General features: G+C 37.3%; 11 protein-coding genes, 1 long non-coding RNA gene, 1 other non-coding gene and 1 pseudogene across 16 annotated transcripts; 6 read left to right on the forward strand and 8 right to left on the reverse strand.

Annotated features, from left to right (window-relative positions):
- The first annotated feature begins 8,411 nt into the window (after positions 1–8,411).
- On the forward strand, positions 8,412–15,924 carry LOC140785354 (DNA-directed RNA polymerase II subunit 4). Of its 2 annotated transcripts, XM_073133222.1 has the most exons (7): positions 8,412–8,700; positions 12,499–12,574; positions 13,467–13,575; positions 13,677–13,754; positions 14,797–14,830; positions 14,910–14,978; positions 15,656–15,924. In XM_073133222.1, exons 2-7 carry the CDS (start codon positions 12,526–12,528, stop codon positions 15,731–15,733), a joined length of 417 nt encoding a protein of 138 aa, XP_072989323.1. In that variant the 5' UTR covers positions 8,412–8,700; positions 12,499–12,525; the 3' UTR covers positions 15,734–15,924. The 2 variants fall into 2 exon arrangements, with proteins under 2 accessions (XP_072989323.1, XP_072989324.1); XM_073133223.1 differs by lacking the exon at positions 12,499–12,574 and having other exon boundaries at positions 8,450–8,700.
- Positions 15,925–31,714: 15,790 nt separating this feature from the next.
- Positions 31,715–40,408, reverse strand: LOC140784855 (DNA-directed RNA polymerase II subunit 4-like). The gene is given in 5 exon segments (XM_073132445.1): positions 31,715–31,920; positions 32,595–32,666; positions 35,915–35,948; positions 40,129–40,206; positions 40,308–40,408. Coding segments are annotated over 5 exon segments (348 nt in total). The 5' UTR covers positions 40,394–40,408; the 3' UTR covers positions 31,715–31,842.
- A 476-nt stretch (positions 40,409–40,884) lies between these two features.
- LOC140785010 (uncharacterized) lies at positions 40,885–62,682 on the forward strand. The gene is made up of 10 exons (XM_073132689.1): positions 40,885–41,013; positions 48,960–49,061; positions 49,182–49,320; positions 50,168–50,290; positions 50,400–50,453; positions 51,740–51,786; positions 52,154–52,249; positions 53,075–53,126; positions 53,505–53,552; positions 62,486–62,682. Exons 2-9 carry the CDS (start codon positions 48,966–48,968, stop codon positions 53,522–53,524), a joined length of 627 nt encoding a protein of 208 aa, XP_072988790.1. The 5' UTR covers positions 40,885–41,013; positions 48,960–48,965; the 3' UTR covers positions 53,525–53,552; positions 62,486–62,682.
- Positions 62,683–65,040: 2,358 nt separating this feature from the next.
- On the forward strand, positions 65,041–69,442 carry LOC140784114 (CO(2)-response secreted protease). The gene is made up of 9 exons (XM_073131322.1): positions 65,041–65,271; positions 66,552–66,817; positions 66,904–67,015; positions 67,099–67,630; positions 67,712–67,815; positions 67,928–68,170; positions 68,274–68,388; positions 68,490–68,694; positions 68,809–69,442. The coding sequence occupies exons 1-9, from the start codon at positions 65,084–65,086 to the stop codon at positions 69,366–69,368; spliced, it is 2,325 nt and encodes a 774-aa protein (XP_072987423.1). The 5' UTR covers positions 65,041–65,083; the 3' UTR covers positions 69,369–69,442.
- Positions 69,443–81,312: 11,870 nt separating this feature from the next.
- Positions 81,313–84,441, reverse strand: LOC140783874 (glycerate dehydrogenase-like). Its single transcript, XM_073130965.1, has 13 exons — positions 84,196–84,441; positions 84,029–84,112; positions 83,802–83,942; positions 83,578–83,699; positions 83,400–83,481; positions 82,867–82,939; positions 82,672–82,763; positions 82,360–82,434; positions 82,155–82,262; positions 81,986–82,063; positions 81,832–81,876; positions 81,618–81,732; positions 81,313–81,537 (listed from the first exon to the last, which is right to left on the reverse strand). The coding sequence occupies exons 1-13, from the start codon at positions 84,316–84,318 to the stop codon at positions 81,515–81,517; spliced, it is 1,161 nt and encodes a 386-aa protein (XP_072987066.1). The 5' UTR covers positions 84,319–84,441; the 3' UTR covers positions 81,313–81,514.
- Positions 84,442–85,565: 1,124 nt separating this feature from the next.
- Positions 85,566–95,147, reverse strand: LOC140783873 (cell number regulator 13-like). Of its 3 annotated transcripts, XR_012108195.1 has the most exons (9): positions 94,725–95,016; positions 93,900–94,628; positions 92,631–93,049; positions 91,246–91,355; positions 90,430–90,501; positions 87,999–88,105; positions 87,324–87,404; positions 86,029–86,122; positions 85,566–85,857 (listed from the first exon to the last, which is right to left on the reverse strand). XR_012108195.1 is itself a non-coding variant. In XM_073130964.1 (8 exons), the coding sequence occupies exons 2-8, from the start codon at positions 94,305–94,307 to the stop codon at positions 85,805–85,807; spliced, it is 1,263 nt and encodes a 420-aa protein (XP_072987065.1). In that variant the 5' UTR covers positions 94,308–94,628; positions 94,725–95,147; the 3' UTR covers positions 85,566–85,804. The 3 variants fall into 3 exon arrangements, 1 of the variants encoding a protein (XP_072987065.1); XR_012108196.1 differs by lacking the exon at positions 87,324–87,404 and having other exon boundaries at positions 87,999–88,553; XM_073130964.1 differs by lacking the exon at positions 87,324–87,404 and having other exon boundaries at positions 94,725–95,147.
- Positions 95,148–112,371: 17,224 nt separating this feature from the next.
- On the reverse strand, positions 112,372–115,525 carry LOC140783441 (GDSL esterase/lipase EXL3-like). Its single transcript, XM_073130331.1, has 5 exons — positions 115,181–115,525; positions 114,057–114,187; positions 113,723–113,956; positions 112,864–113,128; positions 112,372–112,766 (listed from the first exon to the last, which is right to left on the reverse strand). Exons 1-5 carry the CDS (start codon positions 115,461–115,463, stop codon positions 112,573–112,575), a joined length of 1,107 nt encoding a protein of 368 aa, XP_072986432.1. The 5' UTR covers positions 115,464–115,525; the 3' UTR covers positions 112,372–112,572.
- A 15,571-nt stretch (positions 115,526–131,096) lies between these two features.
- LOC140784721 (GDSL esterase/lipase EXL3-like) lies at positions 131,097–134,276 on the reverse strand. The gene is made up of 5 exons (XM_073132254.1): positions 133,924–134,276; positions 133,392–133,522; positions 133,061–133,294; positions 131,681–131,942; positions 131,097–131,433 (listed from the first exon to the last, which is right to left on the reverse strand). Exons 1-5 carry the CDS (start codon positions 134,213–134,215, stop codon positions 131,240–131,242), a joined length of 1,113 nt encoding a protein of 370 aa, XP_072988355.1. The 5' UTR covers positions 134,216–134,276; the 3' UTR covers positions 131,097–131,239.
- A 4,611-nt stretch (positions 134,277–138,887) lies between these two features.
- LOC140784995 (uncharacterized) lies at positions 138,888–159,727 on the forward strand. Its single transcript, XR_012108359.1, has 2 exons — positions 138,888–138,991; positions 159,496–159,727. It is a non-coding gene; the product is annotated as an uncharacterized lncRNA (long non-coding RNA).
- A 133-nt stretch (positions 159,728–159,860) lies between these two features.
- Positions 159,861–164,559, reverse strand: LOC140784994 (GDSL esterase/lipase EXL3-like). The gene is made up of 5 exons (XM_073132671.1): positions 164,239–164,559; positions 163,872–164,002; positions 163,521–163,754; positions 160,503–160,758; positions 159,861–160,303 (listed from the first exon to the last, which is right to left on the reverse strand). Exons 1-5 carry the CDS (start codon positions 164,495–164,497, stop codon positions 160,086–160,088), a joined length of 1,098 nt encoding a protein of 365 aa, XP_072988772.1. The 5' UTR covers positions 164,498–164,559; the 3' UTR covers positions 159,861–160,085.
- Positions 164,560–207,368: 42,809 nt separating this feature from the next.
- Positions 207,369–211,155, reverse strand: LOC140783633 (uncharacterized; annotated as a pseudogene).
- A 631-nt stretch (positions 211,156–211,786) lies between these two features.
- On the forward strand, positions 211,787–211,893 carry LOC140785379 (small nucleolar RNA R71). Its single transcript, XR_012108436.1, has one exon. It is a non-coding gene; the product is annotated as a small nucleolar RNA R71 (small nucleolar RNA).
- A 6,671-nt stretch (positions 211,894–218,564) lies between these two features.
- Positions 218,565–219,658, forward strand: LOC140785055 (heavy metal-associated isoprenylated plant protein 27-like). The gene is made up of 3 exons (XM_073132758.1): positions 218,565–218,705; positions 218,799–218,874; positions 218,970–219,658. Exons 1-3 carry the CDS (start codon positions 218,625–218,627, stop codon positions 219,278–219,280), a joined length of 468 nt encoding a protein of 155 aa, XP_072988859.1. The 5' UTR covers positions 218,565–218,624; the 3' UTR covers positions 219,281–219,658.
- A 1,388-nt stretch (positions 219,659–221,046) lies between these two features.
- On the reverse strand, positions 221,047–230,227 carry LOC140785361 (uncharacterized). Its single transcript, XM_073133233.1, has 6 exons — positions 229,782–230,227; positions 224,227–224,361; positions 223,986–224,061; positions 223,451–223,545; positions 221,550–221,717; positions 221,047–221,456 (listed from the first exon to the last, which is right to left on the reverse strand). Exons 1-6 carry the CDS (start codon positions 230,107–230,109, stop codon positions 221,296–221,298), a joined length of 963 nt encoding a protein of 320 aa, XP_072989334.1. The 5' UTR covers positions 230,110–230,227; the 3' UTR covers positions 221,047–221,295.
- Positions 230,228–288,358: the final 58,131 nt, after the last annotated feature.

Here is a 288,358-nt window from a genome sequence, read left to right on the forward strand (position 1 = left end):
TGATAGTGTGAGGTAGATCTGTGATTTAAAAAGGAAGAAGGGGAGAAGATGATCGGCACTAAAGAAGAAGATGGATCGACACATGAGCAGGGAGGAGCTAGTTGATGACGGCTAGGGTTTGAGGGACGGGGGAGAGATGGCCAACCCTATTGGACTAGGGAGATCGACAATCGAGAAGGAAAGGAATGGCATCGGCTTGATGGCATGGCCTTGGATCGAAGGGGAAGATTGGGAGAGATGAGAAGGAGGCCAAAGGTAGAAGGTAGAAAATATTAATATTTTTTAATAATCCCAAAATAGTTGTCTTCCATATATTTAAAAGCTAGCCAAAAATTCAAAAACATTCAAATTAACTCTAACACAAAATGATATTAGCGTCGGGCGTTCGAACGCTATTGGTCGGGTGGCCGTTGGATGGGCTACACTCTCGGGTTCAGACGTTTGAATGTCGTTGGCTGGGCTGGGCATTCAAATGCCTTGACAAAGGCTGCTCTTATGTTGCATCGTTTGAACGACGTTGGCCGGGTATTTGACCATACAAGCCTGGATGCCGAAGTTCTCTAAAAACAATAAACAACTAATACTACGATAAGCATGGTCGACCCAACGAATCCAATCTCCCTCAGTGAGGTGACCTAATTAGGTCTGAATCACATCAATTCACCACACTTTCGTTTATTTTATCCTCAAAGTGAGTAAGTCAAAAAACAATCCTCCATGGCCTCGGGTGGAGCTACCAGTGGTCGTTGCAACTCCAGCGTGTCCCTCACTATCCAGGGTGGCTTAGGCATCCTACCATCAACTGCAAGATGGCGCATTTGATGCCAAATCCCACATTTCGCTGGTCCTTCATCATCTTCTTCATCCACCTCTTCTAGCAACATAATTGTTATTGAAATCTTTGCGCATTTATGCCCCTGCATGTACTGCTCGGCATAATAGATGCATAATCCCTTGGAATGCCCTCATCTACTTGGGCAGAGGTAAGTCTCCTATTATTGTTGCTTGTTGAGGGCATTAAGGGCCGAAATCCCCTTAGTTCAATAGGGTCAGCAACTGGTTTCTACTAAAATTAATACTCAATAGCGCCCGACATATCAAAATTGTTGTCGATGGCTGCGGGTGGTTGAGGTTGGGACCTCATGTCTGCTGCGGTCTTGTAACAACCTAGTCGTTAAAAAATAGTATTTTGGGCATGACGCGATCGACCACATTATGGCTGGCCTCGTGCCCAAGCCAAGCCTAGCAGGTGAGAAAATTTTCTCACTTGTTGTGGTAGGCCTTGGACGCACGCACCAAGCCGCTAGGCTGACCAACTCGGCTGGGCTAGCTGGGCACGGTGGGTCCCGCAGCCACTGTCACCGTCACTGTCACCGCCACAGAATCCCCTCCCCACCGCATCTCTTTAAATTCCTCTCTCTTTCGCCCTCTCTATCTCATTCTTTCTCTCTCTTACTCTCTCCCTTCCTCTCTCTCTCGCGGATATGTCGTTGCCGTCCTTGAAACCCACCGCCGCCACCTCCACCAAGCGCTGGTGAGTTTTTTCCTCCTCCTCCTCTCTCTCTCTTTCTTTCTCTCTCTCTCTCTCTCTCACTCTCACTTGGCTCGAGCTCGTTGGAGCCCCGCTAGCTGGCCAGCAATAGCCGGTACCCTCCTCACCGGCCCAGGTCTGCACCCCCTCCCTTTCCTTCCCTTCTCCTTATTCTCTCTTTTTCTCTTTCTTTTAGTCTTTCTTTCTTTCCTTCTTTCTTTCTTTCTTTCTTCTTCTTCCTTTCTTCTTCTTCTTCTTCTTCTTCCTCGGGTCCTCCTCCTCTTTTTGCAACAGTGCTGGGCCGAGTCTGGCACTATAGCAAAGGGGTTGCTCCCTTTTTTTAATTATATTAATTATGGAATTTATTTTCTAAAGTTAAGGTAAATTAGTTTTTTTAAGATAGTTAATTGTTTGATAATTTACACTCACTAGTATAATTATTAGCTAAGTATAATTAGTATAATAATTGATTAAATATAATTATAAATAATTATATATAAATGTATCTATAGTTTAGGCATTATTATTAGATTAATGCATATAGTCATATTGGTAAAAAATTTATATTCATGTTTATATAATTATTTTTAGCATCTTATTATTGTCTACTATTTTTTTTATAAAATATTAAACTTACATATTATTTTTATATAATTGGATAACTACTATTTTACATATAGTTAATGATGAATTAAGCAAGAGTAAGAATCACAAATAATTTTTAATAAGACTATGTTTATAATTATATTTTTCTAAATCATATATATATATATATATGGCCGTTGTTTGTTGTATACAAAAAGAGATAAATTATTATATACTTACCCTATAATACCCTATAAGTAGGAAAGTAAGATTCTTATCAAATAAATATAAATTATAATAATAACATATTAATATTATCATAATTAAATTTATCATACGAGCCTAATTAATTTTAAACTTAATAAATTGTCATATTTTACTCGAACGGATTATAATCGGATAAAAGACTAACTTTGTATTACCTAAATATCATACCCCGAACCCTTTAGTTGAGACCCCGTGGACTTTGCTAGCAATGAGTGGACGCTTGGTTGATGGACGTGAGAGATACTTGTGTCGAGTCTTCTAATCAGATGGTGTCTTATCTCCCAGAAAGCTTTCCTATATTAGGATATATCATACTTATATGTATACGCATTCTGCTTTGGCTTCTAGCATGATTATACGATCCTATATAGAGATGATTTCAGTAGAGCATATTTTATCATTCATTCGAATTATATTGAATTTAGATATGAATATACTATTGATATATAGAGATGATTGGAGATGACTATATTGTTATGATTTTATGTCGAGATAATCTCTAGCATAAATATACATGTCATAGACTAGCATGAATATGCATGTGATAGATGTATGATTAGAGATTGTATCACATCATATATTTCTTTTGACTTCCTTACCACCTAAATTCGTGAGGATACCCGATTGGGCGCAAGGGTTAGGACATGCTTGGTGGATGATTAATTGTTCGATATATTTGTGATCCTGTGGCTTTACATTCAAAGTCGTTAATCTGTGTATGTACCAGACATTCGGATACATACCGTTCGCTAGGGCATATGTGGCGAATTATTATCACGTGATTTCTATCAGCTAGAAGGGTGCCCGGTCTGGATGAATATTGATACCCTTGGCAGATGGTAGAGTATGATTATGATTGAAATACTCTTTGCACATAGCATAGTATGCTTTGAGCCTTCAGCCATGATGATGAGATTATGTACCGAGTGTTGACCGTGCAAGGTGGTCTAGTATAATGATATTATTTAGAGTCGATATTAATGACTAAGATATTGAGAAATGCATATGATTTTATTATTATCTGATATACTTGATTATCAAGAGGTTATTATGTATCATATATTGTTGCATTTGGTATCATAGCATGGACATGGTCGGCATGCATCATAGGTGTCATATTTGAGAGAGTTATGTTGATGGTATGATTAAAAATTTATTTATACATTGTCGAGAGTTATATAGTTGATTAGTTATGGCATGATATCTATCATACATTTATATATTATTGAGGATATATCTATATACTCATTCATAACATGATATTACTTTTCGATTCGTATTATCTAGTATGTACATGATTTACTCTTTATTTGGCATCACTAATTCGGGTTAAGGTCTATTCACTAAGCCTTTAATTCATGACTCTCTTTATTTCTTTTCTAAGTCTCTCTCTCCCCAAATATGTGATATGTGATAGCGATTTGAGATATTCTAATAAGATATTTTAGAGCAAAGATGAGGTGAACTATAGATGCAAGATGGTATAGAAGATAGTTTATATAGATATTGAGTTGTACGATATTGCATATTTTTGTGTCCCACTATATTATATTGTGTTTTGTATAATAGAAAATGTTATACAGGTTGGACGGTAATAGTTTATTGTGGCCTATGTGGGTCCTACCAGATTATGTAGTGATCTAGTGTATATTATTATGGACTTAGATATTCATATGTTAACTGGTTTATTTGATTGATAATATGATTTATCTCTGAGATGGATTATATCGAGTATATGTGTATCTGTGCATGACGGGCCTCGCCCATCTTGTCATGTGCATCGTGTGTGTCGAGTTGGTGCATGGACATGCATGTGTCCGTGCCGGGATGGGGGCATTATAGGTCCAGTGGATCTTCGATGTCATCCTCAACTCTCAGAGCTTCTCCTCCATCATTTGGGTGGTAGAGAAAGCCTCAGAAAGTGTCGCCGTCCTGGCTACCTTCACTTTGGCTTGTACATCCCGTGGAAGATTGCTAATGTAGGTGCTCTTTAATACCGAATCTAACTAGCCTTGGACTCAATTGCGAATGCGCTCGAATTCTTCTTGATAGGCCCTCACTGTAGGCCTCTGGGTCAGCTTGGTAAGCATAGCTTGGAAGTCCTCGTAATATGAAGGATTGAATCACATGTAGAGGGCTCTTGCAAAATCATCTCACGTCTAAAATGGTCGGGCTCGAGCTAATAGGACCTTTGATCCTCTGGGGTACGCTAGTATTGGAAGAATTGCTTGGCGAGGTAGATCCAGTCGAGTGGATCACCTTCGCTGAATTTCAAAAAATTTAGGCATACCGTTACAAGGTGTATTCTGTTTTGCTGCTCTTCATATTGAGATTCTTTGCCCCGTGAAATCTTCTCTAGCAGCCCTAAGGGGAGGCCGTCTAGGAGTTGGTTCCTCCACACCTGCCCAAAGATTCATTTCTTCAAAAAATTTCATCATTGATGTTCCCAAACGGATGGCACGGGTGGTGCGTCGAATCCTTTCAGTGTTGGCGTTGGTAGGAGATGACTCCACAATCAAGGGTCCAAGCCACTTTCTCCATTAGCATTCGGATCGATAGAATATATTGGTGGCGGCGGAGACGGAGGGGTCATTGGACGAAGTTGTTCTCCACTCCCATTAGTTGTCGTCGACCTCTGAAAATGGCTTGAGCCGATGTCCTTATCGATGCTTGCATGGATTTCTAGAACTCCAAGAATGAAACTTGCATTGAGCCCATCATTTAAACCAACTCAGCAAACCCTGCTTTGTAGGTGGTTGCCGCCAGTGGGTTCTAGATTGGTTCATTACTTTTCATAGCTACTACTTCGGCCTCTGTTGAAGTGCCTTCATGTGAGTGGTTAGACATGGATTTGGTTGTCGGCACGGCGATCTGATAAATGGTGGCTCTGATACCAATTGATATGGACTAGACTAAGGGAGTTTATTTGTGATGATTGGTGGTGGGTGGTTTGATAGTGGAAGCGATGGAAATGATAAGATCTTAATGATAGAAGCAGAAGGGATAATGGATATGATGATGGTGTGGGGTAGATCTGTGATTTAGTAAGAAAAAAGGGAGAGAAGATAGTCGGCCTTGAAGAAGAAAGGGGATCAATGGATAAAGCGGGAGGAACTAGTCGGTGGCTAGGGTTTGAGGGAAGGGGGAGAAGATAGCCAATCCTACTGGACTAGAGGGATCTACAATCGAGAAAGAAAAGAATGGCACCAGCCTTGGATCGAAGAAGAAGATTGGGAGAGATGAGAAGGAGGTAGAAGAAGGTCGAAAATATCAGTATTCTTTAATAATCCCAAAATAACTGTCTTCCACATATTTAGATGCTAGCTAGAAATTAAAAGACATTCAAATTAACCCTAACACAAGTTCGAACGCCATCAGTGTTAGAACGTCGTTGGGCAAGTTGCACTCTCGGGTTTGGGTGTTCGAACGCCACTAGACGATTTTTGAACGTTGTTTGTCGAAGGCTGCTCTTGGATTGGGGTGTTTGAATGCCACTAGATAATTTTCGAACGCCGTTTGTCGAAGGCTGCTCTTGGATTGGGGTGTTTGAACACCGTTGGACGAGTGTTCGAGTGTTTCAGCGAAGACTGCTATCGAATTGAGGCGTTCGAACACCTTGATGTTATGGCGTTCGAACATTGTTGGATGGGCATTCAAACGCCTTGACGAAGGCTGTTCTTGTGTTCCGTTGTCCAAAAGCCGTTGGCCGGGTCTTCGATGATACAAGCCTAATGCTAAAAGTTCTCTAAAAATAGTAAACAACTAATATCATGATAAATAGGTTTGACCTAGCAAATTCAATCTCTTTTGTGAGCATCGATTAGGCCCAGACCATATCACGAGCAAGCAAAAGTTGTAATAGTTTTAGAATAAGTTTGAACAATATTGTAGTTTTGCACAATTTTTTTTTCATGTAGCAATGTTTTTGGTAAAAAAAACTCAAAAGAAAAAAAACCATGTATCTTCGTACTGAGTTGCTACGTATTATTTCTTGCTTGATATGGCATTTTATTTCTATATCTTGTAATCACTTTATTCTTTTGTTTAGAGAGTTAAAAAGAATCCCTTCTTTGATGTGCACGACATAAGGTGCAGGAGGTAAGCTAATTTAATCAGGATTGAAAAGCTGGGAACATTAAGGAAAAGACTAGATTTTGATTTGAGTTAAATACATTTTATCCCCCCTCTCTGTACTTCAAAAGTCTCAAATTAATCTCTACACTTACGACTAAAGTGAAACCGTCAGTTTTTCTGTCAAAGTTAATGGAACGCGCTCAAATGACCAAAATGCCCCTTCGTATTTATTAGACAAAATAGATGGGTTTTTGATATGATTTTTTTTATCCATATTTGTCTTGTTTCTAGATGTGATATAACTATTAAACTTTATAAAAACTAAGGTTTAATAAAATTTATTATATATTTGGCACAATCTAGAAAGTAAGAGAAGAAACTATGTAGGTATTTTTTGAAGGGAATGAAATACTTATATATAAGGAGAAGGGCATTTTTGTCCACAAAAATTAAAAATGGAGGAATTCAGCCCTCCATTTAATTTTTGAAATTTTTTAGGCGCACTCCATTAATTTAGATGGAAAAGCTAATGATCTTACTTTAATCATAAGTATAGGAACTGATTTGAGACTTTTTAAAGTACATGGAGGGTAAAGTCATTTTGGGCATAAGTACACGGGGTAAAATATATTTAACCATTTTAATTTAGTCAGCATTGCAAAGCTGGGAACATTAGGGGTGTCAAGCTTGACGAGCAGCTCGGGCTCGGCTTGACTAGAGCTCGAGTCCGGCTCTGCTCGGTTAGAGCTGAGCCGAGCCCGAGCCGCTGAAAGAGGCTCGAAATCAATATCGAGCTGAGTCTGAGCTGAAGCCGGCTCGCTCAGGCTTGGCTCGATAGGCTCGGTATAAAACTAAGTTATAAAACTCTAATCCCCAAATCTAATATCCCAGTCCCACATCCCCTCCTCACCTCCTACTCCTTCGGTAGTGCCGACCCGTTATTGTTCCCTCGAGCTGCCGTGGCCTCTTCCTCCTCCTTCGACAATCGATAGTTCGAAACTTCGGCACCCGTGCTAGTCGTCTCCTCGAGCTACCGCTGTGCCACCTCGTCAAGCTGCCACGGACCCACGGTGCTGCTTTGTCTTCTAAGCTCCGCCTCACCTTCCTTCTCCAAGCCGCCGCCGCCGCCGCGTCGTCCTCCTCTATCGACTTGCAAGAGGTATCCTCTATCGTCCTTTTCTCTTTTTCCTAGAGGGAAAAGTCCATTTGCAAGCCTATACACACACAAATTAATAGATATAGGACTACAACTCTTGAACAAACATCAAATTAGCAAAAAAAAATTTATTTAAAACACACTATCTTTTGTTATTATTATATTTTTTTATTGATCATGAGTTCATAGGTTATAGGCAAGACAAAAGGGTTAGCTCTCCCCGATATATAGATTAGACAATTGAGTCAATCCTCATAAGAAACAGACTACAAACCATGCTAATATAGTGCTTTGATATAAAATCTACTAAATATCAACTTCAATGTGTATATAGCTGGAAAAGAATTCATAACTTTCAGCATGCGTTAGACCCAACTACTAAGTTATAATATATATATATATATATATATATATATATATATATCTATATATATATATATGCTTTTAATGCCTAAAAATACCCTAATTAATTTTATCGTAAAAACAGTTAATAAAATAGAGAATATTCCATTACTTTTGAAAATAAAAAATTAAAACACCTAAAATATCCCACTTTGATTTTAAAATTTAGTTCTCCATTTATTTTTACCTTAGTTTAGGCCTCCGTACCAGTATCGAATATGTATCGGATACCGATATGGCCCCGATACGTATCCGATAAGACTAAAGAAGTATCCGAATTAAAATAATTAATTTTGAATATCTGATTCGGCGGAGATACGTTTTTGAATTATTTAGGTTAAACGGGTCGGGTCTGCAAATAAAACTAATTTAGAACCCGTTAATAACCGACCCGTTAATTATAACTAACCCGATATCGCTCCCCCGTTCCTCTCTCTCTCGCGCGCGACTTAAAAAACCCCTCTCTCACGCGTCGGCGGCGGCGACGAAAACACACCTTCCTCCCTCACGCGCCGGCGACGAAGGCCTCCCTCCTTCCTCCCTCCTCCCTCACGCACCGGCGACGAAAGCTTCCTCCCCTCCCCTCCTCCGCGCGGCGACTCCCTCGACAGCGGCTCCCTCTCGCAACGACGACTCCTTCGGCAGCGACTCCCCCTCGCGACGGCAACCCCCTCCGGTGACTGAGGTACCCTACTTCATCTCCTTCCCTCACGCACCTTCCTCCCTTCCTCCTGCACCTTTGTCTGTGATATTAGAATTTAGGGTTTCGATAGATTTTTTAAGGGTTTCGATCACAGTGAGGCAGTGAGCTGATTGATGCTATTAGAGTAATTTCGGATGCTATTAAGGTCCTTAACCTAAAAAAAATATAGTTATTTTGCATCTATGGTTATCTTTACTCATCTATATAGTAACTGATAGTTAATAAAACTAACAACATTGTGATTTTAAGGCATTTTAAGTAAAATCAACGTGACGAATAATAAATATCCATATAGTAGAGGAGGGTGTAAATGATAATAAAAGCAAAAAGTGAGGTATTTTTGCGCTAACATATACGCAAAAGGGCTCAAAGTCTAGCATCTCCATCATGAGCTCAACAGATACCAGATTATAAGGGAGTAAATGGAGGAGAATCACTACCCAGTTAATTGACCTGCTAAACTGAATGACACAATGGCCTAAGAATGTGATAGTAAAAAGCAAACACTCACAAATCTCTCAAACCACCAAATGCCTCACCCTCCCACTAAAGTCTGCCTCCCCGTGGTCGGAACAAACAGGAGGAAAGAGACTAATAGTTGGAGCTCCCAACGGAGAGGGGGAGCCCTACACCTCGCTTTGGATCTAGAGTAGAGGAGGAGGAGAAAAGATCAATGTAGTGTTGGGGCTTCATGGTCTTTTTCTTGCCATTACTAATAGTAATCCAACTTATTCATAGAATAATTGAACTAATATGAAAATTGGAATTATCTCGGGTAGTTCTAGTGTCGATATTGGACCATCTTCTTTTACTATCAAAGTTAAACATCATTGCAACCAGTATAAACAAACAATGATGGAAAAATTCAGAAAATTCAGTTGTTAATTAACTTAAACATCATTGCTCTCAATTCAAAACATTTTTAATATATCCTTGCCTCTTCTATCATCTATGCAAATGAAAATGCTATACAAATGGAAAAGACATACAATGTATGATACCTAAATATCAAACTACATTTGGAATATTTACAAACACATTTTCCATCACCGATACCTAAAGAAAATAAGATTATAAAAAAGAAGTTAGAAATAGTTTATAAAAGCATAAAATGGGAAAAATTTATTATGAGAAGTATAGTACACATACCTTAGATGAGCTGATTTGTTTTTTTGATGATTCTCTAATCCAATTCTCTCCACATATCAAAGCTTCTACTGTCTTTGAAGACAAAGAGCTTCAAAAATCATTTAGAATCCTACTGCCAGCGCTAAAAACTAATTCAGATGCAACAGTGGTAATAAGAACTGAAAGGATATCTTGAGCCATCTTGGAAAGAATAGGAAATTTCAACATGTTTAGTCTCCACCATTCTAGAGCATCAAACTTGTCAATCAAACTTGTAGTCTGCTCCTCTAAGTATATTTCTGATTCAGATTTCAGAGGTTCAACTACATTTGTTGATTCCAAAAAAATTTTAAACTTTGCTTGACCTTCTGATCCTTTAGCACCAATCAAGTCATCACTCTTATCAAGTTGAGATTTATCATTCATTCCATTATTTTCACCTGATGTATTCTCAAGTTCATATGATTCAAAAATAGTATACAACACTCTGTGGACCCTTTACATGTTTATTTGAGCTTCTGTAAAGCAATATATTTTTGGAAAATAAAAGTTAATAAGCTTCATTTTGTATTGGGGATCTAATACTGCTGCTACTGCCAACAATATATCACATTCTTCTCAATATTTATCAAATTTCTTTCTCATTTCTATAGCCATATCCTTTAAAAAGTAGAATTCACTTTCAGGTTCTTTATTTAAAAGCTTCTTTCACTTTCTATAAATCAATCAAAAATAGATTTGCAGTAGGATATGAACTTTCCAATATAATTTGAGTAACATCATAAATTTTTTTCAGAAATTCATAGACTTTTGCAGCTTTAAACCAATCATCTTCTGAAGGTAGCCATTTGTAATTTGCATCTCTCGTTGCATATTGTTAAAAACTTTTTTGTACACAAAAGCATGCTCTAGTATAACATATGTAGAATTCTAACGAGTTGCAACATCCAAAGCTAAACCCTTAGAACAAAATGAGTAGTCAAAGACATATACCCAATATTTTGATTTGAGGTCCACAAATCTGAAGTCAAACTAATTCTATTAGTTCCTTTCAAAAGCAATTTCACTTCTTCTTTTGCAGATTCATATACTTTCATGACATCACTTCTCATTGTGTTTCTAAAAATCTGTTCATAATGTGGATTAAGAACGTTCAGAAGAATGTTGACCATGTTTGCTAAACCATATTAAAAGGATACTCATGTATCATCATTATTTTTGCCATTATTTCTCTCACCACATTTCGGTTGTATCTTGATGAAATAGTTTTGAGATAATTTTCTTCTATAGTTGAAGCCCCAGTAACACTAGATGCAGAAGCAAAAGGAATTTTTTTTGTTTCTAAGGCAATGGAGAAGAGGTAGAAAAGTATCTGTGTAATAATTGCTCGTCATTATTTAATGTTCCTAAGGCACCACTTCACACATAAAAAGACGTGAAATTTTGCACTGGTTTGGTTGGCCTAGCACGGGTGTTGAAGTTCTGAACTGCCGACTGCCGAAGGAGGAGGAAGACGTCGCGGCAGCTCGAGGGGACGAGCACGGGTCGGCACTACCGAAGGAGTAGGAAGCGGGGAGGGGATATGGGATTGGGATATTAGATTTTGGGATTAGGGTTTTATAACTTAGTTTTATACCAAGCCTATCGAGCCGAGCTTGAGCGAGCCGACTTTAGCTCAGGTTCGGCTCGATATTGATTTTGAGCCTCTTTCAGCGGCTCCGGTTGAGCCGGACTCGAGCTCCAGTCGAGCCGAGCCCGAGCCGCTCGTCAAGCTTGACACCTCTACCAGGTAGGAGCGTTAAACCATGGGCCAACCCACATATGGTAGGGGTGAAAATGGGTCATATTAACTCTGACCTGACTTGCGATCTGACCGGGTTAAATCAGATATGGATCGGATTCGAATCCAAATCCAAATAGAAGTTAAAAAAAAAGGATCGAATTTAGATTCAGATACAGTTTTATGTCAGTTGAATCGGATCCGGATCCGGATATCGAATATCCATTAACCTGGTTATGTAGACAACTAAATCTATTAGTACCTATTCCCATCTAATTGTTTGACAAATCAAACATCAGTCGCCTCTCATTTTCCTATTCACCGTCTCCCTCCTCTCGCCGCTAGCCTCTACAACACCTCCTCCCCTCCTCCACGTCTAATCTTCCTGCATCCTCTCCTTCACCTTCCCTAACCCACTCCCACTCCCCGATCCACTACCCACTACCCTATCTTCACCTCAAGTCCTCAATTGTTACTTATTCATCATCGAAACCAAAAACCCTATCTACTTGAAAAACTTATAGACACGCGGATATATCTATAAAAACACTACCCACTACCCAATCCAAACCCAACACGATCTGGGGTTTGCATTGGTCTATTTGTAACCACCCTGAGCTTGGGTACTATTTGCTTTGATTAATCCGTAAGCTATTCTCCAATCGAAGCCCTAATTTCAACTTCCAGTCCACTTTGCTACAAGTTTTTTCAGGTATGTTTATGATTAACTGCTTTCTCGAAATCATGGAACTTTTTTTTGTACCCAATTTGCTCAAGAAGGAGTTTCCAAGGATTAAATTTTGCAACTTCATGCTGTAAATTTTCTTGGGTTGAGACATTATTGAACCAATCACTTTGCAACTCTCTTGCAGAGTTTACTTTGTTTGCTATCTTGAAGAATGTCTGGAGAGGAGGAGGAGAATGCAGCAGAGCTCAAGATCGGGGAAGGTAGTTGTTCTGAGTACTAGGTTGAAGGAAATATCATGATTTTTTTTTTTTCGATTTGATATGAAGATTGATACTTGAAAGTTAGATGGGATGTATTCATTAATGTTTTTCTGTTCATCAGGATAACAAAGAAGTGGGAATAAGTGCTATGGATCTTTATTGGTGGCTTTTAACTATGGTTTGATGTTTCGGTTGCTTTTGGTTTTAAACCCTAGAAAAAGTGAATATTTTAGGCTGAAATATAATGATTTTAGCCTATTGTAGTCCAAAATGAATGTCAAAACTAGAAATCTTGATAGTTTTCATTAAGTTTTACTGTTATGTCTTTGGTGAAACAATTTAGCCAAATTTAGGAGTGCGATGTTGGAGTTTCTTTTGAGAGTGCCACCTTAGAGTAATAATGGTGTCGAATTATTAGACCAAATCAACTTGGAAAACAAAATGCAGAACCAATTATCTTATAGAAATTAGAGAATTGTAGAGAGCCTCTGGAGCCTCCGAGTGTCTAGATGGTCATGCCACAAACTAAGCAGTTGTAATTCAAGGAGGTTGAATAGGCTTCCAAAGAAGTCTTTCAGATTTGGATCGTACTTTTGGTTTTTCGTTTTATGAGAACAGCTTAAAAATATGTTGAAAATGTTCATCATATTTTTACACTGACATTGTATGATTTTCCATTCATTATAATGCTTGTAACAAACAATAGCTATGCAGATTTAATTGTTGCTAGTAATAGTATAGCAAACTACACCAGTCACTCTTTTCTTTTTTGTTCTTGTCAAGTTTTAGCTTCCATAATTTGACGTGTGATGCCCTTTTTTGTGTGTGTGTGTCTTATTGTAACTATTGGTGTTGTCTATTATCAATTGATGATGTTCATTATCTTTTATAGAGTTTCTGAAGGCTAAGTGTCTTATGAATTCTGAAGTTGCAATTATCCTTGATCATAAGTATGAGCAGCTTCAGCAGATGTCCGATGATCCTGCAAACCAAATATCTCAGTAAGTGCTGATGTCATTTTATGCATGCCATCTTTTCTCATTGACATTGCAATGTCAGAACCTTCCAACAATGGGACCTCAATGGATCTTCTCTTCTTCAGGGTATTTGAGAAGTCGCTGCAGTATGTCAAGCGCTTTAGTCGCTACAAGAACCCTGATGCTGTGAGGCAAGTTAGAGAGTATCCTTATACTGCAACGTTTAAGAGAAATTTTCAGAATATGTATTGTGGGTAATGTTAGGAAAATGACTATGTTGTTTTGAAGTTTCAGCAGAAAATGAACAATAAACTGATTCAAAATCAAGGTACAAACTCATTGTTCATGGTCAAATTTAGCAATTTTGCAGGTTCTCACCTTGGTTTAAACCAGTTTTAACTGAAACTGATGAATATACTTTCTAACCAATTCAGTCATAAAATTTAAACTAATGATGGCTGTGCCGACCAACAGGGCATATCAGCTGGCAGATATTGTGTCGGCACTTGGCCAGCACGATGTGTGTGTGTGGGTGGGGGTGCCAACAACACCCCTCCCTTTTGCCTTCGACCGTTGATTTGGGTGGATTAGGGTAGGACAACGGCGGAGGTGCGACTGATGGTATTTCTTCTCTATCTCTTTCTCTCCGTAGAGGCTATTCAGAAGTGACGAAGGGACAAAGGACGCTATTTGTTGTGGCCGAGGGGCGGAGATGGAATTGTGGGTGGTGGAGGAAATGATTGGTGCCATCAGAGGGTTTGGGGAGCTCAATCTAGTGAGGAATATGATATTTGAAGTGGATCGTTTTCTTATTTTTTGTCTTAAGTTCGCCTCACTGATATAGATCCAGTAAGAGGATCTAACTTAAGTGAACCCAAGATAGAACGAGATTTTTCCAAAAAAAAAAAAGGTATGGATTGGAAGCAGCCTTGTGGGAGGATTAGGGCACAACAAGGATTAGGGCTGGACAACGACGGAGGTGCGACCGACGGTATTTCTTCTCTATCTCTTTCTCACCCTCTCCTAATATCTCTTTCTCGTCCTCTAGTTTTTGGCATTTTCTTTCGTCGACATGGCACATGCTGCAATACGTGTCGTGTCGATTGGTAGCCGGCATGCACCGTTACGGCCATCATTAATTTGAACCTCTTTTAGAATGGATATAGAATTGTTGCTTGACTTTTTCTCCCTATTGTTAATTGAGTACCTTAGACTTTGAAATTAAGCCCTTAATTCAATTATCAGAATCCTAAGCAGATATCAGTTGGCTGAATTTGAGGTATGGATGTGGTATATTTGTTGATTAAATTTCATGTAGTTGAAATAGCACTAACTGCAGATATTTATACGGAATGCAGCTCTGCGTTCTTGGCAATCTTTGTCCTGAAACTGTTGAGGAAGCTATTGCTATGGTCCCATCGATCAAGGTAATAAAGATATGAGGCAGTCATTGCTAGCTCTGACTTTAGTGCTTTTTTTCCTCTTTTTGGTTGCTTCACATAATAGGCTTTCCAATATTGATGCTATCTCAAATTTGATGAATTTAAAACTTTGCGAATGATCAAGAATGTGGAGAAAACTAAGGGGTTTATGTAGTATGATGTGTTACATGCTTTTTCTTTAGATTTTGAAAAATTATTAAAGCACTATAGAACCAAAAAGAATTATTTTGATAACCATATGTGTTTTGGTTTCAATCCCATCTCATTATTTGAGATCTTATATTTTAGTCTAGGTTTTTGTTTATCTTGAGAGCTTATATATGTTAAATCCACGACCAGTCTAGGTTCTTGTTTATCTTGAGAGCTTATATATGTTTTATCTAATCTTGAGAGCTTATATACGTTAGCTCTGCAACACCATCTCTTTAATATCCTTCATCGTACTACAGAGTTTCATATAGTCAATATTGTAGAGCAAAAGCAGTTCAATATCTGTTAAAAGTGTTAAACTATCCTCTAGATTTCAATCTTTAATGTCAATTCTTTTTCAATTAATTTTCTTCTGGTTTTACTTGTAGAACAACTAGAGTTCACTAGTATTGATATATTAGCTGTGAAGTACCTGTTCTTTTAGATGATTTTTTTAATGCTTTCTATGGCAGACGAAAGGACGAATTCATGAAGATGACCAAATCGAGAAGCTGCTGCATGACCTTTCTCTAATTAAGAAGTTTGAGTAGCTCATTATGTAGTCGAAAGATTATGAGTCATCTGGTTGTAAATGTTCAAGGCTACTTTTAGCTCTTGCATGTTATTGACTAACTGTACCGTAGAAGGCATTTTCAGACAGTGATACACAGTAAGTTTTATTTGTGTTTAGCAATCTCTGCTAAACAAGTATCAATATATATTATGAATATCAGTACATAAATCTAATAATTATAATGTACAACACTATCTATTAATCTAATAGAAATATAAATATATAATTAAATAAAAATAAGTATTACCTATATTGAGGCATAATAGTTTATAACCTAGTTAATCATTAATTATACTAATTATAATTAATAATCATCATGTTGAAGAATATACATTACTATTAAAATAATTAATGTCTAAATAATTTATCTGCATTAATTAATAAAATAATACCTAATTAAATAAATAAACAAACATAAAATAAAGTAGATAATAAAAATAATGTCACCAGTGTTGAGCCGGGCTCAACACTGCTTGCTACAGTGCTGGGCCGAGCCCAACACTATTGCAGAAGCAGAACGAGTTAAGAGAAGGAGAATGGAAGAAGAAGAAAGAAAGAAAAAGAAGAGAAAGAAGAAAGAAGGAAGAAGAAGAAGAGGAGAGGAAGAAAGGAAGGGAGGAAGAAGAGAGGAAGGGCACCAGCCCACTGGTGGCCAGTCCGCGGCTGGCCTCTCGCCGGCGGCTCGGCTTTGGCGAACCCGAGCCCAAGAGTGCAAGCGAGTGAGTGTGAGAGAGAGAGAGAGAGAGAGTGAGGGAGGGAGGGAGGGAGGGAGGGAGGAGGCTCATCGCGTCAGTGGAGGCGGCGGCGACTCCAGGCTGACGTCGGTAGGGGGAAGAGAGAGAGAGAGAGAAAGAGAGATTTAGAGTGAGAGAGAGAGGCGGTGGGGGCTTGGCGGCGGCGCTGGGATGCGCCATGGCAGGGGCACCCCCAAGTAGCTCACCTTTTGCATGGGCATGAGATCGGCTAACAAATTTTCTTTTTTAAGTTCTAGGTTGTTACAGGCGCGATAGTGCATCCGTCGCTCTATTTTCCGTTCCCTTCTTGTATTGGATTTCATAATCATACCCCAGCAATTTTGTGCCCCATCTCTGGCTATGTCGAATGTGTATACGCTGTCTTATAAAGTATAGAAGGCTTCTTTGATTAGTTCGGATAATGAATCACCTACCGATTAAATAAGGCCCCTAGTTTATCACCGCTTGCAGAATTGTCAATATCTCTCTCATAGGTCGATAATTACTAAAATTTTTGTGATAGAGCCGTTACGGGCGCAATAGTGCATCCGTCGCTCTATTTTTCGTTCCCTTTTTATATTGGATTTCATAATCATACCCAGCAATTTTGTGCCCCATCTCTGGCTATGTCGAGTGTGTATACGCAGTCCCATAAAGTATGGAAGGCTTCTTTGATTAGTTCGGATAATGAATCGCCTACCGATCAAATAAGGCCTCCAGTTTCTCATCGCATACAGAATTATCAATATCTCTCTCTCATAGGTCGATAATTACTGAGATTTTTGTGATAGAGCCTTACTAAGAAAGGCTATGGGATGTCCTCCTTGCATTAATGCAGCTCCTATGCCAACTCCTGATTCTAAAATGCAGTTTTGTGCACATCCACCGAGTGCTCTAATTTGATGGTACCCAGCCCTCAAGTCAAGCTTGCAAAATATGGTCGCCCCTGCAAGCTCGTCCAACAGCTCCTCTATGATCGAAATGGGATACCAATCCTTGACGATAATAGCGTTTAAATTTCATCCACATGCTCTAAAAATTAAATGTGACAGGTCCCAAACTCTATAACCACCGAGTGCCAAGGACAATGTCCGCTCCTCACAGCGCCAACAGATACAATTCCACAATGATGTCATGTCCTTGCACTCGTATACCGACCCAGCGACACAAGCTCTCCGCCTTAAGCTTCTTGCCGTCTCCAATAGTTTGTCAAACCCCGTGGTCGGTTAAGCATCCAAGCCCAATCTCCTCACTGACCTTTCATCTAGAAAGTTGTGTGTACTCTCCGAATCGATGAAGATATGCACACAATGTTTTCTAACGAGTCCATCTACCTACAATGTCCTCAACGCGGAAGTACTCGAATATGCATGCATTGATATTTCAGCTTGGATATCTTCCTCCGCAGCCTCCTCATGGACCTCATCTGAACACTCTCCATCACCCATAACCTCATCATCCTCCTCGAGACCGTCGATGAGAATAACACTCCTGATCCGTTTGGAACACCGATGACCAGGGGTGAAACGTTCATCGCATCAAAAGCAAAGACCTTTCGCTCTTCGCTCCTCCACTTGGGTAAGTGTGAGAGTTCGAATGGGGAGTCTTGTGCCTCCTCTAATACTAGCAGCCGCTATCTTTGAACCCGCAGAATTTCCAGTTGGCGTTCTAGGTGCAAACCACCCATCTCGGTTGCCCTTTTCACTGCCATCTTGAGAGCCTTATACTTTTGCTCCATCCTTATGGCCTTCTCAAAGGCCTCCTCAAGAGTGGTTGGACATATAGCACGAACATCCGCTTGTATCTCTTCTCGCAGCCTTGAAATAAATGTGCTCATCAATATCGGTTCGGGCCAAGGTAGCTCACAACGTTTACTAACTCTTTCAAATTCTGCTTGGTACTCTAATACGGTCATCCTCTGAATCATCTTGCTTAATGTGGCACAAAAATCTTTATATGCCGCTGTCCCAAATCTGCATGTAATCCTTCTACAAAAGTCAGCCCAACCGGTAAATCCTCCACCATGAATAATCAATCGATACCAATGCAATGCCATTCCTTGTAGGTGAAAGCTTGCCATCTGGACCTTTTCGTCCTCCGTTGTCCTTTGACAATCAAAGTATTGTTCAACTTGAAACACCCAATCCGTGAGATCACCGCCTTGGAATTTTGGAAAGTTCAAGCGTGTGGTTCTCCCCCGAATAGCATTGTCGGGTTTGCGAAAGATCCTTGGTTCAGGTCTGAACCTTTGTGCTTGTTGATCTCCTTCTCTAAATCCTCGAGCACGACCATCACCATCTCCAAAGGGATCATCCTTATCCTCAAATAGTCAATCCTCTTCATCGATAAAGCACACCGGTGTCGCATGCCTCTCGAGTTCCACCACCACTAGTCTTGGGTTTTGTATCAGAGGTGAGGGATGATATGTAGGCATAGGTAAAAGAGGATCATTGACACTCACATATCGCACCTGGACCTGTGGGGTATCAGTTTGATGTGGTCCCACCACTGGTCCTTCTTGAGGCACCGATCTTCGTCGAGGAGATGACGAAGCTGATCGGTTCATGACATATTCCTTTAAACATTATGATCATTCTACATTACGCCAACTCTATGCAGCAATGTTTGGAACATGCCCTTAAGTTCATCCGCTAAACCCATGTTCACACCCATGGATGTTAGTTGACTCGGTCCTGTCGTGGTCGCTCGAAGGGAATCGACCTCACGGTTAGGGTTATCGTGGATTGAGCCTTTCCTTGTCGGTGTGCTCTCTATTAGTCTCCTTGTTGATGTCATCTTCATTGTTTCACCATTAATTGAGGTCTGAGGTTCGCCTGGCTCTGATACTAATGAAAGGCTACGGAATGATTCCCTTAAGATCTGAATTTATTATAGGAAGCAGTCCGCGTAACCAAGAAAAAATATTCACTAAATATTCTTCCGTAGTTAGAAAATTACAAGACTAAGTAGAATCGATCCATATCTCCCTAATCTACATTTGTAGTATGTATGCCCTTGACAGATTCAAAGTGTAACTGGGATGAAAATACAATATAATGCGGATGAAGGTGGTAGTGACAGGTGGAATGGAAGTTAGGGTTATGGATGATAATAGAGATAAGGGTGGATGGGTGATGTTGTTTAAGGGATAAAGACGAAAGGGAAGAAATGGTCGAGATCCAAAACAAGAGGGAGGACTCGACAGACGAGGGAGATTAGAAGTTATGAGACCTTGCCAATGGTACAGGTGGTAGGTTGGTGAAAAGGGAGGAGGGAGATTAGGGTAGAGAGAATAGAGAGAAGATAGTAGGTAAGAAATCTATAATTCAACAGCATAATGAATTTGGCTGACATCCAAACCTTTATAGAGGCTAGCCAATAAGCTCTAATAATAATAACTAACTATAATCCTAGTAGAATCCCACCGATCGTGTTCAAACGCGCCCGATCGCATTCGAATGCACAAAAGGCATTCTCAGTATGTGCAAACACGATGTAAGTGTTCGAACGCGCCCGACCGCATTTGAATGCACATTTTGCGTTCTCTATTTTTGCAAACCTAATGCAAGCGTTCACAAAGGCGTTCGAATACGACCCCTTTCGTGTTCGAATGCAACCTATGAGAATTTTATTTTAATGAAAATAAATAGCTAATGCAATAAGAAAAGACTCTAACAAGGTGTATCACATTCATAACATAACCCAACTAGGGTGCATTCCATAGTACTTAGATGCTACCCTTTTGACCCAAACAATAAAAATAAATTCGTAAAAACTAAGGGTTCTCATCACGGTGCGTTCGAACTCGCCCGATCCCATTCGAAAGCGCAAATTCCATTCTCTATCTTTGTGAACGCATGCAGGCATTCAAACAGGCGCATTCGAACAAGCCCGAGGCTAATCGTAGGCTTGATCCCATTCGAACGCGCAAATTCTATTCTCTGTCTTCCGATACAACTTGATTCATCTCTAGTTGTATCAAAATTGTAGGCTTGAACCCAACATTCCCCACTCCTTACTCTAGCTTGGCCTAGTTAGACCGTAATAGGCCACCATGCTTCCTTCACCTTGTCATCAAGGTGTTACTAAAGGAAAACTATTGGTCTCTGTCTCATCTTCCTCGACGTTAGTCGAATTGAGCACCGGCTAGTGATTGTTTATCCTAGTTTGAACTACCAACTTTTCCACAGGCATGGTTGATAATTCCAATTGTGAGAGACACTCGGTCGCTTGAGCATGGATCTTCTTGATCTCTTCCTTGTTGTTCATTGTCCTCGATGCTGGTGACTTAGGGTTCTTCCCAGCTTGAGCTACCAACCTTTTAATAGGTGTGATTGGTAACTCAAGTTGGGAAAAGCCTTCATTCCCTAGTGCTTGTCCCTCTCTAATCCTCCCCAGTAATGGAATGCCCTTGGGGACTATCAGCCATGGCGCTTTCCCAATGAAAACCGAGGATCCTTAGCCTGACTTAACTCACCCACTATCAAGGTACGAGTTGGTAAGATGAGTTGGGAAAATGGAATAGCTCTAGCATCGATCTCTCTATTCTTCTACTGATGTATGAGTGAGAGGATTCCTTTTTATAAGAGGATTTCTTCTCCTACAAGCCAAAGTACCTTGCCCTCTTCCCAAAGCACCACAGCCTCTCCACCTACCTCAATTAGGTTGGGTTGTGTTGAAGTCAAGCCTGAGCCCTTGCTCTCATGTTCCTATCCTAGCCGTGCCTATGCGCTTTGCGCTTGGGTTTGACATGTGCCCATTCGGTGCTACTTGAGTTCTAGAAGTAGCTCCCTTGGCTTGGGGTGGTGCGGTAGCTTCGTTCCCATTTGGTTTGACCTTGGGGTGGTTAGGGTGCATCCACTTATCTAGCGCTAAGCAGTTCAACTCCTCCCTCCCGTATTCAGATCAGTCCTTCTCCACTAGATGTAGTCTGATGTGTCTAGTCCAAACCTGACCATGCTCTTCTATGTGCACACCAACATGCGACTGAGTCCTTGAATAACTGGTTCGTGGAAGCCTTCTTAGAGCTTGGCATTTGGCTTGGGCTTTCTGGTTCATGCCTTCAAGCCGAACCACCTTGCCCCTAGACTCAAATTATATCTATATTGCTTAAAACTCAAAAGTGATTCAGCGGAGTCTTTGCATCTATGGACTCCTAGTACTAGGTCTACCTCCCTAAGTGTGAGAGGGGCCTTGGATTTGAATCTTGATCACTTCACACTTGCCTTCGCTTGTAAGACCGTTCCATCACTTATAGCCACATCAAACCCAACAATCAGGCTCACCACTAGTCCAAGACAATGTGCCAAATTTGACTCCACGAAGTTGTGTGAGCTGCCTAAGTTGATTACGATCTTGATCTGAACCCATTTAACCTGACCTTCCATCCGTAAGGTGTGGAATGCACTCGAACAAATAGGTAGGCTCAACTCAGCCAGAACCTCTTCCTTGAACCTAGTCCACATCTCCTTCTCCTCCATTCCAACTTTCTACCTCCTAGCCCTCCCTATTCTCCTTGAGGAGCATGATGGCCATGAGCTGCTTCTTACATTTGTGGCCGGGCATAAACCGCTCATCATAATAGAAGCAAAGGGCCTTGGCCCTCCGGTCGCCTACCTCCATCGGGGTGAGTCTCCTGCGGATCACTCCTCATGAACCCTCCCCCTTGGTCAGTGGTGCTCTAGGTGGCATCTAAGGAATAGGTTGCAGTTTGAGGGGAAGCCCCACCCTTGGGCTTGCCCGAAGGACCACTGCTCTAGCTAGGGGCTCCCATGCTGGTGGCTCCTTCTTACTAAGCTGAGCCTAAGCTTTTGTATGATCCTCGAAGATGTTTGAGCTTCTCCTGGCAACACACGAGAAGGCCTCGAGAAGGGTCAACAACTTCATAGCCTTCACCTTCGCTCAAAAACGTCAAACTTGATGTAACATCCTGTGCAAAAAAAAATGTGTGCGCTACAGTACTATCTTTCCCCACTCTCCACGTTTTTCCTATTTTTGTGGGTGATAAACATCTGAAATCCCCAATTAGATTTCAGATTTATCATCTTTAAAACCTTAGATTTATTCTTCTCCCATTCTTTTAAGGGGGGCTCTCTTTGTTTCCCATCTCTTCTTCTCCAACTAATTCCTTTCCCAACCAAGATTTGCAACAATAATTACTTGCTGACGGAGCATCATTACACCCTTTTGAGACCACCGTCCAACTCATTGGTATGTGATCTAACATCTCTACAAGATAATTTTATTTTTGTTAAGTATTTTGTGTTTAGCTTCTCTTTTATATCTTATCTTCACTAGCAAAATTTGTTGGCTCATCACCCCCATTCAACCTCATGTGTACCCGAATATTTTTGCCTCATCGTCATCATCGTATTGGTACTCATTGCTGGCTCCCTTGATTCCTTGGTAAAATTTCACCATGAGAGCTCATTATTGATCTTATGAGCTCTTTTTCGGCTTTTATTAGTGTTGATCCCGTGCCACCTCGGATAGAGTATTTTTTTCTTCTTTTATCTAGGTGTAGGGCTCGTCGTCGCGGAGTCACTGGCGATAATAATGCCGGTAGAATTTTCATTTCCTTTCTCCCATGTTTTCACTCTTCATTATTATGTTTTGCTCCTTCTCTGCTTGGGCAAGCAGAAATTTCTTCTATGTTTGAGCGTGAGCCCATTTACCCACTTCTCTTTATTTGCCTAGGTATTTGGTTGCAGGCCTAGTGCCCACGTAGGCTCTTTTTCTAAAAAAATTTCTATTGTCCTGGCTACTTTCATAACAAAAATTATCTTACAATTTTATTAATTAAAGAAATTATCATTAGATGTTATGTTGTTTTTTTTATTGTTATACCATCACTATTATAATCATAACATTAGGTGTATGAGCTGCCTTTAAGTTTATATAATTATTATATTTGTTATTAATGTAAAATATGTATTAAATAATTATTTAGCTTATCATCATTAACATCATTAACCGAGGGTAGCTGATTAGTTTGTACCTCATTTTAATCACTACTTTAGTTCATTAAATAATATATTATGCCTTAACTCAAGGTTAATTATATTAATATATACAAGTGTGTTATTTAATTAAATATAAAATATTAGTTTGGCAATTCAAATCATAATATTAATAAATTTGTCATACTAAATATTAGATTGTTACATTCATCACTTTTAAGTCATGAGTTAATGATATTCCATTAGGAATTGTGGACTATAATTTGGGACTAGAAGATCTTATGCTTGTAACCCGACAAAGAAATCCTATTGACAACCTATAGTTATTATTTAAATTAATTGTATAAATTAGGATTATAGTTACTCATCGACAATTATATTCATCATATTGGTAGTTTCGTTACCATATGAAGAGGATCTCATGGCGCAGTTGGAGTTAGTTAACTTGGAAGCGATGTCACGCAAGTGAATTCTCTGTAGTCTAGGAATAGTGTAATATTGAAGTGATGTTTTGCTTTATGAGTTTATCGCATTCATATCATACATAGGTAGATATTTATTCACTATTCAGCATAATTATTTTTAATTTACTACTTCATAGTTATTCATGGATTATGATATTTTCGATATGCATGTCTTATGATTAATGATGTTAATCACTGCACAACTTGCACGTATCACCCTGTAGTTAAGTTTCGTCTCGGCAGTGCCTCTGTCTCGCTGTATGCAATGATTCTACTTTGTGCAATGATTCAGCTACAAGTAATGATTATGCTGTGCGATGATTTATTAGAGCGGTGATGATATTAATGATGATAGGCCTATAACTGGGGTCCTTAGTCTGGTAGCCACAGACAACTAGTCATATGCAGCGTTGCTAGGCATGTACGGGCAGCATTATCGCTAGTTGTCTATCTCTCCTCGATGTTTGAGATGATGTGTGAGGAGCCTCTGTTTATTATGTGGTGGATAGTTTTTTTAGCATGTTACGATAATTATGGCTATGGCTCAGTGTGAGCTTGATATAAATGATTTGTGGATTCGATATAAATGATTTGATAGTTTAAATGATACATATCATGTGTTCTTTATTTAATACATGTGAGCTATTGTATGGACGCATTTGTTAAGCTCTGATACCAATTAATTAAGCTCTGATACCAATTGATAAGCTCTAATACCAATTGATTAAGCTGTAATACCAAGATGGATATGAAGGTGGTCAAGATGGATATGAAGGTGAATGTGGATAGTGGATGTGATTAAGGAAAGTAGACGAAGGGAACGAAGTGGTCAAGATCCCAAAGAAGAGGGGTCAAGATCCAATAGCATAATGAAGTTGGCTGCCATCCACATATTTATAGAGGCTAGCCAACAAGTCCTAAAACAATATCAAACCCTAATTTAGAGGATTCTCATCGATCGCGTTTGAACGTGTCTATTCGCGTTCGAACGCACCACATTTTCTGTATGTGCAAACACGATGCAGGCGTTCGAACGCGGGCGTTCGAACTCGCCCGACCACGTTCGAATGCACAATATGCATTCTCTGTATTTGCGAACTTGATGCAGGCATTCGCAAGAGCGTTCGAACGTGTCCTACAGAAACTTTATTTTAATAAAAATAAACACCTAATATAATAAAAAAAGATCCTAACTAAGTGTATCAGCTCACAATGCTTCCCCCACCTTGCCCTTAAGGTGAAAAATTAGGGAAACACTCCAAGATATCAGTCTCCAACTCCCATGTCACTAGAATCTCCATCTCTAATCTCATACCATGTCGTCATCGGCGTCTAGCAAGTACTCGAACTGGCTCTGCGATCTCTATCTCCTCCAATGGCTCTAGTAGAAATGATTCAATGATCTCATCATCTCCAATGCGCTCTCTCAATAATGAAACATGAAAAATAAGATGCACTCTCGACCCCTACGACAGCTCCAAACGATATGCAATCGGACCAATACGCTCCAACACCCGAAATGGACCAAAGTAGCGATATGCTAACTTTTAGTTTCGCATCGGATGTAAGGTCACCTGTCGATACGATTGCACCCTCACAAACACCCAACTGCCGATGTCAAACTCCTGCTCCCTATGGCTACGATCATAAATTTGCTTCATGCAGTTTTAAGCAAGTTTAAGATGAGCACGCAATCTGCAGATGTCACTAGATCATAAACACGTAATGTTAGTGCCGTGCGTCCATACACCACCTCAATAGAGTCATGCCAATGCTATTTTGGTAGGCGGTGTTGTAGGACCACTCCGCCCACGGTAAGAACTCCAATCATCGTCTCAGTATCTCTCCAACAAAGCACCTCAAGTACTGCTCAATTCCTCGATTGACCACCTCGGTTTGGCCGTCCATCTATGGATGGTAGGCCGAACTGAAGTTCAATCGAGTCCATTGCAATCTGAAAAACTCCATCCAAAAGTTGCTCATAAATACACTATCACGATCCGAGACAATCGTGCGTGGCATGCAATGTAACCGAGCAACATCTCTAACAAAAATTTCAGCTACCGACTTAACTGAAAATGGATGTGATAATACTGAAAGGTGCGCATACTTGCTCAATCTGTCAACCACCACAAAGATAACGGAATAACCACGTACCAGCGGAAGACCCTCTATGAAATCCATAGAAATATCTTCCCAAACACGGTTTGGTATAGGTAAAGGCTGTAATAATCCAGCCGATTTCAATGTGGTTGCCTTAGCCCTTTGACAGACTTTGGAAGTTGGACGAAACACCCTCATGACCAGCCTTGGAGTATAGTGGAAGTGCTCTAATAATTTCTACTGCAATCCATCATTTACGGGCACTCAAATGCATCCGCGGTCCAGCAGCAAACTGCCTCAATTTTCTAACTCTAGATGGCGCTCTAGATCATCCATCACCTCCTACAATAATCTCAAAATATCTAGGTCAGATGTACATGCATACCTCAGCTCATCAAGGAAGGGAAAGGTAGGAGATGTATAGGTTGCAAGCTCGGCGGTATCGGGTTGGCGCAATAGTGCATGCGCCACTGTATTTTCTGTTCCCTTCTTGTATTAGATTTCATAATCATATCCCAGCAATAGTGCATGCCGACATGTGTATGCGCTGTCCCATAAAGTATGGAAAGCTCCTTTGATTGGTTCAGATAATGAATCGTCTACCGATCAAATAAGGCCTCCACTTGTTAGGCGCTGCAAAGGTGCTGGGCCGAGCCCAGCACCCCTTGCAGGGTGCAGCCAGGGAGAGAAGGGAAGAAGGAGGAGGAGAGGAAGAAGAAAGAGAAGAAGAAGAAAAAGAAGAACAAGAAGAAGAACAAGAAGAAGGAGAAGAAGAAGAAAGAAGAAGAAGAAGGTTGGGCCATGGGGGAGGGGTGCGGCCACTAGTAGCCACTCAGTGGCCGGCCTCTCGCCGACGGCTCAATCCTCTGGCGGTCCGAGAGAAAGCCGACAAAGAGAGAAAGAGAGATAGAGAGAGAGGTAGAGAGAGAGAGAGATAAAGAGAGAAAGAGAGAAAGAGAATGAGGGAAGCTCACCAGCGTTAGTGGAGGTGGGCGGCAGCAGCAGTAGAGAGGAGAGAAGGGGTGTTTGAGAGAGAGAGAGAAAGAGAGGAAGATGAGAATGAATCCGAGAGAGAGAGAGAGAGAGGGTGAGAGAAAGAGAGAGAGAGAGAAGCGGTGGGGAGGGGGCTGCGGCAGGGGCCCATCGCGCCAGCTGGCTTGGCTAGGTTGGCCGGGCCGGCGCTTGGGGCGCGTGGCGCCCAACTCCACTGCCACTGCATGGCACGTCAGCTCGTGCCATGAAGTGCAGGATTTTTTTTATTTTTTATTTTTTTTAACCTTGGGTTATTACATGTTGAACCTACTAGTGCATTAGAGTCTCGTGCTAGCTAAAGAACTGCTCCACTTGATATAGCCAATCCAACTGATCTCTTCCCAAGTACTTAGGAAACTCGACTCGTACGGTCCGGGTTTGACATTTGGCTGCTCCTTTGTCTCGGTTCCCCAATGCCCAGTTTCGATGTTGTTCACATGGCACATGCCTTTAATGACCCCATGATCCCATTGGTCGGTCAAGTCCCCACTGATTAGGCCTAGGGGTTGCGGCTTTGCTCACCTAAACCCAAACCGAGGTTTTGTTGGATTAATCCAAGGTTGTGGTTTGGGTTCACCAATATATTTACCTTCCATCTCAAACCTCCAAGCCTAGTGGAGGCATGATTAGCTCACTTGTGGCCCAAAGCACCATCGGTTGGACCCATGGCTTAGTTGGTTCAGTGCGAACTTGAGCCGTAGTTGGCATTAGGGGTTTCAAGAGCCACCCGTGGTCCATTGAATGAGCTGGGATTGAGTGGCGTGGATCCTTGAGCCTCATGCCCTGGTCGGACCATATGACCCAAAAGGCCATGGTTGTCCCTCAACAAGCCAAGGTAGAGCCAAGATGGGGGTAACAACAAGAAGACCAGATTCAAGGTCGAACGGTGCGACTTGAATTTTCTAGGTTCAATAGTAGAGATCCACTCAATTGGATCTACCGTATCGAACAATTCTTTCACACCATGGGACACTAGAAGATCAAAAGGTCCTCTTGGCAACCTTCCACCTAGAAAAAAAGTTGCCATTCAATATACCAAGTCGCGCAAACGGTAAGACTATTCGGCTCACGAAACGGCCAACACATGCAACTAAACGTGGTTTAACGCAAAACTGCTGCCACCATCTAATGACGGGGTTACCTAAAGTCAGTAGTCATGATGTCTTATTACAGATGATAGGGTCAACCAAGCCCCTCTTGGACAGAGAGAGATACACTAGAATTGCCTCGATGACCGACAGCTCTTCTTAAGGCCACGTCGGCTGCAACATTGCAACGGCTTGTGTTATACTTGTGTTGACCCAATTTCGCCTCTATTTTGGGGCCTTCCTCCCATTTTAGAGTTGAGGAAGCGTGCTGCGAGGATCCAGATATGGTTACACTCAAGTCCGGGTTGGAGAAGGTCCTAGCTAACCACTCATAACTAAAGTTGCAAAACGGGTCAGTCCCAGCTAAACTCAAGCTAGAACTATCCAATCCCACCCGAGCCATCATTTTGAGGACAAAGTGGGTGAAAGCATGGTAGAATGATGTGAATCGGGTCTGGTTAGCCAACATCATGAGTCATTAGATTCACTAGATTGAGTTGGTTATCTTAACTTAGTCAATTTCTACTTTAGTTGAGTCACTTTCGATTTTAGATTGTTATGACTTACATTGTTTATTAGTTGTTGGGTATCATTTAATTAGCTGATTGGGTCATGCCGATTAGCCTCATTTGAAAATATGGAGTGCAACCAGATTAGAGTATGCATGAATCAAAGAATTGAATCAATTTTTTTATCTCTCTCCCTCTTGCTCTCCTCCCTAACCCTAGCCAGCCACCCTCAAGCCCTGGCTACCACCAACTTGGTCACCAACTATCCTTCCTCCCCTCCTTATCTGAGGATCCCTCTAGTCCCTTAGAGGTGCCAACGCTCTCCCCCCTCTTCTTTCTCTATTCTGACTAGCTACCTCCACCACACGCCCTACCAACACCTCCACGCGGTAGCTATCTCACCGCCAGCCGTCACTAACACCTTCCATCATCACCACTATGGCCTCTAACTTATTGTCCACAATAGTCCCGGTTAGATGATCTGAACAGACTGAATTTGAATCGGAGAAGGGTCCAAATTCAAAAGCTATAGATTTGGAAATTATGAAGCAAATCCACCTAGTTCGGTAATTTTCCAGCATCGAAAGAATATTTGGTGAATATTCTTCTCAGACTATGTGGATTCTATTTTTGGAACCACACATGATCTACCCACTAAGATTAGATTTATAACAATTAGTATTAGAGCCACCATTTCGTGAACCCATGCCTACTACTAGGTCCATGACTATTTATCAAAACAAAGGCACCTCCATGGTGGCAGAAGCGATAGCCATTGAACGGAATGAATTGAGCCCCAATTCACCAACGGTAGCTACTCTATCCATAATGACAAGGTATGTCGATTTGATCCAAATGATGTAATCTATGCAAGCCTCTATTCTGGAGTCACACTGAGGCATGCAAGAGTGACATAGAAGCCATGCAAGCTAAGATGCAAGCCACATTCCTTGCATCATGGCAGGCAATGAAAACCTCCCTCGAGGTGTTCACACAACTTCTATCAGTGTGCAATGAAACCCTGTGGTGACCCTTCGCAACCGAACCCCTCCACCTCTAGCATCACATGATGGAGGATTATTTAGGCATACACCATCACCAAGAGATGGATCCCTATCTATCCACATCAATAAATAGGCATCTTGAAGCAGTTGCTGACCGCCACCCGAGCTGTCGATCAACAATATCAGAGATTTAAGAGATTTCGAGGATATGATGCCTTAGTGGCCTGATCCTATGCTTGTGGCTGCCTCCGATAGTCTTCCTCGATCTGGTCAGTCACCTACTTACTCTAGACACACCCTTGCAACCTTAGAGACACCACTGGTCCAGCTAGTTCAAATTAGCCTACGCACGCTCACAAGCCTAGGATGTCCTTTGTGTTCAGGTCTTGCCTAAGCCCCAACTTGTCCCAGGCCTTGTTCCATCATTCACCAAGGTCATTGCCATTCTAGTTCTTCCATTCTAAGGTTTTGATGCGCCTCCTTTGCCCCTCGATGTGCCAAAGTCTCTGTTAATGTTGGTGTCCTAGACCCAAATCATATGAATGATATGTTTAGTTTATTAATGAATAATTTCATCATTTTGTATCTTGAGTATTCATATTAGCGGATCATTTGAGTTGATGACTTAAATTGTAGAACTTCACAATAGATAAATTTGTTTACTCTTAAATATCTCTTATCTTAGCAATCAGCAATGTACACTAATTGACCATATAAGATAGTAGGGATTAGATGATGGCCATGTTCTACATGTTATATGATAAGGAGTTATCAATCTAATCACACATGTGCATACATGGAGATGTATGGCACTAGACAGACCCAAGAATGAAATGTCCTATGGATTGTGTTCTGTGTCATTGTTATTTAATTGTGTCTAGAATTCTTTGGTTGAGATATTTATATTTTGAGATTTTCACAAATCACACCCTATATTTTGCCTATTTTGTGATTCGCACCCCGTCTTTAAGGATTTTATAACGCGACCCCTCATTTTTTCTATAATATTCATTTAACACCCCAACGTTACTTTAGCTAACTGACATTAACTATGTTATATAGTTTATGTGACTCTAGTTCAAAGATTATTAAAATACCCTTAAAAAGTTCTGACCTAACCTAAATCCCTACAAAATCCTTTTTTCCCAAGCTAAACCCTAACCCCATAAAATCTAATCCTCTTATCTATAAATAAACCCTACCTCATAAAATTATAATATCAAAACCCACAACCAACAAGAATCCCCCAAAATCTCTACCATGTACAAGCCTTAGAAGTTTCCCTTAGAAGTTTCCCTCAAATTTACCTATTTTTCTTTATCTCTCTAACTCAAACCCTTTTTTTCTCCATTTTTTCCCAAATTTTCTTCATTTCCCTCCCCATCTTTGAGGTTGCAAGCAACAAAATCAGTTTGGTGTTTGGGGAGCTCTAAGATCTCCATGACTTGGAGTTTGGAAGCTCTAAGATTGGCTTGGCGTCTAGGTGATGTTCTCTATGATTTGAGAAAAAGCAACAAGTATGGATGAAAAAGGATTGGAGCACGAATTGCTAGGTTAGGACTAGGGTTTATGAATTTTTGTTCTAGTCGAGTATAGCCGGTTCTAAATTCAAATCAAGCTTAAAATTAAGACTCGGCTCAAGTTGAGCCAAGTCTAAGTAGCTCTGTTTATTTTGACACTCGTAGAAGAGCTTGAGCCAAGTCTAAGTTGCTCTGTTCATTTTGACACTCGTGGAAGCGAGGACCTCAAAGGTATGAGATTATTATTTGTTAACGGCAGTGGTCTATTTCCATCGAATGTAAAACTTCTATAATGAAAATGATTAGTCCATCAAATACTGTTAGGCCTTGTTTAATTTAAAATTAAGCTCCGAACTTAATTAGTTGGTCTTATTTATTACTCTTGATTTTGTAGAGAGTGAACTTAGTTATAAATCCCTGAACTAGTTCAAGGGGTCCCAGAACTTAAAGAAGCAAACCCCTATAGAATATTGGACAAAGGAGAGGTAAATCAGAGACAGATGAAAATATTGATACTTGTTTAGCAGAGATTGCTAAACACAAATAAAACTTACTATGTATCACTGTCTGAAAATGCCTTCTACGATACAGTTAGTCAATAACATGCAAGAGCTAAAAGTAGCCTTGAAAATTTACAACCAGATGACTCATAATCTTTCGACTACATAATGAGCTACTCAAACTTCTTAATTAGAGAAAGATCATGCAGCAGCTTCTCGATTTGGTCATCTTCATGAATTCGTCCTTTCGTCTGCCAAAGAAAGCATTAAAAAAAATCATCTAAAAGAACAGGTACTTCATAGCTAATATATCAATACTAGTGATCTCTAGTTGTTCTACAAGTAAAACCAGAAGAAAATTAATTGAAAGACAATTGACATTAAAGATTGAAATCTAGAGGATAGTTTAACACTTTAACAGATATTGAACTGCTTTTGCTCTACAATATTGACTATATGAAACTCTACAGTACGATGAAGGATATTAAAGAGATGGTTGCAGAGTTAACGTATATAAGCTCTCAAGATTAAATAACATATATAAGCTCTCAAAGATAAACAAGAACCTAGACTGGTTGTGGATTTAACATATATAAGCTCTCAAGATAAACAAAAACCTAGACTAAAATATAAGATCTCAAATAATGAGATGGGATTGAAACCAAAACACATATGGTTAATAAAAAAATTCTTCTTGGTTCTATAGTGCTTTAATAATTTTTCAAACTCTAAAGAAAAAGCATGTAACACATCATACTACACAAACCCCTTAGTTTTCTCCACATTCTTGATCACTCGCAAAGTTATAAATTCATCAAATTTGAGATAGCATCAATATTTGAAAGCCTATTATGTGAAGCAACCAAAAGGAGGAAAAAAAGCACGAAAGTCAGAGCTAGCAATGACTGCCTCATATCTTTATTACCTTGATCGATGGGACCATAGCAATAGCTTCTTCCTCAACAGTTTCGGGACAAAGATTGCCAAGCACGCAGAGCTGCATTCCGTATAAATATCTCCAATTAGTGCCATTTCAACTACATAAAATTTAATCAACAAATATACCATATCCTCTTACGCCCTCGTCCGGCACGGGCATATGCACGCCCACACGGCACGTGAGGCTCACGCAACAGGACCGACAAGACCCGTCACACACATACATTCATGTGGACAGATAATCATAACATCATCAAATAATACCTGCTAACATATTCATTCTCATATAATTTAACACCAAATAAATTATACTATCAACCAAATAAATCTGTTATCATATAAATATCCAAGTCCACAATAATATATACTAGACTACTATATAATCTTGTAAGACCCAAATAGGTCATAACAAACCATCAAGATATAACTAAACAACTAATACGCGACTACACTATAATCTGACATGTATTGTACAAATTATCGTCTGATACAATAAAGTACAAATATAACAAATAATGATACAACTCAATTTCTATACAAATTATCATCTATACCGTCTTGCACCTATAGCTCACCTCATCAATCTAAAATATCTTCTCGGGATATCTCAAGTCGCTATCACGTACTACATATCTGAATGGGTTAGAAAAAAAATAAAAAGAGTCATGAGCAAAAGGCTCAATGGATAGACCTTACTTCGAATCACTGAAACCAAATAGAGAGTAAATCAAATACTGAATAATATGAATCAGAAAAAGCATCGTGTCATTAATGAGTTTATGAATGTGTCCTCAATAATAATATATAAATAAAAAGTAGATAACATATCATAACTAATAAAATTATATAATCCTTGATAATAAATAAATAAATCACCATGTCATACTATCATCATAACTCTCTCTCAAATATGACACATGATGCATACCGACTATAACCATGCTATTATACCAAATGCAACCATATATGATGTATATTGACCATTCGATAATCAGGTAATTAGATAATAATGAAATCATATGTATTTCTCAACATCTTAATCATCAATGTCAACTCTATATGTCATCATCATACTAAACCACTATGTACAATCAATACCCGGTACCCGATCTCAACATCATTCCTGAAAGCTCAAAGCATACTCTGCCACCCGCAAGGAGTATCTCAAATATAACCGCACCCTACCACCTACTAGGGTATCAACACCTATCCAGACCGAGCACCCTTCTAGCTGATAGAAATCTTGTGAGGATAACTCGCCACATATGCCCTAGCGAACGGCATGTGTTCAAATGTCTACTACGCACATAGACTAATGACCTCGGACATAAGACCAACAGGATCGCGACTCGGGTATCCTCACACTTTCTATCAACTATCCTATCAATCACATTTCATGTTTTCTTTCTAAATGACAAATCATATGCATATATCTAGTACGATAACAAGTCAATACATAACAGGAATTTAGGTGGAATAGGAATAAAAAAAAAATAATGCAATATAGTCTCCAACCATGTAGTCAACACATGCATACCCATGCTAATCTATTACATGCATACTCATGTTATAGATCAGTTGGACATAAAATTATAATAGTATAATCATCTCTATTATCATCATCATATTCATATCCAAGATCAGCCTAATTATATGCATGATAAAAATATGCTCGACTGTAATCATCTCTAGATAAATTCATATAATCATGTTGGATACCAAAACATGCATGTATATAATATATAATATAACCTAATTTGAGAAAGGCATTTAGGGGATAAGACTACTCACTCTTGATTAGAAGACGCAAGCCACGTATCCCTCACATCCGACAACCGAGTGACAACTCATCGCTAATAGAGTCCACGGGGTCTCACATAAGGAGTTCGGGATCTAAAAATATTTAAGTAGTATGATGTTAGCCGTTTATCCAATTAGAATTAATTTATATAAAATATGATAATTTATTAGGTTTAAAATTCCTCTTTTTATAATTTATTAAATATCTAGATTTAATCATAGATATAATTCTGGTAATATAAATATGTTATTAATATAAAATGCTATCTATGAAATAAGAATAAAAGGTTTGTTCTTTTTATATAAAAGTAGTCTAAGTATATAATTATAAATAATAATAAGAGGCTTATATATATAATTATAAAAATATAAGTATAGATAAAACCTAATTATAGTTAACCTTTGCGGTTCTTACGTTTTACTTTAGTAATCGCTAAATACAGGTAAAATAATTATTATCCGGTCATAAAAATAATTATCAAAGTTTAGTATTTTATTTTTATACAAAATAGTATATATCAATAAGGTGCTAGAAATACATATATATATATATAATGAAGTGTATATTTATAAATCTCATGACTATAATTAATGAAGCTAAGTATTAATCTATTATATGCAAGTAATATTATATGTAAATAATACAATTAGGTGTCTATAATATAATAAACTATTAATTCTACTAATTATAATTAGCTAATAATTATATTACTGAATATATATATATATATCAATATAATTAATTTTCTATTTAAACTAATTGTATTAACTACATAAAATACTTAGTTAAAAGGGAAAAGAAATAAAACCCTTGACACTGAGCTCGGCCTAGCATTGTCTACTATAGTTCTGGGCCTAATCCAGCATTGTTGCAGTCAGGAGACAGCAATCGAGGTGGGAGGAGAAGAAGAAAGGAACAAGGAGAAAGGAAAAAGAAGAAAGGAACAAGGAGAAAGGAAAAAGAAGAAAGAAAGAGGAAGAAGAAAGAAGGAGGAAGAAGAAGAAGAAAAGAAGAAAGGAAGGAAGGGGAGAAGGAGGCGGGCCAGCGGGGGGGGCTCGACCACTGCTGGCCAACCAGCGGTCGGCCTCTCACCGGCGGCTCGGTTCTGGCGAACTCGAGAGAGAAAGAGAAAGAAAGGGAGAGAAAGAGGAAAAGGAGAAGGAGGAAAAAGGCTCACCAGCGTTAGTGGAGGCGGCGGCAGCGCGTAGTAGAGAGAGAGAGAGAGAAAGAGTGTTTGAGAGAGAGAGAAGAGAGTGAGAGAGACCGAAAGAGAGAGAGAGTGAGGAGAGAAATAAAAGAGAGAGAGGCAATGGGGAGGGAGGCTGCGACGGTGGGACCCACCGCGCCAGTTGGGCCGGCTAGGCCGGGCCGGCGGCTGGGGCACGTAGCGCCCTTCCTTCCTGCCATTGCATGGCACAAGGCCGGCCACGCTATGGCTGGCCACGTCGTGTCATGCGATAATTTAATTTTAATTTTTTTAAAGATAGGTTGTTACACATCTATACCTGAAATTCAACCAACTGATATCTGCTTAGGATTCTAATAATTGAATTAAGGGCTTAATTTTGAAGTCTAAGGTACTCAATTAACAATAGGGAGAAAAAGTCAAGCAATAATTCTATATCCATTCTAAAAGAGGTTCAAATCAATGATGGCTGTAACGGTGCGTGCCGCCTACCAATCAACACGGCACGTATTGCAGCATGTGCCATGCCGACGAAAGAAAATGCCAAAAACTAGAAGACGAGAGAGAGATATTAGGAGAGCGAGAGAAAGAGATAGAGAAGAAATACCGTCAGTCACATTTCCGTCGTTGTCCAGCCCTAATCCTTGTTGTGCCCTAATCCTCCCACAAGGCTGCTTCCGATCCATACCTTTTTTTTTTTGGAAAAAATCTCGTTCCATCTTGGGTTCACTTAAGTTAGATCCTCTTACTAGATCTATATTAAGCTTAGTGAGGCGAACTTAAGACAAAAAAAAGGAACACAATCCACTTCAAGGATCATATTCCTCACTAGATTGAGCTCCCCAAACCCTCTGATGGCAGCAATCATTTCCTCCACCACCCACGATTCCATCTCCACCCCTCGGCCGCAACAAGTAGCTTCCTTTGTCCCTTCGTCGCTTCTGAATAGCCTCTAGGGAGAAAGAGATACAGAAGAAATACCATTAGTCACACCTCAGTCTTTGTCCTACCCTAATCCTCCCAAATCAATAGTAGAAGGTGGAAGGGAGGGGTGTTGTTGGCACCTCGACCCACACACACACATCGTGCTAGCAAAGTGCCGACGCAATATTTGCTGGCCGATATGCCCCATTGATCGGCATAGCCATCATTAGTTTAAATTTTATGACTGAATTGGTTAGAAAATATATTCATTAGTTTTAGTTAAAACTAGTTTAAACCAAGGTGAGAACCTGCAACATTGCTAAATTTGACCATGAACAATGAGTTTGCACCTTGATTTTGAATCAGTTTTGTAACGACCCGCCCGGGCACGGCACGTGCACGTCCAAGCGCCCACACGGCACACGCGGCACGGGCATGTGCACGTCCAAGCGCCCACACGGCACGCGCGGCACACGCAAACAGGACGGGCGGGGCCCGTCACGCACAGATACTCTCCTGTGCACATACAATCATGACATCATCAACTACTACCTACTAACATATCCATGCTCACATAATCCAACACCAAATAAAACATACTATCAACCAAATAAACTTGTTAACATGTGAATATCCAAGTCCACAATAATATACACTAGACCACTAATTAATCTAGCATGACTCACACAGGCCACAACAAACTATCAAGGTACAACTAAATAACTGATCCAAGAGTACACTATAGTCTGGCCTGCATTATACCAATTATCGTCTATACAATGAAGTACAAATATAAAATAATGGTACAACTCAATATCTAATTAAACTATCTTCTATACCATCTCGCATCTATAGCTCACCTCATCTTTCTAAAATATCTCCTCGAAATATCTCGAGTCGGTATCACGTACCATCTTATCTGTGGGGGTTAGAAAAGAAATAAGAAGAGTCATGAGTAAAAGGCTCAGTAAATAGACCTTACCCTAAATTAGTGATGCCAAACAAAGAGTAAATCATGTACTGGATAATATGAATCAGAAAGTAGCGTGATGCCATGTATGAACATGTATATATGAATCATCAATGACATATATATGAATGAAATCAATTCTCATGAATGAGCATATTATATCCTCAACTAAAAATATATCACATGATGAAATTACCATATAACATCACCGAATATAACGACATATTATGTATAACAATTATGATCCAATGATACTAGTCACATCAATGATGATGCATGATGCATGCCAACCACTAGATAATCGTATATGTCAGATCTAGATATAATCCACATATCTTTCACTATCACAATCATACGTTTCAACTCTGAATATCATCCACCATGTTAGACTACGGTACCCGGCCCCAAACTCGATACATATCATGTCACAAGCTCAGAGCATACCTTGTCATACGCTAAGAGTATCTCTGTAAATAAATCATACCCTGTCATACGCTAATGGTATCTCTATAGATAAATCATACCCTACCATACGCTAAGGGTATCTCATAATAAAGTAATCATACCCTATCATATACTAAGGGTATATCAATGATAGTTGTACCCTATCATACGCTAAGAGTACAACCATCAGCCATCACCATACTCTGCCATACGCTAAGAGTATGTCCAGTACCAGTTCGGACTAGATACCATTCCAGCCATCACATCATATCACATCGCATCACATACACATGTACTTTTATGATTTTCTATATATGATAAATCATATGCATATATCCAGTACTGCAATAGATCATGCAACTTAGAAATTTAGGTGGTAAAGAAGCCAAGAGGAAAATGATGCAATACCGACTCTAACCATGTATCTAACACATGTATACTTTTGCTAGTCTATCACCTGCATACTCATGATAGAGATCATCCAGACATAAAAACCATAATAGTATAATCATCTCTATATATCACTAATGTACTCATATCTCAGATCAGCCTAATCAAATGCATGATAAAATATGCTCGACTATAATAATTAATAGATAAAGTCATATAATTATACTAAAGGCCAAAACATGCATGTACATAATATATAATATAACCTATTTTGAGAAAGGCGTCTAGGGGATAAGACTACTCACAGTCTGATCAGAAGACATAAACCACGCATCTCTCACGTCCGTTAATTAACCGAGTGACACTCATCTCTAGCAAGGTCCATAGGGTCTCAAATAAGGGGTTTGAGATCTGAAATATTTAAGTAGTATAATGTTAGCCGTTTATCTAATTAGAATTAATTCAATTAAAATATAAATATTTATTATGTTTAGAATCACTTTTCTTTATTTTTGATTACATAACTAGGTCTATAATATAGATACGATTCAAATACTATAATTCTATTATTATTATAAAATGTTAGTTATAACATAAGGAGAAGAAGCCTGTTTCCTTTTATATGAGAGTATTTCTAAATATATAATTATAAAATAAAATAAAATAAAATAAAAGGCTAAATAAGTATAGATAAGGTCTAATTATAATTAATTAGGGACAATGCAGTCTTTACTTGATAAAATAATAAATAAATAACTATATAAGCTTAGTATTTTATTTGTTGTAGAATAATCATAAAATTAATAGAAATACTTAAAATATATATGATGAGGGTATTAGAATATAAATCTAATAATTATAATTTACAAATCTATTTATTAATCTAATAGATATATAAATAAATAAATAAATATAAGTATTACCTATATTTATAACTAATTAATCATTAATTATAAAAATTATCATTAATAAAATTATATTGAAGAATATATAATATTATTAAAATAGTTAATGTCTAAATAATCTATTTGCATTAATTAAGAAGAAAAATACCTAAATAAATAACATAAATAAAATAATTAATTAATAAATAAATTAAATCTTCCATAAGTGTCGAGCCCAACATTGTGCAGAAAGAAAATGAAGGAGCTGAGGAAGAAGGAGAAAAAGGAAAGAAAGAAAGAAAGAAAGAAAGAAAGAAGAAGAAGAAGAAGAGGAGAAGAGGAAGAGAAGAAAGAGAGGAGGTGAGGGAGGAGGTTGCGAACTCGGGCCGGCGGGGAGGGCACCGACCTCTCGCCGGCGGCTCGGCTCCGACGAGCCCGAGCTCGGGCAAAGAGAGAGAGAGAGAGAGAGAGAGAGAGAGAGAGAGAGAGGAAGAGCTTCTCATCGGCGGCGACGGCTTTGGGAAGGTGGCGGCAGGTCGACGTCGGCAACGAGGAGAGGAAGGAGTGCAAGAGAGAGTAGAGAAAGAGTAGAGTGAGAGTGACCGAGAGAGAGATAGAGAGAGAGATTTAAAGAGAGAGAAGGAAGGCAGTGGGGGGGTCTTGGCGGTGGCTGCAGTGACGTGAGGAGGTGCATGGCACCCCCTATGCTGCCCCACTACAAGGGCACGAGGCCGGCCACGTCGTGCCCATGCAATGAATTTTTTAAATTTTTTTATTTATTTTTTATTGTTTAAGGTTGGGTTGTTACAAGTTTTCTGTTCATTTTTCTGCTGAAACTTCAAACCAACATAGTCATTTTCGGAACATTACCCACAGCACATATTCTGAAAATTTCTCTTAAACATTGTAGTATAAGGATACTCTATAACTTGCCTCACAGCATCATGGTTCTTGTAGCGACTAAAGCGCTTGACATACTGCAGTGACTTCTCAAATACCCTGAAGAAGAGAAGATCCATTGAGGTCTCATTGTTGGAAGGTTCTAACATTGCAATGCCAGTGAGAAAAGATGGCATGCATAAAATGACATCGACACTCACTGAGATATTTGGTTTGCAGGATCATCGGATATCTACTGAAGCTACTCATACTTATGATCAAGGATAATTGCAACTTCAGAATTCATAAGACACTTGGCCTTCATAAACTCTATAAAAGATAATGAACATCATCAATTAATAATAGACAATACCAATAGTTACAATAAGACGCGCACACACACAAAAGAAGGGCATCACACATCAAATTATGTAAGCTAAAACTTGACAAGGAGAAAAAAGAAAAGAGTGACCAGTGTAGTTTGCTATACTATTACTAGCAACAATTAAATCTGCATGGCTATTGTTTGTTACAAGCATTACAATGAATGGAAAATCATACAATGTCTCAGTGTAAGAAACCTTTTCAACAAATTTTTAAGCTGTTCTCATAAAACCAAAAACCAAAAACCAAAAGTATGATCCAAATCTGAAACAGACTTCTTTGGAAGCCTATTCAACCTCCTCGAATTACAACTGCTTAGTTTGTGGCATGACCATTTAGACATCCAGTTCCAGTTATTAAAAAAGAATAAAAAATTGAGCGCACGTGCCTGGCACGTGCGCTGCCTTACCCTTTCCCCCTCCCTCTCTTCTTTTCCTTCTTTTCTCTCTTCTTTTCTTCCCCGCAGTCGCCACTCTCTCCATTTTCTCTTCTCGCGCGCCGGAGCGTCGCCGGAGCTTGCCATCGCTGTGGATCAACTCGTCGGTAAGTCTCCTTCCGGCTCAAGAGGTTAATTTGGGTTAATAATTTTGTTAGTGCCTTCTCTTTTCCTTCTTCCTCATCGTCGGCCTCGTCGAGTGATTGGCCGGCCGGGGGCTTCGTGCCTTCCCGCGCCGGCCCCGATAGCTTCAGCTCCGAAAGGGGGAGTCGTTGGCACCTTGCTTCGGGGCTCTCGTAGCCTGGGCGACGGTGTGCACACTCCCTTCGACCCCCTCATCCTTCTAGCATGGGTCTTTCATTGATCTTTCCGGTGACTCGCCGATCTGCTCCCTCGTCGCCATTGAGCAATCCATTCTTGACTAAGATGCAAATTTAAGGAAGGAATGCTGATGTATTCAAGAGAAGTATTACAATCACACATATTTAATTCCTTTTGGACAATATAATCTCATTGAATATGTGAACTGTAATATAATTATTGTCTGCATAAATAGATTGTACAATGTAAATATTCATGGAGTGTAGTCACAATTATGCCTTCTTCTTTTAAATTTTTACCTAATAACCTCTTAAATTTATCCTTAAATTGTGATGATCTCTGGTCATAGTGAGCATTAGTAAGCATATTTGGCATAAGAGTAGACATTCTAATATTGTTCTTTACACTGTCAATGCATCTCATGTTATTCTTGCATGCCACAATAGATCGATGATACAGATGGAAAGAAATGTTAGAATTTTTCAAAAGGCTTTGACTTTGATAGTAAAAGAAGATGGTCCAATATGGGCACTAGAAATACCCGAGATAATTCCAGTTTTCATATTAATTTAAATATTCTATAAATAAGTTGGATTACTACTAGTAATGGCAAGAAAAAGACCATGAAGCCCCGCACATCATTGCTAAGTTTTTGACCTTTTCTCCTCCTCCTCCTCCTCTACTCTAGATCCAAAGCGAGGTGTGGTGCTCCCCCTTTTCGTTGGGAGCTCCAGCTATTAGTCTCTTTTCTCTTATTGGTTCCGACCATGGGGAGGTAGACTTTAGTGGGAGGGTGAGGCATTTGGTGGTTTGAGAGATTTGTGAGTGTTTGCTTTTTACTCTTAGGCCATTGTGTCATTCAGTTTAGTAGGTCAATTAACAAGGGAGTGATTCTTCTCCATTTACTCCCTTATAATCTGGTATCTGTTGAGCTCATGACGGAGATGCTAGACTTTGAGCCCTTTTGCGTGTGGTAGCACAAAAACACCTCACTTTTTGCTTTTATTATCATTTACACCCTCCCCTACTATATGGATATTTATTATTTGTCACATGCATTTTACCGAAAATGTCTCAATATCACCATGTTGTTAGTTTTATTAACTATCAATTACTATATAGATGAGTAAAAATAACTATAATTTTTTTAGGTTAAGGTAAAAATAAATAGAGAACTAAATTTTAAAGTCAAAGAGGGATATTTTAGGTGTTTTAATTTTTAAGTTTCAAAAGTAATGAAATATTCTCTATTTTAATAACCGCTTTTAGAATAAAATTAATTAGGGTATTTTTTAAGCATTAAAAGAATATATATATATATATAACACTATTATAACTTAGTACACTATATACGCATAGTTTATTTCTTAGGAGGGTTGACTCAATTGTCTAATCTATATATCGGGGAGGGCTAGCTCATTTGTCTTGCCTATAACTTACGGACTCATGATCAATAAAAAGAATAATAATAACAAAAGGCAGTGTGTTTTTAATATATATTTTTTGTGCTAATTTGATGTTTGTTCAAGAGTTGTAGTCCTATCTCAACCAAATTTTGTGTGTATAGGCTTGCAAATGGACTTTTCCCTCAAGGAAAAAAGAAAAAGAAAAATTAGGGAAATGTTCCTAGCTTTGCAATGCTAACTAAATCAAAAGGGTTAAATACATTTTATCCCTTCGTACTTATGTCGAAGATCACTTTACCCTCCCTATACTTTAAAAAGTTTTAAATCAGTCTTTATACTTATAACTAAAGTGAGACTGTTAGTCTTTCCATCTAAATTAACGAAGCGTGCCTAAAAAATTTCAAAAATTAAATGGAGGGCTGAATTCCCTCCATGTTTTAAATTTTATGGACAAAAATACCCTTCTTCTCATATATAATTATTTCATTCTCTTCAAAAAAAATTTTACATAATTTCTTTTCTTACTTTTTAGATTGTGCCAGATATATAATAAATTTTTTTAAACCTGAGTTTTTATGAAATTTAATAGTTATATTATATCTAGAAACAAAACAAATATGGATAAAACAATCAAATTAAAAATCCATCTATTTTTTACCTAATAAACATGAGGAGACATTTTAGTTATTTGAGCGTGCTTCATTAATTTTGACAGGAAAATTGACGGTTTCACTTTAGTCGTAAGTATAGAGATTGATTTAAGAGTTTTGTATTTAAGTAAGGGGTTAAAATGTATTTAACCCAAATTAAATTCTAGTATTTTAGATAATATAGTCTCCTTCCGGCACCTTATGTCATGCACATCAAAGAAGGGATTTTTTCAAGTCTCTGAACAAAAGAATAAATTAAGTACAAGATATAGGTATAAAATGCCACATCAAACAAGAAATAGTATGTAGCAACTCAGTACAAAGATGCATGGTTTTTTTCTTTTGACTTTTTCTCTTTTGAGTTTTTTACCAAAAATACTGCTACAGGAAAAAAAATTGTGCAAAACTATAATATTATTCAAACTTATTCTAAAACTATTACAACTTTTGCCAGCTCGTGATGTGATCCAAGCCAAATTGGGCCAGCTCACAAGAGAGATTCAATTTGCTAGGTCAAATATATTGATCATAGTATTAGTTGTTTACTATTTTTAGGGAACTTCTAGCATCATGCTTGTGTCGTCGAAGGCTTGGCCAATGGCTTTTAGACGACGAAACATAAGAATAGTCTTCGTCAAGGCGTTTGAATGCCCAGCCAATAGCGTTTGAATGCCATAATCAGAGAGCAACACAACGTCAAGGTGTTCAAATGCCTCAATTTGAGAGTAGTCTTCGTCGAATCATTCGAACATTCATCCAACGGTGTCCGAACACCCTAATCTAAGAGCAGCCTTCGACAAATGATGTTCGAAAACCATCTAGTGGTGTTCAAATACCCAAACCCGAGGGTGCAACTTGTCCAATGACGTTTGAATGCTCGACGACTTTCGAACTTGTGTTAGGGTTAATTTGAATGTATTTTAATTTCTAGCTAGCCTCAAAATATGTGGAAGATAGTCATTTTTAGATTATTAAAGAATATTGATATTTTTAACCTTCTTCTACCTCTAGCTAGCCTCTTTTTTATCTCTCCCAATCTTTTTCTTTGATCCAAGGCTAGTGCCATTCCTTTCCTTCTCCGACTACCCTGCGACACACTTGCCAATTCCTATAATCCAATATGACTATCGAGGTTGATCCTTCCGTCTCAGTGACCTTCAAGACATAATTCTTCCAAATTTGATGTAGATGCGTTGAGATGAGAATGATTCAGCACATTTTGTTTAAAACTGAGAATTGACCTCTAATGGCCTCCAAAAGATGATCTCAATATAATTGTAGACCGCTTATATAAAAAATGATATCTAGCTTAATACTTGACAGCCTTTTCTCCTAGGGTTAGATTAAACCCCTCTATATTCTTAGAGATAAGATAAGCATCTCTTATAGATAAAGTAAATATCTCTTAAAAATAACATAAATATATCTTAAGATAAATAGAGATAAACCAAAATCTAAGTCAAATCAGCCAAGACTGTTCGAACACCGCCTATTATTTACTTTTGTCTTAGAAAAATGAGTTTGAATGCCTATCATTAGGAATGAAGCATAGCAACATAGATGTTACCCTAACCACTACTAATCAATAAAGAGATAGAAGACTCGATGTTAGATAAAAGCAAGAAATAACAAAACCTTCACCCTATGATGCCAAGATACACATGCAATTAGAGCATAAAAAACATAGACCTAATTGGCTAATTGTACAATCGGTCAAGAGTCTCAAGACACTAATGGATGTCTCTGTTAGTAAACATGGTCTCTCTTATTGCAATAACGCTACTAAGGCAAACAATGTCTTGAAAGGTGCTCGCCATATGCAGGTGATCACCCACGGCATAGTGCGTAGGTAGTATGTAGGCTCATATACAGTCTAACATTTTTATATGAAGGTCTATTTCTCAAACTGAAATCTAGTAAACTCGAATTTATGTCCTTATGTGAAATTCAATTCATCTAAAAGCAGAACTGATACACATATCGACAGATTTCATATAGTACAGATGGAATCACGATAGTAATATGTGATATTTGTAAGATTCGAAGTTGTTAGTTTGTCAATCATTAGCAGCATTGATTCTGATATAACATCTGGTGTTGATATACAATTCCGAAAAAAATATCCTAGTATAACCTAAAATTGATGCATTCGTTCAACCACTTGGAGGAGATCAGGCGAAAGTCACTATCTAGGGAAGGATCTGAGAGTAGAAAATGATTTTTTTTCTCCACACTTATAGCAGTAAGAAAGCTTCTAGTGGTGATGCAATGGCCATGGCAATAACGATGATAACAAGAGTGATAGTGAGAGTGAGAGAGTAGATGGAAGCGGGAGAGGGAGATGGTGAACGCCGGGGAGAGAGAGAGAAAGAGAGAGAGAGGTCTACATGTCGTGGGAGCCGGTCACCACAGCCGTCGTGGGCTGCTCACTAGGTTGGACTGTTGGAGGGGAGAGCTTCAAAAATAAATATGGAAGTAGGTTTTCTTTTTTTAGAGAAAATTATAGAAAACACCCTACATTTTGACTATATTATAATACCTCTTTTCTTATTATTAATTATTTATAAATAAAACCTCTTATTTACTAATATGATGAATCGGATAATAAACAAATATGAATACAAAACGGATATAGATTGGATCTTACCCAAATAGGATTACAAAACTGATATGGATTGGATCTTACCTGAATATGAACCAGATCTTTCAATAGCATCTATATCATAAAAGAGGAAAACTCACAAAATGGAAGATAGGCGGATAGGTACAACAACATCTAAATTGTATGGAGATCTTTTAATCAAATAAAATGACTGATAGTGAAGTTTTAGAACTCAATTATGGAAATTGGTAACCTAACTAGAAGGGCAACAAATGTAATTCTTTGATCTGTTCACTTCAGTCAAAATGAAACTAATTCTTTGAGCTCTTAAGTTCAAGCAATGTGAGAATCTCAAAAAGATAAGCAATGTCATGCACTAATATACTTATACTTACATTGTTAACCTCCTAGTTCCTAGCATAAGTAATGTCATGCACTAATATGATTACATTGTTAACCTCCTAGTTCCTAGCATGCAATTGTCAATAGATGGACAACTATATTACCTAGATTTATTTTAGCATAATACTGGTTCTCCAGAATCCCTAAATCTTATTCAACAATCTTGTCATATTGCCCTACCTCTTTTTTTACCATCTTTTACATTCCCTTAAGCAATGCCCATATCATACTCTTTTACTATGATTTATTAATATCCCATTAAGATTTAAATTTAATAATAATGCTAATATCACATCCATATCTTCAATCATCCTGACATAACATGTCGCTAAGCAATCTAGTTTCCAAGAATATTCTTTAAAAGTAATGTATATATACAACACAAACTAGAGAAATTTCCCTTGAAAATCATATTGCCTTGGTTATACAATGGTTATCCATTCATATAGAAAAGATAAAAGAGGACTCTCAAAAGAGAACCAACATAGAGTTTTTGTAAATCTACAACTCGGATAGAAAAGATTTCTTCATCAAACAAACAGGAATAACCATCACCCTACGCCCAAATGCTCAACAGGAATTTTTCATTCCCACAGTTTCCAATTGGAAACTCATGTGTCCAAACAGGACAATGATACCCAAAAGCCTCCTTCTTTCTCCACCCAAAGAAAAACCCACTTCAGAGATCATTAAATATCAAAGAAAAATTGACCAAGAAAGTTTTAAAAAATTAGAACAAAACAATCAAGGACAGAAACAATGTGAAATGGAAAATAAGATATGTATTGGGAAGAAGAAGAAGACCTTTTAGAATGAAGCAAGTTAGATCGTAACGAGCCGAGTCGGGTAGATGTCTTGCTTCGTTCTAAAAGGTCTTCTTCTTCTTCCGCTTCCATCTACTCTCTCACTCTCACTATCACTCTTGTTATCATCGTTATTGCCATGACCATTGCATCATCACTAGAAGCTTTCTTGCTGCTATAAGTGTGGAGAAAAAAAAATCATTTTCTACTCTCAGATCCTTCCCTAGATAGTGACTTTCGCCTGTTCTCCTCCTAGTGGTTGAATGAATGCATCAAGTTAGGTTATACTAGGATATCTTTTTCAGAACTGTATATCAACACCAGATGTTATATCAGAATCAATGCTGCTAATGATTGGCAAACTAACAACTTCGAATCTTACAAATATCACCTACTACTCTCATGATTCCATCTGTACTATATGAAATTTGTCTATATGTGTATCAGTTCTTCTTTTAGATGAATTGAACTTCACATAAGGACATAAATTCGAGTTTACTAGATTTCAGTTTGAGAAATAGACCTTCATATAAAAATGTTAGACTGTATATGCGCCTACATACTGCCTACGTGCTATGCCGTGGGTAATCATCTGCATATGGCGAGCACCTTTCAAGACATTGTTTGCCTTAGTAGTGTTATTGCAATAAAAGAGACCATGTTTACTAACAGAGACATCCATTAATATCTTGAGACTCTTGACCGATTGTACAATTAGCCAATTAGGTCTATGTTTTTTGTGCTCTAATTGCATGTGTATCTTGGCATCATAAGGTGAAGGATTTGTTATTTCTCGCTTTTATCTAACATCGAGTCTTCTATCTCTTTATTGATTCGTAGTGGTTAGAGTAACATCTATGTTGCTGTGCTTGATTCCTAATGTTAGGCATTCAAACTCATTTTTCTGAGACAAAAGTAAATAATAGGCGGTGTTCAAACGGCCTTGGCTGATTTGACTTAGATTTGGGTTTATCTCTATTTATCTTAACTCTAAATTCGCGGAGAATTTTTGAAGATATATTTATCGTATCTTTAAGAGATATTTACTTTATCCATAAGAGATACTTATCTGATCTCTAAGAATATAGAGGGGTTTAATCTGACCCTAGGAGAAAAGGCTGTCAAGTATTAAGTTGGATATTATCTTTTATAAGAGTTGTCTACAATTATATTGAGATCATCTTTTAGAGGCCATTAGAGGTCAATTCTTAGCTTTAGACAGAATGTGCTGAATCGTTCTTATTCAGTGCATCTATGTCAGATTTGAAAGAATTATGTCTCGAGGGTCACTGAGACGGAAGAATCAACCTCGATAGTCATATTGGGTTATAGAAATTGGCAAGTGTGTCGCGGAGTCTAACAAGTAAGGTTGATATATATTGAGTTATAGGAGTTGGCAAGTGATTTGTAAGCTTTTTGTTAACTGCTACGTGTTTTAGTGATTGGTTTCGATCCGAGTCTAACAAGTAAGCTTTTTCACATAAAAAGTTGTATTTGTGATTGTTTCTTCACGCTTTATTTGCCACATTTTATTATTGATAGCATGTGATATATCCTCTCTCCTAAGGCATTAATTATGTTTTTCAATAAGTATCATAGTATATCTATGTATTCACGTAAGTTCATTTTTTCAGTATGGTCCACTAATTTCAGGTTGTAAGTTCTTAAATGTATGCTTTGTCTATTTTTAACTGATAATTTCAAAATATGCTGCTCATTTAATTTGGATATGCTTCCATAAAATAGTTAAATACAATATCTAGGCTCCTTTGATTAACTTTGCTTTGTATGTTTACATGAGCTATGCTACCATATATTTAGTAGTCTTGGACATGGTAAATTGACTTCCCTATCTTTTGTTTTTCATAGATCCAAATGGCTTTTAGAGGCCGTGGTCGTGGTCGAGGTCGTGGTAGAGGTGGACCATCTGACATGCGAATTGCAAAGCATGTGCCTTATGAAGATTTCCCAGTTAGTTATAGGATAGGATGAATTGATATTTAAAAATGTTATTTGTTCAGTTTTTTCTTAGCTGGTAGAGAAAGCAGATTTATTATGTCCAGTGCAGCATTTTTTTGTTTATTTTTGCAGGAAGATGTTAGTTTGCCTAGTTTGCCAAGTATAGCTTCTTTACCAGAGGAGATGAAAGCATTAATAAGAAGGAAAGCAAGATTGGAGGATTTTTGGAGATGCTCTTGCTATTATTTACAGGAGGCAGCCCCAAAGTCTAGTAAGATTGCGTCTTGGAATGCCATTTTTGTCTTGTTTGTCCGAAGTCAATACTTTGGATACTTTTTGCAACATAAGTTTACCTTCATATTTAAAGTTGCTAAATTGTCATCCTTTCTAATTTTTTATATTGTAGTGTATAATGTTTTCTTTGTTAAGTGACTTGACAGTTGATATATATATTCTTTTACGTACTATTCGGTGAAACATCTCTATTTCTGATATCTAACTTCCTATAAATCCACTGAAGTTACATAGGAAAATGATAAATTGTGTCTTTTCTTTAACACGTGTGCATTTTGATGTTGTTGTTCACCAAAGATGTAATATGTTATATATTATGGTTTCTAAGATTAACATTGTGTTTTGATTTACGGGTAATCTTATTCTTCTCTTTTCCTTTAATGCAGCCTCATACTTTCATGCTTCAAGTAGAGATGTCGTCTAACTATCATCGCGATATAATGTTCTCTATTTTTTGAACTAGTATTATTTAGTTATGCTGTGTAATAAGAATTTTTATGTCTTATATATAAATTCAAAGAGATAAGATGCATAGACTCCAGTGCTCTATCTCTATATTCCTATTTGAAATTTGTTATGATCAGTATATATACTTGTTAAATAGTCGAGATGAATTTATTTATCATGTTAGAATAAATTGTAACATGTTTGTACCTGCATTGCACCAGTGGATCCGCTTAGACTATGTTGTTTGAGTATATCAGATTTTGATGCTATGTACTGCAAGATATCACATCACATTATTTTACTTGTTCTTTTTGCATAGAATCTTCTATGGTGATGTTATGTTGACCAAAATACACTTTTGTTTCATGTTTTCGTAGAAGGTCAGGATACAGAGATTGAACGGTTTTCTGATAGAAAGCAAAAGACACAGGCAAAACGTGAAGCTCTTGCATCATACTTAAAACTAACTCCATCAAATTTTCCTGCTGAACTGATTCAAGGTGTGGTATCAGTGACATATCTATATATCTGACAAAAGAATAATGGAAGACAGTTTGTTCAAATTCTCTTGATGACAAATATCAATCTGATGATCTACTTTTCTTTCAGGTTCAATAAGAGTACAACATGATAACAAAAGACGTCGATGGGATCAAGATTCAGGTTTGCTGAACTTGACAATTTTATAGTTATCCTTTCATGTTTAGCAGCGTTAGCTATTCTTCTTTTTGGGGTTTTTGTTTACTATAAGCACTTCCATATTTCTCTCCGAATCTGATAACATGTTCTCTATTCAAGCTTAGAACTAAATTGCAAGACCTTTGTTATTATTAATGTCAAGGTGGCCATTGGTGGAGCCCATGCAACCAAGGTGGGGCTGGGGTATGCCCCCCCAGCCCCTTTAAAATATAGTACTATTTTACAATTAAGTTCTTGTTCTCATATGAAATTATGTAACTGAAAGTCTAAAACACAAATCACCCCCTTACAGTGAATTCTAGCTCTCAAGCAGGATTCTTGGACCAATGATGGCCGTGTCGATCGGCACGGGACGTGCCGGGTTGGCAATGTACCGACACGTGGCATGGGGGTGGGGGGGGGGGGTGTCGCACGACACCCCTCCTAGCCATAGCAGAGATCTGCTCACCGTCAAAAGCAGTTGTTGAGCTTTTCATCGCTGCCAACCTCTTTGTCATCGTCGTTCTCATGCCAAAGATCGTCAATGAAAGCGTCGCTCGCATCCGCAGCTTCGAATTCGCAACTTGTTTTCATTCAACTTGCCCACCTGACCTGCTTGAGCTCTTCTTCCCCCTCGAGCTAGGGCATCGACATTGGAGCGGCAGATGCAAGCGGCATCTTCATTGACGATCTCCGGCACATGAACGATGGGCAACGACAAGGTCGGCGGCGAGTGTCGACGAAGAGGTCGAAGAGTGAAGGTGAGTGAATAGTCTCCCTCTTTTTTTTCTCCCTCTTTCGGCATGGCCGACAAGTTCCGCAGCACCTGCCGTGCCGGCAGGTGGTCGGCACGGGCCATGCCACACATCCTTGGATGGGACATCCTTTTCAACAATACTATCTTAATTTCTTTGATATGGCTATCATATATTTATAGTAGTGACAAAGTTTGAGTGTGAATGCATGTGTACAGCTTCATTATATGTCGCCCAACTTTATTTGAGGTTCTCTTTTCTTTTCTTTTATTAATATATGAGAACTTTTTATTGAATTTTGATTCTGCTCTGTGCAGGAGTAAAAGATTGAATTTATTCTTTGAAAAATAATTATTTGTTGTCAAATTTTTTCAATTTATCATGCTGCATGACAAAATAGAGATGACCTTTCTCATTTACTTTTCTAATTCAGATAGTCTTAGTCAATCTTTTATTTTACACAATTACTGGTTTTATCCTATGATAGAATGTTCTTATATGCATATTTTATGGCAGATGAAAAGACGTTCGACTTGTTTGGAAAACTGGAAGAAAAATATAAGGCAAGGAGCAAGAATGTTTCATCAGATAATATGTTCCTTTCAATTCACATATTTAAGTCTGCCATTACATCTCACTAGTTTGTTTCATTTTTGCTATTTTATCTATGGAAAACTTTCATGGAGCTACTATTCTAGTTGAACTATCGAGAAATCTTCTCCAAGACATTTTGACTTGATCTTTTTGTAACTTTATTAATTCATTCTTCCTCATCTTTTTTGAAACTAAGGACATTTTTTTTTCTTAAGATAGTTGGAATCTGCTGCAAAAATATTAAAATTTCCAGTATCACTCTCACACTGTGCACTAGAGTCGACTTTTCAATAGTTGGTATGGATTCATCTTTAAAATGATTCTAGTTGCTTTCAGGTTCAAGATGAAAAAGTGGGAAAGAAAGACGAAAATGAAGATGACAATGAAGGTCAAGAAGAAGTGGAGGAAAGCAGTGATGGTGAATTTGATCATGTAAACATTTGGATAATATTTTGCTGTTTTGTGGGCTATATTGGAGATGTGACTTGTGTATGAACCAACAAAACAGAAAACATTCTTATAAACAGCTTCCATTTATTACCAGTTATTAGCTTTAATTATGATATTAGTTTTTGATAAAACTAGCTTTCAAGTTTTTACCTTGTTTTTGTTGTGCTGGAATCTTAATTTGCAAGCCTTTTCTATGGTGATAATGTAGTTATAAATTCATAGGTACTAACTATTTGATTCCGGAAGGCTTTCAATATCTTGCACTAAGAATTTTGCATGTTATTATTGCATGTTCAAAATCTTAATTCTGTCCAATTAGTGATACTGAATTTATTGATGCTTCACTGGGTCTAAAACTTCTCTGGAATTGATTTGGAATTAAAATAAGCTACCTTTTTGTTATTTTCATCATTATCAATGACTTCCCCAATTATTTAGTCAGCTGGAAGAGGATAACATTACCTTTTCCATAAGTTTCACATCAGAAGTTGTCTCATTAATGTTTCAGCTAAATCATGCATCTAGTCACTACTACATATGCATAATGGATAGGTTTTAAAGGTCTATCTTTATTTCCTGGTTGATTTTCTTAAATAGAAGACATTGAATGCCAATATTAGGACAAATTGGTTCGAGTACTTCTATCTCTTCCATATCATTTGGTTTGTCTTGTTAATTTTAGGGCTTGTTTTGGTAGTTGGTATATTAATACTTTCAGCAATTCTGATGAACATTATTTCCAGTAAATCTGGTAGCTTTAACATAATTGTTGCTTGATATGTCTGATTAGTCTCGTCATATTTACAGAACATCGATTTTGATGACGATGAAGATGATATGAATGAGGAGGTAGCAGAGGGTGAGTATCTCATATAGTTTATTGCACATCATACATATCTTCAGCTAGATCTTCATATCTGTGCCTTTTTGCTGTTCAATACTTATGGTTTTTGTGTTCATATCTTCTCTCATTTTTTTCTTCCAAACAAAGTGTTATATGCTGGACATATTATTGTTTTTGTTTTGGTTTTATTTCCTTTGAGTTGCCTATTTGTGTTCACTTCAGTCTCATTTTTCCTTCTAAAGCATAGTGTTAAATGCTAGACATTTCATTGTTTCTTTTTTCGGTTGACTCCCTTTGGCTTGCTCACTGTATCAAGTTAGTATCTTTTTAAAGCTAGATCCTTTTTTTATACAAACAAATAATTTCTTGACAAACATGCTTTTGGATGTGCAGAGGAAGATGTATATGAGTGAGTCACGGATGTGGATTTTGAAAGTCGTGGTAAATCAATAACTTTTCTTTTATTGAGAATAATTCCTTTTCTAGTTCATTGGCGAGTTGTTGTTCTTTTTGTATTCTTATGATATATTACTAGATTTCGAGATGGCTTCTTTGGATAAATATGTGCTTTTCAGTTTTCAATTCATGTTTGGAATGCTGCTCTTCCGGTCTCTGCAAATCAAGTCTTGACACATATCCTACCATAATTAAAGTGGTCCCAGCCATTCTAAATCTTTCTTGTGCTTATTTCAAATAGAATCTTGTAGTTGACAAAGTTGCAAAAATCAACTGTTTGTGTATTAATTACATTACTGTTGCTTACTTATTGTACAAGCGCTTTAATTTAATGTTCAGGATGTACAAATCTTTCTAAGGTAGGATTATTGTTATATAGTATAATGCATCTCCTGTAAAGAGTTCCACAACAGCTTGAATGAGGTTCGTTTACGTCCATTTAGGATCAATTGTGCAACAGTTGTCATGCATTTGAACCTACATCATGTGTTGCTTCATATCATATTACAGATTTGTGATGAACGACCTTTCAGATTTGCAGGAGGGGAATTATACATGAATTGCCAGAATGGTTTTCTCAACATAAATCTAGTCCCCTATATGATTCTGAGTGGTAAATTTCTGGACATGTAACTTAATATAAGCATGACCATTGCACATCACAAGATGTTAGCGCTTGGCTTAGAGGTTAATGGGATATGGATTTTCATACATCTATTTATTTTTGCATATATCTTTTTTTATCTAATACTTAAATTTACTTTTAGAGTATCCTATTTAGTTAAAACTTCCAAAATCTAGGAGATTTTGTTGTTAGTTTGTTTTTAGATATATTTTGCTAGGATTTAGTTGGTTTTAATTTAAAAGAGCCCTAGTTTCGCTGTCAATTAGATTGGGAAAGATTCTAATAAGATTAGGTGATGAAAATTCCAAGAAGAGAAAAATTATGAAAAATTGAAAAGTATTATTCTTGTGGAGGATTCCATGTTTATCTCCCCCTCCTTTCCACTTCTTCTCTTCTCTTCTCTTTTACGGTGGATTCCATACTTTCTTTATCCCTCGTAATCTTGGTTGGCTTTTTATATCTCCCACAATCTAGGTGGATTTTCTTTTTTCCCCACGAGTCAGGTAGGAAACTAGGTAGGTTTTTATATTCTTTTCCTCACGTTGGGCTGTTGACTTATTTCCTGTCTTTCTTACCTATCTAGTCATGCTAGAACGGAAAAGACATTTAGAGGCAGAAAAGAGATTCATTGAGACCCTATCTTTTCTCCTTAGGTGTGGATCTAAATATCTCTTTGTTTTTCCGATATCAGCATGTTTTCTTAACTTAGAGGCCACATCAACGGTGCAACATGTGGCTCCCTTCATCTGCACTTCGTTACCATCTACACTAGCTAAAAAATGGTGCAATCTAACATAAACATGCAGAAGATCTTGCTGGCCTAATATAATTTAAGCCAACACCTCGCATATGTTGCCAATAGGTAGTTATTATTACCTAGTATCTACACTAAGGTGTCAAAATAATCGAGCAGCTCAAGCTTCGTTTGGCTCAAGTTCTGTTTGGTTCAAGGTTTGAAAAATTGGGATCGGGATCGGGATCGACTTTTCGAAAAAACGATAAGTTTCGACCGGATCGGTCACCCAGATAGGATCGGATTTTTTTTAATTACAAAAAATTCTAAATATTATTTAAAAATGCAGAAAAATTTCTAAAAATTTAGAAAACATGACAAAAAAAGAAAAAGAAAATAGTAACTATTCACATATGCACTCTAAAATTTAAACAAAAATACTTTACTCAAAAGTCAAAACTTCGATGAATACTGAGCTAGTTCTTATAAATTTTTATGGTCGTTTTTATCATGATTATCATAAGTTTGTAAATAATGATGTGGCCTAGTATTCTAAAGAGTGATTGCATCATATTATTCATATCAAATAAATCTTATTGTCTCTTAGATTAATAATAATTAATATGTGAATCTTGTGTCTAAGGATACTGAGGATGTTGAGGATAATAACTTACATATAAATCATGTGGTGGCTCCAAAAAGTAAATACTTGATGAACCATAGTCATAGGAAACAACATTCTAATAACGACGTCGCTGATCTGTATATACATCTTCAGTTTCTCTGTCTTCAATCCCTATGCCTTTTTGACTTCTCTCAGCAAATGTGGAACGGACAATCTTACTACCAGGTGTATCATCAAGATCATCAGGATTATCGCTAGCACTGGTAATTATTGAATAACTTGTACCAGCCTTTGCTCTAGTTGTGGTCTTCCTTAATGCGTTATCTAACTATGGGTTATTTTTATCATCTAATAATCTATTTTTCACTTCTCTGATCCATGGAGTCGGGATTTTCTTCATCAAAAATATGATTTAAATCAATCAACTGATCATTTTCTATTTTTCTTTTTAAATTTCTCTCCCTCAATTTCATATTATAATGGCAAAACACTAAATTCTCTGATCTCTTAATTGTCAATCGATTACGTGTTTTGGTGTGGATCAAAGAAAAGGTAGTCCAATTTCTTTCATACTATGATAAAGATACAGTGACTTAAAATTTTTCTTTGCTATTGGTGTCAAATTTGGTGCCTCCTATTCATAAATGGACCACCATTCAGTTGAGCTGTTATGAGATATAGCTACAACAACTTTAGTAGTACTAAATTAGCCAGCTCTCAATCTACATTTCTTCATCTGAAATATATTATTGAATACATTTTATAAGAAATTGAATATATTGAAACTTGAAACAAATAATAATAAAATTATTCAATTGAATAATAACTTCTTTATTGCAAAGAATTTGCTTATAAATATCAGGCTCTAGTCTACTGATTACTTTTCTAACTCCTAGTAAGACTTCAATATCATTATTGACATTTGTAGAGAATTAAAATATGGGATTCATAAAATATTCTGTAGAAATTTATAATTTAAAATTTGTAAGCATTCAAATTTTAAAATATTTAAAATAAATAAATTAATAAACTAATGCTTACTAGTAGTGTGTATATTTTTATGTAGTTGTTTGTTTCAACCGTAGTCAATGAACTTCTACCCCTTATAACTTTTGCCCATATTTTTTTTATTGACTTTTTTGCTAAGTCCATAGCCTTGAATAAAATATCCATCTTAGGCTTGTCTCACTGTTTACAAGTCGTAGTACCTTGACAAGAGGCTCAAATATTGTGGTGGCAATTGTAATATTATGTCAAAATATATTTTCAAGAGCTATGTTCTTTAAAACTTTACCTAAACTTTGATTTTTAGGTTTTGTATTCTTAATTTTTGTAGACTATTCTACTGATGTAAATACTCGTATAATATCATCTTTATATCACATTATGCTTTCCAATGCTAGAAAATGAGTGCAAATCTAGTGAAGTCGAGTCTGATAATCTTTTTATCATCAGCTATTTGCCTAAGTAAATTAAAAACCCAACTATGATTATATATGAACTTTGTCAACCTCCGACCTTCATGTATTACTATATTAATTTTAGGATCTTTGGCAATATCTTCAAACATGAGATCAAGATAATGTGCAGCACATGACGTCCAATATAAATGTTATTTTTTTATCATAAGTAATTGTCTAGCAACCTTATATTGCCCCATTATCAGTAACCACTTGAACTACCATTTTTTCACTAATTTCTTCTACTACCTCATCCATTAAAGTACTTTTAAAATGTCAGTAGCTTCCACAGACTTTAAAAATATTGTCCCCATGCCTTGGTACATCAAGAAATTGATTATATTTCTTCTGTTTTGTGTAGTCCACTCATCACATATTAGTGTATAACCAAATTCATCCCAATACTTTTTAGAAGTCTCAATATAAGTGTGAAGCTCATCTATCTCCGAGTCAAGATATTTAGTAACAATATCTTTTAAACTAGGAGGCAGAACACTGCGCCTTACTGACTGTATAACATCCATCATAGTGTTAATGGCTATCAAAGCTACATTGAAAGGAACATATTTATAGAAAAATATAAAGATAGCCCTACCAAAATATGTTTCTTTGTATTTTTTATTCTTTTGAGAGTTGATGTATGTGTACGACCCATTTTTCTCTAAAAATATGTATCCATCGGTCAAATATTTTCAGATTTTGCTATAAAACCCATAACATCAGGAGTCACATAACTACTACCTCCATATTCTCTTTCACCCTGCATATGTATTGATCTAAATCTTTGAAAGCTACCACCAGATTTACCACTATTTCTTATCTCCTTCTCTCTTTGTGTGTTTCTACTTTCTTTCATTGTTCTTCTCATCTGTCTCTCATTATCATCATTCCCACTCTGCTTATTGCTATCACCATCAATATTTTTATGGTCATACATCAATTCTTCACGAATCATTGATTCTCTTCTTTGTACAGTTTGTTTATTATTCTTTTTGCTTATTAGATGAGCCAACATTTTTCTTTTGACTTCCAAACTAACTTGAGTGCAAGTTACTACATTTCCTTGTCTTTTAGCTAAATATTTTTTCAGACGACTAACATTGCCACTAATTTCCGTTCCACACCAGTTGTATTTAACACGCTTTTTGTCTTGGCTAAGAGCAACGCAATGTTGTCGGTCAATGTCTGTATCTTGTGACCTTTCTTTTGGAGCCATTTTAATTTTAATATAAACACCTAAACAGAGATCAACTTAAAAATATAAATTGTAATTTAAATACAAATACAATTTCAACAAATCAAATAATTCAGAAAAAAAATTAAAATACAATTTCAGCAAATATTTAATCTCAATTTCAGCAAATGTAAATATTTAATCACAATTTCAGCAAATTAAATAACTCAATAGATATTTAATTTCAATTTCAGCAAATTAAATAATTCAGCAAATATTTAATTTCAATTTCAGAAAATTAAATAATTTAACAAATATTTAATCATAATTTCAGCAAATTAATAATTCAGCAAATATTTAATTACAATTTTAGTAAATTCAGCAAAGAACAATTTGGATTTTAGAGAGTTATTATGTGGAAAAAATCATTAAAGAGAAGAAAAGGAAGAAGAGATTAGGGAGAAGAACAACAAAAGAAAAAAATTTTCTTCTCGACTTTCATTGAAAAGAAGAGATTAGAGAGAGAGAGAACGAAAGAAAGAAAACCAAACGAAAAGTGAAAAATTATGGTGTAGTGAAGGAGAAGAAGAAAGATAGAAGAAAAGAGAGAGAGAGTAAAAGAAATTAAAAAAACTGAGAGAAAAATATTTAATAAAATTAAAAAATATATACCAGAGTTTGTCAAAGTTTGTCGGAGTTAGATCTGCGTCGTCGGAGTTTGTCGGAGCTAAATCTCTCCATTAAAACTTAGAAAAAGTAAGAGAGTGAGAAGAAAAGGAGAAAGGAGTGAAAGAGAGAAAGAAAGAGAGAGTGAGAAGAAAGTAGTAAAGAGAGAAAAGATCAAAAAAGTGGTCTGGCTTGGGGACATTAATAATTGATGTCCCCAGGTCGGATCCAGGTCAGATCTATAATGGATTTGACCCGGTTTAATTAAAACCAACCAATCCCGATCCGACGAACCTTTGCTTGGTTTGAGTTAGGCTCAATTCTGGCTTAGCTTGAAATTAAGCTGAGCCTAAACAGTAAAATGGGCACAAAATTAATTTTGGGCTGAGCTTTAGCACAAGCCAATTTGCTCTGACTCGGCTCAATAAGGGTTGAAAATATATATATATATATATATATATATATATATATTAAAAAACTTTTTGGTTGTGGATTTTAATCTAATGGTTCATATCATCTCTATCTTGATCTAGTTCTAAACAGCTAAACCCAAACCCTATTCCTATACCTAATTCCTTATTGTACACATCTCACCAACTCTGCGCTGCTCAAGTTCCTAATTTCGCGATTTCTTCCTTGTTGGCCATTATAGGACTACCTCTATCTCATATTGCAGCACTGCAACACCACCACAGTACCACCTCCACCTAGTGCAGCACCATCATACTCCGACACATGTTACCAACAACTGTAGCATCACAATGCCCCCACCATCTTCATGTAATTAAATAGCTAATGATGTGACAAGCTTTTGAACTTTTGTTTCCCTAAGATACATAACCTTTCAGAAACTGAAGAAAACATCAGAAGGGTTCACCATTTGTTGGATTATATTTATGATTCATATGTACCTAAGAGTGTATCAAGTGCAAACGAATAAAATGAATGATATAATCTTAAAAAGAATGATGGCTTAGTTGGTAGTGCCAAGGTGTCAAAGGAACAATCAAAGTTTGAAAACTTTTTGGATTAAACTAATGCAATCCACTCCTTGAAATTTGAATTAGGAAACATATCTAGAGAAATATGAGGAGCAAAGAAAATGAAACTATGCCCACGTTTGATGCTCTGGAATTTTTTAAAAGTAAAATTTGGGTTCAAACAGCTGGAGTTAATCTAAATGTTCCGATGATAAAACCCAATTTAAATGAATTTGACATATTAATTATAGGATTTTCAAAATTCATGCAAAATATGGGGCATTTCAAATCTCTTCATTGATTCCCATATTTTAAAATGTATTTTTATAGATTTAGCATCAAAATGCTAGATCTGTGTAGAAATTCATGCAAGTGATAGATCTAGTAAATCTATCATTTGCACACTGCAAATTAGTTTTTAAAGTTTAGAACAAAGAAAATGCTTAAGAGAATGAAAAATTTGTTACCTTTTGATAGGATTTGAGGAAGAAATCTTCAATCCCTTCTAGTTCTCTATTTTTTTTTCTTTTTCTTCTAATCTATCTTCTAGTTTCTAGTAGCTGCTTTGACTTGCCTTAACTAGTTTTGGGCGGCACCCACTGTGTGCCGCTTGATCTCGACTCATGCTGGTCGGCACACTACCGTGCTGGGTGCCAATACGTTATTGGCACGCAGCATGCTAACCGGCAAGGCAAACCTTGTGGGTGTTATAGTAGGGATCTTCAAATTGCACGATTTTCCATTCTAGGTACTTTAAATGTTATAAAATCTTTTTATAGTACAGCATATCATAAAGTTGGGGATTTCATCATTAATTTCTTATTGGCAGGACTAGCCTTTAATTACATATGACGCATAATAGTAGCCGTGACTATTTAATGTACTGTATAGAATCCTGATAGAAACCTCATAAAATCCTCAACTACCATCAAGCTCTTCCTTTTCTTTATGGAACTTTTTTTTTCTCTCATTTTATGTACTTGACATGCAGTCAAACTCCATGTTTGGAAGTGAAGAGATCATTTCTGTTAACTGCATGCTTTCCTTCTCTTTCGTTCTTTTTAGTTAGTTCAGTCCATATTGTGCAGTTAGATGGAAAAGAAAAAGAAATGAAAGAGAATAGAAGTGTATTGAAATTAAGATTTAAAACTTCAGGAACAGCAACAGTATGAGATGAAAAGTATCATTTTGACCAGAATCAATCTAGAATAAATTAGTTTTTGCTTTGGCCAATTATCATGATCAATATTTTGGTTTGTTTGTTGAATGTACAAGCTATTATTGACTGAGGGTGATGATTTGAAGTAAAATATATCTGTGCGATCAACTTGAATTTTGTTAGACATGAATAAGCTATACAAGGACTTGTATAGTAGGTTTTAAATGTTTGAGCGAAATGTAAGATGTGCTTTTATTGTCTTCAAGTTAATTTCAATTATTGTTCTTCTAGTCAAAGATGTTGAAATTTAAAGGTTTAGAAAGGCAGTAGGGATATTAATTTTTTACAAATAAAAGTTATGAAATCATGTTCGTAGTTTAATTTGTTTTATAATCTTTTTGTCTTTGTTTCCGTGGTCTGAAATTGAGTCAAGCTGTTGAAACAGTTCGACTTTGTGAAATGACCAAAGGACCTGTTTGTTTATCGAGCCAGGTTCAACTGAGGACAAATATGATTCATTTTTTCTCCTCCTGCCTCACCTTTATTGTTACTTTGAATGAAATTGTCACAGGAAACTTTTTGACATAATATCATTGTCCAAGTTGGGTAATTAATATGGTATCCGGTTTCTTCAAGATGCTTGTTTGATGAAGTCCATTTTATCTAGGAAGAATCATCTGTGGCCATAGAAGCAGTCAACCATACATATTCATGTCAAATACCTTTTAAAAAATGTCTCAAATAACTAGGTTTTGATTATTGAAACAGAGTAACTCTTGCATCGTAACTTTTGATGATTATCTTAATTTGTTGTGCTTTAAAATAAAGGTTAGATTTGTTACGAATCAGATTTAGGCTGATTTGGACATAAGAAAATTATGAAAATCTATATGGTGGTAGCCTCACGAGTTAGGATCTAATAGTTTTGGTTTCATATAAATCGAAGGTCGGAATGAAAAGATAAAAATAAAACAGTGAACGTAGGTCAAAAAATGACAAATCAGTATATATTCGACGTTACGGCGATCGTTGGAGGGTGACAGACAGCCAAGGGTGGTGGTGGATGGTTATAAGATAAGGTTGCTGCTGAAAAAAGATGATGGCCAGGATTTGAAAGATCGAAATTTTTTTACGATTATAATCAACTCCTAGAAAGATAAGGACGATCTAACGGCTATATGAAAAGATAAAAGATAAAAGATAAAAAGAATAAATTGGCTAAATTTAGATTCATTCAATGTTTATTATCAACACATGTCCACTCTTATTTATAGGAATAAAAATTTTAGCAGATCGGATTTACATGTGGAAATTTTTGAAATTCAAAATAATAAGATAAAACTAACTAAGTAACTCAATTTATTGGATTAACTAACTTAATCCACATAACCAGATCATAACATGATGGAACTATTTACATTTATGATATCTTGCTTTGATATAATTTCATATTCTGCTCATGTCATGTTAAATCTTACAAAGGCATTCTTGCTCAGGAGGAGATGCAGGAATAGCGATGAATGGTTGATTGTTTTGGCAGAACCAGAACCAGAACCATTTTCACAGCAAGAATTTTGTATCTTGTTATTTAAACCTTAGAGCTGTTCCATTTATTGTTTATCCTTGCATCTGTGTACATACGTATGCACCTTCTATTTATTCCCTTGCTATATATATATTGCTGATTCAATAATTGATGTAGCTTACTCCATAAAACTAAGTTTAGCATGTCTTAAAATATGCTGCGCTGGATTATTTTTTAGAAAAAAAAAATCTTGTTATAAGCTTTGCTGATTTCTTCCTGTCAGTTACAAATGTAATAGTATTCAAGTGTCGAGCAAAAGAGTAGCAAGGGGTAATGAAACAAACAGCATGAGCTTCCTCTAAGGGATTTAGGAATGTAATTAACTGTACACTTATTTGTGTGGTTTTCAGAAAAGAGCCACATGAGACCTGCAAGCTGTATGAATTTGTGTAGTGCATTCTGAGTTGTATATTTGATCCTCTTTCTCTCTCTCTCTCTATATATAGTGCAAGTTTGTAGGTTGGAACAGTTTATTAATGTTTATAGATTATAATAAGTCATAGGTTATACTTTAACACAAGTCTCTCCACAGTTTATTAATGTTTATAGATTATACTAGGTATGATCTCGAAAGACTAATGGGAGCAAGGAGTGAGTTAACTTGGGGTTTTATGGCAGCAGCAAATAAGAAAATGCTATCTTCTGCATAACTAGTGGAACCCAGTAAAGGCTTTGATGTAATGACTGAGGCAAGATGGGTGATAAGGGACTAGAAAAATAATAACGTGTTTCATCACTGATGGTGGAGGGGGCAAAACGACGGTAGTGGCTGTAGGGTAGAGGATGCAGCGCCGGCAATGATGAGAGAAGCTTCGACCTCGACGACAGGGGACCAGTCAGCAAAGGGGGAAGGAGAAAAAAAATGTGAGGAGAAAGATGAGAGTGGAGAAGGTAAAATACTCTAGGGAGGAGTGATCTCTCCCTCTCCTAGCCAAGGATGTTAGGAAAGAAGAGAGGGAAGTAGCAGAGAAGCTTTGCCAGGCCTGGCTGATTCTCCCATATCTTCAAAGTATCATACTTTTCCCTTATAAGTCAAAGTGTTCATAAATGCCCTTAGAGAGTATCATATCTAACTCTACCTTTTCGAAATCATGTTCCTCCTAGTGGGTCTGATAAAAAAAACCACCAAAAGGATAGCATCACATTTTCTCTAGTAATTATCATACTTCTATTATGAAAGTAATGATTCAATGTTTAGTGTTTAGGGTTTAAGTGTGAAGCATTGTGGAGGCGGAGCCCGAATTTTCAGGCACAGGGCACCAATTATCTTGAGCATTACTCTCTTCCAAATTTATAATTCTTATCCAATAATTAAAGCAATCTCAATGGATTAAATATTGAGATAATTACACTCAGAATTTCTAGACTGATGCCCATTTTTATATAGACCTCTTTTTCTTTCTGACACATTAACTTTTTTTAACTATAATTTTTTAAGGATGTTTATTTCTATTAGATTTTTTATTGAAAACTAATGTATGAGCGTCATGTGATTAATATTAGGTTCTCTAGGAACTATTTTACTCTTATTTAAAAGGAAAAATAAGAAAAATTGAGGGATAAATAAGTCATTTGTTAACATAGTCATAGGATAAGAGATTTTCTATGATTTAGAGTATTAATATGTACCAAAAAAACAAGGTGCTAGTGAAAATGAGCAATTATTTTAAGGGCCTTAGTATAATTATCTCTTAAATATTTCACAACTTGATAAAATATATATTTATATATTAGATACTGATTATTATTTTCCATATAAGCAAGTTTGAGTCACAAAGCGATCTTATTAAGCAGAGAAAGAAAAACATACATCCTGCACTCCATAAATCTTGCATTAATTGAGGTGAGTCACACAGTAGAATATCTTATGTTTTTTCTTAGTAATACTACAATCAATGTAGTCACCTGTGGAATATCTTATGTATTTTCTTAGTAAAATATACTACAATGAATGCAGTCACCGTATTATTATCAGCAATGAGAAGAAAGATAGAAGATATCCAACTAGTTATTTACTAATTGACACAATTTTAGTGGTCTATTCAACAACGTGCAAATAGCCACTTCCTAAGCATGCAGAGTCCTAAGTTGATCTGCATATCAAAGTATAATTCTAGTTTCAACCTTGCCAAACTTCCAAATGTTACAAGCATAATACACACATGTATGCTCACTACTTATTTTCCCCTCTGTCCTCCAATCTGGACGTGACAAGCAAGGCTCCAGCAATCTTTTGCAGCATACCATTTTGATGCATGCTGCTCACCACCTTTTGGGCACTCAAATATTTTATATGGATGAGAAATTAAGAATGACACAGAGAGTGATGGATCTGTGAATCCTTATAGAATTTGCTAGCTGATAAGGAATCGATTGGATTGCAGACGTCAGTGGCCACCCCACTAAGGCATGCGTGCCAAACTCCCACTGACCTCTATTTCTCTATAAGTTGAAAGACCCACAGCCAAGTTGAAGGTGGAACTGAAGCTAAGGACTCTTAACAGTGGAAATGATGGGCCTCAGAAACATAGGCATTACTTTTTTACTTGGTTCGCTTCTTTTACTTGTAGAAGTGATGGGGAACCAAGGAGAGAAGAGGGAGGCTTATATAGTGTACATGGGAGCTGTTCCAGTTGATTCATCTGAGGACATTTTGAAGGAGAGCCACCTTCAGCTTCTGGGTTCAGTGTTGAGAAGGTTGGATCTGCTTAGTTTTCTAACTAGTTTATTCTCTCCTAAAAGCTACTTATAGATCAGTGGAGTTCTAACTAGATATGTCTGCATTCGTGGGAGTGTTACATGTATACTATTGTGGTTTTTCAAAAACCTAAAAAATTTCAATGGCCAAATGCATTTTAGCATTATATAATTTGATATAAAATTGCTTACATGTATACTAATTTTCGTATCACTTTAGTCCTTGTACTTGACTAAAATAAAATTGTTAAAAGTTTTCATCTGAATTAATGGTGTCAATATCTCCAAAATAACCAACTGTATTCTTATTGTTTCTCAACTTTTATGGTCTAAAATACCCTATATCATTACACATAAAGTAAGGTGAAACCCACCTCTCCGCAAGTACAAAGAAGGGAGGGGTGTTATTGTCTAAATAAAAATTGCTCCACCCCAATAGATTATTGTCTACCAAAAATAATAGGAGTATTTTAATAATTTAGAATATTTTGTTAATAGTGTTATCAGTTTCACTATAGTTATAAGTATAAAGAATTAAATCATATAGAACTGTAAAATCAAGCTAACATGATAAGGCTTGTTCTTCGAGCTCAAATTTAATTTCAAGCTTAGCTTGAGCACAAGCTGACTCAATCATGCTTAGATCGATAAGACTCAATTAATATATAAATATAATAAATTAGATTTAGTTTAGTTATATGTTTGATTTGATTTTGCAAAGTATAAATCACCCAAGATTCAGTTGAAGCTTTGCTTCGAGCTTGATGCAATTGAAGTTTGTCTTAGGCTTGATTTGATATAGGTTTAAACCTATTAAGCTAGAGCTCAAAATAGGCTCAAATTAAAATTAAGCAATTCAAGCTTGATTATTATAACTTAGGCACAAAATTAATTTCAATTCATGCCTGTGCTCAACTCAGTTACACCCCTATAACCAAAATGTGCACTTAAATTTTAACTAGTTACCTACTACGATGTGCTGGGAGAAGTTTGATCGACTAAACCTTGCTAAGAAAATGGCAACAGTATGGAGGAGAGTCTCACAATTCATGGATCTGTTATTTTTGTGAATATGAAAAGTTCTAAATTTGGAGAATTCGATGAGATATTAGTTATGTAATTATTTTTTTTCAAAAATATGTTCATTATCCAACTTTTGAAACTGTTTAGAAGGGCATGATTATTTTTCTGAGATATCATCATCCTCTTTTGCAATTGTGACTACCATTACTGTTTTTTTTTCTCATTTCTCTCAAATTCTCACTATGTAAATGGATTAGGGGACAACGTACTGAGAAGATTCTAATCCGGAGCTATAAGAATGGATTCTCTGGGTTCGCTGCAAGATTGACAAAGGATGAAGCTGAGGATCTTAGAAGAAGAGAAGGAGTAGTTTCAGTATTCGTTGATCCCATTTACCAACCCCACACTACTCGATCATGGGATTTCCTACAACAAACATCGGTCGTGATTGACTCCAGCTCAAACTTCGACACCTCCTCATCAGCTACTCAGTCAGACACCATAGTTGGCCTCTTGGACACAGGCAAGAGGCATCTCTTATTCATCTACTTGACACTGGCCCACCTCTATATATCTTGATTTACTACTTTTATTCTTACTTGATCCTAGGCATTTGGCCGGAGTCGAAGAGCTTCAATGATGAAGGTTTTGGAGAGATTCCAAGGCGATGGAAGGGAGCTTGCATCAGTGGAAGTGACTTCAACGTATCCAATTGTAACAAGTGAGTTGAAAGCGATTCTTTTCTTGTAGTGGTTGTTATGTTAGTTTACACTTCTATGAAAGTATTTTCTTTGTTTCAAACAGGAAGTTAATCGGTGCAAGATACTACCCAACTGCAATAGTTACGGACTCAGCAGCAACAAATAATGACTCTCCTAGAGATGAAGTCGGTCATGGGACACACACAGCCTCTACTGCAGCTGGGAACATTGTGACAGATGCATCTTACTATGGGTTTGCAGAAGGAACAGCCAAGGGAGGATCACCCTCATCGCGCATCGCAATGTATCGCGTTTGCTCATCGAATGGTGGCTGCCCAGGTTCTGCCATTCTTGCAGGGTTTGATGATGCTGTTGCAGATGGGGTTGATCTATTGTCGGTATCGTTGGGTGCCTCGATGTTCTACCAACCGGACTTCTCAGAGGATCCAATTGCCATCGGAGCATTTCACGCGGTGGCGAAGGGGATCACGGTAGTCTGCTCAGCTGGGAATGATGGCCCAACGTCGGGGTCGATAGTGAACACCGCGCCGTGGATATTAACCGTTGCTGCAACAACGATTGATCGAGATTTTGAGTCTGATGTCATGTTGGGTGACAACAGCGAGGCTGTTAGAGTATGAGCACCTTTTAATTGCTTAAAATTTGATTCAATTTTTAGCATTAGATTTTCTATCATTTTGCAATTTTGACTACAGGGTGAAGCTATAAACTTCTCTAACCTAGAGAAATCCTCAGTTTATCCCCTCATATATGGTGGATCAGCCAAATATAATTCAAGCTCCAATGATCAATCTGCAAGGTTCATGATCAGTATTACATCATCCAATTTGATCTGCTCTGCTCTAAGAATTAATAATATGTACTAATTTTATTCTTGTGGCTGCATCCTGCATGCATGCAAATTGTTTCAGCCACTGCGAGCCAGCTTCATTGGATGAAAATAAGATACAAAAGAAGATAGTTCTCTGCAATCACTTTCATAATGACACATCAAGGATGGAAAAAGTAGATGAATTGAAGAGCTCTGGAGCAATAGGAGCAATCTTTGTGAATGAGATGGGTATAGGTGTTGCTACTACTTACATCAATTTCCCCGTGACAGAGATAACCTCGCAAGCAGCTGATGATGTTCTTAGCTACATAAACTCCTCGAAGTACAATAACAACCATGACCATTAATTTCATCGTACTCAATCCATGAATTCTTCTTAATCTATTTTAATTATTATTTCATGCTTTCTTGGTATCTCTGTCCAGAAACCCCGTGGCCACGATTCTACCAACGATCATGATGACGAAGTATAAGCCTGCACCAACTGTGGCATATTTCTCTTCGAGAGGCCCTTCGTCGCAGACTAATAACATCCTTAAGGCATATAGTTTATATTTATCAATTTATAAGCCATTTGCATATGGAGCCTGAGATAAGAAAGTGACCAAAGTAGAGAGTGATTTTTTTTTTTCCTTTTCCAGCCTGATGTTGCTGCTCCCGGAGTAAACATTCTTGCTTCATGGATTCCTACATCTGAGGCTCCCTCTGGTCAGAAGCCTTCATCATTCAACTTAGTCTCTGGAACTTCTATGGCCTGCCCACATGTAGCAGGAGTAGCTGCAACTATAAAATCTTGGAAGCCGACATGGAGTCCGGCTGCCATTAGATCAGCCATCATGACCACAGGTCAGAAGTTGCTTATTGATCATGTTACAAATCAACAGGTTAGATGAACGACATTATAACTAACTTACAAATTCTAATATTTATCTGTGTATTGGCCTTTGATTAATTTTGCAGCAACTCAGACAGACAACAATAAATTGCCTATCACAGATTACTCCGGATCATCAGCCAACCCATATGATGTCGGTGCTGGAGAGGTAAACCCAGCAGGTGCACTGGAACCAGGTCTAGTGTATGAAGCAGGAACTGAAGACTATTTACAATTTCTCTGCAACTATGGGTACCAATCATCTACCATAAAACTTATAACCACTATTCCTAATGGATTCCAATGTCCGAGTAATTCAAGTAAAGATCTCATCTCGGAGCTTAATTATGCATCAATCGCCATCTCTACATTGAGCCGAGACCAACAAAAGGCTGTAAACCGAGTTGTCACAAATGTTGGAGCAGTAGAAGAAACTACATATAATGTGAGCATTAATTCTCCACCAGGGTTAGATGTGAAGGTAATACCAAGTAAGCTTCAATTCACAAAAATGGATAGGAGTTTGGGATTCCAAGTGGTTTTCTCAATGGTGAACTCCTCAGTCAAAGGTGATTTCTTTGGATCGATTACATGGTCGGATGGAACGCATAGAGTTCGTAGCCCATTTATTGTCAGAAACGTTTGAGAAAGATGTTTAATACTTTACATATGTTATCTTGAATAAATTTAACTCAGAAGAGATAATCTCTTATTAATAAATCTCACATAAAACATAACGTAATGATCTCTGGTTTCCAAAAAGGAGAGCTTAAAAAGTTTATTAATTTAACTACTGACGTTGTCCTATTGCTGATGGCAGTAATCGAATGGACAAACCTAGACATAAACATAAAACCAGTACTACAACGGTATGTGAATGCCAAATTTGCCAATATTAGGACCATTAGATGTTTAATTAATATTCAAAACACCGGATATTCTAGAAAATAAAAACACTAGGTGGGCATTTAGAAAAAGGACACATCTTATAAAATATAAGGATATGAATAATAGGGTATATTTTCTATACAATATTCAAATTGGATCAAAAGGAGCATTCAGACGGGTATGATACATTTTACTAGAGTCTTTTCTTATTGTATTAGTTATTTATTTCAAAAAAAAAGTTTTTGTATGTCGCGTTCGAAGGCGGGAAGGGGTGTGTTCGAACGCCTTTGCGAATGCCTACAAGCATTCATATTGATAGAGAACACAAATTGTGCGTTCGAACGCACTCGGCTGCGTTCAAACGCCCGCATGCGAATGCCTGCATACGTTCGCATCGACAAAGAATGCAATTTGTGCGTTCAAACGTAGTCGACGAGAATCTACTATTTTTAGGGTTAATAATTATTATTTTTGGCTTGTTTGGTTAGCATCTTAAGGTGTGGATGACAAAAAAAAAATATAATGATGAATGAATCTTGATTTTTATCTCCTTCTATCCTCTCTACTCTAATCTCCCTTCCCTTTCCTTCAAGCCCTAGTCATGTGCCATCTTGATGTAGGTGTTCTTCTAACCTCCCTTGTCTATCGAGTCCTCCCTCCTCCTTGGGATCTCAACCACTTCTCCTCTTCATTCTTATCCCTAAACTCCATAAACCATCCACCCTCATCATCTCCACTATCATCCATAACCTTATCATCACCTCCACTCGTCACCACCACCATCACCCCCACTCTTGCGTATTTTTATCATAGTTGCAGTCTGAATCTATGAAGGGCGTAAATACCAAAAACATAGATTAGGAAGTTATGGATCGACTACCCTTAGTTTTGTAATTTTCTAATTATGAAAAAATATCTGATAAATATTTTTCCTCGATTGTGCGGATTGCTTCCCTACAATCGATCCAAATATTGAAGAGGACATTCCGTTTCTATCAGTGATATCAGAGCCTAGTGGACCTCGAACCTCCATTAATGGTGGAGACAAGGAAGATGGTATTGTCAAGGAGATCAATGGAGGGCACACTGACAATGAATGACTCGACCCACGAAAACCCTAATCGAGAAGCTGATACCCTTGGTGCAGCTGATGTAGGACCAAGTCAATCGACGTTCGTGGGTGTGAGCATGGGCTTGGCGGATGAACTTATGGGCATGTTCCAAAAGTTGCTGCATTGGGTGGACATAATGCAGAACGATCATAAACCTTGAAGGAATACATCATGAACTAGTCAGCTTTGTTATCTCCTCGACGAATATCGGTGTTGCAAGAAGGACCAGTGGTGGAACCACATTAAACCGACACCCCACAGGTCCAAGTACGACATGTTAATGTCAATGAGCTACTTTTACCTATTCTTACACAACATCCCCCACCTCTAGTACATCACTCGAGGCTGGCGGTGGTGGAACCCGAGAGGCGTGCGGCAGCGGTGCACTTCGTCGGTGAAGAAGATTGGAACTTTGACAATTATGTCGATCCCTTTGGATATGGTGTTAGACATGTTCAAGGATTCCGAGAATGAGAGCAACAACCATAGCGGTTCTGACCTGAACCAAAGATCTTTCGCGAGCTCAATAATATTATTTGGGGGAGAACTGCACGCTTGGACTTTCTAAAATTTTAATACGGGGATCTGACGGATTGGTTGTTTCAAGTAGAGCAGTATTTTAATTGTCAAGGGACAACGAAGGACGCAAAAGTGACGATGACAAGCTTTCACCTCCAGGGAACGACGTTGCATTGGTACTGATCGGCCATTCGAGGTGGAGGATTTACCGATTGGGCAAAATTTTATAGAAGGATTACATGCAGATTTGGGATAACAGTGCATGAGGATTTTTCTACCATTTTAAGAAAAATAGTTTAGAGGATAATCGTGTCGGAGTACTAAGCAGAATTTGAAAAAGTTAGTAGTTAGTGCGAGCCACCTTAGCTCGAATCGATATTGATGAGCACTTTTATTTCAGGGCTGCGGGAGAAGATCCAAGCAGACATTCGTGCTCTCTGTCCTACCACTCTTGAGGAGGCCTTCGAGAAGGTCGTGAGGCTAGAGCAAAAGCACTAGGCTCTAAAAATGGTAGCGAAGGCAAGTTGGGGCAGCCGAGATGGGCGGTTTGCGCCGAGAATGCCGGCTGAAAATTTTGCAGGTTCGAAGGAAGTGGCTGCTAGTACAGGGGCACGACCACCTTTGAGACCATCTTTCGATGTTAGAGGCGGCACAAGATTCTCCATTCGAACTCTCAGACTTGCCTAAGTGGAGGAACGAAGAGCGAAGGGGCTTTGCTTTTGATGTGATGAACGTTTCACCCCCAGTTATTGGTGTTCCAAACCGATCGGGAGTGTGATGATTATCGATGGTTTCGAGGGGAACGATGGGTTGTTGGTGATGGAAAGTATGCAGAGGAGGTCCATGGGGAGGATGTGGAGGTGGGTGGGGAGGATGTGGAGGAGGGTGCGGAGGAAGATATCCAAGCTGAGATTTCGATGCATGCATATTCGGGTACTTCTGCGCCGAGGACATTGTGGGTTGACAGACTCATTAAAAAGCATTATGTGCACATCTTTATCAATTTTGGGAGTACACACAACTTTCTAGATGAGATGTTGGTGAGGAAGATAGGCTTGGATGCTGAACCGACTACGGGTTTTGAGGTTGCTATTGGAGACAGCACGAAGCTTTGGGCCGAGAGCTTGTGCCACTGGACCATTATATAGGTGTAAGGATACGACATCATTATGGAATTCTATATGTTGGCTCTACGAGGAGCGAACATTGTCCTTGGCACTCAGTGGTTGCAAAGCTTGGGACTCATCACATTTAATTTCTAGAGTATGTGGATAAAATTTCAGCAAGGAAACAAAAAGGTGCGACTTGATGGTGTTCAATCCCTGCTGATTCCAGCGATGCAGCCGATGGTGGAGTTGCCGTGCAAGTGATTGGGTCTATCTTCTTCAGTTAGGACTAGCAGAAGATGAGCCTCAAATGAGTCTATGTACTATAATTATTTTGTCTAATTTATTGGATAAATTTGCTAGACTATTTGAGGAACCAAAAGAGTTATCGCCGGCACAAATGTCAGACCATCACTTAGAGATTGTGCCTAGGGCTGCACCAAGGAATGTGAGACTGTATCGATATGTACATGTGTAAAAGGTGGTTATCGCTAAAATGGTGGCCGAGATGTTGGAGCAAGGCCTCATACAACTAAGTCATAGCTCTTATCGCTCGTGTTATTGGTGTGAACTATTGGGCACTAAACGCTATCACCGTCAAGGACCGATATCCAATTTCGGTCATAGAGGACCTGCTGGATGAGCTTGTAGGGGTGACCTTATTCAACAAGCTTGACTTGAGGGTCAGGTATCATCAAATTAGAGTTAATCCGGCGGATGTTCACAAAACTGCATTTCAAACTCCGGACGAGCATTACGAGTTCCGGGTGATGTCGTTTGGCCTCACCAATGCTCCAGCAACTTTCCAAAGCCTCATGAATGATATTTTTTGGCCTGTACTTAGATGGAATGTCTTGGTATTCTATGACGATATTTTGGTGTATAACAGGACTGAAATGGAGCATTTGCGACATTTAGAGGATGTGCTGAATTTGTTGAAGTAAAACCAGTTGAAGGTTAAAAAGTCTAATGCATTGAATTATTGAATAGACTACTTTTTTCTAGTTCTCTCTATCTCTTAACGCTAGCTTTCTCTTTCGTCTCTGACTTTTCTCCCTTCCTCTTTACGATTGCCACAATTGTAAGACAATCATCGTTTTGCATATGTAGGTCACTGCCACCATCTACCATCGAGCCATCTCCATCAACAACTCGACCTCCACTTCATCATCCACCTCTACTCTACAACTAGCCCCCATCACTGTCCTGCATCAATTTAGTATCAAAGCTAGTTAGATCACATTAATTTAATATTATAGTTAATCAAGTCGTATCAATTTGGGAGCAACATTTTTTGGCATGGCCACCACAAAAGTCAAGTAAGGGAAGATGAATGATCCAAATATTAGGCCCTTGATGGCCAAGATAAGCTCTACCATTGCTAAAATAAAGATGAGCAACATAGGAAAGATGAGGGCACTTGACTGCATGAAAGGCAATGACAGATCCTGAACTACCATTTTCAGCCCTATTCCACATCGATCGCTTTCTCAACATGATAGCATGATCCCTCCACCCCAAGGGATAACAACTCTGGGTGTCCATATAAATTAAAGATCAATTAGCATGCTCATGAGTGGATACAATGCACTTGCAATCATAATTTGTGCAACTCTATGCACAATCCAAGGGATGATCATGTCAACTCAGGGAAGCCGTATTAGAGGAAAGGGAAGGAGCCCTGTCATGGCCAAGGAGAGTTGAAACATGGAAACACTCAAAGAGCATCAATCCAAGATTGCATGATGAGGTCGATGATCAGATCACTGATTAAGGATACTCTGGCCACATTTGGGCATAGCCTTGTTGCACCTTCTATATAGTCGTACAAGCATGAAGATGTAGTCATTGCACCCATTGGAGCACCACCTTCACCAATGGCCCTGTCGCCCATTGCTAGTCTCAACTCTCAATCGATGCACACATCAACAAGCCATACAAGCTCACCCCCTTGCGTCCAAACATATACCTCCACTCACTTTAGTTGAGTCGTGACCCAAACCAACCTAGGGACTTCGACAATCGGGTAAGTCATATAATCATCTTAGACGTGCCCCCACAAGCCATAGATGAGTCCATGGACTAGATGGCATAGCTCAAGCCGCACACACGAGCACCTACAAATCATGCTCCTTTTTCACATCCGAACATTGCTCAGCCTGAAACTAGAGCTAGACTTGGTCTAACGCTTCCCTCAGCCTTCCCCATCTAGGTCAGCCACTTTATCACCTCGAATGCACGCCAAGTCCACTCAGTCTAGCTCAGCCTACACATGGCTAATAGTCAAACAAATTATTCCTTTAGTCTAATCCTTGACCAAGGCCTCACTTGGATTAAGCCTTGATCCATCCCTTCTCAAGATCTTTCCCATCCTGGTCGACGACCTGATCCATCTAGATGCTTAGCCCATAGCACGCAACAAGATATAGTCCCAACTGACTAGCCTACGACCTAGTTAATTAGTCTGTGTATTGTTTATAATAGACCCGACGATCTATAGAGGTGTCCGACCTCAACCCACCAGCATAACTAGGTTGAGTTTTGATCCAATCTCTCTCGAGCCTTTCCATTTTCAGGTGGGCCCACTTCCTACTATGGACGTGCCCTCCGTCATGCCAAGATGCACCAAAGCTTAGCCTAAGAGTAGGCTTCTACTAATCTGGATTGTTTTCAAGCCTTTCCCAAATTCGGGCACGACTCAAGCCTAGTAATGGAGTTTTAAATACTCTAAAAAGTCTACTCTCAGATCGAGAGCCCCCTTAAGCCAAGACACGCCAAGCTCAAATATATTAGCATGTGTGCATGCTTTAGACTAGACCCGAACTCTCCTTGGTGTGCAGTTTAGTCTAACCTTGGCCACCCTTCGACAAACTCTTCATGTACTAGGGCTTCACTAATCCAAGTCCTAGCATCCTCCACAAAATGTGCTTCCCTAAACATTATTTGTCTAAATCGAGTGCGCTCGTGGCCCACTGAGTTCACTAGTGGTGTTTGCATTCTACCCATCATCTTCCATGAGTCAACTGCTACTTCAGCCTATCCTAAAGTTGTATCTACCCAAGGGACAGTCGCTGCATACATTGTTGCTAGTCATAGCTTATCTAAGAGCAAGCACCGCACTAATAGGACACAACACAAATTTGTCGGCCGCCAAGAGCACCGGTAGTGTTCGAGCCTTGTTCATCATCTTCTTTGAGTTGAGCTCTACTAGAAACCCTCTGAGGGTTGTCCCTATCATAGTCAATCACCTACAATCTTAGGACATAGACCACTAACCCTAGACGTGGCCATGAAACAAATTAGTTTTGCAAGTGTGCACCTAAAAACATCAATCCACACCGCTGCTAGTCTAAAAACATCAATCCCTATCGAATGCACCCTTACATTGGGCTACATCAATTGATACCGAAGAGTCCTAGATTGGGTAGTGCACCCCTATCATGGTATGATTCAAATCTAGTGGATCCGACCACTTGCGAATGGATGGGTTCGACTATCTAAGTCTCTGATATGGTTCTCAACTTGAGGACAAGGTGAATGAAATTGTGATGGATTGATATGATCCAAATCAAAATTGGGTCTGAATCACTCTACCCCTAAACCGTAGGAATTTTCAATCTACTCAGTTCTAGAAAATTAATCAGATATTCATGCGATGTATGAAAATTATGAAACCAAATATATTAGATAGGCGGCATGATAGTCAATATTTTTCATATTCGAACTTCCTTCATATTCTATTTAGGGCATAATAGAGTTACAATCAAAGGGAATTTGAGAACCAGTTTAGATAGGTTTAATTATTTATTTCTTAGTCAATTTTTAGGACTCTTTTATTTTATTCTCTATAAATAGGGTCTTATGGCACATATTTTAAGCATGCATTTAACTATTAAATAGACTACTTCTTTCTAGCTCTCTATATTTCTCTCGGGCCTAGACTTCTTTTTCGTCTCCAACTTCTCCAACTTCGTCTCGCTTTGCCTTAACCATCTCGACCTCCCGTACAACTCTTGTCTTTGTGATCGCCACAGCTATAGCCAATCATAACCTTTAGCCATCTACTGCATTCGTATTCGTAAGTCACCTCCATCATCTATTGTCAAGCCACCTCCAACAACTACCTCATCCTCTACTCCATCATCACATCCATCCTATGTTATGATCTGACCATGTAAGTCGAGTCAATTGAGTCAAGTTAAGTGAGTTAGTTAGCTTTATCTTATTATCTTAAATTTTAAATAAATTAGATAATCCGCATGTGGATTCGATCCGCTAGGATTTCTACCCTTATAAATAGGAGTAGTCATGCGTTGTGATACGATCCTTCCTCGGCTATAGGCTCTGATACCAGCTTGATACGAACCCTCTTTTGGTTTAGACGGCTCTGATACCAGATTGGTACGATCTTGCACGGAACTTTAAGATAAGATCCCGAAATATCCCGCCGTTGGATCACTGTGAAATTTTGATATGTTGTAGGCCCGGAAAAGAGCTTTCCAACGGATCTAGTTTCAGGCGAATCGGAGTTGGGGATCTCGAGATATCGTTCGTTTAGTAGACGAACGTCAGGATACTCTGTTTTTGGATTCCGTGGATGAAGGCACGAAATCCTGGGTAATGGTGGATTGTGGAGGGCCGGTGTTGATGGGGTGGCACCGGTGTAAAAGTGATGGTGGAAGGGTTATGGATGATGGAAAGGTTAGGGATAGCGATGGATAAATTGGAAGAAGGGGGAGAAGAGGGCCACTCCTAAGGGACTAGGGTGATTGGCCTGTCGAGGGAGATTAGAAGCGGCGTCGCCGGGGAGATTGAGGGAACGGGAGCGAAGAAGACGAAGGAGGCAAGGCAAACTCAATTCTCAATAATCAATAATAATTTTGGTTGCCCTACACATACTTTTATAGGCTAACCAACAACTCAATCTTATCCTAAAACACAATCTTATCCTAAAACTCAATCTTATCCTAAAACTCAATCTTATCCTAAGGTAAATCCAAACTCGAGACGACGTCGGTGAAGTCCGAATCGTATCACGTTGATAATAATTATGGAATGAGAATTGAGTTAAGTTATTTTTATTATCTCATCTTTATCTTTTACTATAACTGTTAGATTGTTCTTATCTTTCTAGGAGTACATCGTAACTATAGAACTTTTCCAAGCTTTCAAACCCTAGCCACCATCTTTCTCCATTAGTCACCCTATTCTACGGCTGTCCACCACCACCCTTGATCGTCTGCCACACTCCGATGACCTATGTTCACTTTTTTATTTTTATCTTTTCATCTTGACTTTCGATTTAGATAAAATTAAAATTATTAGATCCGTAACTCGTGAGCCTATCACCACAAAAAAATTTATAATTTTCTTACGTCAAAATTGGTCAAAATCTGCTTCATAACATTGGTATCAAAGCCAATATTTCTCAATCGATGGTTAGCACGAGATTGAAGAAGATGAACGAGCAACCATGAAGGATTAGGAACTCATCTCTATTTCTGTGGGGGTGTCTCTAGTGCCACCACCACCATTAGCAGTTGCTAGCGATGAGCCACTAGTATGGGCAAAGATATTGATAGACTCTGTGGACTCGTTGAGAGAATCATCGAAGGAGGGCTCCAAAAGTATCAAGAAGGCTCTCCGAGCCTTGACGACAACTATCCAAGCTCGCTCCCACCTACTTATGCAGCTAGCGCCGCCAGCCATGCTTGAACTAGGCCCCCACAACGAGGCATACCCAAGCCGTGAGAAAGGGAACCAACCATGTGAAATCGCGACCTTGACCCCTCCTCTGGTTGCGGTGGAGGTCCCTCCACCACCGTAGACCATCCTAGTTGCCTCTTCCACACAGGAGAAGCCCCCAGCGATAGCCCCGACACCATCTTCCCTAGCTATGGCGGAAGGTAGGGCTCGAAAACCTATGCTTCCATAGGCAATCTAAGCACTCTCAGCCCAAAAGGCCACATTCAGTCTCTTCCATAGGACCCCCGCAACTAATCCAAGATGATAGCAGCCACAATAGATGACCAGAAGAGCACCATTGACAATGCTCTTCACTTTAGCGAACCCAAGTTGCATAGCCATGGGTCTGGCATTCCAACAACCATTGACAACCTCGGTTGGCCTCCTAGGGATAACTGGCATCCAATGGTGGCCACTATAGTGCTGGAGAGCATCATATGGTCAAACTTGACGGCCACACTCGCGGCATTATTGCCCGAGAGAGGCCATATTAGGGTGGCTTCCGCATGCCTCGCCGCCACCTTGGCTCCATGATAGTGGGACTATAGCCATCAACCATAACAACTAGGGGCCACGGGACCGGTTGATGATGTGCCATGGCCGCCACTATTGCAACCCTAGCTCGAGCTTAATTTTCAACTTCCATCGCCGCTCATCGCTACCGAAAGGACCTGCTGGATGCTGACTGCCACTAGCCAGTAACATTGCCCAGCCACCACCGACACCCATGCAGCCCACAGTGGTGTCCCTAGGCCGAAATATAATATCAGTCCTAGGATTAAGTTTTTGGCTAGGGAATAAAAGAGATGAAGTACACATATCTCAAGGCTGCTGAATTTTGCAATCTAGCTCGATCACCTTGCATGAATCAATTGGGAACCTATGAGTATGACTTAGGGCCGAGGAAGACTAGTGGAACGACCCGGTGGACCTACATTAGCTGATTGAGCCAAACCCGTGGCCTACGAGCATGACGTAAATTGGAAGATCCAGCTCACGTATTAGACACCTTGAGGACAAGGTATCAAAAGCGTGGTGGATTGTTATGATTCGACCACGGTTGTTGAGTCAGTTGAGTCGGTTAAGTTAAGTCAAGTCAAGTAATTTAGTTAGCTTTATCTTATTATTTTAAATTTTAAATAAATTAAATAATTCGCATGTGGATCCGATTTGCTAGGATTTCTACTCCTATAAATAGGAGTGGTCATGTATTGATAATAATCATGGAAGAAAAATTAAGTTATTTTTATTATCTCATCTTTATCTTTTACCTTAGCTATTAGATCGTCCGTATCTTTCTAGGAATAGATTGTAATCGTAGAACCTTTCCAAGCTTCCAAACTCTAGCCACTATCTTCCTCCACGAGCCACCCTACTCTACGACTGTCCATCATCATACTTAGCCGTCCGCCACACTTTCGACGACTATCACAACATCGGATATTTATCGATTCTGACTTATGTTCACTATTTTGGTTTTATCTTTTCATTTGGATCTTCAATTTATGTAAAACTAAAATTATTAAATATATAACTCGTGTGAGGCTACCACCACAAAAAATTTCATAATTTTCTTATGTCCATATCTTGTTCTGTGTACATTGTATGGCTAGCCTCTATCACTTGTCACATCTCATCAATTTGGTATGTGAGCTAGTTGGATGGCATCATAAATACATCCTATTTATGTGAGCTAGTTGGATGACATCATAAATACAGCCAAATAGGATTTTAGTACACAAATTTCCTATACAAAAGTCTACTAGATGTAATCAACCTCTCTGTCTACTCCTTTAGATGGTGATGTACCAGAAAAATATAAGTAGCGAAAAGTGTATCATATAATTATTTGAAAATATTTGGATGTAATGTATTTACTCATATTACCAAGAGAAGAGAGGTCCAAGATTAATGAGGTCTTCTAAAGAATTATTTTCTTGGTTTAAGGTCATGAAGAATTTGGATACATGTTATGGAATCTAAAGGATAAGAATGCGATCAAAAGTATAGATGTAATCTTTTGAAGACAAGATGTTAAAGCCTTCGAATTATTCACTCCAATTAATCTAGATCCATTCCCTCCACCTATGGTTTGTGATGATAGCAGGGGAGGGAGTGCAAGAGGATAATGGCCAAAATGACACAGGTGCAGATAAGGCTTGTAGGTAATGATGAGCATGTTGAAACAGGAAGAACAATCTGCTTAGTATGAGATAACAAAACCTCATGCCTCCCTCCAGATATCACATTTCACATTATGTTCTTATAGATGAGGAGGAGCCAATTGTCACGACTTAACTCTTTTTATCTATTTGTTAGTTTAACTTTTTTTTATCGTTTTGTTAGTCTGCAATACTTCACCTTCTTCACAAGATGAAATAAGTTCCTAAGAAAAGATGGTGCAGAAGTAAGAATACAGAAAGAAACTTTAATAACTTAGAGAATACAAGTTTTCTTTGGTTTCATTCACTAAACTTTAGATCCCTATTAAGCAAGTTATAAGCCTTTATATAGGCCAAAAGAAACTTAGCTACTAAAAAATTACTTTCTCTAAGATATTTAGAAGGCTAATGAAAAGAACAAAACTCTAAATACTTTCTCTAGATATTTATTAAGCTAGAGATAAGACCAAGAGAGTCTATCTCTTATCCTTATCTATCAAGCTTATTCAGCAACTGATAAGCTCGAGTTTTGCCTAATTATTGCAATGTTGCTTATGCCTTTGGACATCCTTGGAATATCGGTTTAAACCAAAATTTCGATAAGGCATCACACAATACCATCAAAAAGCATAAAAAAAAAGGGAGAAATATAAGTGATTTCAAACTTTGCAAGGAGAGATAAAATTCTTGCATAAAAATCACACATTTGCCTTTGTGAAGCTGCCTAATGGTAAGATAGCACTCAAAAACAAATAGATCCACATAATCAAGATATATAAGAATAGCTTGGAACCCAAGTACAAAGCAAGATTAGTTTTCAAGAAAAGTCACACCATCATTTATATCCATACTAAGCCTATTCATCTGTATTTTGCATTGTACTTATCCTAGAAAATTCACTGAATTCTGACAAGCATCAGGTGAACACAAAAATCTTAGTTCTAGATCAGGCAAATGAGGATAATCTTCCAACAACGCTCTGTAGTCTCGTTAAAGATCTTTAACATATTGTCATTATCACATAAAACTGGAGTACGCACATAATATTCATGCCAATATACTGTAGAAGGAAGAAACATTTGCCATTTTTATCTGAGTAAGTTGCAAGTTTAAATCTGCAGTTGAGTAATATAGATAATACACTATTCGATATACATCATTAGCAATTAATATGCTAGACTTAAAGGAGAATGTACTCTATACAGCCATATCATATCATGTATTACACTTATTATCTCAAGATGCTGGCCATCAAGATCCTTAAAGCTTTGAAGCAGTTAACCCTACAACAAAAGTAGAAGGTAAACAATATGCCCAGAAATGAAAGCAAAACACATTTAAGATAAAAGGAGGTTGGTAGTACCAAGTTGTTTTGCATTCACAATGCTCGGACAAGCAGTTGGAGGTGGAGCCTTCTCATCCAAGAAAGGTTCGACCCGATTGGTGTCAGCCCACGCTGGATATCCTTTAATCTTACCCTGCTCGTGGCCAAAGAAGAGAAACTTGTGAATCTCTGTAACAGAAAAAAAAACCAAGAACAATCATAGAAATACACTTGTTAACCATATTGTACGTACCAAGACATTCAAAGCGGCAAGCGTTGCCATCCCTTCTCGTGTCCACTAAAATAACAAATAAATTGATCACACATGAATTTAGAAAAAGTATTTAGACAGAATGTAATTTGCACAATGTTCTTAAAGTTGTACTTTTCTATCTAAAGAAGTGTACCTTGGAGGCAGATGCAATGTGTGGCACCACAATTGCATTTTTCATGTCAGCTAATCCAGGTTTCATGAAAGGTTCGTCCTGTTAAACTTCAAGAGCTCTTAGTATATTATGAACAATGATTTGATACTTCAATAGGATAATGGATGTGAGGTTTCCATCCTTTCAATACCTCAAAGACATCAAGCCCAACTCGGAACATTGGATTCACTTTCAGGTGTTCAACTAAGGCAGCTTCATCAATTACTGGTCCTCGGCTTGCATTCACAAGTATTGCTTCCTGCAGTATAGCCCATTTATTGCCCTAAAATTGTGAAGTGCAAGAAAACAAACTACTAGCAGCATCAGTTGACTAGTTCTTGAGAAGGAAGTTTCACCTTCTTCATGATGGCTAGTCTCTCCTTGTTTATAAGATGATATGTAGTTTTATCCAATACTGGATGCAGACTTATCTGCAAAGAGTGAATGTTGTATTCTATTAAAGGGAAAAGAAGTATATATATACCAAATTTTATAGCTACAGTTCTTAAGCATAGAACCTTGTAAAATTTATCATATTAGTTCAATTTGTGTAACTCATGAAACCTTCAAAAGTATTACCACATAATCAAGAGGAGGAGGCAAAAACAATCATAAGTAATATTCTGAGTCTAAAAAGTGCCAGTGGTGTTGAAAAATAAAAGTCTGACCACATCAGCCTCTCTAAGTACATCCTCCATGGTAGCAGCTCTTTTCCATGTAACAGGCTGCTCACCATTTTCTTTCAGAAACTGCCCATATGCTGCAGGGGAAGAAGACATGTCAATAATATAAACATCCTTACATTATATATTGTGGAGAAACAGATAGATCATATGATGAAAGAAAAGACTATAACAGTATGCCTGTGACAAATTTCTCCAATCTTGTGGCCTGATACAGATCATAGTATATGAGGTTCATCTTGAAGCCCTCAATCTGCCAAAGGAAACATTAAATGGTAAAATATCACATGCAAGAAAGGAAACCAACATTTTGCATCATGAATACTCTTCTTCATCTAGTGCTCAGGTTAGCTTTTGGAGTGATTGCTTCTAGCGGCAAACATGAACTAATGAAATTAATGTTAGTGCTTGTTAAGGGAAACTAATTTTGTTTCTTCCTTAAAAATTTACATGACCCCTCAAACACTTTATTTAGCAGTGTAAGACTCTTTCTATGTTGATCAAGAGTAAGCAATTTCATTACCATTTTAAGTAAATCAATTGTCACAACTTCATTTGGAAGTAATTCCACCAATCTCCTCTTCTATCAGTTACCCTATATAATTATTGATTGAACCTTCTGTTACTAATCTTTTAACATCTCCTGACATGATTAAGCTTTACAATATAAGTAGATGTCAAGCATGATCCGCCATTGAGAGAGGATATATTACCATCATTCTGGCATATGCTGATCCTATACGACCAGCTCCAATCACTCCGACAGTCTGACCCTTCAGCAGATTTCCAACAAATCTACCAAGATCATGAAACAAGTATAAGATGATTCATTTACAATATTTTTCACCCTGGACAAATCACCACAAGGCTATAAATGTTTAAAGGCAATACAGATGAGGAAGCCATCCATCATAAAGGCCTGTTCTCATGAATTCATCTGCTTCAACTATTCTTCTGGATGCAGCTAGGGAAAGTGAAGCGGCTAACTCTGCAGTTGTTTCTGTAAGAACTCCCTAAAAAGGAACATACAAAGCCAAATTCAGCAACTTTTTATTGATTTCAGAAAAACTAGCATCAAAATTACTATCTTAAAGAAGTAAAGCAGAAGGACTCACTGGGGTGTTGCCAACTGCAATTCCATACTTAGTAGCAGCATCCATATCCACATTGTTATAACCAACTGCCATGTTACTAAAAGCAGTCCCACCTGCTTTCCTCAGAGCAGAGAACAGCACCTCTCCCCAATCCTCTGTCAACTGTGGGATCACTCAGACAATAAAACAAGCAATACCCAGACGCTAAAAATTAGAGTACAGTTCAAATAAATGTTTGCTCTACTTGCCTGCCCAATAACTCCATCACATTTATCACCAATAAGTGCAAGGATATCCTCAACAGACAGTATGGTCTTCTTCTCAGTGCATATCTAAAGACAGGAAGAGCAAGCATATCGTTAGGAGATTGCAGCGAGACCCAAGAAGGAATTAGTAGAGCAGAAAAAGAATTTACCTCAACGCGGCAATCTTGGTCGGTCATGAGACGAATCCAACGGGTTCCAGGCATGGGTTTGGTGCTGACGACTCTGTACTTGCCACTGGGATTCCATACCTCAATCGAAATGGGCTTTGCCATCGTAGACTCAGGAAGTGAAGATGAATTGCTTGTGAAGAGTGCGTGGAGAAGCGGAGGAGCTTAGTATACATACATCTATATGAGGCTATCAAATTAATGGGTTTTATCTGTAAGAGTAGAAATTTGTCTTATTTTTCTTTCTCTTTTTCTCAAGAGAAATTAGTTGCATGGTGTGTAATGAGTCAGGTAGAAGAGAATAGGGAACGTACATGGCAGTTGATGGATAAAGATAAGAGTATTTGACCAAATTAGCCCTCCTCATGATCTATTTTGAACACGTAGAAAAATTCGATAAAGAAACCCCACCCCCCAACTTTGTAGTTGGGAGTTGGGGGACCTCCCATTCAGTAGGAAGGGGAAAGGATAAGGTAAGGGATGGGATAAGTCTAGATTACCCCTGTCCTTCTTGTGGATTAGCTAAGGCGAAACAGGAAAGGGGAAGGATAAGGATGGAAGATTCGTATTTTTGGCGGGATTTGACTTTGTTTGTTTGAACTTCATCAGCTCTCAGTACTGTTAGCTTATGCAGCAATAAGAATATTAAGGGTTAAAGGGTTAATTACAATACCCTGTCTTCCTTTTATATTTAATGATGTTATGACAATTTCTCTAATTCCTTCAAATTTCACGTCTAAAACAAGAGAAGGAAAGAGAAATAAGGGCGGGCATCTTTACCCATAGTTTGTTAATTTTTATACAATTTAAAAAATTCAAGGAGTTAAAATATAATTAACCCCAAAATTAATGTAACATTGAAAAAGCTCTATATAACTTTTGTGAAATTGGCAAGATCCAAATTACACGATGATCTGTAAATATAACGAGAAAACAGAATGTAGAGATGTTTTCCAAGTTAATTGGGTCCATCTGCACAAATACCTTTTCTCCATTTACCTAAATAACAGTGTCCTCTGTGAACAGTCAATAGTAGATCCTTGTTTAATATTGACTCTTAAACTAAAGCTTTAAAATATCTCCTGCGATTATTATATCATAGCTTGATCTAAATTCACTGAGGTGAGTATCGAATGCCAACAATCATCCCTCATAACCAAATATATGCCACAGTCAAACTATAGTAGCAGAAAACAACTCCTCCTCTGTCAAGAAACTTGTTTGACATTATATAGACCAAAGGCCGTGCATCAGTGTCTGGAAGCATTTCATTTAGAAATAACTCCAAAATTGCTAGCTACATTGGAAAATTAATTCATTTGATTTCAGAACATAATGCAACATGAAGCGAGTGAGCAAGCATACAGCTTCATTCATAGTAAACGAATAAGAGTGTCTACTACAATAACAATATCATTCACTTATAGCATATCTATGACACACAGCCTGGGCCAAGAAATAACCTAGAAGAGCACAAGACAAGTAATGTAGAGAGTTTGTACTTTAGTATCCTTGGCGCAGCTGGGTTACTTGTGACGAGATTAATGCATACAAAACTTCACAAATGAAGCTGTACAATTATATTTGCATGCTAAGTTTCCATTCGTTGAGAAGGCGGGGGGCTTGTTTTTGTCTTCGGTGTGCCTGCATGAATATTGCAATAGGATGTCAAACTTCACCATTTTGCAGGCCAGTTAGCTGGTATCTAACTGGGATTTGACATCAAATCCCATAAACCTAAAAAGAGTGGTAAAAAGAAAGGGATAAAAGGAAAAAAGATTTGCATGCTAGTTTCGTTTATAAGTGAAATAGTACCATAAACCCCACGAATCTCCAGTTCACGTGTTTCTTGAACAAGGGCACAGCAGCAACACATCAGATGTGAGAGAAAATCATCACATAAACCTCCCTGCAAGCAGTTAGCAATAAGTCAGCATAATGGACCAAGAAAAATCTGCTCTTCTAAAAGCATAGTAATAAACCTATAAGTTGTATAATATGGTATTATGGGTTACCTCAGAAAAGCATCTGTCTCATATACACCTAAAAAGACAAAATTTGCTTAAATTCGAACTTATTTTCCAGTTTAAGAAATACATGTTTATGACTTCACAAATATAGCTCTTAACTGACCAACTACTATAAAAATTTAACATGTTAGATAATGGTGGTTTTTATCTTTTACATTATAACAATCCCCCCATTTCTAGACTTCAAGCATTTTGATGAACCAAAGAAGTGGACTTGACGTAAACAGTTGAGCATTTTTATTTATTTAATTGATTAGGTAGGCTTGGCAATATATGAAGTTAAGAGTCCATACTGATACCAAGGATGGCCGTGCCGACCGGCACGGGGCGTGCCGATTGGCACTTGCCGTGCCTGCGGCGTACCGGCACATGGCACGAGGGTGTCGCACGGCACTCCTCCTAACGCATCGCCGCTCACCATCACCTCGTTGCTTGCCGCCGCCGCCACCGCCCGCTTCGTGCCCTAGCCCCCGAGAGAAGATGGATCGAGACAGAGAGAGAGAGAGAGAGAGAGAGAGAGAGAGAGGGTTTAAAGTTTAAGTTGCGGGTACGGATTCGGATCCGAACCCGATTCGGATCCGAACCCGCAACTAAACCTCTCTTCGAACCCGCAACTTAAACTTTCTCTCTCTCTCTCTCTCTCTCTCTCTCTCTCTCTCTCGGGGGTTAGGGCACGAAGCGAGCGGCAATCGGCGGGCGGCGATTGGCGACGGCGTCTACAATGGCAAAGGTGAATATTCCTTACCTCTTTCTCTCATTCTCTTATGGCACAGCCAACAAGTGCCGCGGCACGTGTCGTGTCGTGCCGTGCCTCCGTGCCTGTGGCACGGCTATCGTTGACTGATACTACGTTAACTTACCGACTACTCCAAAAGCACAAGCTATTGGAGAAAGGTAGTTTTATCTTTTACATTCTAATAAAGTAAGACCTAATGTGATTAGGGTTGCCAAATAGGCTTGTCTCCTACACTGCTCAAGCTCAACTCAAGCTCGCTTGTTAAATAAACTAGAAATGCTCAAGATCAACTTCTCAGCTTGTTTTATAAATGAGACGCTCTCAAACTGATTTCAACTTCTCACCTGACTTGTGTATACAATGTGTGCTCAATTGAATACAAGTTGCTTTGCATGCTTCCCTGGTGAAGGAATGCGGCTCAAGTACTGAGAGCAACAATTTTAGAGTTTTTGTCAGACTGGCCCTTTTAGTCCTATGCAAGAATAATAGAATTTTGCAAACTGGTCTGAAATGTAACAGAATACAGATTATTTTGTGCTCACATCAAAATTTTCCTAACATAAAGTTCCCTTATGAGAAAATTCACTGTTCATCGAAGAGAAACAAATGCCCATTTCATGTGATTTACTTCGTATGTCCACCTTATATATAGAAAACTATTTCTGTCAAGAGGAAATCCAAAAGGAAAAGCCAAATATTACATTATTTCATTTTTTGCCAAGAATATACTTTAAGGTTGCCACAGCCAATTTATGAGTACCTTAAAGTACGAGACAATGTTTAGCTAAGAAGCATTTAAAATTTTCAAGAAATCATGAATGTACCATCAGCATGATTAAGTTAATCATGAAGATATCAGTATGGTGTTTTGATAAATGGAACTTATTGCAGAAAGGAGCAAAAGTAAGAACACTGAAAAAGCGGTAACAAATCACAGGAAGCTGCAAGTTCAAGCATTTGGACACATGATTCAATTAAGATAACTAGCAATTGCACAAAATGAACCAAAGCATACTTACTGTGATGTTCAGCAACTTACGAAGCTTTCTCCTTACACAGCAGGTGTAGCAACAACATGATAAAATTAGCGAATAGGCCATCAGGTCATTGCAGGCTTCTGCAGAAGCTGTTGAATGTTGTTCCATTTTAGTATAAATAATTGCTTCTAGGATCACAAGGATATAAGCATGGCAGGCCCTACAGCATCAAATTTCAATAACTTCTGGAGTTGCAATAGGAGACCTCAAACTCTAGGCATTTTAATTGTGGTCCTTCCTGAATTTGCTATTGGTTAAACAAATATTGATATTTACATTCTTTATGCTCATTTTTGTTTTCGTATTTATTTGACATAATTACGATGACTTCTCAATAACTGATATCATAGCATTCTGTATCTTCAAACTAAGTTTTATATCCAAGATTCTCAACTTCTTTTTGAAGTCAGGTTGTACTTTTGCCCATTGATTACTAGTAGATATAGTGTTAGAATAAATGTTGAGCAACCTTGTCATCTAGGTAAGGTGATCTTGATCTGGCTCGTAGTAGAAGTCTCTAGCATGGACTTCTGTATACTGCATGCAAAAGTATAACAAAGTCACAGGTTTCGCCCATTTATTACTAGTAGATATAGTTTTAATAGCATTAAAATGGTTGTCAGTGGCATTATAACTGCCAGCCTATTAAAGTTATAAAACTTTCCATATCAGCATCATGATTCAAATGAAATGAAATGATTGGTAGCAAGTTTAAACTTTCCAAGGGCAATTACAAATGACCTGGTGAATGCAGTCTTATGAATGTACATACTACAGATCAATTGGAAGAAATACAGTGTTAAAATTGTTCAGAAAAACAGGACTATAGAATATTGGATGCCAACAAAGATCAATTTTGTTTTCTCAATGGAGAAATCTGCAATATGCACTGATAGTTGTAGATGTGTACCATCATAATCATCACAGAAAATCAACATGTAATAAGCACAAGCATTGCTAATTATAGAGATTCCCTAAATTGTGAATGCCAGTGAAGCTGAATGTCGAACGCTCATCTTTTACCTATTTTATTTTTGAAAGTTTGTTCTTTCAGATCTTCTATTTGGTTCTATGACTAAATTGTGGATCCAAAACCGAGAGACTTACCTATGTCAAAAGATATTCTGTTTCTCCTTAGTTCAAGCCTCTCCATGTCAAGAGAAACTAAGGTAGTATTTCTGGTTGATTTCATGAGCTAAAACTGCAATTACTATGATGGGTAACTTTACATACCAACAAGGATTATTGAACTATGGAATGAGCACCACTTTTTTCCTAATTTTTATAAAGGTCGTATTCTGATTTTTGACAATTTTCCAGAGGGTTGACAGTGTTGCTACTTGCTAGATTGTTCCAAAACATTTTCTCTATCCTTCTAGAAGAAACCAACTCAACTTTCAGTCATGCTGAAGATCACATAATTGGGGAAAGACATGGACTGAATGATGACTGCCAGTAACTAGAATTATGGTAGGGTTGATGACTAAGTTCTGCAAAAAAGATTCTCAGATTCAGTAACAAGAATCAAGTGCACCACAAGTCAAGAGGACAAATTTCCTGAACTAAATGAGGCAGGGAAATATGGACAAGCATAGTATCGGAAACAAATCTTAGAAGAGACTTTAATTTGGAAGCAATAAACAATTTAGGTAGTTAGGTACAAAACATTGTTCAACTCAACAAGATATGATCATGATGTGTCAAATTCAGGTCCCGAGTTTTTTAGACTGATGAGGGTCATTTCAATGGAAGGATCCTTGGTTATGGTGTCAGGATTGACTTATTGAACTAAATCAACAAATCTTGAAGGGAGTAACTTGCAATAGATAAAAGGCCTGAGTTGTAATGGAACTGATTTCCGTTGATCATTAAGACTTTCAGAAAATTTATCATTCTTCAAGATTAGGAATGATCTTTTGAATCAGTTCTTTTTGCTTTTTTAGCACAAATTCATCTTGTTAAGGTAATATTGTAGGCAATGTCTTCACCTGGTATGTCAAGGCTTGCCCCATGCACCTTGTGAGATAGGTTTTGAGTTAAAGAATCAACCTCACTAACACCAAAAGGTAACACTGCATAAATCCTAAAATGCTCCGGTGGCAGGAGTCTCATGCACTAAGACACCCTAAGATTAGATTAGTAAAAGAAAGTGAGGGCTTATGTATGCAAGGAAGGTAGGCAATTAGGCACACATATACACATATGCATGCTGACAGAAATATAAACAGCAAGAGACAAAGATATAGCCATAAAAAACCTTGAATTATTTTTAATTTCATGGAAAAGTAACAAATTACAACATATGGAGGTTTCACTAGAGAATAAATAAGATAAAGATATCATAGATAATTTCATAATGTAAATTTCCATTTAAATATAAAAAAGAAAATTGCTTTTGTGAATATTTACGTACAAATTGGCCTGTTTTTGGCAACTGTAGCTATTTTTGCAAATGTCCCACAAGGATAAAAAAAGGTCTCCATACCTGCAAGTTATAAAAATATATTAAAGATCCATCATGCAAAAGAGAAAGACCTCCCAGGAATGGATATTGAGGCAATTAAACAAGAACGAAATAATTCAATGATGACAACCACTAAAACATGCATGATACCCTTGGAATTTATGTTGTTTCAGGTGATGGTCTGCTCTTCTATGTGAGCAATTAATATTTCCTTACTTTTCTGCTACTCTTCTTAATTTTCTGCTATTGTGATTTATTGTGCACTTTTCTAAATTTTCTGGATTTTGTTATGTACACAAACAAAAGGTCTAGACAGAAACCACCAAAGCAGAGCTCAAATGGCTGAAACCAAGAATCCATGCCATTTCCTTTTCTTCGAGGATATGAAAATATTTATGGTCATCGATCTAAAGTGTAACAATGTGTCTACTGGATCTCTACCATCAAAAGTTGCAGAGATATGGTGAATCAAGCATCATCACCATGGTACTAGAAGAATCCTCTAGAAAAGATCATATGAAAAAAAACAATGAGCAAAGCCAATTTAATATGTCAGTGTTTTAATAATTGTGTCCGAGGACTTATCTACAACAAAATAAATGAATACCAGTAGTAGCTACTATCCCCATATTGTTACTACTGTATCCCTTAACAGCTATTGCATTCCCCTTTCTGTAAACACTTCTATACTCAAGCACCGATATTTTCATTATTCAGCATCTCATGGAAGCACATAATAATTGCAAGTAATGAAATTTGGCATACATAGATAAGGTTCTGAACAGCAACCAAGCAAATCTGCATGCCATTCTTCATGTCTGTGTGAACCTCTATTTGAAATCAGATCATGGCCAGATGAAACTGGAGATGAGCTCCTGCATTGAATTTGTAAGAACTTCATAAGACCTTAGATCTAGTATGACCAAATTTACAGATCATCCTCCAGTTACATAAGTTGAATATGTATGAATAGACCAATAGCTTCTTGCAAGAAATGCTTTCCTATTTAATTGCCTATTGTAAGGTACCTTGCTAACGACATGCATTAGTTCTTGATGTAAAGGCACTACAGTCTCAATGCACAAGCCTTATACTTCAATTGGAAAAAAATAGTACATGCTATAGTATCTTGTCACCATGAACAAAAGCATAAACTATGGAGGGAAATGTATAATGTGTAGTAACAATGACTACACCAGAGACGGAAAAAGAAGTATGTGTGTAAATACACCACACCCGATGATGTTATTGCAAATAAATCTTTCCCCTAGCAATATCCAAATGATACTTGGAAACCAATTTTTGCACATGTGTGATTTGACAGCATTGAAATCTTATTCCCACAAAGGAAAACGACAAATAAAGAAATTATGTTTGGAAGCCAGACAACTACGTGAAAGCACATCCAGTATTGGCATATCTATATCAACATCCACTTCCCTTCCAGGACATGATCTACATCAGAAAATTTAATTAAAGAAACTAGTGTCTGTAGAGGCAGACATATTCTTTTACTTTGAATAGGCAATACAATTCAGACATCATATAAATCCAAAAGGTGTGAACTTGTTATTACTGAATTATATATATATATATATGTATGTATGTATGTATATGTAATATACATAAATTAATTCAGATAAAACAAGAGGCATATACCACAATCACCTCAATTAGTGTGCAAGGACCCCTATCACCACAACAGCATGGAAGGACCCCTAACACCAGCAACTAACTTGATTGCCCCCAAAAAAAACATTTTGAAACTTTAAATTTTATTTTAGGCCTGGATAATGTGTCTGCACAGGCTCCTACTGATGCGACTATGGTGCTGAAATTGCATCCGAATACAAGATTTTGTGCTTGTGATAGTCTATGACTCAATCAATCACAACTTCACCTACAACTTATGGCATTTCCCTTTTTTATGCTACAAACTATGTTACTAATAAAATAGAGTAAGATAAGTTACATTTTTCTTTAGAAGGAATCACAAAAACACTCGGGGAAACAATCATCAGGATATGATACTACAGAAATACAAATTTCAGCTGCTTGGAAGAAAGTAAATGCATACAAATTTCGGCTGCTTGGAAGAAAGTAAATGCATCCCATTTAATAATCAAATAAGAAAATACAAAAAAACTGACCTTGATGCAATATAAACATAATCTTGCTTGCTATGGTAGTCTTTATCATAGGAAGATGCTTTATTATCATTGTCATCCAAACTGACTGACTCCATTTTCTTGGAATTCTTGACTTTAGTCTTCTCTGGTAGAGAGCCAGCCACAGTTTCAGTCACTCCAAGCAAACGTTGAATAACTTCACACTGACCAATATCCATGTCAGTTTGAGATCTTTGAAGTTCTCTCTTGAGCTTTTCATTTTCTTTTTGAAGGGCTTCATTGAAGGGCAAGTTTGGATAAGAACAGGAAAGAGTCTTTTTTAATACCGTTGTCGCCTGATTCTTACAAGGATCTGGATTCAGTAATGCATCTTGCACCTTTTTGTCCTCTTCATCTAAAGTATATTCACATTGATCTTCTGAAATGTATTCTAATCTTTCCTGAGAAAGTGATACAAGAAAAAGCAAATGAAAAGAAAGGAATTAATAGAGAAATAGATTTAAAGTTAATTCCATTAAATAGTTAAATACTTTTATATTTAACATTCATACATTTGAATATTGATTAGTTTGTCAAGAACTCTTTGAGAAAAAAAAAAGGAGAGCCAGAATCAGGTAAATGGTAAATAGTAAATGGCATAGGAAGTTCAAATTGATTCGCAAATATTCGCACAAAAGAAAACTGGTTAGTGGTGAATCACATGTTTATCATGTCAATACTATGAGAAAAACATAGGACAAAGAGAAGTCGAAAGTTTAATGTAGAATAAGATTCTTCTTTCCAATAGTTTGCTGAATTCTTCATTACTGTGTACTACCAAAATATATGCTCATGTAGACATGCTATCTGTTATCCTAGAAGATAGGTAAAACTGTAAAAGATGCAGACAACCTGTTAAGCGAAGGTTTTAGGCTAAAAGGTAAAAGATGGTCATGGCCTATGAAAAGGACCTCTAACCAGAAAAATTGTCTTCATGATTACCTCATATTGAACTACATAAACAACAAAAAAGCAACCAGCTAGCGCAAGATGACCAGGCCAACAACCACCACTATCTTACAAATCAGAAAAATAGAGCATAATCAAGAAAATAATGTCAATAATTCAGCCAAACTAAGGCGCTTCTTGACGACTAAACAGACCTATCACTATGATACCATATTTTTCCAAGTTGCATCATCCATCTCAACATCTGCTTATCTCAGCAGTCAGAGAAGGTCATAACAATCAGATGCATGACAAAACTAAGTAATTTACAAACGAATCAGAAAGAACTATATATACTCATACCCTGACACGAGCATTATCCACGAGAGAAATTAGCGGGACTATTCTCAGATACCGGTCAATCTCATTTTGAGCCTTCCTGAATTGGTAGACTATGTTCCACCCCATTGCTAAGAGATACAGGTAGCTACGATCTTGGCAGCTGTTGACGAGAATGTAGGACCGCCGGAGGGCGTCCTCGAGCTGCTCCAGTGGCTCCCGGGTCTCGGGATACTTCTTGAGCTCTGAGATCTTGAGCTGCTCAAGAAGGTTACCAATCAACTTGAGGTGCTGCGCGAATTGCCGGCAGTTCCTTTTGTGCATCCTGGCCATAGTCGCTGCCCGGACGATCATACTGATCAGGCGCACGGCGTCCAGGCCCGTCAGTTGGGCCACATTTGAGAGCTCTCCAAGCTGGTCCCAAGAAGCCATTGCTCCCAAGAATCCAATCTAACCAACGTAACACCAAATTCTATGTCTTGGCCGGGGTTGACGCAGAAAATTACGAAAAACCAACAAACCTTTGCTTCTTCTCCAAGCCACCGTCCCATCCTTTTCCAAAATTAACACGGAATTCCATCTCTAAATCCTCCAGAAATTGAGAAAAGAAATGGCTTTTGTTCGATGCGGGCTCTAAATTTGGCTCTTTTACTTGATATTACACTTGCGCAAGATTTACAAAAAGGATTCAGAATCGAATATTTATGGTATCCAGCTGAAGCTCTTTATCCTCTCGTAAGCCTCTAACTCTCCCTGCGATCAAAGAAAACAACTTTTATATAAAACGTACCGTGGAAATTATCCAAGAAAATGTTCAGGTAGAATAAGATTTCTCCTTAGATGACCAACCGCGAAAAAAAAAAATCATTTTTATGCTTTATTTCTGGATGCCATTCTCCATTTCCTCTCTTCTCCCTGGTTGCATCCTCCGACCGCTTGAAGGCTTTGATTTCTGTGGAAGATCCTTAGAATGGGAAATGCTAATGGAAGAGATGCCGCTTAACTTTTTGGGTCTCTTTTGGACGTACTCTCTTCCACCATTGCCCTCTTCTTCCAACTCTTCTTCTCCTCCACTCTCCGTCCACCCCGTTTGAGAGCTCAACAGGTAGGAGTAGGAGGGAATAGGAAACGACGAAGGCACAATTAAGAGGGGCAGCTTGCGACTGTGAGAAAGAGTACCTCCCGTGAGTTGACGGCGTATAATTACGAAAATACCCTCTTATGGAAGCTACTGCACGTTCTAATCTTTTCGCGAGAAAGTAGTTTGGACACGCTGCACTTTGGTTTAATTATCATTATTTAAATCTCACGCCAACGAGGAAATACCTTTTACTTTATTGCGATTTTTTACAACCCTAAATTACACGAGCAAGTTGCAAAAGAAATTTAAGATAATGATTAAAGAAATAAAACAATGTTTATTCTCGCTATCAACTTTGGCGAATTTGGAAGAATCATAATCTATCACATTTAAGGCTGCTTACCCTCTTATCTATCATCCGTAGAGGAATATGTTAATAATGACAGTAGAGTATTATCATAACTCTCTTAATGATAATCAAGTCAATGAGGATTGAATTAAAAGATAATTCTTTTTTACTGACGATAAAAAAGGTGGAGCGAGTGGGTTTTCTGAGATGTTAATAGTTATATTCTGATTGCAGGAGGAGGCTCTTGTAACTGTAGTGATCTCATTTCTAGTGAGATTCGAGGAATATTATTGAAGCTAACGGAGGTCAGGCTCCATAATATTATTCTTAAAAATAAATTCTCAATTTTTAACTTAATTAATTCATCGAAATTTTAGTCCTCAACACTAACGTATATTTTAAACCATTTGTCTATCGATGTCATTGGAATGTGTTATTCATGACACACTTAGGATATATTTTAATCCTCTAGTTTTCCTTCAATACATTTTTTAACTAGAAATAAAAAGAGATTAGGTACTTTTGAGTTTTCTTTGCATATAAAGTTAAATATAGTAATTTTTATTTTATTTTATTTTTTGTTCAAATTATCTTTCTATTGAGATATAGAGAAGAGAAGGTTTTGTTGCGGATTTACTGCAATATGGATTTTGGTCAAATGTATTGCCACTTTTGCCTAAGAAGACTCAATAGAGTAATAAATACTACCACTCTTCTACTAGAAAATGACTTTATCTTTTCTTCAATATATTACATTATTTTTTTATGGAGCACACTAGCTAAATTTATGTATTACACTGATTAAGTGCAGAATAGCTATATTCATGTATTAAGTGCAAATTACCCAAATTTACACTTATAATTTTGTACTATGATGTGGTGTCACTTATATTCATAAAAATTACCCTTATGTTAGCCCCCATTTGCTTTAGGTTCTTTATCTTTCCTATTTATAGATTAGGAAACACTACTCTATCTGTGGCATTTTCAAATTCCACTTAGCTCTATCTTATAGATTCTCATAACAAAAATTTATTTAGTTGGACTCAGATCATTCATCCCAAACTCTTTAACAACTCATTTTATATCTCCTTTATATTCAATTCTACAATAAATATATCATTGATAAATAAAAATATTATAATATAAAAACTATCATGCTATTTATATAGCAGTAATACTTATTGGTACATCTATTGTAGTCATACATAGACAAAATAAACCAATCAAACTTGATAAATCACTGCTTGGGAGCTTGCCTCAAATTGTACAAGCTCTTTGAGTCTACACACCAAATTTCATTATCTTCAACGACCAAATTCTTGGGTTAATGCATATAGACTTTCTCCTCTAAATCACCGCAAATAAATATTATTTTTATATCTAGTGATTGTTAGGTTTTACTTAATTAAGTTGGTTTAGGCTAGCCCCATGAGGTGACTTACTTAGCTAATAAGTGATTAAGTTAGATTTTAGTTAAGGGGGTACTTTTGCTTATGTCATTTAGTGAAAAAGAAGATAAGAGAAAAGGAAGTTTTTTTCTCTCAATATACAACAAGGGTTTACAACTAGCGGATTTCTTGGTTAGGATCAAGGCACAAGGATTTTCTTCTTTACATCTACAAGGGTGTTCTTGCTTCAAGAAGTTTGGGTTTCTTTATTGGAAGTGTTCTTTAAACTTTGAAATTTGAAGCTAGGGCTATTGGTTTCTTGTGGATGGCATTCTTGTGACTTTGAGAAACTTATTGTGGTGATCTTCTTTGTACCAATTCTTTTCATAGTGGATTCAATTTCATGCTCCGTGAATTTTCCCTTTGAGAAGGATTTTACACATAAATTCAGTGTTCTAGCTTTCTTTGGTGCTTGATGTTCTTAATTACATATATTTTTTAATTGGCATCAATTTTAGACAGTGGCTGTTCAAGACATATGTCCGGTGACAAGTCCTTATTTTCTAATCTCAAAAAACATGAAGGGGGAGTTGTGACTTTCGGAGATGGTAATTCATCCAAGGTAATAGGTAAAGGAAAGATAAGTTCTCCGGGGGTTCCTATTCTTAAAAATGTTTTTTATGTTAAGGGCTTGAAAGCAAATCTTCTGAGCATCAGTCAATTTTGTGATGAAGATTATAAGGTAAAATTATTCAAAACTAATTGTACTATTCTAGATCATGATGGTAATGTTATATGTTATGGATCTAGAACATCTGATAATTGCTATGTTGTTGGAACGTCACATAAACTAAAATGTAACAGTGCCTCTTTCGACATTGCAGATCTTTGGCATCAACATCTTGAACATGTGAATCACATGCAATTATTTACTCTGTCCAAACAAGAAGTGGTAAGAGGAATACATAAGATGAATTAAATGTCAAAAAGAGTGTGCAGTTCATGTCAAATTGGAAAACAAATTCAGATCTTATACAAGAAGGTAAATGCAGCTACCACTGACCGTGTGCTACAATTAGTTCACGGACTTGATGGGTCCAACAAAAATAGAAAGTCTTCGAGGTAAATGCTATATATTCTTAATGGTCGATGATTACTCCAGATATACCTGGGTTGTCTTTCTACATGAGAAGTTTGAAACCTTTGAAGTTTTTAAATCACTATGCTTAAAATTGCAGAATGAAAAATCTACTACCCAAGTTAGGATTCGTTCTGATCATGGTAGAGAATTTGAAAATGAAAATTTTTCCATATTTTACAATTCTTTTCGTATTCAACATGAATTTTCAGCTCATATAACTCCACAATAAAACGAAATTGTGGAAAGAAAGAACCGAGTTGTGCGGGAAATGGCTAGGGTTATGCTTCACGCTAAAAAGGTTACTTAAAGGTTTTGGGCAGAGATGGTCAATACAGCGGTACATGTGATAAATCGTGTTTATCTAAGACCAGGTACAAAAATGACTGCTTATGAAATCTGGAAAGGTAAGAAACCTAGTGTTAAATATTTTTGAGTTTTTGGTAGTAATGTTATATCTTGCGTGATCGAGAATATTTGACTAAATTTGACACTAGAAGTAGCAAAGGCATCTTCTTAGGATATTCGAATAATAGCAGAGCCTACAGAGTATTTAATCTTGACACGTCTACTATTATGGAATCTGCTAATGTTATGATAGATGAATCCACGACTGATATAACTGAAGCTACTCCTATTTTTATTTCTGCAGATACATATGACGAAGAAATAGGAAAGGAGCTTGATCTAGAAATTGAGAATCAGGACAATGACAAAGTTGAAATGAACAAAGATGACTGTAACGTACCGGAACCATCTGCCAAAGTGAAAACAAATCATCTACTGTCATAAGTGATCGGAGACGTGAATGAACCAATTAAGACAAGACGACAAATCCAAAGTGAGATGTCATTTACTTGTTATACATCTTCTTTTGAACCTAAAAATGTGAAGGAATCATTATTAGACGATTCTTGGGTTAATGCTATGCATGAGGAATTAGAGCAATTTTATAGGAATGATGTTTGGTATTTAGTTCCTAGACCAAAGAATGTGAACATCATTGGAACAAAATGGATTTACAAGAATAAAAGTGATGAACATGACAATATAGTTTGAAATAAAGCTAGACTAGTAGCACAGGGATATACTCAGGTTGAGGGTATAGATTTTGATGAGACATTTGCTCATATTGCTAGATTAGAGTCTATTCAGATACTGCTTGCTATTACTTGCCATTTAAATTTTAAATTGTTTCAAATGGATATTAAAAGTGCTTTCTTGAATGGTACTCTGAATGAAGATGTTTATGTGGAACAATCGAAAGGGTTCGAAGATCAAAAATTTCCTTCTCATGTGTTTAAATTAAAAAAGGCCATCTACGGGCTAAAACAAGCTCCAGGAGCTTGGTATGAGAAGTTGACCACTTTTTTAGTGGATGCGAGGTTCACTCGAGAAGGAGTGGACAAAACATTGTTCATTAGACGGTTGAATAAGAGTTTAGTTGTGGCACAAATATATGTGTATAACATTGTCTTCGGAGCAACGAGTCAATCTTTAGCTAAGGAGTTTGCAGATTTAATGCATAGTCATTTTAAGATGAGCATGATGGGTGAGTTGAAGTTATTTTTGGGACTTCAAATTACGCAGTTGGAAAGAGGGATATTTATCGCTCAAACCAAGTATACTAAGGATCTTGTGACTAAATTCGGTTTAGAAAATGCACAACATGCTAGAACTCTATGAGTACAATTATCAAACTAGGTAATGATATTTTAGAAAAAAGTGTTGATCAGACACTATATAAGAGCATGATTGGTAGTCTTTTGTACTTAACTGCTAGTAGACCAGATATTGCATTTAGTGTCGGTGTGTGTGCTAGGTTACAGTCTGAACCTAAGGAGACACATTTGTTTGCTGTGAAACGTATCATAAAATATGTCGGTGGCATAGTTGACTTAGGTATCTGGTTTATTTATGACTCGGGAGCTATCATATCTGGATACACGGATTCTGATTGGGTAGGTTCATGTGATGATAGAAAAAGTACCTTAGGTGAATATTTGTATATTGGAAATAATTTGGTTGCTTGCCATAGTAAGAAACAAAACTCGATATCTTTATCTACTGCGGAGGTCGAGTGCATTACAGTGGGAAGTTGTTGTTCTCAGTTACTATGGATGAAACAGATGGTCAAAAATTACGGCATTGAACAAGATACTATGGTGCTTTATTGTGACAATATGAGTGCTATTAATATATCGAAAAATCATGTTCAACACTCGCATATAAAACATATTGATATCCGACATCATTTTATACGCGAGTTAGGTGAATACAAAATAATAGCACCGGAACATGTTGAGACGGAGAAACAATTGGGTGATCTATTTACAAAAAACCTTTGGATGTGACAATGCGCATTTTTCTACATTGTCACATCCATTTTCAGCCAAGTCGGTGGCTGAAATTTTTGTTGGAGATATTATTCGGTTACATGGCATGCCATTCACGATTATCTTGGATCATGATCGTGTAATTATGAGCAACTTTTGGATGAAGTTTTTCAGATTGCAGGGGACTCGATTGAACTTCAGTTCGGCCTACCATCCATAAACGGACGACCAAACCGAGGTGGTCAATCAGGGTATTTAGTAGTACTTGAGATGCTTTATTGGAGAGATGTCGAGATGATCGTTGGAGTTCTTACCATGGGCAGAGTTATCTTATAACACTGCCTACCATAGTAGCATTGGCATGACTCCGTTTGAGGTGGTGTATGGGCGCACGGCTCCGATAATACGCGCCTATGATTTAGTGGCATTTGCAGATCGGACGGAGATGGACTTAGCTTTGATGGATAGAGACGCCATATTAAGAAGATTACGTGCCTATCTTAAACTTGCTCAAAACCGCATGAAGCAAGTTTACGATGCAAAACTAGAAGTTAACTAATCGCAACTTCGGTCTGTTTCGGGTGTTAAAGCGTAATGGTCCGGTTGCATATCGTTTGGAGCTGCTTGAGGAGTCGAGAGTGCATCCTGTCTTTTATGTTTCATTGCTGAGGGAGTAGATTAGAGATCATGAGATTGTTGGATCAGTTCTACCGAAGCCATTGGAGGAGTCAGAGATGGTAGAGCCAGTTCGTGTACTTGTTAGGCACCAACAACGTCATTATACTAGATTAGAGATGGAGATTCTAGTCAAGTGGCTTGGCAAGCCATCTGATAAGGCGGCATGAGAGTTGGAGACAGATATCTTGGAGCATTTCCCTAATTTTTCACCTTGAGGACAAGGTGGGGTAAGCATGGTGAGCTGATACACTTAGTTAGAATCTTTTTTTATATCAATAGTTATTTGTTTTCATTAAAATAAAATTTTTGTAGGTCACATTCAAACATGGTTGCGGGTGTATTCGAACGGTTTTGCAAACGCCTGCATCAGGTTCGCAAAAACAAACGTCGTCTTTTGTGCGGTGGGAGTCCACTAGAATTAGGGTTAATAATTATTATTTTGGCTTATTGACTAGCCTCTATAAAGATGTGAATGACAGCCAAAATTATTATGCTATTGAAATATTAGTTTCTTGCCTCTCTACTTCTATCTATCCTAATCTCTTTTCTCTCTTTTCACCAACCTACCACCTCTACTGTGGGCAATGTCTCTCTTAACTTCTAATCTCCCTCGTCTGTCGAGTTCTTCCTTTTCTTTGGGATCTTCCCCTTCATCTTTATCATTTAAACAACATCAACTATCCACCCTCATCTCCATTATTATTCATAACCCTAATATCCACTCCACCCATCATTTCCACCATCATCTGCATTATATTATACTTTCGTTCCAGTTTAAGTTCGAATCTGTGAAGAGCATAAATATGAAAAATGTAGATCAGGGAGTTACGGATCGATTTCACTTCGTTCGTAATTTTCTGATTGCAGGAGAATATTTGGTGAATATTTTTCCTCGATTGTGCGGACTGCTTTCTATCATAAATCCTTATCTTGAAAGAATCATTCCGTAACCTATCATTGGTATCAGAGCCTATTCTTTGGTACCATACACCTATCGAGCATGTTCGAATACGACCTACAGAAATTTAATTTTAATGAAAATAAATAACTAATGTAATAAGAAAAGGCTCGAACTAAGTGTATCAATATTACATTTTTCATTGAGCAATATACATCTTTGCTTCTAGTGACTTCTAATTTTTTCATCCTAGAAATGATACTCCAACTTGTTCCTATTCTTAGAATGTGATATGTAGTCAAAGTTTATGAGGTTTGGCTGTTTTACCTCATTGCCGACTCATACATCTTCTCAGAATACTCCATCCATTGAGATTGAGGGTTCTCTATTAACTATAAGGGGTATAAACGAGCAAAGTTCTAGTGAGTTAAGCTCCACTTGACTCAGTTTGAAATTGAGAACATTCGAGCTCGTCTCCAAAATACTAAAATGGCTCGGCTTAGCTGCAAGGCTCACATTTAAAATATTAATAAAAATTAACTTAAACACATATTAAAGAGGAGCTTAGCTCTAAAGACAATTTTGAGTTTGTTAATTTTCAATGTGAGACTAAAAGTGGAACATTTAGAAAGAGAAAAATAACATACTATCTTAATAAATTGATACGATCTCCCCTTTTGGCTAAGGTTCGATCTCTTCTAATTCTCAGATTTGAACTAGATCTAGCACGAAACTTTGTAAATAGATTCGGAAAGATGCCGCCGCCGGATCGACGTGAAATTTGGATATGTTGTAGCCCCAGATTTCCAACAAATTAAGTTTCAAGCAGATCGGATTAAGGGATCTCGAGATATCATCCGATTAGTGGACGAATGTCAGGGGGTTTGATCAAGATCTGTGGATGGAGGCACGAGATCCTAGATGATGGTGGTTGGTGGTGGACCAACGTTAATGGGATGGCACCGGTGAAAAATGGTGGTGGAAGGGTTATGGTTGATGGAAGGGTTAGGGCAAGTGTTGGGTAGATTGGAAGAAGGGGGAGGAGAGGGCCACCCGTAAGTGACTAGGGTGATTGGCCAATCGAGGGAGGTTAGAAGCGGCGTTGCCGAGGATCGAGAGAATGGGAGCGAAGAAGACGAAGGAGGCAAGGCAAAAGCTCTATTCATCAATAATGACTATATGGTTGCCATCCACATCCTTTAGAGGCTAATCAAACAATTCAAAATTAACCCTAAACAGTATATTTTCGCCGACCGCGTTCGAACGCGCCCGCTCGCATTCGAACGCACCTAGTTCGCTCTTCTCTGGATTTGCGAACGCGATGCAAGCGATCGAACGCACCTATTTCTACTTCTCTGGATTTGCGAATGTGATGCAGACGTTCACAGCGTGTTCGAACGCACAATTCACACTCTCTGGACGTGATGTAGGTGTTCACAACCACGTTTGAACGCGACTTACAGAAAACTTATTTTCTTAAAAATTAAACATTAAAACAAGAAACAAAATCACCCCTAAAAAGTATTTGTGCTCGAGACGACATCGGTGAAGTCTGAATCGTATCATAAATGTAATAAACAAGATTTGAAAGGTGTTTTGGGTAAGAAACAAAAGTACTCTAAACAACTATGCTAGAATAACTTTAGATAGATATAATATTTATTTCGAGCTAAGCTCAAGTGAGTTGACTTTAACTCTATGTAATTGGATTAATTTTTCAAGCTTAAAAACTCAGCATAGCTCGATTCAAATGAGTCGATTCGAACTCAAGTTGAGCTTTTAAATAAGCCAAGCTCACGAGCCTTGTGAGCCAATGAGTGTGGAGCTTACCTTGAAGGAAGGCGCTGGGACTAGATGGCCTACGCTTATGCATCCATCAAGTGAAACCAAGGTCTAGAATCCAATCATATTTTCTTTCTCTATTTCGGAAATTTATCAAACTCACCTCATATTTTTTACTTTTTAAGAAAAAATTGCATATAACACCCTTTTTTTTTTAAATTATGATTTACACCATATATTTTTACTATTTATAAATCGAGCCCTATGATTTAGCGAATATGTATAAAAAATATCATAAATTAGATTTGAACTAACACCGTGAGAATATTCCATTAAGTAGAGATATTTTATTTCTAAAATAAGTAAAATACTCTTATTTCTAAAATAACTAAAATGTCCATAAGATGACTTTGTTGAGTGTATTTTCATAATTTTTTTAGTATAGTTAATTTAACACAGATGTTTGGTTAAGTTTAATTAACAAATCTGACAACGTTGTATCTTTTGCACATATTCACTAAATTATAGGATTAGATTTGTAAATAATAAAAATATAGAGTGTAAATTTTAGTTACTTTCTATTATCATTTGTACACTACTATATGTATATGGACATATGCATTTTACCTAAAATATCTCAAAGACACCATCTCATTAGTTTTGGTTAATGTCAGTCATCATATAGATGAGTTAAAGATAACGACAGATGCAAAATAACTGCAACACCTTGAATAAGGTTTTTAAGATAACGCATATTTTTAGAAAATTACATTGCTGATTGGAAATCTAGATAGATCTTTAGAATGTGATTGTATTTTGGATGGAGGTTTCCCTACTGATTTTTACGAGCTTTTGGTCTCTAATTCTAAATAAGCGATATGTACTTATGGTGGCTGATTAATAAACTAAGTTTTTTATTAAAAAAAATATTTAGTGTTTGAATTTTTTTTTAAACTTCAAAAGTAATAAAAATATTCTCTATTTTATTATGCTTTTAGGTGAAAATAAACTCAGAATAATTTTAAGATGTTATAACCGAATCTAAAACAAGCAATTAAGCTAATTCTCTTAGAATAAATATATTGGACAAGTACATCAATCATTTCATCAAGACATGAGATCTACTCCATATGAAAAATAATTATATATATATACTGTTCTTCATTTAATTTGTGAGTATCCAATTGCGTAACAATACCTAATTTGGGTTAACTTAGGTTGGAACATTACTGTATTCTTGATATCCGAAGCTAAATATTCCACACGCCACATGCTCCCACTAATTAGCCGCTTAAGTGCATGCTTGGCTTACTCATACGGTGTTTAGTTATTTGTGGCTCCTCAACTAATAGCTCTAATTAACTATATTAGAAGTACTAATTCCCAATAATTGCCCACCATCACATCCTTAATAATCTAATCCCTACCACTTTGCAGCTGGCATCACGATCAACAACCCGTGCGAAGACTTTTTAATTCAATATATTCAAAAAAATATCAGATAAATATAATAATTTTAGTTTGAATATAATAAAATTAGACGGGATAAAATGTTGAAAAAAGTTTTTCTCCTTTGCACCAAGAGGTTATGAATTATCTCCCCTACTCAATTTTCTTATTTTTTAGGTTAACTTATTAACTTTCAAGAGTTATGTTAATACAGTCTGATACACAATAAAGAGGAAAAATAGAACAACAGATCTATAAAAACTAGTCCGGCAATTTGAAACAAAGCATCAAATCTGGGGTACAAAATAAAATTAAAATGAAGAATAGCTTCAGAAATTCCCTTAAGGGAAGAGCATCTCCCCTCCCACTTAATTAGGACTATTTTTGTTCTATGCAGTAGATAGAGGTTGATAGAGGTGGTCTACCAACTACCAACTTAGGTTGGCGAGTAAGTAATTAATTAGGGAGAACCCCACAAGTACGCTATGGAGTGAAATTAAACATTGTGACAATGAAAGCCCACCATCATTCTCAAACCTATCCTATAATGAGTAATGCCCCCATTGAATTCAATAGGGGAGGTCCATAGTGGCCTCCCTTTATTTGTTAGTTTCCATAGGTAATTATTCCACTGAGAATTAAAAAAGTTGATTTGACTTGTGTACTATTTTAAAAATAAAAACTAATTTTTTTAACCCTTCTAGATATAATTATTTTGGTACTACTAAACTATCCTAAACTTTCTCTCAAAGCTGAGTAGCCCACCACCAAAATAGACGCTTCTTTTCTTCTCGACTGTTGTTCCAAACGCTTTCCTCTATCTTCTTCTCCTCTAAATCTTAGATATATATTTCCATCATTATTTCACCATGGCCGACATCATCACCATCGTCAATCTCCATCCCTTCATCCTCTTAACCCACTTTAGCTGGGAACATTGCAGACTTCTCTTCATCGACCTCTTTATCTTTATAATACTTTGGGTTTAACTTAGAAAGACGATGGAAGAGTATGTGTAAGAAAGGGTGAGAGAGAAAAGGGCAAACAGAATTAACATATGGCTTTAACTTTCATCTTATTGAAAAGCTAGTTTAAAACTTATGTATATATATATATATTATACAATGTAGGTATATTTTTTACTTCCCCGTTTCTAGAAAACCAATTTATTCTTGGTTATTTTTCTTTATTTAATGTCAAATTTCACGCATTTCCATGTGCTTCTTTCTATCCTTGTTAAAAAATTTTAAAAATATATTTTGTTAGTGCAATTATTTGTAATGTCAAATTTGTGGATAAAAATACTCTTTATATATAACGTGCAATCGATATTATGATCTGTGATTAAAGCTCACTTATGAAGGACCGTATCATGCGAAGTAAATTCAACAGACCGTATCAAAAGTTATCCGAATGGATACTAGTTCCATTCAAACATTGACAGAATAGAGATAGATTGTACACGAAGCATGACTTAATTAGCGTTTTGTAACATTATTTTATTGGCAATTAATTGAACAAAATCCTATTTTATTTGTATTGATAGATTTTTGTAACGAACATGATACAATAGAATTGTTTTAAAGTTACAGACACAGTCTTCCGACGATCAGGCTTTCAAACAGCCTTTGGAGGCATTCAAACGCACCTACAAGACATACTTCATCGGTGTTCCATTGTTCAAACGCAATATCTCGAAAGGAGCAATTTAAAAGGCTTTCGAACGGCACCAAAAGTATTCGAACGAGAGAGCAGTGGGATTCAACAAGCGTTCAAACGATACCAGAAGCATTTGAATGCGTGTTCTCAAAAGAAGTGGGCTTTAATTAGCATACAAACATACTTTGCGGGTGTTCGAACGACCTTGGCTGTTTGGAGTACTTTTGCTGTGTTCGAACGGCTCTTCGTGTATTCGAACGCACTTAGGAAGTTGATCAATTCTGGACCGACGTAAAGTAGGTTTCTCATCTATCCTCGGAAACCTATATAAGTCTTTAAAAGCCTAGAAGATAGGAAGAGATTGGAGAACGTGAATTAAAGCTTTTAAAAAGATTTGACAGAAAGTTTTTTTATTAATCAAGAAGTTATAGGTTTTGAGCATTCAAAGATTATTTTTGATCTTTGTAGCATTGTGCTAAGACAAGACTCGGTTTGATCTCAAGGGTCAAAGAGATCAGTGCAATCAATTACTAGAAGCAACTCATCGCAAGCAAACAAGAGATTTTCATATATACCTATAGGTTTAGTGGATAATTTATAAGTAATTCTTGTACTTGCTTTTTATTAGTGATTGATTTGATCCTAGCGTAAAGGACTCATAGTTTTTATCTTAGTTTGGGTTCAACGTAAATCATGCATGTTTGCCTTGCTTACTTTTTAGTTTTCTTATAGTTAAGATTAGGGTTTGCTCTAGAGTTTTTCACGTTTAATCGACAATTAATAATATATCAAAAGCTATCTAAATATGATTGAGGCCTTAACAATATTGCATAAGACCACTTTAAAATTAATAATTATTAAATTATAAATAAGTTAAAATAATAATTAAGTAAAAATAACTAATAAATTTACTATATATGTTTATGCTCGACTTGTTTACCTTTTTCATGATTTGTACTAACTCATTGATATATATTATGCTATCATGATATCTGTTCTTACTATGCGACTAGTTTAAAGTTTTTGCTGTACATGAGATAAATGGAATCTGAATATTATTTTACTTGCTGAAATGGCTGAAATTAAATTGCTAAAGTTTACAAATTATTAAGTGCTAAATATATGGAAATTTAAAATTAAATCTTGTTGAAATTCTGAAATTTGAAACTGAATTACATGAATTTAAAAATTAGTAAATGTTTGTGAAGCGATTTTTATTGAAATTTCTTTTGATATTAAGTTCGTAGTTGTTTTCATTGGAAACTTTACTTGCCTAGCAAAAGGAGGTTTATTGAATATGCTGAACACTTAGTTTTACATGAAGTATGGAATTTTATGTGCTGATTCACTTGACTTGATGAAAATTGATTTGAGGATTTCACACATTTGTGTTTCATTAGTATCTAGAGTTTTGATCATCACAGGAACTTTCCAGATCTAAAGCAAGAAGTATTTTTGATCATAGAAAGATTATATTAGGTAGAGTATTGGGTAGAGTATTGTTTGGGAAGTATTTCAGTCATGAAATTGCCAAGGAGAGATATGTAAATGCAATCTTATATAATGGAAAGTTCGTGGAAATAAAAATAATATTAAATTTATGATATAATTTAGGATTATGTTACGATCTGACCATATGAGTTAATTGAGTAAAGTACAGTCGAATTAAGTTAGTTAGTTAGCTTTATCTTATTGTTTTAAATTTTAAATAAATCGGATAATCCGTATGTAGATCATATTCGCTAAGACTCTATTTCCTACAATAAATTCAGATCTTAAAGGAATTGTTTCATAACCTATTATTGGTATCAGAGCCTATCTTTTAGTATCATAGATCCATCATATTTCTAATGCCTATATAAGAGAGAATGAGTGCTTAGAAGAAGACATACAATTTGAAGAAACTCAAGTGAGATTAAGTTATACCTTTAGAGAGTTTTAGGTTCTTAAAAGAATGAAAACAAGGTAGTTCAAAAAGTCTTAATTGTATTCTTAGAATATCCCAAAAATCAGATTAAAAAAACGTAGAAAGTGAATTAAAATTTCATTGGAGGAAGGAAGCCTAGGTTAACTAGATTTGGAGATATGGAAAGTCGCCATCTAAGTCAAAAAATTAAATCCGAATTAGTTTAGGAAAACTAAGTATGAATTATTTAGAAAATTAAAATCAAGTAAGAGTTGAAAATCCAAAAATATATTAGCTTAACTATCAAAACCAAACTTAAGTTGGTGAGTAAAAATTCAAATAAGAAAAGAATAAGGAAAGTAGAGTAAGAATAGAAAAAGTAGTAAAACATGGCAAATAGAAAGCCTTCTAGTTATTTCGCCGCGAAGCCATTAGTTGATCTCAAATCCTCCTGTCGTAGAAGAAGGTAGATGATCGATTCAATGCCAGTGTTGCTCTAGGATCATCTTCTAATACAATTCCAGCAATTGAGCATAAGTAAAAGCTTTTCTCACTTAAGAATAGAAAATTAACTTTGTGAGCAAATTAGAGAACTCTCTAAGTTTAAGTTGAATTTCCTTAGTTATTCTTCAGATGGATGCCTCACCCTTTGCCTCGTTCACTTAAATAAAGATGCTGAACATCTCTACTTTGTACTAAGAGAGTCTCATAAAAAAATAGAAATTTAAATTAGTTTCAGACTTTCTAACTCTATCTTGGTGCACACTAAGCTCCGCTAACATGTGTTACATGTGTTTTTTCACGTCGCAGTGTGCACCTTAGTGTTCGTGGCGTGCACCTAACTTGCAGAACTAAAAATGAACCCTTTTGACTTGATTTCTCATTTGTTCTTTCATCTTCTTTGCACAAGCATACTCTTACAAGTTACATGTCTTGATCTTGTATTAATTCTAAATTGCACAATATATTTTAAAGTTTTAGTGTCTTTGAACTTGTCATAATAAAGCTATACAAACAAATGCGTCTCCGTGATTAACTATTTCTGTGAAGTAGATGATCTCCTTTTGGTTCACATCCAAGCAACGGATCAATCTCTAGGACAAGCATACACCCAAATGTGTCAGCAGAGCTGGGTATGCAGTAGGATTGAAATTGAAAAGTTTGAAATTGATTCAAACTTGGTATTTCCCTTATAGGACTCTACGAAATAGATATATAACTCACCTCTACTTATGTGAACTAGAGGAAGAGCGGAGACATCCATATAAGAGAGAACCCAAGACAATTCAAGTTAAACTTAAAGAATTCTCTAATTTCCTTAGGAAGTTAATTTTCTACTCTTGAGTGGAGAGAGTTTCTACATATGTTTGATTACGGGAGTTCTACTAGAGGATGATCCTAGAGCACCAAAGGCATTGAAATGATGTTAGGTTTTTAATTATTGGCAATTGTGTACAAAATATTCTAAGTGTATTTTTACATGTATATGAGCTTTATACAAGTCTAGAATATCTCTAGTTTGAAGAATTACAAAATTATTGGAGAAAAACTGTTGAGTTCACACCGCGTTCACAAATGCGTTCGAACGCAGTGCGTTCACAAACGCGTTCGAACGCGGGTACTGTGTTCACACAGATCGAGAGCTGCGTTCACAAATGCGTTCGAATGCGGGTACTGCGTTTACACAGACTGAGAGCTGCGTTTACAAACGCGTTCGAACGCGGGTACTGTGTTCACACAGACCGAGAGCTGCATTCACAAATGCGTTCGAACGCGGGTACTACATTCACACAGACCGAGAGCTATGTTCACAAACGCGTTTAAATGCAACCTGAAGAATTCAAGTTGTCGCGTTCGAACGCACTCGGGCCCATTCGAACGCAACTGAGATCAAGTCATGTCGTTCGAACGCACCCGGGCCGCGTTCGAACGCACCAACGAAGTTTGATAAAATTGGACTTTCGTGAGTACGGATAAGACTTGGATTTGGCTCTATCTTGGAGATCATATATAAAGATTGTGATGCCCTATCTCTAGGGTGGTTGAAGAAACATTATTGAAGGAGACTTCTTGAGGCTACATCAGTTCTTCAACTAACAAGGTTCCACTCATCATTAAAAAGTTAATTTTTTGTCTTAAGGGTTATCTAGACGAAAGATCAATCTCGAAGGTTACTGAGGTTGGACTTCAATCACGAGAAGTAGTGAATCGTGGGTTCTAGCGAGTAAGACTGAGAGGAACAAAGTCGTTTGGATCGACGGGTTGTTTTGTGAGTCAGTCTTGTAACTGCTACTATTCTAGTGATTGGTTTTGATCCGAGTTTGGATCCGTGGTTTTTTTTCCGTTTAGGTTTTTCCACGTTAAAATCTTGGCGTTCATCTCTGCTTTTGCTCTTAATATTTCTACGGACTTTTACTTAAGCGAACGCGTGATATCATTGCCTAGTATTTATGTACATACTTGTGTCTAGGGGTTTTTCAATCATCTATCTTCTTCCTCAACATAAAGTTTTAAGATAGTCTTGTGGCTTGGTGGCGAAACAAATTTGAAGCTTTCTATACAAGGAGTTGTTAATTGAGAAGGACTTCGAGAAAGTGAGGGGCTTCAATCAAAGTCTTTGGTGTGGTGAGAGTAATTATAAGTGAAACTTATTTCTAAGATTTGAGTAAGTAGACTAATCTAGTTTGGAGAGATTTGTGATTTTTTTTCTCTATTTTGTGAGAGCATTTCTCACCGTAAAAAATTGTCATTGTGTTTACTATATTTTAATTACCATATTCTCACTCTGCTTTTTGTATTCTTCTCTTATTTAGATTTTCATTCACCGATTTGAGTTCGATTTTCATAGTTAGAGTAGTATTCAGATTTCTAACTCCTACTAAACAGATATAGTCAAGACCTCCTTGTGCGGACACCAATAAAATAACAACCGACAACAACCGGAGAAATGCAAACTTAAATAAATGGCAAGTCAAAGGGATAGTGAGAAATGGAAATAATGACAAGTTTGAATGGGCACAAAAGATCTCCATGCACCTACCAAATCTCGATGGTGTAAAACAAAATGTTTCTTAACCCTCAAAGCACCTAAATCTCATTAGGCCAGACTCTACTTGTGGCCGAAACCAAGGAGAGATGAGAGCATAGATGACTAGAAGGAGCGAAGGAAAAGGAAAACCCAAAAAGAGAGAGCCCAATTTGAGCTAGGCCTTTGCCTGCCTGACCCAACCCAAAATCCCAACCTACTATGCTGCTCGTAGCATAGTACATTACGCACATCTATTCTAATTATTTTTTAGTCTCACATCAGATATTTATTAAGCTAGATATCAATATATAAGTAAATTCCTATGAAAGGTAACTAAAATATCTTTATGGAGGCCTATTATGCTTAACCTCGATAATTAATATAATATTTTTAAATTTTGGTCTGTTACACCCAACTGGGCTGATGGGCAGTAGTGAGCTATAATATTCTAACCCAAAAAACCTAGTTTGAATTCGGCTCGGCCTACCTGATCACCTATAACTCTCTAAAGTGAGAGGGAATGTAAAAAACCTTAAAAGAGAGCCTCCCCTATTCTAGTGAAAATCTAGTAAATGGGGAGAGAGGGAGATGAGCACCGATGATAAGAGAGAAGAGAGGGAAAGGAGAGGGCGAGCGATGCTTCTTGGCATTTTCGGGGCTAGGTGTTTTGCTCGCATGAACTGCTCTAAGACTTGGTCCGGCTAACTTAAGATTTATCTCGACACATTTTGAATAATTCAGGAGTATGCTTATAATTTAGCAACAAAAGAAAAGAAAACAAGAAAGATTCTGGACCGCAGATGGGAAAAAATAAGTTCCAATAATTATTCAAGCTTTCAGCAGTACTTATTTCACTAGCCAGGGAGTTTATCTAGCTTATAATACTGAATGATTGGAAGGCACATCATGAATTGATTCCCTGCTGCATCATAAATTAAAGACACTCGAAAGAACTGAAAATTAAGCTGGCGCACGTATGAAAGAAGGCGATAAGTTTCTTCTTCAATATAATAACTGCTTGTTTTCTTCAAGGATTCTATCAATCATGATCTTGTAGGCTCTTTCAGTTGGGTGGTAGCTGTCCCAGAAGATATACTTCGTAACATCTGGACAAGTAGTTACGAACTTGCTGTTACAAAGCTTTGTAACCTCAATCAAGCCAGTACCACAACATCCTTTAGTTGCTTCCTCAAATCCTGGAAAGTAGAAGTTTTCATGATCAGTTCAACCTTTCATTTGTCACACTTCTAGCTACTAGAGGTTTGGATTAATATCAGGGTAAGATAGGATTACCATGAACGTAGGGTTTCTCGATAAGTTCGAGTAAAAGATTGTAAATGTCGATGTAGACGAACTTTGATCCGGTGGTGGCGCTGTTTTCTGCAGTCAACTGGTCAAGTACTGCTTTTATTTTGGAGTTGAATAATTGAGCTGCTTGATTGCGAGTTGGTTCACATTCTCTATGTATCCCTCCTCCAACTGTTCTTTGTGAAGGTACACAGCCTATGGGTGGAAGACCCACGAAGCCAATCTTCCGGGCACCCATCTGATGTAATTTCTGAGGAAGAAGAAATCATCAGTCATCAGTATGAGAACAATATAAATTATGAATAATAATAATAATAATAATAATTATTATTATTATTATTTGCGTGTATATCTTTCTAAAATATCTTATTTGTGTATGTACTCATCGTCTAAAGTTGATTTTTGCATACCGTATATATATACGTACACCTCAAAGCTAAGAAATCATTAAAATTTCATCAATTTAATCATAAAAAGGAGAGAGATAATCTTACTTTTTGTTTGCATACGTTCCTCCGATCAGCAAAAAAACATTAGTTTTAAAGAATATACATGTAAGTATACAATTTCGAAGGACATACGATTGCTCCTCCCTTTCTAAGTAAACTGTATATCGAAAAGAAAATATAACTACAATTGTATTATATATGGGTATCTTAAGAACTTCCGTTTTTTTTTTTTCAAAGAAATAAAGAAAAAATACATTTAAAGGAAAGGATCAAATCCATGAATCTTTAAAAAACCAACTACTGACGGTGCAAAACCTTAGTAGTTCGAAAGAACAAAAGAAGCTTACAACTTCAAAACGATGAAATAGGTCAACGTAGCTAGGAACGCAACTCACCGTGACGAACTTTGTGGCTCCTGAGATGAGCAAATTAACATAGGAAGGAATGTCATAATGCGCCTTCCTAAACGGAGTGGTGAAATAAGTGTTGGCGATGTCATCCGTTCCTGCACAAACGAGGTAAAGGCTGTCCTTAATGATGCTCGCAGCTCTCGCCTCGCCGGCGATGGCCTTCAGCCTCTCTTTGTATTCTCCAAAGTACTCGAGCTGCTGATCCAAAGTTATAACATTCTGAAAAGTACGTAAACATGTACAGCTCGATCGTTAGGTTAGGTTCATATATTGATCAATTTATCCAATCCTAAGGTCGTAAGTTAGATTAATTATTTACCACAATGACTGGGGTGAGAGGATCATATCCAGTAGCACCTGAAGCGAAGCTAACACCGGTTAGGATATCCTCCGGCTGGAGGTCAACGCCAAGGTAAGGTGGTAGAAGCTCCTTCACACCCAGTCCTGAAGCTGAAATTTGCAAATGGTGCTTTTAGATTAGTTCTTTTATTTATTTATAATAAAGTTCTTCTACCCCTTAGTAATATTGGCTGTCATTAATTGGTTGCTAATATCCACCTGGGTTTAACTGGGGGCAAGCTCACTTCTGTAGATCTCTCAAAAATTTAAGGAGTAAAACAATTAAAAAAGAAAAAGATTAGAAGATATATTAATTGTCCAAACTATATATAAAGGGGGCCACATGTGTCTTAATCCTTTAACAGACACAAAGTCTCAATCAAAATTGGAACTGTATATCAAACTTCTATTCACCGAAAAGCTAGCTTTCCATATGGATGGAGCTAAAGCTCAATATCCAAAGATACTAATTATTGAAATTTATAGTTTCACCAATGAAACTCCTGTTTGAGAGTCTGACAACCTCCCTTATTTTTATCCCCTTTTTGGGGAGTAAAAATTGGCCTTTGCATTACTGCCATCAATGGTCGACGTCTTCTCTACATCAAGAGTCTAGATATCATTGAATATGACGCCAATCTATGAATGCCCCTGCATGGTCTATTTAAAATATTATGGTCTCTATCCTTATACAGAACACTTTCAATAATATTAAGAGAAAATTATATGCGTTTGTACTTCCGGGGTATATTTGATATTAGTTCTGCAGGGTTAAACGAGACAAAGAAAGAGAAAAGGAAAAGAAAAGTTAGCTGTTCTTTTTTATCTCATTTTCTCCTTACCTTTGGAGAGAAAAAGTAGTAACTATTTTAATTTCTATCTCCTTTCATTTTCTCCTTGTTAAATTTCTATGGAGAGAAAAAGAAATGCTGCCTTTGTAAGAAAACAAAATCTAAAATAAATAAAAAATATAGTGACATTTAGAGAAAATGCTTGGAATAGAGTGACCTTTGTATAAATATTTACTTCAGTTATAGTGTAAATTAATAGCTATCAAGAAAGAAGGAAAGGAGACACAAATATATACTTCTCTCTTGACGATACCTAGAAAATCAGTAGGGATCTTTCCGTTTGAGAAACGCCCGGTCGGCTGGTGCCCGATGAAATCCTGGCCGTACGGCGGGAAGTCACACCTGATCGGAGTTTTTGGGAGCACATCGTTGTTGCCCGGATCGACAATTGAGTCTCCGAACGCAAATAATGCCGGAACCACCGGAGTGGTCTGATTCCGGTCATATGCCAGGGTTTGAACAAGACAAAGCAATACAACTACAAGGCAACCTGCAAGGCCAGAAGCAGTGAGAGGAAGTCTTAATTTGTTCTCCATTTCAATTACCTCTTTGTAATCTGTGTGCACTCAGTGCTGCCTTCTAGCTACCTTCGAGTTGCTCTTATTTATAAGTGTGTCGTAACGGGTCTGGCGGTGCAAATTTAAAGCTATATACGACGTTGTTTGTTTGATTGGTTTAAGCCTACGCATGCAAAGTAAGGGAAGCTTCTGATGCTTGAAGAACTCTGTGACTTAGTACCTATTTAACTCTTCCGAAGTAGATCTCGTGAGTTGACACTTTCCGTACATTCAATCACTTCCTATATCTCCTGGAAAACTCTAATTCACATGAACCTAAATTGAGCTAGTGTTGGTTAAAAGAAAAAAAGAAAAGAAAAAAAGAAAAGAAAAAAAGAAAAGAAATAGAAAACAACGAGAGTTTTAAGAATGATATATATATTGTTATATCTCAATATTTCAAATATATATTACAGCTAGCTAGATTTTCACGTGGTCATAACTTCAAATTATTTCAATCCTATTATATATTTAATTATGATTAGGATTTGGTGTGGTCTGATCTTTTGATCATTAATGCTCAAAATAATACTAGAAATTTTTTGTCTCAATTTTTGTGTGTGTTAGTATACGCTAATCTAATCAGCCCAAATAGATTAATCCAGAAAGAATCCACGTGATCAATAGCTTATTCCTAGAGATTTAATTCCTATTCTGAAGCATTAATTGATAGTGAAACACTAAATGTAATCAGGAACACAGATAACTAAAGAAATTAAGGAGCCATTCAATATTGGCAGGTGATGAGGAGAGTAAGTGGTTGAGCTAGTGTGGCTATTAAAGAATCAAGGAATGGTCACATGCCCTTCCCATCTAATCCGACCTTGACTTCCCAACTAAACAAAATGTTATATATCTCTGCTCATTGACATCAATAACTGTGGCTGAGTCAGGAAACATAATGGCGGATGCAACCTATAAAGTGTTTTTATCTCCTCAACCTGGAAATCAAAACTCACTACGAACAGAAGCTTACAAGGTGATATATATCTATATAATTTCTGTTGTGGTTTGTCACTTTCTTAAAAACAACCGGAGTAATAGAGAGCTGGAGAAGGATGAAAAGGAGAGCACATATGATTGGGAATGTCATACTGACCTGCTTATATATATATATATATATATATATATATAGAGAGAGAGAGAGAGAGAGAGAGAGAGAGAGAGAGAGAGAGAGAGAGAGAGAGAGAGAGAGAGAGAGAGAGAGAGAGAGAGAGAGATTATATCATTAATTTTAATTAAATAATTATAACTTAATACACAATAAGAAAGAAGGGATAGGATGATGCTTGAGTATTTGTACTGATATTTTGCTTATTATTATCTAGTCAAGCTAATTGTGGCAACTGTTACGTACCAAATCTAGACCAATCTGAAAGTAAAAAAGTTGTGATATTATATGTAGTTGTAGCATCATGGGATAGGGTTCCAATGGTTCTGGTTTCATAAAAATGCGACGTTGGGATAAAAAGTTAAAGATGAAATAGTGGAGCAAGATTAAAATCGGACAAAATAGTAAATAACCGATATTGCGGTGGTCGTCGGAAGGTGATGGATGGCCAAGGGTGGTGGTGGATGGCCGTAAGATAGGGTGACTGGTGGTGGAGGGAGATGGCTAGGGTTTGGAAGATCAGAATATTTCTACGGCTATGATCTACTCCTAGAAAAATAAATGCGATCTAATGACTACGGTAAAAGATAAAAACAAAAATAATTTGGCTAAAATAAGATTCATTTAATGATTGATTCAATGATAATGAACACATGTCCACTCCTATTTATAGGAGTAAAAATCTTAGCGGATTGGATCCACATGCGAATTATCCAATTTATTTAAAATTTAAAATAATAAGATAAAGTTAACTAACTCAATTTGACTTGACTTGACTCAACCGACTCAACTGACTTAACTCATGTGATTGGATTATAACAATCTACAATGCTTCTGACACTTTGTCCTCAAGGTGACTTGTCTCTCACATCCTTATACTCGTATAGCTTGTCGTGCCAATCAATGGATTCAGGTTCATCCTCCTTGAGTCCGCCTAGGAACATAACGCGGGCTGGCTAGCGCTTGCATTTATGACCAGTGGTAAATTAGTCTTCATAGTAAAAACACAAGCCTTTTCTTCGGCGCTCTTCCAAGTCATTAGGTATAAAATGGCACGAGATCATCTATCAGTTAGGCTAAGTCATCGGCATAGGCTGAGTCGGGGCAGATGTAGTCTCTAGTGGGCCGTGGGCTTGGGCCGTCTTTCTTCTCTCCTCCTTGCCAACTTAGTTCAACTGATCCAACTTGAATTCCATCAGAACAGCGAAGGAGAAGGCTTCGTCAGAAGTAGTGGGCCTCAAAGCCTTGACCTTAGCCTGAATGTCAGTCTTGAGCTCATTAATAAAGGTACTCTTTAGGGCTGAGTTAGACCAGTTAGTGACTAGATTGCAGATCCGCTTGAACTCCTCCCAATAAATTTGAAATGTTGTTGACCCAGTTAGCTTAGTCAAACATGGCCAAAAAGTCTTCATACTGATCCAACTTGAACTCCATCAGAATAGCTAAGGAGAAGGCTTCATCAAAAGTAGTGGGCCTCAAAGCCTTGACCTTAGCCTGAATGTCAAGCTTGAGCTCATTAATGAAGGAACTTTTAGGGCTAAGTTAGAACCAGTTAGTGACAAGATTGCAGATCCGCTTGAACTCCTCCTAGTAAATTTGAACTGTTGTTGACCTAGTTAGCTTAGTCAAACATGGCCAGAAAGTCCTCATACTGGGTTGGACCGAATTGAGCACAAATCGCAACTGCAAAATCCTACCAAGATGCAAATGGTCGAGTCTATTTAGCATACTAGTACTACCTAATCGCCATGCCCTTGTTATAGACCAGTTCTGGACTGATCCAAAAGTAAGGAATTTATGAAAATGGTAGCCTCACAAGATAGGGTTCTAATGGCTCTAGTTTCACATCAATCGGATGTTTGGATGAAAAGACAAAATAAAATTAGTGGAGCAAGGTCAAAAAGGTGCAAAATGATAAATATCTGACATTGTGGCGGTCGTCAGAGGGTGGTGGTGGACGGTCGTATAGTAGGTGGCTGTTGGAGGTGATGGTAGCTATAGATTGGAGGTAGAATTTGGGTTTCTAACTTAGATTTACTCTTACGAAAATAAAGACGATCTAACGGCTATAATAAAAACGATAAATGCGAAAATAAAAAAAAACTAAACTCAATTAATTCTCAATGCTTGAATGCTTGGAGAAATAAAGTCTAGCCCTTATGTATATAGAGGTTGGATACAATGAGTCCTACTCAGACTTAGCCTTAAAGGCTTGTACAATTTGAACTAGGACTTACTAAAGAGGCTTACATGATTTAATTGAACTTGCCTTAGAGGCTTACATAACTTAATTAAACTTGCCTTAGTGACTTACATGACTTAATTAGGCTTGTCTTAAGGGTTTATATTAAAGATAAATATGACCTAGAGATAAACATGACTCAGCTAAAGTAGCCTTCCTTATCCTTTTTGGAATGTTTCTTGATTATGCCACAAATAGAGTCTTAATCTAGAAAAACTTTGAATACAAAAGTTGTAGATCAGAACGTCTTCGATCTTCTCCAAGTAAACTCATAATATTCGGTCAACTAATAAATATCTGCAGAATAGTTTTCCAAAACTATACAGAAGTTAATGAACTTAGCTAATTAAATAAACTCTAACCTACTTAGATTCTAACTAAACTATATAAGCAAAGTAAATAAGATAACTAGACTCGATCTATTAAATCTAATGTCCTCATGATGCGATCCGATCTAACCCTGCTCGCATCAGCCCTCCAAGTGGAATGAAGCTAGATGGACCTTCTAGTGGTTGGGTGTGTCATGGTATGTGAAAAACTGCTCTCCTATATATGTTCAATCTAGCGGGTCTCCTCTAGAGAATTTTGGGAAATCAAACTTAATAGTGTAACAACCTATCCTTAAAAAAAATTGCATGGCACGACGTGGCCAACTACAATGTGGCCGGCCTCATGCCATGTTGGCACCCCAAGCTGCTGGCCCGACTAACTGGGCTGGGCCATCTAGCTCTAGTGAGCCCGCCACTATCGTAACCGCAACGCCGATGTCCCCACCGCCTCTCTCTACTCTCTCTCTTTAAATCTCTCACTCTTCTCTCTCTCTATCATTTTCTCCTCCCTATCAATCTCTCTCTATCTCTTAGGCTGCCGGCACACTTGAAATCCCATTGGCCTACTGCCGTTGTTGCCATTGCCATAGCCACCACCTCCACCAATGCTAGTGAGCTTTCTCTCTCTTTCTCTCTCTTCTTCTCTCTTCTTCTCTCTCTCTCTTTCTTCCTCCTTGGCTCATGTTTGCCAAAACTGAGCCGCCGGCGAAAGGCTGGCCGCTGGCTAGCCAATAACAGCCGAGCCCCTCCCCGCCGACCCAGCTCCCCTCCCTTCCCTTCCTTTTTTTTTCTTCTTTCTTCTTTCTTCTTCTTTCTTCTTTCTTCTTCTTTCTTTCTTTGGCTTCTACCTCAGCTTCTTCTCCTTCTCTTTTTGCAACAGTGTTGGGCCGAGCCCAGCACTAGTGGCAGTGCCCTTTCCTTTTATTTTATTTTTATTTTATTTAGGTATTTCTTTCTTAATTAATGCAATCAGATTATTTAGACGTTAATTATTTTAATAATAATATATATATTCATCAATATGATTATTATTAATTATGATTAATTATGTTACAAGCTATTACACAAAATATAGGTAATACTTAAATTTATTTTCTTGTAATTTATGCATTCATTTTTAGTGAATACAACTAGATTATTTAGACATTAATTATTTTAAATAATATATACATATATTCATTAATATGCTTATTATTAATTATAATTAGTAAAAATGAATGTTTAATTATGTTAAATATTGTTTCCTTAATTATAATCATGAGATTTATAGATATCTACTAATATTCATAATATATATATTTTGAGTAATTTTAATTATTTATTATATATTGTGTCTAGAATAAGATACTAGTTTTATTAATTAATTAATTAATTAATTTGTATAATTAAGTAAAAATTATATATTTCTCATTAATCAAGATGACTAAGAATTTGATGTGAACCGGATCAGATCGGATCACAGCAAAGGGAGATTAGGCTCAATGGATTGAGTATAGTTATTTTATTTGATTATTTAGTTTAGTTAGAGTCTTAGCAGGTTAGGATTTTATTTAATTAGCTAAATCCAGCTTTGTGCAGTTTCGAGAAAATATTCACAGTATATTCTACACATATCCAAATAATATCAAACTGTTGGATAAGGTCACAACTCTAGATATTCATGAATTCTCTAGATTCCGAATCTATCTACAACGAAACGAAAGGTTAATCAGAGAAGATAAAGAAGACTAGTTTCGTTGATTTGTTAGGACTTAATTGCTATTTGTTAGGATTTGTTTGGAGTTGTTTAACTTAGTTGATGAGTCCCTAGGGTCAGCCTCTATATATATGTGGAGGAAACCCTAATTAGAGTTGATGATGATGATTATTGGAATTGGCTTTAGCCTTATCTCTTTCTCTACTTGGCTCTAGCCATTGGCGCCCTCTCCCACCTCCCTTCTTCCACCGCCCAAGTCTTTGGTCGGCTTCTTCCAGCTTCTAACCTCCTTCTACAACAACTTCTCCCCCATCATACTAAGAACTAAACCCAGCATCTATCTAGCCATTGGTGGGCTATCAAGCTAGGATCTAATTGGTCTTCGACTATTGTTTGGTCGATATCTTGAGATCTAACCATCCGAATTCTATGATATTAGATTTGTTGGAAAGCTCTCTCCAAGAGAAACAATATATCCAAAATTCAGGCTATTGTTTGGTTATTGTTTGGTTAGATTGTTCGCAGTTTCCCTTGGAAGTTACATGCTTTATCGAGTCCAGAACCATTGCGGATCGGATTAGGCTGGTTCATAACATAATTATAAAATTAATTATAAATAGATCTTGTCTATACTTATTTCTTATTTATGGTTATTTAGTCTTTTATTTTATAATTATATAATTAGAATATTTTTTATATAAAAAGAAACATACCTCTTCTCCTAGCATTTTATGATAATAGTATAATTATAGTATTTGAATTGTATCTATAATGTAGATCTAGTTATATAATAAAAAATAAAAGAAGTGATTCTAAACCTAAAAAATCTTTATATTTTATTTTTATTAATTCTAATTGGATAAATGACTTTATGTTACTTAAATATTTTTAGATCCCGAACCTCTTATTTGAGACCTTGTGGATCCTGCTAGCGATGAGTTGACGGATGTGACGGATACATAGTTAGTATCTTTTGATCAGATGTGAGTAGTCTTATCCTCTATACGCCTTTCTAAAATTATGATATATTATATAATTATGTATATGCATATTTTGGCCTCTTGCATTTTTATATGATTTTATGTAGAGATGATTTCAGTCGAACATATTTTATTATTTATTTGATTAGATTGATCTTGGATATAAGCATACTAGTAATATATAGAGATAATTGGAGATGTATACTGTTATAATTTTATATCGAAATGATTTTTAGCATGAGTATAAATGTGAGAGACTAGCATGAGTATGCATGTGATAGATATATGATTCGAGATTGCAGCGCATTATCTCTTTTGACTCTTCTTCGACCTAAATTCTTGATATGCATGACTTGTTATAATATTGGATAAAATGCATAGGATATATCATTTAGAAGGAAAATATAAAATCTGATTAATAGGATAGTTGATAGAAAATGTGAGGATATCCGAGTGGGCGTGAGGGTTAGGATGCGCTTAGTGGATGATTGATCGCTCGACATAGTCGCAATCCTATGACCTTATGTTTGAGGTCGTTAGTCTTTGTGCACAGTAGACATTTGGACACATACAATTTTCTAGGGCATATGTGATGAGTTATCCTCATATATTTTTATTAGTTAGAATGGTGCTCGGTCTGGATGGATATTGATACTCTTAACGGATGATAGGATATGATTATGTTTGAGATATTCTTTATGGATGGCAAGGTATGCTCTGAGCCTTCAGGTGTTAACTATGTACAGTGGTCTAGTATGATGATGATAGTTAGAGATGACATTGATGACTAAGATATTGATAAATGCATATGATTTTATTTTTTTATTTGATATACCTGATTATCGAGTGGTCAATATGCATCATATGGAATTGCATTTGATATCATAGCATAGTTATGGTCGGTATGCATCATATGTCATATTTAAGAGAGAGTTATGATGATGGTATGACATGGAGATTTATTTATACATTATCGAGAATTATATACTTTGATTAATTATGACATGGCATCTATTATATATTTATAAATTATTGAGGATACATTTATATACTCATTCATCATTGATGCTTCTATATGATTCATATTATCCAGTACATGATTTACTCTCTGTTTGACATCACTAATTCGAGGTAAGGTGTATTCATTGAGCTTTTAGCTCATGACTCTCTTTAGTTTTTTCTAACCCTCTCAGATATGTGGTACGTAATAGCGACTTGAGATATCTTGAGAAGATATTTAGAACAATAATAAGGTGAGCTATAGAGGTGAGATGACATAGATGATAGTTTATATAGAAATTGAGTTGTACTATTATACTCCATTGTATTAGACGATAATTTGTATAATACATGTCAGATTATACTGTACTCACATGTTAGTGGATATAAGTCGTATATTGATAGTTTGTCATGGCCTGTGTGGGTCCTGCCAGATTATGTAGTGGTCTAGTGTATATTATTGTAGACTTGGATATTCATATATTAACAAATTTATTTGGCTAATAGTATAATTTATTTGGTATTGGATTATGTGAGCACATGTGTATCTATGCATGGCGGTCACGCCCGTCCTGTCACGTGCATTGCATGTGCCATGTGGGCGCATGAGCATGCACGTGCCTGTGCCAAGCGGGCATTACAAATGAGCCAAGTGACCTTGTGGTCGAGGTTGGTCACGTAGGACATGGGCCCATGGGTCCGACTCATGTCGCACTAGGGCTGCACGAAGGTTCGACTCAGTCCAATGGCATGGGCCCACCTAGTCGTTCCACCATTCATCTTTGAGCTTGTACTCATGTTCATAGATTCTAAATTGGTTCGCACGAGGTGGTCGAACTAGTTTGCAAAATTTGGCTTGCCTCGAAGATTGTGCACTTCATCACCTTCATGCACTTGCCCTAGCTCTAACCGTAGTGCTAAAATTAGATTTTGGCTTAAGGGTGCCGCCACAGGCCGCTATAGCTATGAAAGGTAGGTGGTCGATGGTAGTCGCTATTCGAGAAGTCCACGCGATGGCAGTGAGCCACAATGGAAGGCTGAACTCGAGCTCGAGTTCAAGCTAGTGCAATAGTAGCCTTGGTGCATTGCTAGTGGGTCCACTAGACCCCGATGGCTGCGGAAGGGACCTATGGCCCCCACTATAGCGGAGCAACGGCGGCGAAAAGTCACAGTGGAGCCTCCTCGACGTAGGGGTAGCTTCCCATGGTAGTGGCTATCGGGTTCAGCCACCTGACGATCATCGACGACTTCAGCGGGCACCGTTGGCTGGTAGTCAGCTCGAGGAAACTAGTAGTGAGTTTGTTGTAGCAATAACTATTGTCGTTGATGGTCTTCTGGTGGTTGTTGGCATGAAAGAAGCCCACATCTTGGGTTCGGGTGGTCCGAGGAAGGTGATGGACGTAGAGTTCAGTGTTGGTGGGGGTTGGATCGCCGCTAGTGGGAAGCTAGGATTTTCAGCCCTAGCTCCCACCTCGGGTGGGGATGATGACTTAGCGGGCACTGTTGCAGTGGAGCCGGCGTGGCAGCAACGTTTAGAAGGCTCTACGATGGTTAGGGGGGAGGGGAAGTGGGTCCACCGAGGCCGAAGGAAGGGTCGAGGCCATGGCTTGGGCTAGCTCGTCCCCTCCCTCACGACTTAGATCATTCACATTGTAGGGGCCCGTTTCGACCATGGCCGGTGGTACTGACGATGTAGGTTGGTCGTGCTGGGCTAGGAGAATGGCTGTCAAGGCTTAGATCGCCTTCTCGATCCTTTTAGAGCTCTTTTTTGATAATTCTCTCAATGCGTCCACATACTCTACCAATGTCTTTGCCCATGCCGGTGGCTTATCGCCAGCAGCTGCCGGTGGTGGTGGTGGCGCCAGAGATACTCCCGTAGGAATGGAGATGAGTTCCTGACCTTCCATGGTCGCTCCTTCCTCTTTCGTCTTAGATCGTGTGTTAACCATCATCTAAGGAACATAGACTTTGATACCAATGTTACGCACTATATCTAGACTATTAGTAGTCTCATGAATTAGGGTTCCAATGGTTCTAGTTTTACAAGAATTTGATATTGGGGTAAAAAGTTATAAATGAAATTGTGGAGCAAGGTCAAAATCGGGTAGAATGGTAAATAACCGATGTTGCGGTGGTCATCGAAGGGTGGCAGATGACCAATGGTGGTGGTGGACGGTCGTAAGGTATGGTGGTTGCTGGTGAAGGAAGATGGTTCGGGTGTGGAAGTTCGGGATGCTTTTATGGCTATGATCTACTCCTAGAAAGATAAAGACAATCTAATGACTATGGTAAAAGATATAGATAAAAATTAACTTGGCTAAACTTAGATTCATTCAATGATCCATAATAACCAACATATGTCCACTCTTATTTATAAGAGTAAAAATCCTAACGGATTGGATCCACATGTGAATTATCCGATTTATTTAAAATTTAAAACAATAAGATAAAGCTAACTAACTAACTCAAGTTGGTTCGACTCGACTCAACCGACTTGACTGACTTAACCCATTTGATCATATCATAACAAAAAAACTATAGATAAAAATAACAAGTCTTGGAAAATTGAGAGCTCAACAATGGTGCTTTAAGCCAAGGCAGGAATATAGACATGCTAGTGAGAGTGAACAACTAGCTTAAGTTTATTATATCCTTTGATAACACTTGTAGATCTAATTTCACTTTTATTTTATTTATAGGGTGTTATATTTATAATCATGAGAGTGTTTCAATATTTTAAGTGCATCTCCATGAAAAAAAAAACCTGATTTGTGATTTACTGGAAATTTCCTAAGAAAATTCATGAAAAAAAAATCCTTGTTTTATGGATTTCTTGACATATCATCTCTAAAAGATATGCAGCATTTGGACATTCATGAAAAAAATTCTTATTTATCACTACGTATGGAATAGACACCAAATGACCCGTATGTGATGAGAAAGTAGGATCTTTGATACAAATAATAAAGAATTGAGGCTCGATCATGAGATAAAAATCAAGTAGATGTTTAGATAATTTACTCTGAGATTGATATTGAACCACAGGGCCCACACCATATCAAATGCGAATGGCACAATTCACCCTTCAAACCTCCAGTCTAGATGGTGGCCTAAAAATGGTTTTAAGTGGATAAAAGGAACTAAAAGAGATATTTACATCTAGTATATATCTCTGTTCTAACCCGTCATATCATATATTGCTATTAGATAGAGTTGTATTAGGGATTAAAGTTTTATCCTCATAGGATAAGGACCACCGAACTATAACATTTTAAGGGTTTCAAACTGATAAGGATTAAGGAATAGATCCATCCTAATCTAATTAGATTAGGATACATTCTGCATTAGTTCTTTAAAGGGTATCGATCTCCCAAAATAAAGTCTAACAATTTGCAATAAGAAAGGAAGCATGGACCTCTACTACTACATCTCAATAAAGAGAGTAACCACATCAAATCGCCATCCAAATAGATCATAGACTTGTCTCATTCTATATGATGTGCATTGGAACCATTAATATATATTTAGATCACAAAGTCCGACGTTGGCATTGCGTCCAACCATGATGTTGATAGATTAGTTGCATTTGTACACACAGAATCACTTGCCATAGAAAATTGACTTGCAAATATAAGCCATATTTCGAGAAAATAATACTATAAAATATATAGGACTTTGAAAACTAATTTAATTTGCAGAAAATGAAAATTATATTAAATACAATAATAATGGAGCTCTAGAAAATGCAAGTATTCACATATTTAGCACATATTCACTTCAGAATTATCTTTTTTTCTATTCTATATTAAAAAGTGAGCATTAAATTATTTTTATTCTAGATTAAAATACTAATTAAATTATTCCACGTATAGACTTAGTCATAATTGTAACACCCATGTTAAAAAAAAAAATTTTAGCACACGCGCCATGCGCGTGCACTCTAACCGCAGCGCATGTGTTTGGTGCGTGCGCTTGGCGCGTGCGCTGACTCCTTCTTCCTCCTCCCCCACCTCTCGCAGTTGGTTTCAAGAGGTGGGAGAGAAATGCGTTGGAGTGGAGCTAACTCCACTCCGCTGCCCTCTCCGTCTCTTCTCTATTTAAACCCCCTCCCCTCTCACCTTCTAGGTTGTTTTCTCTCTTTGAATTTCTTCTCTTTCTCATTCTTCCTTCCTCTCTTTTCTCTCTCGAGCCGCCGAAGTTCTCGTTGCAGGCAGCGAGTCACCGGAGTGCCGACAGCCAACCAAAACCCCCTCACCTCGATCTTTAGGTTAGCCTCCATCCCCTCTTTAGTTTAATTTGAAAATAGCCTTGTTAATCATGCGTAATTAGGAATTTATTTACGTCTGCCTTCACCGGAGAAATTCGCTGGCCTGCGACCTTGGGTCGACCACCCACTGGTCTGGGAAGTTTTCCCACTTCAGCCCCTTGCTGTGGGTACCCAAATTAGGTACCCACGGGGCACGAGGGAGGCGATGCCATGTCGCCTCCCACCGTCGGGTTTCTTTGGCACAAGCGGCCACCAACGGCGGTGGTGACCTCACTCGTCAACCTCGACCGAACCACCTCTTCACATGGAAGAGGTAGGTACTCGAGATGAGGACTTTGAGCCCACCTAGCACTGAATCAGGAAGCTCCATGGCCGCCGGCCATGGAGTTCCTCAACTCTCACCCTCCAACTGCACTAGTCGGAGGTTCTGATCACTCCTGCACCCAAGTCGACCTAGTCGACTTAGGGAGGAGTTGCCGGAGCTAGGGACTGCCGGTGACGGGGATCACCAGCAGCAACACTCTTTCTCCTCTTTTTCTTCTTCTCTAGCAAGGAGAAGAGGAGAAGGTGGGGGTTGGGCCAACCCCAACCGCTCTCTCTAGGCTGTGGCATGGGCTGCGTTGCAGCCCAGGTCCTCAGACCTTCTCTAAGGCCTTGGTGGACTAGGCTCTGGAGCCCAGTCTACCCCCTTAGTTTCTGGTGGGCTGTGGCTACCGCAGCCCACCTCCTCACTTTGTTGGACTGAGCTCTAGAGCCCAGTCCACCATCTCACCTTGCTGGACTGGGCCCTTGAGCCCAATCGAGAGCGCCTTACTCGCAGCCCACCTCCTCACTCTGTTGGATTGGGCTCTTGAGCCCAGTCCACTATCTCTAGTCCAGTGGGCTATAGGTAGGTCTGCAGCCCACTCTCTCTCTCACCTAATTTGCTGGGCCTTGAGCCTAGCCCAACCATTAACCCTAAGACTAATTTATTTATTATTAGTCTGTTATTTTTAAAAAAAATTATGTTAGCTGTATAAATTGTAATTAATTAAAATTTTCTCAACCATGTTATTAATAAAATTAGTATTTATACATAATTAAATTAGATATTTGAATTTATTAGTCTTTTTTATTTATCTTCAACACTTACATTGTAAACAACTCTAAATGACCATTATTTTTTTTTAAATTAAGACAAATAATATTTCGGACCTAGAAAATCAAACTTAAATTCATACAACAAGATAGTTAGTCTATAAGTCCATTAATCTTATGTTTATTTTATTTAGAAATTATTAAATCCATTATTGTGCGGGAAGGATCTCGAAAATCAAGAAGAGCCGACTTATTAGGAGAGTAAGACGGATTCCAAAATATCTCAAGCGAGTAGAATTCTATAATAGTCTACGAAAATGCATACTTATGTCATTTCTTATCTGTTTTAATCTAATGTCGTTTATTACTTGTAAAATTACATGATATTTTATTCTTGCATTTAATTACGTGTTAGTTCTTACTTGCATTATTTATCACTTAACGCACATGTATGATAGACTCTATGCTTGTTTATAATACCAATTATTTGATGATTATGTTAAATGAATAATAGAGGTCATAGCACCACATGCACGTATCATTGTTAGTCAAGTCCCAACTAGGCAGTGCCCCTTTCACTCGCTCAACCCCGAGTTAAGGGTAGAGTGTAGTATATATTATTATATTAGCGGTCTACACCTAAAATCGGTAGCTGGTGGAGCATTTAGGTGATTACACTATCCTAGTTGGAGGCTAGTCTAGTATAATATTAGAAAAGATGATTGAGAGGTAAGGATTGTAGTCCTAGAGGTACCCGAGGACGCAGATCAGAGCGTCTATCGAGCTGTGTGCTCTTAACCACCGTATGTGATGATTCCGCTCTGAGCGATAATTACTAGAGCGATGATGATGGGCCTACGACTGGGGTTCTTAGTCTGATGGCCACAGACAACCGGTTATATGCAGCGTCGCCAAGCATGTACGGGCGATATTACCGCTAGATGACTAGTCCCCCTCGATTTTATGGTTCTTTGTGAGATATGTCTTTGTGACTCGGTTTCTGTGTGGATTTTTATGTAATTGAAACTATAGTGATGAAAGTTATTAAAAGTCATAATGTACATTTTCCTTGACATGTTACGAGTTTGCATTTCTATTTATCATGTGAAATTCTTAGATTACTATTGGATTTTACTTGCTGGGCCCCATGCTCACCGCCATTTTGGTGGAAATATTTTAGAGCTGATTATGGAGGATGCGGATATCGAGGAGTAGTAGATTCATTCTTTTATTTTAGTATTTGCTTATTCTATTATTTCTAGTTGGACTTGGCCCCTGCAAGGGTATTTATGTTTTAAAACTTGTGTTTGACTTATATTCCTAGAGGCTTATTAAGGCCTGTGACATTGTAACTTTGGATTATTTGTTGATTTATTATGGTATTTCTAGACTTATCCAGATACTTTGTGAGATTATTTCACTAACGGGTCTCGTGAGAATCACGTAGAATTTTTCCACGTGAGGAACACGTGATTTTTGAAAGTGGGTGTTTCAATAATTTTATCCATGATTTGTAAAAAATATTTAAAATTTATCTTTCCTCTCTCTACCTCCCACTTATATCATTCAACAAACAAAACTTTCTTGCTCAATTTTCCTTACAAATTTTTTCGTTCAATTTTTTTTACAATATATATATTATTGCTTACCCATAAGTATGCATTGCGTATTTACAATAAAGCAATGCATAAGTATAAAAATACTTTGCGTACCTACAATAAATGATTACACTTTAGTTTAAATTTATACATCAAATGAAGGATAGTTTAGTTAGTTTTATTTCTCATTTATACTTTGCCTTAATTTTATATTACATTAAAGGTAACTAGTCCATCATTATTCTAGATTATAAGTAAATATTAGAATATCACACTCTAGGTTAGTGATATAATTTTATGAATAAGAATCTAAAATAGCTATTCTAGATTTTTTTTTCTTAACCTCTTGGCCTTGTTCATTTTAAGAGTACGGGCAATTTTAGAATAAATATGTTTATTTGTTATTCTCAAAATAATATCTTTATTCTAGAAATGACTATTCATATATTTACTTATATTTTTAGAAAAAATATAATAAAAAGTAAAAGAAAAGATAAGAAAATTATATTTTATTTTTTCTAACATCTTTTGATTTGATATAAAGTAGATTGACATAGTAGATAGATTACTAAATGGGTTGGCTCTATGTATGCAATGCATACATCTATATATGCATATCATTTGATACATATGCAATGCTTTTGTATTGCGCCACTATGTGTGCAATGTTTTAAAGGTTGCTAGTTATGCAATGCTTTATCTCTATCTGTGCAATGCTTGAGAAGTTTTTACTAATTGTGCAATGGAAGAGAAGTTGTTGGTAGGTGTTCGTTGCCTAAGATATCATTGTGCGGTGTGCAATGCTATGGTTATATATTTGTCACAGACAATGTATTATGAAAGTAAGTATGTAATGCTTGAAAGATAGATATGCAATTCTTGAGAGGTTGGTATGCAATTCTTCTATATGAATTGAGTATTTCTTTTCGATTACTGGTTACTAATTATTGTTCATCAATTACTATTCACTCAGTATTATTCATCAGTTACTATCCACTCAGTATTATTCATCAATTACTATCATAATTGTTTAAGAGAGAGAGAAGAGAGATGAGAGAGGAGTGATGAATTATGATAAGATATTTAAAAGAACTTGTAGTCAAATCAAGAGTAAAAATTACTAATTGAGTTACCATATAATATAAGATATAATTTTGATAAATGATATTTGTATTTTGGAATATGATTATTCTCATGTTTAATTGTTATTTTGGATTAAAATATCCTATTCCAAAGTAAGGAAAAAATTATTATGAAGTGAACATGGGCAAAATGAATGTGGTAAAAATATAGACTTTCTAAAAAAAAAATTGTAATACTCGAAGACAATAATAAAGTACACCATATTAATAAACCATGTATTTAGAAATTACAATAATTGGAGTAAATAAATAAAGATAGTAACATTTATGTATGAAATAGAGAGTGACACAATGTGTAGTAAAAGGTATATTCTTCAGAACAAGTATTGCAAATACTCGTCAAATATTTTGTCCACTATGATCTTGTAGGCCTTCTCAGTTGGGTGGAAGCTGTCCCAGAAAACATACTTAGTAACGTCTGGACAAGTCGATGATGTCAAACTATTACACAACAATGTGACTTCAATTTCGCCAGTACCGCAGCATCCCTTCGTCGACTCCTCAAAACCTGCAAACAAAAATAGTTAGGAGCTAGACAAGATGATTCAAAATGTTTGCTCTAGCTCATCTATTTGACATTTTATTGATTAATAATTATTGTGTTTTAACTAATGTTGCTGATATAGTTAACTTAAGCAACGAGTTTAGTTAAGTTTAGTTGATGTAATCTGTAACTATTTGATAAAAACATAGTGTGACAGGATGTTAAATGTATATTTTTTGAGGGATTTAAAGGGAGGTAAAGATAGGATTACCGTAACCATATGGCTGGTTGATAAGGTCAAGCAAGATGGAGAAGATATCGATGTAGACAACCTTTGATCCATCCGAGTTGTATTCTTTAACCAAGTCATCAATTGAGGATTTAATCTGGGAATTGAACAATTGTGCCGCTTGATTACGCTTTGGTTCACATTCTCTTGAAATCCCTCCTCCAACCGTTCTCTGCGAAGGCACACATCCTATGGGTGGAAGACCCACATACCCAATCTTCCGTGCACCCATTTCGTGCAAGTCCTGGAGGGAAATAGGAAACAAGAAATCATTATGTTAGTATAAGAGTTGATAGTTTAGAAATGATAAACTACACTATTTATGAAGTCTTTTGGGGAGACCAATTTGGTAAAAGAAAAATGGTGCAATGATAGAAACTTGGCATAAGGGTGAAACAATAATAGTGGTGGATTAAACTCAAGGGGAAGCAGTTGATACGAGACTCTGGTACTAATTGGTTTCCATTAATTGTGACTCACCCTCTTTCTAGATTTTTGTTTGATTGGTATTAATTCTGGTGATTTCCTTTCCAGACGGTTTGACCTACAGTACTACATTCCTTTACAAGATGTAGATAAACTAACTAAATTTCCGTCCTAAATGTACTTAGTATTCATCCCCATTTATGCCAAATCTTAGTATAGCAGACATTAAATAGGCATAGTAATTAATTTTTCTCAAAAGAAGAAACTGAAGTTACTCAAAAGACGCTAAAGATCAAAGAATATTTGAAGTCACCCCTATATTCTAATGTTTTAAGTTTTATAAGTCCATAAAGGAGAGAAGGCGGTGAAACGAGCTCGTCGACTGAAGGAGGCCTACCTGCGGAACGAGGAGGTAGAGGTGGAGGAAGACTGAAGCTGTTGCTTATTTTGGTTGTTCTTCAAATATTTTGAAAAGGCTGTGTAATTATTGTTAAACTGTTTGCTGTTGCTTGTGTAACTGATACTGATATTATGGTGGTTGGGTAGCTGATTGATACTTATATAGTATTAGCCTGAAGTTTATTTTGATGTTTCGGTAGAAGAATGGTTATTTTGGTTAATCTGACTTAGCTACGTACGTAAGGCCTGTAGGGTCAATTGTTGTGACAGGTTGTATTCACTTGTTTTTGGGGGACTAGGTGACTGATTATGTCACTAATTAAGTTTTAATAAAAATAGGAGCTCAAGCGTGTTTGTCAAAATAAATAATAATAATAATAATAAAAACGGAAGTCATGAATTCCATTCTATACTTAAATATTAGAGTTGTGGTCCCGTTTTCAAGACGGTTACCCCAATTGCATGCCCACGTACGTCCTAGATATTAAGAAGGGTTATATAGCCTTTTTCTAACTAATGATCAGCAATATAGCTCACCTTGATGAAGGTAGTAGCTCCAGAGATCAGCAAGTTCACATAGGAAGGAATGTCATAATCCTTGCTCCTGAAAGGAGTCGTAAAATAAGTGTTTGCAATGTCATCAGTTCCGGCGCAGATGATGAATAAGCTTTGGGAGATGATGCTTGCAGCCTTTTCCTCGCCGGCTATGGCCTTTAGCCTCTCTTTGTATTCTCCAAATAACTGGAGTTGGTCTCTCATTGATATAACATTCTGACATGGTGCACATATATATCTATTTTTTAACTTCTGAATGTAACCATCAATTAATGTGGAATAATTCTAGCATGATTCCATATTCAAAGTTTACCACAATGACTGGGGTGAGAGGGTCATATCCAGTGGCACCTGAAGCAAAGCTAACACCAGTTAGGATATCCTCAGGCTGGAGGTCAACACCAAGGTAAGGTGGTAGTAGCTCCTTCACACCCAGTCCTGAAGCTGAATTTTCCAAATAAAAGTCAATTAGGACTATATATATATATATATATATATATATATATCAGGTATAAGAGGTTACATGCATGCATGTAATTATTTTGCAAGCTATAAATTTAGTCCATTTAAGAGATGATCTAATCTAGCTGTACGGTAATGCCTGCAATGGTGGCTTCCAATATTGTGTCTCTCTTAAATGAAAAGTTACAGGCTCCATATATATATAAAAATATATATAGTAGATCCTAGTCGACCATTCTACATCAAGGAATATTGGATTTTGTGACAAGTTGCATGCTCTTCTCTTTAAACAAAGACATTACTCCTCCTTCCTATCATAACAAATAAAGAAAAGGCTAAGCAAGAAGACGAGAAGAATGTAATGAAAAGCGTTTGCTATGTACCTATGAAGTCAGTAGGAATCTTTCCATTTGAGAACCTCCCGGTCGCCTTGTGCCCGATGAAATCCTGGCCGTAGGGCGGGAAGTCGCACCTGATCGGACTTTTGAGCACATTGTTGTTGCCAGGATCGACGATGGAATCTCCGAACACGATAACCGCTGGAACCTTCGGAGTCGTCTGATTTGAAGGGTGTGCCGAGGCTCGAACAAGCCAAAAAAAAAGTATAACTAGAAGGCAACCTGGAGAACTAGAAGCAATGGGAGAACGTCTCTTCTTCTCCATTCTTCCTCTCATTAGCAATGTGTGTGATTAATTTACTCAAAAGGCATGCACTGGAGCTCATATTTATTGACTTCTGCCAACATATGTCAAATGGAAATTTAAGGCCATATGTGTTAAATGGAATATTTTAAGGTGTTCTAAGAATTGCAACTGTTTCATTGGTGCATAGTAACAAATTATCCGTATGATGAAATTTTAATTTACTATGTTATTTCAATTCTTTCTTTCTAACACTCCTTGGAATCATCAATTGTTTATATAGAACCAGGTGCTCATGCAATTAGTCAATATATTTAATCATTCTTTACTATTCGATTATATCATAGAAGAAGTACTTATAATTTATAAACCAACTTCGATGAGAAATGTTCATGTATATTTTATCCTCTTTTCCCTCTTGTCTATCAGTAAGTTTTACATTCTTAAAATTACGTATGAAGTTCATTGTAGGTAGAGAAAAGAGCATGCATTCAATTATATAGCAGCTAACTGCATCAATAAGTGCGGTTGAGCGAATCAATAAGAGAAACCAATCCCTCAGAAGTGGCCACATCCACTGATACAATCATATAATTTATTGGATAATATTATATCTGATCTCACATCACAATCCAACTATACCAAGCCTAGTTTTTAATCTCCAAGTGGCTCCATATATGGAGGGTGTTGGACAAACGTGGAGATGCAAATGATTGGTTATTGATACAAGATGAAGCAGTCGGTCTACCTTCATCATATTGGTGAATTGAAGTGGTGGTTTTACGAGTGTTAAAGTAAAAGATAAAATGTTTATTGTCAAGGGTGTAGAACTATACTTAGATATACCTGGATTAGGGGTTTGAATTATTCTGTGTGGACCAGGTTATGTGTTATTTTTTCATTGTAATATCTTCGTGCAGTATTATACTTTGTGTTGTATGATTATCTTCACCTCATGTTATACTTCATGCCATACACTACTTTGTGCAATATTATAGTTCATGTAATATTTGCAATTAAGCAAATATGGACTATGAGTAGCTAGCAAAATATGAGTAGAGTAGGTGGGACTTCATATATTCAAGCTCGATATTTTTATACATTTTCTGCGGTGATCAAATCTACTTTCAAGTTCATGTGATAGATCTATTCATGATCATCCTATGATCCGTTTAGATGACTATGACATAATTAGGGAATAGTTCTAAGCTAGACTAAAAATCTTCCTAAGGTGAACCTAATTTCTTTATTGGTTAGTAGAAAAGACATATTGCATTTATTATATGGTGATATTCCTTGTGACCCTAATCAGAATTATGAGAAAAAGATCTGACTGTTATCTCAAGGTTGAGAAGTTCTGCATAATAAAATTTAGTATATATTATTAATTGGTTATTTGTATTATTCTTACTTGTGTTTTATATTCACATTCTGAGCATACTAGTCACTGATTCTTGAGCTTTAATTTTTAAAATATACTTATGGATAGATTTTACCAACAACTTTTGGGTGGATTCATCTACTCTAAAATTGTTAGCTTGTTAAACTCTTTTAATATTTTAAATATTAATCGGAATGACAAATAAACAAAATGCACTTGGGCTTATTTGCCTCCAATTAAGATTTGTCTACTCTCTTTTTGTTACATTAGTTGCTTCAAAGACATTGGCGGTATGATTGGCTTATCTTTATTCCTTGAGAATTTAAGTTATCAGCTCAAATTATATTATAATTTTTTTATATTATGAATTTGAAAAGTTCGTGTATCTCAAACCTATTGGGATATATGATCGATTATGATTCTAAAGTAGGGTCATAACATTTTAGGAGGATATTTCTAACCAAGATAGGGAGATTGACAAAAAGCTTCAATAATGGTCAGAAATTTAAGTGGTGCCAATGAGGATGAACTTAAACAATTCTGACCACTCTCTTCCCTACATTAATAACAACAAAGTGCTTTCTCTCTAAAATAATCTTTGGTCTAAAGTCCAATTAGCAGGCATGTAAGTATTAAATGAAAATAAGAATTTTCTCTTTCTAATTAAAAGGTAAGACGAGCAAATTGATTAGTAAATAGTGAAGTTGGGTGATTGTGCAATAGATAAAATGAAACATAGAAAAACTACTATATCAAATGTATCTTGGGTTTATCGAGCAAACTGCTCCCTTAATATATATGTGGATGCAAATCTTTTCAAATATATAAAGCCATATGATCCCCTAAGTGATTGTCAAAACTCATTCATTCAATCTTTAAAGAAAAGAGAAGAATTGCAAGCCTTTTGTTAATATTGATTTCTCATTAATTTAACACTACAGAAATTCCATTTTGAAACACATAAAAACCAAATGACCGCTTTAAACCCTCTGAAGCCTAACCACAATTGAAGAAAAGGTGAACTACTAGAATAAACAAAATAGCATTTGAATGATGTTATATAGCAGATTCAGATGTATAAAACATTGCACATAAATATTATAGCCAGTTGCGTAGTTAGAAAAAAAAAACTTAAAAGACATTTCAATTAAGAGGAAAAGAAAGGGTCTTATAGAGAGCATGAAAGAATTAGATTCCAAAAGTTTTTACTAGATATATATTACAAACTAAATATGGATTGATCTGAATATAAGAAAATTATAAAAATTTAGGTGGTGGTAGCTCACGTAGGGTTCTAATAACTTCGGTTTTACTTAAATTAGAGATTGAGATAAAAAGATATAAATAAAATAATAGAGCAAGGTCAAAATGGAGACAGACAGTAAATATCCGATGTTGCGATGGTCGTCGAAGGGTGATGGATGGCTAAGGGTAGTGGTGGTGGATGGCCATATAGTATGGCGGCTCATGATGGAAGAAGGTGACTGGGGTTTGGAAGATCGAAAGACTTTTACGATTTTGATCTACTAAATGCTATATGAAAGATAAAGATGAAAAGAATAAATGGCTAAATTCACATTCATTCAATAATAATTATCAACACATGCATTCCTATTTATAAGAGAAAATACTAGCAGATCATATCTGCATACAGATTATTCAATTTATTTGAAATTTAAAATAACAAAATAAAATAAACTAACTTAACTTAATTTGACTTGACTTAACTCAAGTATGTTAACGGATCATAATAAAATATAACTTTGAAAGGAATTGTGGTATTTTTTTTATTTTATAAATAATTCTCTTTCTGAAATAGGATAGAATTTCGAAGCTAATTATTAGCCTGCTAGGATAGAGAAAAGAGGAAAGAAGAGACGAGAAAGATGGGGAGAGAAAATATATTTTTCGGAATTTGAATTATATTTTAGGAGAGAAAAAGAACAAAGGAAAAGAAAAGAGAAAAATTAGCTCTAACTTTCATTTTGTCTTTCTTTTCAAAAGTAAGAGAAGGAGAGAGAATATACCCTTTTTATATTTTAACAAGCCAATATGCCTACTATATTATATTATTTATTTAAATTTTTTAGATTTTATTAGCAAATTTAAAGAAGAATAATTAAATATCAAATATTATAGCTTGTGTTATATATTATAGCTCGCAGATAACATAACTCTGTGTTACTTTTATTTGAACTTTATTTATTTAAATAGTAATCTTATGGATGTTATAGCTTATGTTAGTTTATTTTAATATCAATTAAATATTATAATAATAAATATGCTATTTTCTCTTCTTTTTTTTTCCTTGTTAAACCATATAAAACTTATTTTTCTCTTTTTTTTCTGTCGATTGCATAAAAACAAGATGGGAGAAAATTCTCATCTTCTATTTTATTATTTGATATGTGAATATTGAAAATTTTGGAGAAAAATAAGGAGCAAAAAAAAAGAAAAGAAAAAAGGAGGAATCATCTTTATTGCAAGTAATTAATAAGAAATTCTTCTTGCTAGTGAAAGGACCACCATGGAAAGGACATCTACCAAAACCATGGGCATGCATGATTTAATACATTGTTCTATCTATCAAAGTCCAAACTATTATTTAATAAGAGAACTAACTTTCACCTACTTGAATCAACATTTATTTTCACCTACCGAATTATATAGATTCTAGCTAGTGGTCTAGCCTAGCTCTAGATTTTGCCTCCATCCTGCTAGATTCAAAACCAACAATTAATTCGTTGCTCCTTATGAGCAAATAGTTGGTGAGTAATGCTTAGTTGGATGATGATGAAAGTTCATAGCTAAATGTTTACAATTTTGCGACATAACACACAGAATTTAGATCATTGAGTGTGATTGCTCATAATTGTTGATGATTTTTGTTTTTCAGAAAATAGTCAAATAAATTTGTTCAATTTGTAATCTGATCTACTTTTTTTTTTCTGTGCAATAAATTTTCGTATAACATCCTATTATTATTTTGACTAATATGGAGGCAACCCTCCTAAATTACACAACACTACATTTCTCTGCAATTGATGAACTTATCAGCATGAGTCACAACGCTCTCCTCCTTCCTCCTATACCTTTATCATAAAACTGTTGATGAATTGACCCATCTTCTGTTAGCATTGAAAGAAAAACAAAGATAGGAGAACTTTCCTACATCCTCTTTTGGCTTTCTACTTTCCTTTATCTTTGGTTTAATTCTCTTTGTGGGACCTTAATCAGAGATAAACAAATAAAGATTATCTTTGTGGGACCCGATAATTAATAGCATAGCTCTGACACTTTAATATCTCCAACCACATTAGCCTGCAATAATAGCCAGGAAACCAACAGAGTGGAAGCTGGACATGCAGGACTTTCCATAATGGAGAGGGAAAGGAAATCGACGTGTTATTCACTCGACTACTCGTCTGGTATTCTCTCAATCCATCTGCTTGCTCATGAGTTATTAAATGTGATCATGAAAATAGATTACAGGTTGCTAGGTATTCTAGTCGCAATTCGATCTTATATATATATATATATATATATATTAAATGTTTTGAGACTAGAGATTAGGTGGAGCACTATAATGTAAAGATTAGCTTTAACTAATTTTATTTCATTAGTTTGAATACCTTCGTTAAACAATATAGTGTATTATTATATATGCCTTAGCATTTCCCCAACTTACTTTCCATCGCTACAAAACTGAAGGTGAAGTAAATGACGCCGACCTATTTTTTCTGCATCTCAACAAATGAGATTACAAGAACTTATGAACCATCATAGAATATACTCTCAATAACGAAAAGAGGCTTCTGAGCCTTGGGCCTTCAATCAGAGTCTAATAGGCAGAATAAGACTCCATAGAAAAAAAATGTTTTTCTTTAAAAGAAAGGCATGTAGGTATAAATTTCATTTAAAGGAGATAGAGTGACGGTCATTTGATACAAACTATATCCACTTGATTCAAGTGGTTGTATCCTGACAAACAAAATAAGATATCAAGCCTTATGGCTTGGAGAGGGAGAAGACCTCTCCTCTCTCCTAATAACTCAGGCTAGGAGAGGAGGGAGTAACTCACCGGCAGCATAGAAAAAGGTCCTCTAAAATAGAGGATAAAACTTGCACCAAACTGAGCTAGAGTTAGATAGAGTTTCTATTCATAAAAAGAATTGTTTTGTAGTGTAAAGTTCACTTTGGTTTTTGAAAATGGGCAAGTACAAGTGTAAATTTCAAATCCAATTTATACTTAGAATAGTATACATGTCATACCATAATTTTATTTTATTTTTGGAATACAGACAACTTCCTGGATCTTGATTTGATTACTTTATTGTATGAAATGATGTATTGTTAGATTTTATTTTCTACATTAAAACTAATGTGAGTGACACTATGTGTATGTGGAAGTAAAGTATATTTTACACTTGTTGGGGATAGCAACAAAGAGAGATTTTAATGTGCGACTTCTCACACAATTTCGAGGCTACTTGTTGCTTTCACTCTGTCTCTATGGCCTCGGGAGAGAAGATGATGACCCCTTCCCCCTCTCTACCCTCTTCTCCGAATGGTGAACCTTCTCGTTTGGAACCTAATTTGGGCTACACCTAGACTCCTAACCCTAGTCCTGGGGTGATGTGATTCAGACCACACTGAGTCATCTCGAGCATGAATACAACCTATGGGGATCTATTCTTATTTTATTTTAGTTGTTTCCTTCAGAAAAATAAGGATTCTGTATATTGCATTTGAATGCCCCTTGTGAATGCTTGTAGGTGTTCGCGTTGATAGAGAACATAATTTGTGTGTTCAAATGCACTCGACCCTGTTCAAACGCCCACGTGCGAATGCCAGAATACGTTTGCATTGACAGTGAACGCGAATTGCGAGTTAGTGAACACGAATTGCGCGTTCGAACGCGCTCGATCTTGTTCGAATGCGATCAATAATAATTCATTGTTTCTAGAGTTATTATTTGCCATTTTGGCTTGTTAGGTTAGCCTCTTAAGATGTTAATAGCAACCTAAAGGATCATTATGAATTAATATTAGTTTTCTATTCCTTCCCTTCCTCTCTACCCTAATTCTTCTCCCTCTTTGTTCAAGCCCTAGCCGTGTGTCATCTCAACAACGGTTACCTCTAATCCCCCTCAAATATCGAGTCTTCCCTCCTTGGGATCTCGACCAACTTCTCCCCTCTCATACTTATCCCATCAACACCACGTGCCACCCAATCCATCACTATTATCACCTCTCTTACCCCATCATCACCATTATCACCTCTCTTACCCCCATCATCACCATCACTCGTCACATTCACGTTCACCCCACTTTTATGTATTTTTGCCCCAGATATAGTCAGAATTTGCTAAAGGCATGAGTACTAAAAACGTAGATCAGAAAGTTACAGATCGACCACCACTAGTATTGTAATTTTTTGTTTACAGTAGAATATTTTAAGATTATTTTTCTCCGACTACGCGGACTATTTCACTGCATCCGAGCTTAATCGCATAGCAGATGCTCGGTTCAAATCAAGTGGTATCAGAGCCACCGTTCCTCGGACACTATGCCAACAACCAGATCTATGGCATCGAGACCCAATAAAGGCACCTCCGCTGAGGGGGAGGCCATGGAGACTATCCAATCATAGGCCAACCCAAACTCATCGGTCGGAACTTCTCCAACGACCTCCACGGTCAACTCAAATCTAATCAAGATGTTCGTAGACATGATTGAGACACAACGAGCCATGAAAGCATCGATGGAAGCCATGACTCAAGTCCTCTTAGGCGCACCAAGGGTATGGCAGCGATCGAGTTCCCTACTCGAGCCCCGATTGCACCACCGATGGAACCACATTTTTGCCAAGGGACACCACCTCCACCATTCCGTACCAAGCTGGAGGAAGATCATGAAGTTCCCATGGGTGGTCACACTAGGAGGCCCTTGCTGCCTACACTAGCCAAAAGGCAGAATGTATCACCACCAATTTTTCACTATGATCGAGCACCGAATCCACCTCTCCACAATGACGATGATGAGTGGACAGATTACGAAGAACCAGCAACCCCTCAACACCATCCTAGGGATGTTGGATTAAACTCGAGGGAAAGAAGGCCCAACTGACATGAAGAAGAAGAAGAACATGGCATTCGTGGAGGGATTGTTTGCCTCATCTTCCTGCCCTTCAACAGAGGAGATCCACTCGATTGGATTTATTGAGCGGAGCAATTCTTCGAGTACCAAAGAACACCTAATGCACAAAAATATTGTTAGCATCCGCTTATCTTGAAGACACCGCCATCCAATGGTACCAGGCCATGAATTGAGCTCAACCCTATCGAACGTGCGAGGAGTTGCTGATGCTATTTGCATCCGATTTGGACCCTCCAGTTATGCCAAGCTGCTCTCACCATGCTAACCCAAAGGACTACGGTAAGAGCACATTGCTTGAGTGTGGGGTTGGTTGGATTCCCAACTTAAGAGCACATTCATTAGTGGCCTTAAGCAGGACATTCAAGCCGAACTGAAGGCTGCTTGACCAACCACATTGCTTGAGACATTTGCAACAACTCAATTGATGGAAAAGAAGCTTCAAGAGCTTTGGTTGGCGACAAAAGGGGGTTGGAGCACCACGGAGTTTAGAGTAGTGCCTCGGCAAACTATAACCGCACATCATGTATCAATAGCTCCATCGAGGACAACAGGTGCAAGATTACCTCCACGGCACAATCAGAGGTGATGGGACCTCTCTGAACTACCACGAGACCTACACTAGCCCAAGTTGAAGAAAGAAGAGCTAAAGGGCTATGTTTTAATTGTGATGAGCGATTCACTCCCGAGCACAAACTTGCCCAATTGGCAGCCATGGTGATGTTGTTGGACGATGCAGAAGATGAGGAGGAAGAGGAAATAGTGGAAGATGAACTAGAGGACTTGGCAAAAGATCAGGAAGTCTTGGAGAGCAACGAAGAGGTCCATGCCAAGATATCCATGCATGTCTACACTAGTGCTAACGCACTTTGGACTCTTCGGGTCAATGGCACCATGAAGAATCAAATAGTGAGGATCCTCATCGACACCGGGAGCACCCACAACTTCATGGATAAGCATGTGGTCAAGAAGATAGGAATGACTATAGACGCTACCTCTAGATTCGATGTAGCTTTGGGAGACGGCACGACACTCCGGGCGAATGACGTATGCCGAGGGGTTTGTTTGAAGATTCAAGGCAATTCCTTCACCTTAGATCTTCACCCCTTGGCCTTATAAGGAGTTGACATTGTATTGGGGACTCAATAGATACAAGGTTTGAGCCCGGTGACCTTTGACTTCTCAAAAATGTGGATGGACTTTAAATAAAATGGCAAATGAGCGCAGTTAGATAGAATTCGACCGCGACTTGGAGCCCAACTTTAGCCGATGGTGGGACTGCCAAAGGCCGGATGCCATGGACTTCTATTGCAATTAATCCAGAGTCAAGTAGACCATACAAAGGAAGAAGTACCCGCTAATTTGTTCGCCTTATTGAAGGAATTCAGTGTGTTTGAGGAGCCACACGACATGTCGCTAGCTTAACCCCAAGAACTGCATTGTGATTACTCTAAAGCGAAACCGGCTAATGTGCGGTCCTACTAGTACCCATTTGTGCAAAAGGAGAAGATCACAAGGCTTGTCAAGTAGATGATGGACAATAGAATCATTCAACCGAGTCGGAGTTCGTACTCATCACCGGTGCTCCTATTGTAGAAGAAGAATGGAACATGATGATTTTGTGTGGATTATCGTGCACTCAATGCCATCACGGTGAAGGATAGGTATCCCATCCCAGTTATTAAAGAACTCTTGTATGAGCTCTAGGGGCCTCTTACTTCAACAAGTTGAACTTGCGAGCCGGTTACCACCAAATCTGTGTGAGGCCCGAGAATGTGCACAAGATCGCATTTCGCATACATGACGGGCATTATAAATTCAAAGTCATGCCTTTTGGACTCACTAATACCCGCTCCACTTTCCAAGTGTTAATGAATGACATCTTTAGGGCGTTATTGAGGCAGTTTTGCTTGTCTTCTTTGACGACATCCTTGTGTATAAGCCGTTCATGGAGAGAACATCTTGTTCACCTTCGCAAAGTATTATAGATTTTGAAAAACAATGAACTGAAGGTGAAGGAGTCCAAATATTTATGGGGCCAACTGAGAGTGGAGTATCTCAGCCACATCATTTTAGCAGTGGGAGTGGAAGCTAATCCCTCCAAGGTGCAAAACATGGTGTAGTGGCAGATCCCAAAGACACTGAAAGAATTACGGGGCTTCCTTGGATTGATGGGCTATTACCGTCAATTTGTTGTCAACTACCGCAAGATTACTGCCCCCTTGACATCACTACTAAAGAAAGAGGAGTTTCAATGGATCGAGGCAACAATGAAGGCCTTTGAAGAATTGAAGAAGGCAATGACCACAACTCCGATCATCGTGTTACTCGATTTCACCATATCTTTTATGGTAGAATGCGATGCATTAGGAACTGAAATTAGGGCTATCCTCATGCAAGAAGGGAGGCAGTGGTGTACATGAACAAAGTGTTGTCGATGAAGAACCAGATGATGTCTACAAATGAGCAAGAGATGCTAGTCGTTATCCACGCTGTTAACAAATGAAGACCATACCTCATCGGTCGACGATTCATGGTGCACACCGACCAGTGAAATTTTCCTTACTTCCTTGGGCAATGGATTCACACTCCGGCACAGCAGCGGTGGATGACAAAGTTATTGGGCTACGACTACAAATTGGTGTGTAAGAAATGAACTGAAAATTGGGTCATCGATGCACTATCGCGGTAACTCAAACTGGCCGACTTAGCCATGATTTCTATCCCGATCTTTCCTTTCCTTTCAGAGATTAGAGCTATATGTGTGAAAGATCTGAAGATGAGGGAACTGATGAAGAAGGTAGAGGAATAACCATCTAGCTATCTTGGGTTAGAAGTGAAGGACAGTCTACTACTAGACCGATGGTGAGTATGAGTATTAGCCAAACTCGAACTACGAGTGACTTTGATTCGCCACTTCCATGACACCTATGGTCGGGCATGAGGGAACCTTTAAAACCTGTTGACACAAAATTGTGTGTGGGTAGGGTTGAGAAAAAAGTACTATCCTATGTTTGAGCATGTGAAATTTGTCCAATGCGCCAAAGCGGACTCGATGAATGAATATTTATTTTCTATCCCTTCCCTTTCTCTCTACCCTAATTCTTCTCACTCTTCATTCAAGCTCTAGCCGTGTGCCATCTTGACGCCGATTATTTCTAATCCCCCTCGACTATCGAGCCTCATCCTTATCCCCTTAGCACCATGTGTCACCCAATCCATCACCATTATCACCTCTCTTATCCCAATCATTACCATCACCAGTCACCTCCACCTTCACCCCACTTTTGCATATTTTCGTCTTAGGTGCAGTCAGAATCTATGAAAAATATAAATACTAAAAACGTAGATCAGGAAGTTATAGATTGACTATCATTAGTTTTATAATTTTATATGTACGATAGAATATTTTAAGATTATTTTTCTGTGACTGCGGGGACTATTTTTCTACATCTCAACTTGATCGGGTAGCGGACACTCCGTTCATATCAAGGGGAGAATGCCAAATGGTCTGGCTCCCCTTCTCTTAGGAGAGGTAAGGCTCCTCCTATGGTTACTCCACGAGTAGCGACGTCTCATCCATCTTCAACTCTTGATCTTACTCAATCCTAGGTTAGTATGGGTAAGGGAACTCTGGCTAGAGTGTCTAGTGCTAACATTATATCTGAAGAGCAACTAGCCAAGTTTAAGGTGTCAACCACCAATGTCCTCATCATTGATCTTGATGTCCTTGAGGAGAGCAAAGCTGAGTGAAAAAATGTCTTATTTGGTAAGTTCCTAGGTAGAGCTCCTACTTTACATATCCTTAGATCTGAACTTATTCAGCAGATGGGGGCTGGCAAAACCTGTTCAAATCACGGATAAGTCAGAAGGATTTTTCTTTCTCTAATTTAGTAGTGAAGAGGACATGATTATGATTACCATCCTCACTAAATGCCCTTGGTTTGTTAAAGGATCTGTCCTTAACCTTACTAAATAGAAATTATATTTTAAACCAGTAGAGGAACATATCTCCAAAGTCCCTGTCTGGGCCTAGTTTATTGACCTCCATGAGGAATATTGGAAACCCCACATCCTTGTGGAAGTGGCGGCCATGGTTGGTAGACCAATTAGAATCGATGACACCACTATGTTGATGGGTCGAGGCAGTTACACTAGAGTTTGTGTCTAGATCAACCTTACCAAACCTATTAAACATGAATTTTTGCTTGGACCAAGCCTATTTGGCTATTGCCTATGACAACTTGCCTTCTATTTATTTTGTCTGTGGTATTGTGATAGAATTAATGATGCCGACGAGGAAGATGAAGGTGCAACCTCAGGTTCAGGTTGGCCCATCGCCTACCCCCATGTTAGCTAAGGGATGTGCTCCCATGGAAGTTTCTATGCCTAATAACACTTAGTAGGATGTGTCTGATGCCCCTGAGTGCTTTCCGGTAGCCTTTGACTCTCTACTAGTCTTGTCTAACTCCCCTAACTCACCTGTGAGCCTCGCAGATGAGGATCAGGCTTACGGGCCGTGGGTCCTCGTTAGCTAACAACCAGCCAGAGGCATTAGGGGGGCCATGGAGGTTGGAATTGATTGGTAGTGCCAGGGGTGGAGATGGGCACCTAAATGGGTCCAAGGGCTCCCACCATCTCCACCCTGGTGTTAATTGGGCTCATTTCGATGGCGAACAATTGACTCATCCGATCTTGGTTAGACCGAGCTAGGTTTATGTTAACAATAACAATGAGCCTCCCATCTCATTCGCCTCGAGTCTAGTGGATGTGACTACCACTTCCTTGAGTCACGCCCATCATAACTCCTCTGAATTCGCTAACCAGCTAGCACATCAGTCTCGTTAAGTGGGCATTTTCATTATACCAACAAGCAAGCCCTTGAAACGATTCCTTTGCAGTCATTTCTGAAAAAATGATGGTTCCAACTATACTACATGTGACGCGATGACTAGTAATAGAAAAGCCACTAAATTTATGACCGTTGGGGGTTTTCAAGTCACCTATTCTATACCATTGGATCAGACGGGTTAGGAAATCAGCTTGGCTAATAACCCTAATATGGTTGAGTCTAGAGATATGGACCTAGACCCTTTCAACCTTTCTTCTCTCCAAAATCATGATGAAAGCCCTAAGCTATTGGCAACTCACATGGAGGCAGTGAGGAAAGCGCAAGCTTATCTCAATACCATGCCTTCCTCATCTCATTCTACTATGCCTAAGACTCTAGCAGAGCAGCCGAAAAACAAAGAAAGAAGTAATATATTGAACGAAGCCTGAAAGTTAAACAAACACATGAACTTCCAGATACTTTGCAAGCGTTAAAAGAGATTACCTAGAGGAAAAAGGGGAACATCCCAAAAGCTAGAACCAAAGCAAAGAAATCTATGCTTTGCCATGCGGCCGACCGTCCCTCTGGGCCAACAGAGGGAAGTAATTTAATTAGTTAATTTATGCATACAATCTTTTGGAATTGCCGTGGGGCTTTAAAGAGGGCAACTCACAGTAGATGCTTTGATCTTGTTCATACACTAAAGATTTCTGTCATTTTTTTGTTAGATACTAAAATTAGTAGATCTAACGCTAATATAATTGCCCACAAGCTTGGACATAATTGGGATTATTTTGCGATCTCAAGTCGTGCATTGTCGAGCAAAATTATCATGCTCTGGAACTCGATGGAGGTTATGATTTCTATGTTGCGTGCCTCCTCTCAAGCTATCCATAGTATCGTCACTTCAAAAAGAAAAAACTAATTACTCTTGGATGGCGTTAGGTATTTATGCCAGCACCTCCTACTTAATTAGAAGATTGTTGTGGGAAGAATTAAAATACTTAGGCTGTATTGATTTGCCTTGGATATGTGATGGTGATTTCAATGCTCAACTTAGTGCTAATGGTAAAAAAGGGGTTCACCCTAGAGACTAGCAATAGGGATTATGCTAATTGCATGAGTGGTGCAAATCCGGTCAATCTTGGCTTCTTGAGTCCCCTATTTTACGTAGTTCAATAATCATCTTAAAGAGGGTCGCATTTGGTGTCGGCTTGATAGAGCTTTTGGTAATCCTAAGTGGCTCATTTGTTCTCGTTTGTTTGTGTTACCCATCTTGGTCGAATGTATTCTGATCATGCTTCTCTTTAGGTACATAGCCCTTCTGCGACTAAATTTGCTAAATGCCTGTTTAGATTTGAGCATTTCTAGTTTGAGTATCCTTCTGTTGGCCACTTAGTTGTGTTAGTTTTTTTCCCTACTGCTAGTAACGGTTATAGCCCTTCCTTATACTCTAAGCTTACTGCTATCAAGCATAAGGTGGGCATATGGAATTGTTGTGACCTTGGCAAAATTGAGAATCGCAGTGACACCCTCAATCTTCAAATTCCCTCTCTTGAGCAAATTGACCTTGGGGGGAACCTTTGCTCTCCTTCCCACCTAACCTTACTTGTCCACATCGAAGCATGCAACATGCTTAGGCAGGTGGAGGTTAAATGGCAGTCTAAGGCTAGGGATAAATGGATCCTTTCGAGGGACAAGAACTCTCAATATTTTCACCTCTTGACCTTGATTAAGCGTCATCTATTCATTCCTTTTTACTTGATTCTGGTGAACAGGTGAACAACTTTGAAGCTATTAAGCAAGCTTTCATTAGCTTTTACCATCTTATTTCGAACAATTCTGATGATGCAACTATTACTAATTGGAATTGGCGTGGTTTAGTGCCTATCTCTAATGACTGTTATGATGATTTGATTGTGCCTTTTTCTGATAAGAAGATAAAAAAATATTTTATAGAGTATGCCATTTGATAAATCTCTGAGGCTTGATAGTTTTCATGCTGAATTTATATGAATTACTAGAACCACATTAGTGAGGACTTGTGCAATGCCCTTAGAAATTTCCAATCTAGCGACAAATTGCTCCTATGTGGAACCAAACCCTTGTGACCTTGATTCCTAAAAAACCTAACCCTAATAGAATGTCAGCTTTTCGCCCTATTTCCCTATGTAATGTGACTTATTATCTCCTCACTAAGATTCTGGCCAATCGGCTGAAGCCTTTGGCATAGATCATAACCCCTAGGCAGTCTTTCTTTGTTGAAGGTCAGTACATTGGTGACAATATCTTGTTAGTGCAGGAGATGGTGCACTCTTTAGAGCATAAGTACTCTCCCAAACCTTGCATGATTGTCAAATTTGATATGGAGAAGGACTATTATCGCTTGAATGGGCTTTTATCCTTATTACTTTGGAAAAATGAATTTCTCTTCCAAGTGGATTGGTTGGATTAAAAATTATCTTTCTAATGTTAATTATACCTTCTTGGTAATTGATAGTCTAATTGGACTAATGGTAAGTGTGGCATGGTTTGCATATTTCGCATGGGGAATTTCCTTTCACTTATCTTGGCACTAAAATCTCGCCGACTAGGCTTTGGCTGATGGATTGCACCAATATTATTAATAAATTTAATGTCAAACTTGCTGGCTAGAGGAATGCTTCTTTATCCCAAGCTGAGAGGTTAACTCTTATTAATTTCACTATTAATGCTACTCCCTGCTATAACTTAAGTAATTATGCGATTCCTCTTAATCTAATTGAGGATATTGACAAACATTCTAAAGCTTTCATTTGGCAAATGGGAAAAGTAAGGGCAGTCACATTGTTAATTGGAACACTATTAATTTGCCTAAGGAGCAACGTGGCCTGAACATTAGGAACCTCACGCTAGCTCGGCTAGCTCTCTTGAATCCTAAGGTCTCCGGTTTGCTTACTGAGAAAAATCTTTTATGGGTTCAACAAATGAGGGGTAAGAAACCGAGAACCAAAAGCTTGTCAAATATGTACAAACATATCTTAGATGCTATCCCTAGCTTGAGGGAGGGTTATACTAAATATATCAGTGATGGTAAAACCACTTCTATCATCAATGATCCTTGGTTATTCAATATGCCACTTTCTCTAAAACCAATTTACCTTAATATGGATGTAAGCTTTAGTAGAAAGAAGGTGGCTAGACTAATTCAAAAGGATAACTAGCATACCGAGTGCCTCCTGCTTTGATTTGGCAATCTAATGACTGATCATATTAAATCTTTTAAACTGCCTCGTTTCCCTGACATGATACGTGGGTTTGGGTCACTGATCCTAGAGGCTTAGCTTTAGTTAAGAATGCTTACTCTCTATTAGTTAACTTTTAGAAGTTACCTATTGCCCTAAGAATCAAAACATTTTTACTGAAGCTTTTGTGGAACCAATTGCCCACCAAGGCTAGATTTCTTAGCCATGGTTCGCCAATTAACCCTCTTTGTGATAGTTGTGGCAAAGATATTAAAAATGTGAACCATATTTTCTTACATTAGCCCAATGTTAAGAAGATATGAGATCTAAACATGACAGTGATCGACATCCAGCTGTCTTTCAATGGAGATTGGCTGGATGATGACTAGCTAACTGAGGGGGGAAACTTACCAATAGATAAGCAAATCTTTTTGCTTCCATCATTGCAAATTCTCTTTGGCAACTTTGGATACATATAAACTATATCAATTTCAAGAACCAACAATTCTCTGCCTATGATTGCTAGCATACTATAATAATGGTGACCATGGACTATTTTAATCCCAATTTGAAGGCCAAAGCTCTAGAAAGACAACCGCCTCAGTTGATTAAGTGGACCTCTCTGTTGTGTGATTGGGTTTAAGCTCAATTGCGATGGATCAAAAGACGCTAACATTGAGAGTGACTCCGAACAACTTACTAACTCCTTATCAAAGTTGATGGCAATCATTTTTTGCGGAATATCATCAAGAATATTCAACACCTTACCTACCATTTCAAAAAAGTTACCTTTAATCATATTTATAGAGAGGCTAACTCTGCTGCTAACTAGTTAGCAAACCAATCTAGGTTGACTTCTTTACCCCTTTTCTGGGGTGGCTCACTTATGCCTGAGCTTACATTCATTTTATGTTCAAATGCTACTGGCCTTCCTCATAGATGAGGTAGTAGTTTCTAATTTTTTGAGGCACTTTGCCTGCTATTAATACAATTTTAATTACATAAAAAGTATATTTTACACTTTATATGGTTCATCTTATAGCTTACATTCAAGGAGACTACGAGAAGGTCAACAAATAAAGAGATGAATCCAATCTAAAAGAGCTTCTTCGAATTTATACAGTAGCCCTTCACCTTTGTATCTAATCTTTTGTGATGTAATATTCTTTAAACCAGAAAAGGTTGAAAGATAGTTCTATTTGGAGTCCAAGTCGGACCCAAACATCTTTGAGTACTGCACGTCACGTTACAAATCTCTACTTCGACTTGCATTCAAGTCTACCTATATAGCATTGCTCTCCAGCTGATGGCTCCATCTAAGAGTAAAATAATAATCTGTCAAAGATCTTCACCTTTTTTTTTTCTTTTCAAACAGTAATTTGGGTACCTTATTAGGCTCTGGGATTTTGGACTTGAAGAAGTATTTTAATTTTATTAATTTATTCATTTTGTATGCCTTAACTTCTATTCCGCCCTCTCCAAAGTTTGATCCATTGGGTATCCTTTGCTTCATTGTATCACATTATTTTGGCCCAATAAGTTTAATTACATCGAGCCCGGCCGACCCATTAGTAATATTTTAGAGCTCGAGCTCATCTCAATGACTTGATAAACTTTATGAAACTCTTATATAAAGATCGAGGGAATATAACTACATTCTAATATATATATATATATATATATATATATATATATATTATAAAGAATATATAATAGTGGGTTGGGTTGTTAAGATCTAACCAAATATTAAGTCGAGTTAAATTGAGTCAAGTTAAGTTAGTTAGTTAGATTTATCTTATTATTTTAAATTTTAAATAAATCGAATAATCCGCATGTGGATCTGATCCGCTAAGTGTTTTTACTCCTATAAATAGGAGCGGACATGTGTCGATAATTATCATTGAATGAATATAAGTTTAGCCAACTTAATATTTTCGTCATTATTTTTACCGTAGTTGTTAGATTAATTTTATCTTTCTAGAAGTAGATCATAGATGTATAAGCATTTTTATCTTCCAAAGCCTAGCCATCTTCCTCCACTAGCAGCCACCCTATCTTATGGCCATCCACCACCATCTTTGGTCGTCCACCACCCTCTGACAATCACCGCAATGTCGGATATTTACTATTCTGCCTTATTTCGACCTTCCTTCACTATTTTATTTATAACTTTTCATTCAGATGTCAAATTCTCATGAAACTAGATCTATTAGAACCCTAACTTCTAAGGATACCTCTATATAAATTTTCACAATTTTTTTATGTCCAAATCATTTCAGATCTAGTTCGTAACATTAGTATCAAAGCCGACATTCCTCGAACAATGGTTATCATGCGATCTAAGATGAACGAGAAAAGAGCGACCATAGAGGACCAGAAACTCATCTCCATTCCTGTGGAGATTTCTTCGGTGCCCCCTCCACCACCAGCAACTATTGATGATGAGCCGACGGCGTGGACAAAAGCATTTTTTAAAGAATTTTGGGTTGAATCAAAGCAGAGATCCAAAAGGATAGCAAAGGAGATCCAAACCACCATTAAGAACTTGAACCATAACTTGACAGTAGTTCTCCTAGCCCACCATGGCCAATCTGCACAGCCAATGCCACCGTCAACGACGAAATCCATCCACCCACGATAAAGAAACCCAAGCCATGAAGGAAAGGATGAGCTGGTAAAAACCGCGGCCTCGATAGCTCTGGTCATGGTGGAGACCCTTCCGGCACTATAGACCCTCTTAGATGCCCGATGCGATGTCAAAGAAGCCCCCAGCAATGGGAACGATGCCATCTTCCTTAGCAATGGTGGAAGCTAGCGTGAAAAAACTTAGCTTTCCATTGGCTGCTATCAGCTACTCTTGGCCCCCATCACCACATTTGGTCTCTTCCATGAGACCCCTGCACTTGAGCTAGGTCAGTGGCAGCCATAGAAGGAGGCCGAAAGAGAGCCGTCAATGACCCTTCTCACTGCAGCAAAATCACAATAGGTGACCATGGGTATGGCATTCTAGCGACCACCAGCGGCCATGATCGGTTCCCACTAGCCGACTACAAGACCGTGGTGGCCACCGCAGCCATTGGCAACCACCATATGGTTGAACAAGACGGCCATGCTCATGGCAATATTGCCCGAGCGAAGCCATGTCATGGTGGCTTCCGCATTCCTCGTCACCACCAAGGCCCCGCAGCAATGGGACTTTAACCACCAACCGTAGCCGCCGGAGGCGAGGGACCTACCGGTGAGGCGCTGTAGTCACCGCTGTAGCCACATAAGCCTGATCTCGATATTTAGCTTCCACTATTGCAAGGACCACTTGGAGGTCGACTGCTAGTGGCCCACAACCTTGCCCAGTCATCGTCGGTGCCCATGTAGCCTACAACGAGCCTCTAGGTCGAAATCTAATTTCAGCCCTAGGATTATGTTTTTGGGTATTGAATAAGAGATATGAAGTGCATATATCTCGAGGCATGCTAAATTTTTGCGATCCAGTTCGATCAACTTGCCTGAACCTATTGGGAGGCCATGAGCACGACTAGGAGCTCAAGGACAACTAGTGGAACGAACTGATGAGCCTATGCTATCGGACTGATCGTATTTGCATGCAGACTCGTGGGACTACGAGTATGATGTAAATTAAAAGATCTAGCTCACATATTGGTCACCTTGAGGATAAGATGTAGAAAGCGTGGTGGATTGTTACAATCCAACCATATGGGTTAAGTCGAGTCAAATCAGGTCAATTCAAGTTAGTTAGTTAGTTTTATCTTATTATTTTAAATTTTAAATAAATCGGATAATCCGTGTGTGAATCTGATCCGTTAGAAATTTTTACTCATATAAATAGGAGTAGACATGTGTTGATAATTATCATTAATGAATCTAAGTTTAGCCGAGTTAATATTTTCATCCTTATCTTTTACCATAATAGTTAGATCATCTTTATGTTCATAACATGGATCCGCAAGGTATTTCTTAATTTTCTTTATGATGATGATGGTTATTATATTATTATTATTACTTCTACAACTACTACTACTATACTACTACTACTACTATTTGAGAAAAGGTGGAGGTAGACCTGATCATTGGGTGGGCTAGGTCAGGTTTTTCGAGCCAATCGAGCTTAAATATTTGTTCACGGCTTGACCCACCAATTATTCGGGCTGGGTTGGGTTTAGGCCAAGCTAGAATATTCTAGCCTATTAGCCAATTAGATATTGGGCTTAGGTTGAGTATAATGGGTCTAACATAATGGGTTAAATATAAAAAATATTATATCTTAGTGGGCTGAGTTTAATGGGCTTATATGAAAACATTTTAATTATCTTTCATGTGAACATACTTATATATTAATATATAATTTACTAAATATTCAATGTGGGACTAAAAATATTATAGGAATATGCATACATTATGGGTTAAGCCATAGATAAGAGTAGTGGATTAGGCTTTCGGGCCAGGCAAGCAAAGGCTTAGCCCATGTCATCTACTACCATCTCGAACTCGAGCTCGGGCAAAGCCTAAATCTGGCTTGGACCGGGCTTAGCCCGATTAAAATTGGGCGGGTTAAGGCTTAGTTTGGGTTGGTCGGGCCTAATGATCATATCTAGGTGGAGACAATATCTCAAATGAACACTTCTTATACATACTACTTGATTGAAACCGCCCATCTTGAGATGTATAGAACCACCTCACTGCTTGGACATACTACTCTCTTGACAAATTTGTTTGATACATGACCAGCTACTTAGTTAGACAGCCAATGCGATGTTCCTCCTCTGAAGACTATTCAAGAGTAGCTTAACCTTATAAGTCTTAAGGCAACTTCATCATGCGTAATGATTCCTCGTAATGCCCCTCATATTGATTTAATATCAGGAATGATTTATCCTCTCCATCTTTCATGATCTTAAAAGTGAAAACCATTATTTGCACATTAATGAGACTTTTGACGAGTTGCCACCATTGTATAAAAGAAGTGGTTATGCATAGATTCTTTTCTTTCTCTCCAATTAAATGATCAATTTAAGAATAAGGCAGCAATCCATAGGATTACAGGGAGGAGATGGCCACAACCTTTTTCCATAAATACTTCTCTAACCACAAGATAAATGTACTAAAGCATCATAAATCTCTACTTTTTGTACTGATCTGACTTGAGAGTCAAGTTAATCAAGTTCGAGTTAGTTAAATTTATTTATTACTTTGAATTTTAAATAAAGCGGATTAAACCTAATAAAATACTTGCTATGATTTTACATAAGTTCATTATCATCTTGGAATAAATATTAAGTTTATCTATTTTCTATTTAAGCATTTACCATTTTATGGTAGCAATTTTTATTTATAAAAATATATTCAGTATCGTCTAGTAGGAGATATTAGAAGCTGAAATTTTGGCTTTGTATTCTAGCCTTCTATTTTTTTTCCTTCTTTCGAGCACTAAGTTGTTTGCTCAATATTTTCTGAACCTTTATCAAATTTATCAAATATACTCTTAGCCTTTTGGAGTTCAAACTCTAAGATGTAATCTTTTGAATTAAATTTTCCCTCAACGAAACCTGTTCATGTAGATAACCAAGGAGATCAATCCTTATCTTGAAATCAAATTTCAAATGCTAATGTAGTTAGATAGCAGTCACAAATGATTTGAATATTGATTGAATAAATGTCAATCAATATTGAGTGCCACAATCAATATTCCTTAGCTATATCAGTTTTGTCCTGCAATGAAGTAGTCTATTGTCAAAGAATTATTATTATTTTTTTAATGTGGAGATAGTCTATTGTCAAAGAATTATTTTTTTTTATGTGGAGATTTTTATAAATCGCATCCTACATTTTATTTATTTTATAATTTATATCTTATTTTTAAGAATTTTGTAACTCGAGACCTCCTTTTTTCATATAATTCTCATTTAATATCCTGACGTTATTTTGATTAGCTAATGTTGACAAAATTACTAAAATACCTCTACAATTCTTTCTTATTTTTTATATTCCTCCACAATTTTTTTCACTACCTCCTTCGTCATTAGTATCGTCGTTGCCGTCGTCATCGCCGCCGTCACCACCTTTTCTCATCTTGCCCCCTCCCTCTTATTCTTCTTTTCTTTTTATTTTTCATTTTCTTTTCTTCTTCTTCTTCTTCTTCTTCTACTTCTTCTTCTTGGGTAGAGACAAAACGGATAGAAAAGATGAGTAATTTAAATATTTATAAATTATTTTATATATTATGACGGAAATGTTTCTTTTCTAGTATCGTCTAAGTTAATTCAGGGTATTAAATAAGAATTATAAAAAAAAAAGGTCGAGTTACATAATTATTAAAGACGGACTGTGAATCATAAAATAGAAAAAAGATATAGGGTATGATTTGTACAAATCTCTTTAACATAAATTGATGCAATAAAAGAATTTACATACAAAAGTAATATATGTGTTCTCCAATAAAAAAAACCATCAAGTTTTCAAATCTTGGTTATGAAACAGTCAGTTATTGGATGTTTAACTCGAAAATATTTAATTACTATTTAAAAGATCTCTTTTAATTAGAACAAGTAATAATTACAGTAAAACGCATGGGCACACGGAAATACTACAATATTAATGTGGAAAAATTTCTTATCAAATAAGGATAAAAAAAATCAAGAATCTCCTCTCTGAGCAAACCTAAGTAATATAAAACACTTATGGACTATATTTTATTACCCACAACTATCTCTTTAAGGGATTTGATTGACTCCTCTACATGTGACGTTTTTCGGGCTTGATGTCCAACATTGATGATCTTTTAAGGTTATTGTCTTGCCTCTATTAATCCTTAAGATATCAACTAGAGCATCTTCAATCAAGTGGGACTAAGAAGTTATGGCATTGATGATCACCCGCTACCTAACTCCCCTATTCTCTTCAAAGCTCTTCTAAGCTGTCATGATGGTCTTAGGAGTTCTCACCTTTTCACCCAAGTATTTTCTATTTATACTCTCCAACTAGTAGGCTGCTTTTCAACACTAATATGTTAATACTTTTCCAGTATGTTGAACAAACTGATTTGCTTCTTCTCCTGAGTATCTCCTAGAGAGTTTGGGCAAATTTTCTTTGAAGTTGTTCAAATAAGTTTCGAATGACCGAAGTTTGTTCCAAGGAGCTTGAATAAACTAGTTCACTTCTTCTCTTGAATATTTTATAGAGCTCTTAGACAAATTCTGTTTGATATTTGTTCAAATAATCTTGGAACAAACTTCGAACAAATTTCAAATGAACTTTAGTCTTTGATGCACTTGCTCCATTAATCTTTGAAACTCTATAATGCATTGTGTCACACAATTTATTTAAAAAAAACTAATAAAATTATATCATGATTAACTTTGTTTGGTCAGGAATTTGCTAATTACAAAACCTAACATTAAGACAAAGAAATGAAAGAAAAATATGCAAGAAAACAGATGCTATGGATGGAAAAAGAGCTAAAGTATACGATAAATATCTTTTATTGCTACTGTAACACCCTAATTTAAAAAAAAAATAAAAAAAAAAACCCTGACTGACGTGCGTCAGCCTGTCAGCCTGCCACCCTGCCCTTCCCTTTCTTCTTCTTCTTCCCTTCCTTTGTCGTGCACGCCACCCATCTCCCTCATCTCTTCTTCCCCTCACCGCAGCCCCTCCGTTCTCCTCTCTCTCCCTCGTGGTTGCCGCCAGCCGCCGAGCTCGCCGACCCCCCCTCCTCCGGTAAGCTTTCCTTCCCCTCCTTCCTTTCTTCCCTTCTTCCTTCCCCTCCTCGGCCTCGTGCTGTGTCGGACCCATGCCGTCGCCGTCCCCGCGCTGCGCCGTCGGCCTCGTGCCGCGCCGCCGCAGCCCATCAGCCTCTCCGCCTTCCCTTCGTCTCCTCCCTCAGATGGGGAATACCGAGGGAGGGTGGGTGGGTGGGGGGGGTTGTTTAACCCCCCGTGATCCCCCTCCCCCTTTTCTTTTGTGGGCTGCGGTCATACCGCAGCCCACCGAACCCTGGGCGAGCTGCGGTAAGACGTAGCCCATCGAGCCTGGGTGGGCTGCGGTCCGACGCAGCCCACCGAGCCCCTTGGTGGGCTGCGGTCCAGACCCCCAACCCACTAGGCTTGGGTTGGGTGGGCTGCAGACCGCAGCCCACCAACCAAGCCTCTGGTGGGCTGTGGTTGGACCCAGCCCACTTCGGCCAACCTTGTGGGCTGCAGCCCAATTGCAGCCCACCTTGGCCCCTTGCCTATTAGGTTAGGTTTGAGCCTAACCCAATACCCCTAGCCCAGCCCTTTGGGGACCATTTGGACCCTATAACCCCGTTTACTTTTTTGCACCTGATTTAATTAGCCTGATCTAGTATCATGTGAATTGTAGGATGACATAAGACTCGCCCTAGGAGACCCTTGACTCATGTAATTGCCAACCATAATTACGCTAATAAGATAATTGATTCTATTAGTTGGCTAATCTTACATATGACTTTACTTGCGTGAATTAATAGGATTGACACCGCGTGAGGAAGATTTTGGGATTCCGGACTAGCTGACGAGTTTTACCATACCGTGGAGACCCCCCAGGCGAGTAGAGTTATACAAATCTAGAATAACATAATTACAGTCATTATACCTGTCATGATACGGTAGGAAATGTCAGTATTAATGCATGCAATTAGTACTCCCTGTTATATCTTTTGCATATGTAGTTATTTATAACCTGTTCATCATAATATCATGAGGATGTTAATGTGTAGGATAATGCTTTACATGTGTCATGTATGGTATACCATTGCATAGATGTATGATTGCTGTGAATATGGAATATAATGATCATGATGACCATAACATGCTTTATACACGCATAAACACTGCACCATTTCCACCTATCATTAGTAGTCGAATTCGGACTAGGCAGTACCCCTACTCACTCAACCCAGGGTTAAGGGTAGAGTGTATCATATATGTCTATACTATTAGCGGCCTACACCTGAGGTCGGGAAGCCTGTGTGGCATTCAGGTAGTTATACTGCATAGTTAGGACTAGATTATGATGATAGAAGAACATGATTGTGAGGCGGGGATATAACTCTAGCGGTACCCGACGACGCAGGGTTAGGGCGTTTGTTGATGAGCCGAGGGCTCCCGATTCTCCCGCCGAGGGCGGTGATGATTTAGAGAGAGTGAGATATGGGCTTACGACCGGGGTCCTGAGTCTGATGGCCACAGACAACCGGTCACATGTAGTGTCGCCATACATGTGTAGGTGACATTACCGCTAGATGTGTATATATCCCCCCTCGATGTATGAGATGATGGATGATTGTTTCTTAAGAGTATTTACCCTGTGTGGTGAATAGCTCGGTGAGCGATGATAAGTATGATTATTGCCTTGGTAGACATGAGATGACTAAATTATTATTTTATTGCTATGCATAACATGTAAAACCTATGATTGAGATGTGTATGAAAAGAGATTGTCTCAAGCTTTATATCTGTGTGAACTTATCATAATACGTTTAGAAACTAGCATGTTCCAGGATAGTGATTGGTAATCTTTATCAATTGCATTGACTTAGTAAATTGTGGTAAGTCATTTCAATAAGCATATCGTTATCGTTAGCAAATATGGGCATACATTGGATATATACATGCGATGTCATTAATTTAGATTGTATGGATCCTACTCGCTGGGCTGTAAGCTCACCCCTCGTGGCGGTATTATTTCAGAGCTAGGGGACGCAGGTGCGGGTAGCAAGGAGTAGCCGCTTTTCTTTCCAGTACGTATATTAGTGTATTAAGCCCCTGCGAGGGTGTGATGATGACGTTGTATTTTTTTGGACTTTAGCATTGTATTTTGGATGTATATTTGGAAGGCTTGTTGTGGCCTATGGACTTGTACCCGGACTCTTATAATTGAGTTTATTTATGGTGAAATTGTGTTGTTGTGTGTCTTATGAAATCCTTGTACTGACATGTCATGTGATACACCGCGTGGGGGGATTTACCCACGCGGTTTACACGTGTATTTGGAGGTTTGGGTGTTTCAGCTACATTACTCTTCAGTACCAGAATCATAAGCTCTGAAGAAACCATTGAAGTTAGATAGTACAGTAGTCTATATTAAAAGCCAAAACTGGCATCATATACTATCAAATTACAAGATAACTAGGTCTTCTGATATCCAAATTACACACACTAATGCATGATGATCATCTCGAAAACGTACTCAAGCAGTTTCTCCCCCCATTTTTTCTAGAGAAAAGATTGATACGTGAGGAGAACAAACAACTAACAATATTGCATTCATTCATAGATAGTTAATCATCAATAGAATGCAGATCTTCAAGTAAGTAGTGGAGATATGTTTTAACGACCCAATCTACGAGAACCTGGTATGCTTTCTCGGTAGGATGAAAACTATCCCAGAATAAGTACTGGGATACATCTGCACAGATTGGTGAAGTCAATCCATTGCATAAGACTGCCACCTCCAGGTCTCCTGTGCCACAACACCCTTTTGTTGAAACTTCAAATCCTACAAAAAAAAAGTTGCATGATTCAATATATTTGCAAAGAAGTATATATCCATGCAAATAAAGTTTACAGAAATTTGAAAATTTACACTCGATATACATTTGCTTTTGTTATCGTTAACATCCTACTCTATAAAGTTGAATCAAAATGAAGCAGGGATGCATGAGAATATGCGAGCTGTGAGATCATCAGTTACTTACCATAATGATTAGGATGCTGCATCATATCGAACAGGAAACCATAGATATCAATGAATACCACTTTTACATGGCGATGCCTCATCTTAATCCTCTCTATCTCCTTGGCAAGCGCGGAGTTGTACAAGGTCGCAAGCTGGTTATGACCAGAAGAACAGTTCCTTATAATCCCTCCTGATAGAGTTCTTTGTGATGGCACGCATCCGATGGGTGGAATACTCACAACTCCAATCCTTCTTGCACCGAGGTTGATTAGATTCTAGCATTGGGAAAATAAAATAATTTTAAGTGACTGTTCAACTATATTAATATATATATATATATATATATATATATCCGTGCTTTTATGTTCAAAGAATGAAACATTGACAAAATCCAGTTAGATTTGCTCATCTAATTAATTGGATACAATGCAGAAGCGAAGGATGGAGTTATAATGGTTATTTAATGGTTACAGTTGTAAAATTGATGCTGGTCATAGAATGACACCTAGGTCTTAAAGATCATATATATATAACATTCATGCAGCCAAAATGAAAACTACCCTAATAAATAGCCCTACTAGTTGCAATTTAGTGCGAGAAAGCTAGACCCACTTATTTATTGTGTTCATATTGGAGAGTGGAGAGTGGAGGCTGGTAGGCAGGGAAGTGACATAACGTAATTAAGACAAGTGAAGACTGGCATGAATTAATGGCTATGGATCTAGTTATATGGTCAGGGATGTATCTTAAACTAAACCAATCTCCAAACGTAGAATTAATGAAAAATACATTTTGCCATCTTGAGGTTAGACCAAAATCAACATTATTTCTTTGAACTTTCATTTATATCACTTGAATCTTTTTGCGGTTCTAATTTATATACATCTGTTTGACAAACATGAATTTTTATATAAAAGGATCAAAATGTCAGTTTTGTTTCACAACAACCAGTTGGACAAATATATTTGTTTTTTGAAAAATCCTATAGTCACATGCTTCCTTCAAGTCAAATCCTTATCATTTTTGTTTATTAATATTATAAATTTTGAGAAAGAGATAACAAAAATGGGAAAAAAGTTTAAAAACTATCGAATCTTGGACTAAGAATTAGAATATCTAAAATGTATCAAAAAATTATTATTTTTATAGTGAAATTTAAGCAAATTAATAAGTAGTATTTAAAAAATTATGAATAAATATAAAGTAGGTTAATACTAGTATCTTTCTAACGTACTAAATACTTTAAATTTATATCATGATAATTTTGTTTCTTATGGTCAATAGTGAGAGAATGCAACACCATTAATTTTGCATTGATTCACCAACTACCATGAACAGTGTGGTGATCATAATTCTTGTCTATAATCTTGGCTATCAGGAAAAGGGCACATGGAATGTCACCTTAGAAGTAGGTCTTCATTTGTGCTAAAAGTTGAGTGAGTCAATATGCTTATAAATGCAGGCAGATGAACATCTAATGTGAATTAAATTAAGTGGGATGACATGAGACAACACCTTTAATGCAAGAAGATCCCTCAAGCTAGACTTCTATATTTTTCCTCTCTTTTATTGTTTTAAAAAAAACATAGAATGCTCTTTTGCATTTCAGTCCTCAGTGATATGATATTGGATAAAACGTTTACAGAAATCTACAACAAAACACAAATCCCCTATCTTATATCAAAATATATATACATGTAAAACTTAGGTTAATATTAACTCATCTCACCTTAAAATATAACAAAATAGAAAGAAATAGTTTATCTTATTCAAAATAATGTTTTTAAAATTCATATGTTACTCTCATTAATGACGTAATGAGCTCATTTGTTTCAATGTTTGTATTTTTCAGTTTTAAAATCTTTCTATGTCAAAAGTATGATTATGTAAATCCTATAAAATGTCAATTTATTTCAAGCTAGTGGCCGCTATTGGAATTTAATGTGTGGTACCTTTAAATCGATGTCCAACTCAAGGAGATATTAAACTGAATCTGACCCGAACGACTTGAGGACGCTGGCAAGGTAATTAATGGTCTAAATCGAACACACCGACTTATACGAATACATTTGTCATAGATAGGATAGAGAAGGTACAACACTGTTGATGTGATAGGCAATGATATGGAGAGAGAGAGAGAGAGAGAGAGAGAGAGAGATTAATAACATAACTCTTGAAAATTAGTCTTAAAAGGAAATAACTGTAGCTAGTGATTTAATTTAATTTTGTTACTTCATATTTGAGTAGCATGATTCGAAAGCTAAGATGTAAATGTGATGCCGTAATTAATTTGTTCATCACTCCTAGTGCTTACAAAGGTAGAAATTATACTCAAAATCAGGCTTGAATTAGCTAGAACTAATTAACGAATTATCATGCTAACTCATTAAAACAGAATGAAAACTAAACTGTCGAGTTAATTCTTATCATATGTTTTACGGAGACAGGAATTTTGACTCGGGAGAGGGGGTACGTGGGCAAATTTCTCTAATTAATCACTTACAAATACTTACGAAAGAAAGTATATTTTATATAGTAACTGAACTGAAAATATGTTATGCATAAAAAAAAAGGATAAATAAAACATGTATAAATGGTCCTCAATTAATAAAATTTCTCTTTCCAAGAGCATGTTGCAATTTTGGACACCAGAATGTATATATGTTTTTTCTGAAAGAAGAGGACTATATGAAATGATTTCTAGTTCAAAAGGAACGACGAATTATTGTCATTTATTGATACTTATTATGTGATTCTTTTGGTGTACATGGCTCGGCCCATGGCTTTAACTTGATAAGAAGGGTTCATTTATCAAATCATCAATATCGTAGCACAATGGTTTGTCATTTATAGATATTTATTATGTGATTATTTTGAGTTTACATGGCTTCCCTCGTATGTTAGGTTGTCATTGTAATATAGTGGTTGAGTGCTATCCTCTCGTAACACGAGCAAGTCCTAGTGTCATCAACTTAGTAACTTAACACTAGATATCAAGAGAAGTGTAATTGTGTAAAATAAGATTGTGAAGGCTTACCACGATGAAACTTGAAGCAGATTGCAGCAATAGGTTGGCATACGAAGGAATGTCGTACTCGTGTCTTCGAAAAGGTGTGGTAAAATAAGTATTGGCAATATCATCACTCCCTGCACACACAACAAATAGACTTCGAGAAACGATCTGTGCAGCTCTTTTCTCCCCTGCAATGGCTCTCAGCTGTTCTCTATACTTCTTGAAGAGCTCTAGTTGCTCATTCATTGATATCACTGACTGAATTCAATAATTGACACACATATACCAACATATTTAGAAGGAGATATATAATGCAAGTTCACGTACGTAAAAAACTTGCAGAATAACATTAAAACCTATTAGTAGAAAAGTTACCACAATCACAGGAGTGAGAGGATCGAATCCAGTACCACCCGAGGCAAAGCTTACACCAGTTAGAAGATCCTCAGGGCCTAGATTTGTTCCAACATAAGCTGGCAAGAGATCCTTGATTCCAAGACTTGAAGCTAGAAATATATGATCAAAGAAGTGTTTTAGTTATCCTACGTAGATAATGCCTTTGAAAGGGACCATTTCATTAAATGCCTCTGCTGAAGTTTTGAAAAGGACCATATCTCTAAGGAAAAAGAAAAGATATACATGGCTACAAAAGGAATAAGATCTTGACAGTCGATCGCTATCTAAAAATGCAGTCACTCTTTCATATTATTTCCACATGGTTAATTACGTACTTATAATGTACCTATGAAGTCAGTAGGGATCTTTCCATTGCAAAACCTTCCGGTAGGCTTGTGGTCGGCAAAATCCACACCATATGGTGGAAAGTTACACTTGACGACGGTGCTGACGAGATTGTTGTTTCCCGGGTCGACGATCGAGTCGCCGAACACAATGAGCGCCGGCACCAAAGGCGCAGTCTTGTTCCTAGTTTTGGCTTGGGTTACAAGGAGTTGGGAGACATGGAGAAGTACTACGAGGGCAATGGAAGCGAAGAACTTCATTTCTTTGGAGATTGCCTTCTTTCTCGGTGCAGAAACTGGAATGGCAGGGGCTTGCTAAATATCAACCAGTGTGACCAATTGTGATGGAGATCTAACGGAGTGGAGCAACAGTCATGATCCGATGCTTTCCGTACACAAACCATTTACTGAGTATTAATATGAGTAGGTAGAGACAGGTGAGATTCTTTCCATGCCTGGGTAATTACACAAAAAGGTACGTGGGATTTGCAAATCTAAAGAAAGTGTTGGGTATTAATAATTTACCTCATGATGTTACTGTACAGACTTTTGATCAGTTGCTGCTACTTCATACTAAGACATGCAGGCTGGTTCCTAAACTGTTCTGTCTTTTGGTGTTTGATATATTGGACCACTTATCGAATCTTAAGGTTTGGGGATCGATTAATTGGTATGCAGAATGTTATGATTATGGACCACGTAAGAAGTTCCAATTTATATCATGCATATTGTTGGGTTATTCTGACATAGTTGAAAGCATTGCTTAAATTTCGATCGGTAGGTTTTGGTTTTTGACATGAAAAAAAGTATAAAAAAAAAAATTGGATTGAGATCGACTGATTTCAATGATAGCGGTCTAAAACAAACGTTAAAAATCAAACAATCAATTAATCTTTCATGTTTCAGTCTTAGCTTTTAACAGGATTCGACTGGCCATTGTATTCGATATTCCTATTTTGGACGAGAGTTCGTTCTCTTTAGGCTAACACACCAAGTTTCACAGGTATCAACTCCAGAGGTACTCGAGAATAGGAGTACTAGGCCAATCAGATAAAAAGCTAGCTTTGAAGATTAGAAAACTGAATTCTTCTTTCATCTTTATTAATATCCAAGGGCTCTTCTGTAGCCGTTGCTAGGTCCTATTGCTATCCAACTTCTCCCCTCTGTCTTTTCTCTAGACTCTCCCCCCTGTCGTTTCTCTAGACTCTATCCGGTTGTTTTAGACTTGATGAAATGGCCTAGCACGCTCATACTCAGCCCGACCCGGCCCGGTTTGGACCGGGCTAAGCTCGGCCCGAACCCGGTTTAGGCCCGATCCGGCCCAAGCCCGAACTACCCATGAGCGGCACGGGCCTGCCCTTTGCCCGCCTAACCCAGCTTGAAAGCCCGCTTGTTCGGCCCGCCCATTTAGCCTGCCCGTTCAGCCCGCAACTAAGCTCGCCCGTTTTGCTACAGTAGCCTGCCCGTTCTGCTATAGTGAAAACCAATGAAAATTTTGGTATTGTACCATTTTATATTTTTTTAAGCACACCTTTAAAATTATTAATTTATTATTATTATTATTTTAAATGGAGGAACAGAAATATATTTTTTTAAATAAGCTAACGGTAAATTTTTTTCTAAAAATAGCTAAAAGGTGGGTTGGGCCGAGTGATTGGTGGGTCGGACCGGCCTGACTAGCCCGATCTCTCACGGGATGACGGGCAGTAACTGACTAGACTATTTTAGCCCGGCCCCTGTGATTGGTGGGTCGGGCCATAAATAAATATTTAAATTCGGTTGGCCCGAAAAGCCCGGCTTGAACTCGCTCCGGCTCGCTCGATGATCATGTCTAGATTATTTTCATAAATGTAATTGAAAATTCAAAGTTTTATTTTGAATTGAATTTTAATTTATTTATATAATATATCTAGATTCAATGTATAAAATTTTGGCACAAGTTTTAAAATATTTGACATGGAAGATTGAATTTCCAAAGGATTTATTTCTTTCAAAAGAAAAGTTAATGATATATTTCTGCGGCGGGAAATTACATGTGAAGTTTTGTGCTGATACTATAAAATGATTCTAACAGGTTTCAATTGATTTCTCTAGAATGAACGGTGTTAAAAAGTGGTTCTAATTAATCGATTTTCAATCAATTTCTCCAGAAAGGCCGGTGTTAGAAGGTGATTCGAACTGGTTTCGAATGCACGAATGTGGATTAATTTTATTTCAGTCCGATTTGCAACTTTTCAAGGGCAGTTTTGATAATTTATAATAGAGGTATACAGGGGCAATTAAACCCTAAGGCATCTTGTCTCCACTTTGAAGTTTTGAAGAGATGAAAGATCATAGCTCGAATAGTCTTTGGCATAATAAGTTGAATCAATTTATCAAGATCCCATTTTCTTTTGTTACGATCCAACCACATGGTTTAGGTTCATCGAGTCGAGTCAACTTGAGTTAGTTAATTAGCTTTATCTTATTATTTAAAATTTTAAATAAATTGAATAATCCGCATATGGATCTGATTCGCTAAGATTTTCTCCTATAAATAGGACATGTGTTGATAATTACCATTGAATGACTCTATGTTTAGCTAAATTATTCTTTTCGTTTTTATTTTTTATCTTGCTCATTAAATCGCTTTTATCTTTCTATGAGTAGATCATAGTCGTAGAAGTATTCCAATCTTTTAAACCTTAGCCATCTTCCTCCACCAGCAACCACTCTACCTTATGGCCGTCTACCGCCACCCTTGTCCATCAGCTACCCACCGACGACCGTTGCATCGTCAGATATTTACCTTTCTATCCCGTTGTAACATTGGTCAACTATTTTATTTATATCTGTTCATCTAGGCCTTCAATTTAGATAAAACTAGAGCAATTAGAACTCTATCTCATGAGGCTACCACCACCTAAATTTTCATAATTTTTCTGCTACCAGGTCGGTCTAAATCTGATGCGTAACATTGTCAAAGCCAATATTCCTTGAACGATAGTTAACACATGATGCAATATGAATGAGGAGGGAGCAACCACGAGGACTAGGACCTCATCTCCATTACCGTAGGGGTTTCCCCGGGGCCACCACCATCACCAGCAACCACCGGAGGCAAGCCACTCGGGTGGGCGAAGGCATTGATAGAATCTATCGACTCGTTGAGAGAATCATTATTGGAGAACTTGAAGGAGAACTTGAAGGAGATCCAAATTGCCATCAAAGACTTGATTCACGCCTTAGCGATGGTTCTCCTAGCCTATCAAAGTCATCTAGTGTTGCCAGCCATGACAAAAACTGACCCCTATCGCGAGAATAATCCAAGCCATGAAGGAGGGGACGAGATGGCCCAAACTGTGGTCTTGACCCCTCCTTTGGCCATGGGGGAGGTCCCTCGATCACTATAGTCGCAACAATGCCAAAGTAGTCGACCAAGATAGGTTCCAAGTTGTCTTCTCCGCTCGTTGCGAAAGCTAGGGCTGAAACACTAGCTTTCCACCGACGATAATCCAGCCTCCATCGATCCTAATCTAGACATCCAACACCTTCCTCGAACCACACGCACCCGAGCCCAGTCTACTATTTGCACCAGAACTGGCCAGAAGACTGCCAGCGATGGAAATTTACTCTATAGCAAACCCATGGTTGGTGGCCGCGGGTCTGACACTCCAATGATCACCAATGGCCATGGCTGGCTTCCTTGGGTCGACTGCCAGCCAGTGGTGGCTACCACAACCACCGACGACTATCAATTGATAGAACCTGGCAAGTACCACCATAAGGGGGCTATCCCTTCATTGGGATGGCTTCATCGGGGCTTCCGGTTGTCGATGCTCCCCTATAGTAGGGCTATGGATCCCTTTCGCATTCATCAGGGGTCGGTGGACCCATCGGCAATGCACCATGGTTGCCGATACACCATCTCAAACTTGAACTCAAGTTTAATTGCCGCTCGCCGTCACATGGACCTACTAGATGGCGACTGCCATTGGCCACCTACCCTGTCCAACCACCACGGAGGCTACAATGACATAGTGGGTGATCTACCAGTCGTCTCCTATGTCTACTAGTGGAAAGCTAGGATTTTAGGCCAAGGGGTCTTGCCTCGCTACTAGTGGAAAGCTAGGATTTTAGGCCCAGCTTCCACCAAAGGCTAGGGAAGACAACGACGAGCCCATCACGGGAGGCTACTCTGGCATCGCAACTACTACAGTTTGGATCTATAGAGGTGGTAGGGACTCCTCCGTTATCGGAGATCGTTCTTTCGCCGTAGTTTGGGCCAACTCTTCTCCTTCCCTCGTGAGTTGGAAATTAAAGTCATGGGAGAGCCAATTCATCTCAATGCCCTCTACAGCGGATTTAGTAGCCTCCTTCAAAATTCTTTCAACGAGTCTACATAATCTAATTAGCCTTCGCCCACATATGTGGTTCATCAACGCAGTGGCTGATGGCACCGAGGAAACCTCTATAGGGATGGAGATGAGTTCTTGGACCTCTCTAGCTGCGATCTCTCTTGGGTTAGCTTTGGATCACGTGTTCATCATCGATCGATAAATGATGACTAATACATTTGTTCTGAACTAAATCTAGAATAACTTGATAGGAAAATTATGATATTTAATGGATGATTGCCTCATGAGTTAGGATTCTTTGGGCTCTAATTTGAGTGGTTTGGAGTTCAAAACAAAATGTTATGGTCAAAATAGTGAGGGAAGGTCGAAATCTGGCTAAAATAGATTATTTGACATTGCGGGAGTCGTCAAAGGGTGGCAGATTGTCATGGGATAGTATAGGTTGGTCGTAAGGGTAGGTGGCTCGTGGAAAAAGATGGTGGCTACACTATAACAATATTAACTAACACTAACATTTTTAATTGTCGGTAAACCAATATCTAAATGTCGGGGAATAATGTTTTAACGGTCACGACACTTTTCCTGACACTTAGAAGAATGCCCTTAAATATGGTGTCGGCAATTCTTTTTGCTAACATTTATTGTCAATTATGTTATGATCCGACCACGTGGGTTAAGTCGAGTTGAGTTTATTTATTTTTTAATTATTTCATGATGTAAGCCTTTTAGGCAAGTCTAATTTAGTCATATGAGTCATTAAGGCAAGTCGAAATAAGTCATGACAACCCTTGAGGCAAGCCTAGTTAAGGCAAGTCCAAATAAGTTACGACAGCCCTTAAGGCAAGTTTAGTTAAGTCAAGTAAGCCTTTAAGGCAAGTTCAATTAAGTTATGTAAGCCTTTAAGGCAAGTCCTAATTCAACCTGTGTCAGCTTTTAGGGCTAATCCTAGTGGAACTCGTTATAACTGACCTCTATATATATAGGAGTTGGGCTCCTTTGTTAACCATCCAAGTATTAAGATTAATTGACTTTAGTTTTTATTACCGTATTTACCGTTTTATCGTAGCCGTTAGATCGTCTTTACCTTTTTAGGAGTAGATCATAGTTGTAGAACCTCCAAAGCATCCAAACCCTAGCCACCACCTTTCTCTAGCAGTCACCCTACCCTACAGCCATCCACCACCACCCTTGGTCGCCTGTCACCCTCCGACAACCACCGCAATGTCGAGCATTTAATGTTCTGCCTTATTCTAACCTTTCACCACTGTTTTATTTTTACATTTCATTTCGACCTTCAATTTAGGTGAAACTAGAGCCATTAGAATCCTAACTCACGAGGCTATAACCTAATATGATTCAAACTTCACTGATGTCGTCTCGAGCATGGGTACACTTTAGGGGTGTCTTTATTTCTTATTATAGTGTTTAATTCGTAAAAAAAAGTTTTCTATATGTCATGTTCGATATAGGTGGAGTGCATTCGAATGCGCTTGTGAACGCCCGCATCAAGTTCGCACATCCAGAGAGTGCGAAATATACGTTCGAACGCGCCTGCGAACGTCTGCATCACGTTTGCTCTTATAGAGAACGCAAAATATGCGTTCGAACGCGGTCGACGAAAATCTACTATTTTAAGGTTAATAATTGCCATTTTTGAATTGTTTGGTTGGCCTCTAAAGGTGTGGATGGCAACCATGGAATTATTATTGAATGAATTGAGTTTTTCCCTTATCTCCTTCCTCTTCTTCTCTCTCATTCTCTCATTCCCCGGTGACACCGCTTCTAGCCTCCCTCGATCGGCCAATCACCCTAGTCCCTTAAGGACGGCCCACTCCTCCCCCTTCTTCCAATCTATCTATCACTTAGTCCTAACCCTTCCATCATCCATAACCCTTCCACCTCCACTTACTCACCGGTGCCACCCCATTATCACCGGTCCACCATCCTTCACCATCTTCAAGGATCTCGTGCCACGGATTCAAAGATGGACTCCCTGATGTTCATCTACTGATATGACGATATCTCAAGATCCCACTTTCTGATTTGCCTAAAACTAGATTTGTTGCACAATTGTTTTCGAGGGCTACAATATATCAAAATTTCACGTCGATCTGATGGTTTCATCTTTCGAAATCTATTTTCAAAATTCCGTGTCAGATCCTATCCAAATCTAAAAATCGGGATAGATCGAACCTTCGCCTAAAGGGGAGATCGTATCAAGTTGGTATCAGAGCAGAGATCGTATCAAGCTGATATCAGAGCCACCACCCGCAGAACTGCCCGACCAAATCGAAATACGGAAGATCCAAGCTTTCAAGCCATGTTTGGGTCTCTTACCGAACAAATGGCCATCAACAACCAAATGATGATAGACATGAGGCGAGAATTACGGGCGACAAGGGAAGCTATGGCGAACGGGAATGCACCATCGACCCCATGACGCGAGTCCACCCCCATGAACCCGCCGCCACCGGTTCAGATTTGCAACCACAAGAGCCTTTGCTGCCACCACCCTATGGGCAGAGACAAGCAAGGATGGTTCCACCAGGCCCAATTGCAGGTGAGCCCATCCGACGAGCGAACCACTATGGAGATCGCCTTGGAGATCTAGATCCGTGGGCGGGGCAATACGAACCGGAACCATGTCGAGTTAATCAAAATCGAAGAAGGGATCATCAACCATTCATGGTGCATCCTCCTCCGGTTAGACAAGGACTAGGATATGATCTGGATCGAGACAACGGTATTCGTGGGCAAATCATGCGTCTCGAATTTCCCAAGTTCAAAGGTGGCAATCCGATCAATTGGTTGTATATGGTGGAATAATTTTTTGCATACCAGGGTACAATGGAAGAATATAAGGTGACGCTTGCGAGCTTCCACCTTGAAGATGCGGCACTTCATTAGTTTCGAGCAGCCAATGCCCATGAGGCTATTGAAACTTGGGCCGACTTTTGCGCCGATATCACGCGGCAATTTAGAGTGTTGGGTATAAAGACTTCGATGCTCTCCTCTCAAAGACAGTGCAAAGGACCACGATTGGGGCATACCAAGAAGAATTTGAAAGGATAAGTAGCCGATGCTAGCCCCTAGGGACGGATTAGTAACTTCGCAACACCTTCATCTCCGGGCTGTGGGGAGACATACAAGCCGACGTGAGGGCTTTAAGGCCTAGAACCTTAAAGGAGGCCTTTGAAGATGCGGTGCTCATGGAAGACAATCATTGAGCTATGAAGTTACATCTGAAACAGAACTGGACGAGCCAAGGAAGCCGCAATTCGGTTCAACCAAACATAGCGGTAGGAAATGTTACTAACGTACCAAGAACCGTTGCTGCAATAGTGCCTCCTTGAGCGCCTCTAAAGCCATCCCAAGATGTGAAGTACGCACCTAGAGGTCCAGGACGAGCACTCACACCTGCTCAAGTAGAGGAACGAAGAGCCAAAGGCCTATGCTTTCATTGTGATGAGAAGTTTGTACCCGGGCATCGCTACGCTAAACTGATGGGATTGATGATGCTAATCGACGGATTGGAGGAGGTTGAGGATAAAATTATAGTTGAAGATGAGGGTGTGGCTGAACAGCAAGGAGGAGTAGCTGAGGAGCAACCCGTGGATGACATGATAGCCGAAATCTTCCTCCATGCCTATTAAGGGACAGCCACGCCAAAGACTTTGCGGGTGAATGGTGTACTCAAGAAATCCACAGTGAGAATCTTGATTGACACCGAGTCTACCCACAACTTCATTGACAAGAGGCTCCTTATGAAGATTGGGCTCGAGTCGGAACCCACGGAAGGATTCGATGTGACGATTAGAGATGGCACCACATTGCGAGCAGATTTTATTTGTGGAGGTGTGGAATTGAAGGTGCAAGGCCAAACTTTCACATTGGATCTTTATCCATTGGCCTTGCGAGGTGCCGACATTATTTTGGGGACTCAATGGTTTTGAAGCTTGGGGCCCGTGACATTTGATTTTACAAACCTCACATTGACATTTTGGAGGAATGACTAGAGAATGCTGCTAGATGGAAGTCAACTGCTGTTTGAACTTTCAAACGTAGGGGACACAAGGGAGCTCGCTTCTTTCTCAACACCCACCTTTCCTTTCTTCTCAGATCTGCAGAGAGCTAGTGTAGAGGATAGTGATCTAGTCTGACTCATGGAGGAGTTGAGAGAGAACCTATCAAGCCACTCTGAGCACGAAGAACGCAACGGGTTAGTACTCGAGCACGGGCGGATCAAAGTACCCGGGGACGAAGAGCTATGAAGACTATTGATAGCACACTTCCATGATACTCCTATAGCAGGCTATGAAGGGGTCTTACGTACCTACAAGCGCTGACTCAAAACTGTACATGGACAGCGATGAAGTCGGACGTGAAGAAGTATGTGCGTGAGTGCCAAATCTGCCAACGAGTCAAATCGGAGACACTCAAGTCAGTGGGCTATTGCAAACACTGCCTATATCGGAGCATATTTGGGAGGACATCTCCATGGACTTTATGGAGGGGCTGCCGGTGGTGTACATTGTGGTGGATAGACTGAGCAAATATGCTCATTTCATAGCATTGACGCACTCGTTTTCAACGAAAAAGGTTGTTAAAATTTTTGTTCGGAAAGTGGCGTGCTTGCATGGGATGCCTAGGACGATCGTGTCAGACCGGGATCGCATGTTCATCAGTGAGTTTTGATATGAGTTCTTCACATTACAAGGGACTTGAGTCAACCTTAGTTCAGCTTATCACCCCAAGACGGATGGCCAAACTGAGTGGTAAATCGCGGACTAGAGCAATACTTGCGATGCTTTGTGGCGGACCGACCAAAGGATTGGGTCAAATTCTTTCCATAGGCCGAGTGGTCATACAATACCGCTCATCACTCTAGCATTGGCATGACCCTCCTTTGAGGCAGTTTATGGGCGCATTTCCCCTATCTCGCGTGCCTACGATATACTCGCAGCGGCGGATAGGACCGAGCTTGACTTGGAACTTGCTGATCGAGATGAAAGTTTGAGAAGGCTCAAGATTCACCTAGCAGCAGTCCAAAACTGCATGAAGCAAACTCATGACAAAGGCTGGCGTGAGCGAGAGTTTGAGGTGGATTAATTGGTGTTCGTTTGAGCTCAACCGTACCGACAATCCACATTGAGGCCAATTTTGAACCAGAAGTTGGGTCACAAGTACTATAGTTCGTACTGAGTGCTACAATGAATCGGTCCAGTAGCTTACCGATTGGACCTACCTGAGGGGACCAGGATCCATCTGGTTTTCCATGTATCGACATTGAAGGCCCAGATCGGGCCTAACCATATGGTGCGTTCAGCCTTGCCCGAACCAATGGAGGAAGATGGCCTAATTGAACCGGTCCGAGTCTTAGGCCGCAAGAGAAGACGCCATGGATCCAGATTGGAGAACGAAGTGCTGATCGAGTGACTAGGCAAGCCCACTGACGAGTCTACCTAGGAGCTAGAGTCAGATATCATGGATCGCATCCCCAATTTCAAATCTTGAGGACAAGATTGCGGAAGCATGGTGGATTGATACGATTCGGACATCACCGATGTCGTCTCAAGCATGGGTACACTTTGAGGGTGTCTTTGTTTCTTGTTTTAGTGTTTAATTCTTAAAAAAATGAGTTTTCTGTATATCGGGTTCGAATGCAGGTGGAGTGCATTCGAACGCGCTTATGAACGCCTGCATCAGGTTCGCAAATCTAGAGAGTGTGAAATGTGCGTTCGAACACTACGTTCGAACATTCTTGCGAATGCCTGCATCGCGTTCGCACATACAGAGAATGCAAAATGTGCGTTTGAACGCAATCAGACACGTTCGAATGCGGTTGGCGAAAATCTACTATTTTAGGGTTAATAATTGCTATTTTTGAATTGTTTGGTTAGCCTCTAATGGTGTGGATGGCAACCATAGAATCATTATTGAAATAATTGAGTTTTGCCCTTATCTCCTTCGTCTTCTTCTCTCTCATTCTCTCATTCCCCGGTGACACCGCTTCTAGCCTCCCTCGACCGACCACCAATCACCCTAGTCTCTTAAGGGAGGCCCACTCCTCCCCTTCTTCCAATCTATCTATCACTTTGTCCTGACCCTTCCATCATCCATAACCCTTCCACCTCCACTCACTCACCGATGCCACCCTAGTATCGCCGGTCCACCATCCTCCATCATCAAGGATCTCGTGCCTCCATCCACGGATTCAAAGACGGAGTCCCTAATGTTTGTATACTGATCGGATGATATTTCGAGATCCCACCATCCGATTCGCCTAAAATTAGAGTTTTTGGAAAGGTCTGTTTGAGAGTTACAACATATCAAAACATCGCATCGATCCGATGGCTGCATCTTTAGAGATCTATTTTCAAATTTTCATATCAGATCCTGTCCAGATCTAAAAATTGGGATAGACTGAACCTTCGCCTAAAGGGGAGATCGTATCAAGTTGGTATTAGAGCAGAGATCATATCATCACCACCTAAAATTTTATAATATTTTTACGTTCTGACCAATCCAGATCTAGTTTATAACATTGGTATTAGAGCCGATGTTCATCGTATGATGATTAACACGTGTTCCAAGACGAACGAGGAAAGAGCATGGAGGACCAATAACTCATCTCTATTCCTGTGGGTGTTTCACCGGCACCATCGTCATCTCTAGCAACCACTAGCGACGAGCCATCGGCATGGGCGAAGGTATGGGCAAAGTCCACGGAGAAGAGAGCCAAGAAAAGATTTGAGAGGGTCGAGAAGGTAATCCAAACCTTGATGACCATTCTCCTAGCCCAGCACGACCATCCTACACCGCCAGCACTACCAACCATGATGGAATCTGGCCACCCACACCAAGAAAACCCAAGCCGTAAGGGAGGGGACGAGCCAGCCAAAACACGGCCTCAACCCCTCCTCCGGCCACAGTGGGGTCCCTCCACCACCTCAGATCCTCACAGTCGTCGCTACCGTATCAAAACAGCCACCACCACAAGGGTCAAGGTCTTCTTCCCCGCGCATGGTGGAAGGTAGAGCCAAAAATCTTAGCTTTCCACTAGCGGTGATCCAGCCCCCATCAGCGCCAAACTCCATGTCAGACACCTTCCTTGAAACACCCACACTCGAGCCTAGGCCATTGTTCTCATTAGCACTAGCCAGAAGATCGTCAGTGATAGTGGTTTATGCTGTAGCAAACCCGCGGCCGATAACCGCAGGTCCGACGCTTCAACGACCATCGACGGCCACGGCTAGCTTCCTCGGGCTGATAGCCAACCAGTGGTGGCTGTCGCAGCTACTAGTAACCGTGGGTAGTTGAACTCGACAACCACCATTGTAGGAAGCTACCCCTTTGTCGGTGGACCCCCCGGCGATGCACCATGGCTGCCACTACACTAGCTCGAGCTCGAGCTCCAATTTGGCCTTCCACCGCCACCGCCGCGATGACCAGCCAGGGGCCGACTGCCGATGACCCACGATCAAACCTAGCCATCGTCTCCCCACATGCAACCTGTGGTGGCGCCCCTAGACTGAATTCTAAATTCAGCCCTAGGATTAGGGTTAGGTTATTTGCATGAAGGTGATGAAGTACACGAATTTTGAGGCATGCCAGATTTTCATGAATTGGTTCAACCACCTCGTGCGGATTAGTATGGGACCTATGTGCATGCCCCCGAGCACGAGTACAAGCCTAAGGATGCCTGGTGGAACGACCCGGTGGGCCCATGCCATCAGACTGAGTCAAACTTGCGTGCAGCCCAGGTGCGACATGAGTTGGACCCGTGGGCCCATGTCACATGTGACCAGCCTCGACTGCGAGGTCACTTGGCCCGCGATGACATGCCACATTTTGGGATCTAAGCTCAAACCGTCAAGCATGTATATTTGGATTTAGGTGTTTTCGTGTTTACCATGGCATGGGGATTGCTAATACCTTGGCAAATCCTATGCCTCTCCAACCTCGTCCACCTAATCTTATAATTTATGATGTTCTCAGGTACTCCCACGGTAAAGCCTTCAGTTGCATCCCGAGAAAAGATGTTGATGACAACTAAGGCTTCTAATCCTCTTTTGGAAGAGAAAACAAACTCTTCATGGACTCATATTGTGAAGCATGCTTGGGCTTCATGATTCCAAGAGTGCCTAGACTAGTATGCATTGGGTTATCCCGGCTCACATCTTGGAAATGGTTGTTGAAGATGTTCTCTATTTCCCTCGAGTTCATGTTCTATTATTGAGTGAGAGGTAGATCACATGTCAGATAGTTAGTACTTTACCTAAGGATGATCCTAGGGCATTGGAGGTGCTGAAATATTTACCTACCTTCTTCTATGACATCTAGATTGGAGAGTTGACCTGTGGCTTGGTGGCAAAACAAATCATAGGTATTCTACTCAAGTAGCAGTTAATTTGAGGAGTTTGAGCAAGTGAGGCAGTTTAATCAGAGTCGTAGGTGCGGTAGGAGTGAGTGTAAGTGTAACTTATTTCAACGATTTATATGAGTAAATCGATCCGATTTGAGCATATCCATGATTTTTTTTCCTCTATTTGATGAGATAGTTTTTCCACGTTGAAAAATTATTTATGATTTTTGCCTTGATTTATTTTCTTATTTGTACTCAGGTTTTAGTTCATATTGTTTCTTGGTTTGTCACTCATCCACTTCGATTTTCTTAAATTGAGTAGTATTCAGCTTTACTTGGTTTCGGTTTTTCTAAACCTAGTAGAATTCGATTTTCTTAAAGTAGATTGGTTTAGTAGAGTTCGATTTTCTAAACTAAATTAGTTTAGATTTTTAACTTTTGACTTGTACTTGTACTTTTACTTTGCATATCTTTAAACCACCTAGTCGAACTAAGAATCCTATATCTACTCCAAAATTTCAGCTTTGTAAACCATTGAGGCTAGACCGATCCAGCAATATGCTAGAATGTGCATTGATCTTGGCTTAGATGTAGGTACGCTAGAATGTGCATTGATCTTGGCTTGGATGTAGGTATTCTAGAATGTGCATTGATATTGGCTTGGGTAAGACCTTATTAGAAGGTTTAGGAGTGAGTAATCGACAAGTAAATGTAAAGTTTAAATATGATGATTTATGTGTTTTATGTTACTCTTGTGGTCGGATTGGCCATAATATTGCGGACTGCCCAACAACTACTAATAAGGTGAACCCATCTTCCAAGGGTAGTGTGTATCTCTTTGCACCTTATAGGGGAGCCTGTGGTACATTGGTTCTGACGAGGTTGTGATGCAAGAATAGGAGGAATTTTCTTTTGCTCTGTGGTTGAGGGTAGAGCTTGGAACTCGACGTGGTGGCAGCTAGCTGGGACACGAAATGCCCACAGACCATAAGATTTTTTTTTATTACATCGTTTTTGTTCAGAGCATGCATTACATCATCATGGCAAAAGCCATATAAACATAGACCTACGATTGATATTATCTCACTCTTTTGATGTAGATGGTATATTTGAGGAGGTGTTTTAGGTGTAGCCCTATCCTTCTCATTGCCATTTTTATATCTTTTATATAAGTTTTATGTTCACCTTTTGTAATTTGTAAAATTCTTCAAATAAGGCACAGTTGTACATCGATGTCATTATCCTCATCATCGTCACTTTCAGTCTATTTATCTGAAAAAAAAGACATCTCATAATAATAGTCAGTAATAACAAAGAAGCAGTCAAGAAAATATGATTTTCCTTTTTGAAATAGGATTTGTCTCTGACCAAATTACTCTAGTTTACCTCATCATCAATTAATACAATAGAATTTCCAATGTAATACATGTTCAAAGAAAATACATGTTGAACAAAACTCCAAAAATCTACATCTTATGATCTAATCTAAAATAAAATATACCTGCTCCAATAGTAGTTTAAAGTTCGGTAGAGATAGAATTCCTTGTATGACTAGGAGTAAGAGATATAGAAAGTCAAAGTTAAAATGCTAGCCAAAGTCAAATAGTAAAACTCTAACCTCTAGTTTAGCTTTGCCAATGTGTTACAAGTTATATTTGGTGTTTAATTAGCACTCAAACTCAGATAATTCATCAAAACTGACAGTAAATATATTAATCATGCGCATGTATATATGCATGCAAATCTATTAACTCGGGCATGCATGGAATGTACGTAAATCTATTAATCAAGCGCATTTATATATGCCCGCTCAAATTCTATGACTCTCGTGTATTCTTTTTAGAGTGCAATCGAAGCATGGAAGTATGAGATACATCTGTTGAGACATATCCAACAATGTGCATATGTGGACGGTTCACTTCGCCCATGCCCAACAACTCTTCAGATTCGGAACGTAATAATTGTAACGAGGCAGAATAACATACGTGGCTTTGGCCTTGCCAATCTGACAATATCAAAGAAAGGTTCAACGAAGGAGATCTTTGATTAGATATAAAATATAGTACGTAGTCTTGCCATAACTCAATACTTTCCATAAATTCCATAGTTTTGCACGAGAGTTGAGAGCACCGTAGTGTGCTTTTATTTTCGTTTCAAGCATGTGTAAAATTAATCAAATCTCATGACAGAAACCACGGAATCTGGTCGACTGAAGAATCTGCCCCTTAATTCTCCTGCGCACCAACGGTCGATAAAGGAAAGACCAAATAGCTCCGGAGACAGGCCAAATAGCACTCGGAGACGGGTACCAAATAGTTTTCCGTATGGGATTCTCCTCTATTCGCTGCTACTGGTTTCTCTCCTCCCTTTATAAATGACGACGGTGAGTTTTCTTCTTCACTTCGGGACTCTAAAACCTCGTTGTCGTCAATCTTCACTTCGGAACTCTTTTGTAATCGCTTTATTACCTAATGAATCCTTCGTTGTCGTCAATGGCCGATAGTTCTCAGCTGCAGCAGCAGCTGCAGCAAAACGAAGTGAGTCTTAACCCTAGTCGTCCCCTGATGACGACGACCGCAAGTAGTATGCGTTCTTTTACGCCACGGTTGGAGTCTCATCAGTACCACTCGTTAGCTTTCCTCTTGAAGAGACAAGAAGCTGAGATGGATCAGTACACCTGCGAACAGGTTATATCATTTCATGTCAACTTTTTTTTTTACGTTTATTATTATTATTATTATTATTATTATTATTTTGATAGTTTATAAGCCTATAAAAAATTAAGAGTTTCCAACAGATTACAAATCTAACAAGGGAGCTCCGACAGAGGAAGAAGAAACATTTGACCGCTGTTTTGCGGGTTATCCAATCAAAAATCTCCTCCAAATTGAGACAGAAAGCATATCAATTTACAAAGGCTGAGAAGCGAGCTATCTCGCTTGAATCGCAGCTTAGATTAGCTATCCAAGAGAGGGATCATTGGCAGAGGATTGCTAAAGATAAAAAGGCTTTTGACCAAGATAGCGAACTAAGCATCGCTTCAACTGGAGACAACTTTCAAATGCTAGCGTAGGCTGTTAAGAGTTATCTAATTCATTTTGTCATCTGTGTAAACAGGGGTGATGATATAAAATGAAGTTTTAAAAGATATAAAATATAAGTGTAAAACGTATTTAATCTTTCTTTTCATTATTATTTGTCTTCAAAAGCGATATTTATTTTTACTATGTATTTCAGTGGTTAATTAAGATAGTTCTGAACGCCGGAAATTCCCACTCTCTCTCTCTCTCAAAAAAAAATGGAAAAAGGAAAAGGAAAAAATTGTGATTCCCTGAGAGTCGAAAGTGTAAAAAACAAGCAAAACGAGAGAATGGTGATTATTTTCATAAACTTTATAATTTAAAAGATACAAGCATTCTTATTCTTGCAATCATCCATAATATATGTTAAACACGGACCTCCAAACAACGTTAGCACAACTTACTAATATGAAAAAAAGGTATAAAAGTTCAAAAAGGGACCAGGCACTCCGTTCATATCATTCTTGCCTATTGTCAGGATCAACTTTATTATATGGGTACATTAGCACAACTTGTGGATAGACGATTTCTATATTCCTCGTCTTTCAAGTAGGTAATATTCATACAAACAGTTTTTTTCTAACAAAAGACTAAAATATTTTATAGATTAGTGATCTCGATTATAAGAAACTTTTTTTATGTTATATTATATAATATTAGGTTGGTTAAGCTAAAACCAGTCACTAGGTGTCATCTTGTTAACCTTCCCTGCAAATCCTCGAATACATCTCCATTAGCGATCGTGTAACTACTGACAAATTAATAAGATTATATATATATATATATATATATATATTTACACACATACGGTTTGTGATTGGCCGTCTTAGCAATAGACCAGTTCCATTCAATGCCTCTTCCTAATTAATTAGTTGGCGATCGACGATAGAAACAAAGCTCCTTTTTATACACTATAAATGTGGGCATATTGCTCGATTTGTTCGCCATAGAATAACCCATATGGAGAAGGATCATCATACAGCGAAGAGATTTTGGAACTCTGACATCGAAGATGAAAAAGATCAGCTGTTGGATTCGGAGCGCCAAGCAAAGCAAACAGAGGTAATCCTTTTTCTTTTTTTTTCTTTTTTGTTGTTATATTTCATTTGTTAGAAATAAAAGTACCATAAAATGAGATGGAAATAATGATTAACAAGGTTTACAATGACATGAATTCGTTGGAAAATATTATTTTTTCTTCTAATTTCTTTTGGTACGTACGTGTGCAATTTTATCCAGTGATGCGTCAACTGATCACTAACTTGAATCCTTGGTCGATGTTGTTGTCAGGTGGGAATGCATATAGAGAGGAGGAAAGATGCATATGATCGATATATGGATATGTTATTGGAGAGAGCAAACAAGATTACGAAGGAGAATGTTGAAGACCAACTTAGAGAAGACGACGCATAGTGTAGAGGCATTAATATCATATGCAATTAGGTCTCGTTTGTTGGCAGTAGAGTGTGTGATGGAGTCAATCTTGATTGAGCCGAGCTATGATCAAGTTTGAATTGAGATTGTAATACGACTCTTATGCTCTTCTCCGTGTCCTTAATTTTCTTGCGAACAACTTGCACAGAGAATATTTGGTGTGAGTTCCTTCTGAAAATGTCACCCCTCTACTGATGGAAAAGTTGAAAATATTAAAACATCACCCGGGAAGATAAGAGTATTTTGCTTAACTAAAGTTCTTCTTTCTTCTTCCCTTCAAAATATAAAGATAAGTATGTCATATAGCTGCTACTGTAACTTGCAAATAATAATTTATAGATGAAAAAGGTAGTGAAAACCTAACGGAATAGGTTTCAGACATTGTTAATAGTTCAGGAGTTTAAGTATAATTAACCCTATATTATATTATATAATATAATAATAGTAATAGTAGTAATAATAATATAAGATTGATGAACACCTGATGCTTCACTATAGTTCATTGACATCATGTTATCAATATATTCTTTCATTTTGTTTTTTCGATTGGCTTTAGATGTTTTGAGTATTTGCTATTTGTGCCAATGCCACTAAGGTTTTTCGAGATTGTTATTGAATCAGAACATGAAATATCTGACTCAAAATTTAATAGTTAAATGTTAATAAAACTTTGCACAAATTGAGTCAAGACGAGGATTCAATATTCCCTAAATGACACTCCTACTGATGATATTCTGCAAAACAACAATTAATCTGCAAGCAAGGTGATTAATTTATCATTCTTTTGTTCTTGGGATGCACTAAATTATTTGCAAGTGCCCAAAGTTATTTTAAAAGGTATGTCTATTGTATCGTGGTTCTCTTGCTTCTAAGCTACAATTTTAAGGACTTTATAAGTTACCTGACAAGCATTTTTTTTTCCTAATGAATAGATAATTCTATACTCATCTTTGAATAAACAGGAAGCTTATAGCATCTTAAATTATCCAATAAAATGACTATTGTCCATCTTTATTCCCACTTGCACCTCTCGTTGTTACCATCCAATAAAATGACAATGGCTTTAGTTATTTAGCATGGTCATTAACCCTTCGAGGTCCTAAGTCCATGCTTCCTGTCATATTAGTGATGGGCATTTTTGTATGTGAATTAAGAAGCAGTAACTTAACCTGTACAGGGTTATAGTTTGGCTATGATGGAGATAAGATAGAGACTCAGATTTGGACGAAGTTTGATAGTTTGGCTAGGAATGGAGATATGATACTGACTTAGAACTGGACGAATCTTGTTAGGGCCGTGGAAAAGGCGAAGAGGATTAAAAGTCATATAGCCTTTAGTCCACTATGAGGTAGGATACTTTTTCTTGGCCAAAATTTGTTATTTAGATCTTCAATTGGCAGTTTTGTTATTTTAAAAGAAAGTTATTTCTCTTATAACTTTTTGTGTAGATTTCGGAACTACTTACACTAGATGTTTATGGGTATGGGTCAAACATTCTATTTTTGGTAAATTTGTCTATTTTCATCAAATCAGAGTTGTTTGGTCAATGATTATTGTAGAAATAGAATTTTATGATTTATTTATTTTTTAAATCATAATCTAAGGTAGATTGATGTTTTTGTGCATGTATTGTCCTTATAGTGAATGTTGTATTGGAATTGTAATGAAAGTAGAAAACTCAAAGGTTCACAGAAAACTTTAGTAATATCACAGATAATGCATACGTGACCTCTAAATTAAATAGACATTAATATGTGGCAAGTAACTACTAAGTGCACATATTATCTTTTCATAACTTGAACTGCTATAGTTAATTAATGATGTTTAACTTGAATCTCACATGGTTTTGCACTACTTTGATAAAGATGTATGCTTCATGTGTATGCATGTCTGCATGTTACATAATGTTTTGTATAAAAATATTCAACCATGTATAGTTCTTCATGTGAGGATTAGATAAGTAGCTATCTAACATGGCTAATCAATGCAATGTAAACATGCTGCTCATTGAATTCACTTTTAAACTTTGATTCTCTTCACTTGTTGAATGTGGTCTACTACTATGTAGGTTGGAATCAAATTAGATGAAATCTACAATCAGGTGAAGTATATATTATGTTGTATTGAATAAGATTAGATGAACTCACAAATTAGTTTGAACATAGATTAAACTGAGGAAGTTTTCATTAACTTCTATTGCGAAATAGATTATGTTTAGGTTAATTACTAGAGTAACTAGACTGCATTTTCGCAGTTTGTTTAATCGTTTTTGGTTCACCTTAAAATTTTCTATGTAATCTAATTTATTTTAGATATCATCGTATTGTCGTATTGTTATTAGTTTAGTTAAATACAAGTTAACCTTATGATCTATAGTCCAAAAGGTTTGTTGCAAAATCAATGTGCAGCGACAAGACTTTTGTCAACTAACTGACTTTGAATACCCAAAAAATCAGAAATTAGTTTTGATTCAATCAAACGTATGTTAACAATCAACTTATGTAAGCTTTGATTGTTGGGTTATTTACACTGAAAACCCACTTGATTTTTTATTTGATGAGCGAGGATCATTTTCGGTTTTCCTTGCACTTTAGGTTTTTTTCTTATTTATTTTCAACTTCGTCTTTTCTGTCATTTAGTGTATCATTAAATATTGATAAGATACTATAAGAGAAAAAAAATGGCCCCTTACTTATCTTTTTCATCATCATTGGATATATTTAGTTAAGATCTTTTCTTATTGTATTAGTTGATTATTTTTATTAAAATAAAATTCATGTAGGTCGCATTCGAATATAGGAGGAGTCGTGTTCGAACGCCCTTGCGAATGCCTGCATCAGGTTTGCAAATATAAAAGACGCGAAAAGTGTATTCGAACGCGGTCGGGCGTGTTCGAATGCCTGCATCGCGTTCGCACATATAGAGAACATCTTTTGTGCGTTCGAACGCAATCGGACGTGTTTGAATGCGATCGGCAGGAATTCTCTAAAATTATGTTTACTTATTGTTATTAGAACTTGTTGGCTAGCATGTATAAGTATGTGGATGGCAGCCAAATTCATTATGCTACTAGATTATTGATTTATTGCCTCATATCTTCTATCTAATCTCTTTCCCTCCTCCCTCTTCACTATTCTTCCACCTCTATCATTGGCAAAGTCTCTTCTAACTTCTAATCTCCCTCGACTGTCAATTCCTCCCTCTTTTCTTTGGGATCTCAACCACTTCTACCCCTTTGTCTATATCCCTTAACCATATCCACCATCCACCTTCATATTCATAATCTTCCATAACACTAACATCCACTCCAGCGTTCTTTCATGTTTTTATCCTATTTGCAGTTCGAATTTGTGATGGGCATAATACAAAAATTATAAATTAGAAAGTTACAGATCTAATCCACTTAGTTTTGTAATTTTCTGACTATAGGAGAATATTTGATGAATAGTTTCCCGTGATTGTGTGGACTGATTCCTGTAATAAATCCAGATTTTGAAGGAATTATTTCGTAGCCTATCTTTTGGTACAAGAACCCATCATCTATCATCTTCTTCTTCTCCATCTTCATCTTCCTCTTCTCCATCTTCATCTTCTTCTTCTTCATCTTCATTTTCTTCATCTTCATTTTCTTCATCTTCTACCTTATATGTTGCTGTTAATTCTTCTTCTTCTTCTACTGATGTTGCTCCTTTTTCTAATTTCTTAATCCTTTTTTTCTATATAAGTTTTCTCAAATTGCTTTTCAATTAGTAAAATAAAAGATTAATAGGAGATAGTTGTGATATAATTAGGATTATTTAAATAACTAAAAACATAAATCTGCATGATTATTTTTGTTTCTATGTAAATTTCAATGGTTAAATATGTAAGGGATTATTTTTCCAAACCTAAACAAAATTAGAATTCCGTACTAGTTTAAGCATGAAATTCATGGTTTAAATACAAATTTCATACTTAAAGTATAAAATTTCAGTTCTGCATAGTTTCGAAAAAGTATTCAAAAGATGATTATTTGATGTCCAAAAATTATAAAATTCATAGGATAAAATGCGCGACATCATGATCTAGAACTTTTGTATTTAGAGTTTATTCAGATTGGAAATGTATCTACAGCACAACGAAGAACTCATAATTTAAGTATAATATTTTGATAGTAATTTAAAGTTTTTTAAGTAGTAGAAGAAGAAGAAGAAGCGATAGCCACATAAGAAGAAGAAGAAGAAGAAAATGAAGAAAAGGGTATGGGTCACATAGTTTTCCTACTTAAACTACAAAATCTAGTTTAGCAAAAATTTTAAAAAAATATTAAAAAATAATCATTTTGACATTCAAATATTATGAAACAAATTGGATAATATCTGTGCTATTATGATCTACAATTTTTGTATTCAGAGTTTTCTCATATTAGGAATCTATCTATGGCGAAATGATTAATTCCTAGTTTAAATATAAAATTATGAATTACAGTTAGAATTTCATACTTAAACGTAGAATTTGAATTCTACACAGTTTCGAAAAAATATTCAATAGATAATTATCTGACGTCCAAAATTTGTGAAACTAATTGGATAAAATCGGTGATATTATGATCTACAACTTTTGTATTTAGAGTTTCTCTAGATTATGAATCTATTTGCAGCGAAACGAATAATTTCTAATTTAAGTATGAAATTCTATATTTAAGTATAAAATTCTAACTGTAATTCATAAGTTTTTTAAGTAGATATTGTAATTTATTTGTAGCATAGGTTAAGTTTTCTTTTTGAAACATTGATTCTAACTCTAATTCATAAGTTTTTGAAACATTTCTTCTTCTTACTCTATTGCTATTGCTGCTCCTTTTTCTATCTCTTAATCCTCATTTTTTTTCTATACAAGTGTTCAGTTATGGAGAATAAGTCGAAAAGTGCAAATTTGACTACTGTGTTGTATCATTGTTTAAATAGGAAAGTTTATTTAAGAAGAATGTTTCATGTTATCTATGCTCACCTTGCATATGTATATTGTTATGATCAATCAAGATTAATTTAATTTTGAGTGATGCATTAGAATTGATTATAATATGCTTTTAATGATTTGATTAATCTGTGTATGACTTATTTCATTCGATTGTTATATTCTATGTCTTGAATTTATTTTGAATTTTTAGAGGTGCATCTCCAAAAAGATATTTTGATTTTTTCTCAGATTTTTTACTTAAAAAAAAAGGGCGTTCGAACACAAGTTTTTGAGTTCGAACGCGGTGACTGGCGCGTTCGAACGTGCAGACTGGTGCATTCGAACGCACTCTAAGATTCTTTATATATTGCGTCCGAACCCAAGGGTTTTCATCTTCCATCTTCCATCTTCCAAACCCTAGAAACCCTTCATTATCTCCCTCTCAAATCTTCAAGATCTTGGTATTTTTTAATCAAATTTCTCTCTACAAACCCTTTTAAAGGGTCGTTCTCCTCCGGATCTAGCATCTTTCGGCCGAATTTCTTAGTTTTTCTTCACTTTTGCAAGGTATGATTATCCATCAATTTTCCTATTTTTTATTCAATTAAGTCTCTTGATCTTGATTGGTTTCGTGCATTTTTGAGTTTTGATCACGTTAAAGTTACTATCTTGATGTTTCTTGTGTGATTGAACGTGATATCTTAGCGTTTTCAAGTGGATGATGGATTTCATTTAGGGCCTTCATGGTTTTTTGATTTTTTTTTTATTTCTTGCTATCTTTTTGTTTGCTTTGGGCATGTATTAAATTTTGCATCTTGTTTCTTTCTCAAGAATGCCAAGAAAAGCTGCAGTTTCCAAGAAACCTAGGCCGCCTTCCTCACCTACTTCGGCTCCCAAGTTTTTGACATCTACGGCTGCGGGGAGTTACAAACATAATTTTGGCACCCATCTTATTATCTGTGAACGACCCGTGGTCATTTCCGATTTTTCTTCTTTGGGGATAGAACAGATATTTACTGAGCGAGGATGGTTATCGGTGTGTGGGATGAGCGGGACTGCTTATGTAGAAGTTGTTCAGGAATTTTTTAGTGATGCCACAATTTTAGATTGCTGTATACGTTCTACTGTTCGTGTGGTGTCTGTATACTTGGACTCAGATGTTATTCGCGCTGAACTTCGTCTTCCTGATGGTGAGTTCCAGTATCCAATGTCTGCTCCACTTCTAGATGTCGATGAATATGGTAGCACTGTACTGATCAAAGGGGAACATTGGAAGGGAATCATGATGCCGCATGCGAAGTAGACGTCCGTGGCTCGCATGCTTCACTTGTTTTGTCTGTACAACATCACCCCCAAGACTCGACATTCTAGTATTAGTTTGGATCGTGCATTTCTTCTTCATGCAATGTTATTTGGAGTCTCAGTTGATTTGGCTACGGTGATCTATGATTCAATACTCATAGTTGCACAGAAAGAAGCACCTCGTGAGGGGTTATCGTTTGGCATCTTTATTACAAATTTGTGCACTCAGAGTGGGGTGTGTGTGGATGCTTTAGAACCTTCCATTACTTCAACAAACCGTTGGATCAGATTACTCTTAAGCGGAGTCAAGCTCACGACCAGTCGTCTCCTCTCAAGCCGTCCTCTTCCGCCGCTGGTCATTCATCGCACCTCGATAGTTCTGATGATAGCTCTGACGTTGACACATCTCACACTAAGGGGGAGTTACCACAGTTGACCGTTTCGATCAGCTTAGTACTCAAGTGCAGGATCTTTATTCAGTAGTGATTGATTTACAATCTGAACAAGCTCGTCAGGGGACTGTACTTGATTCTTCATCGCCAGTTTCCTCCGAGTTCCTAATCTTTGGCATTTGTGTCAAAAAGGGGGAGAGTGTCTAGGTGTCTAGGTGTGTAAGGGGAGCAAGGTAATAGGGGGAGTTTATTAGAGTCTTTAGAGTCTTTATAATCTTGCTTATAACTTTGCTTGGAGTAATTGTGAACTTTGTCTGCTTAAGTAACTTTGCTTGGAGTAATTGTGAACTTTGTTTGCTTAAGTACTTTTGAACTTATGCTCCATTGATAACTTGTATTTAGATTGTTTATTCATTTTAAGTTATTTTCACTTGATCTTGGATTGGTATATATTTATTTGCAGGGATTGATGTGCAAAATATTCTTGACTTGTTGATTGCTCAGTTTGAAGTCTTTGTAATATCTTGTAACCTAGGTGTTTTGTCACAAATTGTGAAGGGGGAGATTGTTACGTTTTTATTTGTTGGCAATTGTGTAAAAAATATTCTAAGTGTATTTTTTCATGTATATGAGCTTTACACAAGTCTAGAATATCTCTGGTTTGAAGAATTGCAAGATTATTAGGAATCTGCGTTCACACAGACAGAGAGCCGCGTTCACAAATGCGTTCGAACGCGGGTACTGCGTTCGAACGCGGGTACTGCGTTCACACAGACAGAGAGCCGCGTTCACAAACGCGTTCGAACGCAGGTACTGCGTTCACACAGACCGAGAGCTGCGTTCACAAATGCGTTCGAACACAACCTGAAGAATTCAAGCTGTCGCGTTCGAACGCACTCGGGCCCATTCGAACGCACCTGAGATCAAGTCATGCCGTTCGAACGCACCCGGGCCGCGTTCGAACGCACCAACGAAGTTTGATAAAATTGGACTTTCGTGAGTACGGATAAGACTTGGATTTGGCTCTATCTTGGAGATCATATATAAGGATTGTGATGCCCTATCTCTAGGTGGTTGAAGAAGCATTATTGAATGAGACTTTTGAGGCGACATCGGTTCTTCAACTAACAAGATTCCACTCATCATTAAGAAATTAATCTTTCATCTTAAGGGTTATCTAGACGAAAGATCAATCTCGAGGGTTACTGAGGTTGGACTTCAATCACGAGAAGCACTGAATCGTGGGTTCTAGCGAGCAAGACTGAGATGAACAAAGTCGTTTGGATCGACGGGTTGTTTTGTAAGTCAGTCTTGTAACTGCTATTATTTTAGTGATTGGTTTTGATCCGAGTTTGGATCCGTGGTGTTTTTCCCATTTGGAATTTTTCACGTTAAAATCTTGGCGTTTATCTCTGCTTTCGTTCTTAATATTTCTACGGACTTTTATTTAAGCGAACGAGTGTTATCATTGCCTAGTATTTAGATACATACTTGTGTCTAGGGGTTTTTCATAAAATATAATAACAACTTTCGTTGATTTTTAACAAATTTTGTTATTTTTTCCTAATCATAATTATCTCACAACTATCTCCAATTAATATCTTACTTTATTAATTAAAAAGAGATTAGATAAACTCGTATGGAAAAAAAAGAATGATTAAGGGATAGAAGAAGAAGAAGAAACAATAATAAAAAAAAAGAAGTAGAAGAAATAGAAGAAAAAATATTAACAACTTTTGCAAATATAAAAACAATTTTTATTGTTTTTTCTATACATTGCTGAATTTATATATTTCACTAATATTACAATTTACATAGCAAAAATAATAATCATGTAGAGTCAAGCTTTTAGTTATGTAACTAATCATAATTATCTCACCACTATTTTTGATTAATCTCTTACTTTATTAATTAAAAAGTGATTTGATAAACTTGTATAGAAAGGGAATGATTAAAAGATAAAAGAAGAAGAAGAATTAGAAGAACAATAAGAAGAACAAGAAGAAGAATTGATTTATGCTTATGTAAGCTTTTAAAGTAAGTCTAGTTAAGTCATGTAAGCCACTTAAGGCAAGTTCAATTAAATCATCTAAGCCTCTAAGGCAAATCCTAATTTGAATTGTATTAGTCTCTAGGGCTAAATCTGAGTAGACCTTATTATACCTGACCTCCATGTATAGATGGGCTGGGCTTCTTAGTTTATTAATCCAAGCATCTAAGCATTGAGAATTAATTGAGTTTAGTTATTTTTTTATTATTATATTTACTATTTTTATTGTAGTTATTAGATCGTCTTTACCTTCATAGGAGTATATCATAATCATAGAACCCTTCCAAGCACCCAAACCCTAGCCACTATATTCCTCCAACAGCCACCCTACTATACGATCGTCTACCACCACCCTTGGCCATCCGTCACTCTCCAATGACTGCTGCAACATCGGATATATACCATTCTACACAGTTCTGACATTACTATTATTTTTAATTATATCTTTTTATTCAGACATTTGATTAGAATCCTATCTCGTGAGGCCACCACCATCTAAATTTTTATGATTTTCTTACGTCTTGATGATTCTAGATGTAGTTTGTAATATAGAAGTAGTATTAGGGTTTCTAACTTAGATATACACTTAGGAAAATAAATGTCTATAATTAACTTACGTCTACTCCTAGATAGGTATAGACAATCTAACAACTATGATAAAATAATAAATGCGGTAATAAAAAAAATACTAAACTCAATTAATTCTCAATGCTTGGATGAATAAATAAAGAAGCCAAGACTCTTTATATATAGAGGTCGGGTATAATGAGTCATACTTGGACTTAGCCTTAAAGGCTTATACGACTCGAACTAGAACTTCCCTTAAATACTTACATGATTTAATTGAACTTATCTTAGTGGCTTAAATAACCTAATTGAACTTGACTTAGTGGCTTATATGACTTAACTAGACTTACCTCAAGGGCTTACATGATATAATTAAACTTGTCTTAAGATCTTACATAAAATATTAACATGAATCAACTAAAAAATAAATAGACTCAATCCATTGAGCCTAATATCCTCATGGTGCAATCCACTCTGACCTTCGTCGCATTAGGGAAGAGCATATTCCTCCTTGTTTTTGAACTCCAAGTTGACAAGTGGAAGGTCTAGTATGGTGCCCTATTGTCATTCAGCCATGACCTATTCACCTTGTGCCATTTCATGTCCAACATCCTAGTTGAGGCATGGGAGTTCCCTCACTTGAAGTTTTGGGTGCAATTCTATGATTTACCTATAGAATATCTCTAAAAGATGACAGCCCTCATCCTAGCTACAAAGGAAGGAGACCCGATTCTAATGGACATCCTAAATGAAGCAAAATGGTCAAGGTGGCAGACAACCTAAATGACGATTCAAAGTGACTATCATGAACACCTACAACCAAAACTTTACAAGCTCCTAAAACCAAAGTTTCATGACCTTGCTACAACACCAAGTTTGGAGCCACTGGCCTACCTCAAGCTCCAAGGAAAAAAATATAAGTGAATGGCTGGCTAGACACCACAATGGAGGGCCCTTGGAAAACTCGACGTTTGGACAACAAGAATATGAAGACAACCAAGCAACACGATGGCTACTCCACGAGGATGGGACATCTCAGAAATGTTCAATCGAAGGTAAGAATGAAAAGGAAACCTCTTGAGTTAGGGTTCTAATGGCTTTAGTTTCGCCTAAATCAGATGTTGGAATGAACAAATATAAACAAAAGAATGGAGCAAGGTCAGAACAGGGTAGAACTGTAAATGCCCGATGTTACGATAGTTATCAGAGGATGCCAGACGACCAAGGGCGGTAGTGGACGGCCGTAGAGTAGGATGGTTAATGGAGGAAGATTGTGGCTAGGATTTAGAAGCTTAGAAGGGTTCTATAGTTACGATCTACTTCTAGAATATTAAAAGTGATCTAATAGCTACGATAAAAGATAAAGATGAAAAGAATAATTTTGTTAACCTCAAATTCATTCAATGATTCTAATCAGCACGTGTCTACTCCTATTTATAGGAATAATGATGCGAACTAGGTGAGATCGGATCACATCATGAGGACATTGGGCTCGATGGATCGAGCCTATTTATCCTTTAATTGATTCATACTTATATAAATCCTTAAGGCAAGTCTAGTTAAGTTATATAAGCCACTAAGACAGGTTCAATCAAGTTATGTAAGCTACTAAGACAAGTCTAGTTAAGTCATATAAGCCATTAAGATAAGTTTAATTAAGTCATGTAAATCTCTAATGCAAGTCTTAGTTTCAGTCGTATAAGTCTTTAGAGATAAGTTCGAGTAAGACTTATTGTACCTAACCTCTATATATAGAGGGGCTACCAAGGCAAGTCTAGTTAAGTCTATAAGCCACTAAGACAAGTTCAATTAAGTCATGTAAACCACTAAGGCAAGTTCAACTAAGTTATGTAAGCATCTAAAGTAAGTTCAACTAAGTCATGTAAGCCATTAACATAAGTTCAACTAAGTTATGTAAGCATCTAAGGCAAGTTCGACTAAGTCATGTAAGTCTCTAAAGCAAGTCTTAGTTTGAGTCGTATAAGTCTTTAGAGCTAAGTTCGAGTAATACTTATTGTACCCGACCTCTATATATAGAGGGGCTGAGCTTTTTTGTTTAATCATTCAAGCATTCATGTGTTGAGAAATTATTTTACTCTTGAGTTTATCTTAGAAATAAGAGTAAGATAATCTAAGAGTAGAAGTAAGTTAATCATAGATATTTATTTTTCTAGGAGTAGATCTATGTTAGAAAGCATTGTGTGCACATCCTTATCGATTCCGAGAGTACACACAACTTTCTAGACGAGAGGTTGGTGAGGAAGTTGGGCTTGGACGCTGAACTGACTGTGGGGTTTGAGGTTGCTATTGAAGACGGCATGAAGCTTCGGGCGGAGAGTTTGTGCCGCTGAGTCGGTATATGGGTGCAAGGACACGATGGACTTGTATCTATTATGTAACACTCAAATCCTAAACACGTGCATGGCACGAGCCCACATGACACGTGCGTGGCACCTGACCATTTGGTTAGTTACTAACAATCAAATAAACCTGTATCAACATCATAATTTTACCCACAACATCTAAACTAAGAATAACTCAAGTCTAACTATCCACAGCATATAGATAACCCTATTTGGGCCCCACATAGGCCACAACGCATCATCAAGAGCTTTTTATAACTACATATACACAATGATGATATATACATAATTATACAAATACAAAGTCACCTGCTATAATATAAGACAAGGATATAGGCACACTTTAGAGGATGTCCACAAATACATCAAATAAGATAACTCATCTAGCATATAACACTAACCACACTCTACTCTTCACTCACTCGCAAGACCTCTAAGGGAGTATCCTGCTCCACTCGTTCACTTGGGTTTTTGGAAAGGAAAAAATAAAGAGAGTCATGAGCTAAAGGCTCAGTGAATAGACCTTACCCTAAATCAGTGAAGCCAAATAGAGAGAGTAAATCATGTACTGGATAATATAAATCAGAAAAAGTATCATGTCATGAATAAGTGTATGAATGTAACCTCAATAATATATAATTGAAATATAGATAATATGTCATAACTGATAAATGCATATAATCCTCGAGAATAAGTAAACAAATATCCATGCCATAGTTTCATCATAACTCTCTCTCAAATATGACACATGATGCATGCCGACCATGACCATGTTATGATATCAAATGCAACCATATATGATGTATATTGACCACTCAATAATTAGGTTAGATGATAATGAAATCATATGCATTTCTCAACATCTCAGTCATCAATGTCAGCTCTGTATGTCATCATCATACTAGACCACTGTGCACAGTCACACCCGATATCCGATCTCAATATCATGCCTGAAAGCTCAGAGTATACTCTGTCATCTGCAAGGAGTATCTCAAATATAACTATACCCTGTCATCTGCTAAAGGTATCAACATCCATCGAGACCAGGCACCCTTCTAGCTGATAGAAATCTCGTGAGGATAACTCGCCACATATGCCCTAGCGAACGGCATGTGTCCGATTGTCTACTGCGCACACAGACTAACGACCTCGAATGTAAGGCCAATAGAATCGCGACTATGTCGAGCGATCAATCATCCACCAAGCGCGTCCTAACCCTTTCGCCCACTCAGGTATCCTCATGCTTTCTATCAACTATCATATCAATCACATTTCATGCTTTCTTTCTAAATGACAAATCATATGCATATATCCAGTATGATAGCAAGTCAATGCATAATAGGAATTTAGGTGGAACAAGAATCAAGATAAAAATGATGTAATATAGTCTTTAACCATGTAGTCAACACATGCATACTCATGCTAGTCTATCACAAGCATACTCATGCTACAGATCAACTGGACATAACATTATAATAGTATAATCATCTCTCATCATTTCTATATAACACCAATGTGCTCATATCCTAGATCAACCTAAGTAAATGCATGATAAAATATGCTCGACTGTAATCATCTCTAGATAAAGTCATATAATCATGCTAGAGGTCAAAACATGCATGTACATAATATATAATATAACTTAATTCGAGAAAGGCGTCTAGGGGATAAGACTATTCACCACTCGTTCACATTACTATGACAACGATCAAGCCTCGATAGCTAAGTCCACGGGGTCTTGAATAGGGGGGTCGGGATCTAAAATTATTTATAACAAATAATGCCAGTCTTTCTATTCATTAAAATTAACCCGGCTAAAAGATATTTTTTTGTTGTAATCATGTACTCTTCATTTCTATATTTGTTTTGTTATTTATTAACCATAATTATATTATTGAATAGTGTATTTAAAACATAATTATCTGCCTATTATTCTCTTTAATAATTAAGAAAATAAGAATTAAGTTACTGCAAAAATTATGTAAGAATATACGTACATAACCCTAATAATTACTATTACCTACCTAGGATTAAATTAGTATTTTATGTTGTAGGTATTTTGCTAAATATGATATAATTAGATTTATTTACTAACTATGATATAATTATATTTAATTCACATAAATTAAATAAATTAAATTAACTAAACTAATTGAATAATTAATAACATAACAAATATAATTAGTAATTAATAATATGCATATATATATATATATATATATATATATATATATATATATATATATACCGTGCTGGGCTCAACCCAGCACCTTGACATAGCAGGTGCTTGGCTGAGCCCAGCACCTCTTGCAGGGTGCAATCCGAGAGGAGGAAAGAAGGAAGGAGGAGGAGGAGGAGAAGAAGAAGAAGAAGAAGAAGAAGAAGAAGATGGAGAAAAGGGGAAGAGGGTTGGGCCACAGGGGAGGGGTACGGCCGTTGGTGGCCACTCAGCGGCCGGCCTCTCGCCAGTGGCTCAAACCTCCGACGGTCCCGAGAGGAAACAGAGAGAGAGAGAGAGAGAGAGAGAGAGAGAGAGAGAGAGAGAGGGGGGGAGAGAGACTCATCGGTGGATAGAAGGGCCAACGATGGCTCTTCCCGGCGGTCTCGGTGACTGCTTATGAACTAGAGGGAGAGAGAGGGAGAGAGCTAGAGAGAGAGAGATCGAGAGAATGCGGGGAAGAGAGAGAGAGAAAAAAATATTACAGAGAGAAAGAGAAGGTCACGCGGTGGAAGTGGAGTGGCTGGTGGGCCGGGTCCCACCTCCACGCGAAGAGTGGCTCGGTGGAGGTGTGTGGCACCCGCACCGTTGCCACAGCATGCATTGCATGCTGGGCATGAGGCCGACGACAGTGTGGCCGGTCGCGTCGTGCCCAACAAAATTTAGTTCTTTTTTTTACCCTACTTAGGTTATTACATTTTCCTTCCCCCCTATAAAAACTTCAACCTCGAAATTTACATACCTCTAAACAATTCTGGATATTTGGATCGTATCTCATCCTCATGTTCCCGAGAAGCCTCTTCTACTGCATGGTTTCTCCACAAGATTTTTGCTAAAGGTATGACTTTGGTTCTCAGTACTTTATCTTTTCTAGCAAGGACTTTCACAGGCTGGTCTTCATATGATAAATTTTGCTGCAGCTGAACTGGTTCATAATTAATCACGTGTGAAGGATCTGATATATATTTCCTTAATACTGACACATGGAACACATTATGAATTTGATCTAAGTCAGGGGATAAAGCTACTCTATAAGCTACAGGCCCCACTCGTCCAAGAATCTCATAAGGTCCTATATATCTAGGACTTAACTTTTCTTTCTTTCCAAAGCGAAACACACCCTTCCAAGGTGAAACTCTTAAGAATACTTTGTCCCCAACCTAAAACTCCAAATCACGCCTCTTATTATCAGCATAACTTTTCTGTCTACTTTGTGCCACCTTTATATGTTCTCCAAGTATTTTTATCTTCTCAACTGTAGCTTGCACTAGTATTGAGTTTTCAACATTCTTTTCTCCAACTTCTTCCCAATCAATTGGTGATCTGCATTTCCTGCCATGTAATGCTTCATAGGGAGGCATGCCAATGCTAGCATGATAGCTATTATTATAAGCAAACTCTATCAAGGGTAAATATTTGTCCCAACCCAATCAAAAATCAATTACACATGCTCTCAACATATCTTCTAATGATTGAATAGTACGCTCAAACTAACCATCTGTCTGAGGATGATAAGCTATACTAAACTGCAATTTTGTTCCAAAGGACTGATGAAACTGCTTCCAAAATCTTGACACAAAACGAGGATCTCTATTTGAAGTGATACTAACAGGAATTCCATGGTGAGCAAAAATTTCATCTCTAAACAAGATAGCTAACTTCTCTATTGAATTAGTAGTACTAACTTGTAAAAAGTGTGATGATCTGGTTAGTCTAGAAATAATCACCCATATTGCATTTTTTCCCTTTTGTGTCTTTGGTAATCCTGTCACAAAATCCATATTAATATGTTTCCATTTCCATTCAAGAATCTGCAAAGGTTGTAATGCGCTCGCAGGCCTTTGATGTTCAATCTTGACTTGTTGATAAGTCAAACACTTAGCCACAAATTTTCCAATATTTCTTTTCATTCCTTCCCATAAGAATTTCTTCTTCAACTCATGATACATTTTTGTTCCCCCGGGGTGCATAGCATAAGCAGAAGTACGAGCTTCATTTAAAATTTCATTTCTAAGTTCTTCACAATTAGGAACATATAATCTGCCTCTAAAACGCAGTATCCTGGTAGAGTGCATAGAGAAATCTAGTTTACTGGAATTCTGTACTTGTTTCACAATTTGCATAGCTTTAATATCAGTCTTCTGAGATATACTAATTCTATCTATCAATATAGGTTTGACAGTAAATTGTTCTAGTAAACCAACTCCACCACCCTTGGTCACAATTGGAACTTCTAGCCTTTGCAGATCCTTAACTATCATAGTTTGTTGGGTAATTAAAAATGCTAGACTCTCAATTGACTTCCTACTTAAGGCATCTGCAACAACATTTGCTTTACTTGGATGATAGTTTATGGTACAATCATAATCCTTCACTAATTCCAACCATCTCCTTTGCCGCAAATTAAGTTCTTTCTTAGTAAACAAATATTTAAGACTTTTATGATCTGTAAAAATTTCACATTTTTCCCGATATAGATAGTGTCGCCAAATTTTTAGAGTAAACACTACAGCAGCCAACTCCAAATCATGAGTAGGATAATTCAGTTCATAATCTTTTAGCTGCCTAGATGCATATGCCACTACATTACCATTCTGCATTAAAACACAATCTAATCATTTGCGTGAGGCATCACAATATACTTGAAATCCTATTCCACTACAAGGAATAATCAGAATTGGTGCACAAGTCAATCTTATTTTTAATTCTTGAAATCTATTTTCACACTCTTCATTCCACTCAAACCTTTGATTCTTCCGAGTCAACCTGGTAAGAGGCATAGCTATATTTGCATATCCTTCTACAAACCTCCTATAATACCCAGCCAGACCAAGAAAACTACGCACTTCTGTGATATTAGTTGGTTGACTCCATTTCAATACAGCATCTATTTTGGACTGATCCACACTGATCCCTTCCTGTGATACTACATGTCCTAGAAAGACCACCTGCTCTAGCCAGAACTCACATTTTGAAAATTTGGCAAATAACTTCTTTTCTCTCAAGATCTAGAGAATTAACCTCAAGTGATACTCATGTTCTTCCTCACTAGCTGAATACGGTTGGAAAACTCTATTCATCAAATCCATGAAGACGGCTGGAGCATTGGTCAATCCAAATGGCATGACCAAAAACTCATAATGTCTATATCTAGTAGGAAAAGCTGTTTTAGAAATATCCTCCTCACGGACTTTTAACTGATGGTAACTAGTCCTCAAGTCTATTTTAGAGAATACTCTAGCTCCCCTTAGCTGGTCAAACAAATCATCAATGCGAGGTAGAGGATATTTATTCTTTATTGTCACTTGGTTCAGTTGTCTATAGTCTATACACAGCCCGAGTGTTCCATTTTTCTTCTTAACAAAAAGAACAGACACTCCCAAGGTGAGACACTAGGTCTTATAAAGCCTTTCTATAGTAGTTCTTCTAACTGTACCTTAAGTTCCTTCAATTCTATTGGTGTCATTCTATAAGGAGCTTTAGAAATAGGTGAAGTATTAGGAGCTAAATCAATTGAAAAGTTTACTTCCCTATCCGGGGGTAATCTAGGGAGATCATCTGGAAAAATATCAGGAAACTCTCGAACAACTCGGACATCTTCTAATTTGAACTTTTTATCAGTATCTCCTGACAAGCTAGCTAAGACACATGTGCATCCTTTCTTTAATAATCTGCAAGCTTCAAATGCATAGATCATCTTCATAGGGTTGCTGGATTTATTGCCATTAATTCTATATTCTGCCCCATCAGCTAAATTCATCACAATTTCCTTTCTATAGCAATCTATATTGGCATGATATGCATCTAACTAATCCATCCCCAAGATAACATCAAAATCTGTCAGCTCTACTGGCAAAAGATCTGCTTTGAACTCCCTATCCCCAAAACTAACTGTGCAAGATTTATAAGTAGAATCAATAACAACTGTCTCTCCTACTGGTGTGGCAATCAACAAAATATCCTCCAAACGCTCCATTAATATATCGACGTGGCAAGCAAAATAACTTGAAATAAAGGAATGTGTGGCACCCAGATCAAATAAAACTCTTGCTGTATGAGAAAATAAATTCAGAGTACATGTGGCCACATCATTGGATGCCAAAGCGTTGTGCTCCGTTATCACAAAGATTCGGGCACCTCTAGACTTTTTCTCAGGCTTAGAGGAACTTGTTCCAACAACTCCTTTGCCTCAGCCAGCCGTAGCAGAAACCCCAAGAGGTGCAGTTCTAGAAGATGCTGCAGTAGTAGAAATCGGGGCGGTGATAGCACGCGGACAATGACGACGGATATGACTAGGCTGCCCACACTCGTAGCATAAACGTGGGTTGGGGCAATCTCAAAGATGATGCCCAAACTTTCCACACCCGAAACAGCTACGACTCCGCACTGGTGATCCACCAACAAATCCACTTCCTTTACCCCCAGAAAGTGGTCCAATCACACTAACCTAAGACATTGCTTGGCTAAGTCCTCCAAATTCCCGTGAATCATATCTATTAGTAGATGAACCAGCACTGAAACTTCCCTGATAAGGATGGTAAGAAAGGCGACGCTGTGACTGCGAAGGCAGTAGGCTCTGGCTAGTAGAAGGAACTCTAAAACTCCCGCCTCACCTAGACTGCGTCCCATATCGCTGAGCTTTCATAGCCCTCTTCTCATGAATCACTCCCTCAAGTGTCATAGCCCTCTCTACTGTATCAGCATAAGGGATGAGGCCTGCTGCTTCCAAGCTCTAACGTATAGCATAATTTAGCCCATGCTTGAAGCGTCAAGTTCTTGCTGCTTCATTTGGAACTTGATGGGTACAAAACGAGCTAAAGCATTAAATTTGACCTAGTACTCTGCCACCGTCATAGGACCCTGACGTAAATGCAGAAATTCTTCTTCCATCTTTTCTTTCCTCCAGGCTGAAAAATGCTTTTGATCAAAGGCATCAAGAAATAACTCCCAAGTGATGACTGCGTCCCCTATCCTTGATTTTATCAATCTTTCTGTAGCTTTCCACCATTGTTCTGCCTCACCTCTGAGAATAAAGGCAGCAAAGGCTACCTTCTGCTGATCATTATATCCTAGAGTATCCAATATTTTCTCTATGTCTGATAACCATCCACTGGCCTCCAGTGGATCAATACCTCCATTGTAAATCGGGGGGTTTAACTGCATAAACTTATTTAAGGTGATGCCCGTTGTAGGAGGTGGCTCAGAACTCTCTACTGATATGCCAGCACCTCTGCTTCGAAGGATTTCCTCAATAAGTCTTTCTTAACTGTTCAGGATGCGCGAAATAGGATCACGCTCCTATATAGATGGAGGAACTTCTGGGGTCTTAGTAGAGGCCTCAGCTATGGAGGTCACCCTAGAGTGTGAACCTTTGTGATGGGGCCTCAGAAGAGGTCTCAATAGTGTATTTAAAACATAATTATCTTCCTATTATTCTATTTAATAATTAAGAAAATAAGAATTAAGTTACTACAAAAATTACGCAAGAATATATGTACATAACCCTAATAATTACTATTACCTACCTATGATTCAATTAGTATTTTATGTTGCAGGTATTTTGCTAAATATGATATAATTATATTTAATTCACATAAATTAAATACATTAAATTAACTAAACTAATTGAATAATTAATAACATAACAAATATAATTAGTAATTAATAATACACACATATATATATAAATACACACAGTGCTCGGCTCAGCCCAACACCTTAACATAGTAGGTGCTAGGCCGAGAGGAGGAAAGAAGGAAGGAGGAGGAGGAGGAGTAGAAGAAGAAGAAGAAGAAGAACAAGAACAAGAACAAGAACAAGAACAAGAACAAGAACAAGAAAAGGGGATGAGGGTTGGGCCGCAGGGGAGGGGTACAGCTGCTGGTGTCCACTCAGCGACCGGCATCTCGCCGACGGCTCAAACCTCTGGCGGTCCCGAGAGGAAACTGAGAGAGAGAGAGAGAGAGAGAGAGAGAGACATCGGTGGATAGAAGGGTTGACGACGGCTCTTCTCGGCGGTCGGTGACTGCTTGTGAACTAGAGGGAGAGAGCTAGAGAGAGAGAGATCGAGAGAATGCAGGGGAGAGAGAGAGAGAAAAAAAAATATTAGAGACAGAAACAGAAGGTCACGCGGCGGCGGCGGAGTGGTCGGTGGGCCGGGTCCTACCTCCACGCGTCGCTAATGCATGCTATGGCACGAGGCCGGCCACAGCGTGGCCGGTCGCATCGTGCCCAGCAAACTTTAGTTCCTTTTTTTTTTACCCTACTTGGGTTATTACATAGTGGCGCTGTGAGGAGCGGACATTGTCCTTGACACTCAGTGGTTGCAGAACTTGGAATTCGTCACATTTAATTTTTGGAGTATGTGGATGAAAGAGGTGCGGATTGATGGCGTCCGATCCCTTTCTTTCGTCCTCTCCCCTTCTTCTTCTTCCTTCTTTCTTCTTTCTTGTTCTTCTTTATCTTTCTTCCTTCTTCTTCCAGTCTTCTCTCTTAGCTCCTTCCTCTACTTCTGCAACAGTGCTGGGCTCAGCCCAATAGTGTAGCAAGCAGTGCTGGGCCGAGCCCAGCACTTGTGACATTATTTTTATTATCTACTTTATTTTATGTTTGTTTATTTATTTAATTAGATATTACTTTCTTAATTAATGTAGATAAATTATTTAGACATTAATGATTAACTAGGTTATAAACTATTATACATAAATATAGGTAATATTTATTTTTATTTAATTATGTATTTATATTTCTATTAGATTAATAGATAGTGTTGTAAATTATAATTATTAGATTTAGGTACTGATATTCATAATATATGCAATTTAAGTAATCTTAACAATTTATTACATACTATCGTGTGTAGAATAAGATACTAGTCTTATTAATTAACTAATTAATTTGCATAATTAAGTAAATACTATATAACTTCTAATTAATCAAAATAGACTAAAAATTATAAATTTATTATAAATAGATCTTATCTATACTTATATCTCATTTATAATTATTTAGCTTTTACTTTATAATTATATATTTAGAATATTATAAATAAAAAGAAACAAACCTTTCTCCTTGTGCTATAACTAGTATTTTATGATAACAGTATGTTATAGTATTTGAATCGTACGTATAATGTGAATCTAGTTATGTACAAAATAAAAGAAGTGATTTTAAACCTAATAAACTTTTTTATTCTACTTGAACTTATTCTAATTGGATAAACAACTAACTAATATTACTTGAACATTTTTAAACTCCAAACCCCATTATTTGAGACGAAGTGGACCTTGCTAGTGATGTGTGATGGTTGATTGATAGATGTGAGGGATACGTGTGTTAGGTTTTCTGATCAGAAGTGAGTAGTCTTATCCCCTAAATGCCTTTCTCAAATTAGGATATATTATATATATTATATACATGTATATTTTGGCCTCCATCATGATTATATGACTTTATATAGAGATGATTTCAGTCAAGTATATTTTATCTTGTATTTGATTAGGCTGATCTGGGATATGAGTACATTAGTGATATATAAAGATGATTGGAGATGATTCTACTATTATAGTTGTATGTCGGGATGATCTCTATCATGAGTGTGCATGTGATAGACTAGCAGGAGTATGCATGTGTTAGTTACATAGTTGGAGTCTGTATTACATCATTTTTCTCTTGGCTTCTTTACCACCTAAATTCCTGAGTTGTATGATCTATTGCAGTACTAAATATATGCATATGATTTATCATGTATAGAAAATCATAAGAGTACATGTGTACGTGATGTGATATAATATGATGTGATGGCTGGAACGATATCTAGTCCGGACTGATACTGGGAATACTCTTAGCATATGGCAGAGCATGGTGATGGAAGATAATCTCTATCATGAGTGTGGATGTGATAGACTAACAGGAGTATGCATGTGTTAGATACTTAGTTGGAGTCTGCATTATATCATTTTTCTCTTGGCTTCTTTACCACCTAAATTCTTAAGTTGTAAGATCTATTGCAGTACTAGATATATGTATATAATTTATCATGTATAGAAAATCATAAAAGTACATATGTACGTGATGTGATATGATATGATGTGATAGCTGGAACAGTATCTAGTTCGGACTAGTACTGGACATATTCTTAGCGTATGGCAGAGTATGGTGATGGCGGATGATCTCTATCATGAGTGTGCATGTGATAGACTAGTAAGAGTATGCATGTGTTAGATAACATAGTTGGAGTCTACATTACATTATTTTTCTCTTGGCTTTTTTACCACCTAAATTCCTGAGTTGCATGATCTGTTGTAGTATTGGATATATGCATATGATTTATCATGCATAAAAAATCATAAAAATATATATGTATGTGATGTGATATGATGTGATATGATTGCTGAAACGGTATCTGGTCCGGACTAGTACTGGACATACTCTTAGCGTATGGCTGAGTATGGTGATGGCTGATGGTTGTACTCTTAGCGTATGATAGGGTACAACTATCATTGATATACTCTTCATGTATGACAAGGTATGATTATTTTTTTCTAAGATACTCTTAGCGTATGGCAGGGTATGATTTATCTACAGAGATACCCTTAGTGTATGGCAGGGTATGATTTATCTATAGAGATACTCTTAGCGTATGATAGGGTATGCTCTGAGCTTGTGGCATGATGAGTATCGAGTTTGGGGACGGGTACCGTAGTCCAGCATGATGGATGGATGATATTCGGAGTTGAGACGGATGATTGTGATAGTGAGAGATATGTGGATTATATCTGGCTTTGACATATACGATTATCTAATGGTTGGCATGCATCATGCATCATGATTGATGTGACTAGTATCATTGGATCATGATTGTTATACATCATATGTTGTTATATTCGGTGATGTTATAATATAATTTCATCATGAGATATAATTTTGGTTGACGATGTAATATGCTCATTAATGAGAATTGATTCCATTTATATATACATGCTCATATATGGCATCATGCTACTTTCTGATTCATATTATCTAGTACATGATTTACTCTCTATTTGGCATCACTGATTCGGGATAAGGTCTATTCACTGAGCCTTTTGCTCATGACTCTCTCTTTATTTCTTTTCTAACCCCTAGATATTATGATATGTGATAGCGACTTGAGGTATCCTAAGGAGATATTTTAGAGTAAAGATAAGGTGAGGCATAGGCGTGAGATAGTTTAGAAGATAGTTAAACCAGATATTGAGTTGTACAATTATTTGATATTTATACTTCATAGTTTAGACGATGATTTGTATAATACATGTTAGATTATAGTGTACTCGTATATTAGTTGTTTACTTGTATCTTGATGGTTTATTATGGCTTGTGTGGGTCATGCCAGATTATATAGTGGTATAGTGTATATTATTGTAGACTTGGATATTTGTTGTGATAAATTAACACTCACAAGTGCACGAATCTATGGAGTAGATCGGCAAGCAAGGTATCGATCCCACGAGGACTTGTTTGAAAACTTGAAGTGTTTAAAAATCTTTAAATTAATTTTAACCTAGTTCGAAAATGGGTTTAGGAGATTTATGGAGAAAGAAAACCTTCTTGCAAATTTCTTTTAATTAAGTATGAGAAATAAGGTCTTGGAATCCACTTGTAGATAACACATTTCTATTAGATAATATAAATCTCTTCTTTTTCTACGATTCACCAAGAAATCAATCACTAGTGGATTGGAAGATTATCTTTGAATGAACAATTTAATTTCCATAAAAATTACGTTCTTTCTTCATTTTTAGAAAATATGGAGTAAGAATTTTAAATCATTAGATGCATCCTTTTTAAGAAAATCAACTAATATCTAAATTCTAAACAACAAATTTAAAGTAGAAGAAACAAGAACCAATTTAGCAATTAAGAACACATAAGAGATTTAGAATAAAAGAAATATGTTCTTAACAAGCTTCATCCTCAACCTTAAGAAAATTAAAAATTCATTTTAGTAGTTAATAACACAACTTGAATAAAAATAAACATAGATTTAGCACTAGAGAATTGCAGAATACTTCTTTCAAAAATAAAATCCAAATTCAAAAACAATAGGTTACGCTAAAAAAAATCAGAATATAAACTTTGCTGACTTTCAAAAATTGAAATTTCTTCGAATATGCTTTATTGATTGCTGAAAATCTATTGCTTGATAAAAAAATAATGAATTTTGACTCATTCTGATTTAGATAAAGAAGAAAGTGATTAGTAGATCATGGTTTGACTTTAGCATGACTTGAAAGATGACAGGTAGATTCAATTGGTTAGTAGTGACTAAGTCTAATTCTAGTTTGAGCCTAAATTTGATAATTTATAGTGATTAAATGAGATTCCACTGATCAAAGGTCTACATATAACTAAAATACATTAATTAGTTAAAATAAAATATTAATATTTAATAATTTGGGCATAACAAATATTACAATTATGAATTTAACAAATACCCCCAAACCAAGATTTTTGCTATTCCTCTAGCGAAACAGAAGAACGAAAAATTCGGAAAGAAAAAAAAGAAAAAAAATATAAATAAAATAAAATTCTAACTCACTTTCGTAGGCATCGCGATTGCATTTAGCATATGCAACAAGCCTTTAAATCCCTAGCTTCCACTAGTGGACAAGTTGCGTCTCGTGAGGATTTGCAGTGAATTTACCCACAAAATTTATTAAGTCAATTAAACGAAATAAAAGAAAGAAAATACAAGACTCAAGTAATTAAAAAATATCTTGAAAAGAAAATAATAAAATCACCTAAAATTTTGATCCTTATTGATTATGTAACAACATTTAGCAAAGTCAACCCAAGAATACTGACAATTACATCCACTCAGATCAGTAAATCTCAAACTTTGCAATTACCCTCAAGACTTCATACTAAGAATATACACAGGTAAATACTAGTAAATTTTTACAAAGCGGACATAGCTAGAGTCAATCAATCTGAAAAATGTAGGCAAGGTATCCAATTATCTTCTCATTTAACATTAGTAGAATGTTAAAACTATTCATTCTCCCAAAATCATATTAGAAAAGCATGCTGCAATTAAACACAAGGAGATAGATCCAGATCTGAATCACACTAGAACAGCAGGGTATATATGTATAATATGCTTTATTACGATCTTAATTTTCTAATTAACTTAACTTGGAATTTCATGGTTGAGCAATGCTAGTATTATCTTGCTTTCTAGATGGTCCTTGTAGCGAGGATTCTGCTGGTGGATTTGGCCACTAGGTGATGAGGCACCCCTCGGGCATCACACCTTGAACCAAAAAGGCGGTATACAACTAACAACCATGAATTAGAGATGGTAACTCTGCCTTTTGACACGAACACTTTCCAAGTGGTTATGCGAAGGCCCGGTTACTCAGTAGAGAGACTATTGCTCTAATATCAATTATACATTTTTGCATTTCAATCAACTTGATATATTTATCATTAGCATATTATACATTCAACCTACATGTGATCTAAAAATTTCTCCTAAATAATTAGCATGAAACTCAATGATGATAGATCGAGAATTACTAGGAATACTAGATATTTTATACTAATCCTCACATTTATTTCAGAAACATAATGGTAACAAGACAACATTCTGAGGATTGCATCACTAAAACACATATCCCATTAGTTTTTTTTTCTAAATAAGTGTATAAAAATAGAATGAAGAAAATAAAATTTATGCTTCGCTTAATCAAAACATCACTTCGTGTTTGATCCTCGCTTTCTAACCAAATTGACTCTGCTACATACCACTACATATATTAAGGAGCAAAAACATATAGAAAAATATCGGAAAACAAAATATAACTACAAGTAACTGAAAAGAAAAGACCTAAAAAAAAAAGAAAAAAATATGAAATTTCACCCCCCAATCTAAATTTTGCATTGTCCTCAATGTAAGAAAATAAAGCACAAAAAATGGTAGAATTTACCTGAGAAGGATAATTTATACTACAAGCTTCCTCGTGTCAAATGCTGTACATATAATAATAAAAATAAAAAGTCAAATAATAATGTACAAAAACAATCTCTAGCAGATATAGAGATCAGCCTTGATAATTAGGATCTTCTAGAAGTGCTTCTTCCACTTCTCGATTGCGCAATTCTAAAAATGGTTTAAGCCTTTGACCGTTCACCTTAAATACCTCACCATTTTTAGAGTTTTCAATCTCGACAGCTCCACAAGGATAGACAATGCATATAGTAAAAGGGCCCGTCCACTTACTTCTCAATTTTCTAGGAAAAAGATGTAAACGCGAATTATAAAGTAGGACTTTTTGACCAAGACTAAATAATTTTCTCAAAATGTGTTTATCATGATATTGTTTCATTTTATCCTTATAGCTTTTAGCACAGTCATAAGCATCATTTCTAATTTCTTCTAATTCATTCAATTGTAATTTCCTATGAGCACCTGTCTTATCAAGATCAAAATTCAGTTGCTTAATCGCCCAATAAGCTAGATGTTCTAGCTCTATAGGAAGGTGACAAGCCTTACCAAACACAACTCGATATGGGGACATCCTAATAGAAATTTTAAATGCAGTTTGATATGCCCACAATGCATCACTAAGCCTTAATGACCAATCTTTCCTAATGGGCTTAACAGTCTTCTCCAAAATTCCTTTGATCTCTCTATTGGATATCTTGACCTGGCCGCTAGTTTAGGGGTGATAGGGAGTGGCAACCTTATGTATGACAAAATATTTAAGCATAAGTCATTTAAAAATTTGATTGCAAAAATATTTCCCTCCATCGCTTATAATGGCACGCGGCGTACCAAAACGAGCAAAAACATTATCTTTCAAAAACTTGATTACAACTTTGTGATCATTTGTTCTACAAGCTATAGCTTCAACTCATTTTGAAACATAATCTACAACAACAAGAATGTACTCATAACCAAAAGAATTTGGAAATGGTCCCATGAAATCTATACCCTAGACATCAAAAATTTCAACAATTAAAATTGGATTGAGCGGCATCATGTTCCTCTTTGAAATACTCCCTAGTCTTTGACATCTTTTACAAACTTTGCAATACTCATGAACATCACAAAAGATGGAGGGCCAATAAAACTCACATTGCAAAATTTTTGCAGGAGTCTTTTTAGAGCTAAAATGAACCCCACAGGCTTGATCAAGACAAAAAGAAATGATTTTATAAAAATCATCATCAGACACACATCTCCTAATGATATGATCTGGGCAATACTTAAACAAGTATGGGTCATCCAGAAAAAGAACTTGACCTCAGCTAAAAATTTGGACTTATCTTGCTTGGTCCAATGAGGAGGCATTTGACCAGTAGCAAGATAGTTGACAATATCAGCATACCATGGTAGCTGAGAAGCACTCATTAGCTGCTCATCAAGAAAAGATTCAGATATTGGTTTGGATTCATAAGATGATTCTAAGATAAGCCTAGATAAGTGATCTGTGACAACATTTTCAGAACCTTTCTTGTCCCTGATTTCAAAATCAAATTCTTGTAGTAACAGAATCCAATGAATTAAATGGGCTTTAGCATCTTTTTTAAAGAGAAGATATTTTAGTGCTATATGATCAGAATAGATGATGACTTTAGACCCTAAGAGGTAAGATCTAAATTTGTCTAAAGCAAACACAACTGCTAGCAACTCTTTCTCGGTAGTGGAATAATTTAGTTGTGCATCATTCAGGGTTTTACTAGCATAATAGATCATATGTGGTAACCTATTAACCCATTGTCCTAAAACCGATCCAATTGCATAGTCAGATGCATCGCACATAATCTCAAAAGGCTTATCCCAATTTGGTGGTTGAATGATAGGAGCAGAAGTTAATTTAGGTTTTAACCATTGAAAAGCCTTATGACATTCTTCATTAAAGACAAATTGAGAATCCTTAGCCAGTAAATTACATAAAGGTCGTGATATCTTACTGAAATCCTTAATAAATCGTCAGTAAAAACTCGCATGACCCAAAAATGATCGGATTTTCTTCACAGTCTAAGGTGATGGAAGGTTAGAAATTAAGTCAACTTTAGCCTTATCGACGTCGATCCCATCTTTAGAAATAATATGTCCTAGAACAATTCCTTTCTTTACCATAAAGTGACATTTTTCCCAATTAAGCACTAGGCTTTTCTCTTTGCACCTTTTGAAGACTAGAGATAGGTGGTGCAAGCATTCATTAAATGATGATCCAAAGATAGAAAAGTCATCCATAAAAACTTCCAAGAACCGTTCTACCATATCTGAGAATATGCTAATCATGCATCTTTGAAAGGTACCAGGAGCATTGCATAACCTAAAAGGCATGCGACGATAGGCAAATGTTCCAAAGGGGCAAGTAAATGTGGTCTTCTCTTGATCCTCAGGTGCTATAGGGATTTGGTTACAGCCAGAATAACCATCTAAAAAATAATAATAAGCATATCCGGCTAACCTTTCAAGCATCTGATCAATGAAAGGAAGGGGAAAATGATCCTTCCTAGTTACAAGATTAAGTTTTCGGTAGTCAATGCAAACACGCCACCCTATTTGAACATGAGTGGGTACTAACTCATCATTCTTATTTTGCACTACTGTAATGCTAGACTTCTTAGGCACAACATGAATTGGACTCACCCATGCACTATCCGAAATTGGGTAGATAATACCCGCATCTAATAATTTTAGCACTCCAGCTCTAATAATATCCTTCACTGTAGGATTTAACCTCCATTGCAATTCACGAGATTTTTTTGCATTTTCCTCTAAATGGATTCGATGCATAACCACATCAGGAGGTTGATGGCTAACATCAAAAACATTTAATTCAACAGTCATATTGTCAAAAGACAACTTCATAATCTCATTTTGACAGTGAATGACTGCATTAGTAGTGGCTAAGAATGACCTTCCTAAGATTACAGGGATATGATTGCTCGGCTTTTGGACAGGTTCAGTATCAAGGATTATGAAATCCATAGGAAAAATTAACTTGTCTACCTTAATCAGAACATCCTCTATGATGCCTCAAGGATATTTGACAGAATGATTTGCCAAAGATAGTTTAATTTGAGTTGGCTTCAACTCTCCAAGACCTAATTGCTTGTAAACTGAATACGGCAAAAGATTAACACTTGTACCTAAATCCAAAAGGGCTTTATCAATGACATGATTACCAATGACACATGAAATAGTAGGACAACCTGAATCTTTAAGCTTACTTGCTCAGCTAGGAATGCCTTCTTTTGCACTTTTGATTTTCTTTTCTGAGTGCAAAGATCCTTCAAAAATTTGGCGTAAGCAGGAACTTGTTTAATGGCATCGAGTAATAAAATGTTAATTTCAACTTGTTTAAACAATTCCATCATCTCACTAAAGTTTGTTCCTACTTTAACCTGAGTTAGTATTTGGGGAAATGGTGCTTTGGGAATAAAAGTCTGCTTAGATGAATTTCTAGACTTGGGTAGAGATTGTCTTGGGTTGCTTGAGTCAAAGGTTATAGTTCCAAATGAACTATCATGATTATTTTGCGGGACATAGATTTCTTCACCCTCTAAGATAGATTTTTCATGATTTGGCACTTCAACCTTATTGTTGACTAGTTTTCCAGACCGAAGGGTAATGACTGATTGAGCTTGTTCGTTGTGCACACCTGAGATGGATGGTTGGCTAACCTCATATTGGCCCTTTGGGTTAGGAATGGGTTGACTAGAAAATTTTCCTTGTTCTCTCGTACTAACCTTAGATGCTAACTGACCCACTTGATGTTGAAGCTGAGAAATGGCTTGAGAATTTTGTATATTTGTAGCTTCTATTCTTTGCAAATTACCACTAGTTCCAGTGATAAATTTCTCTATCATCGCTTCTAAGTTGGATGGTTGTTGCTGAGGTATTATAACCGATTAATTAAGAGGAGGGGCATAAGAGATAGGCTGAGTAGGAGGACGAAATTGGTTAAATCCTGGAGGTCCTCCTTGGTTTATTTGAGGCTGCTGTGGCCTCCAAGAAAAATTGGGGTGATTTCGCCAATTTGGATTGTATGTTTCAGAGTAAGGACTATTGAATGGCTTTCTAAATTGATTTAGGGCATTCGCTTATTCATTGAACCCATCTTGATACCCTAAGGAAGGGCAAACCATTGCAGTGTGCATGGGACTGGCACAAACACTACAAACTTCATATTGCACTTGATTTATTGGTTTCATAGTTTGACTTAACACAAGGGCATCAACTTTCCTAGACAAACTATACAGTCGTGCATTTATACTCACATCAGGTTGAACTTCATATATTTCTCTCTTAGACTATGACGTCCCTCGACTTTCAGTACTAAAATCTCATTGTTGGGAATTTTTAGCTATTCTTTCAAAAAGAGCCCAAGCTTCAGGTGTGCTCTTAGCCATGAATGACCCACCGCTCATGGACTCAACCAGATTACGATTTGTGTCAGTTAGACCATTGTAGAAATACTGGACTAACCACCATTTTTTAAAATTGTGATGAGGGCACTTAATTTGAAGATCTTAAAACCTTTCCCATGACTCATGAAATTTCTCTTCCTCTTTCTGCTTGAAAGTGGAGATGACCAATCTATATTGATTTGTTCTAGGCATAGGGTAAAATTTGGACACAAATTTATAGTTCAGATCTCTCCAAGTGGTGATTGAGTTAGGCTCTAAGTGATTCAACCAAGCTCTTGCTTGGTCTTTCAATGAAAAAGGAAAGAGCCTTAGCCTAATAGATTCATCAGAAAAGTTTTGAAATTTGAATGTTGAACAAATATCCAAGAATTCATCAATATGAGAGTATGGATTCTCATTTTCCTTACCATAAAAGGTAGGAAGCAATTGAAGGATGGCAGGTTTTAATTCAAAATGAGTTGTATTAGTGTTAGGTAACACAATGCATTTTGAAGGTTGGGTTCCATTTGGGGCAAATCGCTCTTGTAAAGTTATGGTATCTAGTCATTTCTTCCCTAGCAAGCCGACCTGATCTATCTCGAACCCAACCAATTTCTAAGTATAAAAAAAAGGCTTCACAAACACAAATCTTACCAAGCAAATCACAGTCAACAGTTTGTGTTTCTAAAGTATAATATGAGAGTAAGCAAAAAAAAATTTTCAATTTTAATCTTGTAGAGAATCACTTCTCTCCTAATTAGAGAGCTCCAACTCCCTTTCAGACTAAGCTAGAGGATTACCAGTTAAGGCCTACCAAAACACAACCAGGTAAGTTCCCAGGGATACTGGTGGGCACTGGCCTCTTCAGAATACCAATTCCCTTAGGCGCCTAAGTACGACTCTCCTTTTTGACAGAACTTACCTAGACATTGTAATTTGGAAGGTGCTTATTGGGCTTACCAAAAGATAACTCTTTCCGAGAGGTTCCTATGAGCTATGTGAAATCCTTTGGCCGACGTCTACTTGATTTTAAATTAGATGTTTGGCTTAGGTTTTAAAATGAAATGGAATGATTAACTTAAGTGGGCAAGGATGTGGTGATTAAATCCACTCCTTATCTTGGTGAGGTTTGTGCCCTTACTAAATATTTTATGCATATATGAATGCACAAATAATCACAAAGAATCAGTTCAAAACCCACTGACAGGAGATTCGTGGGTAGGGTTAAGAAAATTCAAACCTTCCCATCAAGTCCACCGGTTAGCAATTACTCCGCTAGGAGTAATTTTTAAGCAATTTTCTTTTCTTCAAGCACAATCCTCTATCGTTTTTTGGTTTCTGTAGAATAATTCAAAACAAGAACAAAATTCAAATTTTTGTTAAAAAATTTTTTTAAACAACTAGTAGAAAAATTAATTTTAAATTTTCAAAATAGTTTTCAACACAAGTCAACTCGTGGAGGACATGATAGCCGAAATCTCCCTCCACGCCTATTCGGGGACAGCTGCGCCAAAGACCTTGCGAGTGAACGGGGTAGTCAAGAAAACCACAGTGAGAATCTTGATTGACACCGACTTCATTGACAAGAGGCTCCTTAGGAAGATTAGGCTCGAGTCGGAACCCACGGAAGGGTTCAATGTGACGATCAGAGATGGCACCACATTGCGAGCGGATTCTATTTGTGGAGGTGCGGAATTGAAGGTGCAAGGCCAAACTTTCACATTGGATCTTTATCCGTTTGCCTTGCAAAGTGCCGATATTGTTTTGGGGACCCAATGGCTTCGAAGCTTGGGGCCCGTGACATTTGATTTTACAAGCCTCACATTGACGTTTTGAAGAAATGACAAGAGAGTGCTGCTAGATGGAAGCCAACCGCTGCTTGAACTTCCAAATGAAGGGGTCGCAAAGGAGCTCGCTTCTTTCTCGGCGCCCACCTTTCCTTTCTTCTCAGATTTGCGGAGAGCTAGTGGAGAGGATAGTGAGCTGGTCCAACTCATGGAGGAGTTGAGAGAGAACCCCTCAAGCCACCCCGAGCACGAGGAGCGCGATGGGTTAGTACTAGAGTGCGGGCGAATCAAGGTACCCCGAAACGAAGAGCTACGGAGACTATTGATGGCACAAGCGGCTGGCCCAAAACTGTACATGGATCGCTTTCCAAACTTCAAACCTTGAGGACAAGGTTGCGGAAGCGTGGTGGATTGATACGATTCAGACTTCACCGACGTCATCTCGAGCATGGATTCACTTTAGGAGTGTTTTTGTTTTATGTTTTAGTGTTTAATTTCCATTAAAATAAGTTTTCTGTAAGTCGCGTTCGAACGAGGGTGGAGTGAGTTCGAACGCGATTTGTGAACAAGGTTGTGAACGTGCGTGAAGATAGTGCACTGCGCGTTCGAACACGGTGCATTCAAATGCACTATGAACGCCTGCATCGCGTTCGCAAATACCGACAGGTGCATTCGATCGCGCGTTCGAACGCCTACATCGCGTTCGCAAATCCAGAAGAGCTAATTCGGTGCGTTCGAACGCGGTCGGGCGAGTTTGAACGCGGTCGGCAAAAATTATGTTTTAGGGTTAATTTGAGTTGTTGGTTAACCTATAAAAGGATGTGTATGGCAACCAAAATTATTATTGATTATTGAGATTGAGTTTTGCCTTTCCTCCTTCGTCTTCTTCGCTCCCGTCCTCTCAATCCCCGGCGACGCCGCTTCTAACCTCCCTCGTCCGATCTAATCACCCTAGTCCCTTAAGGGTGGCCCTCTTCTCCTCCTTCGTCCAATCTATCCAACACTTGCCCTAATCCTTCCATCAACCACAACCCTTCCACCATCACTTTTCACCGGTGCCACCACATTAACGCCGGTCCACCTTCAACCACCATTACCTAGGATCATGTGCCTCCATCAACGGATCTAAAACAGAGCATCCTGACGTTCGTCCACTAAACATACGATATCTTGATTTGTTGGAAAGCTCTTTTCTAGGGCTACAACATATCAAAATTTCACGTCGATCCGACGGCGGAACATTTCGAGATCTTATTTCAAAGTTCCGTGCAAGATCTAGTCCAGATCTGAGAATTAAAAAATATCGATCTTTAGCCCTAAAGGAGAGATCGCATCAATCTGGTATCAGAGCTCCATAGCCAGAGGTGTGATCGTATCATTATGAAATCTATTGAAAAATATTGGCAATATCCTAATCTAAAACTTTCATATTCTAAGCTCTCTCAGGTTCGTACACTATCTGTGGCAGAATGAAGAACTAATCTGAGCTAGATAAGAAAGACTGATCTAGCTAAGTCAAGTTTATCTCTACTTTATGTTTATCTTTAATGTAAGTCCTTAAAGCAAATCTTAGTATAAATAAATTTAGAACTAGACTCTATATACTTGTAGAATGCAGCCCTAATTAAAGAAAGGAAGGCATGAATTATTTTGGTTGAAAACCTACCTCTCAAGTCTCTATATTCCTCCAACCCTCTAGAGCTCTATTCTCCCTCAATTCTCTCATCTAACTTCTAGATCTTTTTCGTCTGATTGTTCCCATCATCCATAAGGCTAGCCTACTTCTCCCTCTTTGTCCACTCACCCTCACAATAACCCATTATATCCATATGCACATCTTTCACAATCTGCTATTTTAACACACAAACTTTATCCCTAGTTTTTTTTTTCTACCAAATCACCTCTTTTCACCAAACCACTACCATCATCATTTTCCCCTTATTCTTCTCATATATTTTGACTATTTACATGTCCAATTCCACCTTAGAAAAAAAAATTACCATTTACTATAGTTTTGTGAGTAGTAATTTCATATTTGACGTTTCTTAATCTTAGCCCTTAAAATGATTCGTATCAACTTAGTATCAGAGCTCTTGTTGCTAATCAACTCTAATACAATGTGTCTCGACCAAGTGTAACCCGATGTATGGAGGGTTTATTGCTCGCAATAACTTGAGCTAATCTTTGTAGTTCGGTTCCCTCTTTGCCAATGTAGATGACATGTTGCAAGCGGAAACCAAAGCTTTAAAAGATGCCCTCATTCATGCTTGTGATCGTGGCCTCTTCAACCTCATAGTGATGTAGTTCGAGCCTAATTGAGTCACATCAGGGAAGATTGCATTCGTTGGATCAAACATATTTATCATATGGTTACACAACCAACTATTCGAACGAAGGAACACCAAAGTAGCCTACACCTAGGCGTTTGAATGCTTCAACCCGAGAGCAGTCTTCATTGAAGCATTTATACGCTTGTCCAACGGGCATTCAAATGCCCCAACCTAAGAGCATACTTTATTCAACGACATTCAAATGTTGCACAATACTGTTCGAATGCCCGAACCCAAGAGTGTAGTCGCTCAACGGCATTCAAATGTATGTCCAAGAACGTTTGAATGCCCGACACAAAGGTCATTATGTTAGGGTTAAGTTTAATTATTTTGAACTTTGGTTAACCTCTAAAATTATCAAATGCAACAATTTTTGAGTTATTAAATATTATGGTATTTTATAAATCACACCTTATATTTTACCTATTTTGTGATTCACATACCATCTTTGACGATTTTATAATCTAACCCCTCATTTTTTTAATAATTCTTATTTAACACCTAAACGATATTTTGACTAACTAATATCGACTAAATTGCTAAAATATTTTTACTACTATTTTTTCTCTCTCTACTCGTTCTTTGAAAAAGTCATGGTATTTTAGGTATATAAAAATTATTTCATATATTATAACGGAATATTCCTTTGCTGATACTGTTTAAATTAACATAGGGTGTTAAATGAGAATTATAAAAAAAAAAAAGTAAGAGTCGGGTTATAAAAACCTCAACGACGAGAGTGTGAATTACAAAGTAGATAAAATATAGGGTGTGATTTGTAAAATTCCTTACATATTATTATCATATTTCCTATCCTCTTTCTCATCTAGCCTCTTTCTCTACCTTCTCTCTCTCTCACGATCTTCAACTCTCTCAATCTTCTTCAATCCAAGGCCTATGTCATCAAGCCAATGTCATTCCTTTTCTTCTCAATTATCGATCCTCTAGTCTAGTAAGGTTAGTCATCTTCTCCCCCATCCCTATTTTCTCCTCATCTATCATTCCCCCTTCTTCTTTAGAGCCAACTATCTTCTCGCTTCTTTATATCTAAATCATAAATATACCTTATACGTATGCAAGGTGCGTTGGACTGTCAATACACCATCTATGTATGTGCTAACATCTGAGTTTGCGTTCGAACGGCTGAAACACATTCTTTGTATATGCTAACGCTTGAGTCCACTTCGAACAACTATAACCCATTAAAAGTACTTAAATTATTTTGTACATATTTGTCAGCACCAAAGACCTAACAATAATATTCTCAATTTATTTTCTTTCTTGCACGGTCCTTGCTGTTATAGGAAGGCCAATTAGGCTGCTGACTTGTTAGCTAAATAAGAAAATTCTCAATTAAGGTTTCTCATATGTGTGGATTCTTTCTGCCCCTCTTAATCTTCTAGTTATGCTATATAGGAATTCCTCTGGTATCGACCACAATATTTGAAGTACAGTTGCATTTTGGGTTAATACAGTTGCCTTTGGACAAAATAAAATGTAAAAAAACTTATAATCTCTTAGTGGTTTGGTAGGACCCCCAAAATCTCGATTATTGTGCTACTAAGAACCTGTGGAAGCTTTCTAAGAAACTCCCTTCTTAAGAATCCAAAAATTAAAAGGTCCCAATCAAATTATGCCGACCTGGCAAAAGATTTTCTTTCTTTTCTTCTTTTTTTTTTGGAGATAAAAACCTGCCAAAAGTTATTCACGGGACAGTAACCACCACAATAACCAGGTTCCAGGCAAGAGAGTGATCCCACTCTCTCTCTCTCTCTCTCTCTCTCTCTCTCTCTCTATATATATATATATATATATATATATGTATTATTACTTTTTGAAAAAGAAGTCTTGTATACAATTGCTTTCAAAAATGGGGCCAGTCCAACAAGCTTTACAACAACCATTGCAAAGAGCCGGTACAGTTGAAAGCTTCATTTGTAGGATTCTTTTTGTGCATATCACAACCTACATTTCACACGTATTGTAGAAAATCCCCGGTATATTTAAAGAAAACTAACCTTCTTATCATTCCCAAGGAATAAAAATATTTATATACATAATATATACTCTTAACTTTATGACTAAAATTATCTTTCCGTGCCTTTCTCAGTCTGCAAACGAACCACTTAAAAGGCATTTTAACAAAATAATAATAATAATAATAATAAATATATTTAAAAACATTTTGAAGAGGTTACTGATCACCACCGCACCGCGTGTACGGAGTGAGTGAGTGTTCATACTTTGCTTTGTTTTGAGCCACACGTGGGTGGGGCCACAAACTGACCAGTTTCCGAGCTCCGAACCATTTCGAACGACATCTTTGTTCCTAACTCCTAACCGACGGTTGCAGGAATTTACTCTTCCAATTTCCATCTTCCGCACCTGCCAAGTACCCGAACTATAGTAAATTCGTGCAACTGTGGCTGCAGACGATCGGCACCTGTATGAAATCTTGTCTCCTTCCATGGACCAGAAAGCTAATCTATTTATCGAAAGACCCAAATCCAATCTCATTCATTCAGACGTCGGTGACATAAAGAAAAAGACAGAGCACATCTGCGCAGTAACCAATAAAAATTTTGAACTAAATTTGCCTTCTTTACTAGAACAAGGCAGGTGGAACCAAGCAGGCTATGTCCCCCACCTATCATCCGACGTGTGTCACTTCCACCTTCCACGTGGCACCACCCAAGTGGACAGTCCACTCTCTCTGGAAGCTATATAGAGGGGCCTTTGCAGACTAGTTGTTAAGTGTATTCAGCGTACTACTTTGCAAATAGAAGAGAAGCATACTACGAAGAGAAGATAGATGGGTATTGTTGATGTATTGTCCGATCTCTGCTCATTGCCCAACTACTATGGCAAGACACAGAAACGCAAGCAGTTCCAGGTATATATAGATATATAGATATATATACATACTACTCCTTGTAAAATTCTTATAACAATTAACACTAATTAACGAGATGTGTATGGATTTCAGACAGTGGAGATAAAGGTAAAGATGGACTGCGAAGGTTGCGAGAGGAGGGTGAAGAAAGCATTGGAAACCATGAAAGGTAGACATCCCACGTAAATAAGCGTTAAGGTAGGGTGTTAGATGCAAAATAAAATTTAGTTCATCCAAACTGAGTGGCGCCGCATCCTTTTGCAGGGGTAAATACGGTGGAGGTGGAGTCGAAGAAGAACAAGGTGACGGTGACGGGGTACGTGGAGGCCGGGAAGGTGATACGGCGGGTGGCGTACAAGACGGGGAAGAAGGTGGAGCCGTGGCCGTACGTGCCGTACGACCTCGTGGCCAACCCGTATGCGCCGGGCGCGTACGATAAGAAGGCGCCGGCGGGGTACGTCCGGAACGTGGCGGCCGACCCCGCGGCGGCGCGGCTGGTGCGTGCGAGCTCGATGGAGATGAGGTACAGGTTCGCGTTCAGCGACGATAACCCCAACGCTTGCGCGGTTATGTGATGATGGCCATTACCATGCATATATGCATGCAAGAGAAGGATTAATGGTGTAAATGAATTAATTCGGAGGGGATAGCAACTAGTTAATTAGTCTAAGAGAGGGATTGATTAATTTTATCAAAAAAAAAAAAGAGAGAAGATTGATAGATTCGAAATATGGAGATTTTGTATGTGATATATTGCTGATTTTATATTTCATGCAGGGATTGTGGTTTTGGTCTTAGTGTTGAGATTTTTCTTTAATTGAGTGAGTTGTGTTTAATATTTTTCATCTTATTAAACTTTGAATATGGGGTTACCTTCACAGCTATAAACCCGGCCCTTTTTACCACTGTTCTGTGTGTGTGTATATATATATATATTTATGTAATGAATGTTATACCACTTGTCACGGGGTAAGTAAAATTTGGTTAGACAAAGGCCGCGTGGTATTTAACTTTTGATTTGCAAAATAAATTCCTATTAAGTGACAAGAAAGCATAGTCAAGAAAAATACATAAATGACAAAAATATTATCATTCTTCTATTGATCGAAAAGGAAGCTAATTGTTTAAGGCAAAATGAACATCATTGACCCAGTAACTCTTTAGTTTTGCAAAACTTTATCAAAAGAAAGAAAAAAACAAAACAACTTCGAAGATGAATCATCCTCTAAAAGATAAGGATAAAACCAATATAATATTAAGAAATTAGTCAAGGTCTTAAAAATTTGTCCTACATGAGAACCAGCCAGTTGAGCAATTAAGATCCTCTCTGTAGACGTGTACAAAGCTAATATCATCAAGAAAACGACGTGTAAACATATGCTTAAGAACTTGATCTCGTGCATGCACCAAATTGTTCCAAATAGTCGATCACTTTTTGAGCCAAGAGGTCCAAGGATAGATGTGAGAAGAACACTTTGGATCAATATCTGAAACAGTTGCAAGATGGGATTCATGAAGCTAACGTTTGGATAAGGTGCTTCATAGTAAAGTAAAGCTAAGCGTGTGATCATGCACACGTCCTTCGCCATATTAATTGAGATTAAACTTATTTTTATTGTTAATGCTTGTGAAATGTTGTTAACTGGCTCATGCAATCAATGCCAACATCTATAGAAAAACCCACCTTTCTTCCCATCCGTTCTAAGCCGTTTAAGATGTCTACTCCTTTAACCCATTTAATTCTAATCCAATCTCGTGTTATCTAATCTATTTAACTAATTAAAATCATAATTTTCTAAACACAACCAGTTTAATTAACGAATCGTGTGTACTTGTGTTGATTTAAACCTGACTGAAGCCAATAAAGTCTACGTCAAATTCAACATGACCACTAGAAAGAAGCAGGCAACATTAGGTATCAACTGAGTTTATTACCTTTTAGATTTGATTGTGCAGAATAGTTAGTGAACGCATTCGAGCAAACAGAAAACTCCGAGACCTTGATCATCTTATTACTTCTATATATTAAGGTAAAAATATTAAATGATGTCATAGTGAACGGATGAACAAATAAACAACTGCAGACAAGTACTTCACAGAGAATTTTGCATCAAAACTAACGTAATAATATCTTATGTGCAACGAGAATTGAGGAGCATCCAGGAAACAAACAGTTACAAGAAACCAAGTCAAAGGTTGCAATAAAGAACTCCAAAGGCATGGAATTTACAAAGCACGACAACAAAGAGAGTGATCAACCCCTGATAAAGTCATTAACTTCTCAGGTAACAGAGCCATATATTAAATCACATCGTGAAACAACAAACTTAGCAAAAGAAAATAAGCAATTCAGCTGACTTTTTTTTATTTCTTCAACAAGAATTTAACTGACAGAAGACAAACTTTTCACCAAATAAATCTTGACTTCGTAGATGATAAAATTTGTTTCAAAATTATTTATAGCCTTAGTAGCAATTAAAATGCAAACCATTCAGAAGAGCCACAGCACACATTAAAAATTGATGTGATTCCTCAAAGGCTTATCTAGTGTATAGGTAAAACGAAGAAAAAGAATCAAACTTTTTGTGTGCTAAACCTTGATTTTCGATGAGTCTCCAACAGCATTTTCCATCCTGTGGAACCAGTCAACAATTTGAGTATTCTCCACCATATCTCTACCAGCCTTCAGGTATCGGATAGGTCTTAGAACACCAAAGACAGCAAGGTCTGCTAAGTTAGGTTTAGAACCACCTGGACAATTTTGCATGAGAAAATACAGTTTAACTAGAGAGAAGTAATACTTGGTTGTTGCATATTACTAGATCAAGAATGAGACTGGAATACCATGAAAATCTTTCCCATCAAGAGCTTTGGTCCAAGTTTCTGCAGCTCCATATAAAGCCGCACGTTCATCAGTTATGTTGTACTTCTTCTTCAGCTTCTTTGATATCATATACATTGCTGCTGCTCCAGCATATTTTACAGTAAACCTCTCTGTAGCGCTGAAGTTTCCTGAAATATGAAATGGTGGAACATGATGTCAATTCATCAATTTCTATACCTTTATGAAGCATGAATGGAAACATGTACTAATCAAAATTTTGAGATCGATTGTTAACTATACTTAAATGAATTATCCCATAAATGTCCATCTAGTGACTCCAAAAACAACAATGTAAAATTTTGTCAGGCATCTCCAATGAAAGTATGCATAGAAAGCAAGCAGGATCTCCGCAGAATGTTAAGGGCATTTGGTGTTTGAATAAGCTTAACAAGAAAAAGGTAAGGCACGAATTATTAAACTAAAAGTATTAATATAGGACTGAATCTCTAAAGGCATCAGAATGGCAAAGCACTAAAACAAAAAAGTGAATGCAGAAACATTGGGATTCATTATTCAATATATTAGGCAGCCACATGGAATGATTTCCACAATAGAGGATGCAGAGCTAATAACAGTATTTAAAATCCTATGGCATTAATTTTTCTGGTATTTAGAGTACACTAAGTTAAAGTTTAGTTAGTCACTTCTATAATAGAACTTATTACTTGTGTAGTAAGGAAGGTATGCAAAGAGCCCATGTGTTTAGTGGCTAATTGATCACATGCTAAGTTAAAGCACTTCTCCAAAAAGTTTTCCTGTTAGGGAGGGTTATCCTTAAATAGCTGTAGGAAGGTTGATAGGGGATCAAAGTCATAAATCAAGAGAATGCACCAAACAAGTCGAGAAAAAAAAAATTCAATATATATACGTGAGTTGATTTAGGCCCTGGTCACCAACGCCTCCATCAATATATGTTATTACCATGATAAAGTGGCAAAAGAAGAGATCTAGATGAATTGATTTATACCCTGGTCAAGAAAAAATAATTCAATAGATATAAGTGAGTTGATTTAAGCCCTGGTCACCAATGATAAAGCGCACAAAAAGAGATCTAAGCCCCCCCCCCCATATCTCTATGGCGTAATCTTACTCTCTCTCCTTCCATCACATCAACAGGTTTTACCTTCGCCATGGTATGTATAGTGGCACCAACAATGTATATAGAAGAGGTGAAGAGGAAGGCTATTTGCTACGGCTATCTTTGGACATCTGATGAATCCAAGGACCAACTATGATCACTTTCTAAAAAAGGTGGCAATTTATTTGAAATACTTCTCTTTGTTTGACTTTATGCTTTAATTATTGCTCCAAGCTTCACCTCTTTCACCTGGTTAATCTCCTACTTATTCCTATTATCTCTTTATCATTCTCTTCTTTCTTATCTTCTCAATCGTATTCAATCTTATTCTATGTTCAACCACAGTAGACTTTGCATGCTGACCACAGTAGACTTTGCATGCTGCAACCTCATTATTTCCACAACTCCACAAGATATTGGTTGGATGGTTTACTAAGTAATTTGAAGTGCTGACTACCCTAAAAACATTCATGCAGCCCATGGCCTGCATCACACATGATATACAGGTAATGAGATGATTCACTTTGTTAGTTCAAGTAGAATATGACATATGCGCCTGTTGTAATTTTTGTTTAAGAGAGAAGCTCAACTTTTGATATTATTCCTGCAATTTGCAACATGTATTAACTTCTGATAAAACTCAGTTCTTATAAGCATTAAGTCTATAAGTACATGATCAGGAAACAATTGAAGAATATGTCCTGTTTAGCAACGTTATCAAAAGCATGGGACAGAATTCGGCAGCTCAATTTAAAAGTGAGGACATTAATTACCAAATATTACCATGTTTAGCAATGTAATCAAAAGATTCAAGAGCCTCTGAGGTAGTCCTGTATATGTTTGGTGATAAGACGTGCACCAGATGATCATCAACCCACCTAAAACATGGCAAACATACCAGTTAAAAACAAATGATGCGCCTGACTATTTGTAGACTAGACATTCTGCATGGAACCGAAGCAATACAGTCATCATTAAATGGAAATTAACAGTAGCAAGACATTGAAAACATCATTGTGCATATTATCTTGTGTCAACAAAAAAAAAATTAAGTCCTTTGTGTAAAAGAAAGAAAGAAAGTACAAAACATGCCATAAAAGTGAACCTGGAATCACCTAATACTTTTAGATGTTGAGATTTGAAACTTCAAGCTCTAATAAAATCAACTACTCAGTCTAGAGTAATATGGCTGACAAGAAATCAAAATATGCAGCAAACAAAATTAATATACAATATTACATCGATGGAGTGCATCAAAGTACTACACATAACAATGACTATTTTCACTTAGGACGCGATGTAGGAAACAAGATTTTACCTGCACCACTTTGTCTCTTCCTCATCAATGACGGAATCATCAGGCTTGATCCTATGGCTTAACTTATTAATTATATCTGGCACGAAAAATCATGTGCATGATGGTAGAGAGCAAAACTTCTAATAATATTATGAAATACTAGGTTACAGAGTTTGCCAGATGTACTGAAAACTGTAATATCAGAACTATTACTTTTTCAAAACCAGAAAATCAACTCTTCCATGAAATAATTCATAGGTACCTGATGAGTCAACCATTTGTTCACCATCCACAACCAGTATTGGGACCTTCTTATAGTCAGACCACTTGATTTCCTTTTTACTCAAAGGGTTCACCTCCACAACTTTGTATGGTATATCATGATAATCAAGAAATGCTGGAAAGCAACCAATATGGGACGGTAAGTGTAAATTACAAAATAAATATAAAAAATATTAGCAAGTCTCCTTCACATTTTGTCCTTACCGAAACTTAAGGCTCATTCATAGTTTAGCTATAAAACACTATAAATATCAACTTGAACAAGTAATTGAGATGAGAAACAGAACATATGCATGATTTACAACTTCCTATATAAGCATTGGCCTCATTATATTTTCTCATATACATAATGTTATGGTTGTAGTTGAACCCCAAATAAGATATGGTGTGGACATCACTATTCGTCAAGTTTATTCTCGTAGGCACAAGAGGGCTGCAGCCGTGGCCCTATGGCTTAATGAGGGTTTTGACTAGCCTTATAGGGCTATTTTCATTTTTTGGTCTTTTGCTTTACTTTGCTCATATAAAGCCTTGTAATCTTTTTTTTTATTGGTTAATGAATATTTTCAGAGTTTTTACATATTGAGTATTTATTAATGAATTCCAATGTCGGTAGATTCTAACGCCCCAGTTGGTGAATTCCCTAGATTTGGCTTACTTTTCTTACTTGTTCTTCTCAAATCTATAATCGAGGAGTTCGTCCTACATTAAGATATCTCATAAATGAATCAACACCCGAGTTGCTTTATTATCTCCACAAATAATTATGACATTTTCACTCAAAAAAATAATTGTTTCTATATAGAGGTACAAAAGAAACTTACATATGGAAGCACTCCTCCTATTGAATAACTATAATCTAAAACTTGTATTCATTTTTTAGAAAAACTAGCCCCGCATGTATGATTATCCTAAAAATTTTAAATATAATATTCAAGTTATTAAGAATTCCCAATGTGTGAATACAAGTGTAGTTTATGACCAAGTATTGAATAAAAATAGTTGTAGATTATATCTATCTTTTATCCATATTTTCTTATTCTTCAAAATTCTTCCATTCTTGCATCATTTTGTGAATTAAAATTAAAATAAAGTTACAAAACAAATACGAACGAAACCTTTTAGGGCCATGTAGATCAAATCCCCCCTTATGGTTACCCAAGGTTACATGATAAGTTTACTAACATTTTTTTTTCTTCTAAACATGACACCTTCCAAATAGGAGTTGCCACTAATATGGGTATCTATTGTCAAATACAAGGAAGGCCTTTCTAGAAAAGAATAACTTGGAAAAAAATAATGCACCCTAATAAACCCCAAAATGAATCTGAGACCAAATATGGGGTAGATCTATTTTCATAGTATAACATGGGAACAATTAATGCACCCTATAAACATTTAACTAAATCTAATGAGAACAATTAATGCATGCATAAGTGGAATGCAAAATGGGTGTTTAAAATAAAGAGGAATACAAAAAATGACAGAGAAGTATAAGACAAGGTTGCTAGCCAAAGTATACAATCAAAGATACAATATTGACTATGAAGAAACTTTTGCTCTTATTATTTGTGTGGAAATTATTAGATTGATTCTCTCTTTGGCAGCTCAATTTAAATGGCAAATATTCCGCACGGATGTAAAATTGGCATTTTTTAATGGTTATCTTGATCATGATTCGAAAAATCAGGATCGGAATCGGGTAGGGATTCAGTCTTTCGAAAAAACGATACGTATCAGTCGAATTGGTCATATCGATCGTTTAGATCGAATTGGCCATATCGATCGCCTAGATCAAATCGTAGTTTTTTAATTACGTAAATTCTAAATGTTATTTTAAAATATTGAATTTTTTTAAAAATTAATAAAATAAGAAAATAATAATAAAATAAAGAAAGAAAAATTATAGTGCAGTGAAAATTGAAAGGAAAAAGAGATTAGAGAAAGAGCGAGTGGAAAAAAATCAAACAAAAGAAAGAAAATTTATTGTACAGTGAAGAAAAAGAAGAAAAGAAGATAGAGTGGATGAAATGAAAAAATGAGAGAAAAATAAAGAAATAAAATTAAAAAATTACATACCAGATCTCGCCGGAGTTAGATTTGTGTCACCAAAGTTCGTTGGAGCTAGATCTCCATAAGAAAAGCAATAGCTATATGGTAAGGAGAGAAAAAGAAAAAGAAAGAGTGAAAGAGAGAGAGAGAGAGAAAGAGAGAGTGAGAAGAAAGAATGAAAGAGAGAGTTTCGAGCTAGCCTAGATCAGGATTGGGTTTGGCCAATCCCGATCCAAATTAGCTGATCTGGCAAACCATGATGTTGATAAAGATATATATGTCAAAAAAGGGAGAAGAAGATAAAGTCTTCAAACTAAATAAGACTTTATATGGTCTAAAGCAAACACAAAGGCTTGGAAGCAAAGAGTTGATTCTTATTTTCCTATAAATAATTTTGTTAAGTGCCCCTATGAACATGCTCTTTATACAAAGGGATATGGAAATAGAGATATATTGCTTGTTTGTTTCTATGTCGATGATTTGATACATCCAGGATGCCATGTCGCTAAAGCAATGTAGCTATGTTTATGCAATTTAAAGGAACCTATGATTAATGAATTCAAAATGAAAGATGTTGGCCTTCTATCTTATCTCTTGAGCATAGAAGTGAAGCAAACTACAAAAGAAAATTTCATTTCTTAATAAAGTTATGCGAAAATTTTCTTTTGGAAAAAATTGATGTGAAGGACTGCACTCTGATATATATACTCGTAGAATGTAGCATCAAATTAGCAAAGCATAGTGATAGAGAAAATGCTGACCCTAGTGCATTCAATAGCCTAGCTGAAAGCTTTCGCCACTTAACTCAAACAAGACCAAATATTCTATATTGCACTGTACTTGTGAGTCAAAATCATGTCGTGACGACAAAGATGCTACATCAAAAGTAGCATTGGGCTTACTTTGTTCTCTTATTAAAAATTTTGATCTTGTAGGCTATTCGTGTGACTAAAGAAGCTACTCAAGTTTTCTATTGCACAAGCCAAAAATCTTTTCTATCATAAACGAAGCAAACATACTGATGCCCATTTTACTAAATAAAGGAGCACGCGGAGGACAAGGAGATCGAGCACATTCATACCAAGACTTAAGACTAACAGATATATTTACAAAGCCTCTCAAAGCCTATGTCTTAATGACATTGAAGATTATGTCCAGAATAGTGGAGAAGAATTAAGTTTAAAGTGTGGTCTTGGATAAATAAGTAAACTTGCTTCTATTGACATAATGTCCAACTTAGAGTCAATATCAAAGTTATGGACTTATGGTTAATATCAAAGTCAATAGTAGTGTAAAGGTCATGTGTAAATTAGAAAGGCATAAGTTACAAGATTCAAGTCCATAAAGCTTGAGAGTTATGGTTTTAATTTTGTTATGTAGTGGGATATATTAAAAGTCATGAGTTACAAATGAATCGTCACCATGAGGCCTATAAATATTAAATAGAACTGTATTCTACAAACAGGAGAGCCAAGCAGCAGTGTGAGATGAGTGTGGAATTCCTCTTGCTTGGGTCCGTGAGAATAGGCCATCAGGACAGTGATGAAATTCAGAAAGAAGTGTGTGTGAGCGGCTGTGTAGGTAGAGCAGACAAGTTGGAGCTGGAAACTAGCTCGTAGGAAAGAAAAGGTGAGGTATGCTCTCGCGCGGATGCAGTCTTTTAGCAAATGCATTAAGAAGTGAATGGCTTGTTGATCAGTCAGTCCTGACAAGATTAATCAGCTCAACGTCCTTACAAGTTGGAAATGAAAGATTAGAATTTTTCTTTTTCCAAATTATTCGACCTTCCTCTTTTCCTTAGTTGTCTATTTTATCTATCTCCTATTTTAACGTGCAAGACCACCATCTATGCCTACTGTGAAAACAGATCTAACTCTAGGTTTAGCATTCCTATTTACGTGTCCAGAATAAACATGCAAGACTCTACAGCTACTATGGAAACAGATCTACCTCTCCTTCTTCGGGCTAAAACAAAATGGGGAATCATATTCATCATCCAGTCCCACCTCTCTGTCCTCATTGACATCAAAGCTTGGATCAATTAGGTTCAATGCAAATAATGGAGTGTCTGCATGTTCCAACCTTTACCAGCTGAGCAGAGATACTCAAATTGATTCCGTTTCGAGCAAAGCAAACATGCAAAAGAAAGAGGAAGGTGGAACAATTTGGAAGAAGGAATATAATCTTTCAATCAACTTGCTTAATTTGAGTGCTAGAATACATCTTTATTTATAAGCCTCAAGGAGACCCTTCATTTTTTAACCTATTCATTTTAATATACCCCACTTTATGACAAAATCAAATCATAATTCTCAAAAAGACTCTCGGATATGATAACTTATACTTTTCCAAGTCACCCATGACTCTTAAGAGTATTATTGACTTTGATCATAACCATAGCTTTAACCTTAGTTGAACGCCACGTCACTAGAATCAAGTTTACTACTTTACTTCTTTTTTTTAGCACCACAGTTAAAATTGTTTCAATTCCACTATTCCAACCATAAACTTCAATCTCATGAAGATGTCAGTTTTGAGAGGCTTTGTAAATACATCTCGCTACTCGGTCTTTAGCTTGACATGAATAAGCTCGATCTCCTTGTTTTTCACATGCTCCTTTATATAGTGAAATCGGATAGTAATATGCTTGCTTATTTCATGATAGATAGTTTTCTTGGCTAATGCAATAGAAGACTTATTATCAATAAATAACTATGTAGGATGCTCTAGTGGGAATCATATTTTATTGAGTAACTTCCTTAGCCATACAGCATAATAAACTCCATAAGATGCAGCAATATAGTCGGCTTCACACATAGCAAGAGTAGAAATTGGTTGCTTCTTTAAACACCATGTGAATTCAGCATTCCCCATATAAAAGACATAGCCGGTTGTGCTCTTTATATTATTCAAGTTGCCTCCCAAATCAATATACTTCTTGGTACTATGATAAGTAATATATATTTGTATCTTCTGTCAATTCTATAGACTGTCTCTACCTTTATTAATCTTCTAATAAGCATAATTTTCAAACACTCAATCTAAAACTGCCAAATTCAAACAAAACATAGCATCAGAAATCCACTCATCTTCGTCCACCAGAAATTTAATGACAAAGTACGCACTTAAATATCACATTCACCAAAGTTTGAGACCAGATCAACCATCCGAATCAAACCCACAAGTTTCCTACTTTTTCTAGCTAACAACTGGCTATCTTGTTGAGTATTTATACATTCCTCTCTACAGATGCTTCTGCTTCCCCAAGTATTGGCCCAACCATTAGCCAATGGTGAGGCTTAACAGACAAAGAAAACGATAGAAAACCTCCGAGGACATGATCAATAGAACCTGGCTGAGATAATGGCGTCAATTCCTAACCAGTTCTTCACTTTATAACCATCGACCCCTAATACGTCTTAAAAATTTTTGACAAAATTGAATAGTATCCAAAAGAAGAGAGCGAAAGGGAAAGGCTGGTACCTCTAACCTTGTTGCAGAAAGGGCAAGCCTCGTACTGATACAAGACGATATCTTTAGGAACGAACTCCGGCGACAGCGGCTCTTTGGCCTCCGCCGCCGTAACCAGAGTCAAGGAGAAAGAGAGGGCTCCGGCGAAACCCACGGGGACCGACCTTGACCCAGACGACGCTGGGGCGGAGTGTGGAAACCACCACCGAGGACGCGGCGACCAGGAGTCGGCGACGCCAATTCTTCGGTCCGCTGCCGCTGCCGCGGCCGCCGCCGCGGAAGGGACAAGAGTTCGGGGGACGACGAGGGTCCGAGAGATGAGGCTTTGGGCCCTTCTCATTTTCGATCGCTCTCTTTTGCGAGTCGTAAACGAAGGGGAGACGGATGCTTAAACCCTCGGAAGTCGGGAATGACTTGTGGAGCACGAAGAAGGGTTTAGTTGTGGTGTCCTGCGGGATACGATAATAAGAGAGATGGGCTCAGTTATCATACTAGATAGCCAGATAGGTCACAGAAGCCATTAGGTGGAGAATACTTTATAGCTTTTACTATCATTTTTTTTTTCTCTCTATTCTAAATAGTAAGTGCGGGACAACGGAACTCGTAGGGGAAGTAAAGGAGTGGTTAGATTTCTAACACTTCGCTTCAGGACACACCACAGTAGTTGCTTTGGAAGCAATTAATAAGAACACACCACTCTTTTAGTCAATTTACTTCTAAAAATTGAATAATTAAACATCATAGTAATCTTATTCTAGAATATAATACTATTTATTATAATTATATTTTATACGGCATACCAACATAATTATTATTTTATTCTTAAAATTTATCTACTCAATTTACTTTATATCACATCAAAGAGCAGTCATACAAAATAAAATATATTTTTCTCATCTCTTCATTACTTTATATCACATTAAAAATAATTATGATATTTTTATTTCAGAATATTAGTGTACATAACAATAGTTAATCCTAAAATAAAAGCTTCGTTTTAAAAATAATAAAGAGAAATATTTATTCTAAAATTGGTCTCATTTCTAAAGTAAACGATGCCTTATTAGACAACCCTCTTCTATTTAATAAAAATATCCTATCTTATAAGGATGCAGTTGAATTTTACCTTAACTTATCTTACAAACAACTTTAGAGTACAAGAACTAAAGATTTTTTTTTTTTTTTGGTACATTTAGTTAGCTTGAGGATGATAAATTTCCTTTTGATCATTAGGAACAAGCTGAAATTCTTTGCAAATGTTTAAAGACCTTTTTATCAGAGTAATTTTTCATCACACACTTATTGTCCAACTGTGAATATTCTTTTTAGCATTTTGTGAAATATATTAACACTAGATCAATTGTCAATTTCTTCAAAATAAAAAAAATGTATATGCAATGGCTATAGGTCAATGAAAAGAGGAGCAACACTAGACCTATAAGATTGAAATTGGCTTGTTGCTACTATCCACATATTTATAATGCTATTGCTAAAGAATATATAGGTGAAGTTGTAAGTGCTCTTGCAAGTATGTACAAGGAGTATGCTTCATGTCCAAAAAACAGGACAAAATTGACTGTTTAACTCAACTTAGGCTCTGAGCACGTCTAGTGGAGTTCTTTCTAGAGGTGAACAAAGCTCGATAAGATTTTGTACAATTCGTTCAATAAATTACAAAGGGACAACATCATAAAATAAACTTGAATTTATGTCTCGAAGAAGCATTACATCCTTGGGAAGATAACTTTAATATCTTGAATTGGCGGCATCATAATTCATCTGAATTTTCTATTTTATCATAAATTATCTATTTGCACTGGTGGATGACTTATTGATCCATACAAGAGTAAACTTCAACCAAATAATCTACAAGCTTTGATATGCCTTCAAAATAGGTTGAAAACCAAAATGCAAGATAATCAACGAATTAAGTATCTTCTAATATGATATATTTATGTTCTTCTAGGAAATGATTCCTCTAATATGATCTATTTATGTTTTATACTCTCTATACTGACTCAACAAAGGAATCTGTTGGTTCTTTTATTTATTCATCCGACTAAGATTTAGATTGGCTAATCTAAAGGGTAAATAACTTTGTCCAAACTATTTATAAATATTCAATGCATCTATCTAACATCTTCTCTATTATTTGTCTTCATTGTAAAGTTTTGATTTTGCTGCTTGAAGAGAGTGCAACAACAAGGTACAAATTGCTCTTTATGAGAAAATTAATAATTCATTGCTCTAGTTATGAGGAATTGACAATATATTGCAAATATAAAGATTGTGAGATGATGAAGCAATATATTCTGAAAGTTTTTTTGCTATACTAAAGTACATGGCCCGAGATATGATAAGAGCTGACGGCATTCACGCGTGCTTGCGAGGTGTGCCAATGGGCAAAGACCGACTCCTTAAGGATTTCATTAAAAGCTTACCTTCCGTGAGGGGCTATTTAGTCATATTTATCGTGGTAGATAGGCTAAGTAAGTATGCTTACTTCTTAGCCCTGGCACACCCATAATCAGTGAGGACGGTGGCAGAAGCACCACCCCCCTTTAAACTTAAAAAAAAAATGGATGCTAAGATGAAGGAGCGAGGGAGGACACACTGACAATGATGAGTTCACTAGCTTCGGCCATGAATGGCAACACGGCAATGGTCAGATGGTTGGCAGGGTAACTCGGAGAACGGTAGTGGGGAAAGAGTGAACTAGAGGGGGGAGGGGAGAGAAATAGATAGAGATGGGCGAGTGACCCTCTGGGCCAGCCATCTTGCACGCCATTGGTTGCATGCACAAGGTGTTATGTCTACCTATCCATCGCCCAGCCTAACAAAGGAACTCCCTTTGTCAAGCAAGCATGGGGTAGTGAAAAAAGAAAAGGGAGGGCACAAGCAGAGCACGTGCACCACCCCTCTCTTTTTTAGGGGTAGCGGGGTGAGGATGTTACAAAATGTTGCTTGTCTTTTCTAATTTCTAATCATTATAAAAGAGAACGTATACTTTAAAAGAGATAGGGGTTAGTGGAGAAAGAGAATAAATATTATTTCTATATTCTTCTCCTCCAATAATATAATCATACTTCAATTTTTTTTTAGTTCTAATAAAAAGGTTTTTCGTCAAACTCACTCACTCTTTCAAATTTTTAATGAAAACCCATTGCTAAAAGATTTTACCTATATGTATTCATACTATAATCATTTTCCATATAAAAGAGTGTTATAATAGTGGATGAATATAAAATATTCTTTTGTTATGAAGCGAAAAGACTCGATTTTTGCACATTAAAAATAATTTTATCATGCTAAAAGTGAAGAAGAAATTTTATAAATTAATTATAAAACATCTAGATGAATACGATATTGTTATTAAGTATCCTTTTCCATCAAAAATAAGTTAATTTTTTTATTAACATTATTGAAGATGAAGATTGCTTGTTAATGTTTGAAATATGCCAAATATATTAAAAAGTATATATATTTATTTGAGAATAAAATGTATAACCATAGAGATAGACTAATAATATTTATAAATTCCATAGATACAATTATAGGTTCCATAAATATTCATCTTTAGATTATGTAAAAATTCATCATCGAATTCCATAAATATATTAATGGATTCTATAAGTATAAAATTTCGTAGATATATTTTAGGAATCTATTATAACACCCACCATAAAATAGATGTATCTCTCACGTGGGTAGAATGACGTGATTTCCACGTGACCTATTTATTAATATTTTAATATAATATACACAATAAAACTCAACATTTCCATAAATAATACAAGCAAAATAAAACCTATAACACCAAGGCCACAACAAGCCACAAAATATATATTTATAAACAGATACAAATTCCTACACGGGGCTACAAGCCATCTAGCTTAATTTACAAGAATAAATAAATGAAAATGTCATAAAACAAATCCTTGTCAACCTTTTCAGGAACTCGGGCTTATTTATAAATCTTTAAATATCACCAAAAGGCTGTGAGTTTATAATACATCTTGCTAGAGTCTTTTCTTATTATATTTGTTGTTTATTTCTTATTGCATTAGTTATTTCTTTTTAGAAAAATAAACTTTCTATAGGTCGTGTTCGAATGCGAAAATGGGTGCGTTTGAACGCCTTTGCAAACACCTACATTAGTTCGCAAAGATAAAGAACGCAAAATGTACATTCGAACGCGATCAAATGCGTTCAAACACCCACTTGTGAATGCCTGCATCAATTCGCATATGCAGAGAACGTCTTTTGCGCGTTTGAACGCGATCGACAAGAGTCCACTAGTATTAGGGTTAATAATTATTATTTTAGCTTATTAGCTAGCCTCTATAAAGGTGTGGATGAAAGCCAAAATTATTACGATAAATGAATATTAGTTTTTATCCTCCTCTATCCTCTCTCTAGTCTCTCTACCCTAATCTCCTTTGTCCCTTTTCACCAATCAGTCACCTTTACCGTTAGCAAGGTCTCATCTATCTTCTAACCTCCCTCGTTTGTTAAGTCCTCCCTCCTCCTTGGGATCTCGACCACTTCTCCCCCTTCGTCTTTATCCCTTAAACTAAATTAACCATCCACCCTCATCTCCATTATCATCCATAATCCTATCATTCACTTCACCCATTACCACCACCATCACCCCACTCTTTCATATTTTCACCCCAGTTTCAGTTCGAATCTGCGAAGGACATAAACACGAAAATCGTAGATCAGGAAGTTATGAATCGATCAACTTTAGTTTCATAATTTTCTGACTATGAGATAATATTTGGTGAATATTTTCCCTCGGTTGCGTGAACTACTTCCTACAATTAATTCAGAACTTGAAGGGATCGTTCCGTAACCTATCAGTATAAAGCCTAACAAATATCTATTTTTATAGTCTAAAAGTAGTATAAATAAAGATACAATAATGTGATAAAATGAATATGCATATATGATTGTAATCAATATATTAATACCACATATTCATCATGTTCATTTAATGCACGAATGTATTAGTAATTTATAACATGATATGCATCAATCTGAAGTACCATGTCCTCAAACTCAAACTCAAGCTCACATCGAACTCGCCTATAGGTTATGTCAATACTATACAACAAAATATGCATTACTCCAAATTATCAAGTATTTAACTTAGGTTTATGTAGAGCCACGCTCATAGCCACATCAATGCTCACACGTAACCACACAGACGCCCCCCCAAGGGAGTGTAGACCCTAGCGATAGAATCGTCTACTTATTACTCGGCAAACAATACGATCGATTGTTAATCACCGCATACTAAGAACCTTAGTCGTAAGCCCATCACATAAGTCAATATCTCACTTGATACTATCCTCTGAGCTTTTGGCTCCACATCATCGCACCACCGTACGGAAAATCATGAGCTATCGCTCATGGATGCCCTCACCCTATGTCATTGAATATCGCTAGGTCTGCGTCATCCTAGCATCTCTCTCTAAATTAAATATTCTAAAGGGTTTGACTCTCATTGATAAATAGTAAATTGCCCATCACCAGACGAAATGACTGGCTGATTGTTTGGTATCAATAGACTAAAACTTCAAGTGTGAGCCTTAATATATAAGAATAATAGTATCTCCCACTCCTAACCTTGGCTGAGGAGATCTTGGGTACTATCAAGATATGAAAGTCACTTTCTTTTATGATCGTGCACATGTGCTAGTGGCATGATATTATACCACATAGACAAGTATAATGGAATAATGATCATTATCATGTAATATGCATAGAAATTATAATATGTATAATCATACTGAATAGCAGAAAAAATTAACATGCACCACATGCATTAATAACAATAGGTAAATACCTACATATGCATGCTATGAATGCAATGATGCCAAAGTAAGATAGCTCATTCTTTACAGTACTCCTAGACTAGAGAAGTTTCACTTGCCTGGCATGGTACGGAGTCCACCTCGATAATGAAATAATACATATAAGCACAACATTTATGCCCCTAATTAATCTAGTAATCCTACTAACATTCACCATAGGCTTGGGTAAGTCCATCTAAGAATTCTTATATTTATTAATCTAGTAGAATTGACATAGCTTAAGCAAAGCGTGATGCATTATTAAATATGTTTTAAAATTATTCTCCTCAAGTTATTGCTCAAATCACTATTATCGATTTACAGTAAATCACATAGACAACATTTAATTAATCACTTTTGTTAAATAAAATAACTTGCTTAATATAATTTCTCTTCAATAACCCCACATTGATTATCTGACAAGAGCAATTAATACAGATACACCTAGATCACCAACTCATTTGTCAAAATTAATTTAACCAATATTATAATAAACCACGCTAAACTCTAATTAGAGTTAAATCCCGGCTATGAGAAATTAGTAATGGCACTCTCAAGCTTAGCCTTATTTAATAATATTAATTGAAAATAATTATTATAACTAACAAAGCTATCCCCTAAAATTAATTAATACTAAAGCTCAAATTTGGCATAATTAACTAAACAAAAAGATTAAAGTAAAAATGAAATAGATTAGAGAGTAGTTAATCCACTAGGGCAGCCCAAGGTCCAAAGTAATGGGCTGGACTGCAACCAATCCAAAGACCACCATAAAAACCCACCAAGACTAGGCTCAAAGTCTAAAGCAACAAGCCTAAAAGCTACTTGGGCTAGGACGCAACCCAACCCACCACACCATGTGCTGGGCCACACCTAGCCCAAACCAACTCAAGCTAGGCTGATAGTAGCCAACCAACCAACCATGACCTAGGCTATACCCAGCCCAAGCCCAAACTAAGCTAGGTCGAACCCTGCCTAGCCCACCAGCCCACCTCCTCTTCTCTTGACAACCGACCCACCAAGAGAGGAAGGAGGTGGCTACCGGCATACACCTCCACCAATTTAAGGTTAGTCCGCCAACCGACACGCTACTAGCCAAGAAAGGCACCCACGGTGTTGACCTGTCCGACGGAGCCAAGAGCTCTTCTTAGAAAAGCTTGATGATAGGGGGAGTTGCAAACAATCTTAGCCGTTAGTGGTCCTAGCCGACCCCACTAAAGCCCTCCCCTTGGCCAGTTGAGGCCAACCAAGGGAAAGACACACCACCAAAGGTGATTGACAACGAGAATGCCTCTCACCAAGGCCGACAACTAGGGTGAGAGGCTACATAATGACTCTAGAAATGAGGGCACTACTGAACGAAAAGCTTCTGACCAACCGAGGGGAAGGGACGGATACAGTGGTGGCCTAAATCAGCCTCGAAGTTCAGGAGGAAGAGGCCAGTTGGTGTGGCCTCTCTCAAGGGTAAGGAGAGCCCACGAAGGGCAACAACCGAGAGAGCTTCACAAGGTGAAGCTCCTCGGACCGACATGATGTCCACATGAGGTTGCCAACTAGCCAACACCTCTAAGGAAGGCCAAAACTAAAATGAGGGAGAGAGAAGATTCTGGAGAAGGAAAGAAAAAGTGGGCTGCGGACAAGGAGAAGGAAAGAAAGAAGAAAAAGAGGAGAAAAAAAGAGAGAAGAAGAGATGCAGAGGGAGAATAAGTAAAACAACGTGCTCAAGCATTATTTTTTTAAAATAATATGGGATGTTACATCTATAGTTAATGATTAAAAAATTTATAATTAATTCTCCAGAATCCATAATTAGTCTTGGGTATTAGTGTTTTAGACAGGTGGGTCTTTTGGTCAGTGGGGATGTGTTGTGCCTACTCGCTTTCATAGGGATTAGAAGATTTAGCCATGGGATGCTGGAGAATTAATTATGGATTCTAGAGAACCAATTATAGATTTTGTAATTACTAACGTTAGATTCCTAAATTATATGTATAGAATCCATAATTATACCTATATAATCTATTATTTATGGAATCAAAAGATGAATTTTTACATAATCTAAAAACAAATATTTACGAAAACTATAATTATATCAATGAAATTTATAAATATTATCCATCTCTATATTTATATATTTTACTATCAAATACATTTTTTTTTTTGAAATATGAGGATATTTCAAGCATGATGGTAAAAGATTATTTTACTTTGATGGTAAAAGATATTTAATAGCAGTATCGTATTCTTCTAGATGCTCTTTTATTAATTTATAAATTCTTCACTTTTAGCATGATGGAATTATTTTGAATGAGTGACTAGTATTTTCACTTTCATAACAAAACATTTTATACTCATCTACTCTTATAACACTTTATATAAGAAAAATGACCATAGAATGACAGTATAGAGGTTAAGTTGTTTAGTTATGAGTTTTCATTGGAAAGGTGAAAGAGAGAAAGAGAGAGTTTGGTAAAAAGTCATTTGTTATAACTGGAAAAAAATTAAGGGTTAATTAAGCTAAAACCCCCTGAACTATACTCGATTTTCACGGAGACCCTCTAAACTTTTTTAGGTTACAATGTCACCCTTAAAATTTGGGGTAAAGTGAACAGATAACGGCAGTGACGAAAAACACATAATGACTAACTATACTCCTAATTAATATATCACAATATTATTAATTTTAAAAATTAAATTAAAATATTAAATATATTACATCTCTCTCCTTACTCTCTTCTCTCTCTTTCGTTACTCTCTTCTCTCTCCCACCGACTCCCCATCCATTGCCATTCTCCCCTCACCATCGTCGATAGCCCCTTCACCATTGCCGACCACCCCTTCACCATCGTTGTCAGCTTGTGACAGCTAGGAACCAGCCGACCAACCTCCCCGCCGTCGGCTTGCCCTCCTCCTCCTATGCCAACAGCTAGGAACCAGCCGGCCATCGTCCACGTATGCCAACAGTCAGGAACTATCCGACCACAAAGCCTCCACAACGGCAGCGAGTGAGGTCGCGGCGAGTTCGCTTTTGTGCCGCGTGGAAAGAGGAGGCAATAGCGAGCTCGCTGCCGCATCCTTGCTCGCTACCGTTGCGGAGGCTCTACGGAAGATCCTGCCAGTGTTGCCCCTAGCTAATGTTGTCGACGGTGAGATAGGGGAAGGGGGACTACCGACGGTGAGATAGGGGAAGGGGGATGAGGGCAAGCCGATAGCGGGGAGGTTGGCCGACTAGTTCCTAGCTGTCACAAGCCGATGGCGGAGAGTCAATGTCGGTGGTCGACGATGGTGAAGGGGTGGTCGACGATAGTGAAGGGGCTGCCGACGATGGTGAAAGGAGTAGGATGATGAATGGGGGAAGAAGACTATAAATTTTGATAATAAGTTAAACTTAATTATAATAATATATATCTTTTATCTTAATTTAATTAAAGGGCTTGTGAGGGCATTTAGGTTATTTCTAGGAAATATGAGTGCCACATAAACTGACTCGCCCAATTTTTTCAGGGCACACTAACAAAAGGGTGACATTGAAATTTCTCTAATATTTAGGAGTGACATTGTAATCTAAAAAAGTTTAAGGAGTCTCCGTGAAAACCGAGTATAGTTTAGGGTGGTGTCAGCGTAATTAACCCAAAAATAAGTAAAGTACGGTTATATTATTACAGGAGTATAATATATATATATATTCTCTCTGGTTATCAACATATATGTTCTCTTTCATAATGATTAAAAAAATAAGAAAAAGACAAAATATTTAATGCTTTGGTTGAAATATATTCAAGGTTGTTATAATCATTTTAAAAAAAAATTGGTTAAAACTGTAAAACAAAATAGAATTGGTAAGGGTATAAAAATACAAACTTTAATAGTTTATGGTGCAATTCCTCCCTTTAGTTCCTCAAAAGAATTTATTGGAGGCTCAAGATACCTTCAAAAATTAAGATTTTTTTTGCTTGTATTACCGTAGCGAATTCGTATAAAGGATATTATAGGAAGGAAACAACAGAGAAGATCCTATTTGTATCCTATATGCAGAAGATTAGGAATCGGTTACTCATTTATTTTGACACAATTGGAATTATTTAAGAATATGCAACTTATAAGTTTACATGATTTTTTTGGAAGAACTTGAAACTTAATAATGCCCCATTAAATAACGACGTTGATAGAATTCGAACTCGAAAACTTTTATATAACATGAGTTCTTTTAACCAACTAAGCATTATCTCATTGATAAGTTTACATTGAACTAACTGAGTACTATCTTATTGGCAAGCTTACATAACTTGAAGATTATTTCCTCAGAAGAATGTGATTAGCAAATATATATTTGAGGCAAGGCTGGATCATGCTATGAACTAGTCTGAAATTTCCATAAGAAAGCTCTCGCCCACCTTATTCAATATGCATATTAGGTCTTACTACAAATCTTGTAACTTTTCTACCCAATTATGTTTTTCTTTTGGGACTTTTCTACTCATTATGTTTTTCTTCTTTCTCTAATCTCTGATATTTTAATTTAATCGAATGTGCTTAACTCACCAATCCAAATTCATCATGGGATCTAGCTACATACTTAGTGTCGATCGAGCCTCAAGGGATAAAGTTACCAACAGACAATAGTACTTACTATAGAAACTCTGGTAAAAGAGAACTAAATAAAAGTACTGTGACAAAGGAGAGAAGAAGAGAGATGATTGGGTTTGGGGAAGGAAGGAATCCTCTATTTTATTATCGTATAAACCGAGCAGGCCACTAAAGTTTGAATTAATGCACTAAATCAAACGGATTGTGTGACTGAGATGTGCTAAAAGCAAAAGAAGAGTTGAGTGTTTAACTTAATTACTTGCAGCTCTCGCAAAAAGACGGAGAACTAAAAGGCTCGTTACCGAAGACAGCAGACTGAAAGTCAGACTCTCAACCTATTTGAGGAAATGTGACCAAATCACTTATGCTAGAGATCTATAGTAGAAGTGGAAGCAATAGGACTAGGGGGAGCAGTAGAACGAAATGTGGATTAAGTACTCTAATACCTTAACGTGTACGTGGATGCTGCACGATATAACAAGATGGTGTAAACAGAATATAATGGCGAGAGCCACAAGCATTAATGTAAGACTGTTATAATTTAGTTTTGTCGAAATAAATTGCTCCTTAAATTTGTAATTAAATAGAATCTAATTTACTATAGCTCTAATAAAAATGCTGAACTAATCGGTATTTTATACCTAAATAAAAATACTAATTAGTTTAACATTTTTATTTGGCTCTAAAACATTAAATTATCCATGTTTTATGTATATAAATTATTTTAAATTAATCTTTCAGTAGTTAAGAAAAAAATTGACTCGCTATAAAAACTCTGAACCAATTAGCAATAAATTTAATATTGATTAATTTAGTATTTTTTGTTAGAGTTATACTAAATTAAATCTCATTTAGTAATAAATTTGATTGATAACCTATTTCGATACAAAAAAAAGTCTACTTTGACCTTTCATTTTAGAATATGAACACTTTGCTCAGTAGTGCTGTCAAAAAGTTGTGTGGGTTAGGCTTGAACTCTAAATAAATTGAGCCAAGCTAATTATGTTAGCTCAAATTTGTAATTGAGCCAACTCGAGCCAGCATGGACTCTCTCGAGCTCAAGCTCGCATCGATATATCATAGTTTGAGTTATTAGAAGGTTGGATCTCAAATCCAATAAATATTATGAACTAAATATATTTTGTAAAACCCTAACCTAATCCCAACCCACTACTCAAACCCATCTCAAACTCTCTCACTATCACAACTCAAGTCACAGCAGCTCTCACTCTCCTCTCACAATCTCCCCCATAATCTGAAAGCCCTTGCCGACATCGTTCACTGTCTTGCCGACGTCGCACAACTAGCAATTACTGGCAAACTCTCACTGTCTTGCCGACATCGCACAACTAGCAAATCCCCCATCTAACAGTCTTTCCAACATCACCATCTCGTTCTCACGGTCTCGCCCCCTTGCTTGCTGATGTCGCCATCTTAGAGCTGGTACAAGCTTTCTAAAGTTAATATTTTTCTATTATTCCACGGATTGGACGGTGACGTGAGAGACATAAATTTTACAGAGTAAGCAAAGATGGTTTGTATTAGTCAGTAGTCACGTCATAATTTAGTGGTTGTTCAATTATTTATTTTATAACATGAGCATTTTCAACCGTGGCTCTATATTTGAAGCCCAAAGGCAAACATCTCCAATGCTTGCTCCATATTTGGAGCCCAAAAATGGAGCTCGGTGCACTCCAATGCACGGAGCTCCATATATATTATAAAATAATATAATATATATTATTATATTAGCTATTTTCAATTGTTTAATAGATCATCTTAGCGTTATTATTTTTTATTAAAAAATATATGGTTAGAAAACTCTCATCGAGATCTTTAAAATAAGATTAATATTTAATAGTTTTAGAAGTAATTTTAAATTACTAATTTTTTAATTAAATGCATCGAAATTACATTACACGAAATAAACATCGAAATAAGCATTACATGTCATTAACTAAAAATATCAAAATTACATTACCTAAAATAAGCAGAAATTAACCAAACATAATAAAAGCAATAGATGTTTAATATTCTGGTAAGTTATCTCCGTAGCCACCGGTTCCGGTTCCGTAGCCACCGGTTCCGGTTCCGTAGCCACCGGTTCCAGTTCCGTAGCCACCTTCTCTTTCTTGACTGTGTCCACCTTCTTGCGATGAACCTCCGACTTGAAAATGAATATTGCTTCTTCTACAAATTTCTTGTCTTTTTCATTTGGATCTTTAATTTTATTTAAATCAATTGACAAGATCTCTCTGTCCTCGCGATCATGATCAATATTCAATTGCATCATGATTGCTTGTGTGATACTACACAATATGACTGTAGAGGATGAACGGGACGAGGAACCCGATATTGTTGATTCTACTCAACTTTCAGTCATTGAAGAGCTTGAAGCCAATGATGATGAACGATTTCAACACATGGAAGAGGCACGGGAATGAAGGAAGAGGCACGCGAATGAAGGAATATAAATTTTAATGTAATTTTTATTTAATGTATTTCATTTTTAATGTATTTCATGTTTGATGTATTTCATATCTAATATATTTTAATTTTTAATATTTACATTGGGGATAATTTTGAGTAATTATATTTTAGGATACATAATTTATTAGACTCATTTTTATAAATAATAAAAAAATTTAAATTTAAATTAACTCAAAAATAATTTAATATTAGACTCATTTTTATAAATAATAAAAAAATTTAAATTAAAATTAAGTCAAAAGTAATTTAATATTAGACTCATTTTAAAGGTCTCGATGAGACCTTTCCAATGGTATTATTTTTGTTAAAAACCGATTAGTAAAACTAATTATATACTTAGCTTAACTAACTAAATTATTTAACAAAGAATACAAATGGAATTAAAATTATTAAATATAACACTTATTGGGCAATTTTGGCATTTTCAAAAAGTTGATGTGACAAATGGAGCCCGGCTCTATTTTCATGGTGGGGCTCCAAATTTGGAGCCCTATATAGAGCCCGGTTGGAGCTCCACCGGGCTCCAAATTTGGAGTTTTGGAGCCCGGTTGGAGATGCTCTAAATATGGCTCCAAAAATGGAGCAAGAGGTCGGTGCACTCCAATGCGCCAAGCTCGGGCTCCATATATATTAAAATATTAATATAATATATATTATTGTATTAACTATTTTAAATTACTTAATATGTTATATTTTAGCGTTATTATTTTTTAATAAAAAATATATGGTTAGAAAACTCTCATTGAGATTTTTAAAATAAGACTAATATTTAATAGTTTCAGAAGTAATTTTAAATTACTAATTTTTTAATTAAATGCATCGAAATTATATTACACAAAATAAACATCGAAATAAGCATTACATGTCATTAATTAAAAATATCAAAATTGCATTATTTACATAAAATAAGCAAAAATTAACCAAACATAATAAAAATAATAGATGTTTAATATTCTGGTAAGTCATCTCCGTAGCCACCGGTTCCGGTTCCGTAATCACCGGTTCCGGTCTCGGTTTCATTTTTAATGTATTTCATGTTTGATGTATTTCATATCTAATATATTTTAATATTTAATATTTATATTGGGAATAATTTTAAGTAATTATATTTTAGGACACATAATTAATTAGACTCATTTTTTTATAAATAATAAAAAATTTAAATTAGCTCAAAAATAATTTAATATTACACTCATTTTAAAGGTCTCGAATGAGACCTTTCTAATGATATTATTTTTGTTAAAAATTGATTAGTAAAACTAATTATATATTCAATTTAACTAACTAAATTATTTAATAAAGGATATAAATGGAATTAAAATTATTGAATGTAATAATTATTGGATAATTTTGGTATTTCAAAAGGTTAAAATGACAAATGGAACCGGGCTTCATTTTTATGGTGAGGCTCCAAATTTAGAGCCCCACTATTGCTAGTTCTAAATTGGCTCTAATTTTAGAGCCTTATTGGAGCTCAACCTAAATTTGGAGCCCGTTGGATTGGAGTTGCTTTTAGTAGGGTAAATGTGTGAAGTATTGGTTAACATTAGTTAGTGTAGTAGGTCACTGGGTCTTGATCCAGTAACTGTAGCCCATTAACTTCATTTCACAAAGATTTACACACTATGGCACGTAGGAAAATGCATATAACTTGTCATTAACTTGATAGCACATTACTTTGATCCCGATTGACAATAAACATGCATTTTTAGTTTCATTTATTTGGATCAGTCACCACAAACTAGTACAGTTATTTGTAATGGGATTTTCTGAATGCTGTTTGGATTGAAAATTTTAAAATAAAATAGCTTCCTACAAAGAAAGACTCGTGCAAGTTTGAATTAAATTCAAAAGATATTGATAGCCATAAATAATGTAACTAATGTGTTTTTATTGTGAACATCATGAGTCTTGGATCTGACTTTAAAATATAATGATTTCGATATTGAGGTAAAAATATAAGGCCCCCGCCCGGCACGTGCATGTGCACGCTCACGCGCCCACACGGCACACGCGGCGCACGCGACAGAACGGGCGGGGCCCATCCCGCATATATACTCTCCTGTACATATACAATCATGACATCATCAAATACTACATGCTAACATATCCATGCTCACATAATCCAACACCAAATAAAATATAATATTAACCAAATAAACCTGTTAACATATGAATATCCAAGTCCACAATAGTATACACTAGACCACTATATAATCTGGCAGGACCCATACATGCCACAACAAACCATCAAGATACAACTAAAATGACTAATACAAAAGTACACTATGATTCGACCTATATGATATAAGTTATCGTCTAATACAAAAGAGTACAAATATCAAGTACTAGTACAAGTCAATATCTAGTTAGACTATCATCTATACTGTCTCGCATCTATAGCTCACCTCATCATCGTTCTAAAATATCTTCTCAAAATATCTCAAGACGCTCTCACGTACCACGTATCTGAGAGGGTTAAAAAAGAAATAAAGAGAGTCATGAGCAAAAGGCTCAGTGAATAGACCTTATCCTAAATCAGTAATGCCAAACAGAGAGTAAATTATGTACTAGCTAATATGAATCAGAAAGAGCATCATGCCATGAATGAATATGTGAATGTATCATCAATAATATAAATGAATAGTAGGTAACATATCATGTCATAACTAATAAAATATGTAATCTTCGACAATGTATAAATAAATCTCCATGTCATATCATCATCATAACTCTCTCTCTCAAATATAACAAATGATGCATGCCGACCATGACCATGCTATGATATCAAATATAATCATATATGATGCATATTGATCACTCGATAATCAGGTAACCAAATGATAATGAAATCATATGCATTTCTCAACATTACAATCATCACCAACATCTCAGTATAATATCATCATACTAGACCGTTGTGCACAGCCAACACCCGGTACCCAGTCTCAACATCATATCTAAAGGCTCAGAGCATACTCCGCTACCCGCAAGAGTATCTCAAATATAACATACCCCGCCACCTGCTAGGGTATCAACATCCATCCAGACCGGACACCCACATAGTTGATAGAAACCTCGTGAGGATAACTCGCCACATATGCCTTGGCGAACGACATGTGTCCGAATGTCTGCTGCGCACACAGACTAATGACCTCAGACGTAAGGCCAACAGGATCGCGACTATGTCGAGCGATCAATCATCTCTAGTTACGCCCTAACTCTCGCGCCCACTCGGGTATCCTCACGCTTTCTATCAACTATCCTATCAATCATATTTCATGCTTTCCTTCTAAATGATAAATCATGTGCATAAATCATGTGCATTTAATTAAATCTACCATCATGCTGGGCTGGCCCGGCACTGTGCAGACAGAAGGAGAAGAAGCTGAGGAAGAAGGAGAAAAAAAAGAAAGAAAGAAAGAAAGAAAGAAAGGAAAAGAAGAAAAAGAAGAAGAAGAAGAAGAGGAGGAGAAGAGGAAGAGAAGAAAGAGAGAGGGTGAGGGAGGAGGTTGTAGACCTAGGCCGGCGGGGAGGGCACCGGCCGCTGCTAGCTAGCCAGCGGCCGGCCTCTCGCCGGCGGCTCGGCTTCGACGAGCCCGAGCTCAGGCGAGAGAGAGAGAGAGAGAGAGAGAGAGAGAGAGAGAGAGAGAGAGAGAGAGATAGGGGGCTCACTACGTTAGTGGAGGCGGCGGCGGCTGCGGCGGCGCTGCGGCCACGCTAGGGGTTGCGTGGCACCCCCACGCTAAGCCCAGCTACGAGGTCGGCCACACTGTGGCCGGCCACGACGTATCCATGCAAAATTTTATTTTATTTTATTTATTATTTATTTTTTTAAGGATAGGTTGTTACAAAAAAGATATGAAGAAAATAGTAGAGAAGAGTTGAAATACGTAGGTAAATCCGATGTTGCGACAATCGTCGAAGGGTGGTGGATGGTCGTGAGGTGGTGGAGATCCACCGTATGAGTGGGTTGCTCATGAAGATAAACAATGAATGGTTGGGGTTTGGAGGTGAAATTAATATTTCTAAGTTAAATCTACTTATAGAAAAATAAACATCTACTATTAAAAGGATAAAAGAGAGATACGTTAGTGGCTAAACCAATATATATTTCTTGATAAAAATTTGACAATAACCACTACTATTTATAGGAGTAGAGACACAACGGGCTAGGCCTTATTCACCCCACTAGGTTTACATGCACACATTATCCATTTAATTCAAATTTAAAAGTAATAAGGAAAAATAACCAACTAGATTCAGCTCAACTTAACCTTCATAATGGCGACGAGAATAATCTACTACTCGTTGTTGTTGTCGAACTAATGCTCAATCATCGGACTCGAGGTCGTCCATGAGTGGGGATTCCCACCAAGCCTTAGGATGTTCAATGGCCTAACTTAGGTTAGGCCGAGTTCTAGGCCTGTCCTTTTGTTGGTCTAGCCATAGCTCTAGAGGGTTAGGAAGGATACCCCTCCATCTAGGTTGACCAGGGCAAGGGCGGGAGATTCTGCCCATTTTTGCCACGGTATGTCTTCCGTTGGGGACTCTCGTCATTGGTTGAGGAAGATCTACATGAGCATCTCTATGTTGCATTGGGTTGCATCTATTTGCTCCATGATTTGTTATTAAATGTTTTGCATGAACTCCAAAATCCAATATGATAAATTAGAGTTCAGATTTGACTTCGTTAGGGTTGCAGGTGACCGCAAGCCACTCGATGGCTACTCGTGAGTTGCCGTGGCCACTATCGCTACCTCTTGTTGTCAAGATATGGAAACCATGGTGTTCACCATGATTTACAATCAAAGACTGACCTGGTCTAGTACCAATTGATGTGAACCGACTTGATCGGATTCATGCCGATTTTTGGATAGAGTCAATGATGAAATCTTTGAGGTCAACTCTATTCGATCTGTCATTGGATCTTCTTGAAATTTTGATATGTTATTTTTCTAGAGAGGTTTCAAAAGAATCTAAGAATTGAGTTTTGGATGATTAGATTTTGAGATATCAACAAAAAAGATGGCGATAGGTTGAAGAAGGATTGTCTTATGGGATAGAGGTTTGACTATTCATATGAGCCAAACAATAGTGGATAGTAAGGATAAAGGGGAGAGGAGGGGGGGTCCGATGACCGAGATAGACAGCCTAGGAGGGACTAATCAAGTGAGAGGAGATAAGTTTGGAAATAAGGAGCTCAAGCTCAACATTCTATTTTCTTCACTACTTCAAATGGGTGTTCACCACACCTATATATATATGGCTATCTAAACCATCTTCACCATTCAGCTAACCTATGGGTGGAATACAAAGCAAAAATAAAGATGGACTAACTCTTGGGTTGAATACAAGGAATAAGGAGAGCCAAATCCTAAGAGATGTAAGTAATAAAAAGGAGACTCTTCGGCTAACCCAAGGAGAGTCTCTTGGCTAATCCAAAAAGAGACTCTTGGCATTTGAAGAGCTAAAAGCAATAAATAAGCTACAAAGTGGGTTGAGTCAATCGAAGTGGGTCGGATTGTTCGTCCGCATCATCCAGCATGATTATACAATCATAAATATAGCCTACCGAGATTAGTAGTCCGTGTACGCAGTAAATATTCAAACATGTCATTCACTATGACATATGTTAAAGTTATTCTCATATGTTTTCTATCAGCTAGATGGGCACTCGATCTTGATTGAGTGTTGATGCCCTTAGTGGATGATAGGGTATGATTATGACTAAGATACCCTTAGTAGATGACAAGGTATGCTTTGAGCTTTCAAGCAGATTGATAAAGACCATGTACTAAGTGTGGAACATACACGGTAGTCCATATGATGTGTCATTCATAGTTGATATTGATGATTGAGATATTAAGAAATACATTGATTCTTACATATATTAATATTCATGATTATTGAGTGGTCATCTTGCATCATATGTGTTTCATTTGAATTTGTCATAGCATCGTCTTAGTTGGCATGCATCATATGTTAATTTATTTCAAAAAGTTATAACATCATTGTATCACTATATATAAATAAATATACTGTTGAAGATATATGTACATGCTTATTTATGACATAATCTATTATCTATTTATATATCATTGAGGATATATTTATATACTCATTCATGACATGAAACTTTTTTCTTATTCATATTATTTAGTACATGATTTGTTCTCTGTTTGGCATCATTGATTTGGGGTAACGCCTATTAAGTGAGCCTTTAGCTCATAATTTTTTTTATTTCTTTTCTAACATCTAAATATATGATATATGATGACGACTTTAGATATCCTAAAAAGATATTTTAGAACAAAGATGAGATAAGCTAGATGTGAGATTATATAAAATATAACTTATATAGAAATTGAGTTGTACATATGTTATATATATTTGTATCACATTGATATGATTCTACAATGTGGGTTAAGTTAGTTGAGTTAGTCGAGTCAAGTTAGTTAGATTTACTTATTATTTTGAATTTTAAAATAAAATAAATAATCCACGTGTGGATCCGATCTGCTAGGACTTTAGTCCTATAAATAGGAGCAGTCATGGATTGATTAAAGTCGTGAATGAATCTTGAGTTTAGCCAATTTATTATTATCGTATTTATGTTTTACTATAGCCATTTGATCATTCTTATCTTTCTAGAAGTAGATCGAAATCGTAGACCCCTTTATTCTAAACCCTAGTCACCATCCTCTACCAAAATCCACCCTATTATATGGCTGTCCACCACCACTCTTGGCTGTCAGCTACTTTCTAATGACCATCGCAATGTCAGATATTTACTGATCTGACCCATTCTATTCTTTCTTTATTATTTTATTTTTAACTTTTGACCTAATATAGGATTTACATGAAACAAAAGCCATTAGATCTATATATCATGAGTCTACCACCACAAAAATTCTCATAAGTTTTTTACTTCCATATTGGTCCAAATATAGTTTGTAACATTAGTTAACATTCATTGGATGATGGTTAACATGTCATCTAAGATGAATGAGGAATGAGCAACCTCTATTACATGCATATGAACTAGGAACTCATCTCTATTCTTGTGGAAGTTTCTTCAGTGCCACCTCTACCACCAGTAGCCATCGTCGACAATGAACCACCTGCGTGGGCAAGGGCATTGATCGAGTTCATGGAATCATCGAATGAGGTCTTCGAGAGGATTGAGAAGGCAATCTAAGCCTTCACGACTATTCTCGTAGCCTAGCACGACCACCTTGTGATGCCAGCACTGTCAGCCATGGAAAAAACTGGCCAGCCATGGCTAGAGGAGTCCACTTGTGAGGGAGGTGGAGGAGAGTTCCAAACTACTGCCAAAACTCCTCCTCCGGCCATGGTGGAGATCCTCCCACCACCACAAACCTAGACCACCTCTGTAGTAACGCTGGAGCGACCGACTGAGGTGGGTTTTGGGTCATCTTCCTAACCCGTGGTGGAAACTAGGGCTCTAAACCCTTGCATTCCATTAGTGGTGATCCAAGCAATCCCAACCCAAACTGCCATGTCCAATCACTTCTTTAGACCACCTACACTGGAGACACGACCACCGTTTGCGCTAGAGCCGGTTGGAAGACCACCAATGACGACAATTATCGTTGCAGCAAACCTATGGTTGGTGGCCATGGGTCTAGGGCTTCCACGGCCATCAACAGCCATGGCTGGCTTCCTCGGGCCGACTATCAGCCATTAGGGGCTATCGAAGCCACCAGCGACCCTTGGGTGGTCGAACTCGACAACTACCACCACGAGAAGCTACCCCTACATTGGGGTGGCTTCATTGAGGCTCTCTGCCACCTTTACTCCACTATAGTGGGGCCATTGCCACCAACCATAGGCATTGCGAATTAATGGACCGGTCAGCGACGCGCCATGGTTGCTGCTGTAGCAACCCTAGCCCAAGCTTGATTTTCAGCTTCTATTGTCTCTCGCCACTGCTCCATCACCATGAGGACCCACTAGTCGATTACCACTAGCTAGCGACCTTATCCAGCTGTCGTTGGTGCCTATGCAGTTCACTACGGTGCCTCAAGGGAAAAAAATATTTTCAACCCTAGGGTTAGAATTTTGGCTATTTAGTAAAAGAGACAAAAGTGCATGTATCTCGAGGCATGCTAAATTTCGTAATCCAGCTTAGTCACCTCCCGTGAACTAGTTGGGAACCCATGAGCATGACTTGTGGCCTGAGTACAAGCCTGACGATGACTAGTGGAATGACCTAGTGGACCCGCGTCAGCTAACTAAGCTAGGCTTGCATGTAAACTTGTGGACCCACGACCTCAACATGAGCTAGAAGATCTAGCTTGAATACTAGTCACCTTGATGACAAGGTGTTAGAAGCATAGTGGATTGATATGATCCAAACACGTGGGTTAAGTAAGTTGAGTCAAATCAAGTCGGGTCAAGTTAGTTAGATTGGTTTATTGTTTTGAATTTTAAATAAAGTAGATAATCCGCATGAATCATTTAGCTAATTTATTATTATCATATTTACTATTTTACTATAGTCGTTAGATCATATTTTACTATTTTCTAGGAGTATATCATAATTATAAACCTCCTTTCAAACTTTGAAACCCTAGCCACCATTCTCACCAGGGCATCCTACTATACGGCTATCTACCACCACCCTTGGACGCCCGTCACCCTCCAACAACCGTTGCAACGTTAGATATTTATTGATCTGCCCCGTTCAGACCTTTCTTCACTCTTTTACTTTTATGTTTTTACCCTGACCTTAGATTTATTTGAAACTAAATCCATTAGATCCATAGCTCGTAAGGATACCACTACAAAATTTTATAAATTCATTACGTCCAGACTGATCCATATTAGGTTTGTAAAACCATTTAATTAGATAGTGATTTGTATAATACGGGGCAGATTATATTTTACTCATATATTAGTTATATAGTTGTATCTTAATATTTTGTTGTGGCCTATGTTGGTCATGCTAGATTATGTTATGATCTACTATGGTTATTGTGCATTTAGATTTTTAATGATAATATATTTATTTAGATTGTAGCATGATTTACCCCTAGAATAGATTATCTTGAGTATAGGTTTATCTTCATGTGGTGGCCTTGTCCGTCCTGTCATATTTGTTGAGTATGCTGTCTGAGGCATATGGGTGCGCACGTGGCCACCGGTTGGAGGCATTACAATGATGATATACATGCTAAGAGTAGAAAGGACTTAAAAGAAAACTTTTATGCAAAATTGAGTATTTTGGATGAGGAAAAGTGATCTCACCACACCCATTTCTGGTGGTGTTTTCGAGTACATGCATGCATATATGGTAGGGCTAATATTTACATGAGTTATCTTTAATTGTCTAGTAGATTGCATAATATCCACATTTGAACATACTAGATTTACCGGTGCCTTGATGCAATCATTAAAATTCATTAGAAAGGGCTACCTTGAAGGATGAGAGTGAAAGCCACAATGTCATAAGCATTTAGATAAACAATTTTGACTCATTGTGGCTCCGTAATGTGAAGAAAAATAAAAGCAATAAAAATAAAAGAAAAAACTTTGGAAAATATTTTTTGCATGTAGCATAGTTAATCGAGACACAACAATTTAAGAGATCGACGCGTGGCTTGGTGGCAAATTAAATTAGAGGCTTTCTACTCATGGAGTAGTCAATTGAGATGGATTTCAAGTAAGAAATGGACTTCAATTAGAGAGATCGTTGGTGTAGTGAGAGTGATTGCAAGTGAAACTTATTTCCACGATTTAAATTAATAGATCTATTTGGTTTGGGCAGGTCCATTGTTTCTTCCTCTCTTTGTTGCGAGAGGTTTTCCACATTAAAAATATTGCAGTCTTGTGTTTGCTGTACATGCTTTTAATTTTTCTATTCTTACTCGGCTTTCTGTATTGTACTCTTGTTTGGATTTTATTCACCGACTTGAGTTTGATTTTCATAATTAGAGTAGTTTTTTTAGTTTTCATCTCCTATTTATTCTGTTTTTCAAGTTTTACTCTTATTTACCTTTTCAAGACCTAGTAGGACTCGGTCTTCGTAAACTAATTAGGATTTTCTCCTTTGACTTTTGACTGACTTTCGGCTTAGTCTTTTACTTTTCATATCTCTAAACCTATTCAAAGTAAAAATCATATCTCCTTCGGAATTTCAAATTTGGTACCGTAGATGGATCGCAATAATTTGGTAGTAGAGCCAACATTTCTTGACAAACCTACCACCACAACCATGGCTACAGGGAGTATGAAAAATTCTAGTTCCTCGATACCCTAACCATCTTGGAGATGATTTATTCATCCTTTATCAAGTTAAAGATGGCCTTCAAGGAAAACATTTGTGTTCTTTTCGGGATGAAGAGCGGAGGTAGGCCTGGACCTATAGTAAAATCGTCAATTAGGGCTTCAACGATCATGCCTATCCGTAGATCTATTCAGCCACATCCACCATTGTCACGGGATGATGAAATGATTTCTCCATCTAAGGGACAACCACTATGAGCAAAAATGCTCCCTACACTAGAGCTAAAAGTAACTAGTACACCCACGAATGAATACCGTGCATTTGTTGTCATGGACTTGTGCATGATCCGAGAGCTAATCACAACGACCCTTAGCAGCCATACCAGAATCTAGTGGAGGAGCCTATCATGGCCAAGGAGACCACAAACTATGAGACAATTGCGAACCACTGATCCTATGTGTATATATATAGGATTATAAAATTTATGTGTTAGATATATTAATTTGCTAAATTTCAATTAATTCAAAAGTTGATTTGGGATTGTTTTTTCATAATTATGTATTATATTTATTTTATATTATACATGTGCTTTTCATTAGGTTTCTAGTGCTTTTAATCTTTGCAGTGGTTTACTGTTTCAAAGTTTGAAATAAGCTTATGTTTCTTGACCTTAAGAAAGTTTTAAACTCTAAGAGATGATTTAGGATTTTTTTTTTCACGAAATTTCCTAGGAAGTTATTACAAGTGCAATTATTTTATAATGAAAATTTGTGAATAAAATCACATGTATTAAACTAGTTTAATTTAGATTTAAGGGTATGGTGAAATCACATAACCTATTAAAGATTGGATCATGCAAAGAAATCAAACTTACTAATCAGAATTCTGATTAATATGGGGTTTGAGTTAGTTAGGTTGAGTTGAGTCGAGTCAAATCTAGTTGATTATTTTTATTATTTGCTTTTAAATTTAAATTAAAGCGGATAATCTACGTATATAGACCCAGTAGGGCAAGTGAGATCCAATCCGCTAAGTCTCTACTCATATAATTAGGAGTGATCATTGTTTATTTTCAAGGGAGGAAATGAATATTGGTTTAGCCATTTTATTATTTTGCTTTTACTCTTTTAATCATAGACATTTTTTTTCCTAAACGTAGATATAAATTAGAAAACTTAACTCTACATTCAAACATTAGCCACCCTATCTCCACAAGCCACCCACTCATACAACTGACCTCCACCATCTCACGTCGTCCACCACCCTCCGATGATAGCTACAACGTCGGATTTCCTATTACTGTCCTACTTTGACCTTTGTTACGATCACTCCCGATAGATGTGATTGCAATAAGGTGCAACTTTGGACAGATCTAGACACGAAACTTTTAGGATCAATACTGTTCGATCTAGCCTTCAAAAGACCTACTATTTGGATTTGTTGGTTCTCTAGAAGTCAGGGATTCAATGCAACTAGAATCTCGTTGATAGGATAAGTAAATCGAACGTTATGGCAGATAAATTGACCAAAGGTCAGTGGTGGCAAGATGAACGTGGATGGTGGAGAATGGAGATATGGTTCGGGTTAGGGTTTTTGAAGGTGGAATATGATTATGGTAGTAGGATAAAGCATAAAGCTAGACGAGATAGGAGAAGTGGACCGACTCTAAGAGATGAGAGAGGGTGGCCATATGTAAGGGAAGGGTGGCGGTGATGGTGCCAATGACTGAGGTTGAAGCTAATTGTGAGAGAAAGAAAGAGAGAGGTTGCACGAGAGGAAGTAAGAGAGAGGGTCTAGGTCAAATTCCAATTCATTCAATTTGATGATTAGGGGCTCACGACAAATTAGTCGTCTATATCAACTACCACTACTGACCACCAATGAGTTTAAGGAGAGATCCATAGCAATGTACTGCAAATATAGATGCCACTAAAATAAGAAGTGGGTTTAAGAGATATTTTACATAATTGGCTAAAATATCTTTAATATCATAGGAAAGAGATATATTACTAAAAGGCTTGAGAGGAAAAAGAGATGAGAGAATGATTGAAATGATAATTAATTAAATTAATATATTACTGAGAACAAAATGATAATCTAACTATGTTAGGTTAGCACTAATCTGGTTTCTAGCATAAGCTGGTATTTTGTTACAAAACCATGATAGTGTCCACTAACCTCGTTTAAGGAAACACCTCATTTGCTCTGAAAATAAAGATCAATTTTAGAATAGCTATTCCTATTTCTTACTCACAAAATGTCATCTTTATTCTAAGAATAATTATCTTATATTCACGTTAAATCTAGAAATAAAACTATAATAAGTTACTATTTTGCCCTTTAAACCAGGTTTTCACATATTATATCTATTTTTTTAAAATATAGTTAAGAAATATTAACGCATGGTATAACTGTAAAATTACTATTTTTGCCTTTAAACCTAATTTGTTTCACATGTTATATTTATTTGTCCTAAATGGTTATGAAATATTAATGCTAATTCTGACTGTTAAATTATTTTGTCCTTTAAATTTGGTTTTGCATGTTATACATGTATTTTAATAAAATATAGTTACCAAATATTAGTACTCATTTTAACAGTTAATATTAATATTTTATTTTTATATATTATACATATCTTTTTCTAAAATATTGTTTAAAATACTAGCACCTGTTTTCTTAGCTAAAATCACTATATTGCCCTTTAAATCTGGTTTTTCACATGTTATACTCATTTTTCCTTAAACATTAATACCATGTTTTCCTTAAAACATGAAAGTATTTGAGTAGAAATAAAATGAGAGGTGGATGACAGGAAAGCGAAAATTAAAGGGAAAATTTGAGCAGAAAAATCAAGAGAAATTTTTGGCATCAGGAATGAGATAGATGGGTGGCAGAGAAGAATGAGAGGAAATTTTAAAACTAATTTTAATGAAATCACGAGTAAGATAATAATTAGGTTTATAAATATTATATATAGATTTAATTTAGATAAATAGTGTTTGACATTAGAATAAAACTAATATGATGTTTACCGGACATTGTAAATTAAGGTCTACTAATCAACATGAATAGGAAAAACAATTATTCTTGTGTAAACGGCTGGCCCTCCATTCTGCGTTTTAAATAGTTTGAATCTACTATTCCCTCTAATAAATTTCGAAAGGGTTAATACAGTTTACCTTCTGTATTTATATTCAAAATTATTGTACTTCTGTATTTTAAAAGTTTCAAACGAGTCATTATATTTATTACTAGTTATATGAAACTGTTAGTTTTTTTTATTAGATTTAACTGAATACTATAACTATTTTAGTAATTTTACTGTATTATCTCAAAATCTGTATATCTTTACTAACAAACATAATATGAGTATTTTGATTATTTTAAAGTCTTTTAATTAAGTTTAACAAAAAAAATTATCGGTTTCATTTTAGTCCTACTTATAAAGAAAAGCACAGAAATATAAAATAATTTTAAATGTAAGTACAAATGATAAAATATATTTAACTAATTTCTAAAAAAACTAATTATTAAAAAGATTCGAGAATCCACGGACCTAAATATGATGCCATCGTTTAGGCCACCCGAACTCCCTAGTCAAACAGTGCCGGCATGAGAGAAGGATCTGGTACCTTTTCTTTTCTTTTCTGGAAAGAGAAGAACAAATATTAACAAAATTATTGTTGGAGAAAAGGAAAAGATTTGCTCATGCCGTCACCCCGTCTCGTGTGGACGACTAGACTAGTGAGACTGGCGATCTATAATGGAGTTGGTCCATTGATGGGACATACAGTCCATCAATAGGTTTGCTGATACGTCGTCCTTGGCATGTGCAAAATTCAGAGATCTCCATGGCAAAGCATCGAAATCGCACGGCTCTCCCCTCTTCGCCAGCTGATGATGTGATACTTCAGGCAGCTATTTTTCTCAGCTACGTTGTCATCTGCATGTCCTTTACTTTTTCTTCTATTCTTTCTTCCCTCGTTTTTTGTTTCTTCTTGATATCAAATGGTTTTTTTTTTTCTTCTTACATGCATGTCCTTCAAACAATTTGTTTGTGGTATACCATTGACAAAGCTTTGGATTGATTACGTGCTAATAAGGTATTGAATCAGATTTCAAGAGATCATATTGCGGTTTGGAGAGAGGAGTTGATTCATGGAATTTAGAGCAAAACGTGGGACCAGACGTGTGTTGTTAAAGACCATGATAGTTACGGTTGTTCAATAAGTGTATGTTGGAATATCAATATGAACAAGTGAAAATACGGTCTCAGAAGTAAAGAAACACGGGATAACATTTTAGCCCTCATTCATTTACGAATAACTAAAAATTTTATTCTAAAATATAACTTTTTATTTTAAAATAACAGCTAAACATCATAATAGTCATATTTTAAAATATAAATACTATTTATTGAGATTATATTGTATAATACAAACCAATCCAATTATTAATTTACATTTCACTATAACTTATCTTAAATATCTTATTGTAATTTATCACTCATCTCTTTATCTCTTTCAAACATTTTATCATAATTTATTACTTCTCTTTCAACAATCTTATCAACATCTTATCATAATTTATCACTCATCTCTACTCCCCTCTTATCATATTTTTTAATTTTATATTAAATAAATAAAATTTAATTTAAACAGCATAAATAAAAAATAATTTAATATTCCCTCAAGGTAAGCACATTTAAAAGACATTAATTATTATTATTAAATATTATTTTGATTTTATATATTTAAATATAAATATAAATATTATAAAATTCTTAATAATATAGCATTTATTTGATATAATTATTATTTTATAAATTATCTTATTATTAAAATAACTTTATATGTACTAATAGCATCAAAAATATAATATTAATAAACAAATATTTTATCAAATTAAATATTAACTCATAGATAAAATAATATATTTATTATTTAATCATTTATATAAAGTATATTGATGAATATTTATTATATTGCTAGATGACAGACAAATAGTAATGTATAGGGAGTGAATATATTTAAATTAGATAATCATTGATAAGCTTACGTGTTAAACTATTATATTGACCAAGTATTTTTAGAATGATGATGTTGATCTTAATAATTTTAATGATCTTCATGTTTGATTGTTGGTGTTAAGGTAAATATGAGATGATGATTACATGATTGATAGTTTCATTATAGTCTAGGAAAACTTGATATCTTAATTAATAGCAAAATTAAGGATGTGAATTAATCTAACGTTAAAGAAAAGATATACTAGTGAGGTTAGATAATTTGTAACTTTGGGACGTCTTGTTATTCATATGAATTAATTAGTTTTAATTGTTTTATTGACATATCATAATAGTATGAATAAGTCAGGAGATTAATCTTAGTAGCTTTATAGTTCACAGATATATTTTGTGGATTTATCTAAATTACATTTATATATTCTTAAAGTTGAAGTATAGTGAATTAGTAAATAAGGAGAATTTTGTTAGTTACATGCTGCTATGTGGATGTTGAGTATGGTATTATAAATTTATGTGTATTATATTATCGAGTTATTAAAAAGATTGTTGTATTAATTGGCAGAACTCATTGGATAGTCATTGGATGGAGTGAAACTCTTGGTGGACGAGAGTCTAGTTGTGATATTAATTGAGTAAATAATGATTGAATTAGAATTGGTAAACAATAGTTTCGATACGGCAAGTAGAAAGGTCATTAGAAACTTTTCTTTATTCTGTATATTATTAGATATAATCTGAATCTAACTATCTAGGTATTGTAGGGTAACGACAAAAATAATATAAGGAATCAAAAGATTGTATAAATTTTATTTGATGTTGCAATATGATTAATATTGTTAGGTTGGATCTGATGAGGTGTATGTTATTTTGAAGAACGGATTATAAATACAGATTGTGATTTTATAGTCTTATATGGATAGACATAATCTCTCATATTGATTTCTTTTGAAAATGGCATAATGGTTAGTAGTATACCGTTGGATAAGAGAACTTATACTAATGTCGAGGATCAGAATAATTTTCTAAGTCTATGATGATAGCGGAATGACTATGAACGTAAATTTGGATTAGCAAAAAATGTGTGTAAAAAATAAATAAATAAGAATTTAGTATTTCGAGTATTCTATTATATAATATATATCTACTGTTCTACCCTCGTATTAGTGATAGTATTGAGGGATGATCCATTAAGCATATTTGGGCATTGGAGTATATAATCACTAGATCTTGGAGATATTTTAAATAATTTGTATTGTATTATCATAGGTAACTATGAGATTATGATGCGAACCGGGTCAGATCGGATCACATCAAAGGGAGATTGGGCTCAATGGATTGAGTCTAATTATCTTATTTGATTATTTGATTTAGTTAAAGTCTTAGCAGGTTAGAATTTTATTTAATTAGCTAAATCTAATTCTGCGTAGTTTTGGAAAAATATTCACAGAACATATTATAGATATTCAAATAATATCAAATTAGTTAGATAAGATCGTTAACCTCCAAATCTACAACTTTGATATTCAGACTTCTCTAGATTTGGAATATATCTAGGGCAAATTGAAGGGTTAATCGGAGAAGATAAGGAAGACTAGTTTAGTTAAATTTATTTTAGACTTTTTGATTTAATCTCTATAAATTAGGCCTTATGGCTTGTATCGTAGGCATGCTTGGAATAAAAGATTAATTGGCTTTTGCCCTGGCATCTCTCTCAACTAGGCCACAAGCCTCTCAATCTCCCTCCTCCTTCTTTACTAAGCAGCGCCATCTCTTCTGTTGGCACGGTCTCGTCTAGCTTCTAATCTCTTAAACCATCTCTACCTCCCATACAGTTTTTACCACAGTTGTAGGCCAATCAAGCCTTCAACCATCTATTGCATCCGCATCTGCAAACCACTATTATCTATTGCCGAGCCACCTCCATCAACTACTCAGCCTCTACTCCATCATCACCTCCATCATATACCTAGGAATCCGTGCCTCCACCCGTGGATCCCAAATCCCATGTAGAACTACAACGAATCGTATCAAGCCGATTCGCAATAACTAGTATCAGAGCCAAATTTCCTCGGACTACCACAAGATCCAAGGCAGCGAAGCAAATAAGTGATCAAGGCGTGGAGACAGACCACATGGCTATGTCAAGATCTCCATCCCCTCATAATTCATAAGGACGGATAGAAGACCCGCCTGATCTCGTGTACCCCTGAGCCGATAGGAATGAGTTCCCTCCAAGGCATACCCCTGAGCGTCATCGAAGACATGAAGAACCCCTCTTACCTAGAGAGAGGAACCGACGAGGACCGATCTTAGAGGCACCTTAGCAACAACGCGATAAACCGCACGGGTGCCGCACTGACTTACCTCCTTTGCACCTGAGGGAACCTATGGCTCCACATCTAGAGGAGGAGACTTGGGATGAGTGGGAAGAGCCCCCACATCAGCCAAGGGTCCAACAACAAGAGCCACTTCGCCGAGGACGCAAGAACGGGCATGACCAAATGCTACAACCCCACACCGATCGAATCGATTTTCCTAAGTTCAGCGGTGGTGACCCGTTGGATTGGATTTATAGGGTGGAGCAATTCTTCACTTATAAAGGGACACCTAATCACCAAAAGGTGCTTCTAGCCTCATTCCACCTTGAAGACGTAGCGGTGAGATTGTATTAAGCAACGCATCACTCACACCCCTTCGCCACTTGGGAGGAGTTTGCCGATGCGCTTTGTGTACGTTTTGGACCTTCCGACTATGAAGACTTCCAAGCCACCTTGATGAAACTAACCCAAAAGACTTCTGTAAGAGCCTATCAAGTGGAGTTCAAAAAAATCAGCAATAGAGTCCACGGGTGGTCGGACTCAGCTCTCAAAAGTACTTTCATCTCTGAGCTTTGTCTTGATATCCAAGCGGAAGTCAAAGCTACTCATCCTACCACCTTGCTAGAGGCCTTCTCAGTGGCACAAATGATGGAGGAAAAGATACGAGAATTGAAAGAAATACACCAACAAAAGTGGACCACATTGGAGTTGACAACCCTAGAGCAAACGCCATTGAGCAATCCGAGACCACTAGCCTCAGATGTGCCATATTCGAGATAGGCTCGGCCAAATCTAAGCGGGCCAGCCCAACCTCGAACCGGGCCAGACCCTAAGGACCAGCCAAGGTTGAGAGGTCGACGCCTCCTACCAGTGGACATTGAAGATCGGCGTTCGAAGGGTCTATGCTTCTATTGCGACAAGCGCTTTATACCGGGCCATAAATGCGTCAAACAGCCTATTGCCATTATGTTCATGGAGAAGATGATCCAGAGGGCGACATGGAGGACCAATTGTGGGAAGATCATGGACAAACCGAAAAGGCCTACATAAGGTTTGGGAACCATCATAGACACCTTGAGGACAAGGTGGTCAGAAGCGTGGTGGATTAATGCGAACCGGGTCAGATCGGATCACATCAAGGGAGATTGGGCTCAATGAATTGAGTCTAATTATGTTATTTAATTATTTGGTTTAGTTAGAGTCTTAGCAGGTTAGAATTTTATTTAATTAGCTAAATCTAACGTACGCAAGTTTTGGGAAAATATTTGTAGCATATTCTACGAATATCCGAATAATATCAAATTAGTTGAATACGATCTCTAACCTTCAGATTACAATTTTGATATTCATGACTTCTCCAGATTCAGAATATATCTGTAGCAAATTGAAGAGTTAATCAAAGAAGATAAAGAAGACTGGTTTAGTTGATTTGTTAGGGTTTTAACTTAATTGTTGGTTTGTTAGGAGTTGTTTGGAGTTGTTTAACTTAGTTGATAGTCCCTAGGGTGAGCCTATATATATATGTGGAGGAAACCCTAATTAGAGTTGTATAATGATGATGATATTGGAATTGGCTTTGGCCTTTCTCTCTTTCTCTACTTGTATCTAGCCATTGACGCCCTCTCCCACCTCCCTTCTTCCACCGCCCAAGTCTTTGGTCGGCTTCTTCTAGCCTCTATCCCCCCTTTTCCATAACAACTTCTCCCCTTTCACACCAAGAACTAACCTTAGTATCCATCTAAATATTGGAGGGCTATCAAGCTAGGATCTAAGTTTCAGAATCGTTGCGGATCGGATTAGGCTAGTTCGCAACAGATTATGTTATTATGAACAAATTGAGATTTTTGGAATAAAACATGATATAATTGACAAATGACATACTTTTCGTATTATATAATCAATATACCCAATTGCCATATATTCAATAAGGATTCTACCCTACGAGGGAGGATTATTATAAAAATTTTTCTAGGATTGATTTCTCTAGAGGATAGTACGATTACTTGACTGACCTAGATGTGGATATTTAGTTCTTATTATTGGTTATGTATGGCAGCAAAAGTAGTAAATGTGGTAGGAGTTACAGATCTAAAAATGTTATATGTGACAATTGTCGATTTGGAGAGAACATTATGGAACTAGAATACAATACTTGTATGATCTAATATATATATACATATATATGTGTGTGTGTGTGTATTTTTTGTTAGACTAATATATAGTTCTATTAATTATAATTATGAGATTTATAGATATACACTCGTATTCATAATATATATATTTTAATTGATTTTAACAATTTATTATATACTTTTGTTTATAGAAAGAGATACTAGGCTTATTTATTTATTATTTAATATAATTAAGTAAAGACTATATTTCCTATAGAGTAAGAATCACAAATTAGTTATAATTAGATTTTTGTCTATACTTATATTTTTATCTATATATATTGAGCCTTTTATCTTTTTATATAAAAGATAATAACTCTCTTTTTTCTTATTTTGTAACTAACATTTTATGGTAATATAATAGTATCGTATTAGTACTATATCTATAATATAGATCTAGTTATTTAATAAAAATAAAAAAAAAATTTTGAACTTAATAAATAATCATTTTTAAACAAATAGAGTTTAATTGGATAACCGGCTAACTCTATACTATCTAAACATTTTTAGATCCCTAGCCCCTAATTTGAGACCCTATGGATCCTACTAATGATGAATTAACTCTTGATTGATGGATAAAAGGGATGCACATTTTGTTCTTCTAATAAGGTAGTGAGTAGTCTTATTTCCTAGAGAGTTTTTCCATATTAGGATATATTATATAATATATATTTGCATTATATTTTGGCCTTTAGTATGATTATATGATCTTATATAAAGATGATTACAATTGAGTATATTTTATTATTCATTTGATTAGAATGTTCTTAGATAGATGTATGCCGATGATATAGAAGTGATTATAAGTGATTAGAGATGACTATGTTATCATGTCTTTAGGTCGAGTTAATTTCTAGCATGAATATACATATGATAGATATATGACTAGAGACTATGCTCGATGCGAATCGGGTTAGCTCAGATCACATCAAATGGACATTGGGCTCAATAGATTGAGTCTAGTTATTTTATTTGCTTATTTGGTTTAATTAGAGTTTTAGGAGGTTAGGATTTTATTTAATTAGCTAAATTCAACTCTGCGTAGTTTTGAAAAAATATTCCTAGGATATTCCACAAACGTCCGAGTAATATCAAACTTTGGTATTCACGATTTCTCCAGATTCGAAATCTATCTGCAGCGAAACAAATAACTAATCCTAGATAGATAAGGAAGACTAGTTTAGTTAAGTTGTTTAGGATTGTTGAGATTTAATCTCTATAAATAAGGCGTTATGGCTTGTATCTTAGGTATGCACGAATAAAAGGTTAATTGGCTTTTATCATGTATCCTAGTATCTCCACTCTGAACTTAGCCTTCGGGTTCAATCTCCCTCCTCCTTTTTTACTAACCAATGTTGCCTCTCTTGTCGGAACGATATTGTCCAGCTTCTAATCTCCCTTGTCTAACTTCTAATCACTCTCGTCTGCCGATCGCCCTAGTCCCGTAAGGTAGGCATACTTCTCCCCCTAACCAATATTAATCTATCTAACCACCACCATCATCATCCACCATCGATGCCATCTGAGAAGGGTCTGAATATCAAAAATCTAGATCTAGAAGTTACGAAAATATTCGGCTCCTCAACTATGCAGAACTATCCGCGATTTGAATTGACTCTAAGTCGGTTCATATCAATATTGCATCATATTTCTTTTGACCTCCTTACCACCTAAATTGCTAAGTTGTATGATCTATTAATACTACTTGATAAATACATATGATCTACTATTTAGAAGGAAAATATAAAATCTCATTAATATGATAGTGCCTAACTTACTCAATCCACCACGCTTTCAACACCATGCCCTCAAAGTGACTAGTTCTTCACATCCTTGTACTCATATAGTTTCTCGTGTCAGTCGGAGGACTTAGGTTCTTCATCGTCAAGATTGTCTAGGAACATGACGTGAGCTGACTAACGTTTGCACTTATGTCAAGAGGTAAAATGGTCATTATAGTAGAAGCACATGTTACGATCTCCCCTTAGGTCAAGGCTCGATCAATTCTTATTTGCAGATCTGGACAAGATCTGATATGGAACTTTAGAAATAAATCCCAAAAGATGATGCCGTCGGATCGACATGAGATTTTGATATATTGTAGAGGTATGACTGAAGAAAAAGATGATGCTGACTCAAAGCATGAATCCCCCGTCTAGCCCTCTCCGTTTGAAGAACCCATTGCTGTGTGCGCTCTCCTTCCTAACCTGCCTCCCACAGGCGATCTTTTACTACAAATCACAAGTTTGATTCGAGCATTACGTATAGTAACCGAGGTAGGAATCAGCATATTTGTGTTTTACTCCCCGTAACTCTTCCTCAGCCAGGCTTGGGCAGAATAGCAGAGCCCTAGGATCAGATTCAATAGTAGCTGAGTCAATAGCTGGGGATTCCTTCTCCCTCAAAGCCTATTCTGATTTACTTTTTTCCTCGGGATTGTTTTTGGCATCATACAAAAAAAAGCCTCTGGGAAGCAGCAGGGATGACAAAAAGAGGGCACCCATTTTTTTGGAACGAGTTGAAGGAGTGGGCATTATTGGTGGAGAAGAAGCAGAAAAGAAATTTCCAGCAAATCAAGTTTCAGGCAAATCGGATGTCGGGATCTTTAGATATCGTCCGATTACTGGACGAACATCAGGAAGTCTGTCTTAGGATCAGTGGATGGAGACACGAGATCCTAGATGATGGTGGATGGTGGTGGACTGGTGATTAATGTGGTGGCACCGATGAGTAAGTGGTGGTGGAAGGGTTATGGGTGATGGAAGGATTAGGGCAAGTGATGGATAGATTGGAAGAAAGGGGAGGAGAGGGCCACCCCTAAGGGACTAGGGTGATTGGCTGGTCGAGGGAGGTTAGAAGCGGCGTCGCCTGGGAACAAGAGAACAGGAGAGAAAAAGACAAAGGAGGCCGGGCAAAAACTCAATTCATCAATAATAATTCCATGGTTGCCATCCACACCTTTAGAGGCTAACCAAACAATTCAAAAATGGCAATTATTCACCATAAACAGTACATTTTCGTCGATCGCGTTTGAATGCGCCCAATCACGTTCAAACGCACATATTTCACACTTATCTAGATTTGCGAATGCAATGTAGGCATTCGCAGGCGCGTTCGAATTCACTGTTCAAACGCACATTTCGCACTCTCTGGATGTGCGAACATGATGTAGGCATTCACAAGCGCGTTAGAAAGCACTCCACCCGCGTTCGAACGCGACATAAAGAAAACTTATTTTTTTTAGAATTAAACACTAAAATAAGAGACAAATACAATCCTAAAGTGTACCCATGCTCGAGACGACATCGATGAAGTTCGAATCATATCAATCCACCATGCTTACACAACCTTGTCCTCAAGGTTTGAAATTGGGGAATATATCAGACTCTAGCTCCCAGGTAGACTCATTAGTGGGTTTACCTAGCCACTCGATCAGAACTTCGATTTCCAATCTAGATCCATGGTGTCTTCTCCTGCGGCCTACGACTCGGACCGGTTCAGTTGGGCCATCTTCCTCCATTGGTTCGGGCAAGGCCGAACCCACCACATGGTTAGGCCCGATCTGGATCTTCAATGCCGATACATGGAAAACCGATGGATCCTTGTCCCCTTAGGTAGGTCCAATTGGTAAGCTATTGGATCGACTCGTTATAGCACTCGGTACGGACCATAGTACTTGTGACCCAACTTCTCGTTCAAAATTGGCCTCAATCCGGATTGCCGGTACGGTTGCCACGCTTCAGTAACCTTATCCTCAATGTTTGAAATTAGGGAAGCGATCTTTGAACTCTCACTCAAGCTCCTCCATGATTTGATCCTCTGCATTGGTTCCCCACATATCTGAAAATAGAGGAAGGGTTGGTGCTGAAAAGGAGGCGAGTTCACTTGTGTCCGGTTGGCGCGAAAGGGCACCAACCGCTCGGTTCTCGATCCCCTTTTTGGATCGGCTTCCACTCCTCTCGTTGAGATTATATGACCCAAGTACTCCACTCGTGGCTCACCCCAAAGTCACTTGCTCATCTTGACTTTTAACTATTTTTATTGCAAGATATTCAACACCTCACACACATGCCGCAAGTGCTCGCTCCAATTCCTACTAAACACTAGAATGTCGTCAAAGAAAACGAGCACGTACCGACGCAAGAGCGGGTGGAAAAGGTCATTCATCAGCCTTTGGAAGGTAGTCGGTGCATTGGTGAGCCCAAACGACATGACTCGAAACTCATAGTGGCCATCATGAGTACGAAATGTTGTTTTGTGCACATCTTCCGGGTCGACACGGATTTAATGGTACCCTGCTCTTAAGTCAAGTTTACTGAAGTAAGCCGACCCTGTAAGTTCATCCAGCAACTCCTCGATCATCGGTATTGGATACCGGTCTTTGATGGTGATTGCATTCAAGGCTCGGTAGTCGACGCAAAATCGCCAACTCCCGTCTTTCTTCCGAACTAGCAGCACCGGCGATGAGTAGGCACTTCTACTCGGTTGAATAATCCCTTGCTCTAGCATCACCACCACCAATTTGTTGATCTCTTCCTTCTGGACATACAGATACCGATAGGGCCGAACATTTGCTGGTTCAGCCCCTGGAATGATCTGGATGCGATGGTTGTGTTGACAGGTCCACGGCAGTCCTCAGGTTCCTTGAAGAGATCCTTGAATTCCTGCAGTAGCTCTTGCATGTCAACGACTATTTCCCTTGATGTTGGATGTTCTGGTTCAGCAATAGTCATTTGCAGTAGTAGAGCTCGGTCCCCTACACAAGGAAAGCCTACAAGTGGTTGCAATGTCGGCCCTTGCCGCGGTTGATTTCCATTCAGCATCACCTTTGGATCATTCCTCCGAAATGTTAGTGTGAGGTTTGAGAAATCAAATGTTACAGACCCCAAGCTTTGAAGCCATTGGGTCCCGAAAACAATGTCGGCAACTCGCAAGGCCAACGGATAAAGATCCAATGTAAAACATTGGCCTTGCACCTTCAATTCTACACCTCCACAAATAAAATCTGCTCGCAATGTGGTGCCATCTCCAATCGTCACATCGAACTCTTCCGTGGGTTCTGACTCAAGCCCAATCTTCCGAATGAGCCTCTTGTCAATGAAGTTATGGGTGGACCCAGTGTCGATCAAGATTCTCACTATGGTTTTCTTGACTACACCGTTCACCCGCAAAGTCTTTGGTGCGGTTGTCCCTGAATAAGCATGGAGGGAGATTTCGGCTATCATATCCTCCATGGGTTGCTTCTCAGCTTATATGTCTCCCCGCAGCCCGGCGATGAAGGTGCTGTGAAGTTGTTGATCCGTCCATGGGGGATGACATCTGCTACTTTTCCTCTCAAATTCTTCTTGGTATGCTTCAACCGTGGTTTTTGCACCATCTTTGAGAGGAGAACATCGAAGTCTTCATACCCCGATGCTCCAAATCGCCGCGTGATATCGGCACAAAATTCAGCCCATGTTTTGATAGCCTCATTGGCATTGGCTGCTCGAAACCAATGAAGCGCCGCATCTTCAAGGTAAAAGCTCACAGGCGTCACCTTGTATTCTTTTGCCGTACCTTGGTATGCGAAGAATTGCTCTGCCCTATACAACCAATCGATCGGATCGCCACCTGCACGTGGAAGTCCCAAAAGTGGTTGCAATGTCGGCCCTTGTCGCATTGGTTTCTATCCGGCAGCACTCTTCGACCATTCCTCTGAAATGTAAGTGTGAGGTTTGAAAAATGAAATGTTACGGGCCCCAAGTTTTGAAGCCATTGGTTCCCCAAGACAATGTCGGCACCTCGCAAGGCCAATGGATAAAGATCCAATGTGAAACATTGGCCTTGCACCTTCAATTCCACACCTCCACAAATAAAATCTGCCCGCAATGTGGTGCCATCTCCAATCATCACATCGAACCCTTCCGTTGGTTCCGACTCGAGCCCGATCTTTCTAAGAAGCCTCTTATCAATGAAGTTGTGGGTGGACCTAGTGTCAATCAAGATTCTCACTGTGGCTTTCTTGACTACACCGTTCACCCGCAAAGTCTTTGGTGCGACTGTCCCTGAATAGGCATGGAGGAAGATTTTGGCTATCATGTCCTCAACGGGTTGCTTCTCAGCTACTCCTCCTTGCTGTCCAGCCACCTCTTCATCTTTAGCTGTCATCTCATCCTCAGCCTCCTCCAATCCGTTGATTAGCATCACCAATCCCATCAGTTTAGCGCAGCGATGCCTGGGTACAAACTTCTCATCACAACGAAAGCATAGGCCTTTGGCTCTTCGTTCCTCCACTTGAGCTGGTGTGAGTGCTCGTCCTAGACCTCTAGGCACGTACTTCACATCGTGGGATGGCTTTAGGGGCACTCAAGGAAGCACCATTGCAGCAGCGGTTCTTGGTACGCCGATAACATTTCCTACCGCTATGGTTGGTTGAACCGGATTGCAGCTTCCTTGGCTCGTCCAGTTCTGTTTCAGATGTAACTTCATGGCTCGATGTTTGTGTCCCATGAGCACCACATCTTCGAAGGCCTCCTTTAAGGTTCTAGGCCTCAAATATGTCACGTCGGCTTGTATGTCTCCCCACAGCCTAGAGATGAAGGTGTTGCGAAGTTGCTGATCCGTCCATAGGGGTTGGCATCGGCTACTTATCCTCTCAAATTCTTTTTGGTATGCCCCAAACCGTGGTCCTTTGCACCATCTTTGAGAGGAGAGCATCAAAGTCTTCATACCCCGACGTTCCAATATGCCGTGTGATATTGACGCAAAAGTCGGCCCAAGTTTCAATAGCCTCATGGGCACTGGCTGCTCAAAACTAATGAAGCGCCACATCTTCAAGGTGGAAGCTCGCAAGCATCACATTATATTCTTCCACTGTACCCTGGTATGCGAAGAATTACTTTGCCCTATACAACCAATCGATCAGATCGCTACCTTTGAACTTGGAAAATTCGAGACGCACGATTTGCCCACGGATACCGTTGTCTCGATCCGGATCATATCCAAGTCCTTGTCTAACCGAAGGAAGATGCACCATGAATAGTTGATGATCCCTCCTTTGATTTTGATTAACTCAACGCGGTTCTAGTTTGTATTGCCCTACCCACGGATCTAGATCTCCAAGGCAATCTCCAATGTGGTTCGCTTGTCGGATGGGGTTACCTGCAACTAGGCCGGGTGGAACCATCCATCCTCGTCTCTGCCCATAGGGTGGTGGCAGTAAAGGCTCTCGTGGTTGCAAATTCTAAACCGGTGACGACAGGTTTATGGGGGTGGACTCGCATCGTGGGGTCGATGGTGCATTCCCGTTCGCCATAGCTTCCTTTGTCGCCCGTAATTCCCACATCATCTCCATCATAATCTGTTTGTTGATGGCCATTTATTCGGTAAGATACTCAAACATGGCTTGAAAGCTAGGCTCTTTCGTATTTTGATTTGGTCGAGTGGTTTCGTGGGTGGAGGTCCCTACAACCGTTTCCCCCTCCTCTATTGGGAGAATCTCTTCTTCCTCATCTCGCCGTGCAGCCATGGCTCTAATTGTCATCATAGGAAGTGCATGTACGAGACACGATGGCTCTGATACCAGCTTGATACGATCTCCCCTTTAGGCCAAGGCTTGATCTATTCCGATTTTTAGATCTGGACAGGATCTGACATAGAACTTTGAAAATAGATCCCAAAAGATTCAGTTGTCAGATCAATGTGAAATTTTTATATGTTGTAGCCTCCAGGAAAGATCTTTCTAACAAATTAAGTTTCAAGCAAATCAGACGGTGGGATCTCACAATATCGGCCAATAAGTGGTGAATGTCAGAGAGTCCATCTTAGGATTTGTGGATGAAGGTACCAGATCCTTGGTGTTGGTGAAGGTTAGTGGTCCAGCATTAATGGGGTGGCACCGGTGAGTACGTGGAGATGGAAGGGTTAGGGCAAAGTGATGGATAGATTGGAAGAAGGGGCAGGAGTGGGCCGCCTAAGAGAAAATGGTGATTGACCGGTCGAGGGAGGCTAGAAGCGACGACGCTAGGGAACTAGGGAATAGGAGAGAAGAAGACGAAGGAGACAAGCCAAAACTCAATTCATTCAATAATGATTCCATGGTTGCCATCCACACCTTTAGAGACTAACCAAATAATTCAAAAATGGCAATTATTAACCCTAAAACAGTAGATTTTTGTCGACCGCGTTCGAACGTGCCCAATCGCGTTCGAACGCACCCAATCGCGTTCGAACGCACATTTCATGTTCTCTATATCTGCAAACGCGATGATTCGTTCGTAGGCAAGTACGAACGCGACATTCGAATGCACATTTCACACTCTCTCGATATGCGGACCTGATGTAGGCGTTCACAAGCGCGTTTGAATGCACTCCACCCGCGTTCGAACGCGACATACAAAAAACTTATTCTTTTAAGAATTAAACACTAAAACAAGAAACAAAGACACCCTTAGAGTGTATCCATGCTTGAGAGGACATCGATGAAATTCGAATCATATCATAGGGATAGGTTAAAATTTGGATACAAATTTATAGTTTAGTTCTCTCCATGTGGTGATCGAGTTAGGCTCTAAATGATTCAACCAAGCTCTTGCTTGATCTTTAAATGAAAAAAGAAAAAGCCTTGGCTTAACAAATTCATCAGAAAAGTTTTGAAATTTGAATATTGAATAAATATCCAAGAATTCATCAACATGAGAGTATGGATTCTTATTTTCCTTACCATAAAAGGTAGAAAGCAATTGAAGGATGGTAGGTTTTAATTCAAAATGAGTTGGCATTAGTGTTAGGTAACACAATGCATTTCAAAGGTTTGGTTCCATTAGTCGCAAATTGCTCTTGTAAAGTTATGGTATCATCTTGAACCGGTTGATGGTTTTCGGTCATTTCTTCCCTAACAAGCCGACTTGAACTATCTCCAACCCAACCTATTTCTAAGTTTAAAAAGACTTCACAAACACAAATCTTACCAAGCAAATCACAGTCAATAGTTTTTTGTTTTTAAAGTATAATATGAGAGTATGCAATTTTTTTCATTTCTAATATTGTGGAGAATCACTTTTCTCATAATTGGAGAGCTCCTACTCCCTTTCAGAGTAAGCTAGAGGATTACTACTTAAGGCCTACCAAAACACAACCAGATAAGTTTCCAAGAATACTGGTGAGCACTGGCCTCTTCAGAATATGATAGGTACGGAACATCCTCTTCGATATCTGGATCGGTTATAGAAAAGCATTCCGCACAACCGAGGGAAAAATATTTAATAGATATTCTCTCATAGTTAGAAAATTACGAAACAAAAGATGATCGGTCCGTAATCTCCTGATCTACATTTTTGGTATTTATGCCCTTCGTAGATTCCGAATGCAACTAGGATGAAAATACGCAAGAGTGGGGGTGATGGTGGTGGTGACGGGTGGAGATGATGATATTGTTATGGATGAGAGTGGAGATGAGGATGGATGGTTGATGGAGTTCAAGGGATAAGGATGAAGGGGGAGAAGTAGCCGAGATCCCAAGGAGGAGGGAGGACTCGACAGATGAGGGAGATTAGAAGATAGATAAGACCTTGCCAACGGAAGAGGTAGCTAGTTGGTAAAGAGGGAGGAGGAAGATTAGGGTAGAGAGATAGGAGAGGGGATAAAAGGAGATAGAAGCCAAGATTCATTCATCATAATGATTTTGGTTATCATCTAGACCTTAAGAGGCTAATGAAACAAGCTAAAATGATAATTATTAACCCTAAAAATAGTGGACTCTCACCGATTGGATTCGAATAGGGTCGACCGCGTTCGAATGCACAAAATATGTTCTCTGTCGATGTCAACATATCCAGGTATTCGCACACGGGCGTTCGGACGCGGCGGTGTATCCAAATACCAGTTTTCTTAGGCACCTCAATACGGCTCTCCTTTTTGACAGAACTTAACCTAGACATTATAATTTGGAAGGTGTTCATTGGGCTAACCAAAAGATAACTCTTTTCGAGAGGTTTTGTATGAGTTATGTGAAATCCTTTGGCCGACGTCTACTTGATTTTAAGTTAGATGTTTGGCTTGGATTTTAAAATGAAAGGGGATGATTAACTTAAGTGGGCAAGGATGTGGTGATTAAATCCACTCCTTATCTTGGTGGGGTTTGTGCCCTTACTAAATATTTTATGCAAATATGAATGCACAAATAATCACATAGAATCAGTTCAGAACCCATTGACAGGAGATTCGTGGGTAGGGTTAAGAAAATTCAAACCTACTCGTCGAGTCGAATCGGTTAGCAATTACTCCATTGGGAATAATTTTTAAGCATATTTCTTTTCTTCAAGCACAATCATCTATCATTCTTTGATTTCTGTAGAATAATTCAAAACAAGAACAAAATTCGGATTTATTTTTAAAATTATATTTTAATTTTTTTCTAATTTTTTTTTAAAAATTTTAAACAACTAGTAGAAAAATTAATTTTAAATTTTTATAACAATTTTCAACACAAGTCCCCGGCAACGGTGCCAAAAACTTGTTGTGACAAATTAAGTAACATTCACAAGTGCACGAATTTATGGAGTAGATCGGCAAGCAAGGTATCGATCCCACGAGGACTTGTTTGAAAAACTTGAAGTGTTTGAAAATCTTAAAAATAATTTTAACCTACATGGAAAATGGGGTTAGGAGATTTATGGAAAAAATAAACTTTTTAAAGATTTTTTTTTATTAAGTGTGAGAGAAATAAGGTCTTGGAATCCACTTATAGATAACACATTTCCATTAGATAACATAAATCTCTTCTTTTTCTACGATTCACCAAGAAATCAATCACTAGTGGATCGAAAAATTATCTTTGAATAAACAATTCAATTTTCATAAAAATTAAGTTCTTTCTTCATTTTTAGAAAATATGGAGTAAGAATTTAAAATCATTAGATGTATCCTTTTTAAGAAAAATAACTAATATATAAATTCTAAACAACAAATTTAAAGTATAAGAAAAAAGTACCTATTTAGCAATTAAGAATACATAAGAGGTTTAGAATAAAAGAAATATATTCTTAACAAGCTTCATCCTCAACCTTAAGAAAAGTAGAAATTTATTTTAGTAGTTGATAATACAACTTGAATAAAAATAAACATGAGATTTAGCACTAGAGAGTTGCAGAATATTTCTTTCAGAAACAAAATCTAAATTCAAAAATAAGAGATTACGCTAAAAGAAAATCAGAATATGAACTTTGCTGACTTACAAAGATTGAAATTTCTTCGAATGTGCTCTATTTTTGCCAATTGAATTAAAACAATTGCAAGTTTAAATACTAAAATTTAAACTACAACTCCTCAAAAGAAAAACTTAACAAAAAATATACTAGGAAAGACATTTTTCTCTAGCGCTCAACCACTCTATACATAGACTTCTTGGACTATGAAAATCTGCTAAAAATCTGCTGTGATTATGCTTGAAATATGCTAAAATTGTGTATGAAATCTGATGAAAATCTATATGAAATATGCTAGAAATCTGCTTAAAATGTGTCTGAAATCTGATGAAAATCTACATGAAATATACTAGAAATCTATTGCATTAGATGGGTAATTTGCTAGAATTGTTGCTCAAATAGAAATTTGAAATTTGATTACTACAGCAATTATTGCTGAAATTTTGCCAGAATTGGAGTTGAAAATCTACTGCATTAGGTGAAGATTATTTGCTAAAATTCTGCAACTTGATAGAGATTTAATTGCTGAAAATTTATTGCTCGATAAAAAAAGAAGGAATTTTGACTCATTCTAATTTAGATAAGGAAGAAAGTGATCAGTGGATAATGGTTTGACTTAAGCATCACTTGAAAGATGAGAGGTAGATTGAGTTGGTTAGTAGTGGCTAAGTTTAATTTTGATTTGAGCCCAAATTTGACCATTTTTAGTGATAAATGAGATTCAATTGATCAAAAGTATACATATAACTAAAATAAATTAATTAATTAAAAATAAAATATTAACATTTAATAATTTGGGCATAACAAATATTATAATTATGAATTTAATAGGTACCCCATACTGGTTATTGAGGAGCTATTGGACAAGCTGACAGGGGCAGCCTACTTCAAAAAGTGATAGGTTACGAAATTATCCCTTTAAGATCTAGATTGATTGTAGGAAGGAGTCCGTGCAACCGAGGAAAAATATTCACCAAATATTCTCCTATAGCAAAAAAATTATGAAACTAAGGTTGATCCATCCATAACTTTCTGATCTACGTTTTCATATTTATGCCTTTCGCAGATTCGAACTACAACTGGGACAAAAATATGCTATAGTGGGGGTGATGGTGGTGGTGATGGGTGGAGTGGATGATAGGGTTATGGAAGATAATGGAGATGAAAGTGAATGGTTGATGCGCTTAAGGGAAAAATACGAAGGGGAGAAGTGGTCGAGATCCCAAGGAGGAGGGAGGACTCAAGAGATGAGAGAGATTGGAAGATAGATGAGACCTTGCCAATGGTAGATATAGTTGGTTGGTGAAGAGAAAGGAGGGAGATTAGGGTAGAGAGACTAGAGAGAGGATAGAGGAGGGTAGAAACCAATATTCATTCATCATAATAATTTTGGCTGGCATCCATACCTTTATAGAGGCTAGCCAATAAGCCAAAATAATAATGATTAACCTTAATATTAATGGACTCTCGCCAATCGCGTTCGAATAGGGTCGACCACATTCGAACGCACAAAAGACATTCTCTATGGATGCGAACTGATGCAGGCATTCGCACGCGGGTGTTCGAACACGCCCGACTGCATTCGAACGCACATTTTGCATTCTCTGTTTTTGTGAACTAATGTAGGCGTTTACGAAGGCGTTTGAACACGCCCCCTTCTGCGTTCAAACACGACCTATAGAAAATTTATTTTTTTGAAATTAAATAACTAATGCAATAAGAAAAGACTCTAGTAAGGTGTATCAGCCTTTCATGCTTCTCCCACCTTGTCCTCATAGTGTTGATACGATTCGGACTTCACCGACGTCGTCTCGAGCATGGATTCACTTTAGGAGTGTTTTTATTTCATGTTTTAGTGTTTAATTTCTATTAAAATAAGTTTTCTGTAAGTCGCGTTCGAACGCGGGTGGAGTGAGTTCGAACGCGGTTTGTGAACGGGGTTGTGAACGTGGTGAGGAGAATGTACTATGCGTTCGAACGCGATGCGTTCGAACGCACTGTGAACGCCTGCATCGCATTCGCAAATACCGACAGGCGCGTTCGATCACGCGTTCGAACGCCTGCATCGCGTTCGCAAATCCAGAAGAGCTAATTCGGTGCGTTCGAACGCGGTCGGCGAAAATTGTGTTTTAGGGTTAATGTGAGTTGTTGGTTAGCCTATAAAAGGATGTGTAGGGCAACCAAAATTAGGATTGATTATTGAGATTGAGTTTTGCCTTGCCTCCTTCGTCTTCTTCGCTCCCGTTCTCTCAATCCCCGGCGACGCAGCTTCTAACCTCCCTCGTCCGGCTAATCACCCTAGTCCCTTAGGGGTGGCCCTCTTCTCCCCCTTCATCCAATCTATCCAACACTTGCCCTAATCCTTCCATCAACCACAACCGTTCCACCATCACTTTTCACCGGTGCCACCACATTAACGCCGGTCCACCACCATCCACCATTACCTAGGATCTCGTGCCTCCATCCACGAATCCAAAATAGAGTATCCTGATGTTCGTCCACTAAACGAACGATATCTCGAGATCCCCAACTCCGATTCGCCTGTAATTAGATTTGTTGGAAAGGGCTTTTACGAGGCTACAACATATCAAAATCTCACGTCGATCCGATGATAGCATATTTTGGGATCTAATTTCAAAGTTCCGTGCCAGATCGTATCAATCTGGTATCAGAGCTCCATAGCCAGAGGCGTGATCGTATCAAGCTGGTATCAGAGCCTTAGCCCCAAAGAGAAGATCATATCAGGTGTAAGGTCGGGGAAACGCTCCAAAATGTCCATCTCCAACTCCCATGTCGCCTCGTCGGATGGTTTGCCAAGCCACTCGACTAGGATCTCTATCTCCAATCTGGTACCATGACATCGTCAGTGTAACACCCCCACCCGGCACAGGCATGTGCACGCACACACGCCCACATGGCACATCTGACGCACACGACAGGTCAGGCGAGGCCCGTCACGCACAGATACACTCCTGTGCACATACAATCATGACATCATCAAATAGCACCTGCTAACATATCCATAATCACATAATCCATTACCAAATAAATCATACTATCAACCAAATAAATCTGTTAACATATGAATATCCACGTCCATAATAATATACACTAGACCACTATATAGTCTGGTAGGACCCACACAGGTCACAATAAACCATCAAAATAGAACTAAACAACTGATACACGAGTGCTATAAAATCTGACATATACTATACAAATCATCATCTGATATAATAAAATACAAATATAACAAACAACGATACAACTCAATGTCTGGTTAAACTATCTTCTATATCGTCTCGCATCAATAGCTCACCTCATCATCACTCTAAAATATTTTCTCAAGATATCTTAGGTCGTTATCATGTACCACAAATCTGAGGGGTTAGAAAAGAAATAAAGAGAGTCATGAGCAAAAGGCTCAGTGAATAGACCTTACCCCGAATTAGTGATGCCAAACAGAGAGTAAATCATGTACTGGATAATATAAATCAGAAAGAGTATCATGTCATAAATGAGTATATGAATGTATCCTCAATAATATATAATTAAAAAGTAGATAACATGTCATAACTGATAAAAGTATATAATCCTCGACTATGAGTAAACAAATCTCCGTATCATACTATCATCATAACTCTCTCTCAAATATGACATATGATGCATGTCGACTAGGACCACGTTATGATATCAAATGCAATCATATATGATGTATATTGACCACTCGATAATCAGATAACCAAATGATAATGAAATCATATGCATTCCTCAACATCATAATCATCACCGACATCTCGGTATAATATCATTATACTAGACCACTATGCATAGTCAACACCCGGTACCCGGTCTCAACATCATGCCTGAAGGCTCCGAGCATACTCTGCCATCCGCAAGGAGTATCTCAAATATAACCATACCCTGCCATCCGCTAATGGTATCAACATCCATCCAGACCGGGCACCCCACATAGTTGATAGAAACCCCGTGAGGATAACTCGCCGCATATGCCCTGGCAAACGGCATGTGTCCGATTGTCTGTGCGCACAGACTCAACTGACCTCGGACATGGGCCACGAGATATCGCATATCAGCGACCATTATCATCACTCCAAGCACCCCTAACCCTGGCGCCTACTCGGGTATCCTCACGCTTTCTATCAACTATCCTATAAATCACATTTCATGCTTTCTTTCTAAATGTCAGATCACATGCATATATCCAGTACGATAACAAGTCAATGCATAACAGAAATTTAGGTAGAATATGAATCAAGAGAAAAATAATGTAATGTAGTCTCCAACTATATAGTCAACACATGCATACTCCTGCTAGTTTATCACATGCACACTCATGCTAGAGATCATCTCGGTATAAAATCAGAACAGTATAATCATCTCTAATCATCTCTATATATCACCAATGTATTAATATCCCATATCAGCCTAATCAAATGCATGATAAAGTATGCTCGACTGAAATCATCTCTAAATAAAGTCATATAATAATGCTGGAGGCCAAAATATGCATGTACATAATATATAATATAACCTAATTTGAGAAAGGGATCTAGGGGATAAGACTACTCACCGTCTGATCAGAAGATACAAACCACGCATCTCTCACGTTCGTCAGGTAACCGAGTGACACTCATCGCTAGCAAGGTCCACGGGGTCTCAAATAAGAGGGTTCGGGATCTGAAATATTTAAGTAGTATGATATTATCCGTTTATCTAATTAGAATTAATTTAGTTAAAATATAAAGGTTTATTAGGTTTAGAATCACTTTTATTTATTTTTCATTACATAACTAGGTCTATAATATAGATACGATTCAAATATTATAATTCTTTATTATTATAAAATGTTAGTTATAACATAAGGAGAAGAGGCCTGTTTCCTTTTATATGAGAGTATTTCTAAATATATAATTATAAAATAAAATAAATAAAATAAAAGGCTAAATAAGTATAGACAATGTCTAATTTTAATTAATTTTATAATTCATACACTATCTTGATTAATTATTGACAATGCAGTCTTTACTTGATAAAATAATAAATAAATAACTAAATAAACTTAGTATTTTATTTGTTGCAGAATAATTATAAAATTAATAGAAATACTTAAAATATATATGATGAGGGTATTAGAATATAAATCTAATAATTATAATTTACAAATCTATCTATTAATCTAATAGATATGTAAATAAATAAATAAATATAAGTATTACCTATATTTATACATAATTAATCATTAATTATAAAAATTATCATTAATAAAATTATATTGAAGGATATATAATATTATTAAAATAGTTAATGTCTTAATAATCTATTTGCATTAATTAAGAAGAAAAATACCTAAATAAATAATATAAATAAACTAATTAAATCTACCATCAGTGCTGTGCTCGGCCCAGCACTGTCTGCTACAGCGCTGGGCCGAGCCCAACAATGTGCAGAAAGAAAGAGAAGGAGCTAAGGAAGAAGGAGAAAAAGAAATAAAGAAAGAAAGAAATAAAGAAAGAAAGAAGAAGAAGAAGAAGAAGAAGAAGAAGAAGAGAAGAGAAAGAGAAGAAAGAGAGGAGGTGAGGGAGGAGGTTGCGGACCCGGGTCGGTGGGGTAGGCACCGACTATTATACAGACTACTAGATAAATCAATATAAGAGATCATACCTATCCATGTAAGACTACAATATCAACATGTATTCATAATACATTCTTAAAAGTAACATGCAGTGCAACAAATCCAACCTATCAATGTAAATCCTAATGCAACCTCAAATAAAATTTATATCCTCTTTTGATTCATAACATTATATTCCTTCTTAATCTGCAATATCTAAAAGGTTAAATCCAACTATCTCAAGAAACATACATGACAAACTTTATAATGATCATTCTATTAATCACTTCTATATCCAAACTATTCACTCCTCGATTCACATAATTCTAGTTTGATCATTATTTATTTAATTACTATCACTACTAGTATATCCACCAAAATATCACTTAATGATATCGATATTCCGATCCAAAGACTATCCATGGAGTTCTATTAAGTAATCCAATAATCTCTTCAATATCTCAACAGATATAATATTCAGTTCATAATATTAATCCATTGCCACACAATTATATACTTATTTATTATACTTGATCTTTTAAAAATACATAAACACATCTTAAACAAATCCATAAAATCATTATAAATGAACTAAAGTTACTAAGATTAATCTCCCGAATTCATAATGCTATTATGATCTGCTAATAAACTAACTGACACTAACTGATTCCTATAGATTAGAAGACATCCAAAAATATAGATAACAACCTTCTCACATCCTTAACTTTGCAATTCATTAAAAGATCAAATTTTCACAAACTATAATAGAACCAATCATGAAATCATTATCTTTCAATCAAATATCTTTATCTTAAGACTTAAATGTAAACCTGTAAGTTTTTACAATCATTAAATCAATCTCATCATTCAAAAAGGCTTGCTCATACCTCTTGTAATAATCGAACATGTAAGTCAACGATTAAACAATTGCTAATATAATCACTTTCCTATACATTCATCGATATATTGTACATGAAATATCATAGTCCTCTATATTCCTTTCATTATCGTCCTATGAAGCAATTAGTTCAACTTTCAAATTATCTATTAGTCATAACAAATGATCAAGTCTATAGGTTCTATGAATAACTCTATCAAATTATCTCTCCAATTAGCATCATCGGAACAACTAACATGTCAAAACACATAATATCTCAATTTAACATCTATACCAACATATCTCATTCCTAATTAAATCACTTAAACCTCATATTTCTTCAAGAGTCTCAATTTAATATTCTATCACATCCTTTATACAAAGTCCACTATATATACTGCACAATTTAATCGTATAGTAGCATCAACATCCTTCTACAACATCATTAATATCACCTAATAATCATAATAACATAAGAATGTATACATGTAATTAAAATTCTTCACCCAACATACACGATCTTCAGGCTATAATATTCTTGTCCTCTAAATCAATGTTCAAAACTAAACTAAAAACCATAATATATTTTCACTGTCATACAAGATATATCATGAGACTATCAACTTTAGCAACTATCATCACCCTATATAATTCATTTCATTATCATTCTTTCTATCTAATCAAATTCACACAATCAGCAACTTCTAAACTAAACCTACTATCATGTCATCCAAAACTATATACATTACGTCTCAACTACTGACATCATTCACAATCCAATAACTATATCCATGTCAGATTTCTTATTATACCCATTACTCAATTGGTAATCAACTCAAAGATTTAAACGAGATATTAATCCTCTAACAATATTGTTAAACACATATCCCTACTAAATCACCCATCTTATTAATATAATCAAAATGTCATACCTACTAACAACAAGTATCTTGCAAACATAATTTATCATACTAGTCGTCTGAAAATTATTTTCTATATACGATCTACAATCCATAATTATAACTTTTATAAAAATCAAAATAGTCTCTCTTCACATATATCTCTTTACATCAATCTTCTAATATCAAATATATCCATAAAAGTTCAAAAATCAAAAATAAAAAAATATGCTATATCTGCTAAAATAACCTCCAATCTATTAATAATAGTCCTTTTGCACAAAATACATATCTCCACATATTGACAAATTTCTACACTTTATCAAAACATATAATTAAGTCTATATATCCAATATTATGCTCCATATACTATAACACCTCAATATCAATAACATCAATGCATGATTTAGTAATATCTCTTCTCATTCATTAGTCGCTCAAATAAATTCTTAATATACTAACATTACAAATTATTTCTATCAATATCATCAAAGTATCAAAACGTAATAATCTCAACATTACAACCTAGATTTCTATCTCAACCAATTAATATCAAACTCATCGAGATCGACTACTAACGTAACCCTAAACCAAATCGACGATTACTATACTTGATGGTTTGCCAGATTATCCTTAAACCTAAGCTCTGATACCACCTGAGCTGTAACGCCCCGGCCCGGCACGGGCACGTGCACGCATAAGCGCCCACACGGTATGTGCGGCGCACGCGACAAGTCGGGCGAGGCCTGTCACGCACAGATACACTCCTGTGCACATACAATCATGACATCATCAAATAACACCTGCTAACATATCCATAATCACATAATCCATCACCAAATAAATCATACGATCAACCAAATAAATCTGTTAATATATGAATATCCATGTCCATAATAATATACACTAGACCACTATATAATTTGGCAGGGCCCACACAGGCCACAACAAACCATCAAGATAAAACTAAACAACTAATACACGAGTGCTATAAAATCTGACATATACTATACAAATCATCATCTGATACAATAAAATACAAATATAATAAACAACGATACAACTCAATGTATGATTAAACTATCTTCTATACCGTCTCGCATCAATAGCTCACCTCATCATCACTCTAAAATATCTTCTCAAGATATCTCAGGTCGCTATCATGTACCACAAATCTGAAGGGTTAGAAAAGAAATAAAGAAAGTCATGAGAAAAAGGCTCAGTGAATAGACCTTACCCCGAATTAGTGATGCCAAACAGAGAGTAAGTCATGTACTGGATAATATGAATCAGAAAGAGTATCATGTCATAAATGAGTATATGAATGTATCCTCAATAATATATAAATAAAAAGTAGATAACATGTCATAACTGATAAAAGTATATAATCCTCGACCATGAGTAAACAAATCTCCGTATCATACTATATCATAACTCTCTCTCAAATATGACACATGATGCATGCCGACCATGACCACGTTATGATATCAAATGCAATCATGTATGATATATATTGACCACTTGATAATCAGATAACCAAATGATAATGAAATCATATGCATTCCTCAACATCATAATCATCACTGACATCTCGGTATAATATCATCATACTAGACCACTATGCATAGTTAACACCCGGTACCCGATCTCAACATCATGCCCAAAGGCTCCGAGCATACTCTGCCATCCATAAGGAGTATCTCAAATATAACCATACACTGCCATCCGCTAAGAGTATCAACATCCATCCAGACTGGGCACCCCACATAGTTGATAGAAACCTCGTGAGGATAACTCGCCACATATGCCCTAGCGAATGGCATGTGTCCGATTGTCTATGCGCACAGACTCAACTGACCTCGGACATGGGCCACGAGATATCGCATATCAGCGACCATAATCATCACTCCAGGCACCCCTAACCCTGGCGCCTACTCGGGTATCCTCATGCTTTCTATCAACTATCCTATAAATCACATTTCATGCTTTCCTTCTAAATGTCAGATCACATGCATATATCCAATACGATAACAAGTCAATGCATAACAGGAATTTAGGTGGAATAGGAATCAATAGAAAAATAATGCAATGTAGTCTCCAACTATATAGTCAACACATGCATACTCCTGCTAGTCTATCACATGCACACTAATGCTAGAGATCGTCTCGGTATAAAATTAGCACAGTATAATCATCTCCAATCATCTCTATATATCACCAATGTATTCATATCCCGGATCAGCCTAATCAAATGCATGATAAAGTATGCTCGACTGAAATCATCTCTAAATAAAGTCATATGATAATGCTGGAGGCCAAAACATGCATGTACATAATATATAATATAACCTAATTTGAGAAAGGGATCTAGGGGATAAGACTACTCACTGTTTGATCAGAAGATACAAACCACGCATCTCTCACGTCCGTCAGGTAACCGAGTGACACTCATCGCTAGCAAGGTCCACGGGGTCTCAAATAAGGGGGTTCAGGATCTGAAATATTTAAGTAATATGATGTTAGCCGTTTATTTAATTAGAATTAATTCAGTTAAAATATAAAGGTTTATTAGGTTTAGAATCACTTTTATTTATTTTTGATTACATAACTAGGTCGATAATATAGATACGATTCAAATATTATAATTCTTTATTATTATAAAATGTTAGTTATAACATAAGGAGAAGAGGCCTATTTCCTTTTATATGAGAGTATTTCTAAATATATAATTATAAAATAAAATAAATAAATAAAAGGCTAAATAAGTATAGACAAGGTCTAATTTTAATTAATTTTATAATTCATGCACTATCTTGATTAATTAGGGACAACGCAGTCTTTGCTCGATAAAATAATAAATAAATAACTAAATAAACTTAGTATTTTATTTGTTGCAGAATAATCATAAAATTAATAGAAATACTTAAAATATATATGATGAGGGTATTAGAATATAAATCTAATAATTATAATTTACAAATCTATCTATTAATCTAATAGATATGTAAATAAAGAAATAAATATAAGTATTACCTATATTTATACCTAATTAATCATTAATTATAAAAATTATCATTAATAAAATTATATTGAAGGATATCTAATATTATTAAAATAGTTAATGTCTAAATAATCTGTTTGCATTAATTAAGAAGAAAAATACCTAAATAAATAACATAAATAACCTAATTAAATCTGCCATCAGTGCTGGGCCGAGCCCAACACTGTTCAGAAAGAAAGAGAAGGAGCTGAGGAAAAAGGAGAAAAAGAAAGAAAGAAAGAAAGCAAGAAAGAAGAAGAAGAAGAAGAAGAAGAAGAAGAAGAAGAAGAAGAAGAGAAGAGGAATAGAAGAAAGAGAGGAGGTGAGGGAGGAGGTTGCGGACACGGGCCGGCGGGGAAGGGCACCGGCCGTTGCTGGCCAGCCAGCGGCCGGCCTCTCACCGGCGGCTCGGCTCCGACGAGCCCAACCTCGGGCAAGAAAGAGAGAGAAAGAGAAGGAAAGAGAGGGGGAGTGAGAGGTCTCATTGGCGGTGGCGGCGGCTCTAGAGAAGGTGTCGGTATATAGAGAGAGAGTAGAGTGAGAGGGTGGCCGAGAGAGAGAGAGAGAGAGAGAGAGAGAGAGAGAGAGAGAGAGATTTAAAGAGAGAGAGAGAAGGCGGTGGAGGAGGAGTAGTGGCGGCGCCGGGGCCCGTCGGGGCCCACCGCTGTCTCCTCCAATGGCTTTGGTAGAACTGATCCAACGACCTGACGATCTTGAATTCACTCCCTCAGCAATGAAACATGGAAGACCGGATATACTCTCGATCCCTCAAGCAGCTCCAAACGATACGCAACTGGACCGATATGCTCTAACACCCGAAATGGACCAAAGTAGCGATGTGCCAACTTTTGGTTTTGCATCGAATGCAAGGTTACCTGTCGGTACGGTTACACCCTCACAAACACCCAACTCTCGATGTCAAACTCCTACTCCTGATGGCTGCGATCATAAGCATACTTCATGTGGTTTTGATCAATTTTAAGATGGGCATGCAACCTCCTCAATTTGGCATCTCTATCCATCAATGCCAAGTCCACCTGCGTCTGATCTGCAGATGCCACAGGGTCATAGGCCAGTAATGTCGGAGTCGTGTGCCCATATATTCATTCCAATATTGTTATGGTGGGCGGTGTTATAAGACTACTTTGCCTACGGTAAGAACTCCAACCATTGTCTAGACATCTCTCCCACAAAGCACTGCAAATACTGCTCAATGCCTCGATTAACCATCTCAGTTTGGCCATCCGTCCATGGATGGTACGCCAAACTAAAATTCAATCGAGTCCCCTGCAATCTAAAAAACTACATCCAAAAGTCGCCCATAAATACAAGATCACGATTCAAGACAATCGTGCATGGCATGCCATGCAACCGAGCAACATCTCTCACAAAAATTTCAGCCACTGTCTCGCCTGAAAATGAATGTGACAAAGTAGAAAAGTACGCATACTTGCTCAATCTATCAACCACCATAAAAATAACAGAATAGCCACGTACCAGTCGAAGACCTTTGATAAGCTCTGATACCAAATTGATAAGTTCTCGAACCAAAGTTAGGCTACGCAATAATTCCTTCAAGATCTGGATGTATTATAGGAATCAATCCATGCAACCGTGGGAAAATATTCATCAAATATCTGCAGTTAGAAAATTATGAAACTAAGTGTATTAGATTCATAACTCCCTGATCAATATATTTATGCCCTTTATAGATTAGAACTGAAAATGGAACAAAAACATAGAATAACGTGGGTGATGGTGATGGTGACGGGTGGAGTGGATGTTAGGGTTATGGATGGATATGGAGATGAAGGTGGATTGTGGATGTGATTAAGGGATATAGACGAAGGGAACGAAGTGATCGAGATCCCAAAGAAGAGGGGTGGCTCGAAAGTCAAGGAAGATTAGAAGTTAGGAGAAGCCTTGCCAACGGTAGAGGTGGAAGGATGGTGAAGAGGGAGGAGGGAGATTAGGATAGATAGATCATAGAGAGACAAAAAATCAATATTCCAATATCATAATGAATTTGCCTGCCATCCACATATACATAGAGGCTAGCCAACAAGTCCTAAAATAATAAGTAACCCTAATTCTAGAGGATTCCCGCCAATCGCGTTCGAACGCGCTCGATCGCGTTCGAATGCACAAAAAACATTCTCTATATGTGTGAACGCGATGCAGGCATTCGAACGCGGGCGTTGAACTCGCCTGACCGCGTTCGAATGCACAATATGCATTCTCTGTATTTGCAAACCTTATGCAGGCATTCGCAATGGCATTTGAACGCGACCTACAGGAACCTTATTATGAAAATAAACAACTAATGCAATAAGAAAAGACCCTAACTAAGTGTATCAGCCTACCACGCTTTCCCCACCTTGCCCTCAAGATGAAAAGTCGAGAAAACTCTCCAAAATATCAATCTCCAACTCCCATGTCGCATCATTGGATGGCTTGCCAAGCCACTCAACTAGAATATCCATCTCCAATATGGTCCCATGTCGTCATCGGCGCTTGGCTCCGGTAGAACTGGTCCAACGACCTCATGATCTCCAATTCGCTCCCTCAACAATGAAATATGGAAGACAAAATGCACTCTCGACCCCTCCGGCAACTCCAAATGAGTGTTGAATAGGATTTTTTGATCTATTAATAGCACTCATGTTGTCGCAATAAAGCACCATAGTATCTTGTTCAATGCCGTAATCTTTGACCATCTGTTTCATCTATAGTAACTGAGAACAACAACTTCCCACTGTAATGTACTCGGCCTCCGCAATAGATAAAGATATCAAGTATTGTTTCTTACTCTGCCAAGCAACCGGATTATTTCCAATATAAAAAACATCCACCTGAGGTACTTTTTCTATCATCACATGAACCTGCTTAATCAGAATTCCTGTATCCAGATATGATAGCTCCTAAGTCATCAGTAAACTAGATACCTAAGTCAACTGTGCTACCGACATATTTTATGATACGTTTCACAGCAAACAAATGTGTCTTCTTAGGTTCAGACTGAAACCTAGTACACACACCGACACTAAATGCAATGTCTGGTCTACTAGCAGTTAAGTACAGAAGACTACCAATCATGCTCTTATACAGGGTCTGAATGAACACTTTTTTCTAAAATATCATTACCTAGTTTGGTAGTTGTACTCATAGGAGTTCTAGCATGTTTTGCATTTTCTAAACCGAATTTAGTTACAAGATCCTTAGCATACTTTGTTCGAGCGATAAATATCCCTCTTTCCAATTGAGTAATTTGAAGTCCCAAAAAGAACTTCAACTCACCCATCATGCTCATCTCAAATTGACTATGCATGAGATCTGCAAACTCCTTAGCTAAAGATTGACTCGTTGCCCCGAAAATAATGTCATCTACATATATTTGTGCCACAACTAAACTCTTGTTTAACCGTCTAATAAACAATGTCTTGTCCACTCCCCCTCGAGTGAACCCCGCATCCACTAAAAAAGTGGTCAACTTCTCATACCAAGCTCTTGGAGCTTGTTTTAGCCCGTAGAGGGCCTTTTTCAATTTAAACACATGAGAAGGAAATTTTTGATCTTCGAACCCTTTCGGTTGTTCCACATAAACATCTTCATTCAGAGTACCATTCAAGAAAGCACTTTTAACATCCATTTGAAACAATTTAAATTTTAAATGACAAGCAATACAAGCAATATACGAATAGACTCTAATCTAGCAATAGGAGTAAATGTTTAATCAAAATCTATACCCTCAACCTGAGTATATCTCTATGCTACTAGTCTAGCTTTATTTCGAATTATATTGCCATGTTCATCACTTTTATTCTTATAAAACCATTTTGTTCCAATGACGTTCACATTCTTAGGTCTAGGAACTAAATACCAAACATCATTCCTAGAAAATTTCTCTAATTCCACATGCATAACATTAATCGAAGAATCGTCTAATAATGCTTCCTTCACATTTTTAAGTTCAAAAGAAGATGTATAACAAGTAAATAATACCTCACTTTGGATTTGTCGTCTTGTCTTAATTGGTTCATTCACGTCTTTGATCACTTGTAACAATGGATGATTTGATTTCACTCTGGCAGATGGTTCCGATACGTTGTAGTCATCTTTGTTCATGTCAACTTTGTCCTTGTCTTAATTCTCAATTTCCAGATCAAGCTCCTTTCCTATTTCTTCCTCATATGTATCTATAGAAATAAAAATAGGAGTAGCTTCAGTTTTATCAGTCGTGGATTCATCTA

The sequence above is a fragment of the Typha latifolia genome, chromosome 3, assembly GCF_019914945.1.
Source record: "Typha latifolia isolate L0001 chromosome 3, TyphaL0001v2, whole genome shotgun sequence".
NCBI classification, from domain to species: Eukaryota; Viridiplantae; Streptophyta; class Magnoliopsida; order Poales; family Typhaceae; genus Typha; species Typha latifolia.

Coding starts and splice junctions, on each gene's coding strand:
- LOC140783441 (XM_073130331.1), bottom strand. CDS start 115,463: ATGGAGAACAAATTAAGACTTCCTCTCACTGCTTCTGGCCTTGCAGGT. Junction 114,188..115,180: donor GATCCCTACTGATTTTCTAG/GTATCGTCAAGA, acceptor TGCAAATTTCAG/CTTCAGGACTGGGTGTGAAG. Junction 112,767..112,863: donor CGAGAAACCCTACGTTCATG/GTAATCCTATCT, acceptor TCTACTTTCCAG/GATTTGAGGAAGCAACTAAA.
- LOC140784721 (XM_073132254.1), bottom strand. CDS start 134,215: ATGAGAGGAAGAATGGAGAAGAAGAGACGTTCTCCCATTGCTTCTAGT. Junction 133,523..133,923: donor GATTCCTACTGACTTCATAG/GTACATAGCAAA, acceptor TGGAAAATTCAG/CTTCAGGACTGGGTGTGAAG. Junction 133,295..133,391: donor CTCTCACCCCAGTCATTGTG/GTAAACTTTGAA, acceptor GCACCATGTCAG/AATGTTATATCAATGAGAGA.
- LOC140784994 (XM_073132671.1), bottom strand. CDS start 164,497: ATGAAGTTCTTCGCTTCCATTGCCCTCGTAGTACTTCTCCATGTCTCC. Junction 164,003..164,238: donor GATCCCTACTGACTTCATAG/GTACATTATAAG, acceptor ATATATTTCTAG/CTTCAAGTCTTGGAATCAAG. Junction 160,304..160,502: donor GCAGCATCCTAATCATTATG/GTAAGTAACTGA, acceptor TTTTTTTTGTAG/GATTTGAAGTTTCAACAAAA.
- LOC140783873 (XM_073130964.1), bottom strand. CDS start 94,307: ATGGCTTCTTGGGACCAGCTTGGAGAGCTCTCAAATGTGGCCCAACTG. Junction 93,050..93,899: donor TGGATAATGCTCGTGTCAGG/GTATGAGTATAT, acceptor TCACTTTCTCAG/GAAAGATTAGAATACATTTC. Junction 85,858..86,028: donor GGAGATTCGTGGGGTTTATG/GTACTATTTCAC, acceptor ATATTCATGCAG/GCACACCGAAGACAAAAACA.
- LOC140785354 (XM_073133222.1), top strand. CDS start 12,526: ATGTCTGGAGAGGAGGAGGAGAATGCAGCAGAGCTCAAGATCGGGGAA. Junction 12,575..13,466: donor AGAGCTCAAGATCGGGGAAG/GTAGTTGTTCTG, acceptor TATCTTTTATAG/AGTTTCTGAAGGCTAAGTGT. Junction 14,831..14,909: donor ATCAGTTGGCTGAATTTGAG/GTATGGATGTGG, acceptor TACGGAATGCAG/CTCTGCGTTCTTGGCAATCT.
- LOC140784114 (XM_073131322.1), top strand. CDS start 65,084: ATGATGGGCCTCAGAAACATAGGCATTACTTTTTTACTTGGTTCGCTT. Junction 65,272..66,551: donor CTGGGTTCAGTGTTGAGAAG/GTTGGATCTGCT, acceptor TAAATGGATTAG/GGGACAACGTACTGAGAAGA. Junction 67,016..67,098: donor AACGTATCCAATTGTAACAA/GTGAGTTGAAAG, acceptor TGTTTCAAACAG/GAAGTTAATCGGTGCAAGAT.
- LOC140785010 (XM_073132689.1), top strand. CDS start 48,966: ATGGCTTTTAGAGGCCGTGGTCGTGGTCGAGGTCGTGGTAGAGGTGGA. Junction 49,321..50,167: donor GGAGGCAGCCCCAAAGTCTA/GTAAGATTGCGT, acceptor ATGTTTTCGTAG/AAGGTCAGGATACAGAGATT. Junction 50,291..50,399: donor TCCTGCTGAACTGATTCAAG/GTGTGGTATCAG, acceptor CTTTTCTTTCAG/GTTCAATAAGAGTACAACAT.
- LOC140783874 (XM_073130965.1), bottom strand. CDS start 84,318: ATGGCAAAGCCCATTTCGATTGAGGTATGGAATCCCAGTGGCAAGTAC. Junction 84,113..84,195: donor ACCAAGATTGCCGCGTTGAG/GTAAATTCTTTT, acceptor TCCTGTCTTTAG/ATATGCACTGAGAAGAAGAC. Junction 82,435..82,671: donor TACTTAGAGAGGCTGATGTG/GTCAGACTTTTA, acceptor CACTCTTTGCAG/ATAAGTCTGCATCCAGTATT.
- LOC140785055 (XM_073132758.1), top strand. CDS start 218,625: ATGGGTATTGTTGATGTATTGTCCGATCTCTGCTCATTGCCCAACTAC. Junction 218,706..218,798: donor AGAAACGCAAGCAGTTCCAG/GTATATATAGAT, acceptor TATGGATTTCAG/ACAGTGGAGATAAAGGTAAA. Junction 218,875..218,969: donor AGCATTGGAAACCATGAAAG/GTAGACATCCCA, acceptor ATCCTTTTGCAG/GGGTAAATACGGTGGAGGTG.
- LOC140785361 (XM_073133233.1), bottom strand. CDS start 230,109: ATGAGAAGGGCCCAAAGCCTCATCTCTCGGACCCTCGTCGTCCCCCGA. Junction 224,362..229,781: donor TTTCTGCAACAAGGTTAGAG/GTACCAGCCTTT, acceptor GTTGCTTTCCAG/CATTTCTTGATTATCATGAT. Junction 221,457..221,549: donor TGATGGGAAAGATTTTCATG/GTATTCCAGTCT, acceptor AAAATTGTCCAG/GTGGTTCTAAACCTAACTTA.